Source organism: Pseudopodoces humilis, chromosome 4 (assembly GCF_049639895.1).
Source record: "Pseudopodoces humilis isolate 2021_Gansu_Grassland_sample_001 chromosome 4, ASM4963989v1, whole genome shotgun sequence".
NCBI lineage: Eukaryota > Metazoa > Chordata > Aves > Passeriformes > Paridae > Pseudopodoces > Pseudopodoces humilis.
Window position 1 is genome coordinate 65,285,386 of NC_142203.1, and position 229,736 is coordinate 65,515,121.

The 229,736-nt window shown below is 39.3% G+C and overlaps 2 protein-coding genes across 4 annotated transcripts; one reads left to right on the plus strand and one right to left on the minus strand.

Moving 5' to 3' along the window:
* Window positions 1–33,431: 33,431 nt before the first annotated feature.
* On the plus strand, window positions 33,432–51,557 carry GDNF (glial cell derived neurotrophic factor). Of its 2 annotated transcripts, none has more exons than XM_005527970.3 (3): window positions 33,432–33,511; window positions 34,756–34,953; window positions 50,508–51,557. In XM_005527970.3, exons 2-3 carry the CDS (start codon window positions 34,782–34,784, stop codon window positions 50,990–50,992), a joined length of 657 nt encoding a protein of 218 aa, XP_005528027.1. In that variant the 5' UTR covers window positions 33,432–33,511; window positions 34,756–34,781; the 3' UTR covers window positions 50,993–51,557. The 2 variants fall into 2 exon arrangements, with proteins under 2 accessions (XP_005528027.1, XP_087910485.1); XM_088054359.1 differs by having other exon boundaries at window positions 34,756–34,854.
* Window positions 51,558–83,903: 32,346 nt separating this feature from the next.
* On the minus strand, window positions 83,904–228,204 carry WDR70 (WD repeat domain 70). Of its 2 annotated transcripts, none has more exons than XM_088054208.1 (18): window positions 227,846–228,204; window positions 208,421–208,483; window positions 208,220–208,303; window positions 206,535–206,643; window positions 201,120–201,318; window positions 176,860–176,919; window positions 171,392–171,525; window positions 168,705–168,858; window positions 167,283–167,359; window positions 140,027–140,201; window positions 120,600–120,699; window positions 113,225–113,309; window positions 112,075–112,213; window positions 97,278–97,378; window positions 95,789–95,868; window positions 92,995–93,111; window positions 92,501–92,663; window positions 83,904–84,374 (listed from the first exon to the last, which is right to left on the minus strand). In XM_088054208.1, the coding sequence occupies exons 2-18, from the start codon at window positions 208,473–208,475 to the stop codon at window positions 84,290–84,292; spliced, it is 1,917 nt and encodes a 638-aa protein (XP_087910334.1). In that variant the 5' UTR covers window positions 208,476–208,483; window positions 227,846–228,204; the 3' UTR covers window positions 83,904–84,289. The 2 variants fall into 2 exon arrangements, with proteins under 2 accessions (XP_087910334.1, XP_005528029.1); XM_005527972.3 differs by lacking the exon at window positions 227,846–228,204 and adding an exon at window positions 208,574–208,681.
* Window positions 228,205–229,736: the final 1,532 nt, after the last annotated feature.

The window sequence follows — 229,736 nt, forward strand, 5'->3', positions numbered from 1 at the left end:
ATTCATTAGCATCCCTTTCATCTATCTGATATCTGCCTGTTGAAGGTGCAGAAACAGATGCCTGATGGTCTAGCTCAGCAAGTCTCCCAACAACTTCCATTTTGGCACAGCGAAGTTTATATGAGCAAAGGCCTCATGTGTCCTTAGGTTTTGAGTCAGATTTCCAATACACAGCAGAGTGGACTGTGCAATTTTGAGAAATTTGTCATGGTTTTTAGTCCCCTTATAATACACTATTTTTATTATTTTCATCATAGGATATTTAACACTTTGTGATAATTTGTGCAATTAATGACACTTTAATTTGCATGTCTCCAATCTTCTCAGTGCAAAATAATGATTACACTCAGGCATAAAGCATAGGACTTTTCTGACTCTCCTCCAAGTCAGTTTATATGAGTTCTTTCTTCTATTAACATTTCCCATAGGAAAAAAATATTTTCTACTGAATAAAGATTTATATTGCAGTTTCCTAGAATAATCTTCAAACAGGAAAAGGTATTTCCTCCCTCACAAATCCCCTCACTCCATGCACACTCAACAGTGTGCTCTGGATAGGATGAAGAAAAAGAAGAGAGGATATGATTACTTTACTAGAGAAAGCCTACTCTCCTCCCACACCAACAAGATATTATAGGTCAAGTCAAGTAAGGTCAAGTGAGTTCCTGTCATATCCAAGATCTCTGATTTATTCTGTCAGCTGTTCACTGTCATGCAGCACCATGGCTTGAGAGTCAATACTGAGATGGTGCAAAGAGACTGGACAGGTTGATTTAGACTTGGGTGGCTCATGTTCATTTGAAACACATGGTGAGCCCTGCTGGGTGATTATGGACATCATGGGGAGTGTGGGATGAGCAGTGCATTAGTACACATAATTTATGTGTGGGGCTTTCTTTGCCTTTAAGAGTGCAGCCTCTGGGATGGGGAAGTCCCATGGGTTCCTCCAGGTTCTGCTATATCCTAACAGATGAGGAAACAATAAGGAAGTAAATGAGGAAGAGCTGGTGCAGTCAAACCCAACACTTCTCTCAGCAAGCACACCCAAGAAGCAAAGCAGAAATACAGCTAGGATCCAAAGCCATGGATTCCTGTTTGCCAGCTCGGTGGGGTATCTTACTTCCTAGCTCATTGAGGCTAGATTTCTGGGGGCTGAAGTTCAGCATTTCCATTCAAAAAGCAGACTGTATATGCAGATTGTAGTGCATATACAGTGTTATGGTGGTGGTATGTTGCAAGTGGATGCCATCAAACCTGCAACTTTTTTTTTTATTATGCTTTACTTTAATTGGTAGATTTTTAATTTTTTTTGGAAGTAATATTATTAGAGATTAGGTATATATTTTTATGCTGACCTTTCTCACTCTTTCTTTATAAATACACATTTTCTGTGGGCAGATTATAAAGCAGAACAGTTGCTGAAATTGATCTGATGATTATTGGAACATCCTGAACTTTCTTTAAATCACTAGTTTTTCATAGGCTCAGATTTTATGGGCATGGGTTTCAACAATGCAGGAGCCAAGGGCCTCTCTTTGAGTGGCAGCTGCAGTCATTCATCAGATACGGAGTTGGAGGTACCACAGTTAAATGCAATAGTAGTATCACTGTCCGAAGTTTCAATTTGTTATAGCATATGAGTACAGGATGTAGACACTTGTGTAGACATAACGCATTTTTGTGCATTTGATTATGCAAAACCAGAATTTTATAGAGTTCTTCAATAAATGTGGTCACACTATACTGTAAAATACCCATAAATTAGATTGCATAGAAGTCAGGTTGTGAAGAAACACTACTGTGGGCAGAACTGTACCTCAGATGAATTAATTGGCAAAACTTCATTGACTCCTGTGTATGCAACATTCCTCACTGTGAAAATTTTATGAAGCAGGGTTTAAACAACAGCAGTATGAAACAATTAACTTCTGTCAGTCACATGCCACACTTTTTTCTTAATGACTGTGGTCTGGAGCAATCCATAGCCTATTATGTTTCCACGTCCCACAGTGAATGGCTTTTGCACCAACCTCTTCAATGCCAAAGTTTACAGTACTGCATGGCCTTCTGTGGGAGCTGTGACAGACCATGAGGCTGGGCTGATGCTTTGATAAATGAGAGAGCATCTGTTCTGTGGACCAAGGGGGAGGGAGACGATGTTAAAGTAACACGAAAAAGTTTCTTTATAGGCGTTGGTACCAAAGGAGCTGAATATTGTCAGGTAAAGCAGATAGAACTCCACAGTTGTGCTGTGTCTTTGGAGTCCTGCAGATATTTCCACTACTTTCTCTTCAAAGAACTCAATTTCATTTTGAATTTCTGGTTTGGGAAAGAATTTCCAGTTTCAATTTCTAATCACTTCCTGAAAAGTCCCAAATTCATTCTTTTCTGATATCAAACCCATGAAATAACCATTTCTGACCCGCTTTTATTAGTTAGGATTCTAAACAACAGAACACTCAGGCACACACATAACTTCAAGCGAGTAATCCCAGCACTTTGGGCTACACCACTGAAGTGAGTGGGAGTCTTGCCACTGAATTTTATAGGAGCATTATCAGACTGTAAGTGCTTTGCTGGTTCAAGGCCAATATTTTCTCAGACTTCAGAGGAAGCCAGATTGGGCCCAAACTCTACACAGCCTCTCCTAGAAAGACCAAAATAAAAACAAATGATACTAAGCAACAGGAATGCACATAGCATAGAGGAAAGGAGCATTGAACACAAGACAAGCCGAAGAAGCATTACTCATTGTATAGGAGAGAGTGGTGCTAGGTTGTTTGGTTCACAATATCCTTCCCTCCCAGTTTTTCAGACAGAGAGTTTATCCATTTAGCAAACAAGCATCTGCCTGACCGAGATCCAGAGAGACAAATAAGCCTGCCACAGAGCCAGGGATGTACCCTACTCCAGCAGAAGAGTATGCTGCAATGGTTAGAGAACAGGCTGTGCAAAGTACTGTATGCACTGATCATCTGTTCCGCACACCTATGGCAGCTACAGGCAGAGCAGACAACTGACTGCAGCCTCCAGCAGAGTAAGAATGGCCCTTTTGCTCCTTTAGTCTGTACCTGCAGATTTGAGAGCAAGAGGGGTGGCCACTGCCCTGTGATGGGGCTCTCTCCTCACAGCCAGCACCCTCACATCACTGCCACAGCAACCCAAACCCCAGAAACATCTGCCACTGGCAGGAACAGCCTTTCTGGAGCAGCAGCAGCCAAGGTACTAGAGCTTGCTAGTCATGCTCTAACACCTCTATAACATCATTTTGGGGAACTCACCAATTCCTTCCAACTGCACTATTTGGCTTAATATAGCTCTGCTCAAACTGCATTGGTGCTGTGACACTCCCTTCACATTAAGTAATTCTTGCCATATTAGGAACTGTGTAGGCACCCATTTCATCCAACATGCTTATCACTTATGTGCACTTGGAGATTGAAATATTATGTGCACGACCCACTGTATGTTTCAATGTGTCATCCACCACGTGGACACATAACCATGGCCAGTGATCACATGGCTTCTCTAAACCAGCTGAACCCTGCAAAAACACACTCTCTAGGCTGAACACTTGGATTTGGAATAAAGCAACTTCAGAGTTTGGTGGTTTTTTGTTCTAGGAAGTGAGGGGCTTTTTTCCCCTCTTGTGGCTGCATTAGACAATGCCTCCTTAAGCAAAATGAGCAGATATGTCCTTTGGTTCTGTTACTCTTTTAGGAATAATTCAGTGACATGTGCTCTTACTCCCACTGAAGTCAGTGTGATTATTTTTGTGGTTAAGATTTATTCTTCTAAAGCCACAAAACCTAGACTCTTGGTTTTCTGCTATATTTTCTTCAGTAGGAGAATATTTATTTACTCCTCTCATTCCATTCAACCACACAATTATTCAAATCTTTCAGGCATGTGTATCTTTTTATGAAATAGACACCAACTACCAAATGCTGTGTTGTTTCAAGCCAAATGAAATCTATGCTTTACAGAGCACATGAACAACTCAGCTCCATTAAAGGCACATACCTTGAATTGCTAACCAGCTCTGGTTAGACTAGAGCATTTTAAATGACAATGTCACATGCAACTTGTGAGTGAGTAAGAAGCTATGCCAGTGTGATGTCTCTGGAAATAAGTGCTACTGTTTTCCCTAGGCACTTCATGACCTTGTGTGTTGGTCTCAGTCCATTTTCCAGGACTGTAAATAAGAGCACTTGGAAAAGCTTTTCTGTTCACACATTTGTAGTTATGAGGGAGAACTCCTGAATGGAAGCACAGCATCCATCAGGCAAGCACAGCAGGTGGCACAGGACAGACTGCATTAGGCAGATCCTACAACTGGGACTTTGACAGAATTTTATTATGGCAACAACTGAATATATATTTATCAAAAAAAATTAAATAGAAAAAAGTAATTCCTTTGCACAGTAGTAAGCTGGCAAGGTTCCTGTTGGCAACACAAATAAGTCACTTGCTGGGGTCACCAAACTTCTGGGAATCTGCAGTGACCTTTATCATATTATATAATGTATGTTAATTATTATTATTATTATTACTACTACTACTACTATTACTATTATTACTATTACTACTATTACTGTTATTATTGTTATTATTACAAGGAACTTTCTTTGGGCTCCTCTGTGGGCTTCCCAGAAGAACTCTTATTTGGTCAAAACAGTTAAGCTGAACAGCTTCACTCACAGTATTGCAAATGTTATAAAAGTTACTTTCTTCCCATATTCAGTTTCACAGGTGGTGATATTTTCTGCTTTCTCTATTAGTCTCTATTTGTATTATTCTGTTCAGGCTACCCATACTGGATGATTAAGCACCAAGTAAGACTACAAATTGGCTTTTATATTATCCATCCTAGAATGTATAGGAAAATGTTGCCAGCAGCAGAGTATCTGGGTGCTGATATGAACTAGCTCTAACCCCAAAGCCAGAGAAGAAGCCTTGGGAAACTTGGGAAGCCACAGCCATTCTATCACTTTCACACAAGGAGAAGAAAACCCCAAGATGGAAAATGACATCTGCAGGATAACATATGTGCTAAACATGCTGCCAAAACGAGGAAGTTCTAAGTCCTCAACACCTGTACTTACCAAAACACTAATGCAATTATAGTGAGTGCCCACTATTTTAAAAGAAAAACCTCTAGTCTCTCGTTTCCTGGAATCACCTTTAGTAATTTCAGACACATAGAAAAGAGGAAAAAATAGGAGCAGAAATAAGTAAATGGGAGACAGCCGTGGTTATTGGCAGTTCCTGCTGCTTCCTTCCTGTAATCTTTATAGATTACATCACATCACCTGCACATTGTTCCCTATATGTTCAACTATGGATACATATCTGCACTTGCAAGGCCAGACAGTGGCACAACCTGCCTGGGAGCTCCCGCCCAGTATTTGAGAGGATAAACAAAACACAGGAGATGGGCCCCTTTCAATGGCCCCATTTCCAACGTGACAATCAGTTATATATTTTCAAACAAATACCTTCTAATTTTACCATGTTGATGCTTGCACTTGGAAGCAGCTGCCTGAAAGCAACCACAAAAATGCCTCACTATTGTCTTTTAAATTCTTCCTTAAAATTTACTTTGCTAGTGATGGCAACCAACAGCTGACAGCAGCAAAGTGCTGAGATTGTGGCTTACCCCCTCTTCACTCTTCAGGTGCAGCCAGCTTTCCTCCCCTGTGCTTTTACACTTTGCCTCTTCAACAAGGAGCCTACTCCAATGGTCAGTAGAACTGAGAAACAAGGCTAGCTCTTCCTTTCACAACATCCATTTCCCTTCACACAATATTCAAGGGTTTAATTAAACAGACTGTAGCCTGTCAATGGCTTTTATGATCACAGAAAGCTCCCTGACTACAAAACCCTTACAAAAGGGAGGAAACCTCTCATACAAGAATAAAAGGAATAAGACTAAAAACTCACAGCTTTTTGATCTGCTAAACCGAGCACCAAAAAGTGGATGTACTAAACTTCAGTCTTCATGTAACAAAAAGTTAATTTGATTTAATGCAAGATGACTATTCCTTCTTACTTATAAAAAAAAAAAAAAAGAAAGAAAAAATACCAGAGGGTTTACCAGTAATACTCATTTTCTGAAGCTGAAGAACAAAACCTGTGCCAGGAGAAGGAGAAATTGCAGAGATAAGCCAGAGAATGTCTAAAAAAAATGCTAATGACGTGGTAGAGTTTTCAAAAGGATCCTTACACCCTCCCCTGTAAACATCTTCCCCTTTGTTAAAGCCTTTACTAGCTAAAAAATGGTCCCAGACCTGTAGTACAGCATGGAAAGATGATGAAGAATTATAAGACAAAAATTGCAGTAAGAGAATGCAGAATTTCAAGTAGGAGTCAGTCTAAATAGGAACCTTTTTCCTCTGAATTTCTAGTCTGATAGGTTTAAAATTTTATCATCCCATGGCATTACTAACACTTCAGAAATGTGGCATTTTATGCCATACTTAGTAACAGGGCAGGAAGAAGGAGACTGCCAGTAACAACACTGAGGAAAGGACGTGTCTTTTCTCAAAAACCTCTGATGTTTGGAGTTTTTCCAGCCAAAGTCACTTGTGGCACTGAGGTCTTGTCCATCAATGCCATTAGGTTTCTGATCTCTTTGGGGAAGAGAAACTGACAGTCGTTTTTAATCCCTACCAAAGACATGTTTTCCTATGCAGCCTTTTGAGCTGTCAAACCCTGAGCCAGACCTTTCTATAGCAACAAAGCACAGTAGGAGTCATGCCTTCTGGAAGCTTGGAAGGGCAGGAAAAGAGATATGCCAGTGTCTCTCTATTTATACCTTTAAAGCCTATGAGGAGACTGGCTGGGCACGAGGACCACGGCCAGCTAAGAATTCCTTGCAGAGCTAGTATTGCTAGCAGCTCTGGACCTAGATTTCTCTGTTTGAGCTAACTGCTTCTCTGTGGAGATTACAACTTGTGTGCTTTGCCAATATTTTAAGACAGAAAAGCTAAGATATACGGGAAGCTAAGGGATCATGTGTTTTGTTAATCAATACACATGGTATTTTCAATGGCTTAGTTAAGCAACACAAAATAATTCAATAATTGTGCAGTTTAAAAAATTCCATGTGTTCCAGCCTGAAACTACCGGAAGCCTATTGAAGAGGCTACCAAAACTGCCCACAGAAAAGGACAACTAAAGGAGGACCAGCTGTGTGCAATAAAGACATGTATTTTATACTAACAAAACCAATTTATTATACAAGGAAAAATATTTATTTGATCTAGATCTGCATAACATCTGACAAATATTTCTTAGTACATCAAGTTTTTTCCCAAATGAGTCAATGTTAAGTGTTATTAATGTGCATAAATACCATTAAAAAATCAGATCTGTTTCTGGAAGCCAAGAGGGGAAAAAAACCCAAAAAACAAGAACAATCCTTTCTAAAGAGAAAAATAACCTGTTTATAGCATGGCTAAAGATCTAAGAAAATGAAAGTATATTTACTGACAAGGCAAATCTGATAGCATTTTATTGAGATAAAGCAAAATCTGTTTCTATACCTTCCAAAATGTGAATATCTGTTAGGTAGGTTACTAGAAACACCAAAAAGTGGTTTTAACTTTACTTTTAGAGCATTTCCTAATTTTTCCCATGGAAAAATATATCCTTTTTGATTCTGAGATATTTTCAGCATGTTATTTAATTTACATTTCTCTTCTTTAATGCAGCCCAGAGCATTCAAACCTAATTTTGCAATGTGCCATTTCTGGGAGCTTGACTCCAAGGGCTCTGCAGCACCTCAGAACCACTGTATCATTACACCTCAAAACAGCCTTGGATCTGCACCCATGCCCTCATCCTAGTGTGTCCTCTGGAGAAAGGCAGGGCAGTAAAAGGTGGTTCAGTCAAAGCTGGGTTTATGCCTTTGTATGGATGAATTTCAGAGAACTTTGAATTAAACCCTCAACTGAAATGTATTTCTGATTATTTATTACTATCTTACATTCTTCCTTCATGTGCTCATTTTTTAGATATTCTCTGGCAAAAACTCAGCATCACTGATCTGTTGATTCATGAAGTTCATTTTAGCTTTCATTTTTCAAATCTGCTTGAGGGCTAGAGTTTTTCCTAGGGAAAAAAAAAAAGCACTCTCTAAAGAAAACCTAGAAAAGTTGCCAATGGATGAGTATGTTGGCCCCATGAGGAGCCATTATCTTCATGAAGGGCTCTTGAAGTTTGGTCCTACTCAACATGTTTCATGCTCTGCCTTTAACAAGTCCAGAACTACTTGCTGTAAATGCAAGAGTTATAGCACAGCAGTAGACAGATGGAGGCATGATCTACTCCTTATGAGAGGTCTCATTTCAGTCCATAATTGTTAGCAGAAATAATAAATATTAAGCTATTTATTACACAATGTAGCATTTTGTCAACCTAAATCTTTTTCTTTCTTTTTTTTTCCTGTTTCATCTTAATTAGTACCTGGCCTTTACCATCTGCTGAAGAGAGATATTATAGCAAACACTAGATTATCTTCACAACTATCTGATACAGCTAACTGCTTCATGTCAGAATTGCCTAAAATGTTTTTCTCTGAAGGAAATGAGAAATCACAGCTCTCATTTTTCAGTACACGTTCCAAGGCAATGGTTTCCAAACTGTTTTGGACCTTTCCTCACTGTTAACTCTCAGCATTACTTACACACCATCAATCACCATTACTGTCAAACATTCAGCTTAACTCCCAGGACAGAATGTCTCGGTGTGCCAGCTATACTCCATGCCCTCACAGGCCACCAGTTGGTACAGCCTCCCACAAACCTGCTGAGAAACAGGTTTACATGCACAGGCCACAATACAGCCAGAATCAAACCTCCTCTCACCACCTAAGAGGGAGATTTGAGGCACAAGAAAATTTCTATCTACCCTGAAATCTGAAATGAAGACAACAAATAAATGACAGCCCAGTGTTCAGATGAGCTCAATGATACCTTCTCTTTTCATGCTGAAAGACTAATGACAAAGTGCTTTTGTTTCTGCAGAGCATAGTATAGAAAGCACAGAATCACAGAATCATCCCAGTTATAAAACCCCTCTAATATTACCAAGTGAACCATTAACCTGTCAGTGACATGTCCACTACTAAACTCTCCCCCATCTAGACATTTTTTGAACACTTTCAGGAGTGGTGCTTCTACTGGCCTGTTCCAATGTCTAACCACCCTTCCCATGAAGAAATGTTTCCTAATATCCAATCTAAACCTCCCCTAGTACAGCTTGGCACCGTTTTCTCTTGGCCTGCCCCTTGTTATCTGGAAGGAGACACTGACCCTCACCTCACTACACCCTCTTTTCACGGAATTGTGGAGTGGTAAGGTTTCCCCAAGTCTCCTTTTCTCCAGGCTAAACACCCCCAGCTCCCTCATCTGCTCCTCACCTAACTTGTGCTCCTGACTATTCTCCAGATCCATTGCCCTTCTCTGGACTCACTCCACCCCCTCAATGTCTTTCTTGCAGCCAGGGCCCAGAACTGGACAGAGCTCAAGGTGTGGCCTCACCACAGCCAAGTACAGGGGGACAATCCTTTCCCTGCTCCTGCTGGCCACACTCTCACTGATACAAGCCAGGTGCCATTTGCTTTCTTGGCCACTTGGGCATACCCTGGCTTGTGTTCAGCCACTGTCAACCAGCACTCCCAAGTCCTTTTCCAGCAGGCTGCTTTCCAACTGCTCTGCCCCAAGCTTTTAGCATTAAGTGGGGTTGTTGTGACCCACAAAAAGTTCAAAAATTGGAAAGCCTCAGGTAGGAGGAGTCTACCAAGACAGCCAACACTAGGTTTGAGGTGTGTGAAAGGCACATAACGGGTACATGTTTATATATACTCATATCTCCCTGCATGCTTGCAAAGCTCATGCAGAATGTGTACCTTTTTTTAACCAGAAGGAGGTTTCTAAAGGTGATGGTTTCTCCCAGGCACACAGCCACTTTGATGAAATATCATCCCCATCACAGCACTGGCCCTAACTAGCTCTGTGAGGCTGTCTCCCATGCCTGCACCCTTTCCCTCATAGGAATGCTCTTTCCCTTCATGAGCCAGTGCCAGCAACTCCAAGGAGTTGAACAAGGCATTTGATTCCCTTGATTCAGTAACCATTGATTTCCTTAAACACCTGAAACTGACCCTCTTGTCACTGAAGTCCAGGACTTTGCATTTGAATTCTGTGAAGACAGCCCTGAAGTCAGCTCAAGAGTCTCAAACCCTCCTGACTGGACTGGTGGAAAGACAAGGAGTTTGCATTATATGTCTGCTTTATGGCTAAAACCCCAAATTTTTTTTCTACCAAGCTTTCCCTAACAGATCAATGTCAAAACTTGAAAATTATGTATATGCTCAAAGAGAGGAGACACAGGGAGTTTCTTTACAGCTGACTGACTGAGGATTTTAACTTTCTGGCCTACAGTCAACAGAGCATCTACCCGTCCTTGTGAAGCTGTAAGTGTGTCATCAGGATACCACATGCTTTGATAATTACTCTAGTGGGTATTAAAGTTAATCCCAGACTGTATAGATCACTTACAAAACACAATAACTGAACCAGAAATCCTAATGTGATACAGTAATGAAATCAACATCTCAAAGTGCCAGCACGTCTCTGACACGTCCGGCGTAAACTGGAACCCAAAATTCCTGCCTGGAGCAGCCAGTCAGGAATCCAACTCTTCTGTGATTATGAAATCTGAGGCATGGCAGAGCAGCTTATGTCAGATCTATTGCGTATCCATAAGCCTTAAACCAAGACTTGTGAATATAACCCATGCCTTTCCAGGATTGTGAGAAGGGTCATGAGCAACTGGTGAAATTTCAGACTGAAATAGCTAATGCATCATTCAGTGGACCCAGCTTTTCTTCCTTTAAAGATCAGACATGTATCCCAGATGTACTGATCCTACTCAGTTATATTCACAGAATGAAGTCTCCTGTTCTACAGAAAGCCAAAAGAAAAAACACTTTAGGCTTTCTGAAACTTTTTTCAAGGAAAACACAAAGCTAAAGCCACCTCTACAAGGATGGTGAAGAGGAAAAGATGTCCATCCTTCTCACACTACTGGTCTCCTTTGCTATGTCAATTCAGCAACATAATTGTGTTCTCACAATAACTGCTCGCCATATTTCCCCTCTACGACTGGTGAAAGTCCCTAACTAAACTAAACTAAATAATAGTTCTCAGTTTAGTCCCTAGTGAACTAAATGATAATAGCAAACAGCATGTCCCTTTAACACCTCCCTTGGATCAGTATTTTTTTCTATTTTCCCTACATCTTTTTATTATACTGTGTTGGATAATATATTCAATACAGAAGCTGGACTCCAGCTCTGGGTAACAGAAGGCACCAAGTATCAATACTAAATACGACCACCTACTGCCACCACAGTTGTCTAGTGCTTGGACAACACTGGCTTTAAAGTGAAGAGCTATAATAACAAGGTAACCATGCTGGAATGTAGTTTTATGCATCTTGAGTCATCTGCACACATATAATTATCATTTTTGCTTAAAGATTTCCCAGCACCTGTCTCTGCTGCTCTGGATTCACCATGTGCTCTGAAAACAGTATTCAATAATAATCCTTCCTGTCTCCCGGTTAGGTACAAGAACCTTCCCTTAATTTCAGATGAAAACTTCAGCTTTTAAGTGACAAACAATCTGAAGCCCAAAGTAGCATAAGATGTTTGGAGGATGTCAGTTCTATTTGTGCTTAAATTGGCTCAAACCAGCTCCAAGGTCTTGACCATTGTCTTTGAGGCATTATTTTTGCCTAAGTCCAGGAAATATAAAAAGCTATGAATTAAGAGTAGGTAGGAAAAATTTCCTCAAAGACCAGGAATAAAATCCTGGGTACCTCAATACTCCCTACTTCATATATATGGCTCTTTTTCTGGTCTTATTCTCCCCATAATTGAACATACAGAAAAATCCACACTTTAAAGATATATATCTCCTTGCTAAAATAAGATATTTTACAGTAAGAGTGTCTCATCAAGCAAAGAATAAAGAAAACATAGCAGAATCTGAGTTCAGACAAATTATGAGACACATTGGGTAATGCAAGATGGAACCGAGTTCACCTAACCCTAAGCTGTCTTAGAACCACAGGAGGCAAAGGTCTAGTCGAAGCCCAGAGTGTGGAGAGGGTGAGGATAGGGAGAAGACACAGCTGTATTGGCAGCAGGTGCTGTAGATGAAGGATGCAGTGACCTTTGGGAGCAGAAAAGGTGATGTATCATCCCACTGTTCCTGTAGAACTAGTAAGGAATTACAATTTCCACCCTAGATCAAACACCATGGGTCCTCATATTCATCCATCCCAGCAAGGAAAAGATGTGTCTTTTCAAAAGTGATCCATTTGATATGCTCCCAAGAAGGTGGACCTCTGTTCTTAATATCACAAAAGAAGTGTGATTCATATATTTTATACACCACCCTAAGAATTTATAGGGTTGGGAGTTTTATTTCTTCTATTTCATATGCCAATAGGGGTTGGAACAGGCTTAAAATTTTCTGTTGGATTGAGCCTAAGGGTCTTTTAAACTACATTCCCTGACAGTGTTATTTCCACTACCTTTAATAATTTTAATCAGACTGATTATTCTATTCTTCAGATTTGAAGAGGATGTAATTCTCAGTGATCTCTGAGTTTCAGTGCCACTAAGACAAAATAGTTATTAATATTAATCCAAATAAGCCCTAAAACCCAGTCAAACTAAGGTTAAAGCCACAGCAAGTAGACAGCAGGAGCATTGAAATTAAATGGCTATTTTGGTTAGAATGTCAAACTGAGAAGACAGGAAATAAATCTTCATAAATCCTTAAACAGGAAGTTAAAAGAGGTAGTTATGTAGGTAGTTACAAATCATATGAGCAAATTTTTGCCTGCAGCAATAAAATCAAATTTCAGTTGGATATACATTTTAGTCCTGAAGCAAATTACTGTTTATGTCTAGATCACAATCTCAAGGCTAGCAAAGCTTTCCTCCCTACATTTCTTTTGCATGAAGACTAATCTGTTTCCTTCTGCCTCCCCACAGAAATTATAGACTTCAACAAGTCAATCTTTGAGAAAAATGTCTAGCAGTTTGCTCTCCCAGATGTACGTGTATGTGTGTGTGTATATATATATACATACATATATATATATACATATATATATATATATACACATATATATATGTATATCACAGCTTAATTTCTCTGGAACTTGTCACAAAATGGAACATGAAAATTTCAGTCTGAAATTTAGCCTGTAGAAACTAAAGAGGTTAACCTTGCTCCCCATGCAACGCTTATGCAGGAATTTATAGGCACAAGGCAGCATCAAACCAGTATCTTTATTTGCCTTCCCAAGAAAACATATCGTCCTAAATATCAGGCCTTCAGCCTAGTCTTTGTCCTCAGCTGTCCTTTCTACAGTATCTCTGCTGGAGGCTCCTGGAAGTGTGAGATATGCCTTGGATTTGGAGAAGAATTGTACAACCCAGGCAGTTTCCTAAAAGCTGCTGAGCTAGGAGTTACCCTAAAATGTGATACCCTTACATGTGATTACAATAAATACAGTCAAAGCAATGGAAAGGGATTTTGTGAAGCCATCTCTGGTAACCCTCCCCTCTGGAACAGGTGATCAGAGCCTACCTTTGCTATTACTAATACCTGGTAGAATTTAAAAAAACTCATAATCCACAATTCTCTGGGCAACCACATTCACACATCCACTTTTTCTGGACAACCTGTGCCAATGTCTCACCAGCCTCACTGCAAAACAATTTCTTCTGTGTGTCCAGTCTAAATCATAGAATCTAATCTAAAACTCTGTCAGTTTAAAACTATCAGACCTTGTGCTGTCACCTGATAAAAAGTCTATATTTCTTACACGCCTTCTGTGTTAGCTGAAGAGCCTCTCATCCTGTCCACTTTTTCCCTTGCCTGTACAGCCCTTAGATTTTGAGGAAATTATTATTCCCATCCTAGCTACAACTGTTCTCCTGTGTAGACATGACTACGTATATCCTGTCCCACTCCACGCACCACCCCAAAGTCATCCAAACTCTGATTCATATCCTTTCCCAGGGGCTACTTTGAAAATTCCTGGCCATGATTGCCATGGGAAGACTGTCTGCCTTCAGGCCATGAAAAAAGTTTTGTTACCCTGTGTATTTTCACATGGTATGCCTGCCTGACTTTAATAGCAATAATAGCAATCATTCACTTTGGGGCTGCCTCATAGGAAAATAGTTTGGCAAAAATAAGTACCAAGTGGAAAACAGATGCTAAAATTGGTTGGCTGGTTCCTCAGCAACCTATGGCTCCATTGAAAGGTGCACATAACTGTTTTGGTCATCCTTGTATCGGTGGGGCTCTGTATCAGTCCAGCGTAGCCAGCTGCATCCAAAAAAGCAGGAAAAGATAGAAAAGTGATTTTCTATCACTTGTCAAATTAGAGTGAAAATTTGTCTTTCTCAAGGCTTAATAGACAGTTTTCTGAGTCTCTGGTGACTGGGACCTCTTTCTCTAGCTTGTTGTAAAGTGGCAAACTGCAAAGATTCAAGCAAGATTTGCTCACTTCAAATAAGCCACTCTCCACGTGCACACACTTCAGTGGGCAACCATGATCTTTAGAGGGATTTCTTTAGCTGGCCTGGAATATAATACTGTATACAGACTATTTCATAAAAGTGAAATCACACAAAAGTAAAGCCACTCATGTCCTCCTTCTCCAGCTCTTGCTCCACTCAGCTGAGTTTTGCGTACAGCAGGAAGTGATTCAGAAAATAATGATTTTCTGTGGTAACAGGATCTGGAAAAGCATCAATGAAATTATACCACATCAATGAATGCTCACTTACAATCTCCCCAGCACAGATGCAGGCAGAGGCAAAGCACTCTACTCTGGAGGATTTCCTGGTACAGGACCTCACAGGAAAGCAGTAGCACTGATCCCATGGTCTGAAGCCATTTACTTTGGACAATTTTAGTTTTACCCTCTTTATTTTGTGAGGGAGAGAAGATATCCAGCTAGTAAGCCCTCTGGGAAGAGGGTCTTGCTTACCCCTGCAGGAAGGATAAAGCTTTGTAGCATGAGAAACACTGCTTTAGTTAGGCCCTTCTGCATAGATTAAAAGAAAAGTGTAACGCAAATACATCCTACACTTCCACAGATATAACCAAAATATAACTTACTATTGGAAGATATAATTTTAGGTCTTGCACTCAGCATATATTAGAACATACAGTTCTGCGTATTTTTGTAATTTTCTTGATTCACAGATGAGTAGCAAACTTCAGAAATGTTATTTTTAGGAGGAAGAGAAGCAGACAGACAATTTTACATCGATCTGTAGAAGAGAAAAAAACATTCATGGCTTTTTCCATAATTATCCAAGTATTACCTTTTCTCTAAGTCCACAGTTAAGAACTCAGGGACAGAACTGCAGTGACCAGTGACTTCCCAGTAACTGAGGTGACTTACACTGCTTATACAGGGAGAAAGACTTACATTTCTTTGCATTTAGATATAAGGAAGGAAGGACGCAGGCTCTGGCAGTTCTTTGTATTCATCCAGTCCTAAGATCTGACACAACAGCCAGCAGACAGAGCAGATGAGGTAAAAAAAATCTTCAAGAGTGCCACACGTGCAAGCACTGGGTGCCCAGACTGGGATACCATGAGAAAATTACTTTTTCAGCTGATACAGGTGTTATGTTTGTCTTTGCTTCCCAAGCTACTCTTGGCTGCAGTCTTAGAGGATTTGCTTATGTCATTGTAGATTTTCATGGAGTAGTCTTTTTTCCTCCCAGCTCATTTTTTTTCATTAGCCTTGTTCATAATCTACCATCTGTCTCTTTCTTTTGTTCCTGATCTGGCTGATGTGGTTATTACTAGAAAACTCCTTCATTCCATAACAGGAATTTGAACAATTGTCCACATTACTTACTTTGGGAAATCCAGTAGTCCAAAAATAAAAGGATCAGATTCTGACACTGGCTAAGCTTATGTAAGCATGGAATGACTCCACTGATTTGAGGAGAATTTGCCTGGATTTACATTGGTATGAGTAAAATCAAAATCTGGGCTAGAGTTTCTATTTCTTCAGTCACATTAGAATTCAACAACCAGGCAACCCTGGATGCTAATAGTTTGACTAAAACTGGAGACAGGGTTTTTCAAAGAGGCTGGCACTTTATGGTCATTTACAGCTATGGAACATCAGCTGTCTCTCCTAGGAAGCTTCTGTAGATTGAAGAAATTTAAACCTCCAGCCTAAATTCCAATTAATAAGTTAAAGCTGCTACTAAAGTGGTGCTAATAATTTCATTATAATTTAAAAATCAACAGGCTACTGCTGGTTTGGGCTCCAAATCTCTTTTGTAACAGCTATACACTGGCTGTAAGTTTTGCAGAATCCTCCTCTTTGAGGATCACTTGCAAACACCTAAGGGGTGTTTATATCCCAAGGAATATAAACTTGCTTTACTGTAAATAGGAATTGGGCACTTTACATGTAGCATTTCTTTTGCTGTTTATTGTCAGCAATTCTCTGCAGCACATTGATTTAATCTTCTGGATGAGCTGCATGCAGTTGTTTGGCTTCTGCTATTGAGACTTTTGTCCTCTGTTGACTCTGTCTGTCTCAGGGCATGCTACTCTGGCAGTGGCACCGGGTGTGCATCACCAGCCTTGCCTTGGGGTTCCTCGTCACACACGATTTCCCTCAGGGCAGCAGCAATTTCCCTGCTGTGCTGGCCATGGACATCAAGGGCTTTCACACTGCGGGGTCACTATCCATAGCTGACTCTAACACTGCACAATTGAATGCCACTGAAGCCACTGGAGCACCATCAGGCTGTAGGTCAGCAGAGTTTGGGTAGCAGCTCATTCATTGTATTATGTAAAGCATGGTGGCTGCCCATTACTGTTGTACGGGGCGATAGTCCCTGTAAGAAAATTATTTTTCTCCCTGCTGATTTATTCAAAGCACTTTGAAATTGGTGGAAAACCAATGACACCCTGCAATTTTTATTTTAGCTGACTGGCACAGCCGTCTTCAGAGCCTAAATCAAGAAACTTGCTGTAGCTGAAACGCTCTAAACCAAGATCCATCAACAGGGTAATATCACTTTTAGCTAGCTGCCTGAGGGCACATAACTGACATTTTGTCTATATAAAGTATTGGCGTTCCTCATATGTCAGAGTTTAAACCACAGAAAGAATCTTCTGGCAGATTCTAACAGAAGTTCCCAGAGGCAGCTGAAACAGTCTATTATCTGTGTGTGCCTGTGTTGACTAAAAGTTACACATAGGCTGCACTCCACTATCCAGCAAGCAAGACACAATGCCAGCCTTATCCCTGCAGCATTTCAGAACAGGAGCATCGGGGCTGCTTTCCCACATCCATCACAGGAAAAGCTGCCCTCTGCCAAACACGGCAGGAGCTGCACAGGGCGCGCCCCATACCCTCACCACAGCTCTGGAAGTTCACCACACTGCTCCAGCCACTTGACAAAAGGAACTAGGATTGTATGGAGATGGGAGAGCACCGTGGCAGGTCACTTACCAAATTATTTTAAAATGTGGGACTAGTGAAGGGTAGAAAGTCCATGAAGCAGCTTGTCCTGAAAGTACCAAGAAATATGTTCCTAACATCTTACACTTGATTTTTTTTTTTTCATTCAGTGATAGCCCAAGACCTAGGAGGAGTGGAGTTTTTCATGTATATTGGTTTCTTAGGGCTGCTTGAATGATCTCTTTTCAGACTTTAGTGCTTGTTTTTCAAGTCCTCACTTTCTTACTTGTAAAGCTGGGATGCAAATAATAAAAGCTGTGCTCTGCTCTCACCAGAGAGAGCAGTGTTTATCCTTGCACTAGTTTCCATAGAAAGAGCTTGAGTGTCTGTTTGCACTAGTAAGTTCTGTGATTTTAATTACAAGAAAACTAGTCAATGTAATGGCTCTTTTTGGCTCTTCTATTCAGAATCCCATGAGATGAAAATGAGCAGAAAGGCTTAATTAAACAAACACTTTCTCCCCAAGTCAAAACATCAACATTTTAGAACAAATGGGTCTGTGTTATTAAGACCAGAGTTTCATTAAGGTTTTTTTGTGTACAATATTTTAAGTCATACCAGAGTTCTAGCTACTGTTCTTCTGGTGTTAAAAACAAACAACAAAACAGTCTTACAATTACCCTGAATTTAATTTGGATACATAATAAATTTTATTTGTATTTTCAGTGAGGCTTATTTCCAAGAAAGTTTTGCCACCACTTAGTCCGTGGCTCATGGTCACAACCAGCCCCTGCAGGTAAAGCAGTTAAGCTTGTGGAAAGCTTAGCCATATTCAATGGGAGAAGAATAATGCTTGTTTGTGCTTTGCTCCATTTTTTTAATATTCACCAGATTAATGCTTCTTAGTAGATATCTTGTTTCAAGTTTTACATGAAATTGGCACTGAGAAATTTCTAATTTACCTACTAGTTTTCCATAGTCTGGTCAAACACCACAGGAGTGTGGTAGCTTTTTCTCTAGGTGTATATCCCCACATGCAATAAAATAGTTAAGATGCACAGCATTTTTCCCATTGTTCAAAGCTATGGTTCTGTTTTCTGCCTGTTCCAGTACTACATAGCTGCTGCCCTTCCTCTGCAAACATTAAGTTCATCTTGAGGGTAGGCTCAAGTGGTTGACCTATAACAAAGTAAACATATGTAGTTCAATCAGATGAGCTCAACACATGCTTGTATGAGGTTGCTTGACAGTCTGGGGTCTGTGAAACAAAATGTGTAGCTGCAGCAGTGCAAGCTGCTCCAGAGGGGAATAGTTTACATGAAGGCAAAGCAGAATTTAGATTAATATCCTCTGGTACAGTGATGTTGCAACCTTGTCCGGGATCACTCACCTCGCGGGGCTTCATTTCACAGACCCCAGGGTGGTGAAAACCACACTGTCTGCTCACTTGAGCACTCCACCCTTGCCCATCTTCCTCTTTAGGAGCTATCCTGGGCTATTTTCTGCTCTAGCCAGGCTCTCAGCAGGGCCAAGGTTGGGCACATAAAAGACAGAAGAAATAAAAGTTCTTTCCACAGCATGACCCCTTACTCCCACAGTAATGGGGAAGACATCTCCCAGGGTTAGTAAGAAACATTCAAATGTAGTTTTACTTTTCCCTCCAAAGTCATTAACTCAGGAGCAAAAACACAAACTGTAGTAGAATGGATCCACAAGCCACACTAATATTTCTGTGATTAGGTTGGAAATCCCCTGCCCAATCCAGCTTGGCCCTGTGCTCTAGTCCCACCTCACAACCATTCCACCTATACCACCCATGTGCCCCTTCTCAGCCATTTCCCTTCTCCCCCTTCCAGACAAGCCACTCCAGGTCTGGATTTACTCATGCCAAGGGGATTGAAACAGAATGACCATGGTATTAACAAACATGGTACTCTTCTCTCCACTTGTTTGTTGTCGCCTTTTTCCCTCTCCAGCTGTATTCACCTGCAGCATCTGTGCCATGTTACAAACCTCAGCATTTTTTTGGTGTTTTAGCATAAGAAAGTAAAAAAAAAAACTTCCTGTGGACACACTGGGACAGTCTGAAGAGACAAAATTCAAATTTCACCTGCATTTAATTAAGAGCCAAATTTTCAAGCACCAGTTTCCCCTGCTATGGGTAGGAAACCAAGCACACAAGTCACTGTCTGCAAGGCAGCACCATGTCTAAGCACATCAAGCTTCAGATGCAGATAAGAATTTACTCCAAGATAGTTGCAAATGAAAGTGGAAATCTCTCACTACAAAACTAACTCAAATTTTTATATGGTATAAATGATCAAACTGAAAATTTGGTCACAGTAATTCAACATCCTGCATACTGAGTGGTGATTGTGCCTCTGGTAAACTTGAAAAGGAAAAGGTCAGTTACTTTTATGAAATAATTATTCCCTGCATGTAGAAAACAGCTGTTTCTAGCATCTTGAGTCAATACATGTCACTGGTTGTCTGCAGAACAGTTCTTTCTGTATATGGAGTTGAACAAAATGCAGATGTGAACACTGTTCATATCTAAATGGAGCTTCTTTTTACTTTATATTTCTCCTTTTCTTCAAGAATTTTTCATCACAATGTGAAAAATACAACATATGTATTACAATATTATGATTGCTGGTGGTATAATATTTCAAACCCACCAGAAGTTAAGATTTCTGCTCCAAAAATAATGTAAGCTAATGCATTTTTGAAACAGAGCTTTTCTGGCAAGAAAGTTTTGTGTGAACCAGGGGCTAATGACCACAGCCAATAAGCAAGAACTCCAGTTTCTCTATCCCACTTTCCAGGGCTAGCATTCAAGGTCTGATAACTCCTAGAAGTGAATGAGTTCTCTCTTCAAGAACACAAAAAATACTGTTAAATACACACAAGTACACAATATCCTAACAGCAGCTGTATTGTCTAGTTCATCTCCTTCCTATGTCATCATATAGTAAGAGAAGCCTGTCCCAGGATGAGAACTCCAGGGCTCATCCTGCATAGGGAGCAGAGAGTCACGCCTCCCACAGCAGTGGGTGATGGCAGTCTCTCTCATGCCCTTCAGGTGGTGTTTATTCCTGCTGTCAACAGCAGCAGTGGCATGCTGACAGTGTCACCAAAACTGTTTTGACTTGTTGCAGAAGGAATAAACAGACTCACTGGATTGGGAACTACACCTCTCAACAAAATCCATCCTGCAGCTCCTATGGCATTACCAGGCTCCTATCTGCACTCCTGTGTATTTTAGGGGTGGGGGACATGTGTGTGAGCATGTACATTATTCTGAAACTTAAGTTCAGAACATTCAGCAATTAACATTGCCACTGGAAATGAAACCGTTGAACTTCTGACAGCTTGGAATTAATTGGAAGTTAAAGGTAAGTTTGCATCAGGTTTTCTATTTAATGAGTAAAACTTAAGTTCTCAAAAGTATGTCTCTTCCAAATGAATGTATTTAGTCCAGCAGGTTTATTTCAGGGCAGTGATGCTTTGAAAGCTATAAGCATAATAGTTAATGTAGTATTATAAGGAAAACAAAACCCAAGTGCTGCTCTGAGAGGTTTTCAGGATTTTATCACCTACACAAAAGTCAAACATTCTTTTAAAAGAATTGCCTTAAAAATAGAAAAGTTATTTTAATCAAACTCCTGGGCTGGATCATGTCACCTGTGCCCAGCAATGGAACTATTTTTTTCCTTTAATAGATATTTCTTTCTTAAAACATCCTGATCACAAATTGCCTTTGTTTTTTTAAGTAAAACACAACAGAACAACTTAGTCCTGCTCCTCTTCAGGTCAGTGGGAAACCTGCCGCCCTTTGCATCACAAAGTATCTCAACCTGTGACATGTACAGGCCCTACCCTCCAAAGACATTCCACCCCCCCAAACAGAGTACATGGACAAGGTGGGGCTCTCAGTCCCGCTGAGGATCAGGGCCAAGAGATGCTTTCCAAATGATCCACAATAGAATAGCTCAGCATGCAGCAGCCAGCTGACAGATGAGAGTCCTGTGGGAAAGAAGCTTTCAGTTCTGATTTACAGAGTGAAAGGACAGCAGTATCTTTGGCATCTTTGGGCAGTGACTTTCAGGGATGAAGTAGCAGCTTCCCAGCCTGCATAAATCTATGAACGAGTGAGACAAGCAGGCTACTATCTGCTGGCCCTTTGGAGAATGAAAGGTGTGACCAGATTGCACAGAGAGTGAAAGAGCTCAGGTTAAAACCCTGAAGGACTGCATAGAGTCTGCAGAAAGCAAATTACCTCAAAGGACATACTGAGGCCAAATGTAAGCAAAAATGTAGAGTAGTATTCAGTAGTGGCTGATGGAGTCCTGGAAGCATGTGTAAAACAAATTATGGCAATTTTTTTCTATGCAGTAAACCATCATGCGAGGCTTTACAGTTAAAAGTTTCTATAAACAAACTGTTGTCAGGAAAAGGTGCACAGGCAAAATAGCTTTTTGTTAACTCACATTAGTCTAGAGAATATGTCACTAAGAAGTCTAAAGACACTTCTTGTCAATAGCCATGAGAAACCTTTAATTTTGTTTTGAAGTTTATTCTATTAGCTTTGATGTTTATGTTCTACCATGACACTTTTGTACAAAAACTACTACTTAAATCTCCTAATGCAAAAGCTAGGAGATGCAGCACTTATTTAACTTACAAAAGTTATCAGATACTGAATATAATTTAAAAACATCTAATCAAAGAATTTACTATTGTAGTGTAAGGAAGACACTTCAACCAGCTCAATTTGTTACAAGATACCCAGACAAGACAAATACACAGTCTATTTCAAATACACAGTTCTATTTCAAATAGAAGAGCTGCAGGTCCAGGAAACACAGTGCTGATACTTCTGGAAAGGTTAGAGTTAATCCTAGGAAAAAATCAGTGACTCAACCATTCACTCTTCCCCCTGCAACTATGCTTCTCTGGTGAAGATCCTTAAGAAATATCACCTAAGAGAGAAGATGGCAAAAAGTGCAGATTCCGAAGCAATTGCTGGAAGTGTAATCAAGAGTAAGTTTCCAGATCATCTAGTCCTTGATACAGCATGGAGGAAGAATAAGAATTTCAAAACAAAGCAGTTTATGAATAATATCTAGTACCACATCGAAACATAGTATTTTCCTGCGAAAAGCATGAAGAGGTGTAAAGGCAGAATCCCAGAAGACACATAACCTGAAGTGTAACCCCCAAAGGAGAACCTGAAAGGCATCAGGGGGATGAAGGGGCTCAGGTGAGCAAGGATCATCAGTCAAGGGGCTGCAAGATTTTCCACATTCAGGGCAGCAAAAAAGTGGCATTCCCAGCCTGGGGGAAGTTCTACACCACTGAGAAATAAATGTAACTCAGGACAAATAAGAGCCAGCCCCTCTGAACACTGTCCCAGGCTCCTTGTGCTGTCAGTCTAAACTGATTCGTTAGAGACTTTTCAATTTTCTACATTTCAGGGGCTTAGCTATGGACTTATTCTCTATGCAAAAGTCTAGGATTAGGTGTCTTCCCAAGTAAAATACCAGAAATACAGCTGCTTAGAATGTTTTACACTGGGGTTTAATATTATCATTAATGACCACAGATGACAGTAAAAACTTGCCTGTAAACCAAACTTCTAGATAATTTCCAGAAACTAATCAGCCATTTCAGACAGATCAAAACCTTTACAGTCACTCTCCCTCTTCACAGATTGCAAGTCACAGAAGAACTTGCATAGAGGACTGCTAAAATTATGTGTGCCAAGATAACTCTAAATCTTGTAGGAAAACAGATACAGTTGTGATGAAGCCAAGGGGGTGAACTACTCCCATGTGTTTCTCATTTCCTAGTCAGCACAATCTGCAGTAGAGAGCAGACAGAAAAATGTAGAGATTGTTTCAGCTTTGGTGCTTGTGCAGGCAGTTATTGGGAGTGCAGCTGTTGAAAGATGAAGGCATTTCTCTTCCCTTTGCCCATAAGACAGGTGATGACATCCCAAGGAACCTTACCTGAGAGATTGCACACTCATAACACCACTATTAGCATTTGTCTTCTCAGGTGTCATCAGCTTTGAAATAACTCATTAAACTTGGTGATCATTAAATACTTTCTGCTGTGCTCAGGGCCTTTGCCCTTGCATTTTCCCATGCACCTGTGCTGCCTTTCCTCTGGAGCCAGGGAACAAGCCAAGATTCACATTTCTCCTTAGGCTACATCTTCTTCTGTGAGAAGCTGCCTGCAAATTTTCTGCCAAGAAAACCTTGCAGAACTGAGATCAGAAAAAGTGCAACTAAGTTCCTCTAGCCTTTGTAGTGTGGGGAACTATGGAGGAAGGAACGTCTGTCTGTATGTTGCATATGTGTGTGCAGTTTAGGCACAGAGCAAAGGCTGGACAAGAGGAACGTTCATCCCAGGGCACTGCTTAAAGGCAAAAACTTAGGCTAGAAACACCTCAGAAATTAGGTAAGCAAGCCGTTCTCAGCAGTGGAAGTTCTGGGGAGGAAGGTAAGGACTTTCTGAACCACAGGGCACTGAGACTCAAAAGTGTGTGTTTCTATAGGGATGCAAGTTAATAGCAGCCAGCCCAGAATGCAGAACCAATGCTGTGTGTGAAAAACAAGCCTCTGAGGACTCCTGCCAACATATATCCAAGCATAGGAAAACAGCTCTTCTCTACCCTGCTTTCAGCCTGTTTAGCAGAGATGCCTCCTTCATGCGTCTGGTCACCTCTGGTTTCCTCTAACACCAATGATGACACACAAAGCTGGTGCTCATCTCTTAGTTAGACCAGATCGCCCTCTGGAGAGGCTGTACCCTCTGTGAAATACTGAAAAGGAATCTGGCAAACTGGTTTCTCACTTGGGCACCTAAGCTGCCAGACAAAAATTAGGTGGGAGGGGGGTTAACTCGTAATACCTCTCCTAACATCTTTTACTGGGAATTTCCCAAAATAAAGCAACATGAAAGGGGTAAGATGGCTCAAGAGGATCAGTGTTAAGAATCTGTGTGTATTTACCCTAATTCCATTCCTCTGGTCCCTCTCTCCCTCAAAAAACCACAGAAAAAACTCATTAAGATCTATAGCCACCTTGGTACAAAATGAGGAATGTGCTAAGGACTACTGGAATTCCCATAAACAGAACAGAGAAATTTGTGTTCTGGAGAATTAGTACCAAACAGTTCTTTGATTCTAGGCCTTCTTCTTCTTCTTTCTTTTTTGTTTTGGTTGGGTTTTTGTTTAAATTAGTGCTTTGTCTTATATTGGCAGCATAGGGCTAAGCGCTGGAGCTGCAAACAGAGAGGACCAGTGCCTGGTGCCAGCACCCTCCCTTCCCATGATCCAAGGAGCAGATGCCCCCAGCAACACCCCTGCTGGCACCCAGGCACAAGCCCTTCATATCTCTGATGAGGACTGAAGACTGGCAGAGGAGGGGACAGCAGGTTATGAGCACAGACGAGAACCTATAAAGTGGGAGGTGAGAAGCAGGATAGAAGGATCACTTGGAGAGGTGGCAGGGGCTGCTTGCAGCACACAGAGAGAGGGAAACAGGGAAAGTTGCAGTATGGAAAAGGGAGAGCTGCTGTGGCCATCCTGAAACAGTCAAGTGTCAAGGAGCATTGAAGGAGCAAAACATCACTGAAATTTTGACAAGATACTAGGACCACAATTAGGCTTGTGTCCTGGGTTGTCAGAAAGAGAAGGTTCTTTCATTTCAGAAACAGATAATTTGGTACCCTGGCATTGTTTCTGAATTAAGGATTCTGTTGATGTTTTGGTATAAACTGGCTTGATGTCAAAAGATTAAATTTTGATAAACTTGATTAAATCTTCCCCAGATTTTCCTCATATATTGTAATGTTCTGATGCATAACCCTCATTCCTATAGCAAAAGATGATTCTGGGTTGTTTTTATTCCTGAACAAACAAAGCAAGTGTTCATCTCCACTTGAAAAATTCACATTTGCCTTTAAAAATGCCAAGCAAAGAAATTAATTGATCTGAACAAACAGACTTTAACAACCATAATATCACATCTTCTCCCTGAGGAGACCTGACAGTTTTTTTCCCCAGCTCCTTTCTAAAGGTCCTAGAAGAAAAATACAAAGAGAAACATAATTAGGGAAAGCTGTGGGGAAATTACCCTTTTACCAATTCCCAGAAAAATTAATTCCTTGAGATCTGACCTAATAATTACATAATCTTTATTCCTGCATAAGAGTGAATTTCTTTTTACAAAAATAAAGGATTTATCTTTGTTTCCATTTCTAATTTCCATTCCCCCAAGCAAATCATAAGTTCTGAAAACCCTGATACAGATTCTCAGTGAGTGCAGATGAGATATTTTATAGAAAGAGTGGTGTTGGGAGAGGATCTGAAAAGAGAGGAATGGAAAGCAAGGGGTTGATTTGACTAAAGGTAATAATAATTTTGCACAGGAAATAAATAGCTTTTGCACAAACTGGAGTTATCCCTCATGCAGCAGCACCACACTGACTCTGAAAGCAACTGGTCACTCAGAAAATTGTCACAATGAAGTCAGTGAAGTATTGCTGGAGTAAGAAGAGCAGACAGAGCTCCCAGTGTTGATTTTGTATTAACTTTTATGGGAGAAGATACTTGAAACTTTCCCTTTGAGGGAAATTTACCAACAGTTATCCATAAAGACTTGTAGCATCCCACCATCTCAAGACTGACAACATAATTCTGCGTTTTGTTGCAAATTTTGACATTTCTGCCACTGGTTTTTGGACTAATCATATCTTCCTGGTAAAAATGACTAATCATACTTGGGATTCTTTCACACCTTCCCTCATTTTCCACCACCATCCACCTTCCATCATTACTCACCTCTGCATTTCCCTATTTCAGTTTGCTGATTAGCACTGTCTATTCTTTTCGCTTCCCCTGCACAAAAACAGTGAAAATATCACTTCATGCTGAGACATACAAAGATTCAGGAACCAATTTTGCAAGAAGCTTCCACATATCTAAGTATGCTAGCCATCCTTGGCTCGAAGTCAATGTTTCATTTCAATGCTGAACTGAGATCCTAAACCCATCTTCAGAGGAACTTCTTTGAAGATCACATACATCATTGCACTTCTGAGTCTTACTAACTATGGAGAGCTCAGAGGTGTAGGCAAGATCATGGAACAGTTCCCCCACACTTTTCCTTGCTAGGAGAGAGGGAGGTCTACGCACAATTCATACAGAGATTTCATTTACAACAAGCCAAGAGTGTTCCTACAGAGTGATTTTAAAAGTAGCCTGGTATAAATAAAATGTGTCAGTTTGCATTTTCATCCCAGACTATAGTCCCAAGTTTTAAGAACTTTTTTTGCTAGCTGCTGAAGATTTTCATATGGGTAAATTCATAGCTCTATAAATTATTGTTACGCTTATTTTGCCTGTGAGCTCTTTTCTCTAAATTTGTAACAATACCTAAGTTTTCTGCTCTGCTAAAGTGTAATCATAAATGTATCTTTCTGAACACAGAGGCCAAATAAATAGTTTCAGTAGTAGCGACGTCTTCCCAATGTAAACCTGTATGTTGAAGCAATACAATATAGCCACAATATAAAAAAATAAAATAAAAAATTTAAAAAAAGAAAAAAAAATTAAAAATAAAAAAAATAAAATAAAAATAAAAAAATAAAAATTAAAATCTGTCATAACTCCACATTTTCAGGGAGATGAAAAAGTATCAGTTAATTGTCTCTACATGATAATTTACGCACAAGAAAGAAGCTGGAGATTTATAGACCAGTTGTTCTCATAACCAATCCCAGTGACAATGTGTCTCATCCTAACAGGAACATCTGCCTAACCAGCAGAGCTAGGGATAACCACTGATATCTGACATTCCAGTGGTTTACAAGGACAACACACTTACAGCTGCAAATCTGCCACAAGCAAACAGCTAAATACTCTGCTGAATGCATCACAGTCATTCAGATTACTCAGATGTTTCCTCCTATCCATAGTAACAGGCTAACATCTTGGGCCAAAAGAACCAAGCTTCTGCTCCTTATCTCATAAAATTTGATGGGGTTTGATGTGTGGGGTTTTGAGGCATTTTTTTAAAACAGTTTTTCCTAGCAGAACCTGCAAGCTAACAAATACCTCTAAAAGGCCTTCCTTGTGCCTTATATCAGTATCTGACAGCAGAACTCAAATTCAGAAATGCAGGAAAAAACGTTGGCAGAGAGAATCCAAACAGTAAAGTTTACCACTTTTGCAAAGTGCCACTGCTGGTTCCAGTTCTCCCTCTGCATGGCTTGCTCCTCTTGGCTGCTTTCAGCACAGATTAGTGACCTTCAACCCTGACAATTATGTTTCCCTCATGCTTTTATGATCTCATAATCTCTCAGAAGGTGCCACATTCTGAGATTAAATACACCAGAATCCCAGTGGCAGCATAATACAGATGCAGCTGTGATTAATGTCAATTAAAACAGTAGCAGCATGTGACAGCTGTTACAATTACTGTTAATTAGCAAGTTTTAAACCTTCTCTTATCAGGCTCTGCTTGAAAGTATGCAACTAGAATAGGTCATGAGTTCATGATTCCTTAGTCCTTTGAATAACTTTCTGCTAGAGAACTACTACATGAAAGGCTTTGCCAGAAAAGCTTTGCATGATCTGTTGGTATTTCCCCGGAAAATGGCTCATAAAGAATAAAGGAACTTTGGCTATGGGGCAAATTTGAGCACAGGACACTGCCCAGATGAACTCTTGAACACAATTTGCTTACAGTGTTCCCCACAGCATCTTAAATTTCACCTTTAAATACACGAACAATCCAAGTAGGTATCTATAATAAAGTTGTGCAAATACCAATCGAAAGAAACTCTTAAACCCTATTTGCCACATTTCACACCAAGTTTAGAAACATGGTATCTTCTCCCCTTCTCCCACCAGAGAGCCCCTGCTCAGGATTTGTTTCTATTGCACTGGGAGGTCTGCCTGAAGCACATGCAGACACGCTGGCTGCACCCATCCCAGGAAAATAAACACTGCAGAGATGCTGCCAGCCCCAACCATTGATGCTATCACCCTAGTAGAACAGTCACTGGCATGCTGGGACCCATGCTGACTCAGAAAAAATCATCCCACATGGGTGCACAAGTCCACAGGGGCCAGGAGCCACAGCCTACAGCCACCCTCTCTGGCAGGAGAAGGATGTGGTCAAAAGGCAGCAGTTAGCCCCCAGGCTAAAGAACAGACCTTGGCGCTGGCTCACAATAATTCCAATAAACACAGTTAAACAATTAACTATATTGCTTGAGCAAGTTATCTGGGCCCCAGCACAAGATGGGCACCTCATATGCCCCAACAAACCTGCCCTACCCAGGCAGCTGCCACATTTTCACTCTTGTTGTTACCTTAACCAGTGTCTCACCCCTTGTCCACCAGTTAAGTCACGGTAACACCTCCCATGGGATGCAGGAACGGCAGGTCCAGTGTTGGATGTCAGTGCAGCCACCCATGTCCCCAGAATGATGAATTCACTACAAATTTTAATCAACTTAAATAAAAAGAAGGGAATGAATGCTCAAAGCTGTTTCAGGCAATCACCAAATGCTGCAGGGATCTCCTGCAGGCCTAGGGATGACCATGGGCATTTGGCATCACACAGGAGCAGGCAGCTGTGCCCCAAAACACAGCTGCTTCCCCAGGCATCCAGCCGCTCAGTGCATATTCCTGGTGACTCAGATGACTTCCGAGGGCACTTGCTTCAACAACAGCATGGTCTCCTCTGTTACTAATACCAAAGAAACCACCACTTACTGCCTGAGCAGGCATACTGTGACTACGAAATCATGTTCCATATTTCAAAGGTAACTTGGAAATTACAGTATGGAGCGCTTGACATCTTAAGAGATTTATATATCATGTTGACACATATAAACAAAAAATGAGACCATACTGCACAATGTCAAGCAGCTTTTTAGCTTGTTTTAGAAGAGGCAAACTTCACAATGTAAAGACATACTTTATTTAGGTCTGAATGGCTCATTTTTCTCTTCCTGTTTTTTTTTTTTTCCCCCTGACAGCAGACATTCTTTTTTTTTTTTTTTCCCTTCACCAAAAAGAGTTTATATCAAGCAGCTCTGAAACTTTCATGATCTGTATAGAAAAATACAATCAATTCTGAAGTTTTTGTAGCTTTTAATAGAACTGGGAAAATCTTTCAGCAGCTACTTTACCTTCCATCAAGAAAAAGTGCACAGGGCTCTCAGTAACTCTCCTTACCAAGAGATTTGTGCCGGCAGCACAGGAAGAGGCAGGTACATTATTTTGTGATTAAGAACTAGCAGGTTTGCTCTCCATTTATTTCAACCATCCTATTAGTGCAGCTAAGACATCTGCCTAACATTTCCTTTCACTCTGGTTCACATGAACTAAATAAGCTAAAAAAAATGGGCTTTCAGCAGGTTTTAATAGCAAGGAAAAATAAACTTCTGCAGTATTATAGATGGACAATCTCTGTCTTGCCTACATTACCTTCTGTTATTTAAAGAAAATTAGTGGCTTTGCACTGACAAAACCCATGCAAAAGAATAATGTACTGAGCTCATTTTGTCCAATATATGAAGTAAATGATCTTTCACTTAAAATACTAGGACTCTGCGTCACCATAAACGGTGTAACCAAGGCATTCATTTTAGTGTGCCTAAGTCCCCAACTTTTAAAGGAGGCACCACGTTGTATCCATTCCCCTGCTCTGCTCAGGGGGGGAGCCAGGAATAGTAACTTTTTGTGCAAACAGCACTTGGGTGCATTTGCATCCATCACCCATCTCATAGCTACACGTAAATGACTTTGTGACAGAGGTAACACAACCTGAAGAGTACTGCTGAGCCAAACCAAGCACTGCTTCTTGTAACACCTTCTCCTGTCCCCTTCTAGTGTTCACATACATATATAAACAGATGCATTTATCAGATGCCTGTGCCTTTATTGTACAGATACCATATACCCTGTTTCTTTTCAACAGTTTGTTCTGTCATTGTCCCATTTTTTGCCTGCAGAGGCTGTACTTCAGGAACTTTTATTCCAGGTGCCTATCACTAGATTGTCTGTACTGAAAAAGTTAAGATTACTTTTAAGTGAACATTTACATTTATGTATAATACTGTTTAATATTTATAAAGTAGATAACTTTGGGGAATATTTTACTCTCCTGTACTTAGAAGAAATCTCTTTCATGCAAATTACTCTTTCTTCAAATGGCACAGTTAGGAAGAAAAAATACCCTGAAGTTTTAAAAGAAAAATCTAATAAAGTAATTCTTTCTTTTGTGACTTATTTCTGAGTCACAAATCTGTTGCTCCTGCAGAGACGGGGACATGGCCCCAAGAAAAGCTGATCACCTCATCACAAATGCCTCCTTTAGTGGAAGATAGTTGTGAAATTTCCCCTATAGTAGGCAGACAACTGCAGTGATGGAAAAGCCATGCTGCCCAAAGGGCTTCACAAGAAATTTCATGTTTGTCTCCCCATCTTGTCATCTGATGGAAATTTGGAAGACAACTTCTGCAGAAATATTTGTCCTGGCAGCCCATCCAGTCAACATTCAGCAGACCCTTCCAAATTTCCAATAAACATCTCAAAAGCCTTCACTAGTCCCCTGGAGGTCACAGGGATTGATTCTCATTCTATCTAGTGAGTTGACTGTGATCCCCCTCTACTGTGCTACTGCACCTGGGCTGAGATCTCCTTCACAACTAAGAGCTTGGAGGGTAAATTTCAGACTGATGGAGAGCTAACAAGTGTTGTTGGCGTACACACACTTGGCTCTGGAGTCCACACACACAGCCCTCACCCTGCTTCCTACCCAAACGGTGCAGAGAAGGTGCCAGTGGTGCAGGGTGAGCCGTGCACAAAACCTAGGGCATGCAGCAGGAGCTGGTCCCACTTGCCTCCTGCATCCTTTTCCTGCAGGGCCTGGGACATACGCGGTGGAATGGGAAGAGGCAGAGGGAAAGTCGCATACAGCAGACGAGGTGGTGCAGGCGATTGGGCAGAGTTGGGAGCAGGCAGCCCACGGTGCCGCTGACGGTGGCAGTGTCCGGACAGGGCTCGGCGCCCCTTTCCCCCCTTTCTCCGCCCTGTCGGACCACCGCCCGCCCTGGGGGTGCAGCTCTGGCCGCCGTGCCGGCGGGGTCCGGGACGGGCAGCGATCACCGAAAGCACTGCCCCGGGGCTGCTCCCCTTCTCCGGGCGAGAGAGACGAGCCGGTGCGCACATGTACACACACCAGGGGCGGAGAGCGTACTAAACAAACCCGCAGCCAGGTGTCACCTTTGGGGGTAGCCCGGACAGGCCCGGCCATGCCCAGCGCGGGGCCCTCCGTCCCGCAGCTCCTGTGCTCGGTGCTGTGCCGGCGCGGGGGGAGCTGTCTCCGGACCGCCCGCACAAACCCTGCCATGCCCAGCCGCCCGCCCAGGCTGCGCCGCGCTAATTCCGCAGCACCGGAGACATGAGGATCTCATACCTCCGGACAACTGCGTGAGTCATAAATACACGGCGCAGGGCTGAAAGTCGACACTGTTTACAGCGACTTTGCCGCGGCCTTCGGCGAGTCAAACCGCCACCCCCCGCACAGGGGCCGGGCTGCGCGGAGGTTCCGCGCCCCGCACTGCGCCTTCCGCTGGGGACTCGCGGCGGCGGCGGCACCTGTGGCCGGCGGGGGGCGAGGAGGGGGCGCCCCCCCCGCCCCCGCCGCCCGTCGGTCGGTCCGTCAGTCCGTCCGTCCGCGGGAGCGCGGCGAGCGGCGCTGGGGAGGGACGCGGTATTGGGTTACCCCGGCCCGGCCCGGCCCCGCCGCCGCCGCGGGGCCAGCGGGTGCCGCGGAGCTGCGCCGGCGGCCGCGCAGCCCACGGTATGTCGGGCCGGTGACTTCAGCCGGGAGATATTTGGAGGCCCCGCGGGGTCCGGTGCGGCGGGCCAGAGTGTGTTTGGGTCTGAAAGCGAATCAGCGGAGGGCGCGTCACTGCCAAAGGGCCCTATAAATCCATCTGCGGCGCCGAGTCGCCCTGGCAAAGCCCCCTCGTCCGCACGTCCGGCTCCGCGCTCACTCCGTCCGCGGGTGCGGCGCCCCCCGCGCCTCGCCCAGCTCCGCGCCCCCAGCCAGCGCCGCCGGCGCCCGGGGAGCCCGGCGCGCCCAGGCCCAGCCGGAGCGGGCGCTCCCGACACCGGCCCAGCTTTCCCGCCGCGCTCCCGCTTGGATCTAAGCTTTCGCCGTGACGGGACCCCGCTCTGGAGGAGGGAGCCTGGGCGCTGCTGCCGCCTCCGGCTCTACAAATCCCAGTGCCGGCCTCTGATTCTCACAGCAGGCTGAGGGGGGGTGGTTTGATTTTTATTTTTTTATTCGTTTTCCCCTTCCTTCCTCCGCTGGGGTGGGTATTTTTCCTTGGTATTTTTTTTTTTTTTCCTTTTTTTTTTTTTTCCTCCCGCCGTGGTGTGCGTGTCCCAGCGGTGCGCGGCTCCCGGCGGTGCTGGACCAGCTGGCGTTACAGGAGCGCTGATGTCTTCATCTGACTCCCCGCAGTTGTTGATGGAGTGTCTTTCTCAGATTTCCAGGCAGGGTCCCAAGCGCAGCACCCAGCGCCAGCTCCCGCTGCCAGGCGGCGCTCCCCGCGGCTCGGGCCGCTCCCGCCGCTGCTGGGCGCGGCTCCGGGGCCGGGGCGGGCAGAGACCCCCGCGGAGCCGCTCCTGCCGCGGGCACAGCACCTGCGGCGGGGGAAGCCGCCGGGGACAGTGCTGCCGGCTCCCCGCTGCTTCCATCCAGACCTGCGACCTTACACCCCCTCCTCCATACGAGTCCCCCCTCCCCCCTCCTTTGAGCAAAGAGGGTGCCGGCAGTCGGACCCCGACCTGCCCACATGAATAGGCCGGCCGGCCGGTCGACTCCACGGCGTTAATGTCCATCTCGGGTCCGACGAGACCAGCTCAGAGGTGAGGGCGAGGATGGGTGCGCGGAGGGGAGGGCGGGGCGGGCGGGCGCTGGCTCCGGGGGCACCCCGCAGCTCCCCGAACACGATGAGGTGCGAAGGCAGCAGCCGGCGGAGAAAGCGCGCACCGAGCGGCAGCAGCGCCCCGCTGCTGGACCGGGGACTCCGCGGTTCCCCCCGGTGGGGCTGCTCCTCTCGGTCCGGACACTGCCGCCCGGGCCAAGCCGAACCGGGCGGGGGCAGCTGTTACCCCGGGGCGGCGTGCAGAGGGCAGCGGGTACGTGCCGTGGCAGACTTCGGGCAGGGCTGCTGGGAAACGAGGAGAAGAAAAGAAAAAGGGACAAGAGAAGGGAAAAGAAAGAGGATCGATGGGAAAAAAAAAAAAAAAAAAAAAAGAAAAAAGAGAGAATGAAAGAAAGACTAGGGGATAAGAATACAAGGAGTGGGAAATGAGAAGGAAAGGGAACGGAAAAGAAAAAGAAAATTAAAGGGAGATGGAAACAAAGAGGAAAGGAAAAATGAAAGTGGAAAGAGAAAAGGAAAGGAAAAAGGAAATATTGAAATAAGGGGGAAGGGAAACAGGAAAAGAGGAAGACAATAGGGAAAGACAAAGAATGGGGAAAAGGAAGAGTATAAGGCAAAAAGGTGACAAGTGAAGACAAAAGGAAAAAGAAAAGGGGTGAAAAAATTAAGAGGAAAGAGAGGACTGGATAGAGGAAGGGAAAAGGTGAGGGGAAGAAGAAAGGGGGAAAGAAAAAAGAAAAAGGGAAAGAGGGAAGGGGAAAAGAGGGAAAGGGAAAGGAAGGAAGGTTGCACAGATCAGCACCCCATATCAGCCCAGTCTGCCCCGGTCCAGAACAAGTGCCCTGGTGCTGCCCAGGTGCTTGACAAGCACAAGGTGACCTGCCTGCCAGTGAGTACAGGGACATGGTTACACTCCCATGTTCCTAGAAACAGATTTTTGGGACCTGCATGCCTGCTTTCCCCGTTGCAGCTTTCTCAGGCATAGAAGGACTGGACGCCATCCTGTGCCTCCCTCTCCCACACCACTCTCTTACTAGGGAGAGCCCACCTCACTCACTCTGGCTGCACAGGGAGCAGGTTGTTGTTCCATCCGCTGTCCTCAGGCCTGGGCTAGGTGAACCGCTGTGATCTGGGGTTCAAGACTGCTTAGCTTTGTCTCAGGGCTGGGGTAGGACTGGGGGAACATAGTAGCTGTGAGCTAACATTGCTTCTCCTTTCTACCAGGGGCCCGTGTTGGAAGGAGATCTAAGATGAAGTTATGGGATGTTGTGGCTGTCTGCGTGGTGCTGCTCAACACGGTCTCCACCTTGCCCCTGCCCACCGGTAAGACGCCTCCCAAGGGGTCCCCTTCAGTGGTAGAGGGACCTGAAGATGATCTCTCCCCCATCAGCCTGCTGCCTCCCTATGCTGTGCACAGTGACTGTAAGAAACATTCCCCTTTGTAGCAACTGCTGTCTGTCTTGCTAAACCTGCTTCCCTTTGCTCAGGCATCAGGATGAGGAAAGGATCCCCCCACTTTGTGCCCCTGTTTTTCCACAGACAGTTTCATTGGCTTTGGTCTTGCTTGTGCAATTCCAAACCTAGTCATTCTCCAAAGCTTGGGGTCGACAATTGCATTGGCAATGCCTCCTGCCCACTCCAGCCCTGCCTTCCTGGCAGTCTTAGGATCCCTCTGGTTGAAAAACATGGGGAGGTGGGAAAGTGTATGCAGAGGAGCCGAGAGGAGGATCTGGTTCACACCCCTTGCAGCACAGGCACTGAAACTCCTTTCCCCTTGCCTCAGCCTTCTCTCCCTGCTCAGACCTGCCAATGCAGTTATTCTCTGCCTGTAGTGGGCGCAAGTCCTGATGGAGGTTTGGCTCCGCGATGGGAGGCACTGTACACATCCTGGAGTACTGCTGAGCTTCATTAAATCCTCCTTGGATTCTGATCTCGAAATTAGTGTGTCCGCATGGAAATTTACGGAAGAGTAGCTGTGGCAAGGTTAGGAGTTTGATGCAGAGCAATCCACATGGACTAGCTCACAGTAAGACAGTTTACAATCCAAATGACAGATAATAATGCCTTGCTAATAATAGGTCCTGTACCTACAATAGCAGGTACAGGATTTTCACAGTGGTATGAGCGTTCTGTTAACTCCAGTGGCTTTTTAAAGAGAGAGGTAGTATGACTCAGTAAGAAGTGGTAGAATACTCACATGAATAGTGGAGACGTTTGCTTAGCAAAGGCACAGAAGCAGTTTGGAGGTTGCTTCTTTTGGCCTTGCTCATCCCCCTCTCTGTTTAGCTCATTACAGGATGCAGACAGTATCCAGTAATTAGGATTCATTTCTATCTCCTTTTCTGGAGGCATGTCCTTCCCCTGTGCCTGCCACAGCTCCAGTCACAGGCAGCAGCGCTCTGGTTTCTCTAGGAGCAGCCAGGCTGAAGCAGTGTGGAGGCACCAAGTATTTGCTGTGACTTCACTTTGACCCCTCCCAAACACCCATCTCTTCCATACACACACGTTTATGTCCTTCCCATTTAGTATTCCCTCTTTCCTTCTCTTGCTAGTGTCTCCCCCCTGCTGGAATCTTGCCTAGGCTCCCGCCTCCGCGTGTCCCAGCCTAGGCTCCTGCTGCTCATAGACTGGCAACCTTGACATCCTTTCAGCCCCTCCACACAGGGAGGCTGGCTAAAAGTGTTTCCTTACAGGGCTTTCAGCCTGCCAGGATCATGGGGCTATCACACATGATGATCTTCTCCATGGCAAGCCATGTGGTGGATAAGTGCTGCCCTACAAAAGGCAGTGATCAGCTTTTCAGGCCACTGTGCTGTTCCTCTCTGAACAGGCTTGCTGAGTGCTGGTGGCAAGAAGAGCATTTGGGGTAAAGCATCATTAGTAAGTTTGTAGTTCTCACAGAAGCTTCAGGGTGGGAGAACAGTAATGCTCCATCTTTCCTGAGTAATAGCATGTATATGATGCCTGCTTTTACCCTGAAACCATCTTCTGGGAATATGGTCCCTGGTAAGCTGATTCCTCTACAGCAGCTCAAGGGTATAGGCAGCAGTAGTGATTCTCTCAGTTCCTAGTATCCAAAACTGCTCATCATTGCATCTTCTTTTTTCCTTTCCTGTGGATTGGATAAACAAGAAGCAGGAAGAAAGAAAACCAGTGTTTTACTGGTGAGCTATGGTAGTATCAGTATTATCTCTGTTCCCAGGGTATAGACATGGGCTTAGCCATGCAGAGCTGGGTGAAAGGTTATTGCCCAGGATAGTCATTTGAGAAAGGGCTGATAATTTGGTCTCAGTTTTTTAACTCTGTGTATCACAAACAAATGGGCCTGGCTGCAAGGGCAAATGAAGCAGTGCTGTTCCTCTCATCAGAAACTGAGGAAAACCCAGGGTGTTCCTGTGATCTTTGTATGGCAGCAGTTAACACAACAATCGAGTTTGAAAGTCAGAAGTTCATCTCTGTGTTGCCAAGTCAGATGAGTCAGAGAAGACCTGCAGAATGGTGTCTGTAAGAGAGCAGACTCTGGTGCACTTTTATGCTTTTTGTAGTTGAGTTAAAAGTGTGTGTTGTCTGGAGAACAGGGTGCAAACAGGCTATGAGGCTGATCCTACCCAGGCACATCACTGCCTTCCTGCTGCAGCAGCACTTTTCTCAAGTCATCCCCATCAGTGTCTTTGACATATTCTCTCCACTTACAATTTGATGGCATGCGCCCTTCAGCACAGGAAAGACATAGAACCAAGTATGCAAGAGGAATCAGTCTACACGGTGTAGATTTCCCTTTGCACTTGGAGGTTTCTCTCACCATCAGATCACAACGTGCCACAAGCACAGAGGTGTGTTTTCAGCTCCCCAGCTGTCTGCTGGTGAACCTGCCATGTATTCACAGTCTGTGGATGCTGTTGGTCAGCTGCTTTGCCTAAGGGCTTTTGCAGGAGACAGCTCACCAAGTGATGGGAGCACCACCATTGACTGTGTTGCCTCATATGCATAGGGCAGTGTGTGGGTTCTGAGCAGGACTGGGTGCTGTGTGCATTCAGAGAGGTGCACTGCTGTCCCCTAAAGCAATCCTTTTGCAGGCTGAGTGTAGCCATTTTGCTCCAATCTCCACTGTTCTTACTCCAGAGAAGTTGGGGCTCTTACACACCACTTGCATCAGGGCTTAGTAGGATTGTGATCAAGTCCACTCCAGGCCAAACAACTTGCTGGAGAACAGATCTGTTTCCCAGGCCCTGACACCTTTTTGTGTTCTCGTTTGATGGGATTGCTTTCTCTGCAAAGTACTCTGAGGTCACCTGATGTTACCCCATCCCCTTCAGGTTGGCTTGAAACCTTTCATTCCAGGCTCCAGGCAGGGTTCTAACCTCCTGGGCTGATCAGGTGTAATGTGCTGACCTTTGCTGTTCAGGGCAGTAATCAGAGATGGCAGAGGGTGCCAGCAATTGCAATCTTCTGCATATTTAATTGGACTGTAGGCTGGAGTATCCTCTATAAATGCAGTGCATTGGAGATTAATCCAGTATTTGTAGGTGTTTTGGCATCAATATTCATGGGATAGCTTATTTCACACACACAAAAAAAGAAGAGATGTAGAGTTTGTAACTGTTTCATTGTTTTCCTTATGCTACAATCCTCTGGGGGAAGAACACTATTAGCTTAAATACCAAATCCAAGTGGAACAAGTATAAACCACATTATTATAAACTAAGTACTAAGTCAGCAGCCTCAGAAGCATGACAGTGCAGAGGGAGCCAAACACTTGTTTGCATTACACACAGTCACCAGTGAATACATCTTGTAACTGCTTGCTTTGGATGCATATAATCAACATGTACGTGGGGACTGGAGTGTCCTAAAATCCATGATATTATGTGTATTCTCTTGATCAAGTGAGAACCTATACTAAAAGCTAGTGGTAAGCAGGCAGAATTAAATGAAACATCTCCCCATGGGATTTTCCCTCCTAGTAAGAGGAATAGATAGGTTATTGCATCATGGTGTCTGAGTTACTGTGCAGCTACTGAATGGCCATTCACTGTTGGAGCTCCTTTGGTATATGCTGTGACATGCCATGGTATGTGCGTATTATAGCTCTGTTAAAAATTCTTCTTACCCCTGCTAAGCTGTATTTAATGTTAAGTTACTGCTTTTAGCTGCAACTTTATCAACTCATATAGAAAGTATGTAGAAAAATTAATGGTATTGTAGGGCTCTTTAAGGAAAAAACAGTACTTAATTATGCTTCCAACTGAATGCATTTCCTGCCCTACAATATTTATTAGGCCCATTCAATGTCATGAACTGCAGCTCTCATGTTTCTGGCCAGGCTTTCCTGCTCAGCACACCTATGGTGTGGCGTGTGTGCTGTAGCCTAAGACACCCAGAAGCTGCAGAGGTAACCTGCCCTGCACAGTAAACCCAGTGCATTAGGGAGGTATCAGCCACACTGAGCAGGTGCCACTGTGTGTCCCCTGATCTGATCTGATCTGATCTGAGTGTTCAGAGCCAGTGCATCCTGCCGGTGTCAGCCCAAGTGCAGCACACTATGTACATAGTACACAGTATGTACTAAAGTTTGTTTGCACAGGGATGCCCAGGATATCTAGGCATTCAGAAATCCCAAGCATTCAGATTGGTCCATTCATGGGTAAAATTCTAGAAAAAGAAACCAGGCAAATGTGGTTAAATGCAGTGGCCTGTAGTCCTAGAAGCAAATTCCTCTGCAGTCCTAGGTGTAAATACTGAATATACTTCAACAAAGAGCACTCTTTGACTTAAAGAAAATGTTCTGAATTGCAGGACAGTAAAGTTTTATTCTCATTTTGAGTTATCCTTAGCTGAAAGTTTTAGTTCTTTGCTGCTTTTAAATTTAGAGACCTCAAAAAATTGCCAGAGAAACTGTGGATGCTGTTGGATGTTTTGCAGTGTTTATTGACAGAGAACATACCTGGACACACTTTTCTTCGTCATCTTTCATAAGCCTCTTCAATATATTTTTTAAAAACCCTGTGTTCAGGGTTTGCAGATGAAGAGCTTCAAAACATTCCTTGAAAAGCTAAGAATTCACTTGTGTTAAGTATTCGTCAGACTGTTACTGAATTTAGTAGGGGAGATATTGCTTGTTCACAGAAGAAGATCCACAGACTGATAGATTGTAATGTCTTTGTAAATTATACTGTTCCTGGTTAATACTTCAAAAACCGGTTTTAAAACAATTAAAGTTAGAAAAACTTTGAGAAGCCATTTGGGTCATCAAGTCCCACCCTGCCACAATTGCAAATGTTCAGAGGTGAACATCTAGTACAAACACCCAGTTTTCATCCCCCCACACACACTATCTAGAGATTGCAGCATAAAACTTGTAGTACATAGGCCAAACCCTACATAACTACATTTGTGCATTCCCATATTTCTGAGGTAGTAAGTGAATAAGTAGAAATAAACAAGGAATACAAAATACTGCAGCATAACCATGTTCAGGATCATCAGACTTCTAAATAGGCCACTAACACATTAGTGCTGGTAGAGTGGTTAGCACTGCAGAGTGGTCATTTTTCACAAAACCAGCTCAGTTTCTGATGAAGTAATATCCTTTGGTAAAGAGAACCACAGGAAAGATTTCAGTTTTTCTTGGAATTTCAATTGTGATTACGAAGAGTAGAAAGAAAATAGGATCAGAACATACTTACTTGAGACGGCTGCAAATAAAATATTAAGACACAAAACGTATGTCAGAATATGTTTTAAGATGAAGGACTTAAATTTGATCTTGTGAGGTATTTCATGTAGCAGCATTTTTCTTAAGGAATAAAGCCAGTCATATGACCTAGCAGAAGTTTTAGTTCTATGTATTATCTTCATCACTTATCACATAACTTCATCTATGTATTATCTTCATCACTTAAACTGAAACTTGCAGGTACATTTCTTTAAAATCTTTGGGACTTGTACAAATACTTTAAAGATTATTGGACAGGGATAGTCTTCAAAATAAACACTGAAATCCATGTATTTCTTTCCCTGTGTTCTGGACTATCTCTGCTTCCATTGAAAGCATACGTGATTTCTTTGCCAAAATCAGCCATTACTTAGGAAATTTCTACAGGGAGGTAGCATCTGGGGTAGCAGTTAGGAAGGACCTTGCTGTTCTGAGCGCACACCAGTTCTATCTGGCAAGTGGCAGTCCACACTTCCCAGCAGGAGCCCCTTTGCAGTGGAGTACAATGCACCTGCCCTAGAGCCAGGGACTGATCATTATACCAGTAACAATATTCAACAAACTACATTAAAATCTTCCATATTGTTCCCTTTGTAAACACACTGAAATACAGACAATTGAAAGGCAACAATGAGAGATCATGTGTTATTTATAGATCAGATCAAACCTGATAGCAGCAGAGATTGCCACAAGAGAAACATCAGCCAAGATTTTGCCTGGACCACTCTGCCAGCCTATGGCCACAGGGAAGAGACTAGGTTAGGGTCCCTTTAGAGTCTGTTCTTCCTGCTTTGCTGTATGTCTTTGTTCCTTGGGGATACTTCTAAAACCCAATGGGAGATGCAGTGTAAGAGCACAGGCAGCCCAGTAATAGCTGATGTTACTGATTTAGGCATGCTCTTTCCCTTCAGTGAACTGTTACTAAGTGAGCTGGGTTTTTTGTGGGGTTTTACTGATGTCATAAGAGTGCTGGGCTGGATCACTTCTGCACCTGGGATGGTGAAGAAAATGCCATCAGTATTTCCTCCATTAAAACCTGTATGTATGCTAACAGAGGTCACAAGTTCCTCGTATAGTCTCACTCATATATATACTCATCCTGCTTTCGCAGGATTTGAGGTTCTAGCTTAACAAAATACTAGCTGTAGACCTAGGTTTTACTGGGAAGCTGGGTATTTACTCAGCCTGGTATGGATCTGGAAGGGTACCAGATCTTAGGGAGGAGTCAACAGGAATGTGTCTTGCCCAGGTTTAGCTCCAGCTCAGTCAGTGGCTCCAGGCAGGCACTCTTTCTGTCTTCCCCTTTTATACTCTTCATGCTGTAACTTCTGATGCAGGGATGCTCCAAGGGTGCTCATGTACCCACCACCCCATAGGATAAGGTCCTAGTGCAGATGGGGTCCTGGCAGCAGCTGCAGGAGATGCCACAAAATCCCAGGTGTGACTGCTGAAAAGCTGACTGCTCTGTGGTGCTCAGAGCTGACAAAACAAAGCTCTGTGCCAGAGGCAAGTTTGCATCCTCCTGTTGCTCCTCTGCTCCTGGACTGCTTGGTGAGACATTCCTCTGCCCACCCCAGAGAGGCCAGAGGTGGGAGTGGGCAGGGGAGGGCAGCCCCACCATCAGTCAGGGTTCTCTGAGCAACCTGCCTGGACTAGGTGAAGAGTAAAAAACTCCCGTGAGTGAGTCAGCTCATTACTTCCTCTAATTCACACAGTTCATCTGACCTTGCTGTTTACCCCTGCTTGCAGGGACTTCCCAGACTGGCAGCAACTGTGGTGGTCCCCCTGTGTCCTCCCTTTCTTCCTCTGTTGGGAGCCAGTCTTTCTACCTGCAAGAATGCAAGCAAAGTACAGAAAGGGAGGCACTGCCGAGCACTGCAGAGTGAGAATACAAAGGACTCTGTGGGTTTGTCATTATGACCAGCACATGGGAAGCTGCAGGGTTAGCTGGTGAGCTACATAACTTGACTGCTCCATCAGGAGCAAGAACATCAGGAAGGTCAGTCCTGTGCCTTTTACCAGTTGTGTCTGACTGGTGTGACTGGCCCTGGCATCACCCACCAGGTTATTTAGCACTTGCCTTGATGAGAGACAAGTGATACCGGGGAGAGGCTCCATTTCTGAGGGCTCTCTGAGTCTGAGGGGAACCACAGCATAGGCTGGGAGTGAGGTAATACAGAACTGTATTAAACATTTAAGGATGAGCTGACCCTGGTTTGTTTGGTGCTCTGTTTCCTAATGGATACAACCAATGGGTTTCCATTTCACTCTTGGTCCCATGGATTTTCAGGCAAGGCATGAAAGCAAAGTCATGCCTCAGAGAGGTGGTATTTTAATTGTTTAAATACCAAAAACCTTTCAGCATACTATTTTTAACACCCACCTTCACTTAGACACATTAATATGATATTCTTAGTCTTTTTATACAAAATATTTCATTTTCAATAAAATAAATGGTTTTTCCCCACCACAGTTGCTACTTTCTCACTTGGTAAAGCAGAATGACCATCACATTAGTATTTTTAACCTGGATGAGTTTGCACTTCCGCAAACAAATTGCTCCAAATATCTCCTGAATTATGTCCTTGTGGTGTGAGATGGAGGCATTCTTTGTTCAGATAAGCCACATCCCCTATAACAAGCACCTGAAAACAGTACTGCAAAGCAAGATAAATATTAAAAAAAATGAATAATTGTTATTAAGTAAAGTAATCATTTGATTATGAAGGTCTCAGATTAAAGTACCAGAATTGTTTTTGAAAAACAGGGCCATTTAATCCTAATGCAGATCTGGATCTAAACTTTCTAAATGTTGCTTACCATTGCAATGAGTGGGACTAAACCCCTAGAACTTTGAAATCATACTTCAGGGTCTGATACTGTTGTTTGACCTTCTTTAATTGAAAGAGTGTGCTCAAGCAAAATAATTTAGTTGTTTGGTCTAATGTTTTGATGTGATAGGTGTACCCTGTCACAAATGCAGGCAAAAAAACAACAATCTAAAAGCAAAACCTAATTTTATAATGCTTAATATACTTTTGATTACTTCTGTTACATCACTTTAGCTCAGGGTTTGTAAAATGCCAAATGATGTGGCAGTGATGTGATTGCATTTTCCTGAGATCAGTATGGAAAGCTGTTCTATAAAACACAGTTTCAAATAACTTAAGATGTCAAGTTTTATGAGGTTTAAAAAAAAGAAAAAAGAAAAACCCACCTATATAAACTATTATTCTGCAATGGAGAGGGTTTAAGCTTTCCTTGTATGACATAAGAGACAGCATGGTTAGGAGAGACTGTAGTTAGTCTTTTAAATCCATAACTAGGCACCAAAAGAAGAAACTGGATTTCTATCTCAAAAATTTAACATCCAAACCATCAGGTACAAGCTGAGGATTTCTTTCTGTACCATGCTGAGTTGCTGCCATTGGGTGTGGGGAACTATTTGGCTTTTAAATGAATTTGCTGATAGTGAAATCAAATTATTAGATATACAAAATGTAATTGTGATCACATTTGAACTGACAGAAATAAATTGTCCATTTTTACTTAATGGAGGCTGGTTTTTTTGATAATGGGACAAGTTTGGTGTGAATATCCATTTAGACCTGTTTCATGTAGAAGTCTATCAGAACACTGTATAATTTATTCTTCTAAAAAGCACAAGGATCAAATCCTGGTCCTGGTGTCACTGTGTGTCTCTAATTAAATAGAAAGGCAAAGACAGGTCCTGGGGGGTTGCAGGGGGAAAGATGCCCATAGGAAGGCACATTTCCCTGCACACCCAAATCAGAACTCAGGACTGGATTTCTCCAGTGGGGAGTGCCATGGTTGTTTGGCTGCAGAATCCTTCACTCATGCCTGCTGCCAGCTCTTCTTATGCCCAGGGGACAGAGACTGTGCTTGGCGACGGGCAGGTCAAAACCTGAGGTTCCAGAGAACATCAGTGAGGCAAGAATTTCTGTTTGCATTACAGAGGGATGTCCCAGACCTACAAGGCTGTGTCAAAGCTGTGATCTGACTGTGCCCTAGGTGTTTAGAAAACAAGCAAACAGCTTGCAAACAGCAAGCTTTGTGTTTGTTTGGGGTTTGGTTTTGTTTTGTTTTTTTGGGGGGGTTTTGTTTGGTTTTTTGGTTGGTTGGTTTGGTTTTTAAATTAGTATTTTAAATGAGTCTCTCTCCTTCTGGTGAAGGTGTTCACCAATTTTGCCCCCAGCCTGATTGCTCTGCTAGATTTCTATTTATAACAGTCTTGTGACATTAAATTCTTTCTTTCTTTGCTTTTTTATTCATTTTTCTGGTCATGTGAGAAAATCCTCACAGACCAAGAGTCTTTGTTCAGCTGGACAAGGGAGACAGAGAAGGTGCTCAGAGGCACACTGGCACATGGACTGTCATCAATACCTGACATATCTGACCCTGGAAAACAAGCTTGTACTCTTGTTGCAACCACAGGAAAATGCTCTGCCTGTTCCTGCCTGGGTGATCAGGTCCTTGGCTAGGTAATGAAAGAGGGAGCATGGAAAGGAGCTGCAGGAGAGTGAACTAAGCACAGCAGGACACACATGGTGGATGCAGGGGATCCTACAAGTCCTGCTGCCTGCCCCAGGCTCCTGCTGCAGGGATGCTAGGCAGAAGTGATGCATAAACACCTGCACGTGCCCACACACAGTCTGCCTCCAGGGAACTTCCTCAGGGAGCTGGACAGTCAGGAAACAGCTCTGAGAACTGTGACATAAAACCCAAACCAAACCTCATGGCTTCATACCAGTCTTGTGAGAGATTATGGCACCATCTTTTAAGTGCTGGGGCTCAGCCCATCACACTCAGCCCATGGGGGTCTGTGAGCCTTTCTGCTGCACTCTGAACAAGACACACAGAGACCCTGTGTTCCCTAAGTGGGCATTTAACTTCTGAAGGACATATGTTCCTTTCCTTTGAGAAACACCTGTTTTGAGGTGCATCACATGTGCAAGACAACCTTTGTCAAAGCTATATTGAGCACATGCTACTCTGGGCTATCCTAATCTGTCCCATCCTGTTCTGTCCTGTTCTGTCCCAGGTGGCTTTCAATTTTTAAATTCCAATTCCTTCACACCCTGGAGCTTGAGACCAGAGACTACTCCTCAGATATCTTTGCTGCTTTAATGTGATAGTATCCCAGCATTTTCTGCTGGCACATTGCACAACATGACAGGCATCTGTCATGTGTTTGTTCTCTCAGCTTTTCCAGCAGAAGGCAAGTGTTGTCAGTAAACTAGTTTGTTTTGAAAAAATACGTGTGTTTGTGTGTAATTAGTTGTATTTGTGTGTGTGTGTATGTGTAAATGAAGCACACATACATACACATGCAAAATGTGTATCTCCTCCTTGCAGGGGTGTGAAATCCCCCCAGCAAACTCTGTCTGCTGCACAATCAAGTCAGCACAGTTCGTGCAGCCTGAGAGAAGCAAAGATGCTATGAGACTATAAACATTTTCTAAACAACATTGCAGACAGAAGGGTAACAAAGTACCCCTCTATCAAACAGCTTTATTTAGCTTACAAACCATCACTACATGCTAAGGCAGCCCTTCTGAGTGCACTGATGCTCCCTGGCCACAGCTCAGTTCAGCACCCCCGTTGCCCCCAGCAGAACTTACAACACTGCAGAGACCAAACAAGTGCTCAGCATGTGATGTCTGTGGTGCAGAGAGGTCTCAGCATCCCTGGAGCACATCTACCAAGTGCCCATCAGGATGGGGACATCCTGCAGTCAGTCTTCTCCACCTTCCCTTCTGTCTATTAGCCTTTTACAGAGTTTAGTCCTTGGTCAGTGGTTATTGCTTATTCATGTATGATGTCTGGTGGTAGCTTCCTTAGCACTTACCTCTAGTGCCTTGTTTCAACCCATCATGCCTGGTGTCAATGCTGGTGTTTCCACTTGATTGCTCTGGGTCCTATTTCAGTGGTTTTTCACAGCATTTTATTTCAGGCTCTATGTCTTCACACCCATGCTTGTTGGACAGCTAAATATCCCTACTGAGTCATGACTGGCACCTCAGCAGAGGGCTAAGACAAATCTCCCTTCACTCCTGGCTGTCAGTCTTTCCTACAGACCCCTGTGACCCATTCCTAGTGACTGCTTGTAGTCACACTGATGACTGATTTATTAAGCAGCATAAAATTAGCTGATTGCACGGGTTGGAGCTGTTGCTAAGACTATTAAATTATGGAAGCAAACTTGTGGCACCTTGGCAGCGCTCTGGAAGCTGCCAAAAGAACATTGCTGCATTGCTCAGAACCAGTTTGGGGCTCCACAGGCAGAGGAGAGTGATGCTTATAGAAATTTGCCAGGTCTCCCTGAGTAGCCCAGTAATGCCACAGTGTTGATGTGATGTACCCATGTAGCTGTAACAGCACATGTAGTTTAGGTGGGCAGACAGTGACCAGGATCAAGAAGACCCACACATTTTCTCAAGGGGAGCTCTGTGCCTTCAGTTTCCACCAGTCTTCTATTATCACCCAGAGGCCTTTTGTCTCCTCCAGTGATGTAATCTACAGATACTGGGTGTTCCTACCGGAGTCTTATTGGTGAATTTGAATGTCTGCATGGGATAGTTTCCAATTCCCCAGGCTGAAGAGAATGCCCATGCTGGAGGCAGGAAGTTGGGATTCATCTTACTAATAGTGCTGGCATTCCTCCCAGTGAATCTCCAAAATATATCCTGGTGTTGCAGTAGAGGGTGAGCAGAGCAGAGATCTCCAGCTCCATTAGACACTAGGAACACTTCTTGCACAGTTCATGTTAGAGCCTTAGTGAGATTAGCAGGATCAGTCATGCTGCCAATGACCCCATTTTCTGGGCACAGCTAGTCTGTGTGTGTAGGTAGGACTTCTCTAGCTGGATATGGTGTTGGTTTGATTATTTGATCTACTTTTTGCCCTGCTGCTCCCACCTTCTGATTGAAGTCAACTGGGTTGACAGTGCGTGTCTGCATCACTGGCGTTGAATGGGGCTCTTTAGTGGTGTTTAGTTTCCTCAACCTGAAATATCACAGGCCACACGCAGCGCAGAAGGCTCTCAGTGGCATTACCTCCCTTGGTGCAGCTGGGGCAGAGATCACATGAACCAGGACAGACCTCAGCATGTGTTTTTAGCAGGAACACAGTCCACCACATGGGCCTGTCCTCCTCCTATCTACTACCCTGCAGGATATAGCTGGCAGAACAGTGCTTGAACCCTGTGGCTGTCTAACTGGTATTTAGCCAAAGTACATTCCTGCCTGTAGCACTCTCACAGGGATAGACGGTATTTTTGCCACTCAGTTGCAAGCCATTTAAAAGTCACGTGCCCAGTTGGATTATCTCTTTAGTTAAACCACAGTTTTGTTTCTCCCTTGGTAGGAGAGGGACACTTATACCTCTCACTGCACTGGCAGTGTGCCAAGCTTGAGATAAGTATAAGGCTGCAGGTTGCAAACAATAATTTCTACATATAGGTTGGCTTTCCCTGTAACTGTCTCCTGCCCCCTTCCTGATGGTTGATCTCTGCATTAATTTTGTTAAGCCCTCGTACATTTCCCTACGATTGTGTTTCACTCTCCATAGCCAAGGTCTCTTTGCATTATACTATTTGTACAAAGGTTGGGCTAGGAATACATGAAAGATTATGGAAATACTCATGGAAATATGGAAATATCCTTATACTCTTATGGAAATGTGGAAAGAGAGTGGGCTGGGGTAGTCACAGTAGTAAGAGAGGAGGGCAGCTGAAGGTCAGAGTGGAGAAGGGCACTTCTAGAGGCATCTCCTCAGGACTACATCATTCTCATACTTGGTTATAGACTAAGAAACCTAGTTTCTTAAGAAGTCTCTTCTCCTACTAGAAACCTACTAGGAAATTTAGAAACTACTCAAGCCCGAGCAACAAGTGCCTTCTGCCAGCTACTCTCCATCTGTATCTGTGTCAGGTCCAAGTTTGTACTTCAGTAATGGGGGTTATGCGAGCTCCATGTGGGTCATCTTTTTTAACTGAGTCTAGAAAGATGTCTAGCCCTTATTGCTTTGAAGGAACATAGCCTGCCTATTACCTGGACCTGGCTCTTGCTTGGTAGGGCAGTACTTGTACAGAGTAGGCAGACCAGCCTGTTCTGCAAAGGAGCTGGTTGGTGCATCCATTGGACACATCTATCCAAGCAACCCCCTCCAGCAGTGTGGCTCACAGTGGGTATTTTGGTAGCTGCTACAGAGATAGAGGAATGCAAGAAAGATGTACTTACCACTGGTGTCACAGGAATATGGGGCAGGGTCCTGCCTTGCTCAGGTTCCACGTAGCTGTATGGAGAGCAGCCATCCCTTCTTCATGTCTTTGAACATGAACACTGGTCTCTGGGATTGTTGTTTTTAGCATGGGTATCTATCTGTAAAACAAAATGGAATTCACTGTTTTCAATTCCAAGCTCTACAGTTGCACCTTGTTTGCCTTGCATCACCCTCATTACATAGAGGTACAAGATTTCCAGCCCCCGTTACTCTTTTACCAGTCTAAGCTGTTTTGCTGGATCCATCCATCAAAAAACATATACCTGTGATCCACCACTATTTTGTCTTGGAGGAAGGCCTCTAGGATGTGGTTGCTTCAGGCAGCAGTCCCTATTCCTGCTTATGTGCAGATGCTCTCTGTTTCAGCAGGTTTTTGCACCGACAGAATTAGGATTCTGCTGCCTCCCACCTCCCCTGTTCAGTGCTTCCACTGAAGATATGAGGGTGCACTTTTGCTAGGTAGTGGGGGGCAGCCTCATGCCTTCCTGTCTCCTATTAACAGAGCCCATGACACCCTATTTGAGCTAAGTACTTGTGCTACCTGGTCACCCCTTGGGATTCCTGTCTCACCGTGCTCATTAGGGAAATGTGGTGCTGAGCCTTTGCCATTCCTATCTCAGCATCTCACTGAGTGGGACCCTTTGTGGAGGTACCAACCCCTGAGCAGGTGCACTGCACTGGATATTGCTTCTCCCAGTGTTTGCTGTTCCTGCAGTATTTGTAGGAGTATTGGAGATGGACTTCCCATATTGAACCAGGCTGGTGTAACACTGGTCTGTTACATGTCGGGTTTCAGGAGTTAAGTACAGAAAGGAACATTCTCTTAGGACTTACTGGAAAGGAAGAAATCTTAACTTTTGGCACAATAAATATGAAAAAAATCTCAATGTTGCAATATAGTTTATATGTTTAAGATACAGTCATTAATAATGTGGTGTAAGGGCATCCACACACAGGCTGACAGCCTGACCTTCCATTAGTTCTCTGTATTTACTAAAGCAGGTAATTTTGAGAAATTTAGTCCATGGGAAGACTAAGGATCTCAAAATGCAATTTTTTTCACAAATCATGATGAAATGGCAAAATTTGGGACTGTTTCAGAACAAATTTAATTTCACCCTTCTTGAAGATGTGCATTCTGTTAGTATCAAAACATTTCATTGACTTCATCATATAATTTACTTGAATAATTAATCAGTGCTATATCAAGTGATAAATTAAATAGATTAAAAATTAAATTTTCATCAAAGGAAAATGTAACAATAATATTTCCCTAGAAAATTAACATAATACTTCTATTCTGACCTATTTCTACTCAGTGTGATCAGCATCTTATGATACAAAACACTTACTTGAGTAATTTTTCAAAAGCTATGAAAAAAATTATCCCCTAGAAGCAGTAAAAATCCAGGCATTCATCCAGGAATAATATCTCAGCCTGGTACCCCAGGAAATCCTCCTTCTGTCATGCCTAAAACCTTATTGACACATGGCTTTGGCAATACTAACTGCTGCTGGTGTGAAAAGAAAATCATTAACTATAATCACAAAATTGCTTTAAAGAAACCTCTTCTTGCTGCTGCTTTGCTGGGAAGAGTCTGTATAACCTCTTTACAGTGGCTTCATCTACCTCTTAACTAATATTTGTACCATGACATGTTTTTTCCTTCCCTCTATTTCCACAGGGCTCATTCAATATTAAAAGGTGTGCTGAAACGCTACCAAGCATCAACAGACACACACAGAAATACAAATACGTCTCATTTATTTTTACTCAAATAAGTTTCTGTGATGATCTAAACCATTCCAAATTCTCCTTGATTTCTGAGGGTCCTGGGCATGTGTTCTGAAATGATAGGCAGAAAAGCTTGCACGTGCATAATATTTTTGAGCTGTGAATGGACAAACTTCATGATAACTGATGTGTGACAAAGCATTTTCTGTCTTTCCCAAACAGCTAATATGCCAGAAGATTATCCAGATCAATTTGATGAGGTAGTGGACTTTATTCAAGCCACTATTAAAAGACTGAGGAGGTCACCAGACAAACAGACTCCGATTTTTTCTAGGCGGGAGAGAAATCGTCAAAATGCAGCCACAAACATAGAGAATTCCAACAAAAAAGGAAGGAGGAATCAAAAGGGAAGGAATCGAGGATGTGTCTTAACAGAAATACATTTAAATGTGACCGACTTGGATTTGGGATATGAAACCAAAGAAGAGCTAATTTTCCGGTATTGCAGTGGATCCTGTGATGCAGCTGAGACCACCTATGACAAAATTTTAAAAAACTTAACCAAAAAGAAAAAACTGGTCACTGACAAAGTGAGGCAAGCCTGTTGCAGACCCACAGCCTTTGATGATGACCTGTCCTTTTTGGATGATAACCTGGTTTACCACATACTGAAAAAACATTCCGCAAAAAGGTGTGGATGCGTCTGACAGCTGCATGCTGAGGCGGCACCAGTTTTCCATTCCTGCTACACTGCAAAGAGAGGGACCAAGGTTCCCAGGGAAGTGTCTGCTCCAAATGGAGGAAAAAGGACCAAGAACACAGAATGAGGAGCCAATGAGAGCCTGGGGATAAGGAGGAATGTGGCAGAGTAGAAGGATGGAGACTTCTGACGTCCTATGGGGATTTAGATATAAGCTCAGGTGGAGATGACGATGGATGGATGATGTGCACGCTACCTTTCCTGTTTGACTCAGTCCACCATCAGTGAGACTCAATCCATGAGGAACGTGCTTAAAAACACAACCCTGCCATACCACGCTGTGTTGTAGTTATGCCATGATATATCAGTTATACCAAGAAGCTTAGCTAAGAAGTAGCTTAGGAGTACCTTACTAATCCCCTGTGCCCTCAGCTCTACTGAAAGACACATTGTGCTACTGCTCATTGGAGGGCAGTTCCTGAGTGCTTAGGACAACTCCTAAGCTATAAGATTACCCTTGTAAGTAAGATGATATTGGGCAAATATCAAAATGACCGGGCTCAAGTTCTTATGAAGCAAAACAGTTCCGCTTACTGGCTAAGTTTGGTTATTTCCATCTTGTGTTTCTTCAAAATGAGTGCAGGATTTTGTTCTTCTGCTACCTGTGAAAATAAGTTGAGTTTTTAAGCACTTCTTCCTAGTTTAGTAAGAGAAATAACAAGCCCAGCCTACACAAAATGCGTTTATTTAGGTTTACAAAGGACTAATGTCACTTGCATAACTACATTTCTATTTGGTCATTGTGATTGAGAGAGACTACTTGATGCAATGCATCCCTTCAGAGACATAAGTATACAGAAGATATTTATTGAGATTAAGTTATTGTTATTTATTGCAGTTCAGTAATGAGTCTCCTTATTTATTAAAGTGTCTTTCAAAGGTGCCAAAGTAGATGGCGCTTGGGGATATAGAGAGACAAAGACGTTGGGAACAACGGTCCATGCTTTTGATTGAAAATGTTAACTTGAATGCAAAAAATCACTTACTTTACCTTTTTTTCTTTTAAACAAAATCTTGGTTATGTTCACAAAAGGTAGTGCTGAAGCCTGCAGCCCTTATTCCTGTCACTAAGCCTTCTGAAAATTACTACAGTCATACATGTGCAGGAGCAGCAATGGCCCTGGGCGAGTGAGGGTCGCAGGACTTGGCTCAACATTAGCAATTTGTAAGAAAAACTAATTTTAGTCATATCTTAAATGTAGCCACATTTTTTTTTTCTCACACTTTATGCCAACTGACCTCATATAACTATTGACAAATGGAAAATAATCACATTTAGCCTTATAATTTCTAGTTATATTTATTTAAGCTTTTCCTTCCGTACTTCCATATAGAAGAGGTTAAATCCCTCTTACTAGTTAGCCCTGGATTTAATGTAGCCTGCAAGTAAACAGTTGTGTTAAATAACCAGAGTGTTTTGTATAATTTGCTGAAACATTACAGGATCATACCCATGCAGCAGAACAGTCCGAGTTAGGAGGAGGGAGGTTGTACAGCAAAGGTGTTTGTACGTGACCGCTAACACAAGCTCTCATTCTGGAGACATTTTTCCCAAAGGAGCAGGAGTGCAGGTCACTAGACATACCTGACAACCAGTGAAGCATCAACTCCCACAAAAGCAACATGAAAAAAAAAATCCTTATTGAAAACCATGGTCCAACCTTTTATCTCATGCATGTAATGGCTCTCCATACTCATTTTGCCCTGGGCCCCTTGGGACACCACTGAAGAAGGGTCTAGAGGTCAAAAAAGTCCAGAACAGGCATAGAAAGATGTACCAGGTGTATGGCGTGTAATAAATCCCCAACTTTGGCCGGTTTTCTGGCGAAGGAGGGGGATAGCCCTGGAGAACCATCAGCAGGGTCTGTTCTCACACTGCCACCACGGGGACGCCGTGCCCTCCATGCTGCTCAGGGGTGGTGACACCCCACTGGCACGATGTGGGCACTGAGCACCTGCCAGGCGGAGGGCCAGCTGCGCTGCCGGGCAGCTGATTGGCGACAGCGCACAGAGCTGTGCTTTCCCTTGCCCCTGCTGATGAAAACTTGCCTCAGAGCATTTTCTGTGCAGCTTAAAGAGGCTGCAACCAAAGCAAATCTCTATGTTCAAAATACAAAAGGGTAAAGTTTGTGATTTTTTTTTTTTTAGGTTTTTTTTTTTGTTTGTTTTTAGTTTTTAGACCTTACTGAAGACAGGAGTGTGCTTCTCTGGATTTTTTTACTTCACCTGCAATTTTATGTCTCAGTCATTTGTGTTAATCAACCAAAGTTCTCTACAGACTTTATTTTTGTACAATATTCATTTTATAACTTTTTACAAAATAAAATTCATTTCTATTGTTACGTGGTTGTTGTTTGTGCTTCCCCATCACACAGTTTCCAAGTTATGGTGTTGCCCAGTTTCCCAATTTGCATGAGACAATGCCGTGGGGCCAGCAAATCCTCCATGGAGCAGAGCCTTCCTCTCCTATCTCACCAACATCTTTAATGTGGATCAGAGGTGTCTGTAGCTTCTTAGTGAAATATAACTGCAATGAGTCACTGCAATGCTCAACGGAGTCACTGCAATAATTGACTTGAAAATGCATGGTGGACAGTGACAGTAATCCACCCGGGGGCAGACTTCAAGCCTGGGGTTACTGAAGCTGTCCCTTGTCCCTGTGGGGCTGCACTGTCTTCATGGTGGCCTTGGCCATGTATGGCCACAATTCCTGCACTCAGAAGAGATTGCATTTTGCTTTGCTAATCCAGGTGTCACATCAGTGGACTAAATTCCACCTACTTTGGCAGTTCTTTTCCTTCATCTTAAAACAGGAAAATAAAACTCAAGGAATTCTTTTTGCACCACCATTATGGAACAGATGAGGACAGGCTTTGTGGCTGTGGCCAGCAACATTTTCTCAATGGTTTCATGTTAAGCTTTGCAGCTCCCATCACAGAGCCCATGAACACACGCAGACTCACAGGTTTCAACACTGCACTTTGTACTGCTACAGAGAGGAGGAGGGAACATCTGAGCAGCTAGCCAGAGTGCAGGAGATCAAACACTCTTAATGCACAGCGTATGGATGCCTTGGTTTCATTTGTGCTGGCAGGGACCATGCACACAGCTCTACCCCAGATGCTGGAACAGACAGCAAAACTCAACACAAGCCCAGCTTTTGAAGCACACAATATCGAAGGCATTCCTCCTCACTTGCCACTGCCTCCACTTCTTGCAGCAGAAGCCCATCCATCATGTGCAAAAGAAGAAAAAAGCTGGACATATTAAGTGTTTGGCATGGAAATGACCTGCAGTTCCACATTCAGAGGAGACTGTGCACTTTCCCAAGAGTTGGAGGGTGTGTCTATGGAAAACACAGCTGTGAGGCGCTCTGAAGTTTAATCTCTGTTCTTACAGCCCTTCTGTCTGCTGTCTGCAAGGGATGGGGAAGCAGAAGGTCAATGCAGATGCCTTCCTTGGTCTTATCAGGCTTTGAGTGGGCCATGAAGCAGCTGGTAGGAGCAGTGTTGCTTGCATGGAGATGTTTCACCCTTCTTCCCCAACCCTCCCAGTGACAACAATACTGGAGAGAGCAGATGAGGCTCTGCTACTGCAACTCCAGGCTTACCAACGCTGGGCTGGCACCTGCAGGTTCCTTTTCTGGTTGAAGTGAGGCTTGCAGTAATTTCCTGGTGCCCTGTATGTATTAAAGCAGTTTGAAACCTTCAGTTGGCAGGTTGTGTAAAAGATTTCAGAAAAAGGATTTAGATTTTCATTTGTTACTAGGAAGTGCCAGGACTGGGCTAGACATTATGTTGCTGCTTGAGCAGCAGGCATAGCACTACCCTGGATCCCTTCTGGAAGTTAAGACATGTCCCAAGATAGATAAATTTTTTTAAAAGGGAGAGGATGAGTCAAACACTATAACTATTTACAATTACTCAAAATCAGGATGTTAAAAGCTTTATTGCCCAACATCTTAATATGTCTCTTTTTTTCTTTTTCAATTTTTTGTTGGATTTTCTTGGATCAGTTAGCACTATGCTGCCAAACAATAATGACTGGTTAGAGACTTAGGACAAACTATGAATGCCTAAGGAAAAAGCAGGTATTTTGCAAGGAGGGCTTATTTACTGATGCAGCTTGGAAGTCTGTCCCTCGGTGAGACTCCTCCAGCAGAAGGGACTGCAGCCATGTGCTTCCCACAGGCAGGACATCAGGAGAGAAACCATCGTAACAGCAGGTCCTTCTGCTATCTCTCCACCCCACAGCAGCCTGGTGCTGCTGCTCTCAGTACAAAGAGGATGAAGTAGGCAGAACTGTGTCGGATTTGGGATTGTTTCACCTCTGCCCACAAAAGTGGAGAAAGGACAAAGGCAGCCAGTGTCTCAGTCTGGAGAAGTACAGGAGGAAACCAGAAGCAACCTCACTTGTTGCAATCTGGATGGCTAACTAAAAATACAGAGGAAAATATCAGGATGAAGAAAACAAATGGAGCTGACACATTGTATAAATAGGTCTTCAAATGTCACGCATGGCTGGAACAAAGATGTTTTGTTCCAAAGCAAGAGACAGCTTGAAATGGCTCGTAATACACATTGAGAAGTTTGCTTTTTTGGAACAGAGCTCTTCTAATGAAAAGGTTAATTGTGTTGCAATGGAAAATAAAAAAGGCAAAGCAGAGGCCAGTCCTGCACTCCTCACCCTAACAAATTTCCCACTGGCTCTAAGTGAAGATTTTCTATCACAAACATCACAGGACTGAACTACTAACATTCCAATAAATTACATGGTAGGTATATTCATGGGTCAGTAAGATTAGCTAAATAAACCATATATTCCAGCAGCATAAATCCCACTGGCTTTCAGACAAGTTGTAGCAGCAGCCAATGAGGGAAACATGGTGCTCAGGTCAGCCTGATGCAGGAAAGCTTCCTTTGTCAGGCACCGAGCTCCAGACTTGAGGTCAACACTGAGACATCTTCACTCGGCATTGGTTTTTTTCACTGCTGAAACTGCAGCATTTTATTCACTTTTCCCCAAAATGCTCACTCACAAGTGAAGTGAAGAAAAATACAATGGCCTTTTGAAGGCTGCAAAGGGCTGCTGTAATTATCCAAAGAGCTGATGTTTTGTCCACAACTTCTCAAGTTTTTTGACAGCAATCTGAGCTCTACCACATGTGCAGGTTTCCTCCCTCTGCCCCAAACCTTTGCTTTTCTGTCTGTTGGCACACTTGATAAAGAAAGCTTCCTTCTCTGTCACTTCAGGAAAGGCATAAATATCAGTCCCTGATATCAGGGATATCAAATATCAAAATCAAACATCAAATATCAAATATCAGGCAGTCCTGGCAGGAGTAAAGCCACAAACATCCTCACCAGCACTACTCCATTGACTGTTGTGGAGTTACTCCAGTTTCATAGGAGTGAAAATAAGTATATCAAAGCTGGTTACTTTCTCAGCAATATTCACATACAGATAGAAAAACTGTATCCTTGTACAATCCCCCAACTCCTTCTATTTCTGTTTCATAGAATCATAGAATGGTTTGGGTTTGAAGCGACCTTGAAAGTGACCTCATTTCAACCCTTCTGCCACAGGCAAGGACACCTCCCAGTAGACCAGGTTTCTCATAGCCCCATCCAATCTGTCCTCGAACACTCACAGGGATGGGATATCCCCAGCTCCTCTGGGCAGTCTGTTCCAGCACCTCACCACCCCCACAGTTAAGAATTTCTTCCTAATATACAAGCTAAGTCTACCATCTTTCAATTTTAAGTCATTCCACCTTTTCCTAACACTACATGCAATCATAAAAATCCCTCTTCAGCTTTCCTGTAAGCTTTTAGGTACCCTTTAGTTACAGGAAGACTGCTCTAAGGTTTCCCTGGAGCCTCCTCTTCTCCAGACTTAACAATCCAAATGGTCTCAGCCCATCCTCAGAGGAGAGGTGCTCCAGCCCTCCGACCATCTTCACGTGTTTTGGGGTTTCTAGAGCTTAAACACATTTCACTCTGCTCTGCTCTGATCATGCTGCCAACTCCTCGGGTTTTTTCCCATTGTCATTCACCCACAGTTTTTTCTTCCTGGACAGTCTCCTGACCCACACATTAATCTCTGGCTTAGCACACCCTGTTAATATGTCCCATAATTCTTATTTTGGGTTAATATCATTGTTAATATCATTCCCCTCTGATCCAAACAGGGGTCAACAGACACTTCTTGTTAACATTCAGTATTATTTCTAACAGAAGTTTCTATCTGAAGATGAAATATTTTCTTTAAAAAATTAACAGCTTAGAGATCAGTTTTGAATAACTGTATTTTGAAAGATACAGAGACTCCTTTTCCTTTGTTTTCCACAGGACTAGGCAGGTTCTCTGAAGGTGAAAGTGACTGTACAGTCAGGGCAGGATGAAGATCTCTCAGCACCTCATCTCTTATAGTAGCCCTCAGCTGGGAAAGAAAGGAGTAAAATAAAAAAGAAAACTGGGAATGGTATTTTCCCTAAGAATCCTGTCCCAGACCCAACAGTTCACAATTCAGAACATTCTGAGCCATATATTTTATTGGTGTCTAATAATGCTTGGCAGATCTGTCTTGCTGAGAACGTACCCAATGTAAATTAGAGTTCCCCTGTACTCTGGGGCAATTTAATTCTGTGCAATTCAAGCAAGACCTTCTTTGCTGCCACCAAATTTCCATTTCATCAATTGCCTACTAATTTTGGTGTCCCAATGAGTTGCCAGACCTCCACCTTCATAGTCCATATGAATCTGTCCAACCTGAGGAACCCATACATCTCTCACCATCTGTGTCTTTTCTCTCTCTTCCATCAAAGGAAGAATACTCCACCACAGGGAATAAGATGCTGCCTCGAGGATGCTGTGCAGGAGCAAACCCTGGATTTCCACACAGGAACACCAGTATTTTCTTTTCTGTTTTCCATTCTGTTTCCAAAAATTCCTTTCAGGTGCTAGGTGGGGAACTCATTAGCAACATGACTCCAAACGTTACATCCATTTGGGAATCCCCTTTATTTAACACAGAACTTTTTGCCAACTATCAGGTCTGAACCTGACTAACTCCAATTGTGTTGGTCTTTATGAGGTACCATGTGCCAGCCAAAGTAAGATATTTTTTACACCAAGGTGAATTTCTCTTGAATTGAATGGTGAATTTCACCATTGTGTGCAGTGACCAGGCTCTGCTGCACACAAGGGGTTCAGGGAGAAGCCAAAATGTGGCACATGCCACTGATCCCCAGAATGAGATGATCCATGGAACAGGGTTTCTGTTAGGCCAGGAAACAAGAGGGTAAATGCAAAAATGCATCCAAAAAGGAAAGTTTCTATGGCTCGCACATGGACAGGGTGTCTGCCACAAGGAAAAAATGAAGCCAGTCCAAGGGGTCATTTGGGAGGAGCTGAAGAAAATCCTGCAGCAGATTTTTTTGTGTTTATCTAGGACATCAAATTCTGCTTACAGCACATGTTTTCCTGTCAAGGATATCTGGTTTCATTTCTGCTACAAATGTGAATCTCATTTAAAAACCCAGAGCAAGTCAGCAATAATGAGACAGTTTTGCAAAGAGTACAGAAACCTCCCTTTCTGATTCTGACAACTGGTGAAACAAAATTTAGAATACTTAAAAATGTTCTTCAAAATCAACAGTTCTCTTGGATTTTTTTCTGCTAATCTATTAAGAAAGGCTTGGTAACACCTTAAGCTGCCTTCTTTGTGTCAGTAACAGGTGATGAGTACAGAACAATGCAGGTAAATCTCAGTAGTAGACTGTATTTGTGTGAATTTGTCTGTGAGTGAGAGTGCATTACATGCTATTAGGAACCAGTGAAGCACCTCTGTTCTTTATCATCTCTTTAGGATAGCTACTCTGGGAAGATTGTTTTAAATGCCTTTAAAATTTTATCTGTTCTTTTAGAATAGATGTGCTATTGGCCATATTTAATGTCAAAAAAACTCACAGATTTTTCTTACATGACATCAATAACATGGCATGACATTTCCCCTACATAACATGACTTCAAGCAGAAGGTGAAATATTGCACAGCCTAAAATTGTTTCATCATCCTCTGAAGGATAAATGAAAAACATGAGTGTCCAGAGTCAAGGCCACAACAGTGTTATTGTATTTAGGACAAGAAAGTTCATGAAAAGTTTCATATATTGCTTTAACATGTCTCATGATAAAGCATAAGTCTTCTCTATCTTCTTTGATAACTCCAAACTCAGAAGTGTACTTTAAAATCACACTGTGTGAAGACTTTAAATAATTATGGTAAGGCCTTACTTAAAAAAAAAAAGGGCAATCCCACATGGACTTACTCATGTTTATACACCTCTTCCATTGTCATAACTCAGTAATTGGACAGCCATTAAATGTATAGTTTTATGGCCGAGTCTGCTCTCTGGTGCTCATTAAATCATGTGTTTTATTGTCAACTCTTCTCAGACTGTCAAGAGTTGTTCCTTATATGCTTTCTGTAACACAAATTCTCCTAGTCCCAGTCATCATTTGGTACTATTGCCTTTTCTTTAGCTTGTTGATGACATTTATAGCTCTTTTTCCCCAAGAAATAGCATATTTTTACAGCAGAGCCTCTTTTTCACTTTTTAGTGCTTTGGCTCAATAATTCTTCACACAAAAGAATACAAGAAATACAAGAAATAGTCCAGCTGATGTCTTGATCTTTATATCCATCCACATCCAAGAAACAAGCAGCAGTGAAAACTCAGTGTAGTGATTCTGCCTTCCTTTGGGAGGTCCCAGGGAAAATGTCTTTCCTGCTCAGTAACACAAACTCAGAAGCTGCATATGGTGTGGTCCATGGAGTCTGCCGCCCTCCCTGAGCACAGACACTGTAACTGTGGGCATTGAGGCCAGTGCAGTGCAGAAATACAAACATTTGCCTGTGTTCACACACCTGACAGAGCACCACCAGTGGCATGACACTGCCAACTAGTGCTGTGTAAATGTGCAGTGACCTCCACTGTGCACACTGACGTTCTGGGATTCTGTCCATACAAAGACTAGAATTGAATGGAAGAGTATTTTCTGTTGGAAGTGACATAAAATGATCATAAAACTAACCACTAAAGGGCAGACAAACTTAAAGCAAGTCCTCTGAGCCATATCCAAGGAAGAGCACACAAGGATCAAGGAGAGTGGTGCTGCTTCGGTGGTTACCAACCTCCTTTAGACTTGCAGGGTTTCACATCGATCACTGTTTATCAAGAGGAAAAGAGCAAATACTCTGCTTCTTGGGCTTTTATGCATTTCCACATACAAATATTTTAAGAACAGTAAAGACTGTTTTTCCTAGGCTTTTTGAAACCCAGCAGTTTGTTTCTCCACCAGAAGTCAGCTCAGCAAAACAGAAACCTTTTGTCGTAATTCATGCATTCAGCCAACACTTCCTATGGCAAGCCACAAAGGGAGCTCAGCTCACCTGTCCCATGGACCTCACACAGCATGTCAGGTGGTACAACAAAGTGCTCTGGCATTGCAGGGACAAATTATCCCAACAAGTTCTGAAAGAAATCCTTAGCTACCAACTCCTGGCACTTCGTTTCCAACACTGATCTGCAAGTATGTTGTGTCCATCCTGACACGTCCCACGATCAGCCAGGCAATGGGATGCTAATCAGGGAAAACACACACAATACCTGAGACACAGTGAAACTAAAAGCCAATTAAACTACTCCTTTCTGATAACTGACCACTACAAAACCCTCCCAATGATGACAATGGAAGATAACTCTCACAACATCAATTTTAGAGGAAAAGAAATCCCTGGAAAAGATAGTCCTAAGACTGCATTAATTTGCAAAATTTTAGTCTCATGACCCATGTGTTTTCTAACTGCTCCCCAAAGGCTCTTGCTGTAGGCTGCCTGTGTTGCCAAAAGTGCTCAGCAAACAGGATGAATGAGAATGCAGGGAGAAAGTAGGAAAGTGCTTGGAGCTGGGAGGCTGGGCCACAGTACCCCTATTTCCATCCAGCTGAAGAAAACTTTCTTTTTGAGATCTCACAGAGAGCAAAGCATGTGTGTTTCCTGACCTCAGCAGGGGTCTGGCTGAGATGAGCCATTTCAGTTGCTGGAGCAGTTCACATCAGCTTTGCAGATTTGCCAGCTCCCCCTGCAAGATGGCCAGGAACATGTGTACACATGGTATCTGGCAACAATAATTCAGCAAAAATGAAAAATGCTTCTCATTCATTGCAAACAAATGGGTACAGTGCAGTCCCAGGCAAACTTTCCTAAAGCAGGCAGTTTTCTGGATTTAAAAAAAAAACAGAGTGAAAAAAAGAGTTTGGGACCTGAAGGACCCCTGACAGGAAATGCGTGGGAACGGTTACTTCAAAGAGTAGAGCAAATATATAGGAAAAGAACAAGTTTCCAAATGCAGTCTTTGCTTTCTGGTCTGGGAAAGCAGAGCTCTTGGGCTCTTTGGTCACAGTTGTACTGCCAGGGATGTAAATCATGGCCACCATCAATGCCCTGACCATTGGCCATCACCAAGCTATCCCAAAAATAACTGCTTCTGGCACTTTAAAGCCCTGTGACTCTGCAGGCCTGGGCACCTTCTGAGAAATAAACAGGCCTTCATTTGCTGCCAGGTTTCTTCCTTGCAGAGGCTTTGCATGCCAGAACTTGTGATGCCATCACTCAAGGCCACCGGAAGCAAAAAACCCATGGTGAAACTCTAGGGAACAGTTCCAAAACTCATCTCAACAGGCACGTTCCAAATGAAGGCATCAGAGCCATCGAGTGAGAAGCAACACAGATCAGGGCCACACGGTCATGTGTTTCAAAAAAAAAAATTTGAGGAAACCAACCTGCCTGTTTCTGCATCTACACCTTTATATCCTCCTCAGTCTTTGCTGACATAAAATTGGCAGCTATTCAGAAAAAGGTTCCTCAACTCTGTGGAGAAATGTATGGCATATATACTCCTACTAAACATGAGAAAGCTACAATACCTAACTTAGGTGAGCAAATAAATCACTTATAAGAAGAATAAGTAAGGAAAATCAATTTGGATTGTATCTGGTGAGAAAGTTAAGGCACATTACTATGCATAGATAAAACTTAATTCTCACTTTACTTTTGGCATACCTGTATATTATTTTCACATGTCAACAATGTTTACAGTACAGCATACATTGATTGTCTCAGCGATGGGACCTCAATGCAAAAATAACCAATTTCATAGCCAGCAATTAAAATGCTAAAACCAATAGCTCATCTGATCTCTCCAAATCAATCATAAACCAATAGATTTATTGTAGCATTTCTATTATAATTGGTTTAAAAGCTAAAAATGTGCTTTCCTGAAGATTTACAGGGAATAACAGCTGACAGGAAAGTCACCTGTTACTCCCGATGGGAGACCTCTGGTTGAGAATTATTTTGCTTTCCCTTGTAAAACCTCTGTTGTGTTTACTTCACTGAAGTTTAACCTGGCTATGATTTCATGGCTGCTAAATTCATGGTGCCTCTTGGCCAAGCCTTAGCACAGCGACTCAATAAAGATGAGTGACATCATTAACCCAATACAGTAGCTATTCAGATGTATGCTGTGGTCTCCTTACATAATCACCTAATTTTAGCTACTGAGAGAGCTGCATACAGTACCACAGTGTATTATGAGCTCTGAATAACAGTCTAATACCCAGATGCTTTTTCCAATGTTATTTTATTTTCCTGGTTTAAAATTATTTCCTTGTGCAAACCTCTAGGTGCTGTTTTTCCTTAAGCAAACCCTCTCTTCAAAACACTGCTGCTCCTGATCACCTTGACACCTCGTTAGCTGGTCATTACGGTTGTAATGTGCTCATGGCACCACTATATGGCCAGGACCTAGGGACTTCATAAAGACTGTCAACAAGAACAGCCCTAGAAAACAGTAAACTTATACAAGCCTTAATTCAAGCACCAGACACACATACTCAACTACAAGCACTTGGTTTGCTGCAAGTAGCTGTTTCTTGTAGTTTTATAAAACATATATGAAAATACTTCTTAAACCAGAAAACCAGCCAAGGACTTGTTTTTGCTACGTGCTACAGCAGGAGCATACTGGAGTCCTATTCCCTGTAATCGTTTCACAGTAAACAAGTATGTTTGATGCCATTTATTGGTCCAAATTCCAGAGACAAATTAAATGTGGTAGCTTAGACCTGCTAGCAGTAGGGCTGGAAATGCCAAGGATGGAGGCTTCACTTAAGAAGAAGACAGAGCTCTCATTGCAGGAACCCCAGGCATAATGTGCACCTAGGTGCTGTGTGTGCTATCCAGGTAAGTTGGGTATTACATGTGCTGAAGGTGCAGGCTCCACTGATCTCACCACATACAAACCAATTGTTTTGTTTCATCCAATTCACCTTTCTTCAGTCGTTTGTCTGATATTTTTACACAACTATGCTCAAGCAATGAGAATTGTAGTTTCAAAATCCTCTCTATTTCTGTAATGTTTGTCATCTAAATGACTTAAACCATTAAATCCCAGAACCTGCAATTCCTAATTGCTCAGGAGTTCCTTTGCCTGCATGAACTTACTAAAAAGAGTTGATAGATTTCTTTGCACTTACATAAAAGAAAAGACAGAAGACTCTCAGTAGTGCTTGTAACAAGACACTCTCTTATGGCACGTGCAGAAGGAGATGCTGACTCAGGTTACAATCCCTAGACCACAGTTCTGCTAATCCCAACCACCCTGGTACCAGACATTTGACTTTCCTTCTCAGCACACATCACTGCTGCCCAGAGCTGTTCTCTGGCCAGGATTGCAGCAGCTGGTCCCTGTTCCTTGTGTAATCAACTAGCTCACCTCAGAGATATGCTTGTGTTGTGCTGGTGCAGACTCAATTCTTCCACTTTGCAGAACTCTGATCTGCAGACAGAACTCTGGGCTGCCTTTCTGTCCAGTTAAAATTAGTGTCTTTGTGGCAATTTCTGGAAAAGCAAGCAGGCTAAAACCTGCTGGCAGCATCCTCTGCTGGCTGAAGTCACAGCAGCTCCTTAGTGCTCATTTCCATTAGCAGAGGTGCTGGCTCCTGAATTCCAGTTCATTCTGTGCTACTGGCACAATATTTTTGATTGTGGAGTCCAACAAATCATGTTAGTGTTAGAAGCTGAATGTTAAGCTGCAGAGGGCAACTAGTTGGCAACAGCTTGTGCTCAGCTCCTGCTCCCCACCACCCTCAACATCAACTCTATATCTAATGGTACCATGGTCACCTACAATAAAAATTATCCATGTAGTAAATATTGCCTGTAAAAATCCCTGGTAAAAAAAAAGAATGCATTTAATCATTAGATTAAACCAAATCCCTACTGTGCAGAAGTGCTGAGTGAAGCAAGTGGGAATGCTGATCTTGCCTTGGGACAAGAAAGAGCCTTGCTACCCCACTGGGGTCCTGTTTGTTTGTTTAGGCATTTATAAACAGCATAAGTGAAATATCAAGGTTTGATTCTGCCCAGGACAGTTGGAGTGCAGCCTCTGCATTCATTCGGGCAGGCAGAGGGTCCTTTGTTAGATATTCCAAACATTTTTGATTAAAAACCCCTGGCTTCCAAGGAGTGCAGTGTGATTCAATAATAAACATCATCAATGCCGAGACAGGGCTGTGGAGAGCCAGCACAGCACCCTTGCTTCCCAAGGGAAGTGCAGTGATCCTCAGCTGAGCACATGGAACAGCACACCAGGAGTGAGTCAAGGAGCAGAGTGGAGGCAGACAAGCACAAAACACAAGCTAAGAGGAATTCCCTGGTTCCAAAAGCTGGCTTACAGACTTTCCTGCAGCAGAGATATGCTATTAAAGAGCACCAGAGGGACACTGATGTAGTTGAGCTATATTCCTAGATCTGTTGCTAATTTGACTTTGATTAGCTCTTCACATCTTGTATTTCTGTTTCATCAATCCTGCTGCAATAGTTGTTTTTCCCATTTAGATTCCTAAAGCAAATTATATCATCTCTGATCATAAGTTTGAGAAGAACCTAACAGACTAAAAGTCTGAACTTGAAAGAGTTCTTTAGCAAAGCAATAAGGAAAGGTGAATAATCTTGAGAATTTAACTAAATTACTTCCCTTCCTGCTCAAATAAAAGCATTTAAACAACTTTTCTTACAGAACTGTACAGAAAAATATTCTGACAGTAAAACAAGTGGTTAAAAGACACAGAAAAATTATATACACTTTACTACCTATATAATTTACAGAACTATTTTTTTGGGCTAGTAGAAATTAACAAAGGAATCACAGAAATTGGCATTTTACAGAGCCTGAACAAAATAATTATCACCTTGTAAACAGCAAAATGTACCAGTGCATTTAAGAACGTGATAGTTATCTTTATTGAAAACTTCTTCTTCTGCCATCTTTCTTATTACAGGATGATTTTACAATGTTTTTTCCTTATTTAATGGAGCCTTTGAAAATTGATTCAATTTTCTCATGATCATGGGTGTGATGCATGGGTGTGCATCTTATTCATCCCCCACTTTCATCCTACAACTCACCTGGAGTGCCCATCTATCTCCTGGTATCAGGTATCAGGAGTACCATCACTCCTGGAAATGTTTTCTAAGAAAGTGACAGTGCAATAATATCCCACAAGCCTGAACTTCATAGCAGAAGTCTATGAAACTGGATGTCTCATCGCTGGGGAAAATCTCATCAAGAAGAAAATTTTCAGCTCCATATAAGTCCTCTTTTTGGGATTTTTTTTGTTTGGTTGATTGGGTTTTTTCTTTTTTAGTTGTTTGGTTTTGGCTGTTGTAGTTTTGTCTTGTTTTGTTTTGTTTTAAGGGCTGTTCCATTCTGCAAAGGGTTAGTACCAGCATTTTGACTAAGCATATTCTAAGTGGCCTGAGGGACGTTCACATCTCTCAGACTGAGACTCAGTGCAGACTCTTCCACTTGTTCCTTCACAAGCTATGTCTCTCACTGATTATATGCCCAGCTTCAGTTTCTCTGGGCCTCTACATTTCATACAAGACACTGCCTCAATTAAGGTGAATACCCCCTTAGACAACTGCTTGTCACCATAAATAAAAGAAACAATATACACACACACACATTTGTCACACTAAAGACAACTTGATCTAGTTACTTTAGCAGGTGACATGCAAGAGGATTAGAGTTTGAAACATTGAGTTTAGTCATACAATTTTTTTGTCAGTGTCACGCAGAACATTCCTTTCAGAGTAATTTTCTAGATAATCCTTAGTGTTCAAGGATTATCTGTCTCACGGCAGTCTCTGCAGGATGAGGAAGAGCATACTGTGAATCAGGAGCCTGCTGCACTCACATTGTGCAAACACCAAATTTAACAAGGACCATTGTGGAATTCAGCCTGGCTGAGGGCACGAGCCAGCTATTGCCTCTGAAGAGTCACCTAACTATCTGAAGCCATGGGAATCTTTCATTTGAGTTAAAAGTCTTTCCCAAGATACCCCTCTGTTGTTAAGTTATGTGTCAGTTACAGACTGGGTAATGTTGCTCCCTGTGTGGCTAGGCTACTAGAATGTTCATCCTCTAAGGTTATATACTGTTGTGCCTTCCTTTGTTCTGGTCACCCCCACGGAGCTCTCTCTCCCTGGTTATTGTTGTTCAGCCTTTGGGCATCAACCCTATTTTTTTATTCCTTATTGAAGTGTTCCTGGTGCCAACCATTGCTCCTGCTCCTATTTATTTTCTCACTATCCTCTGCTCTGAAATCAGGGAACCTAAAGGTTTTTTCACAGCCACCCTCATGGCCCCTTGTCACCCCATCATGGTGACAGACCATGGATCTGGAAATCAAGCATGGGCTGTTTCATAAATTAAAAATGCAGGAACTATTTTCCACGTTACTACATGTGGACAATTTATAATGGGCTGGTGTGCTGTTTCTGGCTGGAGTCAATTTTCTTGACAGTGACTTGACAGTATGAGGCTGTGTTTTGTATTTGTGCTGAACACAGCATTGATAATATAATGAAGTTGGTTTTTTTTATTGTTGAGCAGATGTTACTCAGAGCCTTTTCTGCTTGTCAGACTGCCACACAGGCAGAGAAGTTGGGGGTGCATGGGAGACTGGAAGGAGAAACAGCCAGGACAGGTGACCCAAACTGACCAAAGGGATATTCCAGGCCATGTGGCATCATGCTCAGGATATAAAACAGGGGGAAAAGGATAAGGCCGGGGGGATGTTTGGCATGATGACATTGGTCCTCTTAAGTAAGCATTACAAGTGATGGGACCCTGCTGTCCTGGAGGTGGCTGAACAGCTGCCTGCACATGGGAAATGGTGAATTAATTCCTTGTTTTGCTTTGTTGTGGGCGCAGTTTTTGCCTTCTATATTAAAGTCTCTTTATCTCAACCCATGAGTTCTCTTTCCTTTACACTTCCTATTCTCTCCCCTATCCCACTGATGGGGGAGTGAGTGAGTGGCTGCATGGGGCTTGATTGCTGGCTAGGCTTAAACCATAACAGCTGGCAAGTCCAATACTAGGCTTATTTTTTTTTCATTATTATATATCCTTCAAATCCCTATACATATTTTACATGGAGCGGGAAGGATGAGAGAGAAAGAGAGAGATGGGGAAGAGCTCAAATCCCCAAATGTTTTAAAATTGCTCTTTAAGGGAAAAGGGGAAGAATGTGTCCCCCAATACAACAATCTCAAGAAACTGAAAAAGAGAACCTGAAGCACATGCATTTGTGTAACAGCGTAACTGGGAAAAGATCAGCAGAATTGCCTTCTGAAATGTGAAAATTTCTAAACTAGAAAGAGTCTCTTCCTGCAACTTCCCTTGAAATCCCTAGGATTCTGAAGATGCAAATAACTGTAATTATGTGTAGGAGAAAGAATGCAGTTCTTTAAAGCTGATGGGAGACAAGAGTTTGCCTCTCAGACAGCTGAATTTGCAAGGCTGCAAACACAAAGAAGCACTTTTAACTTGTAGTACATATGACATCAGCACCCGGTGCTCACAGAAAGAGATGCCTCTGTACTGTATTTACCAGGCTGATTTTCAGAGGAAAGCCATCCCCACCACCTTTGTACTCCTCAGTGGCTGTGAGACAGAAGGTGCTATGTTCCCAGCCTGGGTGTTACTCTAGCTGCTCAGTCAGGAGCAACCCTTTTGGCAAAAGCTCCACATGCATTTTTTTGTGTGCCTTGTCAGGGAAAACTCAGACATACAAACTGCCATCCACTATCTCTGGTGTAGCTGAGAGCCATCCCACCAGAGAAGAAAAAACAGTCTGCATTTTGAATAATCATTTTCCAGATGAATTATCTTGCATTTGTCAGGGTGACTTCTTGTTATTTCCTGCTTCTCTTTTTTCAATGGCATTTGCAGTATTCTTCTGTATCATCTGTTAATTTCATTAACACAGTTGGATGATCTTGAAGGGGGTATCCTAAAATTTTGTTACATAAAACCGGACACAAACTCCCTTTTCCTGCAGCATCCCACCACTCACCTCCCACTCAACTCAGTGCCCTATTATTTATCATGACCTGTTTCCTCACCTTCTGCAAGAGCTCACACCATGTTCATATGACATAAAATTTTCAGGTGAAAATTCTTGAGCCACTGGGCATTGGTTTCTTAATCTGGAATTGCTTCTGGTTTTAATTTGACTCCTACACTGTGGATTTAAAGACTGAATTCCATTTCTCTGAACCTTTGCAATAGTAACAGTTTTGTACCAGTTCAGTGATCCACTAGTAAAATATGCCTACAGGCACTTCTTTGTTACAAATTATAGTGGTATTACTGTACTTCATATTCTCCCAAAAATATAATTTCTCCCACTATTAACTCAGTTAATCAATATACAAATACTTATTTATATACTCAAATATATATATGTATATACACACTGAAATTATTTTATGAATAATCAAGAGGATCTTACTGGAAAATACCATAAAACCTTAGAGCTATTGATGATAACCCCGCTTGCAAAGGTTATTTTGAAGGCATTGATCTCTCTGTTTGGAGTATTCCTGATACTGACCTCTGCTTAGTCAGGTAATTTTAAATTAAGTCAGCTTCAAACCATACACCAGCTTCCCCACAGAGGGGACTCCTTGTTGATGCTCAAAGTCATAGTGTTAAGATTTTTGAAACTTACTAGCTGTCATGGAGTTACTTTACCTTTAAGAAAGTTTAAGTTGCTGGGATCTGCCTGGCGTCTTTTCTCCTGACTAATTATCGGTCATTGCTGAGAATTGACAGCAGTTTAGGCCATTGAAAAGTGGGATCAACTTGTGAACCCTACCTTAAAGTGTGAAACCAGAGCTCTCTTGGTTCTCTTTGTTTCCTGGCTGGGAAGGGCGGCAGAGCCCCAGGCCTCCCGTTCCCTGCCCAGGCCATGCGGCCGGGCGGGGACTGGGCTGGGCCCAGCGTCTCCCGGCCGGGGGATGCGGGCCCTGTGGAGGGGGTTTTCTCCGGGCTCCGGCCGGGCCGGGCCGAGCCGATCTCTGGCTCGGCTGCAGGTTTTTTGCTGTGGCTGGATTCACTGGAGACTGCTGAGTGAAGAAGGAGAAGGGCTCTGGGCCTGCAGCGGGCTGGGCGCGGCGCCTACACTCTTCAGAGCAGCCATGAGGAGCTTTCCATCGCAGACGGCTCCAGCTCCTGCACCGGCCGAGGCCACAGAACTACCTACAACAGCCTGGGCAAGATTTTAACTCTTTCATTTCCCAGATGAGACTTGCGGATTAATCTTTTTATCCAGACAGAGAAAAGAGAGTGATCAACATGAAAAGAGACTTTATAAACTACTAGTGACAGGAAAGAAAAGAAAAGGTAGAGAATTAAGAAGATGCTTTAATTAAGCTGAAATATCTTTCTGTTAAAACTATGGAAATGGACAATAAGGTCTTGAAAACGCTCCTTTAATTCATGACAGTATATAGGGAGGAATAGAGTGTTCAAAGTGTAAATTTTGAGTAAAAAGTAGAGTAATTATGGTACAGTGAAGTGCTGGAAGATTTGAAGCCTTGAGAGGCAATGAGAAAACTGTTTTCTGGTGAAGCTCACGGAAACAGATGAAGAAGACTTTTTGCCTTTGAATAACTTATCCTTAAAAATCCCATCCCTAGACTCATGGCCCATACACACTTGGGATGTGAAAATGGGAGGAGTGGGCTCTAATAACAGCAACTCTGGGCAGCTAACATTAGAGCAATGGAAAACTATAAGAAAAATAGTTTTTCTTGTGAGAAACTCCATAAATTAACAGGAAGAAACTTCTGTTTCTCTATAAAGACTGGTGAAAAGACTGTAGCAAGAATTGGGACTGTTTTAACCATCAAAGTTCCAAAGGTTTTGTCTCTTTTGTCATGTGAACAAGGGAATAGTGGGTAGACAGGGGATGAAAAGGTTTTTCTGGAAGTTTATTCTGGTGTTCTTATTGTAGTTTGTCAATAAACTTTCTTTCTTTTTCCCTTTTAAGTTTTATGCCTGTTTTGCTCTTGTTCTAATCCATATCTCACAGCAAGAAATAAGTAATTTTCTTAGTTATTGGTTTAAAACCACGACACTAGCTAAGACATATACTTCATTAGAATTACAAGCAGACTTAAAGTCTTTTGCTTGTATAACCATTTCAAACTTAGGGTTCACAGCATTAGAGAGATGCCAAGTGTCAATGGACATGAAAGACAAAGAGGATAATCCCCAGCTGGCTTGGGATGGCTTCACTACAACTTGTGTAGTGTATGTGGGAGAAGTGTGCCTATATGTGGGAAGAGATGGGATAGAGTTGAGGTGCTGGATGTGGGACGCAGAAGGCTTCTGCCTGAAGAAGCACAAGGTGGCACAAAGGAGCACATGGCAGCACAGAGAATCACACGGTGGCACAAAGAAGCACATGTCAACACAGAGAGGCTTGTCTCCACCAGACCCTGGGAGAGGAGGTGTCACACAGCAGAGCCCTGCAGAGAGGAGCCTGCCAGAAGCTGACAGACAGGTCAACAGCACATGATCACCCCATGGAACAACATTTAGAATGTGTGTTGCTGATGTGGCAACACGGGATAGGGTCAGGTAGTGAAAATTACCATGTAATGAAACACTATACCTAGGAAAATTGTAAAAAAACAGCTTTTTTCTTTGAATAAATTATTCAAATTCCCTGCTGGTCTGAGTCTGTGTCTCAGTCGTTACACCCATACACAATGTCACAAAAATAAACATTTCAAATAAACACATACAGCAGCAAAAGCTACTCAGGCAAAGGTCCTAGCAACCCAAGGACAGGTCTGGATTCAGGTGAGTCCTGAGGCCTTTCAAATTAACACATACCTTGACATGTTCCTAGCAATGGCAACTCTATTTAATGGCATTGCAAGCTGCACAGAGTTAAGCTGAGTAACACAGCTCGGGGATAAACTAGAAATGCAGATTTCAGAGTCAGGTGGACACTACAGAGATCAAGGAGCAACAGCAAAAGATGATGTCCAGCCTTGGAACAACGGTGCCTCTGAGGATGTGAGAAACAGGGATACAAGGTGTTTAGTAGCATGCAAGGAACAGCAGTACAGACAGTGCCTGGAGACAGACTTCCAGAGATCTCTAACATGCTCCATGATCTTCAGCATTTGAACATTATGGACACGTGCACACCAAGGGTCACCTGACACTAGCAAGCTCTTAGCTTTCATGTACACTCCCATCTTCTTAAATCAGCTGCACTGCAGTCTTGGTGATTTTGACAAGCACTAGCAATGGGCTAAAAGAGAGCCTAAAGATGATGACTTTCAGTAAAATGTTTGGGAAAGTCCATGTGCAGGCAACACAATCACCAAAAAAAAGGCAACTGCAGATCTCCCTGCAGTATCACAGCTCTTGCCAGGTATGGATGTAGGAACTCAGTCCTATCATAGACCAGAACACACACACACACCCCCACAGGTGTCTGGCTGGCCCTACAGCTGATTCACAAATTACATGAGATCGTAGCATTTTTTATTTTAGGAAGATTAAAGGGAGAATTCAGGATCAAAAGATCTGAGACAGGCTAGATATATATTCAGAATGATAAGTATTGAAATGCTGAGCACAAAGAGGCCTTGAGGTCTTCCACATCTACCACTGATAAAGTCAGGAGGATTCCCACTGGACACAAAGGGTTAGAGCCATGGAAAAAAAAACCTCAAATGAAATGACATTAAGGGAATTAATCCAGTAATTTCTAAGAAGTCAACTGTTTCCTCAAAAATTTCTGAGTAGATTAACTGTAACCTTTGAACCCTTAAGAAAATTAACATAAATGAAACATTTCCCTCCCACACATATGGGAAACCTCATGGATTTTCTACCAACCACCAACTTCAATAGTAGTTTACCTGAATAAACAAGGACTACATTTGCTACATCCATTGATAACTGGAAGCTGTAAAAAACCTTGCAGCACTTTAGGTCCAAGAGAAAATTCAAAATAATCTGACCTAAGCAGTGACACATTCTGAAAAAACACAATGGAATTGCCTACCAGGGGCCCACATTCAGGATGTTGCAAAGAGGCTATCAAGCCTGGTAAAAGCTGAGGACTATAATCTGCTTCTACTCTTTCATGTCGGACTGAATGACACTGTGAAAAAGAGATCCCAAAACATCAAGAGACTTCAAATCCCTCAGAAAGAAGTTGAAAGGATCTGAAGCACATGTAGTGCTCTCCTCTACCCTTCTGGTAAGGCACTGGCACTCTGTTAGAGTGAAACAAGTGGATGAGCAAGCTTCAACACAGAGCCATGCTTAGGGCTCTGGCTGTGATCTGGAATGTGCTGTGGAGAGACTGGGCATGTTGGCACCAGGTGTGGAGCACCTGACCAAGCAGAGTAAGAGTGGTCTGGTGACCAAATTCACAAGACTTACAGTCAAGCTTTAAACTAGATTTAGTGGGGGACAGGATGCTCTAGCAGGTGTCAGTGAGTGACACTTTAGGGAACAGCAGCAAAATACCTGTGAATTTTCCCAAAGCAGTTGAAGAGGACCCCTCTTGAGGGCTGAAGAGGTCAACAGCCCATCTGAAGGGCCTCTACCTCAATGCACACAGCATGGATAACAAGTAAGGGGAGCTGAAAACCATTATGCAATTAGCAAACTGTAACACAGCTGTTATCATGGAAATGGTGGGACAAGTTATGTAACTGGAGCACTGTAATTAAGGGTACAAGCTTTTCAGAAGAGATGGGCTGGAAAGGAGGAGCAGGGGTATTGCCCTCTGTGTCAAGGAAGGGATAGGTTGTGAACAGCTGTCTGGGAAACGGCCATGGACAGGTTGAGAGCCTGTGGCTGAAAAACAAGGACAGGACCAAGAAAGGACAGCTGGTCGAGGTTACATATAGGCTGCTGATCAGGACAAGTCTACTGATGAGGCCTTCTTGCTTTGGCTGCAGGGCACATCATCCTCACCACCTCTCATCCTCATGGGAGGGTTCAACCACCCAGACATCTGCTGGGAGAGCAATACAGCCAGCTGTAAACAATCCAGAACATTCTTGGAGCGTGCAGAGGAAAACTACCTGGTCCAGGTATTGGCCAGACCAACCCAGGAGGAGCATGACCGGGCCTGGTGCTCACTGATGCAGATGAGCTCATTAGAGGGGTTGTCTGGACACAGCCTGGGCAGCAGTGACCATGCCCTGGTGAAATTCATGATCTCATGGAGTGTGGGCCTGGAAAGGACAATGGTCAGGACCCTGAAGATTAGAAGAGAAAAACTTCAACCTGTTTAAGGAGTTGGTGAATTAGATCCCTTGGGAAACTGTCCTTACAGGCATGAGGGCTGACCAGAGCTGGCAGCACTTTAAGGCCACTTTCCTTAGAGCACAAGAGCTCACCATCATGATGTGTAGAAAATCTTACCAGGAAGGCCAGAAAATGGTATGGCTGAGCCTCAAAGATCTGTTCCTCAAATTGAGAAGGAAGAAGAAAATGCACAGCCAGTGGATCAGGGACAGGTGACTTGAAGAGAGTATTGGGATATGGTTCAGATGTGTAGGGACAGCATGAGGAAAGCCAAGGCACAGATGGAACTGGGCCTTGTTCACAAGACATGTAAACAATAACCAGAAGTAATTCTGTAAGCATATAAATCAGAAGAGAAAGGCCTGGTAAGCAAGAAGGATGAACTGGTAACAACTGACACAGAGAAGGCTGAGGTGTTGAGTTCTTTGCCTGAGCCTTCACTGTGAAGTTCTGCACAAAGAACAAAATTGAAAGGAATAATTAGATGGTGAATTGACTGGGCAGCAGCTCCTGCAGTGGGGGTTCTGGACTTAGTGGGATTAGGACCTGTAAGGAAAGGGTTAGTGACATCTGCAATATAAGGCTTAAACAAGCTGGATGGTGAAAACTTTTTACAGAAAACTTCATCAGTGCCTCTACACAAACTAGAACAAAGTTTCAGTTTTGACCTCGCTGGGAGCAAGATAGTTTTCACCACAACATTTGTAACTTTTCTCTAAAAAGTCCTTTTTCTGTTTCTGTTTCTGCTGCATCTCTTCTGTATTTTTCCTTTTATTCTTGGATTTCTCAGCCTCCTTTGGACTGAACTCTTTTGGGATCCTCCCTCGTGGGGAGCCCTGCTTATCTCAGTTCTTATGATTCGAAGAAAACTCCCGAGCTCGTTAAAATCTTGTTTCTCGTGTTTATTAACAGGTGATCACAAAACTTAACAGGTCTCTCCAGGCTGGCTACACAAGGTTAATCTTTGCAATTTGGTACATTTCTTTCTTCTGATGGTACAAACAAGGCCTTGTGGCACACTTCGTGTCTGATGCACAAAATGGCTCCGAAATACACAGTTCTTTTATCTTCCAATCAACAGTAGACACCTATATTATTTTTCTTAATGACCCAATGACCCATCACCTTTGTGATGCATTGCAGCATTTTCTATCCAATCACTTACTATTACCCAAAAACCTCTAGGAGAAGAACAGGAAGAAGAAGGGACAAGGGACAACACCCTAAATCCTCCATCTTGTCTCCTATTCTCTAAATTAACTTTTTCACCCAGTGATTTAAAAAAACTTTCTAATCTATACACTTACACTTTTAGCTTTTTCTATCTAACTTTAACATTTGTTTTCATGCATCACCATGAAAACATGCTCATGAAATTCATCTTATATGAAACTCAGTGTTTTTCTGGATCTTATAACTAAGTATCAGAAACAAGGGCACACACTCTGTATTTCAGACTCCAACAACATTCACGTGCACTATGGGTTACAAGTGACAAATATATGATGGGTTACAAATAACTGCACTGGCAAAAGAAACAGACTCAGAAATGGGATGCTCAATTTTGGAGGTACTTGTTTTGTACCTCCAGAGAACACCTCTGATGACCACCCCACCACCACAAAGAAGCCCAGGGCAGTGAAGGACCAAGGGCATTGGCTCCACAGTGGTGACCATCTGCTTGCACTATTTCTCTTCTACCCAACAGACTTAAACATTACCAAATAAACTGTTGCTGAATGGGTATTTGGTCTTGTTTGCACCTTGCTTTGGCCAGAGGACCTTAAAACTGAACAGGTCCTGAACACAAATCTGTTTGGTTGAACTGCAGAGAAAAAAGTGACAGTAATGAGACATGCAAACATTTTTCCTGTTTATTTAGTAGTGCATAAAAAGTAGCTTAATCTGTATAAGTTGTGGGCAGTGCACCTCAGGAAACATGGACAATCATAACAAGGCAGAGGAAAACAAGTAACTGATGACAGGCCAGAAAACATAAATCATAAAGCAAAACTGAAAGAATAAAAGAGGACATGAGAAGATAATAAAATTCAAACACAATAAAAAGCTGCTGCAAAGAGGAACATCATAAACTGGGTTCAATGACTGCTGGGAACAGGATAGGAAATAATGGTTTTAAATTGTTGCAAGAAAGTTTTTCTTAGAGAGGATGAAAAATTTTCTAGTGCTAAGAATGAAGCACTGGAATAGATTGATTAGGGTGACTGTGCAGGGTCTAATATGGCAGCAATTAAAGGTCCAGTAAACATGCCAGACCTTGTTCAAGTTTAGAAGAGTTAAGGATGGACTACAGAAATTTTCAAGGACCCATCTAGCCCTTGTTTATCTACTGCAGGTACTAAATTGTTGTGTCTTCTATTTCATGATAGAACATGCGAATAGTTCAGAGCTCACATGAATATTTCTCTGGAAGAGTAACAAAAACTACACTAGCCTGACACACAACAGCCTCACAGGACAGCTAAGATAAAAAAAAAACAAGAAACAGAGAGATATAGAGAGGCTGTGCTTTCTCAATTGTTTTTGTTTTAAGTCCTCTATCACAGAACATGATGAACAGTCTGATCATCAGCCATTAAAAAAAATAAGATATTGCTGCCAAAGTGGGAGACAATATATAGACCTTTATATGCAGGATGGGAAGCAAATTTCTTCTGGAGTTATATGCTACAGACAAATATCTGATATTTCAGAGCTATCCAGATTCCATGATGCAATTAGGTGCTGAAGTCCCACTGGATGAAGTGTATATTGAGTGCATATTGTATCCAAAATTGTGTTTAAATGTGATTAGCCAAAAATCCCAGCAGATTTAAAAAACTGATGTAATAAGATATATCTACACTTCAATTTTAGGCAAGCATAAGGACATTTCTGCTGACCAACTATCCAACTCCATTCATGTGCATGCATGGAAGTCCAAGAGATGAGAAGAGCCCACAACAGTGGGCAGAACCTGCTGAACTCCCAGACTGCTCATGGTAAGAAGTCAAAACAAGCCTGCTGATTTTTAATGGGGTAACTGAAGGACTTCCAGTAAATTCCCATTGCTGAGAGATAGGCTAGAAGGATATAGAGGCAGTTAACATGACAAAAAACATAAGAGGGATTTTGCAATACTGTTGTGACTAACAGGCCACATCAAAATTCTTATGATTCAGTATTAAAGGAAGATGTGAGCTACAAATGTCTCAAGCTGGACACCACCAAAGTCATCAGAGGTCAAAGAAACTGGATAAACATCTAACCAAGAGGATGGCACTTCAGCCCAGCAATGCAGAGCTCCTCAGGGTCCAGCAGAGATGGAAGTGATAGGACATAGGATCATGGTTTCTTTTCCCATAATGCATAATTTTCCATAGCAGAAAAAATGCAGCTAGGGCAAGCAAGATGAAATTCGGCATGGATTCAATGAGAAAGGAGCCAACAACTGGACCCTCTGGGAACAAATCCTCAGTTCTTGCTATCAATCACAAAAACTAGAGGCAAAAGCATCATCTTCAGTAAATTTTAAGTCATAGGAAGTAGACCAGAGAGGAACTTAAAACAATCACCAAATAGTTGCCAACAGCAGAGGAAAGTGCCAGGATTTGTCAATCTTCTCACCTATTGCGGAAGATTTAAATAGTAAGATAGGAATAGAAATAAGGAGGACAGGACAAGACAAAGGACTACAGTCAAAATCAGATCTCTGTAACAGTAGCAGCAACACAAGGAATGGAAACAAGGAATGGAAAATGGGGCTGATTGGTAGCTGGTGGGTTGCAATGGTCTGGAGGGAAATGCCTTGGCCCTGTGGACAGGTAAGAGGTACCTAACAGCTGGTCTATGACTGTCATTAGCACAAGGGGATAAAAACCATAAATTACTATAAAGAAACATTCAGAAGCTGCACAGAAAAATCCAGGTTTGGAAAAAGCACCATGAAAGCCTTTCTGCATGCAGTGATTGTGATACTGATGTCTTGAGAATCTATGTAGAACAGACACTAGACAGTATTAAAGGAATAAAGTAAGTATTTATTAAAAAGGCCTTCAAAGGATATCTTTGTACCTTGGGCAGTACAAGAGCCTGGCTGTGGCTACACCCAAGATGGACACTGGATGTGGATGCTGACTGTGAAACAGAGAGCACGGTGCCTGTGGAAATTGCAGGCCACACAGCTTTCTCAGTCTTGCCTGAGAAAGTGGCCTGGGAAATCATGGGGAGGAATTAAAACAATCTTCAGAGACAGAAAACAGCCTTGCAGGTGCTGTTTTTCTTGCAAGAGAAGGTTGAGGGGTGGTGTACCCCACTGACCAATGATGGTGATGTGTTAGTTTGCTAACCAGTAAGAGTTTCTTTTCTGTACTTTTCACGTATCTGTCTATAAAAAAGATCTAAAGCAATAAACCGAAATTCTCCTGATCGACTCCCGAGAGTCTGTGTTGTTCTTCTTGCCGTTCTTAATAGAGCGACATCTGGTGACCCCGACGTGATGTGCATCTAGTGACCCCCGAGGTTCGGTGCAACCAGCGGACAACGAACCAGCCGCTTCCCCCACAGAGGGGTAAGTGAGAATCTCCCGGGCTCTCCTGGAGGAAGCTGGTTTTTAGACCAACGGGACAGTGGAGACCTGCCAGTGAGCAGGCTTGGAATGGCTTATCTTGACGAAGCTAGAGCTTAAAGTCCTGGGTAAAGCCACTGCGTCTGCATCATTGCATTCGCGGGCCGTCAAGATAAGACGGTTCTCACAATGAAGAACCGCATTTCAACTAATGATCAGCTTGTCTCCTCTGTGTGGCAGGACACCTTGCCACACATGGGACTCAGTATTTCTGAAGATGGTATGCCCACTTTGTTCCAGTGGGTAAAAGCGCAAAGTTTTACTGTGACTCTTGATGATGCCTTTGATCTCGACGTTTGGCTGTCAGTGGGAGACCGCTTATGGTCTGAATTAACTGAAGGGGATACCAGTGTGTGCAGCCTGGCAGCCACCTGGGGCGTGCTCTTTAAAGCGTTGGAGCGGTGCCAGTCTGGGGACAGTGAGGCTGGGATGGAACACTTGGATGCCAGGGGTGCCTCTTTTGTACACCATGAGAGACTAGAGGGTGAGACCGAGAACCTGTCACCCGCGGAGCTGGGCGCACAAGCCTCGCCAACAGAGGCGGCAGGGGAACAGAGACCGCCCGTCCCCGCCCACGCCTCCGTCTGCGGCACCTTCACCAGCGCCGCGAGCACCGCCGTGAGCGGCCGCGGGGGGCCCTTCGCTGTCGATGGTGTTCTTCAGCCCCCCCACGCCCTCTGCGTTTCTTTCTCCTGTGCCGCAAGAGACAGCATGGACACCCCCGCTGCAGCCTGCCGGCGTGGCGGGAGGAGCAGCCCCACTGCATCCATCTGCGGGACCCGCCGGCGTGGCAGGGGGGATCAGCTTTCAGCCCCCCCACGTCCAGCCGTGGGGCCCGTGCATGTGCGAACCTCACCAGGACACCCATCGCAGTAACCCTCATCAGGGGTGTTCCCTTCGGCCTCCGCACCGCCTCTGCACAGCCCTGACGGCAGCAGCACTGCCCACCACGGCGGAGGCGGGCCTGGACTCTCCCCTCCGTGCCCAGCCCGGCGCAGGAGGCAGACAGAGCCACAAGCAAAGCTGCTGCCCGGACTGGCTACTGCAACTTTGTTGCCAGGGCAACCACGGCTGGAAACAGCAGCTGAGCAAGAGCTTCAGTGAGCAACAACACCGACAATTTTACAACAGAGTCAGCTTGTCAGCTTTACGCTGAACATGCAAGCTTCAAACCACTCAGCAACACAGCTGCAAAACCCGACAAACATGAACCTGACGAAACAACCATCTCTACACTGCAGATAGCTTCCCTAGTTACTTCACTGATTGCAGAGAGTCGGGAAGCTTTTGACCACAGCCATGTGAACTCTGTAAGTCCCTCAATCATATTTGAGGGGAAAATCCAACGGTAAAAAAAAAAAAAAAAAAAAAAAAAAAAAAAAAAAAAAGGGGATCAAAGCATTGTGACTTGCATTCACTGATCTGTAAAAAAATTATAGATTTTGCATAGTAGAATTGAGTAGAGTTTCACTGAATCTAGATCTGGGTGTTCTTAAGGTGAATTTGTCACTTTAGTATTCTTTTAAACTTCCCTGTTGACAAGTTAGACTATCAGTTTGAGCAGACTAATGATGTTTTATTTGCTGTGTTAGTTCACTAAACTAGTTGTATTAGAGTCAACCATCAAGTCCTTGCAAAGAAAACAATTCTTAAACATCAAGAACATAAGCCAAAACATTCAAAATCAGTATCCATTCAAAGTTCTGTTAAAAGAAACCTCTTGTGCTGTGTTTGTTCTCTTTCCTGCAAGGGCCCAGCAGGAGATTACAAACACTGCTTTTTTAGTTTAAAACAAAAAGGGGGAATTGTGGATGCTGACTGTGAAATAGAGAGCACGGTGCCTGTGGAAATTGCAGGCCACACAGCTTTCTCAGTCTTGCCTGAGAAAGTGGCCTGGGAAATCATGGGGAGGAATTAAAACAATCCTCAGAGACAGAAAACAGCCTTGCAGGTGCTGTTTGTCTGTTCCTTGTTTTCTTGCAAGAGAAGGTTGAGGGGTGGTGTACCCCACTGACCAATGATGGTAATGTGTTAGTTTGCTAACCAATAAGAGTTTCTTTTCTGTACTTTTCACGTATCGGTCTATAAAAAAGATCTAAAGCAATAAACCGAGAGAAATTCTCCTGATCAACTCCTGAAAGAGTCTGTGTTGTTCTTCTCGCCATTCCTAATAGAGCAACACACTGGATCACATATTTTCACACTTTTATAAATTTGGTCCATTTGCATGTTTGGGTCAATTGTCCAGTTACAGCTTCAGGTTCTGAAGTCCCATCCTCCCAGACTGCTCTCCTCAATCCACCGTTGTTTATCCTTTTTGGGGTCTGAAGCTGCAACAGTGTCCTTGGTTCTCGGCCTTAGAAGGGTTGTTTTGTCTAACTAAAAACTGAGAGGAGAACTTGCTAATTCTTTATATGAAGTTCAGGGTTATATACACTAATGCAGTACAGAATCCGGAAAATACGAAAGCTGAAACTGAAGGCATAAATACCTCTGTAAGGAAGCAAACAAAATAATCCCACCTTATTTCAGTAATGCAGAAACAAACTCCCCTCTGGACTCTGGCCACTTTAACACTAAATACAGACACATAGAGGACCAAGATTATAGTTTGACAATTGCTAAAAGCTTTGAGAAGCTTAAAAGAAAATTAGATTTAAAAAAAATTAATATAACAGAGTTCTCATGTTCCAGTTTGCATCTAGAGTTCCATCTGTCATGTAAAATATTTATTTGTGTTGATATTTTTAATGTTAAGATATTTCCCAAGACAACTCAAAGGCCTGAGTCATGAGTTTACTATCCCAAGTATGGTCAAGCAGACTGTTCACATCTTCTTTCTGATTAGATTAACTCTTATCATTGAGCTGTTTAAGATTTAAAATTGTTTTTAAAAATGCATCAAGATGTACCTTGTTGGTGAACATCCCTGGAAATTGAGCTTAAGGATTTTAAAAGGCTACACCAAATGAATCAAACCAAGAGTTAAATTATAAATGAAACTTCAGTTAGTTTTAAATACTTTTAATACATAGCTGCAGAGGCACTGTTTTAAATTCTAGGCTGTTAAGACAGTCATTCAAGACAATTACTGCATCTACCAATGATGAACACTTAGAGAAATTCCAACAGAATTCTTGCAGTGTTCACTTACAGAACTAGTTCTTTTTAGAATTAGGAAACAAGATCTAGCTGATATGAATAACAACATAAAAGGAAAAGTTCCTCTCATTCTCAGAGAACAGCTGCAGCTTTTTGCCGCATCTGCCTTTCCCTGCAGCTCTGCTCCCAAAGACACACTGCCTCAGTGAACAACTAACAAAGGAAAAGATAAAATGCTAATATTCAGCCTAAAATGAAGAACATATTGATCCTTTAAAACTATTAAATGAGATTTTAGAGGAATTTATTTGAAAATGCTTTGTTTTTTAGGGCTATAGTTGGATGAAACGTAAGACCAAAAATAGCCTTAAATTAAGCAATGCCATCTTATGTTTTTTGTGGGGAGGAGGATTGCATAGGGAGGTCTTTTACAGGTTTTGTTAACAGCTCCTCTCCATCTGGAATTTCTTTTTCTCCTCCACTTACTTTCCACCCATCTCTTCAATCTCTCATTCTACATATTACAGTTGCAATTTAAAATTAAACACTCATTTGCTATTATACACAAGAACATATTAAAATAATTTTACAGGGGTAAAAGATAAGTTGTGGAGTAATGTCCTGGGGTGACTTTATGATACTGGTATCCCCAATCGTCTGGTTTATGTTATATATTAAGTTCTGCACCTTTAAGACTGGCTTTGAGAGCAAGAGAGGGGGAAGAAGAAGCGCGCAGTTTGTGTTAAAGAAAAACATCACTCCCCCACATCTCGCTCCTGGACTGTGGTGTCTGCAGCACAGACACACAGTGGGACAGAGCTTCTCTCTGGCTTTTAGTTAGTTTTAGCTAGCTGAGGCAGAAGAGTTCCCTGGACCTTTGTTTTGTTTTTTTCCCAATTTTCTTGGATCTGTGCAAGCCTGCTCTGGACTGAACACCCAGCCAAACCCCGGGAGCTCACGCCTGTGGCCCACCAGGGCCTGGGCCTCGGCACTTTCCAGCGCCAGAGGGACTGATAAGAACCTGAGCGAGCTGAGCTACACCACATGAAAAGGACTTTTTCTTCCTAGATTTGCCATCCCATCGAACAGCAAGAGGTTTTATTATTTAATATTACTCAATTTCTGTTAAATAAACAGCTTTTTCCACTTCTCTCCAAAGATTTTTTTTTTTTTCCTTTTCCCGGACCAGTTGGTGGAGAGGGGCATTTCCCTGGGGAAATCCCCATTTAGAGTTTTCCTTCCTAATTTGCCCTAAACTAGGACAAGTACATACTTAAGTTCTACTCTTATCAAAGGACTACAGTAGTGAAAGCAGTGGAAACATTCTGTAGTGGGTATTTTATGCCAATGCTTCTCATTATACCTTTTGAAGTCAGACTTAGTTTTCACTGAAGTATAAAAATAATAATTGGAAAATAATGAAAAGCTTGGAAAAGGAAATAATATAGTGAAATAGTGATGCAGAAAAATGCTTAATAAAAAGTCTAAGCTCTGCTGACTATCAGGACCACAGTCTTGAGGTTAGGAAGGTGATTAAGGGCTTTGCTAAATATAGTCTTAAAATATGCCTCCAGGATCTATTCATAAATAAGAAAGCTTGATTGCTTATCATGTCTATTACTCTCTACTTGTAGTGGAAATGCAGACTGCTTGTCATATTGTGTATTATTATAATCACAATACTTAGCATACTGTGTATTATTATAATCACAACATAAATGCTTAAAACTAACCTAGGTTCTTTACTTTTCTCTAAAGGACGTTCATTTGTTTTAAATCTGTCTTTCCCTTTATGACACTCAGAAAGGCAACTTTGTGTTAAAAAGGAGAATTTTCCATATTTAGACAAACTTTATAAAGAATAGTATCAGCCTTCAGAGAGTATGATATACTTCAGAGAGCAGGATATACATAATTCAGGCACACAATGAAGTCAATACACACAAAGACCTGGTATTAAACACACAGATCTACTGTATCCTAAAACTTATCAATAAAAACAAATAGGGATAAGAAACCTGAAAAAAATTTTGCATCAACTTGGCAATAAGCACATTATTTTTACTACGCTAAATTATGTAACTGACCATTGCAATTTAACTTTTTTTTTTTTTAAATGAAAGCCGTACACAATGCTACTGTAGTTACTATACATGCTGAAAAGGAACATCATGCAAGGAAGTACAGACACTAGAAAATAAATTTTCTATAACTCACACAGAGTGTGAACTGAGTTATAACTCATGTGAAGACACAAATGAACTAAACTTGAATATTATACAACAACTAATCTAAACTTTGTTGCACTTGTAAAGCAGTAATCTGTTAGCTCTTAACTGGAAAAAACAAAAAGGAGACTGAGCAATTGTACTATTTTATTTGTATACTTAATTGTATACTTAAATTCATTGAACACTGTCATGACATTTGTAAAGCTGGCAGTAATAAAAAAAAAAACATTTGGCAATATAATGAATTCACTATTTAAAAAGAAATATTTTTCACTTAACTCACAAATCTAGGTAACTGACATACAGGAGTTATTTGCATAATATAAGTAATTCTTTTTTACAAAACTCAGATGTAGGATTAAGCCAGTGTAATTCAAAAATCCCTTTTTATACTGCAGCAGGTTTTATAAAGTAAAGTAATATTTGCTTCTAATTTTGACCCACTATTCCAAATAAAGAAATAAATGTTTCATTTTGTTTCAAATGCTCTAAAATGATTCTTTAGACCAATTATTTTTCAGATTTTACGTTTTTTCCACTCTGGCTTGTCTGTTTCATCATCTTCTGGTTCCACTTCTGCAAAAACTGTTTTTGGCTGTGTTCTAGAAAACATTAAAAAGATTAAAATAGTGGTCAGACTACAATACTTAATCAGAAACTGTATTAGACATGCATTAGACAGAAACAAAACAGATACATATAGACACTTTCAAAAATAGAGCATACTAGACTTGCCCATTACTTATTTTTCACAGTAACTTATCAACTAGCCTTCTCAGAACTGAATAAACCTGCAGCTCACAGACAAACAAGCTCAACAAGCACACATATTTTGCAAGTATTATTTCCTCATTAGCTTACAATCAGTATCTGTGTATTCCATGAATAAAATTAAGGTAATAGTGAGGAACAAATACATTTAATTCCAGGCTAGAAAAGCAGAGCCACAGGCCTCCTCAATCCATGACTTTTTAAAAAGAAACTTCCATCTGATACACTGTAGAACAATAACAACCAATAAGTGAAAACAGAACAGCTAAGCCAGGTTTCTGGCTAAACCCATGTGTGAAAAAACAGCTTCTCCCCAGAGCCTTAATCTAACACTACTGTAACATAAAAATGTAATGATCTTCATATGAGAAGACAGTGTATCTGACAGTCAAGCTTGATGGTATCAATTCCTCCACTCTTTGTGTGAAATTTAAATACAACTTAAATGTCACAAAAGTAATTTTTGATTACTTTCTAAATGAACACAGTATCAAGTAGCAATTCAATGAACTGTTTGGACATTCATTTCTCTTGTTTTGCACCTTAGGAACTGCATGGTCCCCTTTCCTGACTTGATTCTCAGCACAATCACTGCAGTGCTGGAACTATCAGATTTCTGATGCTGGTTGTGCTCAACTTCTCAACATGACAAAGTATAAAATGCAGCCAAGGTAGCCATTATCTCATTACTACATTAACAAATGTTTTTATATCAGTCTAAGGATGTGACCCGTTCTTAGTACAACAACTGTTATTTGCAAAATGCATAAACCTTAACAAAACTGTGCCTGCCTTATACAGAACAATAGGCTGACTACAGAGAGCAGGATATACATAATTCAGGCCATTAGCAAGCCATTAGCTCTGAATCTTTAGCAGTATTCTCCATTTGTTAAATACATGACACAAATAGGTTCAAAATCACCAAAACTAGTCAAAGACAACTCCCCTCACAAGTAGGATTTTTCTACTGCCCTGCCTGCTCCTCCATCCTCCAAGCTTGCCATGGAGGAAAGGTCATGATGATAATTCCAGGGGTGGCCCTACTGCAGAACTCCGACTGGCACATGGTGGTGGTCTGTGTGCAAACCCAGATGAGGACCTATACTGTGGAAGTTACATGAGTCCTTCTGCTGTCCATGGAAAGCGTAACTGACATTAAAGAATATTTTCCAATTTAAAAATTTCATTATAAAATACTTATATAAACTCTACTTAACCCACTGCTGAAGAAAGAAGTAAAAAAACACCCAGAAGAAAAAAAATCAATATTCAATCCAAAACAGACACCAGGGACAAAGGCTTTATTGGCTGAAATACTGGATTTTGCTAGCTGCTGAAAAGGAAGAATGTATGGAATCTTCTCTTTTTTTCTGACATACTGACAAAGGTTTATTTAGCCCATTTTAGCAATGTACCCTCCTTTTACCACAACAGATGAAAAGTATCTAAATGTCCTCTAGGACTACCTCAGTATTAAGAATTTCATTAGTAAAGCACAGCTCATCAAGTGGAAGCCTAGAATTTCTGACCACAAACCTGTAGCTGTCATAATTCAGACAAACATTTCCAACTTAGAGGAATGAATAAATTTCTGAAACAAACAGCAAAACCTATGTTTTTTTCAGGATAGGAGTGGCATAGAAAAAAGGCACAGACTTCAGAAAAGGCTAAGTGTGCTACTGAGTACAGAAAAGCTGAGGTAGGGAAAGAAGAAATAAAAAAGAAAAAAAAAGAAGAGAGCTACTATACCATAATCTAGCATTATTCAACTAAAGCAAAAACATGCAGAGGAAGTCAAGTCTGCTTGCTACCTCACTTTTTAAAATTACCATGAAATAGCTATAGCCTTAGGTGAAATGCAAACTGTTCCACCTCCACAAGTCACACAGCTGTAACTGGGGCACCTAGGGTGATTCATATGCCTGACCATTTAAAAACAATGTTTTTGTTATTGCTTTATCAGCAATGATCATTTAATCTAATTTAAACACAATTTTTTTCCACTTAGTAACTGCACTGGAGACTGCTAGTGTATTAGGAGTTTGCTGGATGATTAATATTTATACAAAAATTATCAAAACAAGTTTTCTACTAACAAGTATTCTTATTTCTGAGGGCTGTGTTCTTTTCCCCCATCAAACTTCTCAGTTTTAGTTATCCTTGACTCTGGGGGTTGATTTCAGTTTGTTAGGGATCTGTTTAGCAGATCCCATTGCAGAATAATATGGAGGGCAAAGAGGCCCAAGGAAAACTGGTTGATCTTTGCGGAAATCTCCACAAAACAGATTACATTTCATCTGAGAAAGAGCAGCCTGGCAGTAGCCTGGCATGGATGCATATGGATCTGACAGTGATAAACCACAAATTCCAAAAAGGAAGAACACAAAGGAGGCAAGGACACCCTCAGCTAAGAGGAACAGAGATGTTACATCAACACGGAGGAACAGAGTTAGGAAAGCCATAGCTCAGATGGAACTGAAACAGAAGTGTGAGGAGCAACAACAAAGAACTTCTACAGCTACACTGACAGCCAAAGGAATGTGAAGAAAAATGTGCTTTATTGAGCAGCTAAACCACTGATATAGGATATGGAAAAAGTCAAGATACTCTGTGCTTTTTTCAGCTCCGTTTTCCCTGAAAAGGTCTGTCCTCACGTCTGCAAGCATTCCTAGACTACAGCAGTCTTTGGTACAGACTGAGACATTTCCAACAGGAAGAGGAAGACAGAGTTAGTAGCTCATTGGACATGTAAAAGTCTGTATCAGATGGATGGATCCAGAGGTACTGAAGGAGCTGGCCCATGTCACTGCAAGGGCACTCTGTCATCACTGAGATAATATGGTGACTGGGAGAGGTTCTCAATGGCTAGAAAAAGTAAACATCATCATCATCTTTGTGAGGGGCAAAAGGAGGATTTGGGGAAATACCTGACTTCAGTTTGCAGGAAAGCTATGTAATGAATCCCAGTGGAAAACATTTCCAGATACATGAAGGTCATGAAGGCAGTAGAGAACAGCCAGCATGGACTTAGCAAGGGCATACTGTGCCCACCAGCCAGATTGCTAGAACAGGCTGCCCAGACAGGTGTGGGTATTTCCATTCCTTGAGGATATTTAACCTTGGTTGAGCAAAACCCTGAGCAACCCAAATCTAATTGGATCTGAGCAGTGAACACACTTTTAAGCAGGAGATTGTACTAGATGACTTCAGGCATTCCCTTCCTACCTAAATTGTTCTATGATCCTGTGTTTCCACATGACTGTCAGCTGAAACCAGTATCTCATACACTGAAAAATGCATTCCTGTTGTGGGTTATGGTAACAGGCTACAAACAAAAATGGGAAAACAAACTAGCATGATTTATTTATACTATGTGCTTCTCTTCAGTCGTTATCAAGATATTCAGATATGCAGACCTCTAGAAAATTTCCAGGGGCCACAAAGACTGCTTGAGAGTAACCATAATCCCTCTGCTTATGGGTTGTTTTCCTTAATTGCTTTTCAGCAATCCAATAAAAGTAGCTCATTGACATATGAGGATCATAGACTAGCAGATAAATAATACTGCTACAGCAAAACCAGCTGGAGATGACAACTGCATATCACAACATGTGACTCATGTCAAAGTAACTTTTGAAATTTGTGTTTATATTGCACTGAAACAAAGAAAAAAGATTTTCAAGCATGCTTGGAAACCAGAATAATGTCATAACGGTCACTTCCAGACTGTTCCATGAAAAACATGTTCCAGAAAAGTTAAGGTTTTCAGCATCAGGCACCTTTTTTGTTCTTTACCCCACCAACCAGCCTGACTCTTTTCTAAATCACAGAGACTTCCCTCTCAAAATTACCAATTTACAAAAAAATATTTAGGATAAATATAACAATGCATGCCAACAAGGCTGCTGTTACAAGACATTCTGCTCAGTACTGATTCTTCAACTAATGATACTTGTACCATTACAAGTAACTAACACTTCACAGACTGGCATTGCCCTCGAGAATATTTCAGTGAACACAACACAGCTCCAGACTCTTGCTTCATGTAATTCTCTTTTGACAGTGACAAGCAGCAATGAAAAAGACTGCAAAATAGGGGTAACATCAATGACATTAAAGGTATTTTCCTCTAGTTTACCTTGTTGGGGAGGGAAATTTCACCCGCACTTTCTCTCTGGTACAGAAGAAAGCTGCATCTGGACCTGATTAGGCACTCAGCTACAATGCTTAGTAATTCCTGCTGATCCTTCAGAGGACATCTGAAGTCATTATAGTATATCTGTACAGCTGTGTTAAAACAAACAGCTCACAAAGAATGTAATTTTCAAACATTTACAACTGATGCCTCAAGTTCCTTTCCTGTAGTTCTTTACTTGAAATCTTCAATCTGTCCTTCCTTTCCTTTCACTCCACTGGAATGGCTCTTGCCAAGGACTCTAACAACCTTCTTCCTGAGAAATCTCAAGATCTTTTCCTTATCCTCATCCATTATGACTTTTCTGCTGTGTTGAATACATCTTACTTGACACTTTATTCGCACTGGGCTTCTGTGACATGTCATCTCCTTATTCAGCATGTATTTCTTATCATCCCCAGTATCCTTTTCAGCAGCATCTGTTTTTCACCCATTCTTTCGTCTCTTACGTACTTCCCCCTCCTTTCTGGCTCAAATGTCAGGGGGAACAGAAAGGTCAAGCTAATGATAAGCTTAAAAATTTTTTCAAGTGATAAGTAATGCAAATGAATATTCAGCTTCAAGAGTAAATTAGGCACTTCTAACTCTAAAAAAAGAGGTATCTTTTTAAACAGAATGCATACCAGCGAATAACTAACAGCAGAAGTCATGTGTTTCTTAGAAAATTTATTAAAGTGAAAATGATACAATCATAGAATGATTTTGGTTAAAAGGGACCTTAAAGATCATTCAGTTCCAACTCCACTGCCATAGGCAGGGACACCTTCCACTGGACCAGGCTGCTCAGAGCCCCATCCAGCCTGGCCTTAAACACCTCCAGGGATGGCGCATTCACAGTTTCTCTGGGCAACCTGTTCTGTACCTCACTATCCTCTGAGTAAAGAATTTCTTCATAACAGCTAATCTAGATCTCTCCTCTTTTAGTTTAAAACCATTTCCCCTTGTCCAGTTACTACCTACCCATGTAAAAAAGTCACTGTCCCTCACATACAATTAAAAAAGCATTAAATCTGTTAACTGATTGAGGATGGCATAGCCAGTATGGATCAGGAACAGACAAATCAATCCTGTCATCATATTCCAAGTTATGAAAACTGATTAACCAGAAAAGAGCATTTCTTAATTTTCTCAGTTGAAAATTATTTAGTAACTATCACTGGAGAAAATTAAGTAACTATAGTTTCCTTACATATTTTCTGAAGAAAGGGAGTGAAAACTTAATGTGCATAGACAGCAGGACCAAAAGCCTTGTCAAACAAAAGATATATCAAGTAGACAGTTTTATACCATGTTTAAGTAAAATTTTACTACAAGAGATGTGGAAAAACTAGTAGCAGAAGAATAAAGTAGTAAAAGAATAAATACTGTTTAAAAAAGTGAAACATACTGGATGTATGGTTTTTAGGTCTTAAGACAGTATATGATTTAAAAAATGTATCAGAATATCACCTTTCCTAACTATATGGTGTAACTTCTGCTATAGCTAAAGCAGCTGTCCAGTATACAAATCAGGACTACAAGATAATTTGGATGAATTACTTGCAGTTTGCATATTTTATTAAATATAAGTCTGTAAGTACATCTGTAAAATGCATTTTATACACAGCTTAAATAGCCATGCTCTATAAAGTCAGATGTAGGATGTAATTGCAATAGCATATTATATTATATATATATTACATTAAAAAAGCACAGCCTTATGTGGCTGTTCATATAGTCCTGAATTCCTGAAAACTAAGAACATGACACATAATAAAGTTTCTGCATTTCATTGTCTTAGATGTTATTAGTATTAGTGCTGTTATTCCGATTGTCATTACTACTGTTAAGTTACTGTTGTTATTATTAATAGTATTATTGTTTGGGAGTTTTTAAATTACTTTTGCATAGAATATATCTGAAATTGAAGCTTTTAAAGCAAGGATAATGGCAGCTTTACCAGGATGAGATTTATCAGCTGACAAAGCCATCAAGGCAGGGTGCTGCTGGCTGCAGTCCAGTTCCCCACATACATATCACCGTCTGGTGTGTAAGTTAATAGCAGTCTGGACTTGCATCCTGCCCACTTCTCAGCCAGCTCTCCTCTTCCCCTGCAGCCACATCTTTAACAAGGAACTGTAATGAGATCTGGCCACCTGACACAGTAAGCCTCCTCTAAAACAGCTTTGTTTTAAAAGTTTCATGTCTACTACACTGCAGGTGTTGGGGATGAAACTTAATACACAATCAATGAAGTTACTAAGCCAAAAATATGCTCATATGTCTATCTACCTGATGGAGTGTGTGATTGTATTTACTTTTGAGAATGTATTCCTCTAATAAAACCAGACACCTACACATTCAGAGTGTATTTCTTCTCTAGCAATCATAAACTCTCAAACAAATAACAATCAATATTTAGCATGTTCATTACAACAACTGCTACAGAATTAGGCTTTCAAATATCCCATTTTTTATACCAAAAGTAATACTATACAATGCACTGGTTTGATGTCTAAGACAAAATGTCTAAGACTTATTAATAATTACCTGGTCAAAGCCAGGCTGGGTCACTGACATTCTTGATCTGCTTTGGAACTCCTATTAAGTTATCTTTGTGAACATGTGGGTCAAGTCAGAAAACAAATGTCACCATCCAAAACAAGCTGTGGTTTATAGAATATTTCAAGTTTCTGGAAAGAGGTGGTGACTGGTTCACTACTGAGTTGAGCACTAATAAAGAAAGTAGCCAGAAAGTAACAAATGTACAGCCTTGGAGATAGAACACTATGCTGCAAAAGAGAAAAGCAATTCATTACTGGCACACTGTTCCATGAAGACTATTTCAACTCTTCAAAATGTTTTCCTTATGCACTTTGAAAACACTGTTTGACACTATTTTGTGGAAAAAAGCTCCATCAATGATAATAAAATGTGACAACTCTAGTGATTTTTAAAGTGTTAGTCTGAGTTCATTAGTATGAAATGCATTTATGTAGTACTTATTTTTATACTATTGTGAATGCATTTCATTGTTTGAGATGTATTTTTTTTAGGGAAAAAACTTCTTGGATAGAAAGCATCTAAGAAGAATAAATGCACAATTTTCATTTTAATATATACACACAAATACCACACTCACACATATAATTTAAATGGAATAAAGTACTATCTGTTGGATTACCAAGGTTTTACCACAAAAGTCTTGATAAGGCTCTTGAACTTATGTAACACCTGAAAATGTATGTCTTTATGTTGAATTTTTGGTAGGAGATTTTATCAGTGCGAATTTTATTATTGCTGTACCTTTAAAACCAAATTAATTCAGGCAATTACTCGGGTCCTCATGTAGGAAAAATTCAGATCAAAACTTATTACTGTCGAGAAATCATCGTAACACCATGTTATCATCACACCATTTTGAAGGTTTAATCTGAGAATCAGTCAGAACTAGAGGGTGTATTGGAAAATCATCCCAATATATCAGTGAGGCAGCATCCTATCATCAGGTATAAAACACTGATTTGGAGAAGATTCTAGACTCAAATCAACTTTGAAAGCTTTAAACTAACTTCTAACACTGGCAGGTGCATTATAAAGGTGGAAATATGAAACTGAAGCCATTTAACCTCCTGGAAACTCATATCTTTATAAAAGAGTTTATTCTTGGTGTACGTAATTGTGGGAGCAATCCAAAAAAGGTGAAGTATAGCATTAAAAACATCTGTTTTAACTAAGCTCCTACTGGCCCCCAGAAATATTTCTTAATTGTTTCCTTACTTAGCATATGCTGGAGCCACCCAGTATGGATTCTCCTCTGCTTCCTTTGCGTGACGTAAAATGGCCTCTCGAGGATTGCTGTCATCTGTCTTGTCCAGGGCAATGTTCTTGACTATATATGATGACAGGGTGACCCCATGAGTCCCAACACGACCACCACGACCTACGGCACGAAGAGAAAAATATTGCAAAAATATGCAGAGCCTGCAACAATGACAAGGAGGTTACTTAATGCTATAGGAAGCGTTTAACTTAGGGCTGCATTCAAGTGGGTGTTTTACTGATTATGTAACTCAAAGTAAACCATTGTAATTATTAATTTTTTGCAGGCAAGCACTCCAATGAGACATCAATGTCTTAAAAGTGCTGGACACTGGCCATACATCTACGGAGTAGAGTCATCACCCCAAAAATGCAAATCCAAATGAGCAGAGAACAAAAACATGATGGCCCCTTTGGCATATGACAGTCCAATATGATAATGCCTAGATTACCTGCTCCTGCTACTGGAGGTTCAGGTTTGTGAGACTTCATGGGGTCCAACCTATCCTTCTCCAGCTGTTTCCTCGTGCTTCGTTGTCGTGGTTCACGGAACATCGGAAGCGCATGGGCTGAAGGGTCACAGATTGGAGAAAATCAGATGTCATAAATTCCATTTTCTATTCAGCATTTTAAATACAAACAGTTGGATTCTTTCTTGCAATGGAAAAGGCGGCAAGAGCAGCCTCTTTGCAGCCCCATATCAAAACAGTGGTTTACTGAATTGTACTTTCAGGGGTTTCTTTCTGCTGAATTCTTCCAAGATGAAAACAGTCAGATATCAGGGTTCCTTCAGGCAGGAGCCTCTCATATGAAATACAGTTTGCACAGTTATGTATATTTCATTCATGTCATTCAGTTCTCAACATTAGCATTGTGACCAATCAGTTATTCTTTTCTGAAGTTCCCATATTTCTTCAGCTTTCTCATATTCTAAGAACAAGACAAGGCACTTGATACATTCTTAGATATGACAAAGAGTGGAGCAGAAACCCTACAACAATCCCAAATGTAATTTTATGTGTATGAAGTCATAATCACATTCTTTCTTAAATAGTAAGATTAATCACCATTGGAAAAATATCATAACTGAGACAGTGTGGCTAAATTGTCAGGATTTAGAACTTCTATTTCCTCATGAAAGTGCTATCTTCAGTCACAGTAATGGCCTTGATCCAGTCAGACAAGAAAGTCATTTGCCGTAACAGAGAAACACCATGTTAATGGACATGGCTTTCTTGCAGTGAGGTTCAGATCTCACATGCAGGTGTGCTTATTGCTGCCAGTAAAGATAAAAAATAACCAAACAAATCTAAAATTCAGGAACACCATCTCTGAATTGAATTGGGAAAACCATCAGGGAGGATTCAGGCACCTATCAGCTTGAGTTTTCAGCTTATTTCTATAAGCCTGTTCAAATTATTTGCCTGAATGAAGTCACAGCCAGGTGAAACAGCAGATCTTTGGAAATAAATGTTTTATTTTTGCAGATTTCACTAGGTAAGAAATGCCAGGGACAATTTCCTGGCAAGCACTAAGCTTGATCAGTTTCCACAGAGCATCTGAGGTGACTAATGCAAAGATCCAAGCCATTGCCATTTGTAGAGTCAAGGCAGTCTAAGGGAAAATCATGCTGTATATTCCTGTGTTTTAAAAGTGACACTTAATCCCTTAAAACAACATTTCTGCATTTTAAGTGGCCATTACAGGCAATTCTGATGTTAAAGAGCAACAAGAAGTCTGAAGGAAAAAAAGAAAAAAACAGAAAAGAAAAAAGAGGTGGGGGGAAAACGGAGAAGAAAAAAGGGGTCACTTCACTTTGCAAAAACTACTTAGATCTTCAGATCTTCCCAATTCTATCCATAAACTCAAAAGACAGACATCTGACTTCTGAAAAGTTTCCAAAATATTAAAAAAACTAAAAAATTTGCTAAGCAAATGCACATCTTTACATCTTTCTGCATTGATGTATATGGAAGTATCTTTGTTTACTTTCAAAATGATGTGGAAGACACAGCTAATCAGCTAGAACTCAGTGATAAAATCCCCAAAACTTGCATAGCTGGGTCCTATATCTTTCAATGACATTTTTAAAGCCATTGAACACACAAGTTCTACTGGGATTTAAGCAGAATTTCCTTTTAAAAAAATCACACAAGTTCTTCAGAGTATAAACACTAATGGACAGTGCACACAAAGCATTACAGTGAAGAATGTGGTACGGGTGGATTAAGAGCACCCAATGAAGATAAATACCCCTGATCTTTGGCAATTGCTGCTTAAGTTTACCCCAGAAACTGGAGCTAGACATCTGCAGCAGTAAGGTAGGTTAGAGACAGCTGTGGCTGCTGGGAAAGTACCTGAGACAGGAACCTGGAACCAAAGTGCCTTGATATGGGTCTAGGTGCTAAGACTGCCCTAGCTTTCTCATTCTAAACCTCTTTTTGTTTATTACGCTGCCAAACAACTTGTTTGTTTTATAGAGAAATGGTTTTATATGTGTAAAACCAAGACTACTAGAAATCAAAACTGCACACCGTGAAACTGGAAGAGGATGAAGAGAAGCAGAACACCATAACTATGTGACTTTTCTCATTTCACATGAGGAAACATAGGGCTATGCTAATGGGGACGGTCAAGATCTCTCAGTCAATCCCCTCATTCCATTGTAAAATTTGTAATTGGGAAAAGACAGATCATTAAACATTTTATAATAGCAATGATAACTATTTCTTATGCGTCAGTGATCCTTAATACAAACATAAGCTCTTAAAAACCCTTGAGGCTAGGGATAGTTAAACTATTTAAAACACTGTAAAAAACATTGGATAAATTATAAATTTTGAAAAATCATTTCTTATCTGTTCAAGACCTATCTCTCATCTCTGATTTTGTCACTGCAAAGTGGCAAAATTCCTCCTAAACCCATCTACGTTCCACAATTAAGTTATAAAAAACTGAAGATTTAAAAAAGCTCCAAAATTTTTGAGGCTTTCAGAAGCACCACAATCAAGAAAACAACCATTATTAGCAACTTTACAGAGCATACAGATTAGACATACATTTCTGGTTGTGCAACACCATAAAAAATTTGTATGAAGCACACATATATGACACCAGTGATCAATGCCTAATGAGAGACTGCTTTTTAGAGGAGAAAAAAAAAACCCTAAACAATCTGCAAATAATTTCAAACCTAAGAATGAGCTGCTATAAAGATGCTGCTATAAAGATGTTTAAACTTCTTACGTGTTATAATGTAATCCTGTGTAAGAGTCTCTGCTTGTCTCTCTTTTCGTTTTGTTTTGACCACACATAATTTTGCTCCCCTAGGAGGAAACAGAGCAGTTCAGTTAGTCTGTCTATATCAAACAGAAAGCAGTTTTTATTCAAGACAGTCTCAACAAAATTATACAGCAATCTAAATATTCATGAATGTGTGTATCTTTGCCTGTTCATTCTCACGTGAAAGGAGGATAGAGAGATTACAGTGTTTCTGTTATAGAACAGTTTATATGACATGCAGAAATAAGGGTGGAAGATTCATTTCACACTTCATTTGTCCACAGTACTTTAGTCTGCACATTGGAAGTGCTGCTCTCCAAACTTGGGCACTCATTTGCTCCTGATATAATTCTTCCTAAGCAGCAGAGTTGGCAGTTATCTAACCAGAGGTGCCTGTAACACTGAGGCAGGGAAGACTGCATAGGTGTAGCTGCAGCAAGATTGATTTAAACCATTGGTGTTTTCCTGCTCATGGTAAATGAAACAAACCAGGAAACAAACCAGGAACAAAACTGCGCTAGGGCTCTGTGGTCTAAACAATGATGACCAACTCTCTTGTTTTCTAAACTGTCAAAATCAGAAAAAGAAAACTTATTTCTGATAATCTTGTAAACCGAAGTTTATCTTCACATCCAAGTGTCCAGGTGAAAGTAAGTATCCAGAAAAAATGAACTTTAACACAGTTTAGTTTAAAATGCCAGCAAAATAAAGATGGCACATATATTTATTCTACTCCATACCAATGAACTGTACATTTCTTCTCAGATGACAGGAAGGAAGCACACGCCAGCTCTCCAGCCAATCCAGATGGCAAAAGAAAATTAGTCACAAAACAAGTATTTATAGGCTACTTAGGCCCTCTTCATCTTAGGTTTGCAAGTCACTGTCTGATAAATGTGTACCACCTTTCCATGAGTTGTACAGGCAAAATCCTCATGTGATAAACGAGGGTGATGAAGAAAACTGGAAGAAAGGTAGGGATGTTCTGCCTTGCTTTGCACCTTGTCAAATGGGGTCTTGCAGTATTAAGTGCTCTGGAGTTTGATATTTCTAAACAAGATTTTTACCTCAGGAAGGAAATATACATGAAAAAAAACATGACTAAATACAACGAATACCCATTCAGTATCACTTCCTCAGTAACCTCCAAGAGACAGGATGAAAGGGTGGTAGTTCTTACTGCAGATTTCATGCAATTAAAAAATTAATGCATTTGTAAATTCAGGTAGAAAAGCCAGCATATTGCAACAGGAAAAGCCCAAAGGAAAAAGTGTCACTCTGCATAAGCAAACATTTTGGGTTATTTTTTTTCTCTTTCTACAGCTGCTGAATAAGTAGAACTCTGCAAAACAAATGTTACTGAACTAGTTTTTCTTATTTCTTAGTATAATCATTGAATCATAGAATCAGGCTAAATTTGAGAAAACAACCATAATAGAACACAGTTACGTACCTCTGGCTTTTGACAGGATCATAGTAAACTTTAGCTAAACCATTTCCAGTACCAACCATGATCTGGTTCAGCTTGGGATGCCAAAGGCAACGCACAACACTCTGAAAGAGCAAGATATTGACAGTTAGTTAGTCACTCATCTAGATCTTAGAATTAATATTCACATCATCAAAGAGTGTACCACACTGCAGCAGGACCAAGCTTAAGCTCATGAATTCATGAATGAGTATGTGAATACGTGAATGAGTAACTCCGGAGTAGAACACAATGTAAAAGGAGTGACAACACCAGGATGTAGACAGGGAAGGAAATAAAAATTGGTGACGATGATAACCAGTGGTTTCTACAGACCATCTGATGTCAGGATGTTAATGGGCACAATGAAAATGGAAAGTTAAAGAGGGATTTGAAGAAGAACAGTTATGTGCTTCAGATATGATATAGCAATTCAGGCCTTCATGACTTTCATACTCTTATTTTTAGTTCTTAATTCTTCCACTTCATCACTTTATCTGTTTTTTTTCCTTCTTGTCATACACTGTTGACCTTTCACTTGCTGACTGCAGAAGTAGAAGACTTTCACTCTTGCTTCTTTCATCCCCACAACACTAAGAACTTGGTATTTGAAGCCAATGTCTCACAGTGCTGTCATCCTTCTGGTCAGCAGTGAAACTCATTTTCAGACATTAAGAGTATTGTTCTACATGTGACTTTGAATATCCATGTAAGTACTGTTCTCAGTCTGATTCAGCAGGACAGCACAGAAACTCTAAGACTCAAACTTCTGACTCCAGAGAGCCAAAGTGGACACAATCTGCCACAAAGGACAACATATCTCATCAAAAACACAAAAGAAAGTATCTATTTTTGACAGAGTAATGCCTTAAATGGATGCTGTCCAAGGCTGAAGTTGGTTTGTGCCACAGATGTAACAAATGTATCCAGAGCTAGCAAGATGCATTATCTTGTTAGTATTTCATGGAACAATGCTCCCTTTTCTAGCCTTCCCTTTCTTCTCCCTCCACTTCCCACTGCATGTTCCATACTATTTCTGGTTTTGTCCAGCGTCCATTTTTTTGATGCTAGGAGGCACATAACATTAAAAATATTGAAAAAAATTCTAAAGCCCATTCAGCCATCATGAATCAGAACTTCATTTTACCACAAGATTATGCAGGTTTTTTTCTGCTTTGTATTCTCTTTTAAGAAGAAAAACCAAGTGAGATGAAGTTTCATTAATCAAACAGCCATTCTTTACAAGATTCCCCAGCAAAGCATCCTCCTACATATACACAACATACAACATTACACTTTCCTATTTACTTATAGGTACAAATAAACCTGGTTTGCTTATTGCAAGACAACTACAGAACAACATTTTTAGAGGTAAATCTGAAGTACACAATAGAGAGTTGCTAACAAGTTGCTGGATTTAAGCAAGAGTCTTACATACTGTTATGTAATGCTTAAAATGCTAAAGTAACTCTAAAACACCAAAGCTAGTAACAAGTATTGAAGGTTAAAGGTGGGTGGCCTTTTCATTTTATTAATATTTATTGCATGTGGTTAGCCAGCCTTTTTAGACTCTGTAGTTAATGTGGTTCTCCACTTTCTTCTGTCAAGTAAATGTATTTTATAGCATGGTAGTGGATACCAGCCAACAAAAACAAGCCTTAGACAGTGTGGTTCAGCACTGATGGGGTTTGCTGAGTTTCTAACTTGTCAAACATGCACAACACACTTAAAACCGCCACGACACGTGCTACAGAGCAGGCGAAAGAAACTGCCATTAAATGTAGCCCTATAAATCTTGTGAAACCGTAAAACATTCCCAGAATATAATCTGTTAAAAACTAAACAAACTCAAGCTCTGAACATGCAAGTAATTTTATCAATCCACTGGCATATAAACCTACTTTATAAGAAATAAAAACTACTTCTGTGGTTTTCAGATTATTTCAGAAACTGACAACACTTCAAAAATACCAAAATACTACTATATCCTAAAAATTTTTCCCAATCATTTAATCCTAAAGAAGTCAGAATTCTAATTAACAAAGAGATCATTGTAGGCTAGGTCTTAATACTGGAAGGGAAGGGTAAGGAGAATCTTTATCACACAAAAATAATTAACACTTCAAGAGCATTTATTCTTTGATGCCTCTAATTTCTCAACTGCTTCCACCTAGAATAACTCAGGCATTTTCATTACTGGAAATGCCAAACATCAAATTACATCTCAAAGAAGGTCCTATCACCCAGCTCTCCAGGCAAGGAAGTATGTTAATTGCAGATGAAGAAGTGTTTTCCTGCCTTTACCTAAGTGTGTATGTGGGTAGGTACCCACTGATACTGAATTTTTACACAATTCTAGAATGGCCGTGGTTGGAAGAGAGCTCTGGAGATGACTAATTCAACCATCCTGCTCCAAGCATGGTCAAATACTACAGACAGCTCAGGATAACATCCTGTTTGGTTTTTAATATTTCCCGGGACAGAAACTTGACAGCCTCTTTCAACAACCTATTTCAATGTACCATCAGCCCTACCATAAAAAACCCAAAACCCCAACCACAAACCCCTAATCATTTTCTTTCATTTAAAACAAGAAAAACCTAAGTAAATTCTGAAAACAAAAATAATTCCAAGTCATAGCTTAGTAAATGGAAAATGTCTTGTAACAAGAATGATAAAATGCAGAATGTATCATCACATAAACATCTTCAACATTTGAAAAAAATATTTCTGTGACAGATAAATGTTTTGGACACTATGCTTTTGGAGCACGAAGTCCTGGAAGGCTGACATAAAAATCCTGAAAATAATTTTTTCCATAGACTGGTGTGGCCAGCTTTGTGATTATAAGAAAATTACAGAAGATAATTACTAGTAACAATTTAAAAGTTGTTTTGTACTTTTGCTATGGCAAAAGCATTAAGTTCTTCAAATGAAATCAATCTGAAAAGACTTTGGCAATGTCTATTGCATATACAAACACAGTAGCTTCCATTGGGAAATACTGGGAAAACATTGGGAAAAAATTTTTGTGAAAACAGACAGGGAAAATATTTTAAAATTACCTTCAAGAAAAACACTGCAAATTTACCATCTTGATTCTCACTGTGAAAGAGGTTAGAACAGATTCAGTGGGTGTCATTGTCCATTGGCAGCTCTGGAGTGGTTCCCAAATAATCTCACCCCTATCAGTCTGTTCTCACCTCTGTATTTACTTTTGAATCATCTAAGCAGAGCTGTTGCTGCAGGTAAACAGTAAACACCACCAGAATAATTTTTCTGTCAGGTTGTTCTCCATCTAGGTGAGCTCACTAGGCAACTACATACACGGCTTTCCTGAGCAAGTAATAGTGCTTTGACAAGAGTTAACAGCAGTGTTTCTAAATGAGAAACTGAATTCTCACTTTCTGTAACACAGAATAGGACATTTACTCTGGCCTAGAAATACAGTCCTGTGTTTAACAGGCACACTGAAGAATAACTGAAGCAGATTTGTCAGCAAGCAAAAGCTAATTACCTCAGCTGAAACTGTCCAGAGCACTTGGGCAACACCCCAACAGAAGTAAACAATGCTGAGAGGGCATTTTACAGGGTCAGCAAGAAAATATTTAAATGATTTGTGGCATAGGAGTGGAAAATTTACCCCCTAAGATGAAACTATGAAGCTGGTAAAGTCATAAAACTACAGACTGATGTCAAGGACTGGAAGAATTTTCCAGGATCTTTGCTTATAAAGATGGTTTGAGACTGCAGCAACAAAGGCAAAAGGCAAAATTCAGTTCTGTGACCCCCACAGATAAAAACACTCCATTTTAGAGTGTGGAAAGAGTTGATTCAGGATGGGAAGTGCAGTCTCAGAGAGGTCAGTATAGATCAGGCAGGAAAGAAAGGTTAATAATTTCTAGTAAGAGGGACTACAAATGGTTAGAGATCACACATCAGCAGTGGATTGGGAGAAGCTTTGGAGAGGATGCGCTGTGATAAAAGTGAAGAAAAAAAACCATGAATGAGCTAATACAGTATTGTATTTCTAGTTCCTGTGGATTACAGGGTACATATAGTCTTCATACAAATGTTATATCTTAGACCTAAAAGGTTTTTCTCCAGCATTCCAGAGCCTGAGCAGTCACTTAGTCTTACTAATATCTTATGAGTCTACTAGAATGTGAGGTTGCTCATAATATAACAAAATAACAAGAACATATATAAAGTATGTCTCTTGAAAGCATTATTCACCTCTATCCTCTTTCACTCTGCTGCAAAAGATTAAGGGAAGATTCAGGCTTCTGTCCATCACTGCCTTCTTGAAGTCCTACACTAACCATGAGCTGATCTTGTACAAAAGCATTGTTTTTTTTTATTTGGTGCATTTCAGCTGAGATCCAACAAAATCTCACAAACTTTTTATTTAAACAAGCCCCATGATAACAGTTAATCTTTTACTGTTAGGAAAATTTAATTAAACAGTAATGGATGTGTGCATGCATATGGAGGCCAGAATTGCAACAAGACTGGCATGATAATGATTTCCCCATTTTCCAAAAAATTCCAAGAACTTTCATATTTTTGAATCACCATACATTCCTCAAGTGCTTAGGTCAACAGGACTATATTCTCTTCTTGCTACTGCAAAATAAAAAGTAAATTAGGGGGACCATATTTTACAATGATGTTTTAATTTCTTTTCCCTCCTTCAGCACATCACAGTGCTTCTCAATCAAACACTGTTTTCTTTGGAAACTGCCCTTTATCCCCTAAAGGGAGTTAAGTTTTAAGGTTAAGTACCATGCAGTTATCTTTGAAAATGAACATTTCATATAAAGTGTATTTTCAGATAATGCATGTTAATGTATCAGCTTTTTCAAGTTCCTTAGTAAATCTTACTCCTGCCATTCACGGAAGAGGACAGGAAAACATGTTTCCATATCACTTATGCATTCTTGGAATAAACATGTTCCATTTTTTCCTTTTCACTTCAGGTACACACTTCCACTCTTCTCTGGTTGTTCTTGACTTTCAACTGGCTTATACTTTTGTTCCAAAACACCAGATATGACTAATCAGTTAAGAGCAGCTATCAGACTTTTAGGCTAAGTTCACTAAATTATTGTCTCCTCCCATGGCTATTAGCGCAAACTATTTAAATGAAAGCACTGACAACAAATCTGCTTTGCAGACTGCATCTATCTACTTCCATTCCTACATGAAATACCCTGACAAGCTAGAAATCACTACTGGATGATGCTGATATACAGCTAATATTCATAATTTCTCTGTGCTGAATGTGCAGCCAACATTCCACATGTAAACAGGGAAAATCCAAAGTGATCTTCCCAACAGCCACTAGAAAAAAATACTGCTAATTCCAGATAAATACTGAAAATTGAAAGGAAACATGCTAATCTCCTAGGTTTTCACATATCTCTAACCTATGAAGCAAGAATTCATGAGCGTTCCATGTTTCTTTAAAAGCGTTACAAGTTAGATGAAGTTCAGTAACTCCATGGTGAAGTTGCTGATGTTTTGACAGTTGTTGGGAAATCAGGTGCAAGTAAGAGAGCGTAGGCTTTGCTCTCAGCTAGCACAATCCTTTCAGAGAGTGGCAGGCTTTTCTCCTGTAAATTGCCTACAGTCAAAAACCCTTAAATCAACAGAAATGAATACTAAGGTAACCTATTATCTCCTCCTTTGCTATTGGCAAGGTCAGAAAACAAGAGATTAAATGTTCCAGCAGCTTAGTAGAAGACAATAAACACCCACAGAGGGAAGTGAAGAGTTTAGGTGGGACTTGTTTCATCAAACTTAACATGTCTACACTTCTAATCTTTGGAGACCTCTTATTTAATGTCTACAAATATCTCCCTTTAAAGTTAACAGAGAGAAATACACATTTTACAGTGGACTTCAGCTAACCTATTTTAGAGATCTATTTTAGGATGGGATAAAATCGGTCTGAATATGTTTATTTTTCTCTGTTGATTAGAAAAGGAGCCTAGGGTGATTGGATCAGCTGTCGACATCTATATTTGGTCAGGTGAAACCCTACAGCCTACAGTGGCCAAAATAGCTATAAAAGAAAAACAGAAAACTAATGAGGATCTATGTTACACTATGTTGTGTTACTTAGATAAAACTCCACAGTTCAAGATAAAGAATCTTGGTACCCAAATTGAATACTCCTTGTGCAGAACGAATACACCAGACACAAACTTTTAAAACTGCCCAACAAATCTTGAAAACCTTAGCTTCAAAGATCAGGTGTAGCTCTGGAGATACTTAAAAACCGAATATGGGTTAAACAGAAAAAACTCTGTATTTGCCCTTATTGCTCACCCCTTTCCTAATCTACAATCTAATAAATAATTCCTCAGAATCCGTTCTGAAGCTGTACAATAAAAAAGTGAAAGCAAGAGCTGCTGCCCTACGAAAATATTTTCAGTCAGAAGAAAAACTTAAACAAACCTTCTCTCTTTCCCATGTGCAAGCTTTGCTTCAGTGGCTGTGACGGTATGTGATGGGCTGTGTTTGAACAGCACTGCTTGGATTTGCTGCACTTGGCTGTCCAGGCAGTCAGATAAGTGACATGTCAGCAGGAAAGATAGTAAACATGTAAAATGACATTCTGACCATGGCTGTGGATTCTGTAAGGACAGGTGACCCCAGCACTAGCTAAGTGGGGCTCTTCTGACTGAACTGAGTATTTATCTTAAATGTAATCACTACAAATTCCAGTCTTTCTGAAAAAAGCCTTGTCTGTTAAAATCAGTGCAGGTATGCATGCAGCTAGTTTATTTAGCACATCTATTCTGTCTTTTATTCTATAAAACTCTCCTACGTATTTACAGTGAAGAACTGCTTGCCGTATCTTTCAAGTGCACAGGAGCTCAAAAGACAATAAATAATACTACTTAGGAAGCTTATAATAAAAAGCATTTACCTTCCAAATTAACACCATCTGTTACCTAAGCCTATATTATATTTGTATTTGAGCAGGGTTAGCAATTTCAAACTTGGGCTGGATAGAGGGATGGAATTTCAATGTGGCATTTCAGCATTATCTTCCACAGTTCTAAGACTTGCACATTAAGTCCTTCTGACTTTAGCAATATGTCTCCCCATAAGAGAAGGGACATGTACAAAGTTATTTCAGGAAAACACCTCCTTTTATGGAATAGAGTTTCTATGTCTTTGAATAAAATATCAGATGTTTAGATACCAACTGCTGAAGACAGCTTCCCACTACCACAAGATTGTTGCCCATCCCTATTTGGTTACTATTGCTCGTAAAGAACTTCTGTAATTAGGAGAGATATTAAAGCAGGGGCTCTTAAGCTTTTCCATTCTATAATAAAGGTGTGGAACCATGTAGAAACTTCAAATATTTAGACTGCTGTGCAGTGGATACAAATCTAGCCTTTGTACAAATTTTCACAGGCATGGTTTATGCAGCTCAGTTTTCATGGACCAAAAAAACCCTCTGTCATGTTTTATTTTATACATTCCAGCAAGAATGCATGTACTACTTGAGAAAAGATAAGAAAGTTAATCGAAATATACTAAAAATCTCATGATGAAGAAAGATCCATATGCTTTCTAACTTATAGGCAGTAGAGTAACTCCCTTTAAAGACCTCAATGCTTTAAAAGAAAACACTTCTCTCACGCATACTCCATGAAGTTCAGAAAGAGGTCCTAAGGACTTTTAAGGAAGTGTTTCAACACATTTTCACCCACATTAACAAATAATTTCTCTCCAGCTCTAAGCAACTGGAATCTATAAGGAAAAAAAAACCTCAGAAACTTGAAATTCTAATTCATAGATAATAGCAATTCTACCTGCAGAAATACCATCATTTCTACACAATAATCAAAGATGATAGCTGAAATACAGGATAAAGAGTAAAAGGCACCAATAAAGTTTGCATTATAAGGAAAGAATGCTAGTTCTTTCCTTCTCCTACTGTTAACTTGATTTCTTTGCAGATGATTTTCACGAAACATCAGCAACATTAACCACCTGCTGCTCTCCAAGAGCTACAGAATTTCTGCCTTTAGAATCAGAGAGAGGCAGTGCAGCTCAGAGGCTGTAACAATTCCCACTGAACACTGTCATCTCTTTCCTCTGGTGTCTTAGAGCATAGTGGTGATACAACACCCACCTACCTAGCTTTCCATGCTGCTCTACCTGGCAACAGCTGGTCCACCTCCTGGAAGCACCACAACAGGGGATAAAACTGTAACTCTTATAAAACTGATGAATTTTAAAAAATAATAAAAAACTTAAACAGATTTAGAAGTATGCCATTTTCAAATGTCTGCCAAGCTGAAAAACAAATGCTTCCACCTTGTTTCTTTTATCGAGCAAAAATACGTATGTTCACACTATGCATACTCTGATTTTAAAAAAACACCGCTCACATAATAGAAATGTACTAATATATTTAAAAACCTACTATCTAAACCCCAATTGCAAAAATCTTCACGTTCAAAATTCCCCTGGAGCTCTTCCAAGGAAAAGAGCCAACTATAATAAATAAGGTGGGAGGTTAGGGAGTATCCACAACGTAGTGACCTGCAATCATTAGATTTAAAATACTTATGAGAATACCATAGTGGAGGAAAGAATACTAATGTTTTTCCCTTGTGAAACATGACTGAGAAAATGTGTAGAAATATTCAATAGAAAAGGGACCAGAAATGGATAAAACTTACCACTTTCTAAGTAGAAACCAGAAATACCCTAAAAATATTTTCAGAGGCCAATATTCCAAAGAATTATTTCAATACAGAAAACACAGACAATAATGCTTTACCACTCAACTTTCAAGCTACTGCCATAAAATGTATTTTTACAAGTGCATGGAGCCACTGAACAGTATTTTCCTCTTTTGATGAATAAAAAAGTAACTTAATCAAGGTGGCAACCTGTTTTCCTTGTAACTGCAATGTCAGGCGTTTTTAAACCTGGTCTGTTAAAATTACAGCCACACTTTCATCTCCATATACCATAAAACTAAGGGAGACAAGCTTTATGTACTCTCACTCCCTGTTACAGGGACAAAACCCTCACAGTTTATTACTCTTGCATACCTCAAACCTCTAGTGACAGCTCTTCTAAAACAAAGTACATGCTGCTCCAGGATACACAAAGGGAAGGACCACATTGTCCTTATATATATGGAAGAGGAAAAAAAAATTGACCATAGTATAAGAGAAAACACATTCCTGTGATTCATCTCTTATACTAGAGGGTGTTTTTGTTCACTTTAAAAACCACATAAATTTACAGGGCCTTAAATATTTTTTTAACTTATCTACAGTGGAAAATATGGATTTTCCTTTAAAATAAAATAAATGGCTTTTTTAAAAAGAAAAAAAAACAAACAAACCAAACAGAAGTTGCAAGATGATCTTTTCCAGAAGTTAAAAGAATTTATTTTTCTTAAATTCAAAAGCTTTAAATCTTAGTGAAATGGGCCACAATGGAAAAGCCCTTTACTATATTACTGCACCTTATAAATAGTAAATGATATTGTTTAAGGTCAAGGAAAGAAATACTGCAATCCTGTATCAACCGTGCATAAAGGATGCTGGAAGGTTCACATTCCTTATTCCTGCTTTCCTTTTCACTCTTTCATCTAAAAAGAAGCTTTATTTATAGCTTGTCTCAGAAGACCTTCCTGAAACATCCCTTAGAGGTATTTTCAGAAGTATTTAATAATTTAACTTTTGCTTATATTTGAGAAACTAAGAAAATATTGAAAAATCGTCCTAACAGAAATAGGTTTCCCAAAACAACCATAAATCTATGATTTTGGGTTGTTTCTTATTTACAAAAATCTGTGAGATATTTTTAAAACTTGCACATCTCGTTTTATAGTGTACATGAACTCATCATCCCGGCTCATTTGTAAATTAAATTATTACTTCAATTTTCATTAAAAATCAGCAGTTCCTGCAACTATACAACTTCTGTTTTCTTCTTCCTTTCTCACTGCCCATTCTTGCTTGGCAGTAATGAGGTGTAATACTTGTCCTTTCCATATGGGGAAAATGAGTATTCTACTGCTGCCAAGATCAATCTTGTCTGTAATCAGGATAACTACAGGGTGATCTGTTGGAAGTAGCCAAATGAATGACAGACATGAGAGAGTGATTGAAGTGCCTATCCACAGCTATTTTAAATTAAACTGACATTGGAGGAAATGTTGTGTACCCAATTCTTTCTCCCATACACTAGGTATTTATAACTGGTTCCCATGAAGATCTCATGCTTGCATAACTGAAGCAAGAATTACGAATAAACCCTCCCTGGCTTTCATCTGGCAGCACAATCTCCCTTCCCTTCCAGACTGCATATCCTGAAGATGAGACCTCATTCCACAGCAGCTACAGTTCCTCCTGTCTCTCATACTAACTGATGAAAAGAAAGGGAAATGGCCTCTGAGTTTCTGGACATAAACTCTGTTCCCCCATATTCTGGCATTATTGTTCCCTGCATCTGTTTAAGTCTCCTTATCCATGTAAACTGAATAAAGAAAGGCTCTGTGTGCAATTATAGATATTTCAGATTAAATAAGCCTCTAATGCTCAAATTGAGAAAGTTTAATAAACATATTTGATTGTGAACATTTGAGGTCAGTGCAGAAGAACCTTTCATAAATAATACTTTCAAGATAGAAGAGAGACAGAAAAATGATGAAAAGGCTTCACATTCATAACAGGATTTTTTCAAGTTCCATTAAAAAGAGGAAATTCTGTACAGTTTAGTAAACACAATCACTGTCACAGTACAAAGCCCTCAAAATCTTCACCTGTACCTGTACAAACCAAGCCAGAGCAATGCTGGGGTACTGCACACAGAGAATCAGCTTTCTTATGAGTGGCAAAGGCAGGAGCTCCCACCCTGATATAATTTTGATGTAATCAGCAGTAAGTAAAGGACCCTGCCATAACCTGCAGCATAGGTGACTTCTCTCTTCAATAAACTCATGAAAAAAAAAAAATTCACTGAATGCTATTAACTGCAAAATTCCTCTATCTGCATCAAGATATCTCAGGAACAGCAGTCACTGGAAACAGAAAGGATGGTCACAGAAGCACCAACAATTTTGTCTTCGTCCTGTTCACACCTTCTCCAGCTACTGGCCAGAGACCGAGCCCATGGTGTCCAGCTCCTATGACATTAGCTTTCTTCAAAAAGTATTGCAATTTATCTCAGAAGCTTGAATCTGCAAGAGTTCCAATGCCTAGATGGTGGGATGGCATTCAGGAGTGGACACAACAACACAGCTGTTTAAGCACAGTGGCTGAGAAACAAAAAACCAAAACACTAATACAAGAGGAAAAAGGCAAATTAATATTTTATACCCAGCCACAACAGCAGAAACTAATCAGACTGTTAGTCCATTAGTAAAACCACAAGGTTTCACTCCAGCAGCTCTAAACACTAATGGATTTTCCCATGAAAACTTGAAAGAAAAGGTAAAAAAAGGTTTGTGTGGTATGATGGAAAGGAATGCCAGACACAGCTTTGGTCAAACATTCCCATTAAATATTTTCTCATTACCCACTAAGTTCACTCACAGGCCAATTTCACTGGCTATTTACCAAGGAGGTTTAAGATAATGTTTACTGCTCTTTACTGCTTTTCAATTTTCTAGGCTTGCTAGCATTTTCCTTTAAAAAAATCCTTGTGGAATTAAAAAAGTAACACATTAATAGTTTATACTTTTTCTTCACAGATTTTCTGTTAATCTGATTATACATATTTTACCACTAAACTGCTATACAATTGCCTTCAAAAAGTTACTAAAGACGCCTTTTTTCTTTAGCAATATGAACTAAATCTCACTGAAATCACTGAAATGATTTCTTTAGGAATGAGAGCAGATCAGGCTCTTTGCAGAGACAGATAATGATGCATTTGTGCATTTATAAACATATAACATAGCAGAACTTCAGCTCTGCAATGCCTAAAAAACCCCAAAATAGAAAGGAAAATTACATATTTCAGCACTAGATAACATGGAAAATGTAAGGAAGTTACACTTAGTTGCAGAAAACAAACTGAAGTCTTGGATAACATTGTGTGTTTATCTTTAATTACACTAATGCTAAATGCTAACTGCTATTTCTAAGAGTATAAGGAAAAAATGCAAACTAGGAAAGCAGCCGGTAGAAAGAAAGCAATTACTGCACTGCTGAAAAAATGCTTTGATAAACTACACACGAGATATTAATCTACTAGTTTACAGACCAATGATCTTTCCAACAAACAGCATTTACTGCTTTCAAAACATAAAAGCCAGCTTCTTGAAAATTCATTTGCTTTTAGCATGCCTTTATGCGTTTATATTTCATCAAACATAGTAATTTGAGAGGAACAAGTAAAGAATACTAATGAAAAAGCCAGAAGATACAAACAGTAGAAAGACCTTGAAAAAATATACTGCCTTTATTTTGTAAGACCACTTATAGTAATTTTTCTTCTTTTAGATTCAGATTGATATGCTAAATTGTGTTTTCCTTAGATGTGTAGAGTTAAAGTTGTAAGCTAGACAGACTCATTGTACAGATATTTGTAGTGCTGGCTCACTGAAAATTATGTCCTAAGATCAGTATTTGTCTCAATTATTCACCTATTAGTTCCATCAGATTGATTTCTATTATATGCAAAACAGAAGAATGACAGTCTTAAATTTTATGACTAGAAATGAAGAAAACCAGCAGCTCCAAAACTCTATAGACCTAAGTGATTTACTACAGTCTTAAAAAGTACATATAAATATCAGCACCTAAACAAATTTATAGTATAAAATTATGAACCTGCTTAGACTTTTACATATACTTAAAATTTCACTATATTAATGGCCCAAATTAAGTTGTTTATTGACAGTTTCCTACTGTTGGGTCCCTGTTCCATGTCTCTTTTGCATTTTTAAGCAAAGAACAGAAATTTAGCTCTTGATTCTGTGAGAAACTGAGAGCAAAGGGATCTTTTGTGGACTTCCCTGTAGTACAATCTATCTTGGCAGGTAAACAGACCCTTTATTTCCAAGACTTAGAAGACAAAGTTTCTTTGAATGCAAAAAAAGCAGACTGGCGAGGAGTATCTCACACTATTTAAGTGTTTTTGGAGTTACAGGATTCACCATTGAAAACTCCTCCTTCTTGCAGCCTTAGAGCTAAAGTGACACACTGTTACTGCACACTGACATGACCACTACTAAAGGAGATGCCACCATGACCACCTCCAAACACTCAGGTCTGATGAGTTCAAATTAAATGTGAATGGAATTATGAAGCTATTTTGTTTCCGGTGCCCACAGACAGGAGAACTCCTACAAAAATCTCCATCTTGTACTTTATCTTATGTAGTTGTTTTCCTTTTCTCTGTCATGAAGTTTTCAGAGAAGGTACTGAGTCATTCATGTTTTCTCACAGAAAAAGGTTATAAATACTTGATTATGAGGCTTTCATCAGAAAATAAAAAATCATCTAGAAATTAGTTAAGTTTGGTTTGTGGTTTGGTATGTTCCACAGGAGAAAAATGTAATAGCAAATTTCTGCTGTATTTGGAAAAAATTTTTAGTACTAAGTAAAACTTCCAAAGTTGTATAAAACCTCTTTGTATTGAGATTATATGTTTAAGATGAGAACAGGTGTTTTTCTGCTCTACAAAAAAACACGTGTTTTCTGCTTGGATAAGAATTCTGCATTTTTAATTTGCAAGATGGCTGCAATCAAAGTTACAGATATAAAAATCCATCCATAAGCAGATTTTACCTTAGGATGGACTAAAGGAGAAAGCAGGATTCAAAAAGAAAAGCAAATACAAAGGTGGTGGTGTATAAACAACATCCAGCAGAAGATTTTGTGCTAGGAAAGCCTGTTGTGCTAGCTTAAAAAAAGTGCAGAAGGAGAAAATGGTATCCTGAAACAAAGTTACAAAACTGCTAATCTGACATACTCCAACAACTAAGCATACACTGCCATACTTATCAGTGGCAATTCTATTCTAATTTCACTCACTCCTGTTCGTTATCACCCATAAGTTTACTTGTATATTACAAGAGTAAAAGGACCTTTTCATCTAGGGTATTGAGCTTCTCCCTTCTGTAGAAGGGAATAGGTGGAATAGGAATCAGTTCAAGCCATATAAAGACCCTTCTGTATAACAGGTTCACAGCACTAGGTTTTTATAGCAACTCATGAGAATGGTGTATTTGATGGATTTTTTAATGATGCCTTCTTTTTGTCCCAAATTGCTGCATTTAGACAAGCCAGAAATACATTCTAGAGTAATTAGTAAGATCTAAAGTAAAGTAAAATATAGAATAATTAGGAAGACTAATCTTGTCTCATGGACAAAAAGGAGTTTTGTCACAATAAGGCATTTCATCGTGATACCTGGTGAAGTAAATAACATGAACATCTATGTATTTTAGGACTTGTGTTTCACTTCATAGATCTAGAAGGGTTCACAGAAATCCTTGAGAAATGCAATGCTAGCACCAGAGCAGGGAAGCTCTACTGTTTAAACACCTTGACTTAGGATTTTTATTTATTTTTTTTAATTTTTTTTTTAATTTTTTTTTTTTTTAAATTTTTCAGGTTACTCTTCAGGTTACAATTATTCAGGTTACTCTAGCCCTATCTCTTAATCATGGAGTTGGAAAATCACAGTGGTATCAGTAGGTAATTACCTATGTAAAGGAAAAGAAGCATATTAATATGAATTCATTCCTGTTTTGAAGAGATGATTAAGCTAAAATACATACCGCATCTGTAACTTCTATCTCATACAGCTTCTGGAAGGTCTCACGATCAAAGAAAAACAGTTTCCCACTGCCACCACCTTTCTTAACAGAGGTGCCTGTGACAAGGACTTTATCATCTGGGCTGAAACAACAATCTGTCCTGTTGAAGAAAACAAAACATCTCACTGGGCAGATAATTAACATATCAAGAACTCAGATATTAACTGTACTCCTTAAAACAATCTCTTATATTTGTTAGTCCTTTCCAGACAAAGCTTGAAAAAGTCTTTTGTTAGCTGTCATCTATTGCTGTAGCTATCAATTAAGGTTATCTGTTAGGATTGTTGTTACAGTTGTGCACGGGATGTGCAAAACTGGCAGATTCTACAAAAACCCTCATCCCAGCAAAATTCTCCTCCACTCAAAAATCTTGCAAGCTTTTGAATACAAGAAACACACAAAAAAGTACTTTCAAATCTGGCTGTCATCATTAAGGGAAAAAAAATGTATTAACCATGAAATCTGTCTTTGCTGACAATATACTCTTCAGGGATACAAGGTGGTGTGTTTATACACTGGTCAAAAATATTTTTCTGTTTACTGTTTCTCTGTGTTACAAACTGCAGTTAAGATTGAGCTGTCCATGACTTGTCTTTCTAAGATCTTATTTCAAAATTACAAACTGTCCCTAGGGGATTTGGCTGTATTACAGCTATAGAAATGCAGATCAGACCAATAAAAATACTGAAAACAATACTTAGCACTATGAGTAAAATAAAGTCAGCACTTCTGACACTGTAACCTGAATTCATATCATGTACCTTCATGTTATGTCTACTTTTTCATTCATCTCTTTTTTTATTAATCATAGACTAAATAAGAATGAGGTTTACATCTGTATCTCATTACACACACAAGGGCCTCCTCCTGAAATGTTACTAATCTAATTAGACTTAAGACATATGAGACTGAAATATCACAAAAATAAGGTATTTTAAAGTGATGTGAATCCCTAAAATAGACAAGAATTGTCACTTCACAGTCATCCTTGTGCAGACCTCTCTGTACAGTTGTGGACCTAGTGACAAGTGAGGAGAACTCCAGCAAAACCCCTTCCCATTCAGCAAAAATACTGCCATTTCTGCTAGTTGGAATAAATTAGAATACTTACATTGGAAAGAAGCTGGGCAGTCCATCTGCTGAATTAAGAGGTTTTTTGAATTGTCTAATATCCCATATCTTTAAAGTATCATCTCCTATGAAACAAAAGAGACAAAGGTTATCAATGAAGAATTCAAGTCAAGAACTTACACATGTCAGAAAATTTCACTCTCTAATTCACAGAGAAGGGTAACAAAATTAAATAATAGAAGCATCCCAAAATGGGAACAACTTGGATGTTCTTCCTCGTTAAGTGACTATGACAGTGCAAGGCTGAGAAGCTCAATATGCTTCTCTTCAGTGGCTCAATTCTATTGTGCTAATCCCTCCTATCAAGAACCACTATCCATGGTGGAATCAGATTCCTCAATCACTGATTTATTTTGTGTTTGTAAGAATTAATGCTTTGCTGCTAGGAGCAAATTTAACTTCCAGTATATCAAAAGAAATTAAAAATGTTGCCATGAATGATCTAGATGAAAAACTAAACAAGTTTTATATATGTGGTTTTTACCTGTCCTGAAAAAGCAGTAAGGAAGAATGGAAAGCACATAAAAGTTTTCCCCCTTCTTTAGCAGGCTATAAACTGCTATCTCAGTATGGAGAAGAGGCCCTGGAATCAGTCAGAAATCCTCAGGGAAAGGGGTGAAGAGAAGCAAGTGAAACCAGACTTGCTATAACAAAACCTTTTCACCACAGTACCTTTAGCCATAAAAGCCAAAATCAAGGTTACAGAAAGAGATTTGTAGCAATTCTCATCTGTGTTTGATAAATACGGTGTGACTGTAGGCCAGTAAAAGTCAGGCTGGTAATCCCTTTTTGAAAAGTTATGACATATTAACAAAGTGAGAACAGGAGTAAAAAAGGAGATTAGTTAGTTATTCTCAGAGACATCTGCATCTCTGCTCTGATCATCCTTCTGGAACACATATTTCCAGCATGAGATGAGCTATAGAATTTGAACTTTGAAGTACGTCACTCAAGCACCTAGACGCGTCCTAGAATTTGACAGCAATGCCTCAGCACTTTCAAGGCTAAAAAGAAGGACATTTAAGCAACAATTCTCTTTAAAAATATCCAGAGATTAATTTTAGACAAAAAGTTACAAAATCTTCCTGACCTAAGAGGTAAGAACTGCTTCCTTCCAAAGTACAAATCTTGCAGGGAAGTAATTTGGTTATCTACAAGTATTTTGTGGATTCATAGCCTTTGAGCACAAGAGCTTGAAGGAGGCCTTGGAAGTAAAATGTTTTTAAAAGAAGTAACAGAAGAAATTAAGGCCAGCAGTGCCCTTTACAGGGAAAGCAGTAATGTGTGGCCTCGTACATCATGTATGTTTATATTAAAGACTAGGATAACTCCTTACTACAAAATATTTTTAAGAAGTGGACAACTTAAATAAATGATGTCTAGAGCAGAGAATATTTCTGTTCATTGGGAAGCTAAAAAATGACAAGAAAGAAAAATGTTGAGCCCCTGTTTTGGGAATATCTGTTTTCTTATTATTTCCCAGTAGACTCCAACCCAAGTACTTCAAAGCATTTAGTCTTGTAAAATGAGCCCTCCCTTTGCCCTCCCACCCCACAAGAAATAAAACCCGCTTATTGTCGAGATGTTACATCTAAAGCACGAGCACTTTATAAATGTATGCAAAGGACACCACTTGGCCACTTTGCAAATCTCCTGGATAGGAAGAGATCTACGGCTAGCAGCCAGGGCTGTTCTGTTCCTAGTGGAATGAGCCTTGACATGATCTTCAAGCTGTAGTCCTGCCAGGTTTTAGCAGGAGAAATGCAGTCAGACATGTAGCTATAGCTCCTTTGCTAGCAAGAAAATGTAATGGGCTGGTTAAACAATTTAGAAGACTCTAGTATGACTCAAATTTATGGCTGATTTCAAGTTAACATTGTTTTAAACTGAAATAGTTTAGAAACAGAAGTTTAAGTATTTGGAGAGCGAAAAATGCTAGCAGAATGACATGACTTGCTAATGCTGTGAAACTTTACCAATATTAAGAATTTGCTCCAATTCACTTTTCCTAATTAAAATTATCAGTGTGCAAATGCAAATTGGTTCCTGTGACAGACTGGCATTTAAGAAAAAAAAAAACAAAAACAAAACAAAACACCTAAGGAAGTTAAGGCTGCTGGAGGCTGGTGGGAGTTTTTTCTCCTGGCCAATAACTGGCCAATTCTGAGAACTGACAGCAGTTTTGACCACTGAAAAGTGAGATCAACCTGTGACCACACCCCCCCCTTTAAAATCTAAACTCGGTGATTTCTCTTGCTCCCTGCGTTTCCAGCTGTGAAAGGTAGAACTCCAGCTGGCTCCTGTCCCCTCCCCAGGCCAAGGCCCAGGCAGGAGCTGGGCTGGGCCTGCCCTCCTTCCCGGGCCGGGGGAATGGAGCCTGAGGGAATTTCCCCGGCCCCAGCCCAGAGCCTGGCTCTCCTGCAGCCTCCAGGGTGGCTGGAGCTTTTCCCAGGGGGGCCTGGTTCTAAGGCTGCTGAGCTGAAATCTGACTCCGTGAATACCTGCGGCTTGAGCCAGATTTTAATCTTTTCACTACCGAGAGGAGACCTGTAGATTTAATCCTTTTCCGAGAGAGAGGAGAAGAGAGAGAGTGATCAACATGTAAAGAGACAACATAAACTATCAAAGCCAGTGAAGAAAATAATTAAGCCTCAGATGGGAAGAGGATAAGGAGATGGCTTAATAAGCTGAAATATTCATTTGTTAAAGCTAGGGAGATGGACAATAATGTTCTGAAAAACTCCTTTCATTCATGAAAGAGTATTTGGGGGGGAATGAAGTATTTCAAAGTGTACATCTGATCAATGGTAGCTCATTGATGAAGCTGCACAAATAGTAAAGTAGTTGTGATCCTATGAGATGCTGGACCAGAAACAGAGACATGAGAGTTGCTGAAGACTTGTAGCCCCTAAGAAGAAAGGAGAAAACTTCTGTTCCCATAAATGATCACAGAAATAAATGAAGAGAACCTCTGCCTTTGACTAAGTCATCCTTAAAATGACACCCTTTGAATTCATGGCACATGAACACACCTCAAAATAGTGTGAAATGGAAGGAGAAGACTGATGGCAGAGTTTTCCGGGCAGCTGGCATCAGCAAAATAGAAAACCATGAGAGAACTGTTTTCTTGTGAAAAACTCTCTATAGAATGACAAAAGAGAACTTCTTTTTTTCTCTACAAAGACTGATGAGAAAGCTACTATATAGTTGGGGCTGCTTTGACCACCAAGTTTTGTCTCTACGTTGTCAATTAGACAAGGGAGTGGTGAGGAAAAAGGGTTTCTGGAGGTTTTATTCTGGTTTCTTACTCTTGTCGTTTTGTTAATAAACTTTCTTTATTCCTTTTATGTTTTAAGCCTGTTTTGCCCTTCTCCTAATCTATATCTCACAGCATGAAATGAGCAAGTGTTCTAGTGATTTTTTTAACTAGTGCTTCAAAACCATGACAGTTCCTAAATCTAAACTGCATTTTGAGTTGAAATCAGTCACTAAGATCACAGAATATTAACTTTCCTCAGCACCAAGGATTTTTTCCAGTAGGATACTTCTGTCAATGCATGAGGCCTCTTTAGCAGAGCTGTAGCAGTAGTGATCTGTTTTTAATTACTTTATACAAGAACAAAAATAGTTATCCTTAAACAAAAGAATATAAAGAGAAGTTGTGCAATTCAGTATGACTATTCAGAACAGTTTGCTCAGATCATTCAGTATTTTTTCTTGGTAGCACACTTCTCCAAAGCCTGGCAGGATTATTTAAATCTTTTATAGCATTTTTAGTAGCATTTCAAACTCTATTTTTTTCCATTTTAATAAGAAGGATACCAATAAACAGGCTCCAGGCTGACACAATCAGGTCAAGACACTGTTAATGCCAATGGTATTGAGCACTGGATTTATCAAGTGCAAACAACCTAACAATTAGGTCCTAGAAAAATAGTCTTTAGAGAGTACAGACAGGCATTTTGCAAATGCCCTTTAGTCAAAATAAGGCCAAAGCACTAATACTATAAAGATTTTATCTTATTTTTTTTCTTTTCTTTTCAGAAGGTAGTTCCTAGGAAGACAAGCATATGAATGCAAACAGACCCGAAAGAAGCAAAAGTGCTGCCAGGAATTCACAAAGCCTACAGTCAGCAACACTCTATTTAAAAAGAAGGACTCCTGTGTTGAAAGCAAAGCTTGATGACAGAAATTGTTCACAGAGATCAATGAGGGAAGCAAAGAAGGAAATGGGAATTTTAAAAAGTTATAGCTTAGGAAACACATAGCATAATAAGCTTACCAGAATATGTTTATCAACTCTGAGCCTTTCAATGAAGGCTTGCACTACAGATGTGAGAGACACCTTACAGAACAAGGTAGAGGCTTCTGCATTCTTTACTGGTTCTGCAGGAGGAGCTGCAACAACTACAGAGCAACCTTTGGAGGCATCAAAGGTTGGGACCAAAGCCAAAGACCTCATGAGGGAATTTACAAATTGAAGAATCTCTACCTACATTTGTAGAGAGACACTACTTCTCATCATCACCTGCATCCATACCAGCCTGATCAAATACTTAATGCATCATCCTCTTTAAACATATGAAATGAACCTATGGCTAGAAGGATGCTAGAAAATTTTCATAAAGCCATTTCAGCTCCAGGTGCTGCAAATAGCTGGCTATGCCTATTAAAACTAGTAAATGTATTTCTGGCATAGTTAGAATGAGCACCAGTGTTCAGCTCCTGAGAAATATTACTTGATAAAAACTCATCTGATTTTTGAAATGCCAGTGTTTGGATTTATTATTCAGAGCAATGTGTTATTACAGTACACAAAACAGTCACTATACATGCTGCTGCATAACCCTTGAGCATACATGTTTCTATCTTTCAAACCCATTTCAAAATGAAGAAAGAAATACAAGTAAAATGGAAAAAAACCCCAAACAAAAGACCAACAAAAAATATCAAGAGTCAAAGAAATATTTTTAAATTTTTTACAGTAAGACCCTAAGTCCAATCCTAATTCTTATCTCTCCCCTGCTAAACAAGGAAAATGTTGCCCAAATACTATCCTTCATGGTTTCAAGCATGCAGAAATATCACTTTCTTAAGTTTCTGTCAAGTTACTACCTAATATCCAACAAGAATAGGACTGGAAACTTTCATAAGCAGCTCCTTAGGTTTTCATTTTCCCTTGGGCATGCAGCTGAGCCATGCCTCATCTTCTCATATCCAAAACAGAATCTACATCAGATGCAGGAAAGTCCATCAGGCTTTCAATGAAAGTTCCCATGCCCCAAACAACTATCCTCTCTCTGATCCTCAGCACTTGGCAGGTGTGTTAATCTACAAATGCTGGATCCACATCTGCTTTTGTTGGTACAGATCCAAAGCAATACTCGTTTTAAAGCACTAACCAAACAAGTCAAAATAAGGTATGAATCCTCCTTACTTTCTAGCACAGTCCACACAGAGCTCTTTTTTTTCTTTCAATACACTAGACAAAAGTAGCACTTTTATCCACACTGAGTGGCCAAATTTCTGTGCAGTCTTACATTCTGCAATCAATCAATCAATGTTTCATACAGCTTAGAGCAGAGAGTGGTAGATAAAACCTGAGTAAATGAAAGTCTGTTTAACACGAGACAAAAACTGGAGACAGATGAGGAAGTGCAGGCAGGTAAAAGTGCCACATGCAATAAAAATAAGAAAAGGTAATTTATGTGATCTACATTCATAAATGTGAAACAGAAGAGAATTTACATAAAAAGAGGTTTCAAGACGGCACCCCTCCCTAGGTATTAGTCTTGTTTGCTGTGGTGTTTAAAAGCAAACCAAGTTGTTTATTCCAAAATCTCCTGAAATATGTTTGTGTGAATTTTTTTGGGGCAATCACCACTGGCAGACAGACACAGCTTTTTACTTAGTGCAGAATGAAAAGACACACAGTTCACATACTTTCCAAGCAGGAGAAGGCTCACACATAATAAGTCTGGTTCAGTAACGACAAAAAAGCTTGAGAGCTTTTACCTCACCACTTACAACCCATTAATGATGGGTAGAGTGGCAGCAGAACTCTGGATCCAGGACCCTGACAGTTACGAAACAAATCAAGTGCCATTAGTGTCCATATGCCTAAAGCCCTCAAGGATAAGACTACAAAGTCCTTACTCTGAAAGATGTGTTCTAGGAAACAACATTTGGAATCTCTGAAACGTGGCAAGACATACAAAGAATCAGTAAGGCAGCACCCAATATCAGTTGCATTTCACTGTACACCGGTCAGACACTCTACCCCTTTCAGGGACAGGGCACAGGGAGGACACAAAGAAAATTCAAGCTACTTGGCTAGGAAAACACATCCACTGCTTTAGATTTTTTTAACTGTGAATACCTATATTCTGGTATTTTGAGTACGTAATCTCATTCTGTCTATGTACCAAATTGACCAGATGTCTTAAACATATGTTAGGCACAGTATTAACTGACATTAATGAATATTGCCTCTTCCTAGGCCTGTTTATTTGGCCTTAGGGTGATGCTAATGCACACACAGAGCTTCTGGTTACTGCTATTTTCTATCCAGACAGCTTGGCTTGTACGCTTGCACCTGCCTGCAAAACACTGGGCAGACAAACCTCTGCATGAAAAGTTGTCTTCAAACGACACCATCCTATGGCAACAATGAAATGAACGAGTCCTCAAATACATCTTTGCCATCTCAAGTCTTGTTCTATCACCTAAGACTCATGTATAAAGGTTTTATCTGAAGCTTACAACACAAGCCTTTTTTCCCAGTCCTGTGAACATTCCAAAATCTTTTGCCATTCAAGTGTATCTTGGAAAGTAAATTGCAGTCGTCAACTTTTGATGTTTTTAATACAGATTAGATAAAAATTCCAATTAAGACAGAAAATTACATTGCCTAAGAAAATTGTATGAAGAATTAATACCTCCAGAACAGAGATAGTGTTACTGACAGGCACTAATCTTCCATGGAAGAACTAAGCAACAAAACTGGACTTGTTCTATTTTTAATTGAGCTAATGATTTTTTTTCAGTGTATTACTACGGCTAGACAAAAACAAAGATCAGAAACTGTGTAATATAATCAGGAAAGTTATCTTAAAATATTTCTTAACTGCTGTAAAATGCTCTTTCAGGAACATAGTATTGCATGGTGTATCAAATAAAAGTAGTAAATTGTGAAACTCTTCATATTTTAATAACTAGTATCTGATTTTACTACCTTATCTCCACCACAAACAATTACATCTAAGAATTATGTGATCGGTTTGTTTAATGAACCATTTGATTTCATTAGAAACATCTTACATTCAACATGTCATAGGGTTCTTTCAATCACCTACCTCCTCGGCTGGCAAGGACAGTACCATCATAGGAAAATGTCAAACATGAAGTGTCAGTCCCTGAAGCATGGGCTTGCCTGCAGTGGAACTTTGTATGTACCTGTTTGCCAAACAAACAAAACATTACAAAATAAATTACAATTACAAATCAAATTACAAATGAAACAAATGGGACAAACATTACCCCATAGCATGTGCTCTGCTGCTATTCCTTTTTCTAAACAGAAACCCCTGCATTTTTAGGAGGTACACTAGCTAAGTATTTCCAACAGACTTTTAAAAATACTGTATTTGTTTCAGAATATGCTTTCATAACAAGAGCTTGAATGCAAGATTTGAATTCTTCATAGGTTTAATTATACAGTACAGATTTACATCAGCGCATCAGTGCTCTTGGAAAACTCCCACCAGCGCTGAACAAAGGTAGTTATGCCTGGTTAAGATAAAAATACATTCCAAGACAGTTTTCAACACTCTCCTAAGCAGGCTTTTAGTTTCTAAAACTACCAAAATACAATATACATACTTTGGAAAGGACTGAAAAGGACTGGAAGAATTTACTTTTGCCAAATTTAATCCCTGACAGAATTAATAGAACGAAGTTCAGATATTTTGAGGTTGTGTTGCATTTAGGTACAATAAAATTCAAGTATGGGAATGATGTGTATGTTTTATTTTAATTATTTCTATTTTGCTGATAATCCCAAAGAAAGGTTGAAATCACCTTCAAGTTCACATTTTGTTCTTCTGTGGAGATCATTTCTTATTTATTAAGTCATTATTAAGTAAAATATCTAAAAATTGTACTAATAAGGAAGGAACCTCAAATTAAATTTAAATGGTCTTGTCAAACCAAGCTGTCCCACTTCCCAATCAAAACCAGCTAAGATTCCAAGACAGGAAGTGGATACACAGGAAAGGAAAAAAGGAAAATACAGAAACAGAGACAAAGGAATTTGAGACAAGTTGATTCCTTTTTTAATACCTAGATAACTATGCTTCTCATTTGCCCTCTTTTCATAAAAGAAAGCTAATTCATATAGTTGTAAAATTCACCATTCAAGACTTAAAGGTTTGCAGTGCAACTGTATCTCATCTTTCCGTCTGTAAAATGAGGATTAAAACACAGAGGAGAAGATGGCAGATTAGTGACTTTGAAATCCTTTATTTATGGTAGTGATGAGCAAAACAAAAATCATGCATATCTTTTTTTGGGGGGACAGAGGGGGTGTTGAACAACATGCAGCAAAATCAGACCTAGAATCCCATCCTGAACAGTAAGAGAACAAAACAATGACCCGCTGCTCAGTGATTTCTATCCAAACTATGTATTAGAAGAGATGCAATTCTAAAGAAAAAAAAGGAGAATATGCTTATGAAATGCAATCACACTAACTGATTTAATCTTGCACAGGAATCCTCAGTTCATTTATCTTCTTATTTTTGATTATATACCTTACCAAAGCTCATTTAATGGGCTATTTTGGAAGTAAGAGACACAAATTAGTAAAGTAATTAATGTTGTTTATTCTTAAGGATAGTTGTTCTAAATTTGCTTCAAAAGCTAGAAAATCCTTGTGTGATGACATTAATAATTATTGCAAGCTTATTTTAATGTGCAGATTTAGTCAGTCATTGAGAGGAGTCCCGTGAGGCATTCCCTCCACAAATGACTTACAAAGGGGGACTTCAAATACCAACAACATACTTCTTACAGTATTTGAACAGCAAATGAAATGGCCTACACTTGGCCATAGTAACTGTTTTGAAATTAATGTCACTTCCATCCAATCATGCATACCCTGTAGTCTAAGACCAGACTGCAGTTTATAACTATTTGTCTTTGGTGGCAGTGTTTATTAATACTAAAAAAACCATATTTTGTGCATCCAATTGCATAAATTTTTCCAAGTATGTAGGAACATGTAAAGAGTAAAATGTGAATTGGCTATCAAAAAATAAATTTTCTGTAGTATTTGTTAAATATTAACAAGCAATTAAAATGATGTATTTTTTGTCTAAGAAATACCATGGACACTTTCAAAAACATCATAAATGGTTAATATTCACATTTTAAAAAATGCCAGAAAGATTACATTACAATATTTAATTAATTCAAAGAAATTTGAAAAAACTTCATTTGGGCTCTACAACATTCCCATTCCTCCAGGCAATGTCACATTGACATACATATATTAAAACACTGGTTTTTTTCACTCTGCTGCCCAACTTAACATTGGGTATGGGGTTTTTTCCTTCCATTTCACCCTCAATCTGAAATCCTTTCCTCTTATTTTGTGTTGGATTCAAATTAAAACCCAGAAAGAGATCTGGGGTCCAACAAATGCCTTTTCTTTTATGTTTTACAATTAAAAACCCTAAACATCTATAGATAGATAGCAAATCACATAACAGTTCAGAATTTGTGTTATTTTCCTATGGTCAAAGATACTGATTTTACTTAGCATTTATTTGTGAATCCATTAATAATACCTAAATCGTACCTTTCAGGAATTAAACAATTCATCTTAAATTGGCCCCAAGTTGTGTCAGGAGAGGTTTAGATGGTATATTAGGAAAAATCTCTTTGCTGAAAGAACAGTGGAGCACTGGAACAGGCTTCCTAGGAAGTGGTTGAGTCACCATGCCTGGATGTATTTAATAGACGTGCCAATATGGTGCTTGGGGACATGGTTTAGAGGTAGGCTCAGCAGAGTTAAGGTGGTATATAAGCTTATAAACAGTGGGACTCAGTGCTCTTAAGGGTCTTTTCCAACTGCAATGACTTTTTGATTTCACATCATGTACTATAGAGCCTTTTCAGTGAAGTACCTACACTCTCACCAGTCTCTGCCCTTTTTTCAACTGTCTCACTGAGGAATGAAAACAGCAACATCTAGATGTCAAAGACTGACATAATTTGCCTCTTAATGACAAGAATGAAAACAAAACAAGAAATTTGGTCCAACTCTATCCAGCTTCAATACTTTAGGATTTCATGTAAAACTAGGCTTGACTGAAAGGGATAATAAGATTGCATCAGCAATTCTACGTCTTTAAAAATAAATTTGCTCAGTTTACCAGTAAAAAGATTGTTTTCCTAACTTTGAGCTCTGCAAGCTTGCCCTCCATATATTATTCTGCAAAGGAATATAACCCTGAATTGTAATACTAAATCAAATATTCTGAAATGATTGAAGGTTGAAAATAAGTTTTCACATATACTGGCAAACATTCATTCCAGTTTTCAAAGAAAATAATGTTTTTGGCCTCTGACCTCTTAATATTTCTAACAGACATCTAATCTTGCGAACAAATCATTAGCAAAAAAAATGTTATCACAACATTTCTAGCTGGAAAGACATGAAACAACAGAACCAGTGTACGCAATTCAAAAACTTGATTCAAGAAGGGAAAGGGAGAGCATTGAAACATAAGATAAAGATGTCAAGATAATTAGGGCAAAGTGTATCTACTAATCTCCTTCATTACCCTTCTCCTTTTGTTGCAGAGGTGCCTGCTATTACGAAGTAATAGTCATGTGCCACACAAAATTTGACAAGTTCATCAGTCCTTAACATTTTTAAAGGTTTAATTACTTCAGCAAATTCTGCAGTAAACCACTAGCTTCTGCAACTTCTTTAAAGGTTTTCTAACAAATAACTCCAGCAATGTAAGCACTTTCCTCCTAGCTTTGTATTAGCACGTATGTTTTTGTTAAGCAATTACAGCTGACTGTACTTGTGTGCAAAATGAGATGACAGGCATAAAACATGAAGCACATGTGAGAAAGGACATAGTTGCATGTATCAAAAAAACCAAAAATAACAGATAAATGTTAGGGTTTGCAATATTGCTACAGTCCTCAGAGAGAATGAGAGCCAGAAGAGAAAAGGAAACACAAGAATGGATTGGGAAGGAGTTGGGGTACAAACAAAGGTACATGACTGAAGGAGCATCAGCAATGAGTATCCCTTGTACAGAAACCTGTGTGGACTCAGGAGCACCCATACAGGAAGTGAAGACGACAGTGCCCACACAAACAGTTTATCACAAAAGAGTGATGTACAACAGAGCCACATGGCTACAGCTCTGCGTCCCACAACTGATCTCCTGCTCCAAAACACTCAATAAAACTTTTTCTAGCAAAAAGACAGATGTACTCAGTTTGTTCACCTCACAAATCCAAACCACATCCATGAGAAAAATAACAATATGTTTAATGGATGGAATTCTTAAACTTTCTGCATTGTTTCTGGGATACACAGAATATTCCACAGTAAGCCAGCACTTTCCCAATTTTATAATGCTTCGCACATTCTGTGCCCCCACTTTTCTTTTAAAGAAACATTGAATGTCACAGTCAAGACATTCTTCTTCCTTCTTATTCCTAACATCTTCTAGATTTATTTTTTTTTAAAGCAAAGGCAGTAAATTAGGGCAGGCCTTGGGGAGAGTGAGACACAAAGATGCCTATATCAATCCTTCTCTGTTTTACAGATGTATAGCAAAATATTACTTATTTATTAGTGTGAACACAACCATACAACCACAACTGAAGTTTATGCTAGTTTCAAACATTAGACAAGAAGGGCAGAACTAGTTCAGCAGAGCTGTTTGATAAGCAGGTCCCAAGCCCTGTACAGCTACTTGAGTTTTAAATGGGTCTTTTCACCTAAGATACTTATAGCAAAACAAAACAGCTCACACTGACAATATCAAACTGCAAAAATTGTAATATTTTACAAATTTTAAAGCTTTCCAAGATGATGTATTATCATCAGACAGGCTAAGGTCACATGAGATACAAAGCTGCAAGAAGAATACAAACAAACCAGAAATCTACTTTTTAGTCACAACTGACCAAAGCTGTCTGGGTCTTTGCTGAAAGTGATCCCATCAGAGACAGACAACATCTCAGAGCTGTGATCACAGCTGAAAAGACAGACAGGTTCCCAAGGCATGAGTTACACTCTCCAAATGTCTAGTTACCCATCCCCCCTTCAGCCACCTCTACTGAAGGCAGTATAACTCTTTTCCTCTCAATTATAATCCACAAAAGGAATTTAAGTGTACTTTCTGGGTTTAGTGCACCAATTAAAAATTGTCAGGTTTACATATGTCAGCTGAATTCAAGAATTTCTCAATATTTTCCCAGACCAGGCAGTTGCAGGCTATATCAGATGCTTTCCTGAAGTCTTTGTAAACATGATCCCCAGGCTTTCAATTTATGTGACAGCTCTTCAATACCCACTTCCTGTGATGTAGAAATGGATGCTGTTTCAGTAATGAGCACACTGATGCAAAACAAGATTAACTTGTGAAATCTGAGGTTTTACTGTTTACATGATTACACTGTTACATGATTTCCTCTTCTCTGTGACTTTCTAACTCAGTGACATCTACACATATAATTAGCAGACCTGAAATACTCTTTTTCTCTCAATCCTAATTAATCAATTATGAATACAGTAGCTTAACCTTACTTGCCAAAACCAGGGCATCTGACTGACAATTGTATTTAACTGTACTGTAAATAAGATTATTTCACTATATTCTCATCTGTTGCAAATAAGGCCTTTTTTCTGGGTGACAAGTATTCAGGATTTCTTTATCTATCACACTCAGCAGTGGTTCAATACCCTTCAGTAGTCTCTCCCATGTATTTCATTGAGAAGCTTACCTAGTTATTTGCATTTACTGAACCCATGAAAGATTTGGCTCTTTTTTTTTTTTGTTTTTGCAAATGTTCTGTAGTTTTTCCTGAGCAGCTACATTGCAATGAAAAACCTACATAACCAGGAGGAAAAAAAAAAAATGTGTACAAATATTTTTAAAATTTATGGAATCTTCAATGAATCATCCATTATATTATGCAATTCTGAATGGAAATAAAAACACAAATGTGAAATACTTAGTCAGAAAATGCTTGGAAGGTATGGAAAAGAGTAGTCTAAAAAGAAAAGTCATACAGTGATGTAGCCAGTCAAGGTGAAAAATTATTTAGTGTTTTCTTAATTACAATTGATACAAAAAACTTGATTTCTATTAAAAAAAAAAAATTAAAACATTTATGCAGAAGGCAATGAGGAAAGCCACCTGATACATTTGACCATGTATGAGTTTAGGCAAAACAAGAAAGCAAGCAGGCTGGCCTGTCCTAGAGATACCTCTGATCCATTGTAAAGTGATGAGAAAGTCCTTCCTACCTGCCCATGCTTCCTTCACCAGGAAGAACACTCAATTTCTAAGAATACTGCTGACCACTAAAACAATTTCTTTTTGTTTAAGCTTATCAAGAAATATTTCAGGAAACCATTTTAGAAAGATGGCTTCTTAACAGCATTGCTAAATATTTGCCTAAAGGTTTGAAAATGAAACCCAGCTGAATGTTTGGCTGCACAGTCAAACTTTGCATTTGAGAAAATAACCTATCTTGGCCACAAAAATGATAAATATTACTAATAAAAATAGCTTTTGGAAATTATTCAGTTGGCTTCCTTTGGAGATTTTTTACACTGTGTAAGAAAAACACACAAGGATGTAAAAGAAACTTTCTTCTGTACCTTTTCATAACTTATCTAACCCATCTCATCCAAGAAAATTTACATTTTTCCTCCTTCATACTATCATAAATATGACTTTTTTAAATTAAAAAAAAAACCAAAAACAAAAACACTACTCCTTTGGCCTCTCTTGAAATTAAATTAATCAGTCTTAGACTTGCCCAGCTGTTGAAGGCTTCTTTGCTTTCCAGAAAACAATCAAGTGTGATCAATGTTATTCTGTAAAAATCTTATTAAAGATTCAGCTAAGATACACTAGAACTCCACTGAAAATCCACAGATTTCTTCAAACTCATCTATGCCAACACTGCACGTTTCATATGATTTAAAAGTAGCTTTTGGCCTACTGGCAATAAAGAGAAATATAAGCAGAAAAGAAATTATGAAGAAGATACTAAGTTGTCATCAAATGCAACTATGACAGACTTATTCTCAGCTTATTCCCAAATATTCAATATAATTTCTCATAGTCTTTCAGTGTCCCCAAAGCTTAAACCACTTCTGTAGTCTAATAGAGGAACAGTGTAAACAGTGAGAAGTATGACCAAAAATACACAAAAATCTACATGAAGTTAACATTTCTGGTTCAGTACTCCCTTGAGCCAAAAAGGTGTAGTTTGCAGTGAGTTTTCAAAGTTGGTTGTCTAATAGAACTATTTGCTTGCTAGAAATAGTAGCTAGTACATGTATATTCTAAGAGGATGGGTGTATTTCTCTAAGAGATGAAAGCATTTTCACTAAACTTCTTGTAACATAGCAAGCTATTCTTTCTTCCATATGATTTTTTTTTCCTGATAAAAATGCAATGTAAACCATCATGTCATAATATCTCTGCATGTTGCTTAAAAATACATAATTTTTAATAACTATGGCTTTGGTTTTATTCATTCAGATGGAACAACAAAGATGGAAGAACACCTCAGTTAAAGGGGTGATATTTTTCCTCATGTACATCAGTAATAAAATAAGCATTCTCAAGTAAACTTCATTTTCTTTTCAAGCAGTATTCTTATCACAATTCCATGGTTCCTTCTTTGATGTTGCTTTTTTCTCACAATAGTTTTATATATTTGACTAGCTAAAGAAGCAAACAAATAAAACCCCCACACACTTGCAAGCAAAAAACTGGCAAAGCAGGAAAAAAATTTCAAAAATTGTTTCGAGTGGTTTACACTAACAGAACAGTGTTCCAGGTTAGTTTTCAGAGCAGCAAGGAAGCACCTAAGCATTAGATAGAGTGAAAAAGCTTGTAATACCTTTTAAAGAAAAAGGTGCTTGCTATTCTATAATGCAATTTCTGATTAAATTTCAAACATGGATCACTTTTAAAATTAGCTTTCTTTTTTAATAGACATTAAAACATTTTGTTATTTTAAGTATGAGAGAAAAGAATATTTTTTTCTTTGCAATTAAAATCCTTGAATCAATTAATCCCTTCTGTCTCATGTAATGTAAATAATAAGATGAATAATGTTTATTAAAGGTATGGAAATATGAAGATGTCCAAATTGATATCTAAGAGTCCTTCAAACAGTCTGCAGTATTTCCATGAAAATCTGTCCCTGTGAATTGAGAACTGTTATAGAATTTTTCATTCTGTAAGTAGCCTTCTTCTCTACCATTAATGCTTGCTATTTGCTTCAAACCCTTCCTTCTTACTCTTTTTCTATTTCCATGATGTGGTACTTCTTTCCACTGCAATTCTCTTTGACCACTAGCATCCCAAGAATTCTTTTCCATCCAAAAAAAAGATTCTTTATATTTTCTCATTCTAGCCTTCTAGTTTCACTTCAGCACAATATTTCACATCTACACCCAGCAACTTTGTATTTCTTCTCCACCAGCAATGGGATAGGGAAATACAAATTTCACAAGCACCAATTCATGTATCTCAAAACCTTATTTACATTACCCACTTCTCCCCAGATAGCTCCATGTTCCCCCCTTTCTCTCTCTCTCTCTTGCCTTTTCATCCAGTACTGCCTTCTCCTCCACCCTCACTCCTTATCAATTCCACTATATTCCATTTGAGAATGCCACTTAAATTCCCTCCTGAGTCTCAGGATTATCCATGACAAATTCAACATGGGATGCTACCCCACCCTTACTGTCCTCAACCTTGGGGAAAAAGTGTCTATTTTCTGTCCCACTTCTTCACTGTTTTATGAAGTCCGGTATCTCCTGCATGCCATCTGCATGTTGGCTCCCTTGTTCACTATTCTCTCTGGTACATGATTACCATTCAGTTTCCCTGGATGTTCACTGCTACTCAGTCCCCTTGGTCACAGAACTTCTCACTCTACAGTTTATTTTTACAGAACTTATTCACAACCATGACTCCCCATATTTTCACACCATTAATCTGCCTTCCAAAAAAGGGTACATCACTGTGTCTCTGCTGAACATCTTAGTTCACCTTGACATCTCTGTGAATGTTTAGCTGGCAACACAAATTCAACACGATGAAAGCTCTTCCTGATTTTCTTACATGGATACCATATCTTCTCAATTTCCCTGGAAGATCTTACCTCCTATAACCATTCATCATGAGAAAAATGTTGTTATATGCATCCCAATGTGTCATCTCTTTTCTGTCACACATCATAAAACATACTGTAATAAATCCATACAATAACCACTGCCAGTACCATTACTTTAATGTGTTTTCCCTCTTTGTTTGGTAATGGTTCTTTACTTTAAGGGGTCCACTCTTGCCTCATTTTCACTTTTATAACAGCTGTTTTTCACCAATGAATTGAATACACAGTCTTTCAATTACAGCAATTACAGATCATTCATTTAATCTGCAAGCACATCTGTGTTTTTCTCACAAAAAAAAACCAAAAAACCAACCAAAACCAAACCAAAGAAAACCACCACTCCATTTCCTGCAACACATTTGGACATACAGTAAATGATAAGGTAAAAAGTTATTTAAAAAAACAAAAGGGAGACTAATAGTAACTGAGTTTGCATATTGCCTTGTTTTCATTTCCAAGTGTAAACCTCTTACCAGCTTGACACCGGAGGATTCATTTTCTGTATAGCCACCTTTGGTTAGGAAGGAAGTCAAAACTGAAGTTTGTTTTACACATGCAGACAGACAGCATCACACATTATTGCAGCCCTACCTTGCCCTCCCACCTTAATGCAACAGCCAAGAAACCACACTGACCTGTATGGAATACAGAAAACATTCCTACACCTCTGCCAACTCCTACCCAGTTTGTCAATACACCTCAACACATCAAGTATTGAAATCTAGCAGGCATTTTCACATTTGTGACAAGCAACAAGCCAATCCTGCAATGCAGTGCTTTCTGTTGATTCCAACAGGTGTCCCTACTTCTGAGAAATCACTCAGGCTCTTCAAGGCAGTCTTGAAAATATGCTAGTCCTCCTGTCACAAGAGTAAGGATGCACTACCTGTCCTCGTTCTGCTCTTGTGAGCCCTGGTGAAACAGAGTCTATAAATATCTGCACAGTGAATTCTGATGGCCTCAACAGGATCAAGTTTGTTTACAGATCTTGGACTCTCCAGGTGAGACCACAGAACTGCATAATGGTGAGGACAAAAAGCAAGCTAGTGAGCCAGGATGACATTTATATCCTCACAACAGGGAACACATTCATCACAGCAGCAACATTCTTGAGGAGCTCCTAGTATTTGTAAAAACAACACAGAATCCATGGTTATCCAATGACTTAGAGTTTTTAGAGCAAATCTCTCTTTGTATGTGAATTTGCATGGTACTTTATAATTTGGCCATCCTATCCCAACCTTTACAAAATGCACTAAATATAAAATAAAATGTATTGCTGATTATGGGTGACTTCTTTGAGCACAGAACAGTCACAAGCCAAATCTCAAAGTGGCACATGCACACAGCACAAGAAATAGTAACCATAAAGGAATTTCTTTAAAAACTCCACATACTGCTTAATCTAAATGAAAATTACACATGTTGAAATATCTCAGAATACATTATTTAAATTACTGCTTAAAATGATCATACACATTCAGAAAGTCTATTGAACTAGAATATCATTGTAAGTCTCTGGACATACTTAGACACATTATATATGTATTTACACATAATGCATGAAACACATAGGTAGTTATCCAACTCCAAGTCTAGTTCTCTATCTCATGAGAAATTTAGAACTTGGTTTAAGGAAAGCAGCTGTTTCACAGATATATCTGATTTCAGTCTGTGTAGTATCATTGCAGTCATACATTAAATAAAACACAGCTGGACAATGCTTCACCTATTTCACCACCCTCTCTGCTAACTGTTTAGCACTAACATCTGTTGAAAACAAACTTTAGGAAATAGGGAGATCATGAAGAAAACCCCTTTATTTTAAAATATTTTGCACTGGAAGTAGTTTTCCTTACTTATGAAGAAAGCCTCACATATATTCAATCAGGTTTTAATGATGAGATTTATACCAAAAGTTGCAAGAAACCTGAAGCTGTCTGTCACTGAAGCTGTCTTACAAAATAATGTCTTACAGAATACTATTACAAATACTTTTAATTCCATATGATTGGTTTAGTTCTGTACCTGCTGCCAAGATATGTTTTAGCTGTGCAGTTTATCTTCTCATTGATAATTGTGGATAAAAAAATAACTTGTTTGACTTATAATCTTATTATAAATTCTCTAAAAATGCCATTCAAATATTTTCAATTAAAGTTAACAAGAACTTTGAAATTACATTCTTTAGGAATTGGTCTAGTATATTATGGCCAATTATTTAAACTGTTATCTCCACAGAAGTGCACCTTTTAATGATATAACCATGAATCAATTGTTCTTTCTGTAGAGAAAAGATGGTTCTTTATCAAACTTCCTGAGTTAAATGGATGTAACCTAATGTTACATACAAAAGCTATGCCTCAGTGTAACTTATCTCCTGCAAACCTGTATGCTCCATGGCTCAGAAGCCTCTTCCCACCTCTTAGAGCTGTAATTCATTTGTTCAAGCTGTAACAGTCTTCCTTTTGTTAAATATTTTAAAATGTGGGAGTCTTTGGCTTCTCTAATAAAGCAAACTTAATGACCGAGAGTTGTACAGAAATGCACTTTTCACTGCTTTTAGGAAATTCACAGTATAATCCTGCTGTTCATCTCCTCACAAGCTTCAAGAAATAGTGACCTACTATGAAAAACAGTGAGATACATTTGGAGGCAAAACTAACTTCCTAATATACAAATCAAGCACAACAGTCTTTTCATAATTTACAAACCCTATCAGACCCTAGACCACTGAAGTTTTCATCTTGCTTGAGCAATGCATATACTACAGTAACTAAAAGCCATTTCTCTGATAAGCCAAACTACTCTGGAGCTTACTTCTTGTTCAGTCAGAATGTAGTATTTGTATTTTCCAGTTTTTGCCTCTGCAAAAAAGGAAAATTTTCTCTAACAAAGTTATCTCAAGAAGGCTCTTTTATCTTTTTCCATTATTTTTCATTATTTCATCTATTTCTGTCACATAATTTATGTTTTATTAATAGCACAACAATATTAATAAAGCAAATCATGTTGCTATAATGCCTGTTCTTCTCAAGTTGCAATTCTGACATTATTTCTGTAAGTTCTACTTTCAGTTTTCCAAATAATAAACCTGAGAGATATATATAATCCTTGTAGGATAAACCTTTTTCCTTTAACCATACATGAATCCAAAGTGAAATCCTTTAACCTATTTTCATTGGGCTGTGACAGACTTCACGATTTAGAATTGCCTTTCATCACTGTATTAGATAGTGCAAACATTTAGATAGTTCTTAACTATAAACTGTTTATTACGTAAGAAAGAAATGCACTTAGAAATACAGCAGGGTACGTTTTATCTCAGCATATGATTGTTAGACTCTTTACTGTGGCTGGCTTCAGGGTACAGATAGTGATGTACTGCCTAACCCAGACGTATACAAAAAGGAATAATATATGAATCTGTTAATATTTGCTGCTGGCAAGCTTGTGTGTGATTTCCAGTTTCTGGAATAGAGGTCTGGCACATATACATATGGAATGAAAGGGTGGAATATTATGGATATGGAAAACTTACCTTAAGTTTGAAAGGGGAATATAGTATATTTGGATATCCTTCATCTTGTATTTACACAAGAAATTTCCAGATGTAGCCAGACTGCCCTCTTCAAAGCACGAAGCATGTTACATACTTGGGGGAAATTGGAAGATTTCCCTGCTGTTTAGCTGTAGTAGTGATACTCAGCAAATTTAAGAACAGTCATTGTAAACTACTTCTATTAAATATTGACATTTCACTGGAGTATTTTTAATGCTGTAGAGATATCAATATAAACATCAAATTCTATACATAAAAAAATCATCCAAATAGATAAGTGAATATTCCATGGTGAAAAAATATTAGTAAAACTTAGCTGGTGTGAAGAAAGCATAATTCTCTAATGCTGGGATGGACAATATGCCAGAGACACACAATGAACTGGTAGGAACTGCATCTAAAAAGGCATATGTATAGTAAAGTTTTCTAGTGGACAGACATAAGACATTCCAGGAATTAATTACTGACAGCCATGTCTTTTGTATGTCGGCATATGCAAAATGAATCCTGTAACTGTGCAAACATTCAACAATCTTTGACTTCCTAACACATGGGTATAAATACCCTCAAACGACCTTCCAATTAATAGGAAAATATTAACAGCAAGTCTCAGGTCTTACACTAGTTTTGATTACTCAGTCTTGGCAGCATCAGCTGTAAAAACCATCATAGCACCAAAATAAAGTTTGCAAAAAAATTGCCAAATAAAATTTGGACTTGGATCCCCATTCCAAAAAAAAAGTAAAAAAATAATAATCTCACATAATAATTTTTCATCTAAATCTGGGTCTTTAATTGTACAGTATTTTTTCAAAATGGCTCCAGTACTTGTGAAACCTTTAGTCTCTAAAAACTCTACCTTAAAACTTCCAACAGCACACCACAAAACTAAAGCTTACAGAAACCCTTTCAAAGCAAACCATCACTAAATATAGAAATGTATTTATCTTACATCTATAAATCATGCAATTATTTGGAAAATACTTTTAACATGACTATTTGTAATTAAAATGTACAGAGCTCAGATCTGTTTCATTTCAGGGCATACTGCGACATTCCACTTTTCCTTCCCTTATATTTTAAGGATAAGGTGGCTTAAGGGTGTGTGGAAAACAGGTTATTGGGATTACCACTTGATCACACCACTTCTGGGAATATTCATGTAGGTAGTACATTATTATAGGGTTTAAATTCAATATCATTGTGAATTTTAAGTTCTGCAGGACCACTTTGAGCTTCAGCTAAGTAATTTAAACTGATCAAAATACATAAATTATTCTAGCAATTTAAAACCAGAGTAAGGTTTTAAAACCAGGGGAAAAGAAAATGCTTGCAAAGCAGTAACCTGGCACTATTGTATCAAATGCTCGTTTTTGAGCTGAAGAATGGAGTTAAACCTACAGCTAAGTCTTCTATGAAACAAGAAAGTAAAAACAGAGAGGTTAATCACTCACTATAAAAATATTTCCATGAGTACTGAATCAATTTTCTTAATGAGAATTATGTGAAAATCACAAAACACTGTATCTTTCATGTTCAGATTTGCACTATATAAAAAAATGAACCTATTACAGATGTACAAGACAAACCTATTACAGAGGTATTTGCCAAAACTAATTCTTTACTACGTACAGTGCAGCCAGTAGATAAGTAAAAGCTTATAAAAACTACTCAAATTTAGAAATGCTAGAAAAAAAACAGACAAGATTTTGAGGATACAAGCTATTTTCTCAAAGGCATTTAAAAGACATGACCACTTTTCTTGCAAACTCTGCCTCTCCTACATCCTTATTAACATTTCTGTATCACAGCTGCCATGATATACCATAAAATAGGTGATGTGTGAAACTGTGAAACATGATTCAGCCTGTCATACACAGGGAACTTGTTTATGCACTCCTGTGCTGAACACACCCAGGAAAAGCTCAAGGAGAAAATCTGTGTAACAGGTAGCCTCATCAGGTGGTTTAAAAGATTAAGGAAGGCTAACTAAGCAGTCTAGCTTTTTACCCTAAAAAAGCCTATTTGTAACAAATCTTATTTCTTAATCCTTTCCTGCTTATTGTGGAAAATGAGGGGAGGTTTTCTCTCATTGAAGAGATTTCAATTTTAACTCACAATATGTTTCAAAAATTACTTCAGTCTTTCCCCATTATTATGAAGGAGTGTCTCCCATTTCTGAACAGGAAAATCAGGCACACAGAAGTTTACTGATGGCAAGACACTCTGCATTCTAGATGCTAAAGATTGACTCCGTGGATCAGTTTGTTCAGAAATACATACAACCGCAGGCTTGCAAAAAGCTCTGAATGGGCAAGCACAGGCAAGATGAGGAATTTGAACTTATATGAACTACAGGTACTCTTTGTTGTTTAACTAGTTGTTTAACTGCACTGCCCTGTGAACCAGCAATTTTCAAGGTCCTATCTTATTTTTGACCACTAATGCTCTTCAACTCTCCGTATTTGCCAGACACTTTTCTCCATGTCTCAGAACATTTAAATTGAGAATGTTCTAATGTGTTGTGTTATGATTGACTATTTCACACTGTTGTTTCCACTATTCATTCAAAGTTTGAAGGAAGTTATTTTTTATGTCCTTTGAAGCTGTTATTTTAAGCCAAGTTGACAGTGTTCATAATATTTCAAATATGCTGACAGATCGCTCTGCTAATGTGCACTGTAAATGCACATGTACATGAACCTTAAAGAAAAAAACATGCACTGACAAAATAACATATGTGAGAAAATAACACAGATTTATGACAAAACAAAAAAAAAATCCTCTAAGGCAGGTGATTATAATGGATCATGATCCTACTGAGGAAGTTTGGAAAAAGGCAAGGCAGAGCTGGAATGCATTTGGCTAACTTCAGCTCTAGCAAGTTACCAATGTCAGTGTCATGAATTAAGAAAAAAAATCTTCCTCTGAAAGTTCCAGAAGTATTTTTACTCTCACTGCACACAGCTGGGAGATTTGGAATCATACCAAAAAGGAGTGGAAGTAAAAAATTGAATGAAACATTCGTGGTGACCATTACTAGTCAGAAGTGAATTGATCACACACCAAAATCACTCCCTAGGCACAGCAACATAACAAAAAAAACCCAAAAAAACAAAAAAAACCCAAACCAAACCAAAACAAAAGCAAGCAGATACTGAAGTGTTTCAAAAGTGGCTTGGGAAAAAAACAACTGATGAAGATGACTTACAACAAACAGCTACTTTGACTTCAGCAGGATGGATAAAGTATGACATAGAAAAGATCTTGAACTCCTCAATTAAAAATCAAAAATTATTTAATCACAGCATTCTAGACCAAGTTCTACAGTATGAAGCAGTGTACAACACAGGTGATGTGTCTGTGGTAATGGGGATGCCACCACACAACAGGTTAATTTTTTATTTCTTTGCCCTTTGATTGACACATTGGTGTGATTCCTTTAGACAGGTATAACAAAGCAGAGAATAAAAAAGAACTATACCAGCAGTCAGGTACTATGACTACAGTGGCAAAGGAGATTTATGGGGTAGCTTCTGTCTTGCAAAGTGGTACAGTAATGACTTCCCACCAACACTACCCCATTGTGCCTGCTTCTGAGTGCCCCTTTTGCTGTTGGAAAGGGCATCATCAGACTCTATTTCCTACTGGGGTATTCACTTCTGCCCTTGGAACTGCTGCTTCATACTTTAATAGGACGAGAGGCAACAGGCAGGAACTGATGCACCTGAACATGAGGAGGAACTTCTTTACTGTGCAGTGACCTAGGACTGGAACAGACTGCCCAGAGAGAATGTGGAGTCTCCCTCAGTGGGGATATCCAAGAATGATCTGTACACAATCCTCTGCCCTGTGCTCCAGGATGGCCCTGCTTGAGTAGGGAGGTTGGAGCAGACGACCCACTGCAACCTGACCAATCCTGTGATTCTGGGCTGCATCGATGAGCCTTTGTCCGTGGGAAAGCAGGGGCTTTACATTTTCACCCAAGAAAACAGAAACTTCCCCCCTGCTGTGTTTGACAGTAGTTTGTACTCAAAATTAAATGTACCCAAAACTCTTCACAGACAACCAGGAAACAGGCACTCACAGTGTGAGCCATGATCTGGATGGATAATTTTCATGGATTTCATTTGTGCTGTTACCACCATATGCAGGAACAGTGGTTTGGGCTCCCAGGACCAGAGCTGAAATGTCATTTACATCCTTGCACAAAAGCAAAATCAAATTCAGGCAGTCACAACAGACCTTTATTGGGTCATCCCAGTCATACCAGTACAGTCAAATAAGCTACAGTCAATTTTAAACACCTTCCTGAGTATCTCCTTCCAGCTGCGTATTGACAAAGCACACAGGATAAATAATGATGTCAGAATCATTCCAAACTGATCAAGAATAAGAAAACATGGCAATTATTTTCTGCTTTCAAACACTAGTGACTTTTACTACTGACTCAATAGAGTCTTGTTAAGATAAACACAAATGCTCTCTTAATTTTGACCTGAAAGTAAGCTGTACTGTAGCACAGCAAAATCTATATACATACGGCTCTTCTCTTGTTTTAACAGAACCAAATGGTATTTGCTGTATGGGAATTACAGCCTTTCTGTTCAAAAATCAGAAGTTAATATTTCTACCACATATTTCTTCAAGAAGTTTAACCCTCACACCTCTACCCTAGACAGCTTTACCCATTTTCCTGTGTCACATACAATTTGTACCCCCAAGAACTGCAACAATTTGTATTAACTTAGCATTTTCTTGTTCACCTTTGCAAGCATCTCTGTATCCTGTCAGCCCAGTAAGTACTTTCACCATTCCACTACAGCAGTCACTCATCCTCCTCTTTCTAACTGTTATGATGAACACATGTTCCATTTGAAAATTTTTTTCTTATCCCTTCCCCCTCCCCAAATGTAAGATGAAAGCTTTTTCTAATTGTTTAATCAAGATGCCTTTTGAAACACTTGATTCTAACTGTATACAGGGATCTCCAGGACACCAGAAGTCTTAGGTAAGAACACCACTAAAAATCTAATTTACCTGCTCCTTTACCCAAAAATCTTGCACACTTCTTAATGAAATTAACAAAGACAAAAATTCTTTAGACATTAAAAATACAAACCCAAGAACACCACAAACTTAATTTCCACTACAAAATCACTTTAGTCTTTCCTTTTTATACTGGGGTCACCCATTGGAAATTGCACAAAATGCACAGGATATATCTTTAAATTACTCATAATCACCTTAAACTGCACTCAATCAGCATTGCAGTATGTCATCTTACAGACAGAGAAAAGTTCAAAAGGAAAAGCACATAAAAAAGCAGACTACCAAGAGCACTATTGTTAAAACTACACCAGAAAGCTTAATATTTCAGTACTGTATATGTTAAAATAAACAACATACACAGGTGATGAAAGCCAGTCTCTGAAAAATTTATTATTCTGTTAGACCAAGTTTACACTTAGGATGAATTCTCAAGCTTTGTGCCATTAGGAAGTTTTACTAGGTTTATAGTGGAAATAAAAACAGAAATAAAAATAGATTACAATCCCAAAATACAGGCTGTACTTCGAGTATGATCCACAGGCTTGCTTTTCCTTTTAAATCTATACATTTCCTCCTGCCTCCAGCAATCAAATCTTTCTAAATCTTTGTAAAAAGCTGCCCAGATTGTCTGTTTTCCTTTTTAAAATCAAATATTTTGAAATATGAAGTTGAACAGACTCATGTAACCTGTACTAGTTCAGCTTTACTTCCACAAAACCATCCTACTGGAATTGTACAGCTTTCAGAGATTTATGACACCAGTTTCACGATCCTGCTCTTCTTGCCTCATTTCCTCATTGAACCTATTTCTCTTTTCTCTTCCAATTCATGCCATTGGTATTTATCCCATTGTATCTTCTTTGCATAAGATGGGCATAAAGAGAGGACATGGATGATTTACTAGGATGATTATTTTTCAAAGCAGTAAAGCTTAGCCTGGTGAATTTGCACTTGACATTACAAAATTAAATTCTTGGAAGCAGGACTGGTTTGTAAGCTATACTATAGAAAGCAAGAGTGAGCACTGAATGCTCTAAGCCTCAAATTATAAAATAGTAGCAAGAATTATCAGGTCAAGTCATAACTACTGGAAATCAATTGTTTAGTTCAGTATGAACAGAAATATTTCCTAGTTTTGCTAATTTGAAATAGTTTCCATTCTCTTTCTGACCACAATGCATTTACATAAATGGTTCAAGTTTGCCTCAGTGTTAATTTTAACGCATTAGCTAATATAAGAACATTTGCCATTTAATGTGCAGCACTGGCCATATCCTCACCCATTTAGATGCTGTTCTTCTCTAGCTATCATATGGATTAATGACTGATTTCGGTATTGAGTTTTAAGAGCTAGTCCTCAATATATTCAATATCTCAAATAAATTATATAGCAACAAGAAATTACAGCTTTTCTCACAAGCATTCCATCTTAAATTAATAATAATCTAGATACAGATATTTGGTCAACTTTTTCTGACACAGACTGCCAAGAGTTTTCCCAGAATTTTGAACTTAGTAGTAGCCCACTTAATGATCTGTTGTGAAAGGCAGAAGAAACTCATGCCTATGAGTTATTTGGTTTTCAGGACAGAGGGGAGAGGAGAGGATATAAATAAAAATATAAAAGTACCAAAATTGATTTTATCTGCTTCAACATTTACACTTGAAACAATAGAAGCATATACTGTTATCAAAAACTGGACTTACACTCATATTTCTGTCCCAGATCTGGATTGAGCCATCTTGACAACCAGCTGCAATAAGTTTCCCATCTCTGCTGTATGTGCAAGTCGTAGGAATCACGCGTTTACCTTGAACTGATCGTGGCTTAAATACACTTTTGTGCTTTTTTTCATTGTTAACATCCCAAGTCCTCACAGTTCTGAAAAAAGAGTTTAAAAAAACAGTTGTTTTTGATACTGTTAATATATATAAAGTAGTTCTTCTTGTGATAACACCAAACACCTTTACCAGCACAGATGGCATATAATATTGTTCAAATTAAGTTGTAATGGCAAAATAGCATTTAAGATATGAGGACAACTTTTCAAGTAAGAAACATCATGTTCACTAAAATGCATCTGAAGTTCAAAAAAAATTTTAAAACACACAAAAAATACCCAAACCAAAGCACTTTTTTCCCAAAACTCTCATGAAAATACTTAAATAACTTAGAAATTTGAAGAAAAAATGATTTAATACACAGGTACTGCAAAATCTCCACTGCCACTGGAAATCGAGAAGAGGAAAGTATTCAATTCTCTACAAGGAATTAACACTTCAGGAAATAGGCATGGAATGCTTATACAAATCCATAACTTAAACAGATTTCTTAACTATTCAGACATAACAACAACTGAATATTCTGCTTTTAACTGGCTGGTTATTCTTCACACTTCATTTTTTAAAGTCGTTTTAAACATTAATTGTAATTTTACTGTAGTTCTCATCCACTAATCCTGAAGGCCTTAAGAGTTCTGCTATAAAAGTGTTCTTCAGATATTTTAGAAAGACTCATTTATGCAATATTGTTTTTTCAAGTTGAGTTTTTCCCACATTATTAGCAAAACAAATACATCCTTTCTCCTTCTAATGGAAAAAGACTATCTGCCTGGATCTTCACTGTTCCTTAGATACAGAAAAACATCCAAATGAGAGAGAACTAAAACACTATACAGGTGGACCCTTTAAACTGTCTTAGATACAAATGTTTTCTGTCCATTTAATAGGTTGAGGTCTTTCCATATAAAAATTCAAAACTCTTCTGGCATCTAATGCAGAGAAGAGTTTCAGAATTTGGCAAAGCAAGGAAGATCATTCATTTAGAAAGAAAAAGTCTCAAGGTTCTCAAGACAACCCCATTTGTTTAGACTATACAAACATTGCCTATGATCCAACAGCACATAATTCACTGATCTCTAGCAAAGCAAATACAACTTTAACAGAGGCTGCCCTTTCTCCACAATGAGACCAGAAACCACAGCACAAAATTAGGAACTTCCATCAGAGCTACAAGACCAGACTGGCCACAGAGCTGACCTATAAATAATTCTAGAACAAAACAGACAAGAAAATGAGCTGGAAATACCTCAGAGAGGTTACAATTAATTGCACATTTAATGACAGTAATGAGAAACTGGTAACTGGAACTTAGAATGAATAAGTAGAATTAATCTCCTGTTGTCCGTAATAAAGTCAAGGTTAGTTTAATTTTCCAAAGTCTTCAAATCTCCTGTCTGTAAGGCACCACTTCATTGCTCTCTTTGGAGCTCTAGCATAAGACATTCAAGTGTTTTGATTATTAGATTGGATCTGAGGTTCTGTCTGGTTCGTTGTTTGGTGGTTTTAGCTATTATTTTTATTTTAAATGAAGCACAGTATCACAATTATGATTAGGTTGATTAGAAGATCTTCAAAAATTACTTTCATCCTCAACCATTATATATGATTCTGAAATTCCCTTTTTCATCTCGTGTTGTCAATAACCACCTCAGCCTCCTGCCTTTCATTCACACTTTCTCCCACTGTGATATCTGCTCAAAACTTGAGTCTTTTTCCATTCCTTTTCCCTCATAATATTCAATTCCTCCAAAATCTCATTTGACTGTCCTATAACTTCAGCTTCTCTTCTTCCTTCAGTGGTGCCCATCACCTGCTGTTAAGCTCTGTCCTCTCTTACAGTGCAAGTTCCCAAGCACTGCCTTGGCACACCCCTTCTCAGATGGTGCATTTGTAAACACAGTTATGTGCAGGGAAGTTCAGAGCCTGCCTTGCCCTTTCATTACAGATGCTTCACAAGGATCTCAGATGTAATTCCAGAAACAATCTATTGAGAATCCTTTACCATCCTAATTCTTTGTTTCTGCTGGCATGGAATGACTTTTTTTAAGCCTTCAGTTTCCACTTTTTAGGGCTCAATATCCTGTCAAAACCTCAGAAATTGGCTACACTGAGAACATACTCAAACCTTTTTATCATTTTACCTTTCCACTGTAAAGGAAGAAGATGCACTTGTATACTCTCATTCCTTATAAAATCCATTTGAAGAAGTATGAGCCCTAAATCAGCTGTAATATAAGCAGGCCAGTTGAAAAATCCAAGTTCTCTGAACTGCTGCTTCTGCTGCAGACAGTTGGCCACATTCCCACACATGAGTTACATGCTCTGTCAAAAATGCCCACATTGCCTATAGTATATATTTAATATTCCCTCAATGTTTTCTTAATGTCCTCATACTGAGCATGTGTTTGCTGTTGCCTTGCTGCTACTGAACCTAATGAAAAAAAATTTCTACTGAAGTAAATATTTTTTAAGAAACCACCTATATATTAGTTACAAATCTGTCAGTCATTCCCAGAGAGCCCTTAATTCTTGAGCTAAGACTGAGCTCTTTAATGTCTTCTTTCACATAAGATTTTTTAAGTATTTTTATTCTTTATGGAAACACTTCCTATTTTTATTTTGAAATGGCCATCTTATTGCAAACACATCTCATAATACTATGTGCAAAATTTCAGCTTAGCATGGTTTCTGACTGAATCACCACCAACTAAAACATGAGGAGTCATTTGTAAACTATGTATGTTTTATATTTTCCTTCAGACCAGTTAGAGACTAGAAGCAGGGATCACTGAAGGACCCTGGAGACATACCTTGACTGGAATGAAAGAAGGTTTACGCTGGACATTAGGACGAATCTCTTCACAGAAAGGGTGATTAGACACTGGAATGGGCTGCCCCAGGAGGTGGTAGACTCACCATCCTTGGAGGTGTTTAAGGAAAGACTGGACATTGCACTGAGTGCCATGGTCTGGCTGACCATGGTGGTGTTGGGCCACAGTCTAGAATCAATCCCAGAGGCCTTTTCCAACCTAACTGATCCTGTGGCTGGACATGCCCCAGCCATGGCAATCACATCCCAGAGAGCCAAATGTGTCCTGGGCTGCATCCAGAGCCCCGTGGGCAGCAGGGGAGGGAGGGGATTCGGCCCCTCTGCTCTGCTGTGCTCTGCTGAGACCCACCTGGAGCATCCAGAGCTGGGGTCTCTGCATAAAAAAGACATGGAACTGTTGGAGTGAGTCCAGAGGAAGCAAGAATGAGGATCAGGGGGCTGGAGTACAACTCCTATGAGGAAATGAGAGAGCTGGGTCTGCTCAGACAGGAAAAGAGAAGGCACTGTGGGGATCAAAAGCAACTTCAGGTACTAAAAGAGAGCTTTTAAAAAAGAAGGAAAGTGATTTTTACACAAGCAGATAGTGATAGCACAAAGGGGAACAGTTTAAACTGAAGAAGGAGAGATTTAGGATCAATAATAGGAATGAATCCTTTATTGTGACAATGTAAGGCACTGGCAGAGGTTGCCCAGAGAAGTTGTGGATGTCACATCCTTAGAAATGTTCAAGATATGCTTGGCCAAGGATCTGAGCAACCTGGTCTAGTGGGTGGCATCCCTGAACTTGGCTGGAAGAGAGGGGAGTTTGGAATTAGACAACCTCTTAAGTCTCTTCCAACCCAAACCATCCTGTGATACTGTGACTAACATCTAACTCCTCCCATTGTAGTCAGAAGGAAAGGAGATAAAAAGGTAAAGAAGCATAGAAACCCAAACAATTTACTTTCAGGTAATACGTCTTTAAATTGGCAATATGGCAAAAATATATGGACTGCTTCCATATATTGTCTCCCCTTCTGCTACTGACCCTCAATCAGCATACCATACAACAGTCAACTCAGGGTACATTATGTAATTATGACTCTGGGGTTTTCTTTTGAAATATTTTGTACCATTTAATGATTTCCTCTTCCTCAGATATAATGAAAAAATAAATAAGATTACATTACAGAAGTTCTGTTTTCATTTCCTAAGTTCTCTGAGCTCAGTCTGTTGTTTGTGTTGAAATGAGTGAAAACTTTTACCCCTGCATCAATCAGATAATTTCCAGGACACTCATTTTGTTCAAAAAAACTCTCTTCCTAAGAGTATCTCCTCAGAAGTAAAAAAGTGGGAGATGAAACAATAACACTGTTTTATGCTCTGTGTTGCACCACTTAGCAGAAGTATAATATTAATATTTATCTGTTGATAGGCAGAATCAAGGTATTTTTGAACTCAAGTAAAAACAAAAGAAAAACATTTCCTGAATGAGTCTTTTTTCCCCCACATGAAAACAAACTATATTTAATGAAAGTTTGCTCTTCGGTAAAAACTAGACATAGGGGTTTTTTTGAACTATACTTTTAACATATACTATTGTTTGCTCATTATATCTAGCTTCAATACATTGAATGATCGGCAGTCGCATCGACATTTATGATTTCTCTTTCACAAATTCCTTTTCAATTCAAATATCCATGAAAAAGGTTTCACATACACATGTTTAAATTTAACTTTTTAAATGATGGTTTCCACATCTGCAAAACAGATTTTGCAAAAGTGATCTTGTAAAGTTCTTGTATTTGCCAAGAGCAATTCAAAGCAACTTAGATTAGGAGGGGAATGTTCTTTTGGAAAGGTACTGTGGATATTTTCGTGACCACTGAGAAGTTAAATGACACATAATAAACAACTAATTTAATTACTGAGGTTCAAGTGGAGGTTTTGGCAGGTTTTTTCCTCAAAAAATATTTTTTCTTTCTTTTTCTCCCTTTTTCTCACGTTCTTATGATGTTATTGCTAAGTTAAAATTTCTAATAAAATTAATTATTGGCAATGCCGCTGCATTACACAAATTATTATAGTTATGTAGCTGCATTTCCCAGACTGCAAGCACAGAAAATTTCTCTGTCATGAGTCAGCTAGACACTGTCCTAATACAATCTGTTGAAATTCAAGAAGTGAACCAATGCTTACTTCAAAAGCCAGACCAGCCAAATTCCACTAAGCTTTTTCATCCATCCCACCTCCTCTATTTCTACTGGACTGGAAAACTGTTGCACAATGTTGAATGTTATTGGCATTTAATATGTTAAGTCTACTCTGAATAAATAAGTGTACTTTTATCACTTGAAATAAAAAAGAAGGAAAGAGTACATTATTGTTAAAAGTACAGATTAGGCTTAATCTTGTACATCTTATAACCTAATGATAGTGCCCACCTTTGCAATGTATTATAGTGCCTACCTGTGTAATATAAGGTTGCAAAGCTGCAAGATACTTCAAAATCATCATACAAATACAGTGGCAATGGAATTGATCATGCCAGTACAAGATGACACCAAATAATCAGTGATAGAAAATACATTTTTGAAGTGTTAAATTAAGACTCTTTTTATATACAAAAAAGCAACTGATCCTACAAGTAAGGGTTTTTTTAAATCTCTTTTATGACATAAAACAAACATATATACAAGGGAATGAAATTAAGGAACTTCTTAATACGATGGAAAATTGCATAAAGCAGAATATGTAAAGAGGTTAGTTAAGAAATAGCTGCGAAGTTCTATTAAGATGTACTTCTTGCATATGGAGGTGCAACATTATGTCAGCAAGAAAACTCATACTGTGTTCTTTTTGCCCTCTCTCAGCAGAAGTTACAGTCTTCTTCTGTTGGGCACATGGGACCCAAGGAAGGTTGAGTCACCTGCCAGGCAATGAAAAAGTTTGTATACACAACAGGTGGAGAAATCCGGAGAAACTTTCCATACTTGGAAACTTATGAAAGGAAACTATGAAAACTATATGGAAACTATGAAAAGGAAACTTTGAAACTATGGAAGGAACTGCCAAAAATATGGACACAACTTAGTAATTGGTAACAATTCCACTTTTCGGTCACTTCAATAAACCCTAGATGTACAAAGCCAAAGAGAAACATTTAAGAGAGTAAAAAAAAAGAAGTATGTGATATAAAGCAAATGAGCTAAGCAACTTTGAAAACATATTCTTCCGTATTTTCAAATTAAATGGGTATCCTTTTTTTGACAGGAGAAATTATCATCATTTGTATGTACGAAGTACAAATGTGCAAAGTACACTATTTGTATTCACAAGAGCAGCTGAATCTTAATTACTGGGATGGAGTAGATTAAAACCTAATAACAATGAATGGGAACTGCTCCCATTCTCCAGTGTGAAGGAACCAAAACTCAACCAACTCAAAATTAAAATGACACATAAGCATGTCTGAGAGAGCATGGAGAGTAGGTGTTCTGAATTCTGAATTCTGCTGATGGTCAATATATGCAACATTTGAGGAAAACTAAATAAGAAGAGGAGACAAATAACTGTAAGAATATTAGCTCAGCTAAGAACTCAGAACCAATGGAGTGCTGTGCAGCATGTTCATGGAAGGAAAACAGCAGCAGCAATTACTAGTGAGTTATGACACACTGACTGACAGTCATTCAGACACAAAGGGTTACCCACCAATATGTCTGTGGGACCCTTTAAAGGTTATACCGTAAAGACAAAGTAGAATACCTACTGACAGAACCTCTAATTTATGTCATAAAGAGTTTGTTTTTAATGAAATCAAAGACCACAAGCCTTCTGGACTGAGTAATTTTTGCTTTTTCCCAGATTAAACCACTGAGTCAGGCTAACAATACAAAAAGGCACTCAAAAATTTAAGAGCAGAAACAAATTTCCTAGAAACAAGTAAGCAATTAACATAATACACATCTTTTACATTTCTTTTAATCATTAGATCCTGTACATAAAACGGTATCATATTTGTATATGGATTGCATACCTATTTCAGCTGTTCTCTTCTACATACCTCTACAAAGTGATGGAAAATACATCCTTTGGAATTTTGCACAGATATTTTTTAAAGTAATTAACTCAAAACCTGAAGATTCCCTCAAATTATCTACAGATCAGTTAATCAAAATTACCAACTCCAAAATTCAGTCATCCTCAAAGATGATAGCAAAAATCTTTTGCATATCACATTGGCAGAAAGGAGTGCCAAAATACTGCACAGTAAAAACTCAGTTCTACATTTTAAATGTTGTCATTTATTAACTATCAACAACAGCTGTTAAGTCAAAGCTCAAGAAAGAGCATCAAGTAACACAAAGGGAAACACTTTAGAATGGATCATAAAAGAAATTCCAAGATTCTGCTCTATACTGTCTTCCCATCTTTACTGAGAATTTCCCACTCAATTCCCAAAGCAAAATTCAGGTAAATACCTTGCTATACCCAGTCTTCAAAGATTCCAAATGCTTTAATTCAAAACAGTAAGTTTCATCTGGGACCCAAATATTTCACAAGAGTTTTTTTCTTTCTAAAAATTCTAAGAAACAATTTGCTTTGAATGTAATTACAGTATAAGACATTAATACACAAATCATATACAGAAAGGTCAAGTTCAAAAGGAAACGATGGAAATTTTTCAATAAAAAAAAAAAGAACAACAATACTACATGTCTATTTCATTAACAGTTAATAGTAGGTTCCAATGCAGTTACTGATGTTCAGCAGAATTTTCTCACATCAAAACAAATACTCTGAATACAAATTTAAAAAAAGGGTTTTGTTGGAGAGACTTTATAACCTCAGAAGAAAACATAAAAAGAGCCATTATGGGAAAGAAAACACAAGCAGAAAAAGAGGCTGAGAAGGAGTATGAAAGTGGAAAGTAAATCAACTGTGTAAAACTGAAAAAAAAGAAATAAGATGACTGCTGGACAGAGAGCAGTACTTGAGGGTATGCAGGCATGCAATACTAGTAAGAATCCTCCCTTCTAAGCAAGGAGGATTAGTATTCAACATATATGGTATATTCAGTGCTGCTTAGAATACAGAAAAATAGAAGAAATCTAAAAACATTGACTACATTCTGAAGACAGAATAATTGTTAGGGGATGAGGTCAGAATGGGGCAAACATGCTCCCCCATCTCACCAAATCAAACCAACAACTTCAAGAACCTATGCATAAGAATAAAACACATGAAAGGGAAATTATGTTATTGAGAGGACTTATTACTTATGACTGCACTTAAATACATTCAAATTCTGTAGAAGATGAATTGGAGGCAAATCATTCAGGCATTAAAAAACAAACCAACAAAACTCCAAAAAGACAACCAAATAAAAAAAACCCTAATCTAAAAACCAACATTCAAACGTACTCCAGAGATCTGTTTAAAATCCCAAAAATGGTCGCTTCTGCCTGAGAAAATGGTCTCCAAATTAAAGGTATATACAGTACTGAAAATGAAAGCTGCAGGGCTAATAGTTTAATTAAAAAGAATTCATTTAGGGGTTCCAGTCTGTGTTGTTGTGATGGTTTCTTTCTCAAAGAATTTTTTTCTTAAGTTTAACTCATGGATTCTGTCTGTCTGCCTCCCTCCCAACAGCCAACGTACAGGCAAAAACTGAACATGACCATCATGCTCCAGTTCCTAAAAGCCTTTCTCCCTTAGTATTTCCTTAAATATTAAACTATTTTCCTTTCATTTTTCCTTGAAATACATTTCATTGTGTTAGTGATAAATATTTGGGCAGCTAAACTGCACTAAGAGAAAAAAGTCTTGCTGGTTTTGAATTACCTTCTCACTGGGAATGACAGCTAATTTGCTTTGTTTCTCATTGACGATGTCTTCACATACAAATCTGACTGAAGAAAAAGGTTGTTTATCTTTGCATCAACCATTAAGATGGCAATCATGGATGTCTGCACCAAAGTATATAATTTCTTCAGTTCAAAGTTAAGGTACCTTAAAGCAAGTCTTCAGGAAACCATGCACTGACTTGGAGAACTATCCCCTGAAGATATTTTATTCCAATGAGTAACAGAATCAGTCATTTTAATGAAGCATATTGAGCATTGTAAGGAGTCAATATTCTTTTGAATTAATAATAATTCAAAGTCTATGTTAATGCTGTGCTATTTTAAAAACCCATGCACCGCTGTTTTCCTGAGACTGGATAGCACTTTACACCCACCAAGTCCTTCATTTACTATTCCTGCAACATCTAACTTAAATATTATTATTTCTATATAGAACATTCGATAAATTACAGGTATTATGTGATTCAATGCTGCAAGTTGTGACAGTAAAAGTAGATACAAGTTTGTGTCATTTTCCAGATAGGGCAAGCAGGCAATGAACTGAGATCTCATCTCCCACTTAGAAAAGATAAATTGGGATGTAATCAATCTCCCTAGGGGGTACATCTGATTAAGACCAAAGAGGAAGACTTCTGCTAAAGAACATCTTGACAGTTCAAGTTACAGTCACCTGCATAAATTGAAATGACTCGAGAGCAGTCTTGCATGATACTGCGAAAGGAGGAGGGGGTTAACCACTAGGAAAACAGGATGCTCTCTGAAGAGCTGATTAGTCATGGCTGTAAAATAGCTGAGACTTGGATCTCAAGTTTTTTTTTTTCACTCCAATAATTTAAATTGGAACTAACACTCAGCTGAACTCTTCATTACACCAGCAAAAAATCAACTGAAATTAAAACAGTCAAGGATTGAAAAGCTGACTCTACAAGCTTTAGTTTTAACTGCTTTTGCTGTAATCTTAGATCTCATGCAGACAATTTTCTCCAGGTCCAGTACCAATAAACTGCAATCTAACAAAGGTAAGTAACTAAAGGGAAAAACTGTAAGCCTTAACTGTATTTTGATTTCTGAAGTTACAGAATCTGTTTTAAACAATGTAAAGTTTGACTCAGCTACATGAATTAATTATGCACTTTGGGCTACAGAAAATTTTAGAAGCAAGTTTTACTTTGTCTTTATGTATGAAGTACCAATCTTCGTACAGTGTGCAGTGTAATCACATAAAACTTATGACCTACTTAAAAAGAGCAGGACAAACTACAGCACATAAGGTAAATACAAATTTAGGTATTTGTACTTATATTTTCTGAAATATCCACCAAAGTCTAAGACACTTCCCTCATCCTCACAGGAATTCAGAAAGGGAAAGAGCATCTCTTCAAGAAAAGAAATTACAGTCCTTAGCCTCAGAACTCCACAGAGTCATGATACAGTCCCACATCCGTCTGGACAACCATAGAGAATATTTTTTCATACATCATCATCATGGTCTGCTCATAATACTTACACTACTGAGAAAGCCCCTGTATTCTTTTCTTACTTTTGTGTAAAGGTAAAAGTTTAAAGCAATAGATTAGTATACAAAAATAGTATTGAATTTTATGATTCTCAAGGATAAACAATAAGGGACTTATGTTCTCTTATTAATTATATTCTCTACGTGGGGTAAAATCATGAGGATTTTGCTGAGTTTAAAATGTGTAGAATTAAAAATAGTAAAGGCAGGACATAAATAAGGAAACACTATTAACAACCTCGTTTTCATTTCAAATGAAAAAAACAGCAGAGAAGTGACTTGTTGCATAGCTTAATTTGATAAAAATATCTAACAGCTTTAGAGTTTGAACATGTTACTTGTAGTCCTCTAGTCTTCCATTTGCTTGAAGCCCAGATATTTCTGACTGTTCAGAAATTCACCTTTTAGCTCACTGCACAGCCTGCTGCTACCTGAGCAACCTGATCTGAGTTAGCTTTGCACTAAGCAGGGAATTGAAACAGAGGACCTCCACATGTCCTCTTCAACCTAAATTATTCTATGACTACAAACAGCTCAAAAGGGTATTCTTCCATGCATTTAGAACATATGAATACTCCTGGCACAGAGACCCATACTTCTTACAGCTAAAATTCTATGTACCACAAAGAATCTGCTCAAAAGCAAGTAAGAATAGAACTAAGTCCAGAATCACAACAAAGAAATACAAATGTCACCAGCATCTCCAATTTTAAGAGCTACCGGGAGACAGAAAAATCTGAGACTGAGAGAGACTGGAAAATCTGCAGAAGCTCCAGCTCCAACTTGTGTCCATTGTCCTGAATACTGCAAAGACATGTCTTCATGTCTTATGCCTCCACTTCCTAACTGCATGCATGAGCAGTTAAAAGGACCCACTCACACACCACAGTAATCAAATTTTAACTTGCACCTGACAGCACTCCTACAGAGGTCAATCAAGCAGCAGGAAAAATTCTCAATATTTTTGTTTGTTTTTCCCCAGCTAGAATTCATGGATGCTTCCTCAATACTTCAGCTATTCTTTAAGTGAGTGCAAATGCCCACCTCTATCTTTTCTTTTTACCCAGGGCATCAGCAAAATTTTTAATTCTTACTTTCTTAGAATCACAGAATATCTCAGATTACAAAGGGCCCACCAGGATCATTGTTCCTTGCAGATCCACATAAAACTAAACCACCTGACTATGAGCTGCATTCAGATGCTCACTGAAAACTGCCAGGCTTCATGGCAACCCCAGCCAGTTCCCTGGGGAATCTCTTACAGGGACCAACCATGTTCTCAGTGAAGAACCTTTTCCTAGTGTCCAGGCTGAACTTCCACTGATGCATCTTCACTCCATTTCCTCATGTCCTGACACTGGTGACCAGAGAGATAAGATTGGCACCTTCCACCAGCTGCCCCACAAGAGGAAGGTAAACATTCCTCTCCTCCAGGCTGAACAAGCTCAGCAACTTCAGCAGCTCCTTATATGTCCTATCCTCAAGACCCTTCTCCATTTTGGTCCCACTTCTGCACTCTTACAATTCAGCGTCCTTATGTCCTTATCCTGTGTCACCCAAAACTGTCCCCAGGACTCAAGGTGAGGCCTCACAGTGCAGACCAATAATTTAGCATATTTTGGTCCTATGTTTCCTCTGCACTGTAGGAAGTTTCCCTTTTGATTTAAATTTTTAATTCTTAGGATGATCTACCTGAAGCTGTGTGCATCCTTTAAAAATTAATTTATGCCGTAAAAATGTCAACTGAAAAAGCCCTCAAATGTAAGCTCTTACCATTCACACTGCAAATCTTATTGCAGCACCTAACATTTGAATCAAGAAAAACTTCAGAAAAAATATTAATGTAAACGCACATAGTATATAAAGACAAAAATAGCTTTACTAACCCTTTTGTAAACATACGGCTTTCAGCAAGGGCCAGTACAGCCATTATTCAAACTCTTCTTAACCTGGCCTGCTCATTTGCTGTACTCTCTTAATCAGCTCTGCACCATGTATGTATCTATAAACAGATAAGTTAGTCTAGGAGAAGTCATCCTCATGGATCTGTAATGGACTTCACACCTTTAGATATGTTGAGACAAAAAGCAAACTACTATGCCAGTGCAGTGCAAATTACTAAACATCTGTGAGACAACCCAACTTTTTGATAAAGGCACAAACAAGTCTCCAGAGAAAGTTTTTCTGAAGACTTAAATTATGACTTATCAGGAGATTATAGTAAGAGTGACTTTACTTTAACCCTACAAAACCACAATGATACCTCTTCCTGCAAAATACCATGGTTCTGCACCAAAGGATGAGAATTCTGCTGTTCCAGAGACAGAAGAAAGAAAAAACTCACCACAACTTAACATAATTGATATACATAATTCCTAAGCCTCACTTTCGCAAACAACTGAATTGCTATGGCTGAAAAAAAAAAATAAAACATCAACTTTGAGAGGATAAATAAAGTGGATATAAAAATCCCCGTAAGTAATTTGATCTTCACAAATGCCAATTCTGCTTTATTTTTACTTCATGCAACTCTTGAGAACAAGTTTTTAGGTAATGTGCATGGCATTTCAATGTAAGTATTTAAAAAGTAACAAATTATACAAAATACTGGTTAAACCAGGTTTGCATGGAAGCAAAAAATGTTATATTTACATAGGTGAACACTGAGATAAAGACTTAAAACCTCTAACTGACAGAATAATTAAATATCACTAATAAAATTACTTTATTTTGGGACCGGGTACCAGGTACAGACTATTAGTTCCTTATTCTTGGTGTTCATTTGTGTGCATGCACACATACATCAGGTTTCTCTGAAATCATTAACGTTTTGTTTCTTCATGCACTTCTAGCTTTCCCCTTGTCTGAATTTTATGAATGCTGCACTAGTCACAAATATTTGATATTTGGTTCTAAGTAATATTATCTGTAACAGTCTGGGAGTGCCTCATTTAATTTCCAATTCACAGTCATTACAAGAAATAAAGCTTGTCAGGCTTACTACCTTTAAGTCTAACTACATTATGGCACTAAAAGTACATGCGATACATTTAAGTTACATTTCATACCATGATGTATTTTTCCAAAAAAAGTGGGTGAATCTTTCACATTTCTAACACCTTCAGAAACTTTGCAGTATTTTCTACTTTTCCAACACCTTACACTCTTGAAACTGGCAGACTTCATGAGTACTTCAGCTTTCACTTGAAAGTACCATGAACTTGAAGTATTATTAAGTTCCAACTATAGGCTCAGAAACAAGAAAAACAAGTAACCAACTTGTTAAATATTTATTTGCATTTTGAACAACTGTATGTTATTATCTATCTACTTGAAGATCTACTTGGCATTGTCCAATAAGTTACCATCTGTTTGTTTCATTGCTAAATCAGACATTTGAATGTAACCTGATGAAGAGGTTCTTCAAACCAAGCCACTGTCTTTCTAACAAAGCAGATGAGGAATGTTCACAATATTCATTCCACCAACCCTGTCATAAGGGTGCCAGCCTTCAGAAGAAGGTTTAAAAAAATGGAGCTTCCAAGTGGAACAGCTAATTTAAAACTACATTGACTTTTCCCCAAAATATCAAAATCTGTGAAACTAAATTATAATGCTGTAATTTTTCATGTACAGTGCTCTGTCTATGAGCTCTGTAATGACTCTCTAAGAGTCTATTAATGTCATCTAGATCTTTCTAAATGGGTGTTTGGCTCAAAACCAAGCCATTCTAGAGTCACAGTGAGACTTATCACTCAATGGCCAATCTTCATGTAAATCAATGTGAGTTGTGTAAAAACGTAAGATACATCCTTCATTTACTTGAAAAAGTTTTTAGAGCAAACAAGTCATGACCATGGACTCTGGTCCTCTGAGGCAGCCTCACTGCATTAAGGACTGGAAAAATATATTCCATTTAAATGTCAATTTTGATTTAGTGGTCCAAGAAGACAACTATATTATGTATTTTTCACAGGCACAATACTAAGTCAGTGTTCTTGAAATACTAACAAAACTCTTCCAAAGGAATAGCAATAGTTCATGCTGTGAGTAAACAGATGCTGGAATGATACATCACTTAGAGATAAGTAAATTAAAAAATTATTCAGAAAAAATCCAGAATTTTTTAGCTTGGATGAAATAAAATAGATTTTTTTTCTGAAAAATTACACCAGAACAAGAGTTCTAAAGTTAGCTTTATCTCACACCAAATCTGCTTTAAATTATATGCTAGGTTTTATAATAAATATGCTGATAGAATAATTAAGTTTTAAAGCCTAAGTGTGTACCACCAAAAAAGAGAAGACACCTTTTTTCATCTCTGAGACCTGATATTCTACTATCCATTTAATTCACTGTGAATCACACAGCAGGAGAAAGCTACAAATGAGTATAAGTAAATTATTTATTTTGAAAGGAGGAATGTATATGGTTTAGTAAGTTTATGATGACAAAAGAAGATCTGCATCTTATCTCACCAGAAGTTCAACCTCAGGAGACTAAAATGCTTGCCAGCATGTTCTAAATCATACAGACATCAGTGAATGTGGATCTGAATTGTAGAGATTAGCTGACCAGAAGTTTCCACTACCATTAATGAGCTAAACTGAAGAATATCAATCAGATGTTTTCTGTCCTAGCAAACTGAAGATTTCACAAATGACACATCTGGAAAGATTTAAAGGAGAAGAAACATTTACAAAACCAAACTAATCCCTCTCAAAAGAAATGCATTTAATACAAAGCTTTATTAGAAAGTATTTGAATGACAATATTAGCTTAAAAATTAACATTATTGCCACATTATTGCAAAACAACTGCAAAATTATCTACTGGGGAATAATCTGGAGACAGAAGTTGGGGCGGGGGGGGGGGGAATGAGCTAAAAATTCAGTGAGGAATTGGTTGATAAAATTGTGAAAGCAGATTTTGGAGAAAAAACACTCAACTAAAACAGGAACAAAGCCTTCCAATTAATGTGCACTGTAGAAACTGTTAGATCCATATTCTACCTGCAGCTCCACATGGACAGTTCTGCCATCCTCAGAAGGACTATGTATGGACTTCTTCCTATCCTCAAAAATTGAGTACCTTTAACAGACACTCACAGCTCAGTACCAAGCCTTTATCTATAAAAAGCTAAGTCATATGAAAAACTTGATCACAGTTTTTATCACTGAGAATCCCCAGCCTATTTCAATCTCAGACTGATTAAATGATGCTTTTTGTGTTTACTGGTTTGTCTGAGGACTGAAAGAGACATTTCATCCACAATTTCTGTGTGAAAGCTAGAACTAGTAAAGAATTTACTGCATTTCTTCCCTAATGATCAGTTCCACAGTCACATAATACATCTGTTTACAAAGAAATTCTTTCTCGTAGACAAACCTTGCTAGCTTTCAATTACTGGGTCAACTTCTGTCTTTAACAATTTAAAGACCCTTAAAATCTTTTCAAATTTTATCTCTGTTTCAATTTTTTTTTCCTATTGTCAAGTCTCTTAATATCCTATAATTCAATAAACTGAAATGTACTCAGCTTCCTGAATATTCTTGAATTAGCTGAAGTTTCAGGATACATCTCTCACATTTTTCCTTTTCAATGTCTTTTACCATTCTTTTTAGACAGCTGTCATTTGAACTAGACACAGAACTCAATGGGTATTGCTGAAACATTACATTAGCATCATCTCCCCTACCAATGCCATTAGTAGAAGTTCATTTTCTGTGTGTACACACATTTTTGAAAGATGTGTATCTGCTTTTCCACAGCTTCGTACTAAGAGCTTATAAACAATTAACCCCATGGAACTTTCAGGGAAATATTCTCTTCTGAGTACGATTTCCTATGTTGCTGTTTTCACCCAGCTCACCAACCAATCTGCTCTCAGAATCAGTGAACACTTAATGTTCACTGATTTTACTATGTTTACTGGTCTTACTATAAATACATTCACACTTCCTCTGATAAAATCTTCTTTCATTAAAATAATTTATAGAAATAAAGAAGTTTTGAGGCAATAGTTCAGTCTTATGAAACTGCATTAGAAACATGTTGTTTTGATTATTTATCAGTTTTAAGATCTCTTCCTATTAGTTAGCCCAGCTGATAGATGACAAATGTCTCACATGTATTCACAAGATTAATCCTTTAAAAGTCAGAAACAAAACTTACTGGAATTAACAGAAAAAAATTACAACAGATTTTGGAATGTAATTTACTGCTTATAAGTTACTAATGGATAGTATACAAAAATTTATAAAAGGCTTTATTAAATAAACAAAAGAAATTACTTTCACAAAAACCCATAATTTCCATGATACTCTATCTCAATTGCAAAATGGGATTTATCAGCCTTAAACAGAATTTTCTGAACTGTAAACTTTTCCAGGCTTCATCATCGTCCAGTGAAACCATGTGCCTTTGGAACCACTATTAGCTGAGAAATGCAACTTCAGGCTGTTCCACTTTGTTCCACAAAAAATGAAAACCACCCCCAACACACATCTCTAAATAAGCAACTTAGCAGTGGGATTTTAACTAAAACATAAATTTATATAACATGAGGACTCTGATAAAAGGAACAACTTAAAATTCCATTACTCAAACAATGAAATTACCTGCAATTCTAAACATCAAAAATCACAAGGCAAATATTTTCACAGAGTTTTGATCTACAGGGTATTAAGTATCATTAGTCATTACTGTGTAGCTTCAATACAGAATCAGATTTGATCATTAATCATATTTTATCTTTGTAAGGAAATGTGCCAAAATAAATCCTTGTCTACCCTAATTCACTTCCTTACTATCAAACAAAAACATTTTAGTTTAGTTTACTAAGTCTATTTTACTTTCCATTAATACTAGTATAATCAAAGAATTCTGGTCATTTGAATAAGATGCATATCTCATGAGAAAATAGTCCTTTAAACTGAGTTATAGGTTAAAATTATCAGTGAATACTTGAGAAGGACTTCATCTTCATATAGTAAAAGACGTAATACATTTTTCATGGGAGAAGACAGGAGAGGAAATTGCCACTGAAAGGTTGTGGAACAGTCACCACAATAGAAATATTTGCCCAACAACCTGTATATGACCCTAAACCATGGGAAATTTCCTATCAATTTCATAAATGGCAAATTCCTGTCTTCTTCCCTATTTGATATTAAGTTAAGCTGATAGAAATACTAAAACTTCCCATCATTTCTATTCTGCCAGAATTTGCCTCATAGATCTGCTTATGGAACTGCACAAAAGTATTCTCTTTTCTCAGTCAGGGTAAGCCAGAACCAGAGAAGATGTAGGAGAAAAACTTTTCCAGTCTAACTGAAAAGGAATGGAAACAAGTTTCAAGGAAAGCTTATCCATATAACCAAAGCAGAGCACAATACAGGTGAGAAGTGAAAGACTATGTGTTCTGGAATAAAAAAAGCAAATATATGCAAATATATGCAAAACTTCTGCTTTCCCATCCTAAGCTAAGAACATTGCAATTACCTTGCAAAAGCCATTGAAAAGACCGTCCCTTCTTGCTCCATTCACTGCACAGTTCTAAAATGAGCCAACTCTTCAGAAAGTACTGAGCTACTGTGAATTCTATATTTTGCATTTTATAAATCAACCAATTTTTTAAATGTGTACTGTAATCTGATGCACAAAAATACTTGCAAGTTTCTTGCTGTAGTAAAAAACTTTACCTTGATAAAACTAAAAATAAATCAGGTGACAGAACTGTATTCCTCTATGTTCTAAAATAATTCTTAAAATTTTCCTAAACTATAATATTGTACTGGGAACAAAAGTATCTCAAAAATCTTGAAGAAACATATTCAAACTTCATTATTTCATTTTCACATGGAATATGGCACAGTAAGCGCATATCTATGTGTATACGCACCTGTAAATGTATGTGCTTGAAACAACTTGGCAAGAGTTATTCCTTTCCCTAAGATGGAACTCCAAGTTATACTATTCCTCTGGCAAACTCAATTGTTTCACCACAATATTATTTGCATTCCCTACCCCTTAAAGTAGTATGATGCAACTAGATATAATTCAGGGTGATCTTTTTGGTGAGTAGGTACTTTGGACCCCAAAGCAGGTCCTACACTCTATAGCATGCAGGTTGTTTTAAAAGAAAATCTAGAAAGTGCAAGCAAAGTCTAAGACTGCAATTAAAGATTTTTAAATTATCCCCAAGATGAAGGTAAAACATAAGTAATTATTTTCAATTGTGCTTTTTCCAACTAGCCTTCAAATCTGTGAAGACAGATGCAGTGTTGAAGCTTAGACTGTAACACAAGTTTATACAAACATCTTGGTAGTAGCCCTGGCATTGCTATCTTACTGTTCTCAACAGTTTTCAAAGCTGCAGATGGATCAGTGGTTAACAAATAAAGTATTTTAAACACTGAAGACATTAGGACTATTAATATGTATTCAAAAGCCTTCTCCAGTGTTGTACTTTGGTGCTTTTAAACAAAACAAGGACAGTCTATGTAACAAGCTTTACCACATTATTTCTTCAACTGCATTATTCAGAAAAATCTATAAATTCTGCAAAACAGCAAGACAATATAACTACACTTACACTAAACCACACAAGTACAAATTCAGCTCTCACCTATGTTTTCATATGCACAGTATTTCTAATATGTAAAAGCATTGAAGAAGAGTAAAATTATAGCTTAAGTTCTCCAGTTGTCAACAATGCTGTCCCAAGCCTTAGCAGAGTTCAACAAACTCCAGGGTTGTATTCACTTCAAATGTAATTATCTAAGGCTGAGCTGCTGTCAACCTAGATTGAGTAGACAGTATGTAACCTGAAGCTTAGAGTCTATAAATCTAGGAGAAATGCCATCTAATCCCATCTTCACAGCCAGTGGAGCTGTCCTTTGCAGTGCACAGCCAAGCAGGCTGGAGATACCAAATCTTGTGCCCTCCTGAGAGCAAACTACCATGGAAAAGAAAATCTAAGGAGCAAGTATGTAGTCTATAACAGGTGACTTGGCTCTTAAGCTTATGGGGCACAGAATTAAATTAACAAAAAACAGAATCATCTGGGCTGAAGGGAGCTTTCCAGTTCAAGACAAGATGAACAACATTGTGGGAATAACTGATTGTTCCATGGGCAGTGAAACTGATTGCTGATCATTTTCAGCAGTGCTATTCCAGGCCTGATCAAATCTCTTTTCTGTCAAATTACCAGGTTTTATGCAGTTCTGAGCCTAATAAAAGGCTAGAAAACAGTTGTCATTACAGAGAAGTCATATACTGATAGCTGCCACTAAAGAGACTAAAACAAGGCAGATAATAGAAGATGAGACAGCAGGCATTCTAGATGCAAACCTAGTTAATAGGATGGAAACTGTTAACATATGAAAACTGAAAGGTAAGCTGAGATAAAAGCCATCAGGAAACAGCAGTTTTCACTAAGATACATCAAATTTCAGAAGTCCCTAGTAGTGTCTAGGACATAACAGATATCCTAAAGGAGAGAAAAATCATGTGAACATCAATGGTTGCGAACAGCAGATACGCGTTATCCCTCATTAATCGTATTTCTGCTTCAAATTACAAAAAGAACAGCATATGGTTAAAACAAAAGTTTAAAACCATATTCCATGGAGCAGAATAACTTCATACTTGAAACATGCATTTGACGAAAGACCAAGAATTCAATTGTACTTAAGTGAAAAATTCTATTTCTGAAGATTTGAAGCTACTTCACTGAAATAATTAGAAATAGATCTGCACTGAAGTTGTCCCTAAGTAACACAGAAGTCAGTTTGTAATGATAGTAAATATTCTCTAGGACACCTTTTAGAGAGTAGGAAAATTAACTTAACTTACTAGAAGATGAGAGAGGAAAGACTTGTGAGAGGAACACTACAGTAATCCAGCTGTTAATCAACCATAACCCAAGCTACAATGACAAATCATAAAGTTCATGACTGCTAAATTTCAAGTTTGGCTGTGATTCTGCTTCTAAAAGGAAAAAAAATATATGAGAGTTGGGACACAGAACACCTGTTGCTGGAACATTTAACATCACTGACCTCTTTTGCTTATTCTTACAGCACTACCTATCACATCTGCGATAAGAAAACACCCAAATAACAAAAACAACATTATCCGTTTCCTCTTCCTTCTTTGTTATTACACAGAAATCAACTGGTATTTGGAATAATATAAACGAAGAGTTAGTTATGCCTTAAAACACAGGGTATTTTTACTGCTCAGGTGTATTTCCAGAGAATAAAAAAGTTTTTTTTAAAAAACTTCCTAAATTCCAAAACTTTTTTTCATTTTTAGGGAATGTATCAATTGGAATTTCTGTTACTATCATCTTTAATGCAGTTCTGTACATTTACTCAACATACTGCTGATAAAATAAAAGATCCTTGCCTTAATAATTCTATCTTCAAAATAAACCAAATAATGTGGCAAAGGATCTGTAAGAAAGACAAAGATAAGACAAAGATGTGCAGTTGATCACACACTGCATCTGAACCTTATCTAGAATGGCAAGGAAATTGAAATGCATAAAATGGAAATGGACAGATCATTCAGGAATATTTCTGGAGTATTTAAAGTTCTAGGCAACATAGAACCATAAATGAAAAAAGATAGCTTATGTCTCAAGTTAGTATCAATACTGATGAAAGCTTTGTGTATACGCTTTAAATAAAAAGTGAAAGGTTGATATCAATTAATTAGTCTCAAATTCATTAAAATTGAAATTATCTGTAATGCAAACTTCAGAATTACTGCAGTTCCATGGAGAAGACAATTGCTTTTCTTTTCTTCTACTATAATTTGGTTCTAATCACATGAAATGCTGGAAAGCTGAAGCACTGAGAAGATCAGAATTCCCATACATGAGAACCTATGCACAAGATTTAACCTAGTTTAAAAAATACACTCAAATAAACACCTACTGTATTAGCTGAATCTCTAGCCTAGTGTTATCCTTTCATACACTTACAGTTTATCACCAGACAATTGAACAAACTGACAATTTTCTTACTTCCTTCTGCAACTAAAAGCTAACAAATGCTTAACAACTTGTAAAAAACCCAAGAAAATTATTATTCATCTGTAATCCCAGAGTAATGAAACTACTTGTTTAAAAATAAGGCTTAAAAAAAAGCCAAAAATGACACCGGCTATAGCATGAAAAAATAAACAGTATGGTATTATGTGTTTCCAGAAGCCATCATCTGGAATATTTTCAAGGAAAATAAAATCAAGTGAGCTACTGAGATTTATATGTATCCACTAACAACTGCATAGGCAGGCGTGAACTTACACAAATTAAGAGGAGTTTTCAGACTAAGCCCATAACTGCTGCGTCTAGGCTCTGGCTCAGTTCAGCGTGCAAGCTGAGCAGTTTCTGTTTTTCCCATATAGGAGTCTGACAGAACTGTGTCATTTTCTTATATGTTTTTCCCGAGTTCATTGTGTCCTTGAACAGTGATACAAAACACACTGAGACTCCCTGCTGGTAACCCGTATATCTGCAGTCTGAAGTAACAAATTTACCAACAGCCTAATAACTGCACATTAGAATATATTCTCATCAAACCTACTTCTAGGATTTTTTAAAATGTACAGTATATCTGAATGCCATGTATAAGTCACACATGTATAAGAAACAGATCACCTCTCAAAATATTTCACTTACAACAGCAATTCTAAGAGCCTTCATTTGAATTACTTTTTAGTTCAGACTACTACTACAGCCTTAGTCACCTAGAATCAAAAGCAGCTGTTACATACATATAAAGACTATCCCTAAGTGAGCATTTGAGTTACAGCAGATTAACATAAAAAGAAATACAGATTTAAAATATTTTAAAAGCATTTACTTAAAACATATTTAAAATGTGTTACTTTCATTTGACAACACAAGGCCACTAGCAAATTTTGCTTTTTAACTTCTTTATGCATCATGAAAATTCCTGTTTCAACATCCCACACAGAAAATGAAATTTTCTTTCCTTACTTTGTTTTTAAACTGCACACAGATGGCAACCATGCAACTAGAGACAGACAGTGTAAATGCTACAGGAATCAGATAAGGTACAGTCCACAACTTGCAAATGCTCATTTCTTTAGTTTCATGAACATGAATGACTGTTTTCTCTAGAGGTGGTGCAAATGTTATCTAGAGTCATACAATATAGAATTAGGGTTTAACAGTACATTAACATCCCTCATGTGCTCTCCTGTGTCCTCTTCTCCTTCAGCCTCAGACGCTGCCATTCAGTGTGCCCCAAGGAGCATGACACACATGCTTCAACCATGCTTCCAAACTCCTGGATGATTAACTGAAAGCCCTTAAATCTTTTCTTGCAAGCATCTTCAAAAATAGCTGATGGTTTTGGCAACCAGGTTTGGAGTACATAAAACCTCTCCACATAGATGTAGTAGAAATACCCATGTGAGTAGGTAAATCTGTTCAGGAGACAACTATCACTGTGCTTTACTGTTCTGTGTGATGTCCAACACAGATTAAAACCAGCAAAAAGAGAAGATGCTCAGCTTTTCTTCATAGTAAGGAAAGCTTCTTTTAAGAGCATCCCTGGTATCATCCTCTGAGATGCAATACTCTAAACCTTTTCATTTCTCCCCATATGAGTATAAATGGTCTTGCTCAATTATGTGAGAGTGTAATATATCAAGGACTATGAATGTCAAAGCACATTAGCATATAATGCCAGGAATGTCAAACCTGGGTACAGACAGGTCTCCTGCCCTGTAAAAAAAATTGCTTCAGGACTGGGAGACTTTTTTTTTTTTTTTTCAATTATAAACATTCATATCCAAAATCTCTACGCAACAGAATCACATAAAGCTAGACTGAGCTTTGTCTCACCATCTTGAGAGAGAAGACCTTACAAACAGTTAACTTACTCATACGAACACCACACAACTCCAAATACAAAACCATTGCAAAAGTATTGTACCTTGAGAATTCACACACTACATTTTCAGCAGCCATGCAGCATGAAATTACATCTTAATTATTTACTGTCACTGAGTAACAGAAAAATATAAGGAACATCTGGCTACATCTGTTCATATAGGTTCATTTAGCCCTGTATTCAGTCTTCAATCACAACAGCAATGATGCTGACAAAGTCTGGCCATTACAGTTAATTCCCTTCATTTCACCTTACTATCCACAGCTGTCATGTAGAAGGTACTATACTGCCTACTGCATTTCCTATCTATTTATAAGTGCTTCTAAACATAAATTTTTCTCATCCCTTTATAAACTTGCCTCCATGTCCTCCTGTGACAACACATTCCAGAACAAATCTGGAATTTTTTTTTTCTTTTATTAGTTCTAAACTTAACTATACCCACTTTCAAGAAATACCTCTTAGGTTTGGAAGAGGTTTTCAAAAACAACAGTTCCACATTCAGCTCACCTACCATCTTGAACATTTCCCAAACCTTGATCACATACTTCCCTACTTAGACCTCTCTTCCCTGGAACAAAGACTGCCAGTCTTTCGGTCTCACCTGAGAAGCCCACAGTCTCCCAAGTCCAAGTTTTCTTGTAATTGTATTGTTTTCTTTGCATGCAACATAAACAAAGTTTTTACACAGACTCTTCAACAGTATCGTATTTTGACCAGCATTTCACTAAGTGCAAATCTATTGAATCTATTGGCTTCAACAAAAAAACTAGCTTTACAAATCAATGAACAATGTTCTTCAACACCTAAGGATTAGGTATAAATACTGGAATAAATATAAAAAAATCAGATTGACAAATACAGCTGTAACATTTAATGATGTCCATAATTCATTCTAAGCAAAATATCAAATAAACTACATTAAATGAAAAATTCTGGTTTCTAGAATGCTTGATACAAATTGGATTTGCTTAAAATTCAAAAACTTGTTTCCTTTAAGCATAAACCAATAAAAATTTCAATTCTATCTTGCTGGCACAGACCATTTCTTTCTTTAAACTCTGCCTTGACACCAAAGTACTCTATTGTTACTCTCTCACACAAAATACTCTCTAAGAATACCACATTAAAGCAATCTTACAGAAGTTATTTTTCCTCATTCAAAAATTACCACCGAAGAGAAGTCAGAAACTCATGTGATACTGGTTGAAACAGCTGGTATAATTCCAGCAACTGCTCTCAGTTAGAATCATTAAGGCTTGAAAAGATGCTGAAAATGATCAAGTTCAACCATTAACCAAAAACTGCCAGATCCCCCACAAAACCATATCCCTAATCACTTCCAGGAACAGCAATTCCAGCCCTTTCCCTGGGCAGCCTGTTCCAATACCTGACCACCCTTTCAGAGAAGAATTTCTTTTCCTAATTTCCAACCTAAATCTACCTTGGTGCAGCTTGAGATCCAATTCCTCTTGCCCTGTCTCTTGTTACCTGGGAGAACAGGTGGACTGACACCTGGCCACATCCTCCTTTCAGGGAGATGTAGAGTGTTAGGGTCCCCACTGAGCCTCTTCTTTCCAGACTTAACCTCAGTTCACTAAGCAGCTCCTCATCAGACTTGTACTCCAAATTTACTAATGGAATCTATATTTTCAAAGGTGTGCTACTCACTAACCCAACTCATCCTCACACAACATCATTAATGAAAACAATATTGAGGCTTTTATTTATCTCTTTGAATTAATAATGTTTTTGAAGCTGACTAGATATTGCCATGATCAGATCACCTTCCCTAACCAGCCTTTTTAATTCCGTACACACTGTGTGGCTCAGCAGTGCTTGAGCAGTCCCGAGGACAAACCCCGTCCCAGAGCACCAAGCACGACGACAAACCCCATCCCAGAGCCCCGAGCACAAACCCCATCCCAGAGCCCCGAGCACAAACCCCATCCCAGAGCACCGAGCACAAACCCCATCCCAGAGCACCGAGCACAAACCCCATCCCAGAGCACCGAGCACAAACCCCATCCCACAGCACTGAGCGTGGCACAACCGGCCCAGAGAGGGGATGGTCCCGCTGGGCTCAGCCTTGGGGCGGCCTCAGCCTGGGCCCTGCTGGGCCCTGCAGGTGGAAGAGGATGGGAAGGTCCTTCAGTGCATCCTGAAGAAGGAAACAAAGCTGGAACCTCCTGTGAGGAGCAGCTGAAGTCTTTGGGCTTGTCCACTTTGGAGAAAAGGCGGCTGAGGGGTGACCTCACTGCTCTCCGCAGCTTCATGAGGAGGGGAGAGACACAGGGAGGTGCTGAGCTGTTCTCCCTGGCCTCCAGGGGCAGGGTGCATGGGAATGGTTCAGAGCTGTGCCAGAGAAAGTTCATACAGGACACTAGGAGGCATTTCTTTACGGAAAAGGTGGTCTCAGACACAGGCTTCCTGGAGATATGGTTAACTGGTCATTGTCCTTAACAACAGGCTTTAACTTCTGGACAGCCCTGAACTTGTTGGACAGCTGGATGATCATTGTACGTCCGTTCCAACTGGAACTACTCTTTTTAATTCTTGTTCACAGCTCCAGTCTTAAGATGAATTACTGATTAAGCTCTGGAGACTTTTTAGTTTCTGTTATTATTAAATTTCACAGACAGAACACTGTCTCCAAGCCCTGTGGGGAAAATTAAGCAATCCAAATTTTTTCTTTTCACAGGACATGTCCAGATCCTGGGAAGACCTGACACTAGCATGAAGCAAAATGCAATGAGCTGGGAAGACTTTTCTTCCAGCCATGTAGTGTCTGTGAAAATGCAATTATACAACCATTTATAGTCTTGTTTATCTGGTTTTCTCGTACTTGTCCAGACCATTTTAATTCACAGCAATTCAAGCATCAGGGATATACTGAGTCCATTTCTGGTATATTAGTTAAGGGACTTGATTACACGGGAGAAAATTAGACAATCTTAATAACTTATAGTATCTTAACTTGTTTTTCATGATCTGCAAATTATTCAGCCTAATAAAGAAACCCTACTAATGTCTTACTGCATTCAAAATATCAGCAAACTGTCTAAAGTACTGATTCTAGCATTTAATAGTAATGCCTATTATGGAAGTACTACCTTTGTGCCTACAATCTGGAACAACGTAGTTTGCTTACGTGTATTTTTAAAACTTAATTTCTCCATAAAGCACAATGTAGTATTCAGGTTTTTCTCGTTCTGACACAGTTTTATCAGAAACTGTGAACTTTCCACTTAAAATAGTATTTTCATGTGTTAAACCAGTAAGTCAGTCCCTTTTAGGGGAAAAAGAAAACCAACTATGTTTTAAATAATTGATAATTGAAGTCTTTTTACTGTGGATCACTCTACACATATATTAGTGGGGAAATCGAATCCTTACCATCACTCTGGAGTAAAGGAGATTGCATATTTGAAACATCAGTAAAAAAATCATTCATGAACCTGCTACTGATGGCTGCAGTAACTTCATTAATGCAGATGACATGTGACATTTTGCCATTTGATTCTAACCACAAAGATCACGACTGAAGCCACAAAATAAATTCTAACAATCTCTTTGACACTTGTCAAACAGCATCCATCAATATTCAGTTACACCTGAAGTGAAACTTGCAACTTCCAATTGAAATCCTCAGTCTTAGTGAATTCAGTTACATTGAGTCTCTCCACAGGAATTATTCTACTCCAAAGGAATATAGGGTAAAGTAAAATTTTGTCCCAGATTTTTTGTAAAAACAATTAACCAACATTTCATTTCAAAATAATTTTAAGTTACAGAAGTAAAATAATAAAAACAAAACAAATTTATTATCTAGAGGCAAAACAAATATAATATTTGCATCCAGATCCTACTATATTAAGTACTTACTAAAGATTAAAAATAATTATATTTAAAGTAAATTAAGGCGCAGGAAAACACGAAAGCTAAACAAGTCTCTCAAAAAACACTCTCAAAGATAGACCTCAATACTTACCCATCATTAGAACATGTCAAAAATTCTTCCTTTATCTTTGGATGCCAACAGCCTGAATTGAGCATTGCTGTGTGACCCTAAAGAAATAAACACAGAGGTCTTAAAGGCCTTTTAAGTTGTCTTAGAAGGTTTTACAACTTTTACTCCGAATCCTTCAAGTGTAATCACATGAAAGCTGAGGGACAAATCAGACCCCTTTGGACCCTTCTGAATGACATCAGAATGATCTAACAGATTGCATGTACTTGATCCATTTCATCCTGTATTATTTTCACCTCTGAATTAGAAAAACCCTGACATTCATCTATTTTTTTTTTTTTTTTTTCTTTCAGAAAATGGCATAGAATCACACTTATTTTTCTCCTGGGAGAGCTGTAATGCAGAGAAAGGATGAAACAACAGGCATCACTACAATGTCACACAAACTTTTTCAAGCCACAGAAAAATAACAGAATTAACATTAACCAGGGTCACAATACATCAGTGTCCACCTACACCAGCTGAAGTTCTTGTTGGAGAAAATTGAGGGAACAAAGACTTAGAGCCAAGATGGGTTTAACCTCAGGTGAGTTTTTCATAAAATACTGAAGTGCAAATTGCAAATAGTCAGCTGTCCATCTTTAAGACTGAAAATACAGAAGGTGAATGTTTTATGCAAAGTAAGCAATTCCCATTGTGGTGACTATGAATGTAACTACATTACTGGACAGTTTATTGTCCAGCTGGCTTTACTTCTTTGAAGTACAGGCGCATGCTTATTGACTACATTAAAAGAGAAATTTGGAAACTACTCCTACAATGCTGGAAGGACTTCAGTTTATTTTCAGCATAAATAAGGAGAGAAATACTGAAAAGTTAACAAGGCAATATAACAAGTATTTTAGCATTTTGACTGTTGGACCACAGTATACTGGAATTCTAGACATTTACAATAGAAAGAAAATCTGAATTATTTTTATGCAACCTAGAACTAAAGCAGATGTTATTTGATGGTTTTATGTATGTATGACTAGCCAAAAGAAACGGTCATCTGACAAGAACAGCTTTAGGCAAAACAGCGTTTAGCCTAGTTATTTGCCAATATACTTTACAAGAAATAAGTAAATCAATTTTATCATTCGTCTGAGCTTTAGATTTTATCATTACTTTTTAGGCTTAAGCTATTGAAAAACCTGACCTGAACTTAAATCATCTAGGTAAATAGAACCATTGTATCAAAGTTTGTGGAAATACAAGGGCAAAGTGGTGAAAACACAACCAGCTGTGGTTGAAGCACTTCAAAACTATGAATGAACCCTTCTGCATTTGCATTTTTAACTACCATTAAAAATATGCACATTGTTGCCTATTAGTCTTACACTCACAGCATGCAAGTAAACAACCTCCAGCCCCTGCCCTGAAACCTCCAGCCCTTGACCTTACCTTTGTGTTTGTCATATCCACAATGTACTGGTCTCCCTTTATGCATTCCATTACTGGGAAGCCATCTCTGTCAAGAACTTTTGCCTGAGAGTTACCAGAGACAACGAGAATGACATCTCCCGTGCTGCTATACTGTAAAGATTTGATTTGGTGACTATAAAGAAAGCAGAAAGAAAAAGAGAGATAAAACATTTAAGTTAACATTCCTATAAACACTACAACAGAAGTGGTGAGAAACCATATTGCAGAAACAGGTCTATATACACTCCTATATCAAAGAGGTGGGAAGCAGAGAATCTTTTACTAAGGGAATAAAGTTTTTTATTCCACTGTATGTGTGCGTATATGTATGTCATGTTTCTTTTACCCATACACAGCTCATCAAACATGTAAAATGTCATTTCTGGCAAACATATTTCTTTAAGAATGCTATTATAACTCCAATGGAAAAATAGTATGTGCCAGATTTAACTCAGAGCTGAAAATTCTTTTTCATCTTCCCAAAAGTAAAATGTGGAATTACAGTAAACTACTATCGAAGGATTTTGCAGTCATACATAAAACTTCATTGTACCTCACATACCAGGATATTAGTCATAGGTCAGCATTGTTACACCTTTTTCTATGGCTGGGGCTTTAATTTCTTCTAAGTTTAAGATAAAGTTAAATAATACCATTAGCCCTGGAAAAATGACAATAGATAAACATCTGTCTAGTTTACTATGTCTTAGATGTCTGTTCATTTGTTGTAACAGTGTATTCACATACATGTTCCATTGAGAAGACCTGTGGCAAAAACCGTGCCATAATAATGCCAAAACAACAAAAATGAACTGAAAGTCCAAAGCTGACTGATGATCGAAAAGCCCAATTATAGCTTCAGCATATTCTCTCAGCACCTTGCATTACGAACAAATTTCACAGCTCTTGCTGTATCTGAAGCAGATACCCCTTTGATCCCAAATTTTTCATTATAAGGACAGCAAAGAACACAAAGCAGTCTATCCACTTCACACCAGAATTTATATCCCAGCACATTAATAGAATGTACACAGTAACATTACTTTACATTAATACTTATATTATGCTTAATTAATACTTATACTTAATTAATAGTTCTGCACTGAGATTAATCTCAAGTATAGGACCAGAAAATGTTTGCCAGCTGAATTTGGATTCTCATGGCATCCAAAGTTCTTGAAGAAGTATCTTCCCATTGCTTAAGACTAGGAGTATGGGCATTCAAATCCTAGCACCTTTCAGGAAACTACCTTTTAACACTATTTCCCATCAGTGAAGCTAACACTCAGATGATCAACAAAACCAACTGTGCAACTTGTAACTTTAGTATTGGAACTTAGTATTTAGCATTTCAGCTCTTATACCGTTTTATGTTTAGAAAAAGATATTAAATAATAAATTTTTAAACTCCCAAAATTAGTCCTTGAGACTTGCATCAGAAGTGTAATTTCTTCATACCAATCAAGTCTATTTTTAAATTACTTCATGTTTATGTTTAAGTACTTTATTTATACATCAACATACTCAAACCACAAGAATTTCACGAAGAACATTTCTATAAAAATAATTGTGAGATCCTTGCAACACACTAAATTAACAGTGTCAAGAATAATAAGTATTTTAAGTTCATATTTTACCATTAGTTTTTTGCCAAAAGGAGCTTACCAATTTATTTACAAGCTATTCCCAAAACAGAACATTAACATATGGACTACTTGTGGTTTTCATACAATATTTACATTTTACAACATTATTAGCAAGTACTAATAAATTTGAATGCACTCTTTTTCTAAACTTGAAAATGCTCAACTAAAATAATTTTCTACTGTGGGAGTAAAGACTGTCAGCTCTTTCTGCTCAGTAATGACAGAGAAAGGACAATATCATTTATATCCTGCTAATTAACCATGTAAATGAAACTCACACCAGCAAAGTCTGAACGTCACTTTACATTTGAAAACTTCTATTTATTTATTCCTAAGTGGCATGTTTACTTAATTATGTTTCCAAAGTAAATGTGTCATTTGTCAGCTTATTATAAGAAGTCAAGATCTGTCAAAGAGATTGAAACTGCATAATGCATTAAAGCACACTTTTCTATTTTTCTGATTTTTCACACTTCAGGACAACAGTAGAATCCCTTTCTATTTTGCTCCTCTTCAGGATAACAGTCCTAACTTCTTCTCATCTTTCGCCATCTAAATTTTTGGCATATCGGTAGTCAGTTATACACATTCTAGCCTTCCAAACTGACCAAAACTCAGCTGTAACTTTTTAAGATAGTAATGATTAAAAATAGACATTCTAAGTACTACTTACTCCATGTAAATTTCAATCCCTTTTTTAATCATACCAAAGTACCTTATAAACTGTACCACACAAGCCAGACATCAGAAATGACCTTGCTAAAACCACTGTGTTTTATTTTATGCAATATATTTTTCAGAAAGTTCAGTGTGCACTACTGTTGAAGGACTTCTGTATGTCAGTTCTCTGGAATAATTAAATGAACCCACTTGACTTACTTTCCAAATTACCAGTGAACAATATGGACACTCCTTGGTATTCAGGAGTCTTTTAAACAAGCTGTCTTTACAAGGCTTTTGTGCATTCTACCAAGAGCTTAACATGGAACATTAAGTGCAAAAGGTGGTCTTTGTGCCTACCATTCACAAGGCTGCAGTGACCGAAAAGCTTGGAGAGAGGCATCCATTCCAGCAAAATCCCAAAATTTTACATCATAATCATATCCACCAGTTATCAAACGAGCACCTGAAGGATCCAACCCCAAAGCAGAAACCTGTAAAGAAAAAAAAATTATAATCATTCAAGCTTTTTCTTTTTTTTTTAAATTCTTCAGGGTGTCACCAAAACATAAAATGCAACTAAGTGAAAAAAAAAAAACAAAAAAAAAACAACAAAACCCCCAAACTTCAAACAACCCAGTGCACTGGTTTCTTACTAAAATATCTTAGCTATATTTTCATTTTGAAATTTCAGTATTTTGAATAAAGTTTTAATACTTTTGAAGGAATGGGAAGAATGGAAGTAAAAATTACATAGTCTGAATAAACCACTGAAGACTGAGAAAAAATAGTTTTTGCTGAGAAAAAATAGTTTTTGCTGAGAAAAAATAGTTTACACTGTTTAGATCCTATTTATCTCACTACAAAATGTGGCTAAGTTCTGTTTCTATGAAGAAAATTGTACTGTAGACTTCTGTCAAAAGTACCAACAATATTTCTAGCAAGTTAACAAAACGGTGTTTAACATTCACCAGTTTAAGGCTCTACATTTATTGAAGACAGCTCATGTGCATATACACATTACTTAGTTAAATTCCAGTTCCAAAAAAAATATAAGAGAGAGAAGAATAAAATAGGGTATAAACTTGCGTTTTTTTAATCACAGATTTTAAATAAAACAGGTCAAAATAACTTCTCAAAACGAATTTATTTTATATACAAAACCAGCTTCTCAGAGCTATTCAAATTTTTGAGGAAAGAATGCTAATGCTTATTAATTTCTTATGTTATGCTCAAATCACAGATCAAGTAAAACAAGAATGTTACTGAAAATCTATTTTAATTCTCTACTTGAAGAATGGTAATATTATGTTCTACAGTACAACAAATAGTACTTCATATACTAAAATAAATAGTAGTATTCAAATCACTACATGGAGAAATAAGGTAACAGAACGCATTTCACTAGAAATTATATAAAATAACTTTTCAAAATAATTTACCTTCAAAATTATTTATTTTCCTTTTACTTTTGTGAAAATATGGTATCAACTACTATGATTTCAAACATTAATGTAAGATTACCTGGACAATGTCCTAAATAGATTTAGATACCAAGAGATTAATTCTCAAAAAATTAAGTCATCTATATAAGAGAGTGTTGAAAAGTTTTATCAAAAAATATAAAACCAGAGTATTTCTGGAATTACTCAAAATTACACCTAACCTGTAGTGTTAAAATGCCTGAAGAAGTTTTCATTAAAAGATAAAACTCATATGGAATTCATGCTTACATTTTAATGGAGCCCACACGTAAAAACTAGACTATAATCGACAGATTACTTTTAACAAAAAAAACCAAAAACATGTCATCCCACATTTATCCCACATTATATTATCCCAGAAAGATAGATAACCACCATGTTGAAAAACCCTTTCAGTAAGAAAATAGTCTCCAACACAATAAAGTAGTAGTACTAGCACTACTTGTAGTACTAGCAGTAATGATGATGATGATGATGATGATGATGATGATGATGACGATGACGATGATGATAATGTTTTATAAAATGCTAGGAAAAGCATTTGAAGAGATAAAACAGAAAATGAAGGAAAAAGAATAATATTATACTTCACCAAGAACATTTGACTTATACAAAGCCATGTGGCAAAAAAACACCAATCAAACAAAAACACTGTATTACAGAATAAAAACCAAAAACTCCTTCATTTCTGAGCGGAGGGCAACATCTGAGAACAGTGTCATGACTACAGGTTAACAACACCAAATGTCTTCAGGGAAGAAAAGAACTCAGGGAAATTACTTTCAGATGCCTAAAACTGTATGAAAAATTTTAGATGTGGATATACAAAAATATCAATTTTTATTTTAAAATTATTGTAATTTTACACAGAAGATGCTTACCTATATGTATACTCTTTACATGTACGTCTACATGGAAAGTACTGACAGGAACTATGATTTAATGCAGACACATAGTAATACTACCAAAAAAAACTTGTCTCAAAGATACATCAGTCTACTACTGTACTTTTATTCGAACCTTTAGTATACATCTATATACACTATGTTATGGAGACTTTTAAAACTTAAGTAAACTGTTGAATAGTTCCCACGGAAAATATTTTAAAACATGGAAACAAGTTCATGGAAAAAGTAACCTACAGAAAACAACTGTCCCAATAAAAACAGCATGTATGCATGAAATTTATCCTTTATGATGGACAATTTGCTTTCCTAGAATTTTGATTTCCTTACATGAAATAGTATGGGCTTCTTTTGAGTTTTCTTTTTCTGGTTTCATGGAGGAAAAGTTCATTTAGATATTCCTTATCTTATTTCTAGTCATCTCCTTTAGGTTCCTGCTGTTCCTGGCCAGCTCTGTCACTGGCCACTTTTTAAGCATCACTTCCTAAGGCAGGAACAGGCTATTCCCAAATTTAGGAAATTAAGCAGGTGAGGCAGAAGGCTGGCTTGGCTGAGCAGGGATCTTCTCTTGGAAATAAGGCAAAAAAGAAAATTATATGCCCAGCGGAAGCAAGGTTAGGTGATATGGGAAGAATACATAGATGCTTCTTACTACTGCAAGGCAAAAATCTGTGCAGCCAAAGCTCAGCTGGAGTTGAATCTGCCAAGAACCATGGGAGAAAACAAGAGCAGGTTTTTTTCAAGTATATTAAAGGCTAAAGGTAGTGTAGAAATAATATCAGCCCACTACAGAATAAGGATGGGCACTTCACAAAGAGGTCAGAGACAAGGCAAAGATGCTTAAAGCTTTCTTTGCCTCTGTCTTCTGACAAACCAAGGGGTCTCAGACCATGTCTGTGAGGATGATCAGCTCCCTGCCAATCCTGAAATTGTGCAGGATCTGCTGCTACAAGTGGATCCCTACAAACCCATGGAGCCTGATGAGATTCATCATCTGAGAATCCTCAAAGAGATGACTAATGCTATTCCAAAGCCTTTCTTGATGACTTTCAAGCAGTCTTAGGAATCTGGAGAGGTCCCAGCTGCAAAGAAACTGACAAAAGTTGTCCCAGTTTTCAAGAAAGGCAAGGAGAAGGACAACACAGTCATCAGTCACCACCAGCACGGCTTCACAAGAGAAAAGTCTTGCTTATCAAACCTGATTTCCTTCTACAACCAAGTAACCCATACAGTTAATCAAGGGAAGCCAGGTGATGTGATCTTTTTGGGTGTAAGTAAAGCTTTTGATACTATCTCTCAGAGTCCTTCTCGATAAAATGTATTAGGAAAACATCCTCCCCCCCAGAGGGTGGCTGGGCAGCAGAAAAGGTTCCCCATGGAAGCTGTCACAGCAGCTGACAGAGTTCAAGAAGCATTTGGACAATGCTCTTGTCACATGCTGTGACTCTTGGGGACGGTGCTGAGCAGGGTCAGGAGGGCCAGGAGGTAGACTTGATGATTTTTTTTGAGTCTTTTCCCAACTGAGAAAATGCTGTGATTCTGTAATGCAGATACCTCACAGTATTTCAAATATACAATGCCCTAATATAGCCAACTGTCTGAAAACAGTACTTTCAAGAAAACTAAGATGTGGCAGAAATGATGGTCCTATTCGCCAGGCACCTGACTCCTCCTTAATCTAAATGTCCTGCTGTAATTCAGAGGCATTCACTTGCAGAAATCTTTTAAAATGTGTAAACTCTTATGTGTTTCTAAAAATAATATGCCCCTTTTACAACTTAAATGGAAATTTTTAAACTAGCCATTTCATTCATGATTTCTGACATGAAAAACTGGACATCTCCAGGTTAATCAGAACACTCAAGTGTTCTATTCAATAACTTCTTTATGAGAGAGCAGTTGTGATATATTAGAAAACACATATTTCATATTCTTTCTCATACCCACCTATATATCAAAAGTACCATGAGAAATAAAAAATATATATGAAGTTTCATTGGGAACAGTAATTCCTATTACACCATACAAGCAAGACAACTGGGAAATTAATCAGGTTTCTGGGAAGACTCTCTAGCTTGGGAAAGCTTTCCTGAGATTTCTCAGTTGCACAGGAATAGCCATCATCAAATCCAGATTCAGTAGATTGAAGAGGTACAAATGGGTTATATAAGTTTAGCTGAAATACAGTACACTGTATGAACATAATGAGAAGACTGTATTTAAAAAACATTGGGGCAAAACACCAAAATCAAGATACGAATTTAGTCCCATCCTTATGTGTCTAAGGTCAGGTGTAAATGGTTTCACTGCTCTAATACAAACAAAAACACCCCAAAAATATAGCCCTTCTGCACAAGAGATATTTTTTTCGATTTTATGTTTCATTCACTGCATCCAGTCTAATCCAACTGTTCTATATATATATCCCACATTACAATTCATCTCTGTTCTAGGTGATGACAGCTCCATTCTCCTGCAGTAAAAATATCTCAAAAGTCCTCCAGAACTGTAACTTCCACTTTACGAGGCCCTTCAGTTAGAAATAACATGAGCTTACTCTTTAAGAATCCATGGAAAGATTTACCGGCTTACTATAGAGAAAAATAAATACAAAAAAATTACCTAACAAAGTTTTTTAGGACATGTATTCAAGAAATATACTGCATAAGCAGTTACAGTCACATGTAAAACGGGAAACCGATTTGCACTACCACAGTACTCAGCAAAACCTAATATTCATAGAAATTAATATGCAAAGCAGTTGCATGCACTCTGTGTAGAAAAATCCACTCTATTTTGTTTAGTGTAATGCAATGCATCCTTAACAGGTCTTTGATCAATCAGTCCACAAAAACAACAGAATTTATGTTGGAAGATGTGTTTACACAGAGACAGAAATATATAGATCAAAAAAAGATAGTTTCAAGTTGGACTGTAGCTCTTTAAAAGAAAGCAAAGGAGCAGTAGTGGAGATAAATCTGGAAAAGTGCTGTTAAAGACAAGGAAGAACAAGATCTCAAGAAACAGAGAATGGTGTATCAAAGGCACTAAACTGAAGTAGAATGAAGTACTCAGCTGCAAAGAAGTCATTGGCAATAACACTCTTCTTTAAACCCATGAACAAAGAAAGGTGTAGATTAGACCCATGTCTACATATTAGGAAGGTCTATCCTAGAAGAAAAACTAACAGTTACAGAGAACATACTTGATGAAAATGAGACTACATCTGAGTCAAATGGAGCCATATTTAGGTTATTACAAGAAACTGAAGAAGTGGTCATGAAACACGCTTTCAATCGCACTAAGAAAAGAGACAGACTAAAATAACAAATCAAGGAAAAAATTTGTTTCTTGAACTTTAGCTGATAAGTATCTGTTAACCTATTTCACAGATTGGCACAGTTCTAGAAAAGCAGGTTTAAAACATATTATCACTTACTGTCTTTGTTCCATGTTGGAGTGTAATTTCATGAGAATCTGGGATTTTTTTGACAGGGTTCTGGAAAAAAAAGAAAATTCACCTCTGTTAAAACAGTGCTATCCCCCACCAAAAACCTATTAATGCAATATATATGTAAAAGTAAGAAGGTTTTCCATCACACCAGTCATAACATGAGGAGGAGAAATGGGAAAATCATAAACCAGAAACTGATTTCACATTCTGATTTGCATGGATATACTCCCAAAATATGATGAACACTTGTTTTAAAAATATGACACCATCTTAAGACTAAAATGGGATTTTTTTTTTTTTTTTCCTCTTTGGAAGATATTAATTCACACTGAAAGAAATGTAATGAAAGTACTCAAGTATTTTTGAGCAACTTTCTACAAAGGTCATGTGAATCATTATCCTCCAAATGCTTATTTATCTGGCACCACTCCAGTTTCCTAGAACAGATACTATCTATCCTCCTGATGCCTGTCATCTTTGTTATAATTTTCTGTTGCCAAAGTATGATTTTAAAATAATTTTAGACACATTTTACACTACACATTAAATCTCCTGTTTTATCCATCTCTGCCAATCCCTTCACTATTTTTCATGCTTCACAGAAAGGTCTCTATAGCATTGGGCCAATTACGTTCATACTTGTTTTATCTTCTTTATCAGTTCCATATTTTATTTCTCTGATAAAACTGAAACTTTCATTATTTTTGGTTTTGCCACACCTACCCTTCTAACTTCACTTAAACTATGAGGAAGTACATTTAGATTAGGCATTTTTCTTTACTTTGAGGGTTCTAAAGGCATAGGCACAGGTTGCCCAGAGAAGCTGTTGATGTTTCATCCCTGGAAATGTTCAAGGCCACGCTGGACAATGTTCTGAGCAACTTGGTCTAATGGAAGGTGTATCTGCCCATGGCAGAGGGGCTGAAATGAGATGGTCTTTAAAGGGGGGAGGCATGGAGGCTGTGCACATGCACTCATCATTTGTCACCGTCAGCAGCAAGACATCCCCTGTTATGGGAAGTAGAGAATAAATCTTCTGCTTTCCATTGGTTCTGTGTGTGGTCTTCACCTTTACTTCATTAAGCTGCCTTTATCTCAATCCACGTGATTTTTTTCCATATTCTCTTCTCCTGCTCCATCCTGCTGAGGATGGGAGTGATAAAGCAGCCTGGTGGGCACCTGGTTTCCAGCCAAGATCAGCCCACAACAAGGTAACAGTAAAGGTTTACCAATAGCTACACCTGACATCCTAAAAGATAGAACCCACATGGCATCAAGTGACACTTCCACAGACTCTGTTTAGAAGCCAAGAAGCAGCTATAACTCAGAATTCCCAAGCAAAGTTGTTATTATGAAAATGAGTTTATTGTTCAACTGACACTATAAAGCACACAGACAAAGGTATAATTATAATATAAATTAAGTTTTCAATGCTTCATCTTTCCTACACTATAAACTGATATTTACTGCTCTTGGGAGGCAAAGGACTGCTCAACACCCATTTTGCCTACACTTGCCAGCCAAGCACATTCTGTAAAACCGAAGTGTGAAAAGCAAACAGTTTCCAAGATTCACCCACAACAGCCATCACACACAACAAAACATGTACTATTTTTGTGAATCAAAGGCTTTCACAGAAACCATCTCTTGCCTTCTTACCTCAATCACAGCAAGGTTGCTTTTCTGCACTGGAATATTATACAATTCTTCACTTCATGTACCTTACCACAAAGGTAGGTATTGTATCTCTATATTGCGTCAGCACTGAATTTAATTTTCAGAGGGTATCTTAACTACTTTGAGTGGTCTTTCAGTAATCCAAAGAAAAATAATTTATTAATAAACAAAAAGATCAAGAACAAACTCACTTTATTTTAACTGCTGGCTCCCTCAGGTGACATAATTAAATCCCCTTTGTCAAGAGAAGAGTGAAGCACTAACACGAAAACATTTTTGCCTTACACCACACTTATGTTGAACAGTATTCTGGCTACTCATTTTAGGGAAGAAGAACGGATAGGAATAAATTCTGCCACCTGATAAATCAAACATCCTGAGCCTGAAAGTCAGACACTTGGCGACTGCTACTGGTGCTAAGCCCTGCAGTGTCCAAGGGATGCCTGACTGTTAAAGTAACTGTTTAGAGTATTCAAAACAAAAAATTAAGATAACAATATCCAGGAACATATCTTGGCATAACATCTTCAAATTACCTAAACATTTACAAAAAACCGAGGTGGCTTATTCTATTTTAGTTAACCATGAACTTCCTAAATAACTAAGAATGCTGTATCTCTAATATGCTACAGCACATGCCTATATCCATGCAAGATAATCAGATTCAAGTACCACTCTTCCAGTTATTACACTCCAAAGAATAATCAATGCCATCATTTTTTAAATTTTTTTTTCCTACATTTCAGAAGGGAAATATAGCTAATACATTTATGCTGATTTGAACACCTGGATATCACGTATACTGAAATATTACTGTAAGTGTGAAGAACACGAAAAGGTAAGAGTTTGCCTAAAGTGTACTTGCACTTCAAGGACTTCAGCTGTTGCTTGGATTTTAGATGTTAACTTTACACAAAGTAATTCTATGATTTCACTAATACCGTTCTGCAATATTTGTATTGTGATTAAAACTAGAAGAGATAAAATCTTAACAGGATTTCCAGGGGTTTTTTTTGTTGCTGCTGTTGTTATTTTCTTTTAAAGCACATGAGGAAAAGATAATATTTTAATTTTATATTTTAGATTTATACTTCACCAGACACAGAGAACAGTTATGGTGTTGATGATTCTCCTAATATATTTACAAATATTCTCTCTTTCCTGGCTGACATAAGATTAATATACATTAAATCTGTGAAATAGAGTATTCTCTGAGTTCACCTTTTTTCTCAGAATGAATAATCTTACCTTAAAAGCAATTTCTGCAAAGGGACACTGCAAATCAGCATCATATCTGCAGTATGGAGTTTCAATTTTTTCAGGGAATTCCAGCCCTAGTTGAGTATTATACTCCTGTGCCTAACAACAATCTTCTTTTTACTGCACCACTGTCAGTAAATATTCTGGATTTTTTTTCCTTGCTCCTTTTGGGATCTTCCTTCCCCTCAAACGATACTCAGAAAATATACCACTAGTAACCAGAGGCTGAAACTAGATTGGTCTCCCCAGAATGTCTTGAGAAAAATCAAAGACAAAACCAAAACACCAAGTAAACTAAAACTACTTACTTTTTCATGGCCCAACAGGAGAAGGGAAAAATGACACATTTTTACCTAAAATAACCTCTACTGTTCTTTTTGCAGAGGTTTGTACATAAATGAAAACTATCTTGTATGAGGGAAGACTTGAAAACTACAGGTAATCCTTCACACATCAGGCCCTTAGGCAGGAACTTTTCTGGGTACCCACAATATTATAATTTACAGAGAAAAATCACTTCTTTTTTCTCTGTTTGCAATTGCCCTTATAAAGGATCATGCCTTTTTGACAACTTCATATGCTGCCCTGGAAAAAAATCTGGATAGCTCCTTTGTTCTCAGCTCTATCCTAAAACACTGGCTTCCTGAAAACTGAGACTATCATTTGTGAGAGCAGAGCTATGGCACAGCATGGAGAAAAAAATGCAAAACCACAGCTAGTTGAACTAAAAGGCAAGCACACAGACTGACAGTGCTGAAATCTGCCTTGTGACCAGATACTAACAATTTTCTCCTTCTATTCTCTTCAGCAAAGCGTTCAAAATCCTAAGTGCAATTAAGAAATCACAAGATGACAGGAAAGAGTTAAAAAGAGAAATGTAGTATCTACTTAAAAAAATGTTCATACTGTAAATTATGTTACATACTGAAAGAGAAGTCTCTTAAAACATTTTAAGAACAAAAATATGGGCAGACAACTCATCAACAACCACAACAGAAAGGACGTGGTATCTGACACAGTAATTCCCAAAACAGACAGGTACAAGAGCACATTTTCTTTACAAAATCATGGAAAGGTCAGGGTGATAGTAAAAGGTTCTAAAATCTTAGAAAATTCAGAGACTTAGAAAGAAAGTTAGGTTTGGAAAGCCCTGGGGAAAGTAGGCCCTGAGAAATGTTAGGCCTTGTGCTTGCTAAAGATCAGGTCAAACTGCACCTGTGTAGTCAGTATATGATAAATGATACAATTGTTAGATGTGATTAGATACAATTATTGTTTAAAGAACATGAGGAACAATGTCAGGGGTTTGGGGGGGATCACGAGAGATCCATGCTTGGGTAAAAACAATGCTTACAATAGAACAATGTAAGTTTAATAATTAATATGTAAGTTGTATAACAATAGAGTATAAAACATGTTTAACTCAAAACCAAATCGGGTCAGATTTGGGTATGTGTACCCCTGACACCCAGAGCTCTTCAACAAAGCACCTTCATATAATCATTCCGTGATTATGTGTGTTCCTGAATGCTAACAAGGGCTGGAAGGGACCTCTGGAGATCATCCAGTTCTTCTGCCAAGGCAGGGCCACCTGTAGCAGGTAACAGAGGAATTCAGCCAGGTAGGTTTTGAGTATCTCCAGAGAGAGATACTCCATGGGCAGCCTGTGATGTTTAGACAGATAAAATACCCCAGAAAACCAGTGGATTCTGGAGATAAGCCACTGTTTATGTCGACCACCAAAGAAATCTGATCCAACTGCTGCAGTATCTAGGCACAAACATATGTTAATACAAATAGCAGAAGGCTTCAAGTCATGTTTGCTGTTGCTTGTTATTGTTTGTATCAAAATGTGTTTGGTTAACAGGTCAATTATATTCTCTCATACATCACTTAAAATACATCCTAAATTCTTTTTTTCAGTGAAAGGAGTTCTAGAAGTTCATAAAACTTCACAGGGGGACACTTGCAAAACCTTTTTGCATTGGAATTAACCTCAGGCCCACAAACAAGCAGTTTTTTTTCCTTTCTACCTCACATCCAGCTTCAATATGCAAGTGAAGGAAATTAAGAGACTATTTTAGTGATGATGAACAGAGAGAACAAAACCCTGTTTTGTTCTTCAACATTCAGACGGAAGCATTATTCGAAGAAAGATAAAAGGAGGTTAAGGGCAGTATTTCACAAATCTGGAAGAAAACATCTCTCATTCCTCTTTCCAAACTAGATAAATGTTTTCAGCTGCTAGGTACCTAGATGGATTTTCCATGACAGCAGTGAAAGGTGAAGGCAGTAGTAAGTGTTCAAATTTATTTTTTCTGTTGTTTTTTAAACATGTTTTTCAAACAAACACACAATGATGTCATGTTTTGTTCCACAATCATGCACTGATTACAGCCACACTACTTGTAAATTGGGCAGGTTTTCTAATCACAATTTTTCACTCTTTTCCTCTGTAAATTAAACCAAAAATAAACATGTAAGATATACACTAAGGTTGCACAAGTGAACACTCAAGAGAAAGATGGAGTATGAAAAACAATATCAGAGATGAGCAAGATGCTGTTTTACAGCAACAGAAAAATTGACATTTTTTGGGGTTTACAGGAGTGCATTACCCACAAACTTCCATGCAGAAGGAAGCATACAGATTTGAAAGGCCATTTCAACAACTTTTAAATTCCTGATTTTTAGGTGTAGGAATTGACAGATGCATTCTCACGCAAACTTGCAACTATTCATATAATCTGATATGATGCATCTAAATATGGAAACAACTTACTTCAGACTTCTTACACAGCCTTCAAAAATAAGCAAGTAACTCAAGAAACAGTGTACCAAAAAACCAAAATAATTTTGAAACCTCTCCTCTTCCTGAATTATTCAGGAAAGTGAAAAGCATCTGAATTCCTAGCACAGATGCCTTGATTGTGTTGGATTAATCAGGGCATGTGTGTCTGTATTATCTAAATTTCTGGTCTGAACATAAAGGAAAACATTCTAGAAAACAGGATAATGCATGTAAACACTGGTATGAATTATCTTGGCTGACATTCCCACAAAACACCAAAAACATCCGCCACTATGGCGGATAATTATAATTATCTATGGAAAAACATAGATAATTGCATGATAAATGCAGAAAACCTTCAAAATTAACAGAAATATTGTGAGGAACATGGTACAAAATTATATTGTTCCCAGTTTCCAGCCTTTAATTTAGGTAAATCAAAACAGTACAGAATTTACATCTTGAATTTTAAGTATAGGAAGATCAATGAGATGTTATTCTTTCCTTTGGTCAACTAAGAGGTATTGCTTCAGTGTGCTCTCAAGAATTAAAAGATGCTTTAAGTAGATGAACTTCCTTTCAAATATCTACAGGAAGTAAATTTAATAATTCAACATGGAAATAGTACTGTGGCCAGTTTCTCTCAACATCATCTAATTCACAGATTCATGTAATTTTTCTCTAATGATCTGAATCTAAGTGTTTTGTCAGGTTCAATCAGCAAGGGAAAAGCCCTTAAATTAAATATTTATTTCCAACATGACTGCCTAAAAGTAATAAATGTCTGTTATTACTATAGACCAGATACAATTTATTTTATTAGATGCTGGGTCAAATGATAACTGAGGGCCTGTGCCACACACAACAGGTAACATCAATTAACTCTCCCCTCCTTTTCATGCCACTTACCAGCACATCCCTTTCTGAAAAGACTCCAATGGCTTGGCAGTTTAGGAAAGGTATTACAAATAAAATGTCAGCATATTTGCAAGCACCATTTTTAGACATAAACATCATATTTCTAAAGTACAGAAAAAAGCCTGCTTGATTTGTCTTGTGGGGGCTACTTTTAGACAGATTTCAGGAGGTTGCTATTTTTCATCTAGATTCCAAAATCTCATTCAGATAAATTTCTAAATTTGTAACAAGCCTTTGATTTATGAAGTCATAGTTTATATTAATGATTATGACCTGGGAATTGTTCTCACAATGTATCCCAAAGAAATTCTCTTGAGCCTTTTCTAAAACAAGTTATAATCATTGATAAAACTGATTTCAATCTAAAATTGCCTGGAGTCATTCAAGTTTCCTCTGCAGTTTCTGGAGACATATTTACTTAAGCTGAGTATTCCAGTTACATTCCACTCATATAACCACCCATCTGCTTCATCATTATTTTCTCAGTTCCAAATGAATATGAATATAAATACTTCCAATTTGCTGAAACGATTACAACTGCCACATACCACCAAACTAGTCACATTTTCACTACAGTAAAAAAATACAAAATATTACTGGTTCACACAACCATAGATCAGCTGACAATGAGGAAAAATAAAACAAACTGTGAAAACTCTGTTCATGTTGGTAGGTTTATAAACCATAGCTTAATTATGACATTAGAAAGGACAAATAATTGTGAACTTTGAATTTTTTAGAGTAGAAGTGCCAAATGTTTAGCTCAGAAGCAAACAGGCATTCACGTATTTTACACTCAGCCTGTGTAGAATTTTTTACCACAGAGTCCATGTGGAATTTCTACCACAAGGAATATGCTGTAAAAGACACACATGAAAAAATCCAAAATCTGAATACAGGATGCATAACCAGACTGAACTTAACATTCATTAATGTGTAACGTTTTTTAGCCTGCTAGACAGTTCACTTCATTATTTACATTAAACTTGCTCCAAACCATGTTTTATCTAAACTATACAGACACTTCATCATTACTACCATTTGACAAACTTGAGGGAATAAAGAGCATGAAGTTCTTTCACCTGATTCACCAAGATAAACCATGAATACTTAGATGTTTTTCACTCTTTAAAAAAAATCTAGGTTCTCTAGATTTAACCTCTGTCAAAATCAAGTACTTATGAAGTATCTTCCAATTCAGAAACATGTACCAAGTTAAATATCTTTTTTCAAAAAAATATTGCTCCCCTCTATATATTTAAAAAGTCAATAATACTACTAAGCCTTTGTTTTGCTACTTCATGCAGAAAAACCCAGTTTTAGTTACATGCACTCCTATGGAAGTATGTTAAAATTACATATGCAGTAGAATAAGTATTAAAGCTTCTTTTGCAAATTTAAGCAGTGAAATTACGTCCATCAACAGCAATACAATCCTGGGCTCATCAAAACTTAAAAAAACAATGCAACCAATAGATGATCAATATTAGGCATTGCTATCTAAAACACAAATGATATTACTACAACTGAAATAAAATGCATTTTTCCTCCTATTAAAAAAGAGCCCTATGCTCATTTTAAGACTTCTGGTCAACATGTTAGCATAGCATTTCATAAGCATAAGGGTAATACAACCTCTATACCAGTATAATGGCAACCTCATTAGCAAGCCACCTCTTTTAAATTGTTTGTGCTTTAATGACCAAAATTAAAACAATACATCATTGGTGTAGACCAATCCTTGACCTCTGACTATGCAATTTATTTCATTTCTACATACCTCAGTTTCCTCATCAAAAAAATGAGAATAAATAATACCTATTTCAAGGAATCCACCATAAGGTTTTCAGCAACGATGGTGAAGTTTTTCATATTCCCTAGTAATCCTGTTGTTCTTCACAAACACACTACTGTCAGCAAACTAAACCATTACAGCTCAAGAGAGATGTCCACAGACTCCACTTTACAACAGTTCTACAGCTGTTATTGTGAAAGGTGTTCATTCAAAAGTTTACTTCAAGATCTTAAGAGAATTTTTTGTATAACATCCCACATAGTGGGAATGACTGGAGTTGTCTACAAGTTTGTCAAATAACTAGGGTAAGAAATACAAGTGTATGTCTGTGTGTACATATGTTTGCCAGCTAGTCATGCAAAGAAGGTCTGCAACCACAGGGTGAAGGTAGGAGGACAAGGGTTAAAAATTACAGCATGTCTCTGTTACTGCAGGAAGGAAGAACAATTTCCTATGTAGCTTCCACAGCTGGTTCCAATTCCATTACTGTTTCGATTACTAATTCTCCCATGTCACCCATAAATTACCTTCAAAACATTAACATTTAAGCTCTCTTTTATAGCAGCACAATTTTATATAATGTGACATGAGAATAAACAGCTAAGTGACTTTAACTATGCATCTGAAAAGAGGAAAAGATACTTTCATATTGTATGGACTTGAGGTCCATGCTTGGTAGAAACACACCATCCTTCATGTTTCACACATTTTTATCTAAAGCTTATGGCAGAAGAAAGCAGGGCACTATGGCCAGATTATGTACCTTATATTGCTAAAATGATTGTAACACCCAGCAACACTGTAATGATTTTCAAGGTGTTTAAGACAAGTACCAAGTACTAGGTTAAAAATGGTAACCAGTGTGAATAACCTGGCTTTACTTGAAATCATAAAGCAAACAATTGTAAAATATTGTGTCCAGCAATTATGAAACATGCTTGTCTTCTATGCATTTATATGATATATTTTATTATAGTACCTGTAAATGTTGAGATCCCTCCTGTATATTGTCTCAAAAATATTGATTTCCATACACGTAACATAGTCTGAAAATTTAAAATTACTACAATTAAACCTGACAACACACACAACTAGACAGTGAGCCATTGATTTCTACAAAGCAATCAAACTACAACTGTTCAATATGGCTCAGCTCTGGGTTATATAGGAAAAGAACAAAGACCTCAACACATCTTTCAGTGGAATGTTACCCATGTTAAATCCAACACTTATTATAGTCATTCCTTAAGGAGCCTGACGTATGCAGGTACACAGAAGCAATGCTTTCACTTTTTAACTGAGACTAAAATAAAGATCCATTGTCTTGACAACAGACAACATTTTAGCTGTGTGCACGGAAAAAGAACGCAAAAAGTCAACATCATACCTTACTGAAATGCCTCATTTCACAGATTTTTACTGACATTATTTAAGATCTCATGTATCTTTCTTCTTTCATAACATACAGAAAATGTAGATTAGATACAACCTATGATACCTCTCCTTATTCAGTAAGTTTCTTGATCTTCTCAAGGAGTTGCTGATGATACTCCATATTATACAAAGATTACTTGTGTTACAGGAAAAAAATTCTTCCTTTCACAGTCTAAAGTTAAAGTTTGGAGTACATGATTCAAATTCTCTTAGCTCAGTGTCATGACCCCTTCCTCAGTAACTACAGACCCTGCTAAAATGTTTGTCCTCATCTTTCCTGTGGGGATCCTTTAGGTACGGAAGCCTGCAGTAAAGTTTCCTGTGTCTTCTCTTCTTTACGTCCCAAATGTCTCATCCTCTTCCTCATATGAGAGGTGCAACAGCCCTCTGAGCATCTCTGTGGCCCTTCACTCTGAAAGGTCCCTGGTTCTTTTTATGGTGGGGATCCAGGGGGGTCTCACAAAGTATGGCAGAAGGGCAGAATCCCCTCCCTTCCCTGCTGCCCATGGGGCTCTGAAGGCAGCCCCAGCTTTTGGAGCCGCAAGGACACACTGCCAGGTCATTTCCAGCTTTTCATTCCCAAGTTCTTGGTAGGGCTCCTCTACATGCCTTTGTCCTCTGGGGATGTAAAAACGAACAAAAAACCCCCACAACAAGAGGGAAGAAAAATAACAAGCTTTGTGTATAATGCTTACGTTACAAGTGCAGTCTTGTTGTTGAGAAAACAGAGCCATGATATTTCATACCTCCTGGCTGACTGGTGAGGTTCCTAAGGAACACATGATTCCATAACTACTGTTTCCATTTAAAAAGCAAGCTCAAAAAATCCTCTAGCAGATCTTCCCCTGTAATAAGCAAGTCAAACATGCTATTCCATCAAAAAAGAAACAAAAGTACAAAATATGCCAAAAATGTGCATGCGAGAAGCAGAGTGCTTACAAACATTTACTGGCTTTTCACAGGAAAGGCTGAAGTGGTGGGAAGGAATGTATGACCCATATAATGAGCTGAATCAAATGCAGTCCAAGATTTTTCACTCATATTTGTTCAAATTCCCTGTTATGGACATATTCCAGGCAACTCATAAGGAAGCCAAAAAACGGATTCCCAATTTTGCACAGTTTGCTGCACTTGGGCAGCATTTAACTCCTGTTTCTGGAATTTGTTCTGTAAGCCCAAATTCTTCACATTAACCTCATGTTTGACATCCCCCTTGAATATGTGATCCACAAAATGACATGGTTTAGTTCTGAAACTAATGCTATCTCACATAATATCTACTGTTGTCCCAGACTTAACTGTTTCCCAAGCTTCTTAAGAATTTACATTTCACCTCTTGGAAGCCACACAAAATGGACAGTAGACATGCTTCCAAAACAAACTGTTTCACAGTGAGTTTTTCAATGCCATTATAATGTTTACAGAAAAATTGCAAAGTACAGGTCATTTGAAGGCACTTTTCTTTACATGCTTGCTTTCAGAATTTACCTGGCCTTCCCTATCATACATTTCAGGTACTCTGGATCCTCAGTTCATTTAGCTACCACAAGTAATATCCAGTCTGAGACAGCAAAAATGGATCTCCATGTAAAGAAAGCAACCCCTTGTCTTAGGTTCCTCTAGTGAGATCTGATAAACGGCTATAGACAGGGAGAAACTGCCTTATTTAGTGAATAAAATTAGAGAATTTAGTATTCACTACATAAATCAATTCTTTCAGAAATGACTGTGTAGGGCAATCTATTAAAATGTGAAAACCTTTACAATGCAGAAACCCTGACACTGGGTAACCTGTGAACCACTAACCCTTGGAATTTCAGTGTAATACAGAATTAAGGAAACAGAAAGCAAAAGAATCCTGCTTTTAAAACAAAATCATCAATTTGAGACAAACAGGTACAAAAACCATTAAAACCTACTATAAGTTACTCATGCATGCTGAAATCCTCAGTCACTACGATTCTGAACAATTCCAGTAGCATGGACTATAGGTGAGGGAAGAAGCCAGAAAGAGTGAGCAAATACATATAAATAGATTTTTGCAGCTGGTTGAAGATATCAAGGACTTACAAGTATATATACATACTGACAGGGACTGGGCAGAAGAAATTGCACTATTAAAATTTTGCACAATAAAGGAAGTGGGAGAGTTCTGGCTAAGATACCAGAACTTTTCCGTAACACTATATATTTGCTCCGAATGATATTTACTATTTTAGTGGCCACAAACCAGCACTTAAAGAACTCAAATAACCAATAAGCTTTAATATGAACTGCACTTACTATGAACTGAATTTAACCTACCCACCCCAAAGGATGAAAGACCTGAGATGACCTTCTTAGAACTTGCAGTTACAACAAGGTATGTTAAGCCTCATGCTTACACAGTAAGCCCATCTCACTGTAAAAGTGCCAAGCTGAGAGATTATTGTCAGTGTTCCTCCTGCATGGCTTTTCAGCAAGAAGAACGGCACAGAGCAAGGTCAGGCAGTGCATTGTCAGGGGCTGCCACACAGTATTTTCAAAAACCGTATGAAATCTAAAGCTGAGTTGTTTTCTTTGATGAAAGATGAGTTGTTACAGGTTAAAGATAAATTAAATATTATTTATTCAACTTATTTCAAATAGAAACATTCTGCACATGGATTCTCATCAGCTCTTGGCCTGCAAGACAGCTTCCTAACACAGAAAGCCTAAGCCTACCAATGATCTTTCTTTAGGATGATCTGTGGCACAATCACTACTGATTTCATTTTCTTTATCTACAAAAACTTCAATACCTACAAGAAGCTCTAAACCAAAAAGAAAGGAAGTTCTAGAAAGTTCTAGTTACTGTGAAATTCTCCTGCTTGGTTTAGTTCTGAAAATGAGCCAATTACCTTAGTAGCTGTGTAATCATAAGAGAAAACACAGCATAAAAATACTTTTTCATTTACATATAAATTTGGTTTAAATATATATATATATATATATATATATATATATGTATGTATCAGTAACTAATATTCAAAAAAAGTGAAAACACAAGAAGCGCCAAGTTTGACTCCAGAAAAAGAAAATCTTCTTACTATACTTGGAAAGTAGATTTGATAAATATATAATTATCAGAAGGAAACATGAATCTGCAATCCCACATTTTAAATTTATTTTTCTCCCCATACTTTGGAAATTTTCAACACTTTAAAGTATTACTCAGAGTAACATTAATTCTTCAGACACCCATCCACAAGATGCAGCTAGACACAAAATTTTACCAGAATACTTGGTTAACTTCTGTCATATTCTCCCACCCACTCAAACTTGGTTGCAGAGTCCATTATGAGTACACTCCCTTAAAAGTACTAGACAGAATTGCAACTTCCATTAGTTCCTACACTATGAGACGATTCTCAAGAGGTAAACTAATGCAAATTGCATTAAACTACAGCTGACAAATGTATTTTTTACAGGACAGGACCAGTTTTCCTAACTATCATGTGAATTGGGCAGATGCTTACTTTATAGCTTTATAAATAGCATTGTTATAACTGATTTAGATTTAGTGGCATTCATTTTACTCAGAGGAATTAATATTTCTGCTGAAAATGCATTGAATTATTTTACTACTATTCATTCATTGGAAACAGAATGCAATTTCTTATTTGGACAACAAGACTTGGAGAAACCACAGGAAACTACCATTAGGCTTTCTCATAAATTCACTGTCCATTCAATGTATCATAATTGTCTTCCATAAGAAAAAGTATTTATGGACAGTAACTGGACTAAGCCTTACACCATTAATTTAGAGATAATTGGAAGAATCTGCTTTTAAATTGCAATTGCAGTTGTCCAATGCAAAAACTTTAATACTCACAGGCTTGCACTGTCACAAATACAAACATAAATGTAAACAAATAAATAAACAAATATAAAATTTGTTATTTAAAAAATATTTTTCATTAATTCCTTCACAGAAAGGACAAAATTACAAATATGTGAGTCACAACAGATAGGGATACAAGGAGGAATGGGACACAGAGGATCAACAGAACGCCTGATCCCTAAGTGCTCTTTCAGAGAACTGGTCTGAAAAAAAGAAAACAGGAAAAAAAACAAAACCAAACCAAATCAACTGCCTGTCCTTACCAAAGAAAATGCTAGATAAGGCAGCATTTAATCACAGAACAGAGAAACAACTCTGAAGGACTCTGAGAAAATGAATGTAATAAATGCCAAGTTAAAACAAATGAAGTTATTAAAACAAGTAGTTATTATACCGTTGAAAAAAAATAAATCCGCGTCAGAATTCTTAACTATTTTCTATTGAGATGTACTGTGAAGTTTACTCTGGCATTGTTATTTCTAGAATTTAAATTTGGATTATATACTTCTAATGAGTCAAAAATGATCACACTCTTATGTGTGACCCAACATTTAAACTCATGTGCCTGCACTCCCATGCATGTCTTCCAAATGAGACAGCATTTTTTAAACATAAGGAAAAGTAAATGTATGGAAAAAACATAAGTGATACAAAAAAAGCAACAAGTACATGGGTGTTTACATCTTCTCCAGGATTTTATTATTTTCTACAGGAAAAATTTATGGAGATAAAAAACAATTTATTTTTAGATGGTCTTAAGGCATCTAAAATGGCATAGAATGCTCATAAAGACCAAGACTTGACACTGTAGACTAGGAAGAGGTTGTCATTTAAATGATTCAGCACTCTGTGTCACAGTGATCTTATAGAACAGGCATGGGCAGTTTGTAGACTCCAAGGATGATTAAGCTACTTAAATTTTCTTCTGAATTTCCATTTCTGACATTTTTGGTACTCAGTAGAAAAGGCAGCAAATGAACTTTAGGAAGGAATGTCACTGAGAAATACCTTTACTCTTATATTTAAAACAATAAGCAGTTACTTTGCAAGAGACATACCCAGAGTGTTTGAACTGCAAAAAGTTACAAATCTGGTGGCACTGAAAGCCAGCTGACGCCCAGAGATGCCACACATAGCTTGATATGTGCATTTGCCTTCTTTGCAGAGACCAGCATGTTCCAAAACACATAAGTAAAAGGCTGGTTAGAAAAAGATCCCTTTATAAATCCAGACGATGCATGAAACTTTTAAGATTACTGAGCTAAGAAAGAAACATGCTGCTACATAAATACTAAGTAACTTCTCCATCCTCCAACTAATCTTCCAAAGTTGACAAGTCCAATTTTATCACGAGATAAAAAAGGAAAAGGCTATATGTATAACATGATTAATTTTTTTGTTTCCATCTTTAAATAAAAGCATTAAGTCTCATGGTTTACCTGTAGTACATAATAGGAAAAGAACAACTAATTCACATAAGCTAGCGGCAGACATTAACATAAAATTTGTCCTCATTGGTAGGACATTACAACTCTAATAATTGTTATCACCTCTTTCTGACACCTGAATTAATCTAGAAATACACACCTTATGGTAAGTGATGGGGAAGTATCACTATGTTTGCGATATCTGTGAAATACTTAACTGAAAAAAACAAGCTAGACTTTCTAATATTTCCATGAAAATAAATCTTATCAATTAGACCTCTAGCTCCTGCTTTCATTCTAGATACCTGCATTAATTAATTGAGTCAAAGAACTCTTCAAAGCCATTTTTTTCCACAATAAAGTTTTGGTCATATGTAGAAAAATAAGTTCTATTCCTGATTTCTATAGCTGTTCTAGAATTTATTTCCTGAATTGTCCTGGTTCTATGCCAGTTCAGCATGACAGGGCATGGACAAGACACTATACTACTCAATTACACCTCATGTCAGCGCCAGGGATAGGGCAAAGGGACTCTTCAAAGAGGAAGGGCGTACCTTTTCCAGTCACCAAAACTTCCAGTCAACTTTGCTTAACTGTCCCAGGTGTGGAGACCATTTTCCATGTGAAGCACCTTCTCCCTGCACACTCTGATTACTACTATTCTTGCTGTTGCTCTTTGCTTTCATATCCATTGCTGTTTCCAGTAAATTGTTCTTATCTAAACCCCTCTGATCTCTGCCTTTTGTGTGTCCCACCAGAGAGAGGGAGGGGAGCAGCTCATACTTTCTTTTTAATGGGAGTACTAAATTGGGGAATACCATTCCCAAATCACGACATGGTTCATACTCATTATTACATGAAAGATGACCTAAGGGGCTTCTGTACTGCAAAAGGTCACTATGTCTGAGTTCAACCCTTATTTAAGACCCTGTGTTTCACCACATGAGAATGCTCACTGAAATTAATTCCACACATCCAAATGATCCAAATCAAAATCTGGACATAGTTCTATTTGCTCTAAAAACTGTTCCAAGCTAGCTGCTAAAGAGGGCTGTGGAAACTATGTCGGACTACTAAAAGTTCCAGGAAGGCTGGTGTGCATCTGTGGTCACTGTCCCTCTATGCAATTATAGGGGGGAAAAAAAATTTAAAAAAATAAAAAAAAAAAGAAGAAAGAAGCATATTGATGTTAGCTGGCAGTACTATGGTTAAGCAGACTGTTCCACTCATGAGTTCTTTATCTCCACCTTGAGAACACACTTTGCTGAAACACACCATACACTTTCATTTATTTAACATTGGTTAACTAATTAAACTTGGAAATAAAACTGAATGTCACAAATAACCCTCTTTCTCGTTGAAGCACACTAGGTTTTGTCTGTGTCTTCTGCCTTATTAATAGTATATAAGCAAAGTTACCACTGAAACTTTCATTAAATATGCATATTCACTCCTACTCACAAAACTGGAGGTCTTTGTCTGCAGTCCCATGTCTGCAGTCCCACTGAAGTCAACATAACACTTACATGAAAATGGATATAATCATCCAACCTTAAATAATGATCATGAGCTTCATGAGAATACTATTTATTAGATATTTCCATTAAGCCCTATTTTAGAAGGCTCAATGGGAAGCTGCCTAACACTACCACATAAAGGTCTTGCCTGAACTATTCATTTTAAATTGGGAAGTAAGGGTTACGTAACATCACCTTTTTGCTGTTCTTACATATGACGCTTATATGAATGCAACTTTTGCTTAAGAAACTAATGCTCTTATATAAAAAGATGCAGGATCTTAGAAGAAAAATGAAAAAGAAGTCTCTATCTTAACTGTCATTAAGTAATTGAGACTTTTCAAAAAATTTTTCTACAGTACAAACGGATTTAAAACTGATAATGTGCAAAATTAAAATGCTCCTAAGTAAAATAAAGGAATAAATAGTTTACAAAAGCCCATTTCAAAAGTCTCAGGATTTCACAAAAAGCCATTGTTAGTAGAAAGTCATACGATTGATCTTTTATTATTATTCAGATCCTCTGGAGAAAGTAACTGTATTGGTTTATGAAAGGAAATCAGAAAAAAGTCTTTCTTCTTTCCATATTTGGTTATTTGAATATTTATTAATCTTTAGTTACAATGGCTTGTCAAATAAACATTCATGAACAGAACACAAGGTAATGCAGTAAAATACTATCCAAGATCTTAAGAATTTGAAAATAATTTTATTAGGCTTTAAAATACAAAGAAAAGGATCAGCAGGAGAAAAGGAAGGAAGTTCAGTGTGATTGTTGTGTGATCTGGATACTGTTAGCATCAAGTCTATACATAGTCCCTGTATACTGCTAAGTGCTCACCTGCAAATAAAAGACGCCATTGCAGCAGTTGTAAAACAATACGTGTGGTAGTCTCACATTCATACAAATCCAAAGCCATCTTTTAAACAAACAGCAGACATTCCTAGAGTCAACAAAATTGCTCTCCAAGGACTCCACTGGAGTGGTCTGCACTTCCAATAGTTTAACATAAATCATTTGTTCATCAAAAGTCCTGTGAAGACTTGTTTCGGGGAGGAAGTGTAACTGCATATCACTTACACTCTTCCTTCAAATCCAATCCTTTTAAATTATTTATTCATCCCCCCACCATAAATATTTCAAGTACTTGTTATCACCCACTTTATTTTCCCCTTGATTCAAGTAAGAGTACTCTGTACCTGTATTTCTCATTATTCTGTTTAGAGCACAAATAATTTTTCAAACAGACAACACTCACATGCCAAATACAGAGGCAAATACAGAGAAAACCTGCTATCTTCAATTTGTGCTTTCCATAGTGATGCCAACAAGGTTGAATACAGTGTGACCACTGCTGCTAGTTCCCCTGCCAAATTTTAAAAAAATTTATCCATTTTAACACTGATAGAAACAATATGCTATTTGTGCTTCTTTTTAAAACTATATTGAAAATTTGTTGCAACTGCCAAAAATGCATCTAGCATCAGGTAAAGAGGCAGTCACTACTTCATTTTGACTGAGTTTTTAGTTCTCAAAGAGTTAAGCTAATTTCAGTATCTTTACCTCCAAAGATCCCAACTTTTACTGGACATACAGAAAGTAATGTTCAGGATAGAATGTTCAAATACCATTGCATGTACCGATGTACAGCATTGCATTGCATATATCATTCCATGTACCACTGCAACTACCCATTGTTAAATAACAGTGATTCAAACGTGATACTCTTGTGATTCAGATAAACATGCAGAATACATGCTGAGAAAAACTTAGATTTTTTTTTTTTTCTTAAGGGGTAGATCATTGTACAGGCTCAAGGTTATGCATGCCTTAAACACACTTGGCAGAAAAAGGAATTAAAAGTCTAATATCCCTTCAAGCACCATAGAAGACACTACCTTCCACAAAATCTTCTGGCTAAAAAGAAGTCAAGGGTCTCGGTGGGTTGAGCATGAGGATCCCATGTTTTAACTGTGGAAAGTTTACAGACACAGCATATCTGGCCTTAAGATGAAGAACACCTTGTATCACTCTTAACAGCTCCCTCTTCAAAGCGGTACCAGCAGCTCTTGAAGAATGCTTTCTACAGGCTATACCAGCTAAAGCTGACCTGGTAAAGGGTCTCTAAAGGAGCTGACAAAAAGTAAAAACAGGACATAAGAAGATCTCTGAACTTCGTTTAAAAGGGCAGTAAAAACTATAATTATGTTCTGTATCACATTTTATTTAATACTTGTAAAATCATCTCTCTAACTTTGAAGCACCTCACAGTCAACAAATATATGACTTAATGTTCCCACAAAATACTTCTGGAAACAAACTCACAGGACTCTAAGTACCTTTCTGTAGGGAAAAGATTCTAAAACTTTTAATATTCTGTCATATTACAAATTAATTAAAATACCATTCACCAGAAAGCATGGTGTTACATGTAACAGAGAAGGCTTGGCCTTACTAAGTTCTGCAGAATTAAGCAACAGACATCTTGCAGAACACTCTAGAAACAGCGGGTAATCATGAACTTTGGGGCACTTGGTTGAAGAGGAGATGAGCAAACACCCCATGCCTTTTTTGAAAGACCAACATTCCCTAAGGGAATTAACTGTTAGCTTCCTCTCCATATGATGATCTCTGTTTCTTGAGTATTCCTTTATTTACAGCTTCTGTCTGATTCTCTCACATTGGAAGACAGAGATTGATTATTTTGTTTTCTTCTAATTTTTTCAGAGTTTGCAAATCTATTTTAACTAACTTTGGATATAATTTTTCTCAATCTTTGCACCACCAGTAGCCACATTCATGATCATTAAAAAAAATGCCACAATTTGTTCCAAGTTTAATATAAATAAAATACATTTACCTCATTTTCATTGTTAAGACCTAAGAACATAACATGCATATGAAAAGACCATTTGCTTCATGTTTATATAGGAAGGTAACACAAGCAAATTGCAAATAATGGTTAGCTGCTACCTATTTTTTTCTCAATAACTAGAATTATTTATAAGGTAATGTCTCTCACCTCAAAACCACACTTTTCTGTCTCTGTTGCATATAAAAAATTGCTTTGTTCAGCTTACTATACTTTTTCCTCTTTAGACAAGATGAAACATGACTGGGTAAATAACATTCAGCAGTTACAGGACAGACAATTCTCAGTCTAAATCTTACAAATCCTTAGGATGACTAAAAATTCCCACACCATTTATTTATTTTTACAACACCATAATTTTTAGTCTGGTACCATAGCCAAATTCTAATTGGAGCAATTACAGTCTATTTAAATTCTCCATCTAAATCAGCAGGAAATGGCTTTCTTCCATTCTGAACAAGTATTACCGGTATGTCCTGTTAAACTTCTGAAAAAAAAATTTAAAATATCTCCAAACAATTCTAAAACTGAACACAACTATGCTATCATTTTGGAAACAGGCCAAATCAGAGTACAGCCTTGGGCCATGAAGAGGCCCAAGGCTGTACTTTTTTCAGGGACATAATTACAACATGATTAGTATCCCTTTGGTGTTGCAGGGGGAAACAGTTCTCTGTTCCAAAGGAGAATGAACTGTAACTCAGCTCCAAACAGAAGGCAAATCCTTGCAAATCTGGCAAAATCTTCAACAGCAACCTTTACTGGTTGCCTCAAACCAGAAAAAGTGTGCTAACACTACATTAAGTTTTGTTAAAGATCTCAGCATATTTTCTAAGGACATGTATGTAGAAGACAGCACTAACAAATACTCTGTTTCTAAAGTCCTCTAACGCATGTCATCCATTCCCTTGAAAAATGTGTAGGTACTAGATTTAAATCTGTCTACCTACCAACACTGACACAACCACTCTTGCTAGTCTTTGTCCCTCTTCAGGTTTTAAGTGCACAGATATCAGACACACTCCCAGTGCATTTTGCCAGGGAAAAAAGCTGACTAAGCCTCTACCCTATTTCCCAAACAAAAATATACCACATGCAATATTGTCCTTATTATCCATTTGCCCTCTTGTAAAATAAGCTGTTTTCTCTTTTAATTACTTTCCTGAAATTTTCTAGAGAGGTTTACATCACAGGATAAACCATGCCTGAAAAACTTCACCCTACAGAAGATGTTCTGTTTCCTCCCTCCTTTCCCCTCTCAGCTTATGACTGTGTGAAAAATGGACACTGATGATCCCACCAGATTTTCACACCATTAGAAGAAAAGGCACCACAGAAAAAGCAAGTGCTGATCACAACTCAAATAACCAGCTTTAACTTTCCTCACTCTCCAAATTAATGCAAGGCTTTTAAATAAAAGAGGATACTAAACCAAGGGGAAAGTGTCAGGGGGAATTAATACCACATGTACCTACTGTCCTTAAAATGTATTAGATAGAGCACTATTCCTTACACTATTACAAAACAAGCACTGTAATGCATTTGGATAAATACTCACAAGCATAATGTGGTTTGTTAATAATCACCACTTTTTACATAAATGGAAGTGAATGATACTAAATTAGGAAGTCATTTAATCTCAATATTTATTGGTTAAGTGTAACTAATCATCAGTATCAACACATATTAAACAAACATAGAAAAATCCTTTAAAACAGCAACACAAAGACTTGCATATAACAAATGAACTTAGGTCAATTTGAGGGAAAAGAGTACCTCAAGTCACAATTCAGACATTTAATACAATAACTAAGGCTCTGTTACAAAAATTATGTTTGGTTTGCATTGCAGGTGATTTATGCAAATTACAAAAATGCGTTAACACTCAAAAAATACCAGTGCCAATTCAAAACATTCAGCAATTAATTGCAGTTAGTAAGTTTCCCATAAAAACACCAAGACGGAAGAAAATCGTCCATCAAAGAAAATAACTACCACCTACTCCTTCCACCTTAATGTTTATCCAGTAAAATAACTCATGTGAGCTGGGCAGTCTTGGGCCAGCCCTGGTCTCTAAAGTTGTCTGCCTCATAGCAAGCCAAATTTGACAAACATCTTTACTGACAGTCTGCCATAAGAAAGCAAAAACTGCACAAGCAATAGCGTAAAAAACCCCACATCTGACATCAGACTTGAGAGACAGTGGGAAAATGTCAGGATGAAGCCATTTTTGTGTATTTTATCTGTCATACAAAATTCACAAGATTTCATATTACAAATTATACACTGCAACACCTAGAACTACTGAAGAAAAATTTGATTCCTTCAGGATCGAAACCACAGACACTTGTGTTTTCAAGAAATTACTTCAGCAACAAAATATGATAATAAAAGAGAGAAACTCTCACACTACATCTGGGTAGAAAAATATTCAGCTTTTAGTTCCTCCCATCTCAGTTCTGCACCCATGCAAACCGATCACAGGCTATGTACAAGCAAAATAAAGGAATCACAGGGTTCTCACAACTGCAACACCTGCCTTCCTTGGGGCTTGCAAGATCATACTGTGATCACCAATCGATCAACAGGAAACCAGGAAAGCACAGCTGCTTCCTGATTCCCTGCACAGGAAAGAAAATAACTGAGTTCATGAGCAGCAGTAAGGGAAGGCTCTAGACCCCAAAGGCCTCTGGCATTCACACTGACACAAAATCTCCCCAGTTATAAATTAACTGTTTAGACTGAAAACCCACAAGTCTCATATTTCTGCTGCTCTGCTTATTCTCAACCAAATCTATTCTAGACTGTTTTGTAACTATTGTCTTAAGTTCAGACAAACTTAAATCACACCAGACTGCAAGTTACCTTTCTGTCTGAAACTTTTCATTAGGGTCTTTTAACTCTGGTTGCCAGTAACTTCACTTCATCAAGCCAGTTGTAGCATATTATTCAAATACGTATGAATAAAAACTAAATACCAGTGTCTTGTTAGAAATTAAAGCAGCCACTCAGCACAGTGACTACTGAGAAAGACAGGCTAACATAAAGTCAGCTGTTCCTGGAAATTGTTTTGCCTTTGGCATCCTGAAGAAGTTGGCAGAAAAGAAATAGTGATTTTAATACAACATGACCCAAAGCAACTTAAACCCACTGAGTCTATGACGCCCTCAGGAACAGACACCAACTCCACAGTGCCCTGACAGCTAAAAAGTTAAGACAATTTCTGACACAGGTCAACAGTGATTAAATTTAGGTTTTGTGTCATTCTCAAAGAAAATTCTGTATTTATCTCTGCATGGTTCCCTGAGACAGGACAAGTCATCTGCAGGGTACAGATAAAATCACAGGAGATATGGAACTAAAATGTGCAGTCTGACAATTAAAGAAATCCACAGGCAACAAGTGAATCAAATTAATTAGGTGAAGTGATGTAAATATCTAAGACACCACAATTTCCCACCGCTTATGCCCTGTAAGCAAGAAAAAACAAAACAAGAAAACTTTGTCATCACATAGGTTTAGGCTCACTCTAAGAATTACTCATGTCGTGACTTAAGAAGTTCCTCTAAAGCATTTAAAATGAGATCTCTAAACTTTAAACTGTAAGTTAAAAACGTGCAAGGTAAGAGATGTTATAGAAAAAGAAGAAAAAAACTGAATCCCTGGTAAAAACAAAAGAAAAATCAAAAGGAAAGCCTAGGGACACCTGGAAATTCAGGGTTTTTTAGTTTGCTTTACAGTTGTGTAACAGGACACACAGGTCTTCTTCTGTTACAAGATGGTTCAAAACAGCAATAAGTAAGACTGTTTTCACAAGACTTCTATCACTGTTGTTACACATGGAAACCATCACACAAAACCCAATGCCACAAAATATTCGATCCAGGCAGTTTTGAAGAACAAACATCAAACCATTAATCTTTTCGCAGAATGATCAAATAATCAAGGTTGGAAGAGACCTTTAAGATCATTCTGTCCAACACTGCACTACCACTGTAACCCTTAAACCACATCACCCAGTGCTAGATCCAGATGCCTTTTAATTAAATACAGGAAGGCTGGTTAACTGAATATCTGTGATACCAAAGTTAGGCTGTTAGGGGTTCTCAATTTCAACATAGATAAAAAAAATCTATACTCTTAACAACAAATAGGTCTGGCACTTATTTAGAAAAAAGCAAATCAAACACAAATAAACAATAAAAAAAACAACCACCCAACCAAAAAGCCCTCAGTTACCAGACTTAATTTCCTAAAAACAGTTCTGGCACAATTGTTCTCCCCAGATTCAAGCCTACCTCTGCCTCCTCTTTCTCATACAAAATTCTACATAAGCTTTGGGAAATAAACAATTTAAAATAGCCATATTAAATATTTATTTATCTAGTTCTTTCGTAACATGAAAACAAAAAAGTAAACAATATATAGTAATTGATGTTGAATTTCCCTTGAGACTCACTCATGCATATTTTTATTTTAAATCCTGATATTTTTAAATAAAAATAATTATTTTAATTTGATGAATTACCATTAGAAACACAGAAAAACTGCAAGAAAAACAGAAAACCTGCATTTTGAAAAAGTCATACATCACCTGGAAATTCCATCAAAAAGGAATGACACACATACAAATACAATCAAGAGCCCATTCAAAGGATTAAAACATTAAAGAGAAACAAACTACTTACATTATCTTCCTCCTCTGTATCATCATTGTCATTGTCGTCATCACTGTCCTTGAACCCAGGGGGAAGTGGTGGCCCGATGAATTCTTCATCATCATCATCAGTATCCTCAGCTGGACCTTCAGCAGAACTCTGGGATTGCACTGAAGGACCACTTAACGCCTCATTTGAGTTGTCCTCACTTTCACTACACACTGCCTCTCTACAAGGAAAATTTAAAACATTACTATTTGAAGAATATTGTCACTTCCACTATGATTTTCAGATAAAATACGTTAAGCACTCTTGTAAATCAGTAGACACCAAAATTAGCAGCAAAACGCACACTAATTTTCATTAACAGAATGAAGGCCCACCACCATCTTTTGAAACACTCTAAAGTGTGCCAAAAGTTACATTAAATTACCATTCTGCTGTTTCCCAAATCGGTTGCACAAACACATTATTTTTAGCACATGGAAATTTCTGAAAAGCTGAGTAGCTGTCTCTACGTTCGTGAAGTTTATTCAAAATAGCCGCACTCCCTCTGCTGGCAGTTCCCAAGCCACACCGCTTGAAAGGGCAGGTCTATTCAGAGAGAGCAGCTCAACTTTCAAGACTTTGTTTGGGAGCTTATATTTTCAAAATTTTTAAGTGAGAAGGCTGAAAAACATAGTCGTCTTTTCCTGTTTCTTTGTTAAACTATAGAGGTATTGTTTTGTTTGAGTTTTTTTAAAGTTTAGGTTATCACTTTAAAACTATAATAAAAAACACCGAAGTTCAGGAAAATAATAAAATACTAAGAAAATTGGTTCTATGTAATTGTTACAAAGAATGCTACCCTGCTTTGCCTCCAGAACCAGCTGTACAAGCAGGTGCTAAGTCGCACAGAAAAAAACATCTGTTGGATAAGTAATTGGAACTGTATTTCAGGAAGAAAAGAGAATAAACTAAAACCAACATGACTGAGGTCCTCAGATGCTACAGTGAAGAGCAGGGTTTGCCTGACAGCTTGTCTAATTTAAAGACCTAGATCAGAATATGATTACCAAACAAATCTAACTCAAATAAAAAGAGCTTCTCTTACTCTACAATAATTGGGCAATCAATATCCTTTTACCAAAGAGAAGGTTTTCCAGCATGTGAGGCACAAATTGGGTTCTTCAAGTAAGCTATCCTCAAAACTAACTTCATAATGCTATACATAAAAAAGCTGCATTTTGAAAGTTGATATTCATTCCTACACTAGCAAGCCACACATCTCTTCCCCAAAAGCCAAACCACTTAGTTTTGGAATGGAACCAAGTACACATTGTGCCAGTGAGAAAGATGTATACAACATAATGATTCAAGGAGGCCATTCCAGTCCTTGAGTCTCAAATTTTCAGATCTTTACACAGACACCCAAGAAGAGTACCTACCTTTCTTCCTAATTACCTTTCTCATTCTCTCATTTCCTGAGAAGGAAATTGATCAAATCAAACATTTCAGTATTCTGAGGGGCAGCACAGCCATTCTGCATGTGATATGGGTTGAGCTGCAGTGCAATTTTTCACCATGCTTCAAGCACAGCAGAGACAGCTAAGTACTCCAGCAACAGCTACAGGTATCCTCTGTGCTGACTGGGATAGAGTCCAACATAAGAACACACCAATGCAGCCAGACCAAAAGCCCATCTACTTTTTTGACAGCAGCTGGGAGTAGCACCAACAGAAAGGACAAAGCAAGTGGTGTTTCCCTTCTACTTCTAGTCTTACAATCTTACTCTACCAGGGGCTGTAAAGAAAGAAATATTTTGCCAGCCCTTTCCCAGGATTCAGGAAACTGTAAGGAATTTTTTTTGCTTTCCCTCATTATCTCCTCAGTGAGACAAGCTGTAAGAGGAAAAAAAAAAAAAAAACCAACTGTAATAGAGTACAGATGGCACACTGAGAAGAGTAATAATAAAAAACATTCTAAGAGTTGTGCAAGTATGTGGGCATATCACCCCCATGTGTTCATTCTATGCACATCACCCAATTTTCTCAGGTTTTTCCTTCTCATATACTAACAGATTCCTTCATTTCACATGGTGTAATTATTGTACTTATGCATAAATTAAGTACTATAACTACTGTAAATATTTCTCAACAGCAAAATAGTTCAGGAATAAATAATCATAAAATAATCCTTAGCTATATTTCACATCATTTTGAAGTGACTTTTTAACAACTGAAAAATTAGTATAAGGGCTACTCTGATAATTTTTAAAATATCAGATAATTTTTAAAAAATAAAATTCAGTAAAGTGTTGCCATTATCAGAGAATAAAAGATGCTACACATATTAGATCAATTTATAGTAACAAAAATCTTTATTATAAAAAGAACTAGAAAATCCTGTATTTCAGACTAAAATTGCCAGTTGCAGGATTGTTTTCAGAATTAAGACTGAGTCACAACAGCATATCTTTCTTCTTCAAAGAACTAAGCTACATATCCTTTTTTACCTGGAAACATAAAACTTCCAGGAAAGCTTTTCATGTTAAGCCCTTCCTTCTTAATGCCTAGTAAAAAGACAAAAAATAAGGAAAATTTACTATGAGCAGAACTCTGATGAGTTATCAGAGCCTACCTCACAACTCAGCATACTGATACATATTTGAATCTTCCTTTATAATAAGTCCCTGGGGGTCTCTCTTGTCAAGTCTATTAGAAGAATGAAATAATTATGGTAAGCCTCTGTATTGCCTACTCTCCACCTTATCAGCTATTTAAACTGGAGTTACCCATTTACAATACACAGTTGTGCTACATTTAAATTCTTGTCACCCTTCATTATGTCACCAAATGGGTATATGAGATCATCAGAAGCAAATGGAAGCACAGAGTGTTTTTCCTTGACCACAAGACGTAATATAGGATACAAAAAGTGCGTAATATATTGTGCAGTCAAGTGTTTTCAGTGAGAGCACCTAGGTTGTCCAAAGACCAACAGGCAAAATCAAAATTTTCTAATAAAAATCTCTTCAATCAGAAACTCTAAAAGTTTGTCTATAATAGCCAACCACATATAGGCCCTATCAGCCCAAAATATGCATATATAGAGTCTTGTATGGGTTGTTAAACTTCCATAGATACAGGAACCTAAAAATGTACAGCACACTCATGTCTGCCAGACCTGCCACACAATGGAGCTGTGTGGTCCCCACTGCCTTCAGCTACTTTTGATTTCCCAGAATTTCGTAATTTAAACTGTAAAAACTATAGCATATATTGTTTGTCAGTAACAGGCAAAAGTTTAAGAGTAAACTTCAGACTGAAGAAAAAAAAAGCTTTCTCTAACTCACCATTACTCCATAAAATCCACACACAGAGGTACCTACTTTGCCTTCTTTTTTATCAGGCATGAACAAGAACATTGTGTCTACAGGTGGGCTGCTAATAAAGTCATCACATGTTGTCATTGTATTTGCCCTAAAATTTTCAAAAAATACATGAACAACACAGCTCTTATTTTTAAAAAAGTACATAGAATAGGATCAAGGAGGAAGCAGCAAAATTGTCTATTAAATATACATTATGTCAATATTTGCAAATATTGACACATCTTTAAGAAAGATTTTTTTAAAAAAAAGTTTAAAATCAGTATTTCCATTGAAATACTTAAGATAACAAGACATATTCACACAAGCTAAATGAAAATCATTGTTAGGGGTCAGGTGTCCTTCTTTCAGTTGTGGCTCACCTGTGGAATTTTTACCTATTAGTTCCAGGGGGAGGGGGGACCTGACTGCGGGTACCTGCTGGGTACTTGAGAAACACAAAGAGTTCGGCTGGGCCAGGGGGGAAGGGGGCAGGAAAAAAGGAGGGAGGGGACTGTTCGGCAGCTTCTTCAGCTTTGAAGAATGACGCTCTGCTGGAGCTGTTGCTGTGGGGAGAAGGGAATTTCGCCATCACCCAGACAGAGCCGCTGCTTCTCCTTCTCCCCTCTTCGTTGGTGGCCTCACACCCCCTGTCCTGCCGGGACGTGTGGCAGTGCCAGGCACCGCCGCGGAGCTGCTGATACACCTCAGACACCGCCCCGGGATCTCTGCTCATCCCTGCTGATACACCTCAGACACCGCCCCGGGATCTCTGCTCATCCCTGCTGATACACCTCAGCCACCGCCCCGGGATCTCTGCTCATTCCTCTGCTGATACACCTCAGCCACCGCCCCGGGATCTCTGCTCATCCCTGCTGATACACCTCAGCCACCGCCCCGGGATCTCTGCTCATTCCTCTGCTAATACACCTCAGCCACCGCCCCGGGATCTCTGCTCATCCCTGCTGATACACCTCAGCCACCGGCCCGGGATCTCAGCTCATCCCGGCTGTTCCAGCCGACTGTTCCTCAGAGCCCTGCAGAAGCACGGGGACTGACTGACCGAGGGGGTTTGTGAAACAAAGCCCCTCCTCCATCCCTTCCCATCTCAGCTGAGAAAGCTATCACAGGGTCCCTGGTTGTGTTTTCTTGCTAATGCTGTAGTTATTTGTTGTAGTTCGTTTATTTAATTTTGTTAAGAATTTGTTAAAAACTTGTTGGTATGTTCCTTTTTCCTCCTGTTGATTGTATTGGTTTAGCCCCAGTTGTCTGTTATACAAATCCCCCCCAGTTTTCCTGAATGTTCCTCATCAATCACCTTTACCCTGCCCCATCTCCCCATCCATCACTGTAAACCTCTCCTTCCAGCTCCTTCCATGTATATCATCCCTTCCTCGATACGTTATTGGTTGTTATGTTGTATTCCCGCCTTCTTTGTATCCCCATTGGTCCCTGACATTGTAACCTCCTCCCCTTACCCCTCCCTCCGTGAGCTCCCATTGGACCCTGGACTGTGCCTGCCCCTGAGATAAAACCCAAAACCCCACGCACAGCGCCGCTCAGGCCTCTCTTCGGTGCTGTTTTGTCCCAGACCAGACCCTTGTGCTCATCCCCTCTCCCTCATAAACCTGTTCCTGGGAAGTACAGCCGAGTGAGTCTCCTCCATCATCCTTTTACCACCACCCACGACACCTGACCTGGCAGAGCCCGGCAGGATTCGGTGCTCTGAAGGTTCTGCAGTGGGATCGCCCTTCCCCTGCAGTTCCCCACTCCTGGTGACTGCCCGTGCTGGAGCAGCACTGTAGAGCTAGCCCGGAGCTCCGGTGCGGCCAAAAGCAGCGTCAGTTCTTGTTGTTTGTTTTCCTTGTTATACATACTAGTAAAGAACTGTTATTCCTATCCCCAGATCGCTGCCTGAGAGCCCTTGATTTCAAAATTACAGTAATTCGGAGGGAGGGGGTCTACATTTTCATTCCAAAGGCCAGCTCCTGCCCTCCCTGTCTTTCAAAACCGAGACACTCATGTTATCAAAACAAGCAAACATCCTCTTCAAATAAAAAAGCTGCTACATGGAATCTCTCACCACATCTATGTACCTTTCAGATAATGTGGACCCAGGTCCTCTTGCACTGGATGCTGAAACTGATGAATCAGTGCATGGAATTCTAAACTCCTTTTCAGTCTGGTGTTCTTTTTCACGGGCCTCTGAATAGGGAGAGCACAGAAATAATAAATAATCAAGCCTTTTAAAAATACTAAAATTACTGACTTGCTGAGGTCAGTAAGACAGTTTTTTTTCATTTTCAGACCGAAATTAAATACTTGAAAAGGTAACAGCAAATGAAGGATTTAACTGAAAATACTTTTTCATATATATTAAATTTTCATTGCTACTGCAATGATCATTCAACAAAAAATCAAAAAGACAATATAAACACCTCCCAGTTGTTCATTCATACATGTTATCAAATGTAAGTTAATTATATAAGGGTGCTGATACTTCAATTGTTTTCAACATTATACTAAAACATTATGATCACTTCAGAGAAATGTTGATGTTTTCATATCAAAGGGAAATAAATTAGTGCACTTAAAGTATATAGATGTGTAAATAGGTGGATTTTAAACATGGACAATAAACACAAAGTGTTGCTTACATTATTAGCTCATTTTTACTTCTCTAACTGAAAAAGAATCGTTATGGAACACTGCAGTTAAATCAAAGCAAACAAAAGCTTATATCTCACATTAAGTAAGAAACATTGTGTGGTCTGCTGTGAGGCAAGGAGGGGACATACTCAAGATGCAGGCCAAGATACCTTGACTTAAAAACAATGCAGTTTTGCAGTCACTTACCTAATTTCCCTACTAAACCAAAATACTATGTAAATAAACAATTCCTCATAAGGAAAGACAGCCCAACCTGAACAAGCATAAAAAAGTTTCCAACATGGACATACATTTCTGTGTTTAGATTCAGCCAACAAACACCAAAAAAAAAAAAAAATCTGAAATGAATTTTGCAATTTGTTGTATATTTGACTTTCATAGTGGCTTAAAGTCCAAAAAGTCAATGAGCCTTCCAAAGAGGTCTGATCTGTTCTGTATAGAATCAGAGCAATAAAAAAAATGGCATCACAATAAAACAAAAGGCATGCATTCTCCACAAACTGGCCAAGAGGAAAGAGAAAGCATGTACAACTGGTTGGCAAAAGGATTTGTAGAACATGAATGACTGTTCTCAGAGATCTTGTTTGAACTGATGTTCACTTGATGACAGGCAGCAAATGATAGCATTTTCTCCATCTCCCACTCTCGAAACAGCGCCCTCAAAAAGTGCCCACTCCCGGCACAGCAGCAGGCAGTGATACATTTGTGGACTGCTATACAACCTGCTCCTTGGTCTGAGACACACATATTTTCTTTGCTACTCTGCTGTTTCTAGATTAAAGCTGTCTGTACCAATTTCTCTTCCAAAAGAAATACACAGCTAAGTAAATGAAAAAAGAAAAGAGTTCGTGTGTTTTTCCTTGCAGATGCAAGTTATGCCTCACAACAGGAGCTCTGCACATGCACACTGCTCTAACACCCTCAGACAACATCAGCAAATTAATAACAGTTCTTCGAGGCCCAAGCTGTTCAGGACTGCCCTCCTCGAAAAAAATTGCATTTCTGTTTTTTTCACTACACCGCCAGTCCGAAATACTTCAAATATCTCCATGAGGAAGGAAATCAAAACATGTTTTAAAATGCGAGAGCCGACTAAGCTCGCACGTCTTACCCAAGACTTTCCTGCTCCTCTCTACTGCAGTTCTTCTCGTTTGCTCAAACATAGCTTCGAGGTCGAAAGTCCGAGCTTTCTTCCCTGGAAATGAAGCAAACGGAGATTGGAACACAAGCCCACCTGGGGCTGACAGGCCCCACGGCTTCACCCCTCGCTCCGCCAGCCAGTTCCCGCGCCCCCGGCCGCATCGCCACGCACCGAAGCCGGAGAAGCCCATGGTGGCTGCCAGTTCCGGGTCGGGCGGCCCCAGCATCTCTGCGTCTGCAACGAGAGGGGAGAAGAAACCACGGGGGTGAGCGAGAGCCGCGGGTGAGCAGGGTCCGCCTCAGCCGCGGCGTCCCTGTCGCCCACCTCCTTCGACCGCCGGCTCCATGCTATGCGTGCCCCGGATCCACAACAGGCGCCGGCAGGAAGCGGCCGAGCGGGACAGCCGAGCTTCCGTCACAGCGAAGGAACGCAGTGGCGTCACGGGGTTGCAGCTCATGTTTCGCACAGCACCACTTTAAACTAAAACACGTTTCTGGGCGTGTTGTGCAGACCCTCCTCGAGCTCTGCCAGGATTGGTGCCGTGACAAATTCCCTGTGAATCCTCTTCCAGGGACCAACCACCTCTCAGCGGGTGAGCCTTTTCCTGATGTCCAACCCGAATTTCCCTCGGCAGAGCTTCATTCCGTCTCCTCCTGTCCTACCGCAGGTCACCAGGGGGAGAGATCAGCACGTCCCCGACCGGTGCCCCCGATGAGGAAGGTGTTCTCAGCCTCAGGCTCCCCCTGCACCTTCCCCAAGATGAACAAGCCAAGTGACCCCGATACTTTTCATCATCTTGGCCTCCCTACTCCTGACACACTCGTAGCAGTCTGATGTCCTTCTTAAATTAAGGTGCCTAAACTGGACATAGGACTTGGGTGTGCAACCCCACAGTGCAGTGTAAAATGGGACAGTCACCTCCTTCGACTGGCCAGCAGTGCTGTGCCTGACTCCACAACATAGTCAGCCCCTTTGGCTGTCACTTTTGGCACACTCTAGACTTCTATTCAACTAGCTATTAACCCAGAAACTTATATTGCTTTTTATGGAGCTGCAATCCAGCCTCTCATCCCCCAGTTTCTCTGTGCAACCACAATTGCCCTGTCCTGGGTGAACAATCTGGCACTAGCTAGATCTTAGATGATTAGTGATTGATCAGCTGTGTCCAAATCTGTGTTGGGCTCCTCTGCCATCAAGGGGGTCAACAGCTCCCCCTGGTTTAGTATAATTGGACTTATTTCCTGCAACCAGATAATTTTTAAGAACATTAAAGAGCACTGTCCATAAAACTGAGTCCTGGGGAACCCTGCTGGTGTCTAGGCACTAGCTTCTTAATCTTGAGAAAATAGAGAACTTCCTCATTTGCCATTATGTTGTTTTCAGCTGGGGTACAGTTAATCTTCACAGTAGGTAGTACAAGGCTTTGTTATGGATTTGTGCTGAACACAGTGTCAGGAAAATTAATCCACAAATACCAAAGGTTTATGTCCAAAAAGGAGACAGAGAAGTCCTTTTACTTTATTTGAATAAAGGGAGAGGCCATGGGGCACTCCCCTGGGGTCTCTCAAATTTTTGGAGGGCACAGCTTCCTTTTTACCCTAATTTCCTGGCCACTTGTCCCCTTCTCTCTTTCCCTATAGGCTGAGGTACTTGACAGGTACAGACTTCCCAGAACTCCTAATACTTGAGACACCCCCCACAAATGCATAATCCCTTCTTAATTCTTAACTTTTGTGGAATTCGTGGTGCTTCCTCAGTACCTCTTTCATCCTTCAATGGAATTCATCTCATTGTTTCTGTTATCTCTCAGTGATAGTTTCATCTTATCAGCAGATCCACAGCTTGTTTGTGAAGACAAAGCTGTTACTCCTCTCAACAGTGATGATAGAGGTATTTCTGTTATTGCTGAGCAGTGCTGTAGAGAGCCAAGGGCTTTTCTGCTTCTCAAGCTGCTACATTGGCAGGGAAGTTGGGGGTGCACAGGAGGTTGGGAGGAGACAGCCAGGATATGTGACTCAAGCTGGCCAAAAAGATATTTCAGGCCATGTGACATTATGCTCAGTATATAAATAGGGGGAACATTTGGAGTGATGGTCTTTGTCTTCCCAAGTAACCATTATGCATGATGGGATCCTGCACTGCTAGGGACCACTGAACACCTCCCTGCCCATGGGAAGTTGTGACTTAATTCCTTGTTTTGCTTTGCTTTTGTATTTGGCTTTTGCTTTCCCTATTATACTCTTTATCTTGAGAGGAATGACAGGTTTGTCTTCACAAACAAGCTGTGGGTCTGCTAATAAGATGAAAATATCACTGAGAGATAACAGAAACAATGGGATAGGTTCCACTGAAAGATGAAAGGGACACTAAGGAAACAACAATCATTCCACAAGAGTTAAGAGAGGAGTTACACATTAGGGGGAAATCTTAGGTATTAGACATTCCAGGAAGTCCATCAAGTACCTCAGTCTATGGGGAAAGAGAGAAGGGACATGCGGCCAGGAAATTAGGATAAAAAGGAGGCTGTGCCCTCCAAAAATTTGAGAGACCCCAGGGGAATGCCCCATGGCCTCTCCCTTTATTCGAATAAAGTAAAAGGACTCCTCTGTCTCCTTTTTGGACATAAACCTCTGGTGTTTGTGGATTAATTTTCCTGACAATCTCAAAGAGTTGGCATGGCACAGTTAGCTCAGTTAGAATCACAGTTAGCTGTTCTGTTCACTCCAGCAGCATACCAAGAGAGGGGAATATCCTAGGATGATGATCATCCTCAAAGCCAAACCTTTAGAGCCAAGTGCAGCCACTTGCTCAATATCAGGGTAGAGGGAATGGGGAAGACTCTAGATATGAGATTCCCAACAGGGATTTATTTAAGGACGAGGGACGGAAGGGCTCTCTTTTGGAAAGGTCTAAGGATGAAAAAGCCCTAAGCACCTCTGTGCATGGGTTTTTGTACCACGAGGTTTCAGGGTGGTGGGTACAAACAATCAACCAACGGGTAGCCCAAGGGGGAGGAATGAGAGGCAGGGATTACAATTCAGGAACCAATGGGGATAAGGGGAAGGATAGGACAGGTCACATGGGCCAGTGGGGGGGGGGGCCTCAAGGAACAGGGGACTTCCAAAACGGAGGTACAATCAGGGATGGGCTCAACTGGGGATTGACAGGGAAGGGTCCATAACAAGGGGCAGGTTTACAATGATAGTTAGGGAAGGTGCTGACACAAAGGCCAGGTTTACAATGATGGACAGCATAGAGGAGGATACAATTCAGGGGCATACAAACTCTGGGGGAGGTAGAGGAGAACATGGGAAGAAGCCATTGACGAGCTATTAAAACCATCACAGGTTACAACAATGGCTCGTTAGGGACTTTTGGATTAGGTTCTTTTTCCTTTTGAACTGAAGATTGACGAGAGGGAGGTAGTTTTCTCTTGATCGGTCTCAGTTGTTTATTTTTTTCTTATCAGCATTACAAGGTACAAGGAGTGCCTCCCAAGAAGATTTGGTCTTTTTACCCATACAGGAAAGCAAAAACCTGTGTGTGTGTGTGTATAGTTTAAGTTTATACCTCCCTGTAGTGTTTTTTCTTTTTGTAAAAATGACTGAAAACAGCAGTGCAAAAGTTAAAACTGCATTTTATGCATGTTATGCTCTTAGCAAAACACAATGCCAGACCTTCTCCAGGAGGGAAAAGTTGGTGCTCAGTAATTGGTTTAATTTGGAAAATGTGATTGACAGAGTATGTTCTTTACAACATGAAACAAAATTTAAACTGGGCAAAAATAAAACTATACTCTGCTCAGTTTTGGGAGCTTCTCTTACAGCAGCTATAGAAACTAGCTGTAAGCAAAGAAGTGAAGAAAAAACTACCTCCAAAACCTAGTTAAAATTTTGCAAAGACAATTGGATGAAGAAAGAAGTAAGATCAATCTGTTGCGAGCAGCTCTCCATGATAAAAATTTAAAAAATGCTGACTTGCTAAAAGAAACAAGAGAGGAAAACCCCTCTCATTAATCAAATTTACCCTCAAAAAGAGCTAACTTGGATAAAATTGTGGGGAACACTGCTGTCCTAGTTTGAAACCTCTAATTAAAAATATAATTTTTAATTAGATAATATAATTATATAATATAATTATTATATAATATATTAGAATATAATATACTATTACTACTATATTATAATAGAATATAATTATATCAATGATAAGGATCTTGATCTGCATATAACTACTAAAATAGAAATAAAAAATAGGGGAAAAAAATGAAAAAGAGAAAAAAAAGAGAAAAGAAAAAGGGAGTATGGGTGTCTCCTTCACGAGTCAGAGACAGAATACGTATTCTGAGTGTCTCACTGGAGGTGATCAAATTCGGTTGAGGGAACAGGAATCCAATGGGCACTGGGGACATGAGGTCTTCTTAATAGCAAGAGACAGACATAGCCCATGGTCCCTAACTCAGCACACAGCTTATTGGGCCGAGGGGCTTAACCCCTTGGAAAGGGGCGACTTGACAGCTATAGTTTGTACCCCCAACCAACTACTGAAAAATATTTAGAAAGCTGTCTGCTTACAAATGATACACAAAAGAAAATTAATTGTTAGTTATGAATCACCAATGCTGTTACCTGTGAAAACTGAAATTATGGACCTGTAAAAAATCCCAGAAGGAAAAAATCAGAGAAAGCAAAGGGTGATAGATACATTGGTTCTCTTAATGAAAACCCCCCCCCAAAAAAGAGAAAACAAATCTCTAATTGCCAGTATGGGTGGTCACTAGAAATAAAGAAAGGGGTCTCCAAAACATAATGGGTGGCTTATCACTTAAAAGTTGAGTAAAGTAGTCACTAATTAGCATTTTAAGAAAGGGGTCTCCAAAACATAATGGGTGGCTTATCACTTAAAAGTTGAGTGAAGTAATCACTAATTGGCATTTTCCCAAATTCATTGTATCGAATACCCCATTGTATAACCCAGCACAGCTCCACAGGCTCTGGGCTGTGAGCCAAAGCAGTCTCCTTCTCAGCTTCTGGGAGTGGAGCCCAAACAGCTTCAGAATCAGGGAAACTGGTAACTCTGCCTCTCATGGGTGAGCAGAGAGGTGGAAGTTAGTTGTATTTAAAATGCTCACTAGAAATAACAAAACTGGAGACATACTGATTATAGCAATAGTGGGTCCTAAACATGCACCTATTCCTTCTGTAGTTAACATTAGAGCCCAAATTTCTGTGTTGACCAATACAGACTAGTACAGGATTTGAGAGCAATAATAGAATAACTAAAGATATTTACCCAGTGGTAGCTAATCCTTGCACACTGTTAACATCCTTAAAAGAGAAATAGAAATGGTTTACTGTAATTGATTTAAAAGATGCCTTTCTCTGCATACCCCTTGACAAAGAAAGTAGGAAACTGTTTGCCTTTGAATGGGAAACTGAATGGAAGGAAAACTCAGCTCACCTGAACACGACTCCAACAAGGATACAAGAACAGTCCAACACTATTTGGAAGTCAGCTGGCAAAGGAGCTGAGAATGGGCAAGTACCAGAGAACAATACCTGCTGTTACAGTATGTTGATGATACACTGACAACTACAGAAGAGAAAACAACCTGCATAAAGGTAACAATTGAAATTTTAAATCAGCTGGGAATGGGAGGATATAAGGTGTCTAAAGAAAAGGTACAAATTGCCCGACAAACTGTGATTTACCTAGGATGTGAAATCCCACAAGGGCAATGTAAGCTGGGCACTAATTGTATTCAAGCTATTTGTGCCATTCCAGAACCCCAGAACCTACATGAGCTGTGAGTTTTCCTTGGGATGATAGAGTGGTGCTGCCTGTGGATCATGGACTATGGACCAATTGCAAAACCCCTGTATGAAGCCCAGAAGACACAGCCATTTACCTGGGGCAAACCACAGAAGGAAGCCTTCCCAAACTAAAAGAGGCATTGACAACTTCTCCGGCATTAAGACTGCCTGATTCATCCAAGGATTTTCATCTGTTTGTGCATGAAAGACTGCACCTAGCACTGGGAGTGCTGACCCAATGTTTGGGAAGCTGGAAAAGGCCGGTAGGCTGCTTCTCCAAACAGCTTGACCACATGAGTGCCGGATGGCCTTTGTGCCTGCGGGCAGTTGCAGCCACTGTGATGCTGATACAAGAAGCTAAAAAAAGAAAACTCACGATGAGTAGACACATTAATGTCTACATGCCACATATAGTAACCACTGTTTTAGAACAAAAGTGGTGGGGGGCATTGGCTATCTCCAAGCAAGATGATGAAATTCCAGATAATCCTGACTGGGCAGGATGATGTCACACTAAAGACACCTAACCTTTTGAATCCAGCTTTTTTCCTAGGTACCACAACTGAAGAAGGCCCATTAGAGCACGACTGTGTAGAAGAAATAGAGTACAGCTATTTGGCAAGAGAAGACCTTGTTATAAATGCAATGGCAAAATAGGGTTAATAAAAAAGCGATTTATTATAAAATAATTTCAAGCACCAGCAACGAGAGAAAAAAACCACAATAAAATAGATCAGCGCAGCGCCAGGTGGACAGGGGTCTGTACCCAGAGGTACCGAGTTCCCAAATCCACGAAGTAGGCACTGCAGTCTGGGGTTCTTATAGGGGTTTTCGTATCCTGGGGCAAAATCCGGAGTAAGCACCGTCCAACAAAAGAGTTTGAATAGACTTCCCGGATCCATTGAGCTGAGTCAATAGTCGGTGGAGCAGAATCCTTTCACATGTGAGAGGCTCTGAGTGTCCTCCAATTGCATTTCCCGGAATGGAGTGTCCAGTTTGGGTGCGGGAGCAGATGGATATCTCGACGGAGCAGAGTCCTTTTCACATGCAAAATGGCTCTGAGTGTTCTCTGATTGCACCTACCGGGGTGGAGTGGCCAGTTTGGGTGCGGAGGAGATGGATATCTCGACGGGGCCACTCTCATTGTCTGGTTTGATTGCTTGTGTCCTGCTTTTTATTTTGTGTTGATAAGCGTTGCTGCCGGTCGTTACTGCCCGACTCGGGAAGGTATCTCTGGATTATTTTACATTTTGCATCTTTACAGTATTACAAATATAACATATAATTCTTTATTCTCTTTCACGAATTTTTATCCAATGTTATATTTATCACAGTCCCCCGCCTAATAATTTATCACATTAAAAATTTGTGTTTAACAATATTCGTCCTCTTCCCAGTCTGTAAGTGAATTCCCACAGTATTCCTGAGAAGGGTTGTTTTTATTTTCAAATTTCCTTAAAGCTTCCACTACTTTCTTGTTTTCTCTTTTCTCCTCTAACTTCATTAGTTTAGAGAAAGGAGTGAGTTTCCCTTGGGCCTTTTCCGGGTCAATTGGGAGGGTGGCAATCTGCATTCCTTGCACAACAGAGTGAATTAATCTGATGAAGCAAGGAATCAGACATGGGAGGAAGATGATTCCGGCAATTGAACAAGATATAAAGAACACTAACTTTTTCCACCAAGCTCCCTGTCCAAATATTTGGTCCCACCAGGAGGCTTGTAGAATCTAATTCCATTTTTGAACTGGCACATGTGCTACTTTCTTTATTTCGGCAGCCAGTCCTTTTATTGTTTCTCCATAATCATCTATTTCCATGCAACACTTGGACTCATTGTATTTACCGCATACTCCTCCTTCCTCGGCTAACAAATAATCGAGAGCTAATCTGTTTTGGTACACAAAAGCTCTCATTTGCGAATGTTGTTTCGCTAGGAGTTCTAAGGCTTCTGAGGTGTGGTTGGAAACTACTTCTACTACCGCTTGTAACCTGATAAGCCTGTTGAGAAGGTAAATGGGAGTCCTGTAACCCCAACTGCCATCATTTGCCCAAGTGGCGGGCCCATAATACTTAATGATCCTTTCAGCAGGCCATTCTTCTTTCCATTTCTGACTGCCTCCTGCCATTGGTAGTTCCCGTTTTAATTCCCTCTTTTGTCTATTTAATGTTTCAAAGAGGGGAGCTCCCAGCAATTTACTTTCTGTTCTGGGTAAAGAAAAAGGGCCTAATTATTCCGAGTGTGTAGGACCCCTTCCATTTCCTAGGTAGCTCACTATATGCTTTCTTGCCACATATCTAGTAAATGCCGTTGGGAGCTTCCCAACCTTTGTTTGTTCTTGCCTGATCATCCCAATATTCTTTCAGGCCTTCTAGTGCATGGAAGGGATTGGCCCCGGAGCTTTTGTACCAACATAGTTCAATTATTTCAACCCATTCGCAGTGATTACCCCGGGTGCGACTCCAATAGCCCACGGGTGGTTCAGGTTGCCAAGTTTTCGACTTAATGTCGGAATTCACTGTGAGTGTGCTTACACATGGGGTATAACCTATTAAGTCAGTGAACTCTTTTCCCTCTCTGCTAATGCAGATGGTACCAATTATTCTTTGGTCTATCACCCATCCCTCAGGTCTTCGTGTCGTTTTTGATATTTTTGAACCCTCCCATTTTAGGAGTTGCTCTGGGGTGAGTCCCTCTCCCTTCCAAGGCCACCTTTCAGCCGACTTTAAACCGCCACAGATCCAACAGTTACATAGACCTAATTCTGTGGTTATTTCTTGCATTAGATCTATGAAGAGATTCTGGCTGGGGGCTGGTAATCCCCAATTGCTGTATTGTCTTTCTAATTGCTCATAGTGCTCACTAAGAGAGTTAAGTCTCTCTTGTTCTAGTCTCCTTTTCCGAATTTCTACTTCTCACCTCTTTAACTCTTGGGTTAGTTGTTTTATTTTACTTTCAGGGTCCATCCCTTCCTCATCTCTGGAGAAGCAGAACACTTGATCGAATTGTAAACATACTCGGTCATCATCATTTTTTAACAAATCAAGAATTATCGGTTCATTACTAAAGGAGGCTTTTTCTTCATGTTTTAAATTTTTACCTTCCCAATACAATTTCCCTCCTATGGTACACGTTTTTAAGTTTGCTTTATTGTAACACAAAGGGTTGACTTTATAATATGCTAAAAAGGTGGATTGTCTTTTTCTTCCTATCCAGACAGTTTTATTACACTGGCTACAGGTTGGAATCGGAGGAAGCATTCCCACTTCTCTCTTATACCTGAAGTGGGTAGCTTTGGTTTTTCTTCTCACAGGAGTCTTAGACTGCCCGTCCTTAAAACCTGCCCCTGAGTGGTAACACCAGACCTCCCCCTTTAATTCACAAAGATTATACTGAGTGCCGTTAGACAAACAAAACCCCTTTTGTCGTTCCGGAGGACAGTCAATTATTCGTCTGGTATCCGTGGCAGTCAGGCACTGCTCACACTTCCCCAGGAGACGCTCCCCCAGAGGTACCTCGGGACTCATTCCCTCGGCCAAGCACATGGCTAGACTCAGGACAGTCAGGATTCCCCACCGGTGTATCCCTCTGCCTTGCCCTTCGCCCGTATAGAAATATACGGCGGGGATTACCATCTTCTCGGCAGCAAGGATATTCTTCAGGGGCCCTTATAGTCCTTATGGCGTACCTTCTCTTGAAAGTAGCCCACCGAGACGACTTAATCGTGTCTGTCCTGCACGGTACCTTGACTGTCTTTCGGCACTCGATTTCTAAAGCTTCTGCCTTGGAGTCTAGTTTACCTCTAATCCCCTTTTGAAAAAGCAGGTACCACTCAGGAGAGTCAAGTTCTAAAAACCCCGCCCGGGTGGCAAGTGCTAAGAGACGGCTAGTCTCCTCCTGTTCTTTTTCCAGACACTTGGTACACAATCCCTTAGGCTTGTACCCTCCCCAACAGTGGATTACCCAAATCTGTTTACAATAAGCGCACTTAAAATGTATAAACGGAAAACAATCACATTCAGGGTTGATACAACTTATCTGGTCGTCACTGGTCATTTGTGATGACGCCGAAGTTTAATTTTCAGCTCTCCCGGAGGGGTGGTGACTTTCCACTTGGAGACGTCGTAATCCTTTACTTTTTTTACTTGAGATGAATGTGTCCAGCTTCTTTCTGCAGTCCGGACAGCTGTGTCTGTGGTCAGGAGAACGAGGAATGGTCCTTCCCAGTGGGGGGTGAGGGGGAGCTCCTTCCAAGCTTTGATGAGGACTTTATCCCCAGGCTGTATCTGGTGTATTGCAAATCCCAGAGTGGTGCTTTGGGGGATAAGCCCTTGCTTTTGCAGGTCCTGTAAATTTTTGTTGATAGCAATGAGATATGGTTGTATTTGCACATCCTCCACTTGAGGGTGTCCCACCGGCATTCCATGTTTGTATGGCATCCCATATAACATTTCAAAGGGAGACAGACCTGTCTCAGAGTGGGGCATAGTTCTTATATTTAGCAGAGCAAGGGGAAGACATTTAATCCATGACATCTTTGTTTCTATCATGAGTTTAGACAATTGGGATTTCAGTGTTTGGTTCATCCTTTCTACCTGTCCTGAACTCTGAGGATGCCAAGGGGTGTGGTATTGCCATCTAATACCCAGAGCCTCTGAAATTTGTTTAATAATTTTTGAAGTGAAATGGGTTCCTTGGTCTGAATCAATACAATCTACTATCCCATATCTAGGAATGATTTCCTCTAATAAAATTTTAGACACCGTTTGGGCTGTGGCCCTTGCTCTGGGAAAGGCTTCTACCCAATGTGTTAATTTATCTACTATTACTAATAAAAATTTGTATCTACCAATTTTCGGTAGTTCGGTGAAGTCCACTTGGATCCTTTCAAATGGCCTGTATGAGAGAGGACGACCTCCCCAAGCCATCTGTTTAAATTTGGACCGGTTCACTTTTTGGCAAACCACACACCCTTGTACCTCTTGTTTAGCAAGTTCAAAGATCCCCTTGCACCCGAAAAACTTCAGGAACTGTTCAGCTAATGCTCGAGTTCCCCAGTGGGTCTGCTTGTGTAACCTTCGCAATATCTTCCTTGCCACTCCCCTCGGGATTAATTCTCTCCCATCAGGTAACCACCATTTTCCCTGTTTCAGGACTCCCCCATCTTCCTGAATTCCTCAATCTCTCTCTCAGAAGGAGACACGGGGATTTCAGGCGATTCCTCCGGGGTTACCTTGGGAATGCTTACAGTGAGCAGAGCTGCTCGTTTTGCCTCTTTATCAGCTAAATTGTTACCTCGGGTTTGAAACTGCAACCCTGTCTGGTGTCCCTTTACATGGACAACTGATATTTCTTTTGGTTCTCGGACAGCCTCGAGAATTTGTCGGATTATTTCCCCATGGATTAGGCCTTTTCCCTTAGTATTTATCAATCCTCTTTCTTCCCAAATCTTCCCAAAAGTGTGTACCACCCCGAAGGCATACCGTGAGTCTGTGTAGATGGTCCCTCTCCTTCCTTTCAGCCTCCGGAGGGCTCTCAGGAGAGCATAGAGCTCGCAAGCTTGTGCGGACCAGCTTGCTTTCAAGGGACCAGATTCTACAACTTCCCCGGATGCACCATTTATTATCGCATATCCTGACTTTCTCTTTCCCTCCATAACTTTCGAAGATCCATCTATAAACCACTTCTCTCCCCCTTCTAACTCCTGATCTTCTAAGTCCGGCCTTATTCTGGTCTGCAGTTCCACGATCTCAGTACAGTCGTGTAATAATTTTTCTGGAGGTTCACTGAACAGGAACTGAGCAGGATTTTGTGCAGAAGTGGTTTTTAATTCTAAACCAGGTGAGCTGATTAAAATGGCTTCATATTTCAGAAGCCTGGAATCAGTCAACCACTTCTCTGCTTTTTGCTGCAATATGTTTCTCACATCGTGGGGAGTGTAAACTACCAGGGGAGCTCCAAAAGTTATTTTCTTGGCTTCTCCCACCAACAGAGCTACTGCTACAATCGCCTGTAAACACGTAGGCCAACCCCGACTAACAGGATCTAAGATTTTTGAAAGAAACCCTATAGGCTTCCTTTTGCCTGCCCATTCCTGAGTCAGGACTCCCTGTGCTGTTTGTCTACTCACATCCACAAACAACTGGAATTCTTTATTCGTATCTGGTAGAGTTAGTACAGGGGCAGTCATAAGAACAGTTTTCAATTTCTGGAAATTAGACTCATCCTGTTCAGTCCACTTCAGCCTGTCAGTGTTTAATCTTTCATACAAAAACTTTACTTTTTCACTGAAACCCTCAATCCACTGCCTGCAATATCCCAAGAGCCCTAAAATTTGTCTAATTTGCCTTTTTGTTCTTGGTGCAGGCAATGCAAGGATGCCTGCTACCCTCTCCGGGTCCAATTTCTTTTTCCCCTGAGATATCCAATGTCCGAGGTATTTTATTTCGGGCTCTGTGAATTGCAGCTTGGATTTTGAGACTTTCAAACCCTTCTTTCCTAGAAAGTTCAACAAGGCAATCATGCTTTTCCTCACGCTCTCCTCAGTCGGTCCAGCTATTAGCAAGTCATCTACATACTGCAAAAGCTTTGTCCTGTCCTCAAGAACAGATTGGGTTAACAATTGTTCTAACGCTTGCCTGAAAAGGTTCGGAGACTCCACAAACCCCTGGGGGAGGACCATCCACCTTAGCTGTTGCTTTCGGTTTGTATCTGGGTCCTCCCACTGAAATGCAAAATAATCTCTACTCCTTTCATCCAGAGGGCAAGTCCAAAAAGCATCTTTCAAATCAATCACACTGTACCACACATCTTCCGGTGAGAGTCTATTTAGTAAAGTATAGGGGTTGGCCACCACCGGGAATCTAGTCCGGGTCCTAGCATTTACCGCTCTTAGGTCCTGGACCAATCGGAAACTGCCATCCGCCTTTCTTACAGGATGGGGGTGTTATGTTGAGACATGCAAGGCTCTAAAGTACCTCCTTTTAAGAGGTCATCAATTACTTGTTTCAACCCCCTTCTCCCCTCCATCGGGATGGGATATTGTTTAACCCTTATAGGGTCCTCAGGGTTCTCGATTTCTATTTTGATAGGTTTGATATCTAGCTTTCCTACCTCTCCTTTTGAATGCCATACTTCAGGGTTTATTTCCTCCTCATCCTTAGGAGTCAGTTTGAATATTTTTACTACCAATTCAGAATTTTTAATCATGATAGTAATTCCTAAAGCGACAATCATGTCCCTTCCCAACAAATTATAATCAGCTTCTTCCACTAGTAGCAAATTCCCTAAGCAAATTTTATTTTCAGATTCTATTTCTACATCCTTTATTACGGGCACTTCGAAGGGGTCTCCCTTTGCACCGATTACAAAAACTTTTTCTCTGCTGGCCACACATCCGTACGGCAATTTCTGCAGGGTACTTCTCTCCGCCCCAGTATCCACAAGAAAACTTACCTCCTGTTGTTGGGGGCCCACTTTTAATTTTATCAAGGGCTCTTTGGATGTTCCGGTCCCCAAATTAAAGAGCCCCCGACACCCCTAATCCTCCTGAAAAATTTTCTCGTCTTTTATTCTTTGTCTACAATTCCGCTGAACGTGTCCTACCTGTTTACAGTAGTAGCATTCAGGGGGTCCTTTCCGTGGGATCGGGGCTGCCCGGTGAGAACCTCGACCTTTTCCAGGTAGTGTTTTAAACTTACCCTGCATCTGTTCTTGTTTCTGGACCTCTTTCACTGCAGCTACTAAAACCTTAGCTTGCAATTTCTGCTTCTCATCTTCTCTTCTCATGTATACCTTTTGAGCTTCCCTTAGGAGCTCCTGGAGGCTTTTATCTTGCCACCCCTCGATCTTTTCTAATTTTCTCCTAATGTCCTCCCAAGATTTAGCAACGAATTGTGTTTTTAACAGAACCTCCCCCACAGGAGAGTTCGGGTCAGTCCCAGAGTAAATCTGTAAACTTCGCCGTAATCTCTCGATCCATTCAGTGGGTGATTCCTCTTTCCCTTGACACTCTCCAAAAACTTTGCTAATATTTTGGCCCCTAGGGACCGCTTCTCTTATACCTTGGATAATTATGTTCCTTAAATCTACCATGTTCCGTCTACCTTCCTCCGTCTGTGCATTCCAGCTCGGGCTTACGCTAGGCCATTTCTGGTTGCCTGGTGTCCCCTGTGGATTGCGTCTGTCCCAGTCCCTGATACCAGCTTGTTTAATCATTTCTCTCTCCTCTTGATTAAACAATGATCTTAGGATTGCCATAAGATCGTCAAAGGTATAAATGCTACTCCCTAGAAATTCGTCCAACCTTTCAGCCACACCAAAAGGATCATCCAGCAATCGCCCCATCTCTTTCTTAAACGCTCATACGTCTCCGGAGTTGAGGGGAATATTCACAAATCCGATCACTCCCGGAGATGTCAGTACTTCCCTGAGAGGGAATAACCGGTGCTCATTCTCATTCTCTCCCCACTCCTCGCCCCCCATTCTCGCTTTCAAACGGGTTCTACTTGCGGGAGGGGAACTGGGGGCTGTGGGTGGTCTCCCCTTTGTCAGTCGTGGGAACTCTGCCGCCACCCGGTTAACGGGAGGGATCCCTTCCGTTATATGGGAAGGTCCCAGCTGTGGTGACCGGACTGGCAAGTGCGGATAAAGTGGCCCCCAGCCTTGCGCAGGAAAAACCTCTGGAGAGGTTGCTGTGACTATGTTGTCCGCAGGCGGGGGTAAGGGGAGGGCTGCCGGCACAGCTGCCAACGCCAATTCTCCCGCTCTGGATGTATTTATCTCAGCGGGTTGTTCTTGGGAGCCCGAAGGTGCGGAAGGCACCACTTGATCTATAGAAGAAGGCTCCGCCAGTCCATGATATGGGGGTGGTAAATGGTCGAGAGGTTCCCAGGGTTCAGCTCTCGACCCATGTTTTTCTTTTTGTTTTATCGGGAATAGCCCTACTCTGGTGGTTAACCAGAGTCTAGTATATTCCCTCTCCTCGGAGTCCGAGGGGACTTTGCCCTCCACGTAGGAGAGCAATTCATTACATGTCCATCTTTCGAATGTGCCTAACACCGGCCAAGTGAGGTGACTTCTCAATTCTTGTCCTCCCCAAACCTCTACACAATAATGGATCATTTTGTCTTAGACTTACCTTTTCTCTGGGGACAATCTTCCCAGTATTTTAGCATCCATCCCAAGGGGCTTTCCAGCGGGATGTCTAGTGATCCCTCCCCCTGATTGGAGGGGCTTTTCTCTGTGGTCTTTTTGTGAAGCTTACTCTTTTTCTGCCCCATACCTCGCAAATATATATTAGATTTCTTACCAGTCTTCGACTCCTCTGTGACTCTGTTTCTGTTTCTGCGTTGTGACCTTTTCGCACCTACTCGAGGAGTCAAACTTTGCCGATACTCACCCTTCAACGAGCTGAGCTGAGGTCTCTTGTAATCGTCACTTTTGATCCTCTTCTGGACCTATACCTTGATCCGTTAACTAAAAGGGTTTACCAGTTCCCGAGCCTGACAGGACATATCCTTCCCCTTTTAGTTCCTTGTGATCAGTCCCCCGAGACACCCTTTGGTCTCAGGTTTTTACAAGTGTGTTCGAAAAAAAGCTTTCACTCTGGATCGCTTCCTTCGCGGCCGACCAATTCCCTCGCGGGAGGATGGAAACGCGGCCTTGAAGTCCGCACTCGCTTCGTGATCAGATCACGTCTCACACACTCGCCCGATCACCCACTCAACCAGCAGTACTTACAGCTATTTTCCTGCGTGGATGTCTTCGTGCACAACAGACGTTTTACGAGCAAAACAAGACGCGGCTTCCCGAAGGCTCCGTGCCTTCCCGAGCTCTCTCCTCCGGATCCGTTTTCCTTTTATTGTGGTTTTTCTCAGCCTAAATTTAGTTCGGATGTCGGAACAAGCTACGGGGGTTCTCAACTCACCAGGCCGCTGAAATCAGCGGGGGTACCCGTCCTGGGCAGTGAGATTCCCCGCAGTTTCTCCGATCCGAGTCATGGCACCAATCTGTTATAAATGCAATGGCAAAATAGGGTTAATAAAAAAGCGATTTATTATAAAATAATTTCAAGCACCAGCAACGAGAGAAAAAAACCACAATAAAATAGATCAGCGCAGCGCCAGGTGGACAGGGGTCTGTACCCAGAGGTACCGAGTTCCCAAATCCACGAAGTAGGCACTGCAGTCTGGGGTTCTTATAGGGGTTTTCATATCCTGGGGCAAAATCCGGAGTAAGCACCGTCCAACAAAAGAGTTTGAATAGACTTCCCGGATCCATTGAGCTGAGTCAATGGTCGGTGGAGCAGAGTCCTTTCACACGTGAGAGGCTCTGAGTGTCCTCCGATTGCATTTCCCGGAATGGAGTGTCCAGTTTGGGTGCGGGAGCAGATGGATATCTCGACGGAGCAGAGTCCTTTTCACATGCAAAATGGCTCTGAGTGTTCTCTGATTGCACCTACCGGGGTGGAGTGGCCAGTTTGGGTGCGGAGGAGATGGATATCTCGACGGGGCCACTCTCATTGTCTGGTTTGATTGCTTGTGTCCTGCTTTTTATTTTGTGTTGATAAGCGTTGCTGCCGGTCGTTACTGCCCGACTCGGGAAGGTATCTCTGGATTATTTTACATTTTGCATCTTTACAGTATTACAAATATAACATATAATTCTTTATTCTCTTTCACGAATTTTTATCCAATGTTATATTTATCACAACCTGAAAGACATCCCACTGGAGCAACCAGAGTGAGAGCTATTCACAGATGGAAGCAGCTTTGTGGAGAACGTAACAACAGTCAGTACAATAGTGGAGGCAAAAGCATTGTCATCAAATACATCTGCCCAGAGGGCAGAACTGGTTGCCTTAACCGGAACACTAGAATTGAGTAAAGGGAAATTGGAAAGCAGACTGGACAGCCCAACAGATTGCTAGAGAAGTGCAAACAACAATGGCATTGATACCTTTAAAGACTAATGTTTCTCAATTTAATTTGCCTCCAAAACAAAAAAAATTCAATAGAAGATGAGAAACTGGGACATTTGCTAAATGCACAAAAGGATGAAGAAGAATGGTATGTAACTGCACAAAGACAAATAGTATTAACCCCCGTGATAATGAGAAAAGTTCTACAAATTAAACATAACAAATGTCATTGGGGTGCAGAAGCATTGGTAAAATTGCTAAAGCAAAAATTAATCTTGGTACGGATGCTAACAATGCTAATCAACTCAGTGGCAAAACACAGGCATAGGTAGGAAAGATTAGGATAGGAATAGAATCAAGATGACACTTAGCAAGAACCCTCTAGTAGAGTGAAATTTGGGTGGGCCCTAGAGCAGATAGCAAACTGTCAGAATAGAGGAACAGGTCAGGTAGATAGACTAGCAAGAGTCACCTGGGAAAGATTTAAAGAACTAAACGTAAAATTACAATTTACTATTCCTGAAAGAACATGGAGTGTGTGAGTTTTTTAAGGGGACAGATTGATCATTGCTGCATCCACATCCCAAATGTAACTGCAGATGTAGAATATGACATCAATCAGTTGCAACAAATAGAGCACAAAGCACAGGAAGAGCAAAAAGATTTGACTATAAATTGGTTAGGCAAAATCTTCAAAGGGTTAGGGTGGAATGTGAGTTCATGGATTAAATCTATCATTGAGAGTGTGATAATCTTACCAATTGTATTTTTAGCAATTTGGTTAGTTCACAGCATCTTAAAAGGAGAAATAAAGAAAACGTCCTGGAACCAGAAGATAATAAAGGCACTGACGCGAGATCCACACCCACCATCTTTGGTTCTCCATTTCGTGACAGCATCCAAGACAACGTTTACATCAATCAAGGATTTGAAGAACACCAAGTAGAAACTCAGAAACAAAGGACTGTATCAAGTGAAAACATTTGCACTTATAGTGAAGTGAAAATGCTTTCAAAGGGGGGAAATGATAGTAAAAGGCCTTAAAATCTTAGAAAATTCAGAGACTTATAAAGAAAGTTAGGTTTGGAAAGCCCTGGGAAAAGCAGGCCCTGGAAATGTTAGGCCTTGTGCTTGCTAAAGATCAGGTCAAGCTGCACCTGTGTAGTCAGTATATGATAAATGATACAATTGTTAGATGTGATTAGATATAATTATTGTTTAGAGAACATAAGGTAAGGAACAATGTTAGGGGGCTAGGGGGGATCACGAGAGATCCATGCTTGGGTAAAAACAATGCTTACAATAGAACAATGTAAGTTTAATAATTAATATGTAAGTTGCATAACGATAGAGTATAAAACATGTTCAACTCGAAAACCCAAATCGGGTCAGATTTGGGTATGTGTACCCCTGACACCCAGAGCTCTTTAAATAAAGCACCTTCATATAACCATTCGTGGTTATGTGTGTTCCTGAACGCTAACACTACAACTGCATTGCAAAGCGAATTCAACTTTAAAACTGCCGCCGTTGCTTGCTGGCATTGCAATTCAGCCGCCGCCGCTGCTTCCTTTAGCATCAGTTGCCATGGTGACAGGGCTGCAGCGGTCGGCGTACGCCGCGGCTCCGCTTGTGCGCATGCCTGCCCCCCCGCGCCGGGCTGGCCACAGAGGGACGGGGCCACGCCTCCCTCTGGCGTAATGGGCGGTGCCAGTGACGTCAGTGGGCAGTGCAGAGGCGCTGCGGAGGCTGCAGGGAACGCCCCTGATGAGGGCTGGCTTGGGGGCGGTGACGCGGGCGGGATATAGAGCTCCGGCTGTGTTTGCGTCACTGCTGACGTCACATTGACTGGCAGCTGTGGCTCAAAGCACACCCCTGGTAGGCGGGGCGCAGGGGCTGCCGTGCCCGTGGAGGTCGCGAGCTGCTCTGGGTCGGGCCGAACCCTCCCGTCCCCTCCACCCCCCTAGGGCCGGAAAGGGACTCGGCTGCCGGCACGCAGGCGGCCGAGGAAGTTTCCCCTCCCTCTTCTGCCTGCAACAGCATACCGAGTGCTGGAACAGCTCCGAAAGAACCCAGACACTCTTGCAAAAGTTCCGAGCCGCCGGAACCCCCTTTCTGCAGATTCTGCTCGCGTGTTAGAATCGCCCCCTCTTCTTCAAACGACTGTTTCTCTGGGTTTTCAACAGGATTAGACATTCCCTTTGCTAAAAGGGCATTCAGGGAGGCTCTCACAGCCTGAGCAGACTGCAAGAATTCCAAGAATTCCGCAGCTGACTGAGACAAGCCCGCCTGTTCTTTATCTGAACCCATATTCTCTATTTCTTCCCCGTCTCCTGCTTTTGCAGTGTTCATAAAAGACATCGCATCTTGTATGGCTTTCACTGCTGTAATTTCGTCCTTTGAAAGGATTTCCAACACTTTGGGTGTTGTGAGCCAAAGGTGTCCCGATCCCCATGGAATTACTGAGGGCAGAGGCAGACCCAGCCTTTTCCGGCATATCCACCAGGGTCTCCCTTCCTGTATCTGGACCCATCGTGTCCCTTGCCTGGGTTTCAGAGTCCCACTTACTGATGGTCACGTCATAAATCACTTTAGAAGCCGTTAGAAGTTTAGTCGCTGCCTGGTCTCTATGAGTGGCCTTTTCATATATTGTCCTGTTTATGTTATCCCACAGGCCTGGGGTAAAAATTTTCTGTGAATCCACGTTAGGGAATTCTGCCTGTATCCAGGATAGAAGGCTTTTAAGCTCATCCGCGGATACAGAGATCGGGTGCTCCTTTACCATAGATTCCAAGATAGCCAAAACCTCCCTCTCAGCTCTGGACATACTATTTCCCATATTTTTGCTCCCTTTTGACGGCTTACCTGACCTCAGGGTCAGCTTTCTCTCAGCTCCTCTATCCGTGATCCATTCCACAGCTCACAGACGTCTGGCTTGGCTTGTCCGCTCTCACCATCACCGGGATTACCGAGATCGTCTTTTTCCCCTTTCCAGGGAGTTTTCCAGCTTTCCGCTGTGTTCTCTCTCTCTCATTTTTTTTTTCTCAACAGGAGCCTTCAGTTCAAAGTGCCACAAGTTTGGGCGACATTTGTCTCGTTAGGGACTTTTGGATTAGGTTCTTTTTCCTTTTGAACTGAAGATTGACGAGAGGGAGGTAGTTTTCTCTTGTTCGGTCTCAGTTGTTTATTTTTATATCAGCATTACAAGGTACAAGGAGCTATGTGCACTATGATAGAAAAGGCGTAAAATGGCTAACAAAGATCCTCTTCAAGGTCTTTTATATGTCCATTTACCCAATTAACAGATGCCAACTAAATTATTTTTCTTAGTGACCCAATGACCCAACACCTGTGTGCTGCACTGCGGCATTTTTTACCCAATCACGTACTACTACCCAAAAACCCCTAGGAGAAGAACATGAAGAAGAAAGAAGGACAAGAGACAACACCCTAAATCCTCCATCTTGTCTTCTGCTCTCTAAACTACCTTAAACTCTAAACTTCAACCCATTCACCCAGTGACTCAAGAAACTTTCTAATTCACACACTTATATTTTCAGTCTTTTCTACTTAACTCTAACCGTTGTCTCCATGGTGCTATGTGAAACTCAGTGCTTTCTTGGGGGTCAGAGTTAGGCATTACAGATAAAGGTATATATCTTGCATCTCTGACCCCAACACGAGAAACGGGTTTTACCCTTCTAATTCTCTCCCTGATCATGGGGAGTGGGGTAGTGAATGAGAAGCGGCTTGGGGTTTGGCTGCTCAACTGGGGTTAAACCTTTACAGTGATGTAAGTCCTGCAGGGTGTGAGGTTTAACTTCATATTTGTAAAGCAGAGGGTAAGGGTGGATTTCCTTTCCTGTGCTATGTACCTCTGCCAACAAGTGAAGCTTCCCAGAATGGGTGCTGGGCTAGTTGAGGAGCATAAAGTCAGTACAGTTTAGGCAGCAAACGTAATTTATAAACCAAACTCCTTTGGAAACCAAATTTTCTCCCAGTCCCAAAATTTCCTATAACATTTTGTGAATGCGTATGCTGTTCAGAGCGTACATATCACTTAACAGAAACCCAGCCTCATTAAGTTAAAAACCTGATACAGCCACACTGACGTGTCACCCCAGATGCTGGAAAAACAGCAGTCACATCAGGATGATGCCATACAAAGGCTATTTACTCTGCTTTTACACCTTAGCTCTGAAGAGAGGCACTGTGCATGCATTGGGAGTCCCCATGTTGTTCTGAACATGGGCTTGTTACCCAGTGTGCAATTTGCAATTAGGTGAGGCATTTCTATCCCTGTATTTCTATTCCTTTATTCTTGTTTCTGCTGAGTAGGGAGTTGGGTGTTAACTCACAAAAGGCTGGCCTCACGATAATCAGAGCTTTACACTACTTACATGATTTAACAAACAAAGGCATCAACCTTGTTCAGTTGCAAATTACATAACTTTATTCACTAGTACTCAAACTGCTATTTGCTGGTTGTATATCTCATTTCTCATGGCTATTAGTGCAGGTGTTTTTTTTCCAGCTGAGTCTGGCATCGCTTTTGAGTAGGTGCTTAATGGGATTAATGGGACACGATCATCCGCTCCTGGAATTACCTTTCCCCCAGTTACTGCTTAGTCCTGCTGACTTCACTTCTGGTGGTTTTTGTTCAGCCAGCCCATTCACCCTGGGATTATCTTCTCTTTTCCTTAAAACCAAAGATTAGACAAATGTACAATATTCACAATGCAACTGCATAATCATA

Excerpts from the sequence above, each read along its gene's own strand:
- GDNF (XM_005527970.3), top strand. The coding sequence starts at position 34,782 with ATGAAGTTATGGGATGTTGTGGCTGTCTGCGTGGTGCTGCTCAACACG. Across the intron at positions 34,954-50,507 it reads CTATGCTGTGCACAGTGACT|CTAATATGCCAGAAGATTAT; the intron begins GTAAGAAACATT and ends TTTCCCAAACAG.
- WDR70 (XM_005527972.3), bottom strand. The coding sequence starts at position 208,595 with ATGGAGCCGGCGGTCGAAGGAG. Across the intron at positions 206,644-208,219 it reads GAGGAGCAGGAAAGTCTTGG|AGGCCCGTGAAAAAGAACAC; the intron begins GTAAGACGTGCG and ends CTCCCTATTCAG. Across the intron at positions 92,664-92,994 it reads ACCTCCAGTAGCAGGAGCAG|GTCGTGGTGGTCGTGTTGGG; the intron begins GTAATCTAGGCA and ends TTCGTGCCGTAG.